The 288,358-nt window shown below is 40.9% G+C and overlaps 1 protein-coding gene across 3 annotated transcripts; it reads right to left on the minus strand.

Annotated features, from left to right (window-relative positions):
- Nucleotides 1-1,796: 1,796 nt before the first annotated feature.
- Nucleotides 1,797-143,861, minus strand: SLCO5A1 (solute carrier organic anion transporter family member 5A1). 3 transcript variants are annotated; one of them, XM_047073748.1, is made up of 9 exons: nt 142,946-143,861; nt 84,533-84,665; nt 77,657-77,874; nt 60,258-60,422; nt 29,294-29,492; nt 9,610-9,769; nt 7,249-7,490; nt 4,991-5,055; nt 1,797-2,378 (listed from the first exon to the last, which is right to left on the minus strand). In XM_047073748.1, the coding sequence occupies exons 1-9, from the start codon at nt 143,859-143,861 to the stop codon at nt 1,909-1,911; spliced, it is 2,568 nt and encodes an 855-aa protein (XP_046929704.1). In that variant the 3' UTR covers nt 1,797-1,908. The 3 variants fall into 3 exon arrangements, with proteins under 3 accessions (XP_046929704.1, XP_046929705.1, XP_046929706.1); XM_047073749.1 differs by lacking the exon at nt 60,258-60,422; XM_047073750.1 differs by lacking the exon at nt 4,991-5,055 and having other exon boundaries at nt 2,339-2,378.
- Nucleotides 143,862-288,358: the final 144,497 nt, after the last annotated feature.

The following is a 288,358-nucleotide window of genomic DNA, read 5'->3' on the forward strand; positions in this document are numbered from 1 at the left end:
ATTCCAGGCAACTTAGGACTTAGGACTCAGCCAACGAGACTGCTCAAAGGGAAGTCCTTGTCACCCGAGACCACCGGCTCCCCCCCTTGTACACATTATTCAGTCTAAGAGTGATAACTCTGTCCACAAACTGCGTGCAACCAAGAGAACCACCTGACAATGCCGTTCTTAGGTAGAGGGGAAAACAATCTTGGCCCCAGGAACGTTCACACAACTCCACCAGTGCAGCCAAGGATGAAGGGCAAAAGCCTGAATCATGGGACAATTCTGTCAATCACTTGCCCTCCGTGGAAGAGTGTAAGCCAGCCAAGGAAATCATTTCCCAACTCAGCCCCCACATAAGCATAGGCTCCTTGGCAGAAACTGCTCACAATTATGTTGGTATTTGGACCACAGTCCCTCCTAAATCTGGATTGCCAGGATTCTTTTTCTGAGCCGCCAGATCCCAAGTTAACTTGCTATCAGCCCGTAGTGCTGGCAGGAAGCATCTACCTTGAGAACCACGTAGAAAGCATTCTGTGTGGTGCCTAAGTCAAAGTGATGTGCTGAGAGGAACTGAAAAAGATGATGGGTAAGAATCCAAAGTGCATTTAGGAACAGAAAAACCCTCTCTCAGAATTGCTTCAGGAAGATTACAGGAGGAAGGAATCAAAGGGAGGCGTAAAATCATTCGACCTCTGATAAAGTATAATTCAGGATGACAGACAAGCTGATTTTAAGTAACTTCCGATCATTATTTAGGATCATACTCTGGGCCCAGGTCACCGATCGCCCTCCTCCTGTATTCAAAGTGATTTTCCTATCACAGGTGTAGCTTTCCTGATTTAACTACTCAGTTTCAGGGGGCAACCATAGCAATTTTCTGTGCATAAAAAAGAAAACAGGGCAGACTTGCTGGGCTTCTGGACATATAACTAAAATGATCAGATGGGACTCAACTGTACCTTTGTGGAATTTCTTTTTCCACCTATTTTGAGTGTCAAGGTTACAGTTCTTAACTACCCTTGTGTGGGCCCGTAAGAGCCGAAAGGATTTCTGTAGCATTTTTCTTTGGAGGAGAAAGCCATCAGTTTCTCTCCTTACGATACGTCTCGAGTTCATCTCTAGCCACATTGTTTAGCACACTAGTTTTAAAGCCCCTGGCAAAAAGAATACTGGAGTTTCTATTCAAGCTCTCAGATTTATGATCCAGCAGACTCTTTACCTTATAATGGGGCAGAGAACGTGTCTTATGGAAGAAAGTAGCAGTTCCTTTTATCACACTATGCGTATGATTCCTTTGAAGCATTTGAAAAATTCTACCTGATTTATAACTCTGCTATGGCTTAAAATGCTATTAACAGTACTTTAGGGAAAGTTTCTTGTCCTCTTCTCAAAAACGTACCTGCTTTTAGTCTCTGAAAGCAAAAGTAACATGCTGCACTTACATTTTCCCCATCAAAATTGCATAGTTGAGGCAAATTCATTTGTGCTTTGTAGCGGGACTCACAGTAGGTGTTCATATCTAAAAACCTTGATTTGTAAATGCAAAGTCATGGTCAAGCTCACCTCGGTTTGGAGTGTATGCTAATGATATGCTCCGCCATTACACTTCCCGTGATTTTGTTATAACCAGGCACCTCTCAGCCTTATACCACAACGGAACATGAGCATTAAATTAACATAGCAGAAATGGTAACAACTCTATCTAAACTCCTCCTTCTTGGAGAGAAGAGGGGGGAGAAGGCTGTCAGTCTTGTTGAGGTATCCAGCCCTCAATCAACAGTGGCTGTGTATACTGAGTTTCGTTGGTCTGAGGATCGTGTCTTTAGAGGTTAAAAAAAGAAAGAAAGAAAAGAAGGCACGGGTGTTTCTCAAGTTGCCATATTCGACTCAACCAACAAAACTAAAGTCTTCCGTTTTCAAGCTTCAGGAGGGAGGCTCCGTGGCAGTTGGGCTTTCTTCGAGCCCCGGGGCCGGGGCCGGGCTTATTGCTTCGGGGAAGGGCCCCGGGTAGGTCTGTGCTGTGCAGTGGACGCCTTTCCGCAGGCCAGTCTCTTCGCAGAAGCCCCCCTGGCTGCCGAGAGCTGGGCAGGATCTAGTCCGGGCCTCCTTGTGGGCATGGTCCGAGTGGCCCACCATCTCGCTCACGGTGCTCAGAGGGAACTCTCTCCACCTCTGCCTCTGCAACTCGTCCTCCTTGTATTTAATGGAGTACCAGGCCAGAAAAATGAAAATAAAGCCAACAAATTTGAGGCCGGCGGCCAAACCGAAATAGACGAAACGGAATGAGGTCACATTGTACTCCCAGCAAGAGCCTTGTACCCCACATTCCTGTTGCCAGAGCATGCAGGTGGTGTCAATGACTGCTCCAAAGTAAATTGGAGTAGGAATGTATGCTAGAGTTGTAGAGAAAAAGAAAAAGAACATTTAGCCTGTCTTGCAAGAGACCACCGAGTTGTAAATTAGCAACGTGCTTCTCTTCTCTAAAACCAGTGGAGCGGGGCGGTTTTCTTGTGTCTCTTGACTGTTTCAAATACGTCACATCTTACCATAATATGTTTATTATAGAAATGTTCACTAAGTCACAAATACCTTAAATCTTCCAGTTTGCAACTCAGTCAGAGCGTTACTGATTTTTAAGACCGTAAAAATGTCTATTGCTAAAAGTTCGGTTACAGAATCCTCTTAAACTTAACAATCAGATTGTCATTAAAGAAATTTAATGTTCTATTTATTTTTGAGACAGAAAGAGACAGACGAGTGGGGAAAGGGCAGAGAGAGGAGGAGACACAGAATCTGAGGCGGGCTCCGGGCTCTGAGCTGTCAGAACAGAGCCCGACACGGGGCTCGAACCCACGAACCGTGAGATCATGACCTGAGCCGACGTCGGACGCCTAACCGACTGAGCCATCCAGGCATCCTTCAGATTCTGTCATTAAATACTCAAGAGGCCATACTAAAGCCCTTTATTATCCACTAAAATTCAGTACACTTAGTTTTTATGGGTTGGGCTCTCATCCTCGGGTACGGGGAGAGTAAGAGGAAAATAGTGTCCCCAGAAGTCAAAAACCACATCAAACGGCAAACTGTATAAAGGCACTTGGGGTATAGAAATAATTAAGGCATAAAATTCATCTCTGAAGCTTGTGAAACATCTATCATGAGTACAGCTTCATTGTTTGGGCCAGGAGATAGACATTTCTTTACCACCATGAGAGAGAAAGTCTACCCAGGGACACTTCCTTCACCACACAGTCTCCAAATGTTCACCTTGTAATTATCTACCCTCCTTTAAATTCCTTATTCAGAGCCACCATATTCACACTGAATTTTGTATACGTCTCCATTTTACCAACTTTGATGCAGCATTTAAACTGTTTGCAGAATTGTCATCCATAAGCTCCTCAATGGCAGAGGGCATGCCTTTTATTCCTTGTATCCCAAGGACTTATCAGGGCAGCCCGTGGATCCTCAATATGAGTTTATAAAAGGAAGTGATAGGAAGGAACAAGGGAGAAAGGGAAGAAGAAAAGAGAGAAGAAGGAAGGGAAGATGGTGAGCTAACAGCCCAGGAGGCTGCACGTGATGTATCTTTAAATATGTTGTATTCATTTAAAATGAGGTCTGATCGCTACAATTAAAATTTAACATTATTAAAATACCTAAAACTCTCTTTTTGCTTTGAAATTGGGGGAAATGGAAATTGGTTGTTGGCCCAACTATAGTTTTTCATAATCAGCAGAACTTAAGTGATGGTCAAATTATAAATTCAGTTCCAAATGCCTTCCACTTGCTACTGACGCTGTGACATCCCTCTGGCGGAGCAAAAAGGAGGAACTTTTTTTTTTTTCTTTTCCTATTTAACTGACTCTTTGCTCAACAAATTTCCTTCTTTGAAAACAAATTTATAGTTGCCCACGAGAAGCATAAGGCAAACTTCTTAACTACATCAAAGGATGTCAGAATTTCCTTTAACCAGTTGGTTTTGAAAAACGGGACCTTCAAAGTTTTATTGGTACCAAAATGCAAGCTACCCATTCAATGCAACTAGAGGCCTTTGAGGGTCACTGGAAAGTCCTTACCCTCAGACGTGGCTATCAACCACAACATAACGACAAATCGAGAGTTCCGGAGAAGATTAATGTTTCAAAGGGTCAGGGGATACCATTTTATCCTTCAAGATGGAAATTAAACATTTAAATTTTAAAAAAAACTTTTTTTTTTCTTTTTTTTTTTTTTGGTCCTGTGAACAATGCTACTGATTACTGGGGAAGTAACAGCTGAAGAAAATGACAGACTGCCACTTACAAAAGAAAAAAATATGCTTGATAATGAGGAAGTCAATTAAAAATACATTCCTTTTGATCCAGGGAGTGGGCTATTTCACACAGTATTTCCCATGCATCGTCCCAAAACACCACAGAGTGATATGGTGTTTGTCAAAATCAGGACGATATTCTTCGTGCGCCAGTGGACTCTGTGACATATGGACAGTGCTAACAAGCTTCTCTTCAATTTGGGAATCTCTCTTTGTTCTTTTCAGAATTTTTCATTTCTTTTCCTCAGAAAACTTGACAGGTATACTTTTTGCCCAGTCCAATAAAATTATTGTAAAAAAGTAAGGAATTAAAATGTTCACAAATAATATGAGTGCCATCACTTTCCTGTTAAAAAGGCATAAAGGGACAAGAACGCCAAGACCATGAGTCCATCGCAACTGCTTGGTTCAATATTTCTTACTGTTCAAAATTTTCTGGGGAATTTAGTCCGAGTTTATTATGCTCATTGTGAAAAAGAAACTGTTCTAAAGTCAGTTTTGTTCTGTTTCATCAAACGACAGAACTGAGTAGCTTCTAGTTCAAATCAGAGAGTAAAGACGACGTGCCCTGTAAAATCCTAGCTACCACTAATGGTAACAAATGATTGACTTGCGATTTTTAAAGGACAGTGAGAATTTGCCATCTGTAAAGAGGAACCAAGAAGCACGTGCGGAAATTCAGGAACATACCAAGTGTTCGCAATAGAACAAACTGCATCCCCAGCGCGAAAGGTCTCTCCTCATCTTCTACCGACCTATGGTGAAGGGAAAGAAAGAAATGTTTTAAAACACTGGCCTCAAGAAAACGAACATCACATCAAGCCCGCTTAGAGCAGAGCTGGGGACCAAAGAGCTGCTGTGCCAAAATATTAATTTACTAGGATTTTTTTTTTTTTTTTTTTTTTTTGAGACAGAGAGTGCGAGCAGGCTGGGGAGAGAGGCAGAGGGAAAGGGAGAAAGAATCCGAAGCAGGCTCCACGATCAGCATGGGGCCCAACCCGGGGCTCAATCCCACAACCCTGGGATCACGACCTGAGCCAATATCAAGAGTCGGACGCTTAACCCACGGAGCCACCCAGGCACTCCTATTTACTAGGATTTATTAACAACAGCCAAACAAGACTGCTGATACAGCTAAATCTGTGAATAAGTTCTCCCCAGTGAAGACCCCGAAGAAACTCTGATGACCTCTGTTTCTGTGTAAATACTGGTAGAGGGCCAAAGGGTCATGGTTAAGGTACAGAAGTAGCTCTGAGCTTCCAAAACCGGTTCTGTGAAAAAACATATATAGTGTTTTATCCTATCTACTGCATTCCTTTTTTCTATTTGCTTACACTTTCCAGAGGTTAGGTGTGTAGACCAAAAGTTACTCCCATATTTTCTCAAGGAAAAGTATAGAGGAAAAAAAGTTAAAGAAAGAAATAGAGTAAAAAAAAAAAAAAAAAAGGTATTAAAAAAGCAAATCAAATGTTAGAAAAAGAATGAATCCCTCCCACCACATCATTTTTTTTTTCTTCCTTTCCTGAAATGTATGCTCCGAGTAATTCCCACATGGCAGGAAGATTGGAATCTATTGATTTCTAATTAGAAAAGATTAAAGGGCTCCTTTTCTGATGTGTTGGGTTAAAAGCCAGCTGGTGATCTGCCTCGTTCGAGCAATATAACATGGGCAGCCCATTTCTGGGTTATTTAACATCTCTTGCAGGACTGAAGTCCAAAGAATTAGATTATTAATGATTCATTTTGTTTTAAATGCTGAAGCACCTCATCCTTTCTGTCCCATACGCATCGACTTCTAGGTATAGCATGTCAAATTCCCAAGGACCAGTACACTTGCCATCTTTTCCCCATCTTCCTTATCGTTCCCTAGCCACTTCCCCAAAGAGGCACGCACTGCTGTTACCCCATAAGTATCTGCTGATGGAGGCAGTGAGTGAAGAAACCAATGGGCCTTCCCACTGGGTGCCGTTATCTTACTGTTGAGGAATGAATTGGCTGGGAAATGTCTAACTCAGCATCCCATAGAAGAGAAGCCAAAATATGCAGAATAAGCAGCAAACAGCCCAAGGGAATGATGTCCCAGCAGGTGTGGCCACCAGGTGCCCAGCAGTGTGGGGTACTGAGGAGCCAGGGAGGAGGTGAAGGAAAAATGAGACGGGATTCCCTCTCCTCCTCACTCCTTCACTGCACTGCCTCCCCCACCCCGTCCCCCTAAACCTGCTGGGCTGTGTTCCTTCCCCATACCGTCCCCGTCCTTCTCTGCCTGCTGCAGCCTTTACTGCAAGTGCCAACACCCTGATCTGAATGTGTCCGTGTCAACATTTTGAATAGGACTTCCATTAAAGTAACGTCCGTGTTCCCTTACAAACAAAAAAAGCACAAACAGGGTATATAATAAAGCACAGCATGAACAACTGAGAAGAGACATCTCCCAGTCTGTCCTCAACTCCCAAACTGTATATGCTAGTAAAACTCATGAAATCAGCATTTTGAACTGCAGGCCCAGCATGAACTGTCACTGACCGCGGAGGTACTATCTACAAGGTTGGAGATAGTATTCTTTGCCGTAGGCGAGATTTAGCAACTTCACCAAATGACTTCCTGCCCCCGCTGGAGTCAGGCTTCTTGTGGCTAACATGGTGACAGCTTTCAGCTCCTGAAACTTGAACCTTATCGGGCACAGACTGTAGGAAGAAAAGACACTCACAAGAAGTTTCACCAAACTACAGGAATAAAGAACGTTCTGGGGTACGAAATGTTGCAACCTTCCTCTCCCTTCCTGACCTGGGTAAACACTTCCTTAAGTTCAACAAGCAAACGTCTGAATGCTTTCCTGCACAATCTACCTTTGCTTTCCGCTCCGCTTTACCACACCAGTCCAGTCTGGAACGTGTATTCTGGCAAATTCGGAGCGTACAACCCACCTGGGAGCCAAGTGCAGTTCTCACCTGAGTGTTACTATGATGGCTGATGGCTGGGCACATGCTGTGATGAAGGTGACTATGAAAAGGAAAATTAAGAACGGGATAAGGGTATTGCAGGCCCGTTTACACTTCCCGGACACAGCATAGCCGTTCTCGTTGAGATAGGTTTTGACAATAACGACGCGAAGCTGACTGCGCTGGCCCACTGTGGGCGGGGTGATCACCTGCCGGCTTTGGACACACGTGCATTCTGTGTAATTCCTTATCTGAGGGATAACAAAGATCGACTGTAAGCCAACAAAAGCATAGGAAAATCAAGACAAGGTTAAAAGCTCTAAAATAACTCTCGTATTTAAATATGCATCATATTTAATTGAAAATACATTCTCATTGGGGCACCTGGGTGGCTCAGTCGGTTGAGCATCTGACTTTGGCTCAGGTCATGATCTTATGGTTCATGGGTTCGAGCCCCGCATCGGGGTCTGTGCTGACAGCTCAGAGCCTGGAGCCAGCTTCGGATTCTGTGTCTCCCTCTCTCTCTGCCCCTCCCCTGCTTGCGCTCTGTCTCTCAAAAATAAGTAAACATTAAAAAAAGTTAAAAAAAAATTGGAAGAAGAAGAAGAAGAAGAAGAAGAAGAAGAAGAAGAAGAAGAAAGAAAATGCATCCTCATTGCTAACAGTAAATATCCAAAGCGTGCATCTAACAATGTCTGCTGGTCAAACTGTTTTAACCTAAACCTTTATTAGGAGCTTTCGACACTCAGTTCTATAGCATTCACATTCCATATGCTCATTTTTGGTCACAATTATATGCTACTTCAACTGCTGTTTAATTCGTGGACTCCCTGACTGGAGAAGCTCCCCGAACACAGGAACCAAGCCTTATGTTTATTTATGCCCACCAGAGCACCTAGCATAAGCCAGAACACTGCGTAGGACCCAAAGTAAATACTTGTTACATAAAGGCAGAGATTTCATGATGCGATAGTGATGACTTCAGGGCCAGGACCAGTGAACATACCACCGGCTGTTTCATTTGAAACCAGCTAATTCAAGGAACTAAAAAGCCATTTCAAGTAGGGGCACCTGAGTGGCTCAGTCGGTTAAGCATCCGACTTCGGCTCAGGTCATAATCTCACGGTTCGTGAGTTCAAGTCCTGCACCCTGCATCGGGCTCTGTGCTGACAGCTCAGAGCCTGGAGCCTGCTTCAGATTCTGTGTCTCCCTCTCTCCCTACCCCTCCCCGGCTCACATTCTGCCTGTCTCTCTCAAAAACAAATAAACATTAAAAAAAATTCTTTTAAACCCATTTCAAATAAAAACAGCCAATTAATCTTTCTGCCTATTATGTTGTTTTCACCGTGCCACATAAGCTGAACTCACTGCCATTGTCACCTCTCAGCCACTTAGAAAAGCAGTAGCAACAAATATGAGGATGGGGCACCGTTTGGCCCTCTGTGCTCTGGGGACTGCTGGCCTCTTTTTAAGAATGAGGACTGTGCATTAGAGGACTCACTCGCTCACTCCCAGGACTTAGCCACCGAGAACACTTCTCATTGTCTCTTTCAACTTGGTTACACACTGGAGCTCACCAATTATATACTGGGGAGCCAGCCACAGGATTTCTCAATTTATCACTCTGGCTTAAAACTCCGAAATCAAATCTGATGATCCCAAAACATACAGTCAATAGTATAATCCCTTAACACCTACACAGTACAGGCAAATGCACCTTAACCTTTTTGATTAAAGCAGCCTCCTACAATCCGTTCTTAAGCAAAGAATGAAACCAGGCTCAGTAAGGAACTGAGTAGAATATGAAAACCTCCCACAGTATTACAGCCTATTTATAATTCACGGGGAAGGGAATTCTCAAAATAGCCTATTCTTGAACTGACAGAAATATCTTTACTCTGAATGTTAAAAAAAAAAAAAAGTTTGAACTGATAAGTCTATGAAAAATCCATCACGCATCTTCACAGACTCTGATCAGGGAAGGTGCTCTCCTGTCCTCTTCTATGGGCACAAAATGTGGTCATCTTGACCTTCAAATGCATCACAAGGGCCCTGGCTGAGTAATAAATGGGAAGCCCAGCATTCATCCTTATCATGTTTCACTGAGTTGGCACAGAATGTAAAGTGGGAGAGGGCTGATATGAAACCAAGTCACTACACCCACATGTTCCAATCGTCCTTGGGAAAAAAAAAAAAATGATAGCATTGCATAATTTTCATTCCTCTGGGTTTTTGTCAGGAAGTATTTTGGAGGTTATTTGAAGTTTCTTGAAAAGAGGGACTAAAGCCACGTGTTAGCATATGAGTCCTAACACGTCCCTGTCACAGGATGTTGGATTAACAGTACAGGAACTTGGGAAATATACTCACCCCAGTGCTAAGATTACCGCTGTTAACACAGCCAGCCAGACAAGGGTTAAAGTATGTAATTCCATCTGATCCACAGACTGGCTCATACTCGTGTATTTTACAACCACAATTAACATTGCAGCTTCCTGTCAGGTTCCTGTGAGGCATGGTGAGAGAAGGTCTAGAGAGAAAAAAGCAGGTCATGAGCAACATTTACTAAAATGTTATAAAGAAAAAATTCTCAACGTTAAGTAATTTGTCCATTTTAGAGAAGCTAGTTCCCATAAATCAAAGCTATAATACCGGAAATAGCCACCCTCGATAATTATTATGACTTTGAAACAAAGCATGAAGAAAAATGTTTCAATCTTCTGGGGCTGTAAATTCATTATCTTTGTATCAAATTATCTATCTTGCCTCAATTCTACCTTCCATCTTGGATCTTGGTGCTACAGATCTGGGCTCAGCAGTTCTAACCCTTGTTTAACTACTCACTTACTGTAGACACGAAGCTCTACGTTTTAACAAATCCAGACCTCAATTTCTTTAACTCTGTGCCAGATCAACAACATCACTAGGAGGGCGCAAACACAAAATGCATCCATCGGGGTTGTCGACGCAGATTGCTTTGACCAAAAACTTTAATTGTTCTGGAATAAATTATCTAAGAAAGACATGGGACTCTAGAAAATGAATCGGAAGTGATTTCCAAAGAAGATCAGGAATCCTATCACTAGTTTGATTCACACAGCCAGAGAAGAACGATTCAGTCCTTCCTTCAGGATGCCCAGATGTGGATTCACGGTCAACGTGGTGGGTTTTCTCGTAGACTATGATGTCTGATTCAAAGAAACGATACAATATGAAAAGCTCTGATACAATCAATTCAGGCAACAAATATAAAAAGGAAAAGAAAAAGGCAAGTCAGGATATAGGGTTGGGGAGAGAAATAGAAAGAAATGCTTTGGAAGAGCAGAGGCAGGTACCCAGGAGGGGCTCATGGAAGAATGAAAGGGGCAATGAAAGGGGCTCTGTAGTGCTTATACTCAACAACAACCTCTTTCCTTGGCTTCTCTGAGACCAATTTTTTAATTATTTATTTATTTATTTATTTATTTATTTATTTATTTATTTTGAAGGGGGAGGGGCAGAGAGAGAGGGAGAGAGAGAATCCCATGCAGGGCTCTATCCCATGACCCAAAATCACGACATAAACCAATATCAAGAGTCGGATGCTTAACCGACTAAGCCACCCCGGTGCCCCGTGACCACCATTTTCTGTTACTGATGAAATACTGTTCCTAAAGCAACATGAGTTAGAAATAGCAGATCCAGGGGCGCCTGGGTGGCTCAGTTGGTTAAGCGTCCGACTTTGACTCAGGTCATGATCTCACAGTTTGTGAGTTCGAGCCCCGCCTCGGGGTCTGTGCCGACAGCTCAGAGCCTGGAGCCTGCTTTGGATTATCTCCCTCTCTTTCTGCCCCTCCCCCGCTTGTACTCTGTCTCTCTCTGTCTGTCTCTCTCTCTCTCCCTCAGAAATAAAATAAACATTGGGGCGCCTGGGTGGCGCAGTCGGTTAAGCGTCCGACTTCAGCCAGGTCACGATCTCGCGGTCCGTGAGTTCGAGCCCCGCATCAGGCTCTGGGCTGATGGCTCAGAACCTGGAGCCTGTTTCCGGTTCTGTGTCTCCCTCTCTCTCTGCCCCTCCCCCGTTCATGCTCTGTCTCTCTCTGTCCCAAAAATAAATAAAAACGTTGAAAAAAAAAATTAAAAAAAAAAAAAAAGAAATAAAATAAACATTAAAAAATTAAAAAAAAAGAAATAGCAGATCTATATCATTCATCCATCCATCTATTCATCATCCATCCATTCAACAAATATTTTGGAATGTCTGCTTAATGCTAGAACTTACCTTTAATGCCTATGTTGACTACCCACCCCTCCAGTAGCATAGCCCACGCCAACTATATGTGTTAATCTATAGACATAAGGCATTATTTGTTCAAAGGGCTCTTTCCTGTGTCCTCTTTCACACTTTGATAACTGAGTCCTCAAATTTTAAAGGAAGGAACAAATTCATCGCAGTATTTAAACCTTATCAAGAAACTCTTCTAAAGAGGCAAATGTAAAATAAACTCTGTTCTTCATTTATGTCATTCCACAGAAGAAATTTGGTCACAAGACTCTGACAATTATGTCCACAAACTCGTGGATTCCTATCATTTTGCTGTATATTTCAGGAAATGCAGTCCTAGGCCAGTAATGCTCCTGAGGGGCAATTTTGTTTCCTAGGCAATAGTTTTGTTTGTCATAACTACAGGAATGCTACTGGTATCTAGTGGGCAGAGACCAGGGAAGCTTCTAAACATCCTACAACACACAGAACAACACCCCTTACACACACACACACACACACACACACACACACAGTAACAAATTAACCTGCCCAAGTCTTAGTAGTCCTGAGGGTGACGGTGAGAAAGCCCATTCTAGACCTCTTACTACATTCCACAGACAATGACATAGATGTCCAGGGAGGTCAAATGATTCACTATAACGCTAATTAGTGCCATTTAACTGGTACATCTGAAAACTGCTCTGTACCTTGCCACTGTCTTCACTAGTTCCTCAAGAGCGACATTTCAAGCCATGACCCAATAAAAGGGTTTTTATATGTTTGCATGCATAAGTCACTAAAAACAACAGGCTTCAAATCCATACAATATAATTACTACTATTGTTATTTAGAAGTTACAAAGAATTTCTTATGAAGATCACGATTCATATTCATTTATGAGCACCACAGATTCCAAACACCTCTCTTTTATGGGTATGTCCACTCAAGAGAAAGGAAGCTAGGGGTGCCTGGGTGGCTCAGTCAGTTAAGCATCCAACTGTTGATTTCGGCTCAGGTCACAATCTCACGGTTTGCGAGCTCCAGTCCTGCATCAGGCTCCGTGCTGGGTGTGGAACCTGCTTAAGATTCTCTCTCTCCCTCTCCCTCTGTACCCTCCTCTCACCCGAGAACTAAAAGAGAGAAAAATGAATCTAGAGAGAATATAAACAGATGCTTAAAACCCCCTGATGACAGGAAGCACAAGCTTTCCTAAGTTCCAGAAACAGAGGCACATTCCTAGGTCACCACTGGGTATGTTTGCTTTTCTCATGAGAACATGGTGTCTGAAACAAAGAAATGATACAATAAAGCTCTCAGAAAATGAAGACAGGCAACAAAAATAAATAGCAGTGAAAAGAAGTGGGTATTCACAAAAAAGTCACTGGGGAAAAGGCGACAGTGGCACAAAAAAGGGAAAGATACCAACATGGTTAATGCTTTACACTGCGCTCATTTTAAAAATAAAATAAAATAAATTTTAGGGATAATAATGTCTTGCTTGACACTCACTTTTCAGAAAACAGGCTGGATTGTAATAATGGCATAAGCGTGTAAGCCTGAATAGTACTAAGCACCACTCACCGGCCTGCAGTGAGCCCATCGTGGGAGTACTAAACGTACAGGCTACAGTGTACCACGTCCACGTTGTGCAAAGGGACTGTGCGTCCCCTTCCAATGAACTAAAGCATTTCTGACAAGTTAGCTTTGCAGATCAGGCTCATGCTAGCTCTGAATCAATGTAAGTGTTAATTCCAAGTGAAGAAAAAGGTCTCACTAACAAACGGACTAACAAATAACCGTTTGGTCCAAGTTGCAAGCCTGAGAGTCACACCTGATATCTTATCACAAAAATGGCAGAGGGGCGCCTGGGTGGCTCAGTCGGTTAAGCGTCCGACTTCAGCTCAGGTCACGATCACACGGTCCGTGAATTCGAGCCCCGCGTCGGGCTCTGGGCTGATGGCTCAGAGCCTGGAGCCTGCTTCCTATTCTGTGTCTCCCTCTCTCTCTGACCCTCCCCCGTTCATGCTCTGTCTCTGTCTCAAAAGTAAAATAAACGTTAAAAAAAAAATTAAAAAAAAAATAAAATAAAATAAAAAAATAAAAATGGCAGAATTCTAGAACTAGAGAGATGGGATCAGTCTCTGAGATTATCTAGTACAGTTTGCGGATCTTAAAAAATAAGAAACTATAAAAAGTGCAATGATGTGTTCCATAATCACTGAGGCTTTGAGAAAACCAGCCACAGGGAGACTAAATGAACAAAAAAGGAAAAAAAGAACAAGCTTGCTGCCTAATGTTTTTTAAATAAATTGCTTAAGGATCAATATTTATTTAAAATAATATACAATAATAAAACAGATTATGGTTTAACATAGGTAATAACATCCACCATGGGGCTATCACAGCTGGGTAAATAAGAAGACAGTTGTCCTCAAATCTCTCTCTGTCTCTGTCTCTGTCTCTCTCTCTGTCTCTCTCTCTGTCTCTCTCTCTCTCTCTCTCTCTCACACACACACACACACACACACACACACCCCACAGAGTATGTCAAATTATGCCACCCCAAGACCTAAGAATACTTGGACTTCCCCATCTGACATATTTCTACAGGTCCCCATAAATCAAAAAGGAACTCCCCAACCATCCTTCTGCCTCCTCTTAAGTGGCTCTCTATTAAGAAATACGAAAAGAGGGAATCCATGCTTCTTATGCCCAAGTCACATGGATTAAAAGAATATGATTAACATAGCAGGTACCTTTTTAGGAAAAAATACCAATCACCTAGAAAAAAGTGATATCTCTCTCAAGTCACTATATATTCAAGTCTAACTGAATTCAAGAAGACTTCAATTAGAATGTGTTTTTTTTTATTCCACTTAAATTCTTGGCTTCATATTAAAATGCTTCCCTGGCTGTATAGAGCTATGCAACTTCAGATTTATAGTGATTATTGTTATAATCATAATCATCGTTATCATTTAAAACTAAATGAGTAAAGAGCCCAATTTTTACCCCAGGAATTGTGCACTGAAATCTCTATATAAATTACCTCATTTATTCCTCACAAGAATTAAAGTTGTTATGACTGTGCCTTCATCTTTTAGATGAGGAAATTGAGAGGATAGATACTGTCAAAGTTCACAAGAATCAAAGATGGGTTTAAACCCAGTTATCTCTGTGTCTGTGGCCTACACCCTGAAACCCCTATACTTGGCGGGCAGCTTTCCGTAACTGTCCGTATTTTCACTTTCTCTAGCATGAGTCTTCCAGGCACCTCATCCCATTTCCTTCCTCTTCACCTCATGCAGCTTTTCTGGCACTCACCTTTCACCGTGACTGAGCATTAGAGTCAGAAGGAGCAGGTTCAATTCCATACCTACAGCTCACAAGTGCTGTGAACCAATCTAAAGAGATTTCACACTTGTGAAACAGAGATCATAATGTCTCTATCACGTGGCTGTTGAGAGGATTAGGTGAGTAAATGCACAGCCAGTGTCCAGCATTGTTCCTCGAACATAATAGGCACTAAGATACTGGTGTGTGGTCTTTATCTACACATGAAAGAAGTATAAATGAATTAAAGTAATACAATCACAAGCACAATAGGCCTTCAATGACGTTTTTCTTTTCAAAAAGGACTAAGTCGGGGCGCCTGGGTGGCTCAGTCGGTTAAGCATCTGACTTGGGCTCGGGTCATGAACTCGAGGTTTGTGAGTTCAAGCCCTGCGTGGGGCTCTGTGCTGACAGCTCAGAGCCTGGAGACTGTTTCAGATTCTGTGTCTCCCTCTCTCTGACCCTCCCCCGTTCATGCTCTGTCTCTCTCCGTCTCAAAAATAAGTAAACGTTTAAAAAAAGTAAAAATAAATAAATAAATAAAGGAGTAAGTCATTTTCGAAGTTACTCCTACAGATGATTCGGGAAAAAGAACTAAACTGGGATCTAGTTTCAGGCCTACCGTTTTGTAGCCATATGACCTGGGGCCAAATCTAAGTCTATGGCTATTAATGCCCCTCCTGCCTGTATGAGGAGAGCAAGTGTAACCAAGGAATCATACATTACATAATATAGGTAATAGAACAGGTTTACTAGAGGACTACATTCATGAAAGTTATAATTACTATTTCCAATCATGATTTTTATTGTTAAAGTTTCCTTGAGCTTTGTAGTCAACAAATAAATTCGCACCAGTTTTAACTTGAAATTTATATATAATGACCTACAACTTATACAAACCATCTCTTTGGTTTGAGCCCCAATGGGGGGCTCCATGTGGGGCTCAAACTCACAACCTCAAAATCAAGAGTCACATGATCCACCAACTGAGCCAGCCAGGTACTAAACCATCTTTTTAAATCCAGAATTACTTGGGGCGCCTGGGTGGCGCAGTCGGTTAAGCGTCCGACTTCAGCCAGGTCACGATCTCGCGGTCCGTGAGTTCGAGCCCCGCGTCAGGCTCTGGGCTGATGGCTCGGAGCCTGGAGCCTGTTTCCGATTCTGTGTCTCCTTCTCTCTCTGCCCCTCCCCCGTTCATGCTCTGTGTCTCTCTGTCCCAAAAATAAACGTTGAAAAAAAAAAAAAAAAAGACTTTAAAAAATAAATAAATAAATCCAGAATTACTTTAAAAAAAGAAAAGAAAAGAAAAAAAGAAAAAAGGGGTGCCTGGGTGGCCCAGTCAGTTGAGCGTCCGGTTTCGGCTCAGGTCATGTTCTCATGGTCTGTGAGTTCGAGCCCCGTGTCGAGCTCTGTGCTGACAGCTCGAAGCCTGGAGCCTGCTTCGGATTCTGTATCTCCGTCTCTCTGCCCCTCCCCCACTCACGTTCTGTCTCTCTCCCTCAAAAATAAATAAACATAAAAAAAATTTTTAAAAAAATAAATAAATCCAGAATTACTTTTTAAAACGTATTATTGAAGTGTAGTTGACATACAATGTTATACTAGTTTCAGGTGTACAATATATTGACTTCACAACTTTATACATTATTCAATGCTCACCATGGTAAGTGTAGTCTCACCATCCGTCACCTTACAATGGTTATAACAGTATTATTGACTATATTCCCTGTGCTGTACTTTTCATCTCCATGACTTACTTAATTTATAGCTGGAAGTTTGTACCTCTTAATCTCCTTCATCTATTACATAGTTTTTGAAACACCTTTATTTATTACTAAAGTAATACATACTCTTTGTACAAAATTTGGACAATACAAAAAGACTGAAAAATTAAACTCACACGTAATTCTACCACCCAGAAATATCCACCATATTATGCTTTTAGTCTATCACTTTCTGGTCTTTTTTTCAATATGCATATACAATAACATTGATAACATATTGTTACCAAGATTTTGTATGGTTCTATTTTTTCTGCTAGCATTAAATGATGAACATTTCTTATCGACTATGTTAATATGACATTATAAAATGGTAAATTTGGTCATGGGTTTATTAATATTCATAGGTATTTTTGAAATAAAAAGGCTTATTATATTTAAATAGGTATTCCATAGTTTTATAGATTTCATGTTATTTGTTTAGATCTCTGTTACAAAGTTTAAAACTCATTGGAAGGAAAATTTGCTTATATTTAGTATCTCCTTGGTACTCTCAAAGTGAAGCAAAGCAAATTTTGTTTGTATCTCCCAAACAGAGCCAAGAATAGATCAAATCATATACATATAGCTAGACATGAATTGTAAGCCTATGAATTAAAGTAGCTAGGATAATCCAGAGACATACATACCTAAGATCTTTTAAGTAAATTATTTGTCCTCTACTTTTCAGGAATTTCTCTGAAAATTATTAATGTCTATAACAAATAAAAGATCTTGAATGTCACCAAAAGATTTAAACAATGGGAGAAAACTTCAGTAGGTTAAGCTGAAGACACAGATGAGGAGATGAATGGTTTCATTAGAGAATTTAGAAGTGATGTGGCCAGAAATGATAGCCACGCAGAGGGCTGGTAATAGAGTATCAAATACACCCTGCGGCAGGGGAAGAAGTGGTGACAAAGAGAATGACATGAATTGGGAAAAGTTTCAGAGAAGGTAGGAATTAGCAGGCTGTATTCAATTTCCATAGTTTCAGTACGTTGGGTCGATAAAACCATACTGAGAGAGGCCACTTCAGGGAAAATTCCCAACCTCTGAGATTTTGGACTTGGTTGAACCTGGTGGACCACTCCATCCAAGTCACTGCCGAACACAGAAAACTGAGAAAATGATTCCCCCTCACAGCTCAAGAAATCACCCCTGGAAACATTCTGGTGCAGTAAGTCAAGTCACAAAACCAGAGGATGATATAATAGATCTTAGTGTTGAGTTCAAAGAGATGACACTTGATAAATGAAAGATAATAAAGCTAGCATTATGAAATGATTTATCAAGACCCAGTACTATTGAACAATTCTGTACATGGGAATCAGATCTAACCCCTTTTTAAAAATTACTTTTCAAGAAGTGGCAAAGAGGAAAGAACTCACATTATGCAGTGTGTTTATATAAAGTGTTATTTAAGCCACCGTGTTCACAGTAAATCCTGACTCTTATGGCAACGAGATGATTACGGCATACCTGTGTGAAACACAGACACAGAGGGGAAGCAAAACACATTTCCTAATTAAAACTGCAGGGACATAGTGGGTGCTGGGAATGTAATTACTTGGGTTGGAAATGGGCCAGGATATTCAACTGGAGCACTAGCATCTTTCATAATGAAAAATCATCCAATTCTCAAGTCTGAATTTTTTCTTATTTTAGTATATTGTGGCTGGAACACTTAACATGAGATCTACTCTCTTGCCAAACATTAAGTGTATTACACAGTATAGTTGACTATAGGTACAATGATGTACAGCAGATCTCTAGAGCCCGATTGACCGACACTTGATGCCCATTGATTGGCAACTCCCCATCTCCCACTTCCTCAAGCCATCATTCCACCTCTGATTCCATGAATTTAATATTTTAGCTATCTCATATAAATGGAAGCAGTCAGTATTTGTCATTCTGTAACTGGCTTATTTCACTTAGCATGATGTCTTCGGGGCTCATCCATTGTGTCACATACTGCAAAATTTCTTTCTTTTTTAAGGCTGAGTAGTCTTCCATTGTATGTATATGTCACATTCTCTTTATCCATCCATCTGTTGATGGACACTTAGGTTGTTTCCACACCTTGGCTATGAAATCTGAATTTTCTAGGGGAACCACCAGTAACATGTCAGGTTCATTCTGCAAAAAGACTGTGACTCCATTTTGGCTCAACAGGAAAAGTTCATCTTTCTAAAACATCTCAACCCCGTATAAGGCATTGAGGTACCTCTTGAGCATTTGATACAAATTCAAAGATGGATCAGTTATCCCGTCCTTTAATATAAGAAGATTCATCCTGCTGGTGAACCTGGGGCTTTACTTACAGGCTTTAATAAATGGAGGTAGCTCATAGGTTGTGCTTGCTTCTTTGTGCTTTTTTCTTTTTTTGGAACTTTTTTATTTTATTTATTTTTTTAATTTTTTTTTAACATTTATTTTTTTTTTGAGAGACAGAGAGAGACAGAGCATGGGCAGAGGAGGGGCAGAGAAAGGGAGGGGGAGACACAGAATCTGAAGCAGGCTCCAGGCTCCGAGCTGTCAGCACAGAGTCTGATGTGGGGCTCGAACTCACGAACTGGGAGATCATGACCTAAGCCGAGGTCAGATGCTCAACCAACTGAGCCACGCAGGCGCCCCTTCTTTCAGAACATTTTAATAATTAAAAGCATTGCATTCAGAATCAGAGAAACCTGGGTTCAAATTCTAGTTCTATCATTTTCTGTGACTGAGCAAGTTATTCAATCTTTCTGAGCTTCTTTCTTAAATTTCAAATGAGAAAAAATGCCATTAAATAGTTATTTATCAATTGCTTAGCATGTATGGGTTTTATCCTATTTCATCTTTCTATAATTCTAAGAGATTGGTACTGTTATTGATGCAGCTTAATGATGAGGAAACTGACGCACAGAGAGATTAAGGAATTTGCAAAGTATTTTATTCAATCCTCAGGGCAATTCAGCAACATAGTATCTATCAGCATCTTCACCTTGAAGGTGTGGAAACCAAACACAGAAAGGTTGAAGAATCTCCCCATCCTTACATGGCTAGTATGTGGCAAGGCTGGGGTGAAAATCTAGGCTGGTTAACTTGAGATCCTCTGAGCTACAGCACTGTGTAGACACAGCTTTATGCCTGTAACCCAGCTGTATGAAAAAAATGAAGAAACAATGCGCCACTGACAGAAACAGATACAATCTCTCCAGCTCTCTTCCTAAGGAGGTGGTGAGTATGCTTCAGTGTTTCCCTACATGAAATAAAGCAGAAACTGACCGTGGTGCTTGGAAAGAACAAACTCTGAAATAGATAATCTGGGTTTCATTTGGTTCTGCTCCTTGTTAACTGAGGACTTTGGGCAAATCACTTCATCTGTAAGCCCAGTTTCTTTAATTAAAACATGCAGGTAATAGTACACACAGTAGAGTGGTGTTGCAAGCATGATATATAAAAGATATACACGAGCAAGTGCCGATCACCAGACCCGAATCAAACAGACACTGAACAAAGACTCCTCTCTTCACTGCCACTCCCTTCATCTCTCTATTGGATTTAAAGGAGAAAAAAAAAAAGTCCCACATGCAAGCCTCAAAATCACGCAGAACAGCTTTTACTTAACAGGCCAAGCCAGACCGATAAGCAGGTTGTACACTGCACAAGAGCACCCAGCCAAAGGAGCAAGGAGAGGCTGAAATGTAGTCCACACCCTGCTTGGAGAAAGGACCCTCTTACTCTTCACACAAACATAACTGCTGTTCTTAAAGTGCCCAGCCTAGGGGTGCCCGGGTGGCTCAGTCGGTTAAGCGTCCAACTTCGGCTCAGGTCATGATCTTGCAGTCTGTGAGTTCAAGCCCCAGAGCTGTCATGAGCCCAGCATTGGGTTCTGTGCTGATAGCTCAGAACCTGAAGCCTGTTTTGAATTCTGTGTCTCCCTCTCTCTCTCTCTGCTCATCCCCTGCCTGCCCATGCTCGTGCTCTCTCTCTCTCTCTCTCTCTCTCTCTCTCTCAAAAAGAAAAGTGCCAAGCCTTTGCAGCTGCACCCCCCCCAAAAGTGTTTACACTAATTCAATTTTAGACTACCTTCCTAGAAGTATTTGGGAAGCCAGACGAATTCTCCAAGGAAACTGGGTTTTTATGTTGCTAATTTATGAACTTGGATGAAGTCAGGCTGCAACTACTGGAATGAATGGAAACCTGAAGTAGCCTCCAGCATGCCTTACCGAGTTTTTCTCTGTTGGATACAAACGAATGAGAAGAAGTGTACCATAAATCATGGAATTGGGTAATTAAGATGCTTATTTTCATCAAGTTCTTAAAAGTTCAACATCACTAGATGAATAACATCCCTACACAGACATAGATGCCAGACATTCATTCATCTTGTAAAGAAGAAAAGGCAGTTGCTTTGTATGATCTAGAAGGGAAAGGAGAAGAGACAAGAAACTGACTTTTTCAACGTATACTAAGTGCTGGACTCCGTGGTAGGAAATATGAGAAAACTTCCCTAATACAGTCCTCAAAATCAAAACTACAAACACAAAATATTGGAAAGCTTCAAACTGGAGACTGAGGACGGAGGAAAGAGACACTGGCTTCCCATTTTTTAACCCATCTGCAGTATTTTGTTTTTTCAACCACATGTGTTTTATGTAATTACATTTGTAACCAGATTTGACTGACATTATCACCAATTTTACCATGAGGAAACCAAAACTCAATATTAGCTTTTTTTTTTTTTCTTTCCCAAGGTCACACAGTTAGAAACTTGATGGCTCTGGTACTTTTCTTTGAAAATAACACCATCTTTGACAAAGGAGTTTGAGGGGAGAGGGGAGAGAAGGCCAAGAAGTTCATTGTTGGGACCCCTGTTTTCTCACTAACACAGAATCTAGGATGTCCAACAAGAAAAACAAGATGAGAGTAAGACAAAATACTTGAAGAAAAGAATTTTAAAAAATGCAACCATGCTGGGGCACAGGAAAGGAAGCTGAGTAGGGCCAAGGAAATGGATTGCTCAGCAAAGACGAGGGCCTGCTAAGATTGGAACTCATAAATTTGTAATGGGGCCAATCAGCACAATTATGTAATTTTTGCCCATAGTGCTGGAGAGTCCAGAGTCCGTTGATTCAGGATTGGCAAGACTGATGTGGTGCTAAGCAAGGGCTTTAAATTCTTGAGGGGACTTGCAGTTTGAAAGCAAGTAAGATGGCAGGCGGGGGGGGGGGGTGTGTGTGTGTCCCCACCCCACCTCTGAGAATGCACTTAAAATTAAAGCGAGCAAAATTAAAAGGAATAATGCCAGCAAAGAGGAATGGAAAGACTAACACCAAACTTCATGAAAAGAGCAAAGTGGATACGCATAATACGCATATTATGAGCAGATGAGCAGATACCACCTTGGAGAAGAGCCAACCTGCCCCATGGACCCTCCATGAGGCTCCACAAGGTTGCGAGCTCGAACTCATCAGATGCGGCAGAAGCCCGAGGTGAGGACGAAGCTGAGGTTTGAGGGAGAGAAAATTGTACCAGTGGATCCTTCCATTCTCATATTCACTCACCTCCACCCCCACGTCAGAGCCCAGACATTCTCCAGAACGTTCTCCTCTAAAGAAATTGGAAGAAATTCAAAAAGCTAAGCTTCTACTCTAGATTTTGACAACGGAGACTAACCCCCCCCCATGTTTGTATGGCGGTGAGGGTGGAGCACATAACCTGAAAGGTGCTAGACTGAGTCTTGTCAGCCTGTAAAGCCCAGAATAAACGAACAGAAAAACTAACCCTTAAAATCAAATGGCAGAATGTGAGGCATAGAAACAAAGTAAAAAAAAAAAAAAAAAAAATCTAATTATATACACAGATCTGAGAAGATATTACTACATAAAAAGTCATCAGGAACGCGGCGCCTGAGTGGCTCAGTCGGTTGACCATCCAACTTTGGCTCAGGTCACAGTCTCATAGTTCATGAGTTCGAGCTCCATGTCAGGCTCTGTGCTGACAGCTCAGAGCCTGGAGACTGCTTCGGATTCTGTCTCTCCTTCCCCCCTCCCTCCCCACTCGTGCCCTGTCTCTCTCTCTCTCTCTCTCTCTCTCTCAAAAGTAAATACACATTAAAAATTTTTTAAAAAAAGACATCAGGATGTTATGAAAAGGGAACACTCAGAATACAACAAAGAAAAAAGTTATTCTCAAAATAAAAAGACAATTTACATAAAGAATAGAAAACAAAGCATGGAAGAATCTCTCAGAGCAAAGGACATAGGAAATACAAGAGAACAAATGAAACATACAGGCAACCAGTCCATAAGTTCCAACAACAGATTAGCAGGAATCCTGGAGAGAGCATGGAAAATGGAGAGAGTGCGTAAAGCTATAGCAGAAGAAAACCTCCCTGGAGTTTAAGACATACGTGTGAGATTAAGACGGTTCAGAGAGTGCCTAATGTAGTGAACGAACAAAGCCCTAGGCCAAAACATTCATTCATCTGTTCATTCCTTCATGCAACAAACGCTGTGCATTGCTTCAGATGGTGGGGATGCGGTTATGATATAGACAGCCTTAGTAACTGTTCTCAAGGAGCTCATAGTTTAGAAACAGAAGACAAGAGCAGAGCACGTACTTAAACAAGATAACTTCAGCTAGTGGTAAGTGCTACGAGGAAATTAAGGAGGAGTAATGCAATAAAGGGGAGAATGGGTTCCCTTAGGTTGGGCAGAGAGGGAGAGCCTCTCTGAGAAAGTGACATTGGAAGGGTCTAGCCAAGACAAAATTGGATGGTAAAGCATTCCTTATGAAATTTCAGAACACCTTGGATAAAAAATTTCCTAAAATCATCCAAATAAAGTTGGCTACAGAGAAATGAGAGCTAGGCCTGGAGTTAAATTTCTTACCAGCAACGTTAGATGCTAGATGACAAAGCAGTGGTTTCAAAGTTCTCCGAAAAGCAATTTATAACTTATAATTCCATACCCACTCAAACTATCTTTAAATGTGAGAGAAAGAATAAAGATGCTTTAATACATTTACAGGATCAAAAAGTTTTTCTTCCCACGGGCTCTTTCCTAGGGAGGTATCTGGGTATTTTTCTCCAGCAAAACAAGGAGTTAACAAATAAATAAATACACAAACAACTAAAAAAGTGGATACAACTGAGATACATGAAAGGAAGTTTCCAGAATATAAATTACGCCTAGAAAGCAACTAGTCCAACTGAAGTAAGATTACAGAAGAACAAGAATTCAATAAAACAAAGTATGTTGAGAACTTAAAAAATAATATGAGCATGGTAAAGGCTAGTAGTCGGGGAAAGAAGAATAGGCCTTTAGAACTCAAGGACAGGGGACACCTGGCTGGCTCAGTCAGTTGAGTGTCCAACTCTTCATTTTGGTTCAGATCATGATCCTGTGGTTCACGAGATCGAGCCCCGTGTCAAGATCTGCTGACAGCAAGAAGCCTGCTTGGGATTCTCTCTCTGCCTCTCTCTCTTGCTCTCAAAATAAATAAACTTTAAAAAAAAAAAAAAAGAACTCAAGGACAGACAACACAAGTAAGCTGTGGTCTAAATGTACAATTTTAAGCAGATTTCCATCCCCACTCTAGTTAGTGGATGACTACTTCTTCCCTCATGCCTTTATTTTCTGGAGAAAATAAACCAAAGTCTACGGACATAAGAGCATCACATATAAAGAAGACCTTTGGTGAGATGCTAGAATGATGGCAGGGGAATTAGGTAAAAGTCTACAGAATGAACAGAAGGACCCAGGCCCCTTCCCACCACCATCCCACTCCCAGCTCTAGAACACCAGAAGCTAGGCTTACAACCCTGAATCTATCCCAACACAGCTCCAGCCAAGAAACAGGAGAACCCGTCTCCTGAGCAGCCAAAGCACTCCAGAGGTAAGGCCTCAAGTTCTGACATGCATTACCCCAATGAAAATGCCAGCTCCCCATGTCCCATTACCTACGGTGAGATCCACCAAATGACAAGCTCTACTGTCAGACCAGAGCACTGACCTAGCTTTTTAAACGCATGTTCTTCAATACTAAGAGAAAGCTAAGGATCACCAGAAATGTAAGGGAAGCTTCCAACATAATCAGGACAGCAAAATAAATAGAAAGCAGGCACTCAGAGGACACAGACAATTCAGGAAGGAAAACAAACTCTAAATAATGCTGGAGAAGTAAAAGAAGGGATTCCACCTATGAAGCAAGAGGACTAGAAGCAAAAAAAAACAATCAAAAATTTGGATGTTAAAAATACAGGGGCACCTGGGTGGCTCAATTGGTTCAGCTTAGGTGATAATCCTGCAGTTCGTGAGTTCGTGAGTTCAAGCCTCACATTGGGCTCTGCTGACAGTGTGGAGCCTGCTTGGGATTTTCTCTTTCTCTGCCCCTCTTGTGCACTCTCTCTCTCTCTCTCTCAAAAATAAATAAATAACTTTTGAAAAAATACAATATTCAAAATAAAGATTTAGCAGAAGACTGAAAAAAATAGAGCTGAAGAAATCTTTCCAAAAGTAGGAGAAAAAAAGTGTTTTATACAATATAGGTGATAAAGAATAGTAGAGAATCAATGAAGGAGAGAGAAGAGAAAAAATGGTGAGGAAAAAACATCAAAATTTAAGTAAAAATAAAAACAAAACTGAAGGACACAGTTTCCAGACATTAAAAGCTCACTTAAGTGCTCGGAGCAGGGGGTGGGAGGGGTGGAAACCCACTCCAAAGTATATCATGATGAAATTCAGGAACACCAGGAGTAAACTGAAAGCTCCTAGAAAGAAAAAATAGGGTACATACAAAAGACTGGGAAAAAGAAAGGCCAGATTTTCCACAATAGCATGAGAAATTAGATGACAATGGAGTAATAAAATTGAGTGAAAATGATTCATCCAATCTAAAATTCTTTACCCAGCCAACTTGGCAATCAAATATAACAGCTTTTTTTTAAAAAGCTATTTCATGAACAATATTCAGGAAAAAAAAAAGTTGTAGCCTTTATAGCCTTCCTGTAGCTACTGAGGGATGTGCTCTCACAAAATGAGGGACGAGCCAAGGAAGAGGCCTGTGAGCTCAGAGGAACAAAGGATCCATACAGAGGCAAACGGGATTCCAGGGAGCCGGCTAGGCGCAGCTAGGATTTTGATTAGATGACTCCAAGGGGTGGGAAATGGAATCACGAGGTTATCAGACAGGAGAAAAATCACAGCGAGATATTTTGAGCCCTTAGAGAATGTAGGAAGCCAGACACACATTCAGAGAGAACAAAGGAAATGAAAATAAAACAATTATGAATTCCAGGAAAATCAACGTTGTACACAAGAAGAAATCTAATCATGAGATACTGCTTGTGCCTCAGCAGTTAATAATACTGGCAGGATCAAGCGTAAGAATATCCAAGAAGGATTTGACCACAATATATGAATGGAAAACTGAATTCCTCATTTATCAAGATAGGAAGTCATACATAATGTCTCAATTTGGTTAATTTACACATTATGTCTTGAAAATACAGAGGTAAACACCAGAAGAGTATTTATGATGACTGATAACAATAGCTAACTTCCAGTGAGCACTTACTGTGTGCCAGGCACCAAGGTGAGAGCTTTACACGTGCTACTCATGCTGTCCCCGCCTGCAGCCTCTAAGGTGATTCTTATTGCTGTAGATGAAATGTCTGGGTGCCCGCAGCATTCATAGGTTGAAAACTAACCCCCAGTGTGATGATATTTGGAGGTTGGGCCTTGGGGAGGTGATTAGGCCATGAGGTTGGAGCCCTCATGAATGGGATGAGTGCCCTTATGAAAAGGACTCTAGAGAGATGCCCTACCCCTTCCACCATATGAGGACACAGAGAAAAGACCGCCATTCATGAATCAAGGAGGGGAGCCTCATAAGACACCGAATCTGCCGGCACCTTGATCACGGACTTCCCGGCCTCCAGAACCGTGAGCAAAAAATTTCTGTTGTTTCTAAACCACCCAGTCTATGATACTCTGTTACACCTAAAGGAACTAAGGCATTATTATCACCACCCTATTTTACAGATAAGGATACTGAGGCTTACAGTTAAGCAACTGGCCAAGCAGAGTGAAGATACAAATTCAGATTTAACTCAAGAATCTGGGCTCCTATTCTAAACTGCCCTTAAATTTTTGAAGACTTTATTTCCTATGCCATTGTAATAGGCACGGAAAAGAAGTTGTGTATCAGTACGTGCATTGCCCAGACCCACATCTCTTGGTGAAAAAAAGACTCCTGAGACAAGTGACCATATTCTGTCATCCAAATAAGCTCTGATTGGCAGTTCCTCCTTTTTTCTTTCTGATATTCTAGGTTGGCTAAGTGAAATTAAAGCTCTTCTTGTTCAAAGTTCAAGTGGAACATTTTATAAGATAAAACTCCACTGAAAATCAAAAGGATATGGTGCTCGTTGGTACCAAGCACCAAAATCTAGGCACTGAAATTCTGTACAATGAGTAGATTCTAATAACCCCAATGTGCTCAAGAAATATAAGTTATGGTTTTCATAACTCTCAAAGAAGAATTTTCCACCTTCCTTTGGACAGGGTGTGGGAAACTGACCCTCAGATCCATTGCTGGTAAGGGTACAAATTTATACAACACCAGGGGAGGCAATATTCAGTGCAATCTCATTTCTGGGAATCTATCCTACAAATACATGGCACACAGGAGAAGTGATATAGGCATGAGATTATTTTTTGCAGCATTATTTTTAATGACTAAAGATTGGAAACTGCCTGTCAAATGGGGACTGGTTAAATTACAAAACAGAATTAAATGGAATGTTACATAGCAGTTAAAAGGAGTGCTAACAGCACGGACTCTGAATTCTCTGGGGTGAAGTCTGAATTAAGTTTGATGTAACATCCAGCACAGCCACCCTGGGTCATAAAATCTTCAATTTTCAAGGATTTAGTCATCTGCTTGTTTAGCGTAGCCATTATTAAAAGTTAAGTTATATAGGGGCGCCTGGGTGGCTCAGTTGGTTAAGTGGCCGACTTCGGCTCAGGTCATGATCTCACAGTCCGTGAGTTCGAGCCCCGCGTCGGGCCCTGTGCTGACAGCTCAGAGCCTGGAGCCTGTTTCAGATTCTGTGTCTCCCTCTCTCTCTCTGACCTTCCCCCATTCATGCTCTGTCTCTCTCTGTCTCAAAAATAAATAAACGTTAAAAAAAAATTTTTTTAGGGGCGCCTGGGTGGCGCAGTCGGTTAAGCGTCCGACTTCAGTCAGGTCACGATCTCGCAGTCCGTGAGTTCGAGCCCCGCGTCAGGCTCTGGGCGGATGGCTCGGAGCCTGAGCCTGTTTCCGATTCTGTGTCTCCTTCTCTCTCTGCCCCTCCCCCGTTCATGCTCTGTCTCTCTCTGTCCCAAAAATAAATAAAAACGTTGAAAAAAAAATTTAAAAAAAAATTTTTTTTAAAGTTAAGTTATATAAACTTACAGTTAAATAAATAATACAAAGATAATAAATACTCAATTCATTGCCTCCTAATTATTTTATTATACTACTCTCTATGTCTTCACCAGGCTCTTTAAGTCTAAATACCTCTTTGATAGAAATATTATATAATGGTACGTGACTGGGCATCTCCTCCCAGCTTGGTGTTCAGTATCTTCACGCCGTTAGCTTGAAATCAGCGTCAGTGGGGATAGTCAAATCTCCGAAATTGGCAAATGCTACAGGTTGGAACTTTTTTCTTAGCTGTGTGTTACATATTATCAGCATTACCCCCAGTACGTGTGTTCTGTACCTCAGTTTTGCCATCTGTAAAACCAAGATAATCATAGAACCTACCTGATAGGGTTGTCATGAGGATTAATGAGTAAAGCATCGGAGAGTGTCGATATAAGGGTAGGCTAGGCTCTGTATTATTATTACTGGCACAGAAAGATCTCCAAGCTATATTGTCATATATTTTTTAAAGCTGGGAAAGCATATATAGAATGCTACCTTTTGGCTATAACACAGGTAAAACTTTAAATACATGTTCATAGTCTCTTCGATAAAGAACCCTTGGCAGGACACATAAGAAATGAATTAAAGTGCCTGCCTCGTTTGTCTCTGACGGGGGGGATGAGGTGGAGGACTTGGGTAAGAGCAAGACTTTTCATTCCCGTTACATTGCCACTGAGCTTTATGTTCTTCGACTACGTGAACATATTAGCAACTCAAAACATTGCATTATAGGGGCGCCTGGGTGGCGCAGTCGGTTAAGCATCCGACTTCAGCCAGGTCACGATCTCGCGGTCTGTGAGTTCGAGCCCCGCGTCAGGCTCTGGGCTGATGGCTCAGAGCCTGGAGCCTGTTTCCGATTCTGTGTCTCCTTCTCTCTCTGCCCCTCCCCCGTTCATGCTCTGTCTCTCTCTGTCCCAAAAATAAATAAACGTTGAAAAAAAAAATTAAAAAAAAAATGCATTATAAAGAAGAATCATTTCTTTTAACCCAACAAGCATCTCCCCCTCATCTGTTATAACCAAAATACTAGGAGACACTCTGTGAGGGTCAAAAGGGGCATGGACCAAGGAGGGACCAGGGCCACTGCCCTCCACGATCTCATGCCCCGCCCCCCCGGGGAGACGGAACGTGCACAGAAGACCCGCCTAGAGCGAGGAGACGGTCCAGCCCTGGGTACCAACACTACAGGGCTTTGCACTCAACTCATGATCAGGACGATACAAAATGGCTCTTTCAGGATACTTACCCTGTTGTATATGGGATGTTTATGCCCCCTAGATTAATACTTTCACATCCAACGATAAACAGGGTGGAAAAACACAGTAAAGATACACCACTGCAGATCATGGCTAGTTTCGCAGATTCTCTGGCACCAAGTTTCAGTTTTTTTATAATGTAGCCTCCCAGGACAATCCCCACACCGGCACTGGGGACAATAATAACACCTGGAGAGAAGAAGGGAAGGACAGGATTACTCTGAAGGTTAACGTACACTGTAATTTGTTTTCTAATTACTCCTGCTCCTACTTACTGATTAGCACTGAGGAAAAAAAAAAATCCCGTAATCAATAAATCTTCAATGTGTATGATTTTATAGTATAATTTGTTTTCAACACATACAACCAACAAAGGACACATATCCAGAATGTAAAATAACTTTTACAAATCAATAAAATAAAGACAAGCAACCCACTGAAAAAGTGAACGAAACGTGAACAGGCCCCTCACTAAAGAGGAAATCCAGCTGACCAACAAACACATGAAGGTGCTCACCCTCATTGCCAAGAGGGAAATACAAGTTAAAACCATAGTAAAATACTACTCTGCACCAATTGTGTCGATAAAAATTTAAAAGGCCGATGCTACCACATGTTGGCGAAGTCATAGAGCAGTGGTCACTCTCTGCACAGCTGGTGGGATGTAAACTGTGACAGCTACTTTGAGAACAGTTCGCCATTATCTGGTAGAATTGAAGATACACCCATCCTGTGACAATCCTGGATCTATACCCTAAGGAAACTCAGGCACATGGGGATCAAAAGAAGTGTACCAGAGGGGAGCCTGAGTGGCTCGGTCAGTTAAGCTCTGACTCTTGATTTCGGCTCAGATCATGATCTCACAGTTCATGGAATTGGGCCCCTCACCAGGCTCTGCGCTGACAGCACAGAAACTGCTTGGGATTCTCTCTCTCCCTCCCTCTCTGCCCCTCCCCTGTTTGTGTGCACATTCTCTCTCTCTCTCTCTCTCTCTCTCAAAAATAAATAAATACACATTTAAAAAAAGAAGCGTACAAGAAATCTGATGCATCATAATAGCCAAAAACTGGAAATAAACCAAATGTCCATTAATAGATACATTTCATGTTATAAATTCATATAATGAAATGCCACTCTACAGCAACAAAAGTGAAGGTCATGACAATGCTCAACTATGAGGATGGATCATACAAATGCAATGTTCGATGAAAGAAACAAAACAGAACACATGACATGAAGGCATCTGTAAAAAGTTCAAGAGCAGATAGAACTGAATGCTTTGTTTAGGAATACATATATAGGCAGCGCCACTACGAAGAAAACCGAGAAAGTAAGGGTCATAAATCCAAGATAGTAGGGGGAACAGGTGGGGTCAGGAAAGGATACAGGGTGCTCCTGGAGTACTGAAAACATGCCATTCCATGCCCTGGGTAATAGTGACACAAATGTTCACTTTATGATTATTCATTATCTCTCAATTTTGATTCACATATTTCTGTGTGCATTATGTTTCACAGCTTTTTTAAAAGCTAAGAGAAAAGCTATATTGCCTGCCCCAAGAACCTCATAATCTAAAATAAAAATAAACAAATTAGACTACAATAAAACAATTAGACAAAAGGCAGGAAGAATACTGGAAAAGAAGCATGTGAGCCTTCTCTGGGAGAAATCAGGGAGGGCTTCACAGAAGCGGCAGTATTTGTATTTGAGCCAAGTATGAAGAAGAGAGTAAGGTGAAGACTGAAATGAGACAAATATGTCACGAGAGATCTTGGCAAGAGCAATGTTAAGGGTGTTGTGAAGGAAGAAGCCAGATTCAGACTCTTTCCAGAACTTGGGCTACAAAAGGAAAAATGTGTGTGGGTCTAGGGTAAAAGTGGGATTAAGGTAGAGTTTGGACTTGGAGAATGTCATGCATTTGCTAAGACTGGAGGGGACTAAGCATATTTATATACTGACAAAAACAGACTAAAAAGGAAGGGAAGGTTAAATGTGGAGGGAAAGGTTTATCTGACACCAATGCACGATCCTTGAGAAGTCAAGAGAATATGGAATTAACAGCATAGATGATCACATTAGCACTAGATGGGGAGAGAGAGAGACCCCTTAATTCCAGCTAGGAACAGGATAGGGGAGAAGGGGGTGGGGGAGAAGTCAACAGGTGGGTGGTAGCTCCTCAAACTGTAGCTTTTCTGTTTCATAATTTTTCCATTATTTTGCAGACATAATGTAATACGTGTTACAACAGAACACTTGAAAAGCATAGAGAAGTATGAAAGAACAAACTCCATTGATTACATCCTGGCGTATTTCACTCCAGTCTTTTTTCCATGCTTTTTTTCTTTAAGAATTGGTAACATGCTATAGATTCTTTTTTTACATGGTTTTGGTTTTTTATTTCCGGGTGTGTTTGTTTTTTCTGTATAATTGAAAACAAAACTAACTCTTAGAGGAAAGGGATATTGAGAAATTTCTTTTATTTTTATTAAAAAAAATTTTTTTTGTTTATTCATTTTTTGATAGAGACAGAACATGAGCGGGGAAGGGGCAGAGAGAGAGAGAGGGAGACACAGAATCTGAAACAGGCTCCAGGCTCTGAGCTGTCAGCACAAAGCCCGATGCGGGGCTCGAACTCACGGACCTCGAGATCATGACCTGAGCCGAAGTCGGTCGCCCAACCAACCGAGCCACCCAGGAGCCCCAGGGATAGTGAGAATTTTAAATACTGCCAAGGATTAGAATAATTGTTGTAGGAGAGTAAAATGAGAATATGCAATAGGCTTTGCAAGTGGAGAGCCCAACGGGTCCAGATGAGATTGGCTTTCAGAAGTCTGTAGTCTCCAGCAGTGCACACGGTTGGATGGTTTTTGCTCCAGCATGTTCAGCAACCCACATAAAGGAGCAGAGAAGGATTAGATTAATCTAAAACCTGAGCTTTGCCTGGCAACCAGTGTTCATCTTGTAATCCCCACGACAGCCCTGATTTTGCAAAATCAGTAATGACCTTTTTACAGATGAGGAAACTGACAGCTCAGACGAGTGATTGATCCCACAGTGCACACAAGGGAGAGAGTGTCTCACAAGGAAAAATGAGGTCTCTGATTCGCAGCCCAGCACTCTGTCCACATCACCACAGAGGTCTCTGAGAGTTAACAGGTCCCTGGAATCTTCTAGGTAAATTGACCAGAGCTTTGGGCTTAAATAAGCTGCTTAATAAAATATCATCATCGTTAAGGAAGAGTACGCATTCTATCTACACAAATAAATAGGCAAGACTTTCTCTTTAAAGTGAAAATGACACATTCATGAAATCTTTATTTCAATTAAATAATTTATACTGTTCTAGACCCCCAGGATAACAAACAAAACAAACCTCCATGCTCATAGCTCAAGTCACAATTTAAAAGTAATATAATTGGGGCGCCTGGGTGACTCAGTCGGTTAGGTGGCCAACTTTGGCTCAGGTCATGATCTTGCGGTCCGTGAGTTTGAGTTCGAGCCCCGCGTCGGGCTCTGTGCTGACAGCTCAGAGCCTGGAGCCTGTTTCGGATTCTGTGTCTCCCTCTCTCTGACCCTCCCCTGTTCATGCTCTGTCTCTCCTGTCTCAAAAATAAATAATAAAATAAATAAATAAATAAAAATAAAAGTAATATCATTTATTTGACTATGCGTTCTAATTAGTATTCAGCTCTTCAAAACAGCAAATTTGTCATCGGTAAATATGAGGTTATATTGAACAGAGTGAGGACGCCTTAAAATTTTTCTCCTGATGTCCCCGTCTCATCTAAATCTCACTGCACTATCCAAACAGAAATTCTGACCATCGGTTCATGGTAATCTGTACATCATTCAGATCTCCAGCTTAAGTAAGAGACCCAAACGTCTCCTTGTTAGAATATCAGGCACAGGGGATAAATAGGGCAGATTTGGTGCTGGGGAGAATGGGGGTAACAGCAGAGCCTCCTCGCTGCCCCTTCTGAAAGCCTGGTTCTGGGGAAACCAGATTGTGCAGAGCCTGGAGGGGCTGGAAGTTGGTTTCCCACCCAGCACCACACTGCATCCTAGGCCTGGCCAACTCCCCCACTGCCTTGTAGGGAGGGGAAATTACAGGCATCTTCTGCTTTCGCTGACCAAAAGAAATCCAAAGAGGATTTTCACTTTAATGGGGGGGAAAAAAAAGGCGAAGAGTGAAAATAGCATTCAGCATTTGTTTGGCAACAAGGGGTTATAAAGGCACTGAGAGCGGCCCCGCCAAGCCCCTTCCCTGGGAACCACACTCAGCATCTCAGCATCAGGCCCCGCAGCTTTGAAGTGTCTGCGAGCATCTGTGCTTTATCTCCATTTGTTTTGTGCATCATCAGGAAGAGGTTCCTAAGGTATCAGAAGAGCCTAAGAGGGGTTGTATTTTGAGCCTGGTAATGCTCAACATTTTTTCCATATAAATTAACTATAACTGCTTCTCCGCTTTATGCCCTTCTGGCTTATGAAAGGCTTCATTGGAACACTCGACTTTCAGATAGCAATAAATAAATATTATAAGATGTAAATATATAAGATGGGATCTCCCAGCAGAAGCTGCCCGCCTGCCACGCACTGTGTCTGCGTTCAAATCCACCTCGCTGGCTGGTGCTCACCCCTTCCCTTTGTCCTCAGAACCCAGAGAGCCCTCTTCCAACTGCCTCCTGGCTCCTCAGAGCCTCTGCTCCCTATCAGCCCCTTTCCCAGCCCTGGCGGGATGGCTGTGCAGTCCCCGAGTTTCTGCTCCTCACGCCCTCTAGTGGCCAAGACATGGCTGGGACCCAGGGGTACAAGAGGGTGGGCAGGGGAAAAAGCCTCAAGTCTGTGCGTATGAGGGGAGACGGTGGAGGTCTGAACTCAGGGACCCAGCCTAAGGTAGCGGTAGAGGATAGAAGCCAGTGCATTTGCAGATGTCTAAGAGACAAATGCAGGTAAGAGTACAGGCCACATGGACACATTCCCGGAGTTCAAATCTCAGCTCTGCCACCTACAAACTGTGTGTCCTTGGGCAAATTTCTGAATATTCCCAGGCCTCCGATTTTCTCATCTGTAAAATGTGGCTAAGAATAGTATCTTCCTCATAGGTTGTTAGCTTTAAGTGAGTTAAGAGATATAAAGTGCTTAAGACAGTGTCTGACTCATAGTGTATGAGTCAGGACTTAATAAATGTTGTTGATCATCATCATCATAAATATGAACATCATTATTATCTACCTAATATTAATGAGTTTAACATTTGCACAAATCAACATATTGAAATTATAATTAGGCAAAAATCTCTATATGCTATTTTATCTATAGGATTGAATCTGTAAGATTGAACACTAAACTTTTATGTGTTCTTTAATATATAAGACTTTGAGGTTTAGCTACTATGTAGTTTTTTTTTTAACATTTATTTATTCTTGAGAGACGGAGAGAGACAGAGCATGAGCAGGGGAGGGACAGAGAGAGGGAGATACAGAATCTGAAACAGGCTCCAGGCTCTGAGCTGTCAACACAGAGCCCAAGGCAGGGCTCGAACTCACAAACCACGATATCATGACCTGAGCCAAAGTTGGACGCTCAACCGACTGAGCCACCCAGGCGCCCCACTACTATGTGTTTTAAACACATACATCTCTGTTAGCTATTTAGTACTGTGTGTATATGTCTGAATTTAAAGACCTCATAGCTACATTAATTGTCAACAAAGCAGAGGATCCTGTTTTACTTCATAAAAGGTCTGTGAACATCCTGCTGTTTTCCAGTTGGAAATCTTTTATCTACTTACTTATCCAAGCAAGTCAACATGTTAATTGTCCTACTTCCTTTCTTTCTCTTATATCAAGCAATATCCCGTAATATTCAATTTTGAAGTTTTTACTCTGAGTCACAACATTGCTTGCCCTTATAAAGTGTAACTTCATGGAGCCCAAAGGTCTTTATGAAAAATGATATTCACTGAATTGCCAAATATTAAAGCTACTGGTGGAATTTTTCCCCTCCCCTCTAGTTTTTGTCAATATGTAGAAATTATCTGTATTGCAAATAGACACATAAAACATACCTACGCTTAATGCATGATTTGGGATGCAAAAAAACCTTAAACTGAAAAGGAAGAGGAAAAGATTAGGTGACCCACTCATCATCAAGAATGTTCCAGGCTCAGGGAACCTGAATTGTGCCACTATTGCTATTGAACAATAATTTACTTTCATGGTACCCAGGGCTAACTCCGGTCATGAGGCCTTCCACTGTCTGTTGTGTTTACCTCTTTCTTTCCTGCTAGACTCTCAGGTCTTTATACATGGCAGGGACTTTATCTTTATGATCTTCATACCTTTCTAGCACTTACCAGGACCTGGAAATGTAGGGATGAAAGAACAAGCTTTGTTATTTAGAATTTATTATACAAAAACTTCAAATGGCTTATTCATTTCCATTTTCTAATTATTCCAACTAGGCTATATCCTATTTTACAAGTAGGAAATCTAAGACCTCATTCGGGACCAAAATAAGCTGCTAAAGATCAGTTTAAACCTGGCAGGCACTAAATGATGCCTGAAAAATTTCGCTGTTATCAAAATTCTGAGTTGAGCGTTATTAGCAAAAATGTAACTGGCAAGCCACTGAAGGTGACAAGGCACGTGATGCCTATGATGTCCGCAGCCCTCTGATACCTCTTTTCTATCACGAAATCACAATGGTGCAAAATGTCCCACTGTGGTGTGAACTAAGTTAACAGATACTCAGAATCTCAGATGTCCTCATGCGCTTTTCTCTAAATTCACTGATCCTATGTGTTTCACATCCAAAGTTTTCTTTAGTTACGTTGAAAAATAAATGGTTTGCAAACGTAAGTCAGTAAGAAATAAGCCATTATGACTTTGAGGTTCTGCTGCTGCCTTGGGGGAAGGGAGCTGGGCACGGGGAAGGGGGGAGGGGAAGGGAGCTGGGCACAGGGAAGGAGGGGAAAGAACAGGACGGGCATCTGGAAAAGAAGGAAGTCCAGTTTGTTCTCATTCATTCGTTCTCTATTTCTCCCTCTCTTTTTACACACACGTACACATACACACGCACAGGTGTAGACTATATACCACGTACAGTGACATATAGTATCTCATCTCATTCCCAGAATTGTGTGGATTTTGAGTTGCTCTGAAATCAGAATGTGTCTTACAATCAAAAGTATCTTAGCCTCGTGGCATAATCGAATTAAAAGCATTTTCCTTTCATAGACTCCAAATCATGCAGCATTGTACAATTAATGGTGTCTTAGGCTGGAAGAAAGATAGCCTCTTTCCACATCACAGATGAGGAAACATCTAACGATGTGATAGAGCAGGGAAACAAACTCAAATTTATTTAACTTTTCCAAAGACTGTGCTTCTAATCTTATAATACAAAACAAATGTTTTTCCTATCATCCAGGGTAAATGAGTTTACCCTTTTCAGCTTCTACTTTTCCTTGCAACATTTTCTATAGGAAGTTAATCACAAGGAATAAAAGAATAAAAGGGGAATAAAAGAGAATATTTAAAAAATCCAAATCTTAAAGCTAGCAAATTTTAAGTGCTCCGAGAATAGACAGCATAGTAAGCATACATTTTCACAAACAATACATAAATCCACAAAGTGTCACAAGAAGCACAACATATCTCTTCCTCCTTCATATCTCAGTATCACCCTTGTGAAAAAGCTCAAATCCTTTCACAAACTATGATTCGGTGTATCGGGGTGAATGTCTGGTATCCCTTTTATAATTCAGTGGCTGTCGTAAGACAGAGAACAGAGAGTTTCTTTAAACCCACAATATCTCATGGCATAACATCTAGTCACATTCTAAAGCAGGGGCAGCAAAGCCCAGAACCACGCCTTGTTTGGATTAGGAGAAGCAGCCCATGTGTATTGAAGGGAACAGCGTGTGCCACTATCAAAGCTACCAGTTCTAAAGGGAAGCCTATGGGCCAAATGGAAGAATTTATAGGAAGTTCTTTTAAGAATCCTCCTGAGGCGGATACGCTGGCAGGGTGGCTCGCCTCACACAAGGCTGCTGCAGACAGCCTGTCTCAAGTTTTGCCCCTCTGTAGCTCCTGTTAGAGGACACAGTGCGAGAAGCAGACCTCTCCGACCACAGCTTCCTCTCCGAGTGCCCGGCAACAGCCACAGTGTGGCTCAGATGGGACCACTTCCAGCTAACCAAGAGAGAATGCTCTGAAATTTCTCGCCTGGCCTTGCTAAAATTACTAATAAAGGCTTTCAATGGAAGACACACTTCTAGAAGCCTCAGCCTCCGTGACTTCATCATGGAGATACAATATAAAGCTCATATTTAACTCCTACTAAGGCAAAGGGGGCTCATTCGCCTACAATAACACTTTCTTCAACTCTGCCAACACAGGGAGACACTGTACAGGAGAAGGGAAACATGAGATTCCCAATCTCGGGGATCCGAGGTCTCGGGAGCACTGAAGGAAAGGTAATAGAAAGGTACATTCAGCAAAGAAAACAACCACACTTTTCATTTCAGGTTTTTGCAAAGGCCCGGCTACGATAATACATAACGGCAAATGCCAAGCTGCGTCAGGAAAGGGATTCAAAAATCAAATCAAATTAATATTTCATCTTATATGGCTTAGAAACCTAAGCGTTTTCTGCATGTAGGCAATAAAACCACAGAGGGCAAGAACAACTCGGAATGATGAGATACAAAAATCAGAGTGTTGCCTTACATTTTTCACCAGCTCTGGACAACTTCAGGCAAAACAGCGAAAGCTTGAACCAAATTACTGCAAAAAAGGAAAAAGCCTTGCAGAGGAAATTTCACAGAAGAATAATGGCGTCTTAGTAACTTTTTCGGTTTTTATAATAAGCCTCCAGCAAACCCTTGGTGTTAAGTTACTGCACTTTGTTTCCGTTCATAGAGGCAAGGGCTACAGATGTGGGCCAGTGCCAAATGCAAAACCCTCTTTGGAGGCCCTTTGGGCAAGATCCACTTTCTCTCTCAGCAGTTTTCAACTTCTCCCCTTTCCATTGTTGTCCAAATCCAGCCGCTCTCAGAGCTTTCCCATGGAGGAGGTTAATCGTCATTACGCCCACTAATAGCTGAGCCACAAAAACCCGACAAAGCTACCCTCCCCCTGGGAGAAGTAAGCAGATTTTTAAAACCCTATTTATCTGAAATTTTGAGACACACTTCTAAACACCTAACTATACCTGTTACAATGTCTTTGCCCCCCCCCTCCTGGGGCCAAGTGCAGATTTGCTCATTAGCTACCATATGAATTCTACCAAATTAATTCTAATTCTAATTTCATGAGGTGGACCAGAGCACCCATTTAATAAATACAGTCAACGCACTAATCCAAATGTTCTGTGCCTCTTTTTCTTTTTTTTTTTTTAATTTACAGCTTCATTGAGCTATAATTAACATACCATTAAATTCATCTACTTAAGTGTACAATCCAGTAATTTTCAGTATACTCCCAGACATACACAACCAATCCCACAATCATTGTTCGAACATTTTCATCACCCCTAAAAGAAATTCTGTATCCGTTAGCTATCACCCCATTTCCTTCAAACTGTCTCCCTCAGCCCTAGACAAACTCTAGTCTACTTTCAGGCTCTATGGATTTACCTATCATAGCCATTTCATATAAATGGAGTCATACACTATGTCTGTCTTGCTTCTGTCATTTAGCATAATGTATATAAGGTTCATTCATACTGTAGCATGTATCAGTTCTTCATTCCTATTTATGGCCAAACAACCCATTGCACTGATATACCACGTTCGATTTATCCATTCATTCATCAGTGGGTATTTGGGCTGTTCCTATTTGTGGCTATTATGAATAATGTTGCGATGAATGTTCACGTTCAAGTTTCTATGTGGACATATGTTTCATTTCTCTGGATGCATGCCTAGAAATGGAATTTCTGGATCATACGGTGACTCTATGTTTGAGGAAGTGCCAAACTGTTTTCCAAAGTGGGTGCACCATTTGACATTTCTACCAGCAGTGCGTGAGGGTGCCAATTTCTTCCAATCTTTAATTGCTAATATCACAGATAACATTTGATTATTGTCATCTCAGTGGGTTTAAACTCGTATCTCATTGTGGTTTTGATTTTCACTTCCCTGATAACTAATGAGGTTGAGTATCTTCATGTGGCCATTTGTATATCTTCTTTGGAGAAATGTCTGTTCAGATCCTTTGCCCAATTTTTAATTACTTTATTTTTCTTTTTACTATTGAGTTGTAAGGATACTTTATATATTCTATTTAAAAAATTTTTTAATGTGTATTTATTTTTGAGAGAGGGAGAGACAGAGCACGAGTGGGGAAGGGGCAGAGAGAGGGAGACACAAAATCCAAAGCAGGCTCCAAGCCCTGAGGTGTCAGCACAGAGCCCTACCCAGGGCTCAAACCCACAGGCCATGAGATCATGACCTGAGCCGAAGTCGGACGTTTAACCAACGGAGCCACCCAGGCAGCCCTCTTGATACATTCTAGATACAAGTCTTTTATCAGATATATATTTTCCAAATATTTTCCCCCATTCTGTGGGTTGCTTTTTACTTTTTTGTTGTTGTTTTGGAATTTTATTGGGTTTTGGGTTTTATTTTATTTTGTTTTACTTTTCTGATGGTGTCCTTTGATTTACAAAAGTTTTTAATTTTGATGAAATCCAATTTATGTATTTTTTTCTTTGGTTGTATTATCTAATCCAAGGTTACAAAGATTTATGCCTATTTTTATTTCCAAGGGTATCATAATTTTAGCTTTTACATTAAGGCCTTGGATCCATTTTGAGTTAGTTTTTACACATGGTGTGAGGTATGGGTCCAGCCTCATTCTTTTGCATATGAAGATTCAATTGTCCCAGCACCATTTTTTGAAAAGACTATTCTTTTCTCATTGAATGGTCTTGGTATCCTTGTTGAAAATAAGTTGATCATAGATGTATGGGTTTGTTTCTGGACTTTCAATTCTATTCAATTGATATTTATGTTTATTTCAAGTCAGTGCCATATTGTCTTGATTATTGTTGCTTTTTATTAAGTTTGGAATCAAAAGGTCTAGGTCCTCCAACTTTTGTCTTTATCAAGATTGTTTTGGCTGTTCTGGGTTGCTTGCATTCCAAATGAATGTGTCAAATTCTGTAAAGAAGCCAGCTGGAATTTTGATGGGGATTATGCTGAATCTATCTAGGGAATACAGTCATCTTAATAACATTAAGTGCTCCAATTCATGAACATGAGACGTCTTTCTGTTTATTTAGGTTTTCTTTTTTTAAGCAATATTTTACAGTTTTTCAGAATATAAGTTTTGTACTTCTTTTATTAAATTTATTCTTAAGTATTAAATTCTTTCATGCTAGTGTAAATAGAATTTTTTCCTTAATTTCACTTTTAAAATTGTTCATTGCTAGTGTCTAGAAATACTATTGATTTTTGCATGTTACTCTTTTATTTTCCAACTTCACTGAATTCGTTTACTAGTTCTAACACTTTTCTAGTGGATTCCTTAGGATGTTCTCTACATAAGATCATATAATCTCAATAGAGATAGTTTTACATCTTTGTTTTCAATCCAAATGTCTTTTATTTCAGTCTCTTAGTTAATTGCCCTGGCTAGAATCTCCAGTGCAATGGTGAATGCAAGCGGCAAGAACAGATATCTTTGTCTTCTTCCTGATCTTAGGGGGAAAGTATCAGTTTTTCATAAGTATGATGTCAGCTGTGGGTTTCTTGCAGATGCCTTTTAATCCATCTTGTCTTAATCTTCAATCATTTAAATAGTAGTCAAACCAAAATTCATTTTTGTTGTTACTTAAAAATGTGTTGCTAAGTATAACCTTCAGAAAACTCATAAAGTATACAATTTTTAAGACACATCAGGGCACCTGGGTGGCTCAGTACATTGAGTGTCTGACTCTTGATTTCAACTCAGGTCTTGATCTCATGGTTTGTTAGATTGAGCCCTGCATCAGTCTCTGTACTGACAGTGCGGAACCTGCTTGGGACTCTCTCTCCTTCTCTGCCTCTCCCTTGCACATGCACTCCCTCTCTCTCTCTTTCTCTCTCTCTCAAAATAAATAAACTTTTTTCAAAAGCTTTTTCTTTTTACCTTAACAGAAAACACTTATTGAGCACCTACTGTATATGGGATTTTGTACTAGACTCTGGAGATAAATAGTGCATAAAACTGACAAAAATCCCTGCCCACATTGAGTTTACAATATACTGTAGGAAAACCAGATGATAAACAATAAATCAAGAACTAAGCAATTCTTACTGAATGTTAGAAGGTGAAAGCAGTCCAGAGAAAAAGGTTGAGACTAGCAAGGAAAATCAAGACTTCTGGGAGAAGAGTTGCATTTTTTAATGGGGGATGCTGGTCTCACTGACATGGGGCCATTTGAGCAAAAACCTGGAGGACAGAGAGTGCAGCATGCACAGGGAATACATGATATCCTAATTATACACTGTGTTCATCTATCCACTGAAGTAAGTTTACTGAGAGCCAAGATTATTATTAAAGGTCACAACATTTTATAACTAGAAGAAAATTCAAAAAATGATCAACCTTCCTTGCCTTCTGAAAGAGAAAGCTTAAGCTAGAAAACTAAGAACTCAGCAAAGCAGTGACACGTGAAATGGGAATCTTAACCAGTATGATACATTCTGCACTTTATACCTAAAGACTTTGTTGTGTTTCAAAAGACATGCATAATTCCAACAGGTAATAATATTCACAAAATAAGTTTTACAGATAGAAACATACTCTAGTAATCTAATGGTCTGAGCAACTCTGGAGGACACCAAACCAACTATCAGAACTTAGGTTTCAGAAATCTACTAAAAAAAATATCTACAAATTAACCAACTTTTTAAAAAGAGGCAGTGGGTAGAAAGCACTAGAAAAGAAACAGATGACATGGGTCTCACCTGACTTCCCAATGCGATGACGAGCACCACCAACTGATCCATTTTTAAATCTCGCAGCAAAAATATCAATAGCCTCTTTCCCTTATTGTTCTGATCTTATCTACTCTCGGTTTTGAATAATAAAATCACAAATTTGCAAATAAAACTTCTTTTAGGAAGACACTAAAGTATCTTGAAAAGATACAAGAATAAGAAAATGCAATAAATATTTTAAATTTGAGCCCAAATGACATGTGAACCAGCAAAAGAAAAAATGACAGTGTAGCAACAGTCAATGCAATGTACCTCCCAACTAATAGCCATGGGTGCCTCTCATACTGTTGTGGCTACTGGTTCACTACCAGACCCAGATATTACACTGAGGGGGCTTCACCAGAATCAAAGTTAGCCCTGTATCTTTTCACATTTTTATTTTCACCAAATGAAGGACATGCAAGGCACCTGCCAAATAAAATAGATTTTTATTCAAAGCTGGAGAGGAATAGCCAACATCTTAGACAACTGGGCTGGAAATGAAAGCAACCATTGCAAGATGGGGAAGTGGACAGAATAAAAAAGAAGGCAATTTAATAGGTGTGACTCAAGTTGCAAGCTGTTAAAGCAAGAAAGGACTTTGTGTTTTAGTATTTACTATTATATTTTAGCCTTTACTAACATTTTCAAAATTATTCCTACATTATATGAAATTAATTGTTTGAGTTTATTTGTTATCATAGAATCACAGAATTTGGGAGCTATGATGGGGAGTGCTACTTATCCCCTGATGACTACCCTTCTTTCTTCTAGAAACACCAATAGTCTCCTACTGGTGGCAAGTTTTATTTATTTGTTTGTTTGTTTGTTTGTTTGTTTGTTTTTATAAAAGACCAGACAGTGAATATTTTCCACTCAGTATGCCTGACAGGGCCTCTTACAACTACTGTTATAGTGCTAAAGTAGTCAGTCTTGTGTAAACAAATAAGTATAGCTGTGTTTCAATAAAATTTTATTCACACACCAAACAAAACAAAACAAAACAGGTAGCAGGCTACATTTGACCCAAGGCTCCTATTCTAAAGTAGTAGTGTGGATTATGGTTGTCTGAAATGCAGACTACATTTCTGAGACTCCCTTGCAACTGGATATGGCCATGAAATAAGTTCTGGTCAATGTGATGCAAGCAAAGGCAGTACATCCATTTACGCCTTTCTTCCCCTCTCCTACCACCCTGCTGCTATGAATGCTGGGTTGACAGCTACACCTCTCCTTTGGACCATGAGGACAAGAGTCCAGATGAAGCAGAAATTGGAAATTGTCTCAGTTACTGCAGTCACTATACCAATCCTGAGCTTCCTATGTCCAGATTTTTTTGTGAGGGTGAAATAAACATCTATTTTCCTTTGTCCTCTGTTATTTTGAGTCTCCAATATTCTCAGAAAAGTGTAATCCTAACGTAACACAGGAGATCAGAGATCATTTCTTCAACTTCCTCATTTTATAGACGACAAAGGAGAGAGAGAGAGAGATGTATGACTTAATTTGGATCAATAGCTTGTTAATGCCAAAACAAGGGCTAGACTGTAAATGTTTGATTCTAAATCCAAAAACTTTTCTAAATTTTGTATGAGGCTAACACTCCCATAGACATACATTTAAATTACAAACATTTGTTATTTTCTTTGTGTGATCTTTCTCAACCATTTAAGTCACTTGTTTTCCCTAAGAATGGGTGTTTGGTTTTTTCTAAAAGTGAAAGAAAAAAATATTTTTATTTCTAGAAACTTGTTTTATGGTTAATTTTTCCAAATTGTATATTTCAGGAAGGGAAGTGTTTTAGACTAATTTCTCACCTAAAGCAGCAAAATTCCTCAAAATTCCTTTCAAAAAATCTTACCTATTATTGTCTTGAATCATAAGGTACACATCAAAAAATAAATACTATGATTAAAGGTTAAATGTGGGAGCAAGAGGTCTTCAACTTTAACCAACATTAGCAGAAACAACCTAAAATCATATGAGGCAAATAAACTTTTATAGTGTTTTCAAAGCACATTCATATCAATCATTTAATGGATCAATATAATGGCTCTATGAACAGGTATTATCTCCTCATAACACATAAGGAAACAGACTTTGGGAAAATGAAATGACAATATAATCATCATGATAAATTTGTAGAGTACTTTAAGCCTTAAAGCATTTACACTTAATCTTATCCCATGAGATGGGTTACTATTTATCCTCATTTTCCGTAAAATTAAACATTCAGGAAAGAAAGTCACACAAATGATGTCAGTAGGCTCATAGAGCACAGCCAGGACACAAATCTGATTTCCAAGCCAGAGTCCTTTCAAGTCTGAGAGGAGAAAGCTACTATCTGAATTCCAAATCCATTGTTCCTTCTAAAACTGAAACCTAGTCTCTTAACTCCTACTTTTCTTTGTTTCAATTCATTTCACTGTCTCCTAAAACAAACTCAAGCCTTCAATACAAAAAGGATCAAATTTGTTAACATTTGCGGTGTGTGTGTGTGTGTGTGTGTGTGTGTGTGTGTGTAAATATATACCTGTGTGCATACAAGTGTGTGTATGTATTGTGTATGTGTATAGATGTGTGTGTGAAAGCATACAGATGTGTGTGTATATACACATGTGTGTGCATATATGAATGAATTTGGTTGAGGCAGATAGTGATGAGTCTTTATAATTTGTCCTCAATGTATGTTAAATATATACTATTTGGCAAATTATTCACATTTGAAGTTTAATCATATAATATAATAAGAAACAACAGGGGCACCTGGGTGGCTCAGTCAGTTAAGCGTCCGACTTCGGCTCAGGTCACGATCTCACAGTCCGTGAGTTCGAGCCCCGCGTCAGGCTCTGGGCTGATGGCTCAGAGCCTGGACCCTGCTTCCGATTCTGTGTCTCCCTCTCTCTCTGACCCTCTCCTGTTCATGCTCTGTCTCTCTCTGTCTCAAAAATAAATAAACGTTGAAAAAAAATTTAAAAAAAAAAAGAAACAACAAATGATATTCACAGAAGAACCTACCTACTAGGTTCACCACAATACCAAAAGCACAGCACAAGACCAGAACCTTGACTTCAGCTCTGGTGGACTATTTGTAAAGATATATTTGTTCTTCAAATCAGGAGACTATAGATGCTGGAGAGGATGTGGAGAAACAGGAACCCTCTTGCACTGTTGGTGGGAATGCAAATTGGTGCAGCCACTCTGGAAAACAGTGTGGAGGTTCCTCAAAAAAACAGTGTGGAGGTTCCTCAAAAAAACAGTGTGGAGGTTCCTCAATAGCACTGCTAGGAATTTACCCAAGGGATACAGGAGTACTGATGCATAGGGGCACTTGTACCCCAATGTTTATAGCAGCACTCTCAACAACAGCCAAATTATGGAAAGAGCCTAAATGTCCATCAACTGATGAATGGATAAAGAAATTGTGGTTTATATACACAATGGAGTACTATGTGGCAATGAGAAAGAATGAAATATGGCCTTTTGTAGCAATGTGGATGGAACTGGAGAGTATTATGCTAAGTGAAATAAGTCATACAGAGAAGGACAGATACCATATGTTTTCACTCTTAGGTGGATCCTGAGAAACTTACCAGAAACCCATGGGGGAGGGGAAGGTAAAAAAAAAAAAAAAAAAAAAAAAAAAAGAGGCTAGAGAGGGAGGGAGCCAAAGCATAAGAGACTCTTAAAAACCTAGAACAAACTGAGGGTTGATGGGGGGTGGGAGGGAGGGGAGGGTGGCCGATGGGTATTGAGGAGAGCACCTTTTGGGATGAGCAGTGGGTGTTGTATGGAAACCAATTTGATAATAAATTTCATGTATTGAAAAAAAAGATATATTTGTTCTTACATGACATTAAAACTGTTTTGTTCTACCTACAAAGCAATTTTTATTAATAGATGTAATGTACATAACAAGTGTGTGAATACAAATTAAACATTTCTGAAGTATTTCTAATAGTCAACATTTTATTCACTTTTTCCTTGCATCCCTTAAAAAATGATTTGACATGAGAGGCTGATATTTTTAAAACATATGAACAAGATTATGAATAGAAAAGATAACTAAAAAGAATTATATAATCTTCTTCTTAATGCCCTCCCCCCCAAAAAAAACCATGAGATAGACGCTAATTTGTTTAGGAAAATTTCAGTAGGCTTTTTAAAAACAGCAGCTAAAAAAAAATCACAATATGGGAGTATCTACACAATTAAGTGGAACTCCATAAAATAATGATCCCATTAAAACTAAAAAAATTAGTTCTCTTCTTTAAAAAAAAATAGTTCTAGTATTTTCTAATTGCTGGTTGATCTAAAAATTCCTCCACCAGAGATTCAAAGGTTTTGGGGTTTTTTTTATGTTTATTCATTTGTGAAAGAGAGAGAGAGAGAGAGCACAAGCAGGGGTGGGGTGGAGAGAGAGGGGGACACAGAATCTGAAGCAGGCTCCAGGCTCTGAGCTGTCAGCACAGAGCCTGATGCGGGGCTTGAACTCACAAACCACGAGATCATGACCTGAGCCGAAGTCAGACGCTCAACCGACTGAGCCACCCAGGCACCCCCAAAGGTTTTTATAATATGAGACCATTGCACATTATTTCTTCTATTTCCTCTATTAATTTTATTATTTCCTCATTTATTCATCTTCACATGCATCAGAGTAGTTTGCTAAATGACAGACACTCAGAAACTACTCAGTGAATTCAGGGAATGGACCTACTATCCTATCCCTAGATTATGAGCCTAAGAGAGGCTGGGAGCACGTACCATAAAGCAAAATTCTCCCAAGGGCAGATATTCTGTATTAACGTGAAATTTCCTGGCACCTTGTTCTGAGATTCTTAGGAATCTGATCTAAAGACAAATAAGATTTATCTATTATTAGTTGTCAGCACTGAAAATGCCCTTAATGCTCTACAGAACTTGGGAAAACTTAAAAAGTTGTTTTGCTTAAGTATTTTAATCATTCTCCCTAAAATTTTTCAATTAATTTGCAGAATACTTTGCTTAGCAAAGTTAAGGCCAATGACTGTTTAAATAAACAAAAGTTTTAAGTACAAATTGACATACAAGTACACATAATACATATATAAAACCAAACTGTCAACTTGTACTTATATACAGTGTATATGTACATTATATATACGTATTTATATATGTTGTGTTTTATAGATACAAACATACACACATACATATTCTTGTAGCTATAACTACCAACACATTGGTTACATGAGCAACTATCTCAGAGAGCAAGGCTGACATAGGACAAAAAGAACTTGTAATGTCATGAAGACAGATGTTCTATTGGAAAATCTATGGACATTTATACAGCTGTCCTACAGCTGTCCATTTCTGGGTAATTCCACCAATCTCAATTGCATTTCCAAAAGAGATGTATTTATATAGAATATATTTCAAATGAACTGCAAGAAGATGTTACAAAACATTATTGAACTACTCAATACACAACAATGGTACATTAATTGTTCCTGGCACAGGTAAGAGAAGCATGCACCTATAATGTCTCTAAACATCCACTTTAGTCAAAACACCAACATGAATTACACTCATTTTTATTGTAAATAGAGATATAAAAATTTTTCAGTACCATGGCTTGGAAACATTAACTGTTGGTAACAAATTTAAATAACCCCATGTTTTGCTTTCTGGCCAATGAAAAGAAGACATCAAGTTGAGACTGACAGCAAGGGAAATTTTCTGTGGTCCATCATTAGATGGTTCAGGTTACAAAAGGACATTGTTTCCACTTCTAATAATGTTTAAGCCCATGTTTTATTGTTTAGTTGAAAAGAGTAAGGTATTCCCTTGTCTATGTGGTAATAAACCGGCCACGCTCAGGGGCAAGATCTTCAGAAAGCATTTCTGAGGAAAGGAGGAATGGTGGCACAAGCTGGGAGTCAGAAGAGTTCGTCTCTAGCTCTCCAGGATGCCACTACCTGTGCAGCCAAGAATCCTTCAGTTAGAGCCTATACCTCTACTTATCTATCCACAAAACTGGGATAATGTTATACTCTGAGCCCCCTCTTCCTCATCTCCTTCCATAACAGTCCTGACTCTCCTGTCCTATTACAGATGATGGAATATTTGATGAGTAGAGAGGAAAGCCAAGGTCATTCCCATTAATAATTAATATTTATTTACATTTAATAAATTTTTTTTAAAAATTTTATTTCAGTATAGTTGAGACATGATGTGACATTAGTTTTAAGTGTACAACCTAGTGATTTGGCAAGTTTATATGTCATGCTATGTTCGCCCCAAGTGTAGCCACCATCTGTCCCATTACATCGTTATATCATTGACATATTCCTTAGTCTCTGTCTTTTATTTAATAAGTGATTTTGAAGCAGTTAAAAACTTCAACAGCCCTATAAAATGGATATGATTACATCATTCACAACTAGTAAAGTGGAGGCCAAAGAAATTAGTTAACTCACCCAAAGTTACACAGCTAATAAGTGGCAGAGGCAGATCTTAAACCCAGACATTCTAACTCCAAAATCCATATCCCTACAACATATCAGCTTATAACATATTGGCTCACTACAAAGCATGTGGGGATCACCTCACTTTAGCAGGGTACGGACCTGCCAAAATGGGATCATGCTCGGTAAAACGTTCTTGAGCTCTCAAAAGGAGTATAGTTAATCACCAAACTACCTTAATCCTTGCTAATTCCTCCCCACCCCACCCCCAAAAAAGTAGCAATTCACTACTGAGGAACTACTTCAGTTCCATCACATACAACAAAAGAGAAAAAGAAAAATAAAAAATATATATTTAATATGTCTAATTTGAACTGCCAGGAAAAGGTATTACATACACCTTATATATACCTTACATATACCAAAGCAAAATATTAAGACATTGACTAACTTGAATGCCTAGAAAAAGAAATTGCTTGCAAAAATCAGAAAATTTTGCAGGGTTGCAGGGGGTCGGGGGGTAATGGTGGGATGTTTGCTAGCTGATCTTTGAAGAAAGGTTGTCTAATTCAATCCTTCATTCAAAGAGCAGACTGAGGGCCAAAGAGATTAATATTTACAGTCATTCATTCATCAAATCTATTGGGTGCACGTCAATGCTGACTTAACCAAGGATACGATGCACTTAGCAGCCTCTTACTTCTGTGCCGGACATTTCATTCTCTCCCTTGGATTTTCAGTCCTTTTCAAAAGCTCCCTAATCTTTCTCAACTCAACTTTTATACATAAATAAATCCTGCTCTGTGAACGAAATGTATTCTTTTTGATGGCTAAGGCTCTCAAGGGGCCTCTGGGCCATTCTGGACATCAATGATCATCAAGGGGCAATGAATGTAGATGTAGAAATCTGGAGAAAACTGGTCTGAATGTCCTCTGAGCCCAGAAAATCCCTTATAAGTGATGCCTGTCCTCATTTTTCTCTGTGCACGCATACACACATGGGTGTGCATGGGAAACAAATCCCAGACATAAGGACTAGTAATCATCAAAGATGAGTGGAACAAAAACATTTCATTTAATTGAGAGATTTAGTCATCTGGCATTTCACTGCACAGTGCTCGAATATATGAAATTAAAATACTTAAAATGTCTTTTTACCCACTAAGAGTTATGCAAAACAGACATATTGGAAAGTTGAACAATAAGTGGAGAATAAATCAAACTGAGATATCAAGATCTAACCCTACCTCAACACTGATTTAACTGAAATCAGTTTCACATACAATGTATTACACTTGTAAAGCAATGCACTTTATAATTTATATTGCATCTCTAAGCCTCCCTCAGTTCAGATAAAATAATCCCTCAGCCTTTCACATTAGTGTCAAGTCTCTTGTCTCCTCTTTCATTTTCCCGCTGTTAGTCACCTTTCATCTCTCTTTTTACTCCTCAAATCCATTTCCCCCAGATCATCTTTGCTATTAATGTTTCCCCATGCCCTAAGTCCTGCCTTCACTCTTCTTTCTGCTTTAGATGTCTTTTCCCAAGAGTATCTCATAAAGTGGGTATCGCAGTTATTCCTAATGGCTACTTCCCAAACACTGTGCCAAGCACACAATCTACATTCCCTCATTTAATCCTCACAATCTCTACCACTCACAAAACTTAATGAACTTGTCCAAGAACACAGGAAGCAGTATAGGGTCATTATACTACAAAGTCCTTGAGGATGGGATCGCTCTATATTCTCATCATGGTTTTCCTAGAACTTGCACAGTGCCAGGCCCATAGGAAAAGTTCTATAAATATTTGTGCAAGATGGATGGATAGGTGGATGGAAGGAAGGATGGAAAGAAGGATGGATGGATGGATAAAAAGGATGAGCAAGAATTTCAACAAGATCTGTCTCCTTCCAAAACTGATCCTCTTACTCAATGCATAAAAAGTTGGAGGAGAGATCATTTGTGCAATAGACATTCTAAAACATAAGCAGCTTCCCTGAGGACCAGCCCAATGTATATATTATGGACCTGTATTATGGACTGCTGATGTACAGCTTGCAAAAACTGCTCTTTACACCTGTTTTATCCACTGTAAACTAGAGAGAGTAGGCCCTCCACTGCATCATTGCAACAAAGGCAGCAAATGATGCCTAGAAGGGCCCCTGTCTATCATTGCACCTAGCTAAGAGTGGAAGCCTAACGAAGGTCACCTGCTTTTACCATCACAGCACAGACTCATACTAAAGGAAAGACTCCATTTTGATCTGGATTCCCAAAAGCTATATGGATTTTTCAAAGAGCTTTCAGAAAGATTCCCTCTTTTGATCATTACAGCACTCTGAGGGAAAATGCTAAGCCTTGTTGGGGGAGGGGGGTAAGGACTGAGTATTATACGACAAATATATCCCTGAGCTCGCCGTTTCCCTCCCCTGTGTGGAATCCGCCTTTTTTTGCTGGAATAAAGGTTAACTGAAAGCTGGATGAGTAAATTAAATAGTTAAAAAGAAAGAAGTATTTTAGACAAATGGGCTGTTTAGTATGAAATTACTTCACTATATGTGTCATTATAGCAAAAGAATGGAAAAAACCCAATGTCCTCAAATCAGGGAGCAAATAGACTATCCGCACAATAGCATACTGTACTATTTGTCTGTAAAAGAAATGAGCGAGGTCTCTGAGGTACTGAACAGAGTGTATGGTATACCAATTCTGGGGTAAGAAGGGGGAAAGATGCTAATATAAAATGCTCATGCATATATTATATATATTGCATACTTAATACGCATATTTACACTTACCTATTCAAAAAGAAGCAAGAGGGATAAACTAATAAAATGCTACCTTTATAGGGAGAGAGAGAACTGGGACAAGGATGCAAGCAAGGTCTCTCTGAATGTCCTTTGTTTTACGGTTTTGACTTCCCAATCCTGCAAAATGTATTACATAACTTTTTAAAATTAACTTAAAAATATAAAAATAAAATAATCCCTAAAAACTGAAAACAAACTAAAGCCAATAAACTCCCCAGTATATCGAGTTAGTGGCATAACCAGAGAAGAATCATTTCAAATAACTTTAGGTCACAGTATTTTACACAGCTGTTAAGAGATAGCCTAAAGATAAGAAGAACCACAAAGAAGTCTAAAACTGCATTTCATATTTCATGGTTGGTAACAATACTGATATTTGGTTTGAAGCTATTATACACACACATACACACATGTATATACATGTCAAACTATTACACACACACATGTATACACACTTGGATAAATTATTCTAAAGTCACTAGGAAAAAAAAAGACTTTCAGAATTAGAGCAAAGAGATACAATATAATATCAAAGAAGTTAATTAATAACCTGCTCTTAAGTTTGAAGCAAAAATATCAGTATAACTTCATGATCTATTTTTCTCTCTTTATTAAAAAAAAATTTTTTTTAAAAAGGCCTAACAACAATGACAACCTGGTACCAATGGGCAACCCTACTGTCCAGATGGTGATCTCCAAATATCATTTTCCTCTAAAAGGAACCACAGCTCCTTGCAGAAATATGACTGATCCCAAGTCTAGGGCAGGAAACAATATAAGCAAGTCATTTTTTATCATGCCAGAAACTGAAAGACTACTGAGCCAGTGCCAAAGGATACAGGTGCTAACTTGAAAGGGCACCCAATGACCAAAGACTGGACAAATGGAGCATCAAACAGAACAATGACCACTACGGATTAAAGCACATCAAGCTTATAAATAACCATGAGTTCATTATATTTTCAAATTTATCGGTGACTATACAAATCTGCTAGAATATAAATTGTTACTCTGGAAATTGGTAAACAAAGGGAAAGAATAAAAAGAAATAAGGGCATTTGGAGAACTGGCCAAACAGGAAGCTGGTCAGTTGGTGAATTAATTAATTTCGAGAGACAGACAGACAGATGGAGATCCATGATACACTGATATGAATAACCCTCCCAGCAACTTCTGTCTGTCTCCTGCCCCAGGAGGTTTCTGCTGCTTTACTCCTATGATCGAGACTAAAAAAATCCCTCCTTACAATTTCATTTGAATGTATTACTTTGCCTAACAGGCGGAATTTAACAAAATGCCTTCAAATTGCCACTCTAAATCAGACTAATACAAAGTTTGTTTTAAATCAGAAAACCTGGGGTGCCTGGTTGTCTCAGTCAGCTAAGAATCCGACTCTTGATTTTGGCTCAGGTCATGATCTCATGGTTCATAAAATCGAGCCCCGCATTGGGCTCTGCACTGACAGCATGGAGCCTACTTGGGATTCTCTCTCTCTCTCCTCTGCCCCTCTCTTGCCCATGCACGCTCTCTCTCTGTCTCTCTCTCTCAAAATAAAACAATATACTTGAAAAAATAAATAAGTAAAAAATAAAATTTAGAAAATAAATAAATCAGAGAACCTAAGATAACTTTTTAATAGGAATTTAAATTTAACAGTTTCTTACAGAGGGAGGTGGGTGTGGGATGAGCTAAATGGGTGATGGATATTAAAGAGGGCACTTGTTATGATGAGCCCAGGTGTTGTATGTAAATCACTAAATAAATCACTAAATTCTACTCCTGAAACCAGTATTACATTATATATTAACTAACTAGAATTTAAATAAAATTTGAAAAAAAAAAAAGAAAAGAAAACCCCCCACAGTTTCACAACATATAAAGGGGGAAAAACTAATTTTTACTGAGCAGCTGTTCATACTAGGTATGAAATGCTTTAAGATATAATTATTTCATTTCATTTTTTCAGTAGCCCTGGGATATGAACACTCACATTTTACAAATGAGAAACAAAGTGGTTAAGTGACTTGGCTAAAATCATGCATTTAGTTAAATGACAGATCTGGGATTCAAAGAGAGGTCTGTGGATTGCATCAGGCTGCCCACAGAAAGAAAAACAGATCATGTGGATGTCAGACATGGCCAAAGTTGGTGGCGATGCAAATTACTAAAAATACCACGGAAATGATGACTTGCTTAATAACTAATCCCCTTGTAAGAAAATAACTCTATCGGTTATATGGTTAAGAATAAATTGATTTGGTACGTGTGGCCTTAGGAAAATTATTTAATCTAAGATTTGCAAAAAGGAAGAAATCAGAGTTCACTCCAGTCCAAACTATGATTTTCTAGATTAGAAAAATATTCTCTGATAAAGAAAAACTGATAAACTTACAGTTACACAATGGGCCAAGATGCCATCCACCTTATGTACTAACGTACCCTGGACTAGCTCTGAGGGGTAACTTCACAGGCCTGAGACCCGCCTGGGCTGCCTGCTGAATCAGGGCACTGACTTCTAGTCAAGACGTGAAACACACAGATTAATATCGTTGATCCCAACCTGGATCTGAGGAGTTTGGGGATGATTTGTACCAGCTTTTAGCACTGTTTATTGATAAAACTGAGCGTGAAGATTTGTACCTGGTCTCGCTAAGACCACCTGGAGAGTTCCAATGCTAAGGTTCGTTATGGAGCAGGAACTCACGGGACCAGCAAAATACAGAAAAGAAAAATATATAAAAAATATTTTGAGGGGCGCCTGGGTGGTTCAGTCGGTTGAGCGTCCGACTTCAGCTCAGGTCACGATTTCGCGGTCCGTGAGTTCGAGCCCCGCGTCGGGCTCTGGGCTGATGGCTCGGAGCCTGGAGCCTGCTTCCGATTCTGTGTCTCCCTCTCTCTCTGCCCCTCCCCCGTTCATGCTCTGTCTCTCTCTGTCTCAAAAATAAATAAATGTAAAAAAAAAAAAATTTGTTTTAATAAAAAAAATATTTTGAAATATAAAAAGTATTATAGGGGGCGCCTGGGTGGCTCATTCGGTTAAAAATCCAACTCTTGGTTTCAGCTCAGGTCATAATCTCACGGTTTTGTGAGTCCAATCCCCGCGTTGGGCTCTGCGCTGACAGCATGGAGCCTGTTTGGGATTTTCTCTCTCCCTCTCTCTCTGCCCCTCCCCCATTCACACTATCTCTTTCTCAAAAATAAATAAATAAACTTTAAAAATTTTTTTGAAATCTATAAAAAGTATTATGAAAATATAACACCAGCTGAGCCTCCATCTGGGGCTCTGCTTCCTGGGTGTTTCAACTATATGTCAGTGGTGCCAGATATAAGAGAGAAAACTGGTCCTGCCATGCCACCCAGAGATGGTCTGTGACTGACAAGGACACTCTTATTTCAGTGCCGTTGCCATGGAGTATTCATGTGTAAACATCCTCATCCTAAGTCCTCTGAATCTTCTTAAGCAACTGAACTCTGTAACCACCACCATTAGTGCATTGGCTAAGGATCTGCCACATGGTAGGCACTCAAACATGTCTTAAATTAACTGGCTAATCAACAAATAAAAAGAATCTGAGTATCTTAACTTACTGTCCATCATTACGTTCTACAAAAGTCCTAATTAGCACCGAAGAAAAACACATGTAATTTAGTGTAATAAATACCTTTCTGCCTAAAAGACAAAGATCCTGTAATTGCCACTCTTAGGTCCTAATAGGCTCTATTTATCTCAAGATTGTTTAAAAGTATGGAAGTGAGAAGACTCTAGCAACTGCAGCAGGATGTTGGTTTGCAGGGACCTTCCTCTCCTTTCCCAGAGCACAGTGTGTTCGAGCGTCCACCCACATCTTGTGGAATCCAGTGTCATTGCCTGACCTTGGAAATGGGCAGTGCTGCTAAGTGCATCCATTCTTAATATGGTCCATTTGCACTTAAAAGTTTAATGTTAATGTTAAAAAGAAATCTATGTATACATTTATAAAATTAGTATAAAATGTATTTTTAAAGAAAGTATTTTTTAATGTTTATTCATTTTTGAGAGAGAGACAGAGCGTGAGCAGGGGAGGGAGAGAGAGAGAGGGAGACACAGAATCTGAAGCAGGCTCCAGGCTCTGAGCTGTGAGCACAGAGCCCGACGCAGGGCTCAAACCCACAAACTGTGAGATCATGACCTGAGCCGAAGTCGTACGCTTAACCAACTAAGCCACCCAGGTGCTCCTATTAAACTATTCTTATAAAATTAAAGAAATGGTATAGAAAAGCGTAGATGCCCTCAGAAGAATGAAGCAAATCAAAGCATGCGCACATCTCTCTGGCTTCTAAGGATGCAGGGATTCCCAAAGGCTGCAATCTGAGTTCAGTGGTACTGCTTTGAATCTCATCGACAAAACTTTGAATCAGTAGCTAAAGACAGATGGCAATTATTTGGTTAATTTGACAACAATAAAAATGACAGACATTAAAAAAAAAAAATCACACCCCATCCTAATCTCCTTACCAAAGAAATAAGTATTTTGACTATTCTCCAATGAAAAGCAAAATAGAGTTCTCCATGGCCATTTCTCTTGCAAAGACCAACTGTTTAACCCTTTATAATTCTGCACACAAAAGGGCAGGACCCCAGAAAAGCAAAGGTGATGCTAAAGGACACCGATGCTCTGAAAATGAATGTTGTTGACCATGGCTCAGTGACAAAGGCTGCTATAGAAAGGGAAGAAGTTGAATCTTAGAATACTATTTCTCTGAAATTAAAAAAAAAAATTAAAAAAACAACTGCTTAGAAATGATAAAATAGCATAGGTCTATTATAATATTTCAATAAAAATCACATATGGATATTTATATACTCCAACACACTAGCCTCCTGGCTCTAATTATTTGCATGTCTTTAAGCAAGTTATTTAAATTTCCCTAGACATTTCCTCAACTGGAAAATGGGTATAATCAAGAACACCTACTACACAGGCACTGGTTACATGGATTAAGTAATGTCCATGTGAAAAAGTTTAAATAGTGTCTCCTGCTTAGTAAACACTCAGTAAATGTCAGTAGTCGTTTTATTATCACCACGATTAGTATAGAGCTGTCATTCTCAGACCTGTTCAAGCTGCATGACCTCAAATGGAAGGTGCTACTGTCAACATCATCAATATTAATTTTCTCCTTATAATATACGATTAAGTTGGGGCGCCTTGGTGGCTCAGTCGGTTAAGCGTCCGACTCCAGCTCAGGTCACAATCTCGCGGTCCGTGAGTTCGAGCCTTGCGTCGGGCTCTGGGCTGATGGCTCAGAGCCTGGAGCCTGCTTCCGATTCTGTGTCTCCCTCTCTCTCTGCCCCTCCCCCGTTCATGCTCTGTCTCTCTCTGTCTCAAAAATAAGTAAACGTTAAAAAAAATTTAAAAAAAATATATGATTAAGTTGTATTTTTCAATTTATATTGTGCCCATTTGAAGTTAGGGAAGATTCAGCACAAATCACTAGTCACCACTTCATTAAATCCTCACAACATCGACATCTAGAAACAGGGGAGCTATTGTCTTCATTATACAGGTAAACCTCAGTTTCAGCTGAAGTGTAGGAAGCAAAGCGATTTGCCAAAAGTAACACAGCTAATAACCAGCAGCGGCAGGATTCAAAGCTGCTCTACCTCCTCCTTCAGGGCTCTTTCCCTTCTTTCAGCCTTTCCTAAAACAGCAACCTCATAATAGTTCATTTGAATCAACAAATGTGACCCTAAATGGGTTAGCAGAAAGACCACAAACGAGAAGAATGAAACATGAACCCGGATTCACTGCCATCGTGTAGATACAAATACAGGCCGCTCTATACATATCTTATGGCTCTGGTTTGAGTCTTTATAGACACGCCACCATACCCTACCTCCCCCTCCACCCCCCACATCCCAGCCATACATACACAGGGCACAGTGCTGTGCACAGAGCTGGTACTCAAGGACTATAGGAGACAGATACATGTATGGAACTTCATCTCTACCATATAACACAACACGAGCAAATGGCTCTGGAAAGGCCAAAGTATTTATCCAAATAATCCTCTTAAATTTTTTTTTTTTTAAAGAGAACCTTAGCTTGAAAATCTTGTCAGATGAGATTACAACTATTTTTAATATTCTTGTTCAGATACATTTCTTAATTCTCCATGTCACTTACATGCATATAAAGAGAATAAAAGACTAAATTAAACTAAATAAGTTCTTTAAATATATAAATCTCTGCTCAGAGGGTAAGAAGAAGGATTCAATTAACAAAAATTCAAAAAATCAAGGTAAGCTTTATAAAGGATTATCATCCTTGTTCATCTTATTGTTATATGACAAGCAATCTTCCACTCTTAATTAATCTGAATACCTTTTGACTATTATTATTTGTTATCTATCTGGAAAGGAAGGAAAAAGAATATGAGCTGGGAATAAAAAGCCTTTTATCAGAACACAGGAGACTATTAAACATAATATACATTGCATTCACAATGATTATTAAAACAAAGCAAAACAAAACAAAAACTACTGATGACAAAACCAGAATGGAATTGTCACTGGGTGATGTTGCTTTTTTAATCCTGATGTTAGAACAGGGGACGAACTAATTCCGTGAGCTAGCTTTATCTAATCCTGCACTGTCCTTCACTGAGGGTGCCATGTTCAGTGACTACAGCATTGACCACACTGCTGTGGGATTCCATAGTGAAACACCCCAGGTCCAACTGAAACCTTTATTTTTCCACAAGTAGTTTTATGTCTAGCCTATGCCTCCAGCAGTGTCCAACAGATAGCCAATATGATTCAATATGCATCAATTCCTACCTGGCTCAGCACTGTACTAATGCCCCTATAACTATAGGGGTCAAAATAGCACTTCTGGATGGAAATGGGATGATCCAGACAGCTCTGTTCCCCTAGTCTGGCTGGGACAGGGGTACATAGGATAGAATAGCAGTGTTTCTCGATGTGGGTCCTGAAGAAAACTGTTCATGGGAGAGATGCCATTAAAAAGTTGGATTTCAGGGGCGCCTGGGTGGCGCAGTCGGTTGAGCGTCCGACTTCAGCCAGGTCACGATCTCGCGGTCCGGGAGTTCGAGCCCCGCGTCGGGCTCTGGGCTGATGGCTCAGAGCCTGGAGCCTGTTTCCGATTCTGTGTCTCCCTCTCTCTCTGCCCCTCCCCCATTCATGCTCTGTCTCTCTCTGTCCCAAAAATAAATAAACGTTGGAAAAAAAAAAAAATTTAAAAAAAAAAAAAGTTGGATTTCATAGTCAAATGTATTTGGGAAAGACAGTACCCTTGAGCCTTCGTCTGGGAGTTTCACCACACAGATTGGCATATTAAGGGTAATGAAGAGTCCTGTGGCAAACAACTGTAATACATTGTTCAACTCAGCAGGTCCCCAATTTATTTGACTGTGAATCTCCGTGCCAGTAACACTTTCTAATACTGAAACTTAGTTAGGGAAATGCTTGAGACTACTCTGCATTTATCAGCTGTGTGGCGTCAGATCTAGCTACGAGACAACACTTGTTTCCCTGACCAAGAATTGTTGCTCAAAGGATTAGTGTAAAAATTAAATTAGAAATGCATCATTCAGATTTTGATCTGTAAATTCTATTTTACACATGTATAAGTAAATATGTAAGGAAAACATATTTTGAGAAACAAATGGGGAAAAAATATTTTGGGGTGACAATTACAATGGTCCAAAGCAGTATACCCTTTACAAAAATATTTGCTACCAGGGCCCCACCCACCCAGTATGTAGGTCTTTTCATGTGGAAAATGAAATAAGAAAACAAAGTGATCACCTAAATATTTCAAGCCAAACTCTCTTTCTACAATCATATAATTTTGCCTGTTAACTTCCAGATAATTCTAACTTGCCAAGTTTGAATCCAGACATGGAGGATAAAGTGGGAGCCAAAGTCATCAGAAAAGGTATCATAAGTCTCCACTAAACTGTTTAAGTAATACTTTAATAACAAATTGAGCCTTAGAAAGATATATTCATTTGACCATCTTTGAAACCACTAAGGAAATATCCAAAATATTATGATATAATGCACTGAAAATTCCCCCCATATCTGAGAGTTAATGTCCCCATATTTCTGAGCACCTAATATACTATGAAAAAAGACCTGAGTACTATGTACAATGGGTACATGTATCATAGCTTCCAAAAATCATTTCCCCAGACATAAAACATCTTCTAAAACAAAATTCATAGATTTCCTTTATAAGTTCAAGTATCTCCAGTAATTCGATCAAGATCCATTTATATTCATCAAGAGGATATCCTGGTACCATGGACCTGATCTACTTTTCATATTATCCATTCAAAAAATGTTTTCATTAATTTTTCAAAATTTAACTCACGTCAACCCATAAAAAGATATATTCATATTTAAATTTGAAAGCCACTGCCTGTAACATTCTTTTTAACTGAGAACCACTAAAAACATAATTATGCAAAGTTATCCCTTTCCAAAATACAGTCGGTAAAAACGTCACACAGTAACACATTCTGAGTCAATGAGAAAACAGTCAAGGACCCCTTCCTCCTAAAATGGGGGTGGAGTCTGGGGCGGGGGGGAGGCAGGTAGCTGTTAACGAATTTATTAAACACTTTGATGTTAGAATGAACTTTCTCTTCAACTCATTGCATTTTAGTTTAGTGGTCAAAAATGATCATGTTTTCAAGGAGCTCTAAAGGCAGTGCCTTACCAGTGTAGATGCTGGCATTGGAAGCTGGGATACCAAACTGTGACTCGATGAACTTGGGAATGAAGGTAATGAAAGCAGTTACAATGGCACTCTCAGCTGTGTATGACAAACTCACAAAAAGGAATGTCATGTTGCTTAAGATCCTGACAGCTGCTCTTGGTAGGTCTACAAAATGACAAAAATGACAAATGAATGTTATAAATAAGGGATGGAAAGTAAAATAAAATTGAATTGTTTTTGAAATGAACTGGAAATAGCCATTCAGCAATATTCGAGACTATTGAATAGAGAATAAAAGAAAAACTTGATGACTGATTAGAAACCAGCCCCTTTATTAAACAGATTTGGGTGTTCTTTTTTTTAATTTTTCAACTAGGATAAAGAAATTTGATACAGTAGCAAAAAACATATCCACACACAAATAACCTTATAGGAGGTATCCAACCTAGGACTTCTGTTTTAAAAACTGTTTAAAACAAATCATTTACATTTTTATTAATTAAAACAATGTTATTCTTTGTTAAGACCCAAAAATATACTACATGTGCAAAGTACCTGCAATACAGTCCTACATTACAGTTTCCCCTTCATTCACCAGGCACTTCCCCGAGAAAATGAACTTCTCAGTTGTCATGTTCCTGACCTGGCACTGCAGACACCCACAGCAGGGGAACTGGTACATGACTTTGGACATCTGATCCTCCAGCCTCATTATGAAACAGGAAATGATGCAGCTAAAGGGGCTTAAGGGACAGGTCACCAGGTCAGATCCTCCAAGGGACTCTGGACTGGGGAAGGAAGAGAAATGATCTCCAAAGGACAGCCCAGAGGTGGGGGCTCAGCACCTGCCCAGGTGCCTCTCAAGGGAGAGACAGTAGTCTCATCCTCAAGTCTTGGCGTTTATTTCATAAAACTTGCCATATATATGCTCTAAAATGTATGTCCAGGTGTCTTCACTGCAGCATTATTTGTAATAGCAAAAATTTAAGGAAAAAAACTAAATGTCCATCACTGGAAAATGTTTAAATAAGTTATGGCACAGCCAAATAATGAAATACTATGTAGTAGTTAAAAAATGATGTAGGGCTAGATGTACTGGCATAAAAGGAACTCCAAGGAGTATTTTTATTAATGAAGAAAACAAACTGCTGCAGAAATATACATATACATGTGTATGTAAATATATATACATGTATTTACATGTATATATATATATATATATAAATAATATCTAAGTAAAAATCACACAAACCAAAACAATGCATTTATATGTGGTTGAATATATATTTCCCAATATATACAACACCAAGAAATTCTGTAAGTAGGAATAAGATTGGGAAAGAGGAATAAAGGAGATACTTGTGCATATACTTCTGTATTTTTGCATGTTTATAATGTGAATTAACTCACATGTATGTGATCTTTATTTATATATCTTGGAATGTATCATGGAAAAGAGAAGCTGTATTGTTTCTGACATATGCAGCATCTCAGTTATGAGAACAGTTATCTCCTTATTCTACAATAAAATCATTTCAAAAAATTAAGCAAAACTTGTTATTAAAGTTATAATTCATAGGCTATTCACTAGAATTTAAAACTTAGGAAGTCAAGACTATCTGCTATTATCATTTTTAAATGCAAATTAATTTTAATGTTCTATATCTTAAGTTAATTGTTTAAAGTTTCAATGAACATTTTAAAATAAAATTTAAGATGCATTCTTCACTTTTTAACATGGATAAACACACCAGAAAAAAAATAATTACACTACTTCATAAAATACTTTATAAATATGCATACTTTATAAATATGCAAATAAAAAGGTTATATCTAAAATTTTTAAATTAGAAAATTAAGATTTTCTTTTTTTTAAAGAAGATTTTCTATCAACATTTGGAGATGCAAACTAAGTTTATTTGGTATATTAAAAGGCAATGTGTTTAATCTAAAACATCTGGTGAAATTGTACATTTTTTAATCCAAGAAGATAACATATGCATCACATGAATGTTTTAAGATACTAGTTATAGAAAACTGAATTTTCTTTTATACTCATTTGGTATGATAAAATAGCCCACTAATTTCAAAGCTAACTAAAAATATATGTGATGTTGGGGCACCTGGGCAACTCAGTCGGCTAAGCATCAGACTCGATTTCTGCTCGGGTCATGATCTCATGGTTCATGAGTTCAAGGCCCGCATCGGGTTCTGCGCTGACAGCATGGAGCCTCCTTGGAATTCTCTCTCTCTCCTTCTCTCTCTGCCCTTTCCTTGCTTGCTCAGTCTCTCTCTCTCAAAATAAATAAACTTTAAAAAAACTATGTGTGACATTTCTGTCTTCTCTTTCATTAAAGAAAAAAAAGTGTTATTCAAGAAGGATTTAGCAAAAGTTGACTTTCAACAACTTCAAGTTAGCTTCCTCCTTTCTTCCATGTTCCTCCTTCTGTTTATTGGAGCTAAACCTTCAGCATACATGTCCCACAGAAGCAGGGGGACCAGATATCCAGGGTTGTGTCTTTTGCTGCTGGGACAGGGAATTTGTTCAAATATAGGAAGAGTGGGTTAGGTAAGTACATTGAGACTAATTGCAATCAGTTTCTAATGGCCAGAGAAGGGAGTTACAAATATGGACAGGGGATAGTTACATATCAGGTTGGAACTGAAGGTAATGGTGTGAATTCATGGGATGGATGGATGGATGGATAGATAGATAGACAGACAGACAGACAGATAGATAGATAGTTGATAGATAAGATGATAGACAATAGATGGATAGACAGATAAAGATGATAGATGATAGATTTGTGTATGTGTGTACATACATATATTTCCTAATTCTCTGTTCTACAGGGTTTAGAAGTAGTATAACACCCTAGGAGCAATGAGCCCATCTAGCACCAGTGCTTGGTTTTTAAAGGCCATCTTCCACTAAAAGGAACCAAAGCTCCTTGGAGAAATGTCTAACTTCAGAGCTGAGGCAGAGAAAATACAACATGAGCCTGGAAAATCTTGTTAAACAAGAAAGTAAAGTGCTCAAAGAATGATGGAGACTTGCCAGAAGGATACCAAAGACAGTTTGAAGGATCTTCAATAGGCAAACTGGAAGCAATTTGAGGTCAATGGATGCTAAAAGTGGTAAGTGAAAGTTTAATAGAAATAAGACACAGTCAGTCCTCATTATTCATAAATTTAGTATTTGCAAATTCACCCACTCACTACAATTTATTTGTAACTCCCAAATCAGTACTCGCCAGTGATGGGGTGGGGGGGGGTCTCATTCAAGGACATGCACAGAGTTGCAGGACACACACATTCTTGGCTAAGTCTGCATGAGGCCTCTCACTTTGCCTTCTCGGGTCAGCTTTCATGCTACAAACAAATGTCCTTTTCACAAGATATTGTCACATTTTTACATTTTTGTGCCTTTGGCAATCTCCCTTTTTCAAATGGCCTCCAAGCATAGTGCTGAAGTGCTGTCTAGTGTTCCTAAGAGGCTTTCATGTGTCTTATGGAGAAAATACATGTGTTAGATACACTTCCTTCAGGCATAAGTCATAATGCTGTTGGCCACGGGCTCAATGTTAATGAATCAACAATATACAGTAAAACTTTGGATTGCGAGTAACTTGTTCTATGAGTGTTCCGCAAGACGAGCAAAGATTTTTAATAAACTTTAACTTGATAAACAAGCGATGTCTTGCAATATGCCAAATGTCACATGATCACAACTGAGCCAATGGTTCTTCTCTCTCTCTCCCTCTTTCTCCCTTTCTCTCACTTGCTCACTGCAGGATTGTGGGTGATCGTCAAGGCAATGTCACATTTCTGTGAAATCCTTAAAAGGAGGCAAAAGCAAATGTCATTGAATAGGTTTCTTGTTAAAGTTGCATAAAAAGAAAAAGATTCCATTGAACCAATAGATAGCAGTGATTCTGTTATTGGTAATGAAAGTCATCCTACACAATAACCCTCCTCTGTCTTGTCTCCCAAGGGTAAGTGCAGGTTAATTTGTTTATTTTTCTTTACTTTTTATTATTTTGTGTTATATTACAGTATTGTCATCATTTTTACATGAATATTTTTGGGTTGTGGAATGAATCATCTGAGTTTCCATTATTTCTTGTGGGGAAATTCACTTTGATATACAAGTGCTTTGGGTTACAAGCATGTTTCTGGAATGAATTCTTCATCCAAACCAAGGTTTTACTTCATATTAAACAAGGTGTCTTTGAACAGAAACACACATAAACCAAGGTTATGTATTGACTGGTTGACGATTATGTTGTGACAGGAATCCACCCCTGTATTTCCCCTAGAGCAATGCTTCCGTATTCGCTGACTGAATGTTCATGTTATTTTATGAAATATAACCACCACGAATGAGACTCAACTGGATTTGCATAGTTTCAAAGTACCTCCCCACAAAATATTTACAAATTACATATTGATTTATAACTGCAATATATATTAACCTTAGAGAAATCTGGTAGATACAATCTTACCCAAGAGATAAAAGTTCACTAGGAACTGGCATTATATACCTTCTGTTTTAAGGCACTGAGCACAGCATCATCTCAGTTGTATGCCTATCAAACCCAAATTGAGGGTCATTCTATAAAGTTATCAGCTTGTACTTTTTAAAAAGATCAAGGTCATAAAAGATAAAGATATATGAGAAACTGATCCAGATTGAGGAAGACTAAAATACACCATAACTAAATACAACATGTGATCTGTGAATTGGATTTGGACATTTATAAAGGGCATTGTTGAAATAACTGACAAAGTTCGAATAGAGCTTGTGGTCTAGGTGGTAGCACTGGATCAATGTTCATTTCCTGATTTTGATGGCTGCCCAGTGGTCATGTAGGAGGGTGTCCTTGTATCTAGAAATCACACACTGAAGTAGTACAGGACAGCAGAGCATCATGTCCGCAGCTTCTCAGATGGGTCCAAAACATTGACAATTGGAGAACTGGAGTACAGCTCCATGTGCTACTTCTGTGGCTTTTACATAAATTTAAAATAGTTTAAAAAACACGAAGTTTAAAAACATAAGCTAAATCCATACATATGCTGTCAAATACCTGATTTTTATGCTGTACAATATATTTTAGATAAGTTTATTAGTGTCGTTTTAACAGTCATCGTAAAATTAAAAATGCAGCAGTAGGGGGCGCCTGGGTGACTCAATCGGTTAAGCATTGAACTCTTGATTTCCACTCAGGTCATGATCTCACTATGAGGTAGAGCCCTGCATCGGGCTCAGAAATAGGCATGGAGCCTGCTTTAGATTCTCTCTCTCTGTCTCTCTCCACTCCCCCTCCGTCTACCCCTCCCTGCCTCTTGCCCACATGCACGTGTGTGCTTTCTCTTTCCTTTTCTCTTAAAAAATAAATGAATGAGTGCATAAATAAATAAACTTTTTAAAAATTCAAAATGCAGTAAAAAGCCTGATGAAGGAGAGATGAGATCATGATAGTGATTCTCATTTTTTTATTGTTTAATGTTACAAAATGTTACAAATTCTATTGGAAGGGCAAGCTGACACTAAAACCAGAAATGCCTTAAACACTAGTAAATGAGGAATAAAATTCAATACAAAGCACCAGAATTCAATAGCATGTAATATAAGCTATACATAGAAATCACTTTTAGCAGAAGTGTTACTTAAGGAGTGCGCTTGTAATGAGCACCAGGTGTTGTATGTAAATGTTGAATCACTGGGTTGGACACCTGAAACTAATATTGCATTGTCTATTGGCTAGCTGGAATTTAAATAAAAACTTTAAAAAAAACAAAACCTGTTAACTGTCATTGGAAAATCCTTTGCTTGTTCCCACGTGCACATCCACAGTAGTGCAGGCAACCAGCCAGCATGTGCACCTGGACCGCGTGTTGAGTTGCATGGTGATCGTAATGGTGCTCCGCTACAGTAAATTTGATGGAGTCCCCCACTGACCTTGTTTCAGAAAATCTGAGATGTGTGGTGTGGCTGGGTTCCTGTGGAAGCTGATTAAGGGCAGAGGCAATAGCTTCTTGTTCTCCGAGGCCTCGCAGCTCACAGCATAAAATGAGGCAGCAGGTGTTGATATCTGTGTAAGTTTTTGACCATCAGGCAAGTGTGCCCCAATATGTGTGAATATTTTGTGCTCAATCATAAAATAAGCCTACAACTTGAAGTATCTACTTAGAATAAAGTGGGTTTTTTTTTGTTTTGTTTTGTTTTTTGTTTTTGAAGAGTAAAGCTTTAAGTGAGCCTGGGTTTCATAGGAACCAAAAGGTGGCAGGCATCTTTTAAAGTGGGCAGAGGGAGAAACTCACTGGGAATACATTTAGTCTGGTGTGAAATGGATCCCATTCTGGAGATAGGTCTGTGGGGCACTACCATGCTGAAAGACCCCTTTTCAGTGGTTCTTTATGCTGATGTAGCAAGGTTTGTAGCATGTGACCTGATATCCCCAAACCAGCCGATTGGGCCAGGCAAAGAGGCTGGACTCAAAGGTGCTTCTGGAAGGTAGCGCTGCAGCCAACAGGCCTGGGACACCCCATGTGAACCACATGCTGGCCAAGCCCTTTATTTCACGCCCCTTACTGTTGGCACCTGAGACAGAGAGTGAACTAGGCAGTGAGTATGAAGATTTGAGTGAGAACATAAGTAAGGAAAAGGAACTGAGCCTCGACCTGCAGTTGAGTATGCAGAGTGGCTGTGGGTCCAGAAGCAGGGACCACATTCCCAGAACTGCCAGGGACCCTTGAGAGAGCCTTACACTAGAACCCCACTATCTTAGGGGGCATGAACTTGCTTCTGTCCTTTACAAACTGAAAGCGCACATCATGCCTTTTTGTCTTAAACTACTGAAACAGACTTTCTTACATAATGATAAATTTGAAAAAGATATACTAACAGAGAGAATGACCAAGAAAATAAGAAGGCTTGGCTGCCATGAACTTGACCTCACTTGCAAGACCCTTAAGACAGGGTTGCTCTCCACCCTTCCAGTTCTGAAGTACTGTGATTGCCCACCATAAGCTCCCTACATGGCCATGGTCTTTCTTGTCTCTACTATTAACTATATCCCTCACCAGTCTGCTCAGCAAATGTCAAGTTCATCCATCTAGTCTATAAGAGACAGCCCCTCCGGACAGACAAGTGCTCCTCCTCCGTGCATCCACAGCATGCCATTCATACTGCTACTCATCAAGTCTTCCATAGCTATGTGTGTTTACCTGTTTCAAGAGAGTGTAAATGCTACAAAAGTAGGACTGTGGTACATCTGTATAGCTTCATCTCCTAGCATATATCTGGCATTTAGTAGGTACTCAAAAACATATTTGGAATGTGTTTATTAATATTCATTATAAGATCATAGCAACAATTTGTACTAAAACAATATCCACATACTTGTAAGAAAATAAAGTCTATTCCAAAGATGCCTAATTTCCTCCTGAGGAGTGAGCTAGTTTTTAAGAAAGTATAAGATAAGCGTTGGTCCATATAGTGGTAGACTTACCAAAACCACAGAAAAAAGTGAAGGACCAAATATATAATCCTTTTCAAAGTATGGCTTTTGAGAGCTAAAGAAACCTAAAAGAATTTAGATCAAATTATAAACTAAAGATTCCATTAAAGAAAACAATAAAATGCTAACAAGAGAAGAAGGAGGAAATATACAGTATTCATTCATCCAGCATATCTGGGAAAGAGGTGTTTGGTATGCTTGAATTTTTCAGATAATTGGCATTTGCCTCTTAAAGCAACAAAGCTGTAAACATTTTTTTCTATGAATTAACTGGTATTACTGGAAAATCTATAGCATAATTTGACATTTTCTTTAAGATTCAAAGTCACAATTATGAATGATAATATCTATATGCTAATTTGTTTTAATATATTTTTAATCCTTCTATTTATTTTTTGATCTTTTTTGGTTGCAGGAACATTCCTTCCCTATGATATGTCATGGTGTCTGTTTTTGTCTGCTGACATTCTACTTCCACATAAGCTTTTCTCTGTTACGTTCTTCTAAGGACCTTTATTAGGTAGACATAGATTTCAATTTTGTTCTTTTGACATCTATTTTTTTTTTTAATTTAAACTGGGGATAGGATGAGGGGAGTGGTTTTATTATTATATAAAATGGATGATGGGAATGCAAACTGGTGCAGCCACTCTGGAAAACAGTATGGAGGTTCCTCAAAAAACTAAAAATAGAACTATCCTACGACCCAGCAATTGCACTACTAGGCATTTATCCACAGGATACAGGTGTGCTGTTTCGAAGGGACACATGCACCATGTTTATAGCAGCACTATCAACAATAGCCAAAGTATGGAAAGAGCCCAAATGTCCATCGATGGATGAATGGATAAAGAAGATGTGGTATATATATATATACAATGGATATATATATATATATATTATTCGGCAATCAAAAAGAAGGAAATCTTGCCATTTGCAACTACGTGGATGGAACCGGAGAGTATTACACTAAGTGAAATTAGTCAGAGAAAGACAAAAATCATATGACTTCACTCATATGAGGACTTTAAGAGACAAAACCAATGAACATAAGGGAAGGGAAACAAAAAAAATATAAAAACAGGGAGGAGGACAGAACAGAAGAGACTCATAAATATGGAGAACAAACTGAGGGTTACGGGAGGGATTGTGGGGGGGGGATGGGCTACATGGGTAAGGGGCACTAAGGAATCTACTCCAGATGTACAACATAGCGATTCAACAATACATTCTATACTCACAATTAAATAAATAAATAAATAAATAAATAAATAAATAAATAAATAAATAAATAAAAAATAGATGAATACTATGAAATACTATGAAGTTGTCGACTGAATTCTATTACCTGGAAATTAACATTAATCCCAGATATAAATGATAAACATCAAATACCAAACAAACATACTGACCCTTGTTAATGCTTTTTGTAATTTTTCTGACATAGATATTTTTGGGCATAATATATCTTCTTGTGGAAAAAACAAAGATTTATCTAAAGTTTACACCCATGTCTAAATTCAAATAAAATAAATATCTTTTCAGAAACAATTTATTGACGTAAAATTCACATAACATATAATTAACTATTTTAAAGTAAACGATTCAGTAGTATTTGGTACGTTTACAATGGTGTGCAACCACCACATCTATCTAGTTTCAAAATATACTATTTTATTATAAAAATAATGTAAGCATTTATGTTCAGGAATGATATTGGAACTCACTTTCATTTTATTCTTTATAACTTTATGCACTTTCTAAATTTTCTACTATGGGTATGTATTGCTCTTATATTCTAAAAAAACCAACCAAACAAACAAAAAACTGCAATTTTAAAAGGATGCAACAATATGTCCTCTTCCAGAACAAGTCTTCCCTGACTCAGGCAGCTGACTTAGGAATTCTTTCCTCCTGCTCCTTCAACTTTCCTTAGAATGTACATACCTCCATTTAAAGACTTCTGTTGTATTATGTGTATTTTCCTTTCTACCTCCTAGTTCTTCATTCTATAGTAATTGGTCAATAAAGATATTTGTGAAAGACAGAAAGCAAGAAAGCAGGAAAGCAAGAAAGCAAGCAAGCAAGCAAGCAAGAGAGCGGGGCTGGGAGGGAGTTGTTCTCCTGTGTAACACGGCCAACATACAACCCAAGCGTCCCTGTTTCCTGCTCATCTTCTTTGAAACTAATGACCCCCACTGTGTTCCCTAATCATAAGTCTCCATGAAAATATTGCAGTTTTCCCTTCCCCTCCAAAACACTCTGGCAAATGGCATTCCCTGCTTGCCAAAAAAAAAAGGGTAGAAGGAACTAGGTGACTTTGCATATCAGAATCCCCTCTGGGCCAGCATGTGAAGCTCCGTGGCCATTTACCTACAAACAGTGGACAGAAACAGCAGCTGTCAAGGCCCAAGATACATCATTAGTGGTTACTGGCCACAGTACTGTTGTGCTTGTTTAAATCCAGCATCAATGAGTATTTTTATATATAACTTTCTAAGTGGATACTACTCTGATGAGTAATCCCACAGTTAATTTGCACTGAATATAAAGAAAGTGCTTTCTTTTTCAGGAATTCTTTGTTAGGCCTGTTACCATTTACCTCCTAAGCTCTAACTCTAAAGGTCTGGCTTACCACAAGATAACATATGTACAACAAAATCAACGCAAAAGAGAAATGAAACAAGGAACCAGAGATAGAGAAGACATAAATACAGCAGAACATCAAAACCAGAAAAAAAGGAATTAAATATGTCTATAAGATCCTTGCTGGGCTTCAAATTTGACTCTTCTTCCCGGCCACCAAAACAAAAAGTTGTACAATCATCGTTTGCAGAAACGATCTGAGTGCTTTTCCTCACTCTGTTGTAGACTAGTGATTCTCACAGTGTGATCCCTGGACTACCAGCATCAGCATCACCTGAGAAGCTGTTACAAATGCAAATTCTCAGGCCATACCCCAGGCCTCCTGACTCTAATGCTCTGAGCCAGGACCCAGCCCTCTGGGTTTTAAGAAGCCCTTGTGGTGCTTCCTAGAGAGCCTAAGTTTGAGAACCACTGTTTTCACTACACAGGGTTTTATATAAAGGGCAGCAGGCAATGCACCTATGGCAAATATGGGGAATTCAAAAGCAATGGCTTTCAAAACAAAACAAAACAAAAAACAAAAGCAACAGCTTTCAATAAAAGCTGCAAACATAAAACTAACCTGTAATTCAGCAAAGGAACAAAGGCAGGATGCAAGAGGGCTAACATAGCATAGACCAGGCTTTGGTGATCCCTCTTTGCTGAGTCAAGGATTGACCCCAACATATCCCATACTATACTAGTTTTAAAACACGTAGCAAAGGGCCACATGCAATAGTTCTCGATGTTCTTGGGCAACTCAGATTTGGGATTTATTCCTTCTGCTCCTCTCAGCCAGCTCCTCTCCCCATATCTGAGGTTGAAATCCTGAAACCAACTTTGACCCCTTCATCCCCATTATCCTCATATCAGTTGCCACATCCTATAGACACAACCTCTCTTTCCCTTCTCATCACTCAATAATTCAGTCATCAAAAATTGACTATCTACTAAGCGGTATAAATTCATCAAGGTACATGGCGGACAAAATATCCTTGCCTTCATGGGGCTTACTTTCTCACTGTGGAGACAACAAATAAGATAGATAAATAAGTAAAATATATAATATGTTAAATAGTGATGAGTACTAAGGAGAAAAATAGAGGAGGGCAGGAGATAAGAAGCTTTGGAGAGGAAGGTGGAGATTTTTAAAAAGGGTGACCAAGCAAGGCCTCACTGAGAAGGGACACTTTGAGTAATATCCTGCAGGAAGTGAGGACTTCTGGGGAAGAGCATTCCCAGTACAAGAATGTCAAATGCAAAGGCCGTGAGGTGAGAATATGCCTGGCAAGTTTGAGGACCAGTGATGAGCCCAATGTGGCTGAAGTGGAATAAACAAATGGGGCTGTAGGAGGGAGATGGGGTTAAACAGATAAGCAGGGACCAGATACTAACCCTGGTAGGTCATAGAGGCAGGAGACTTTTCTGCAAGTGAGATAGGAGACCGCAGAAGCTGGCAGAGGAGAGGTATCCTTCTGGCTGCAGAGTTGAAAGCAACCAAGAGGGAACAGGGATAGAAGTAGGGGGACTAGTTTGGCAGGCTACTGTCCTTTCCTTGTTTGCCACTCAAAACTATCATCGCCTCTCCCTGGGACTCTGCCATAGCTTTCCAACTGGGCCCCTCCTCCCATTCTACCCCTTTCCCTCCCTAATCTACCAAATGGAGTGCCATCAAATGTCTGCTCAAACCTCCCCACTGCCCCCTAGGGACAGATTCCATTAAAAGTTACTAGGGGGCACCTGGGTGGCGCAGTCGGTTAAGCATCCGACTTCAGCCAGGTCACGATCTCGCGGTCCGTGAGTTCGAGCCCCGCGTCAGGCTCTGGGCTGATGGCTCAGAACCTGGAGCCTGTTTCCGATTCTGTGTCTCCCTCTCTCTCTGCCCCTCCCCCGTTCATGCTCTGTCTCTCTCTGTCCCAAAAATAAATAAACGTTGAAAAAAAAATTAAAAAAAAAAAAGTTACTAGAACTTGGGGCACTTGAGTGGCTCAGCCGGTTAAGCATCCGACTACAGCTCAGTTCTGATCTCACCGTTCATGGGTTCAAGCCCCACATCAGGCTCTGTGCTGACAGCTCAGAGCCTGGAGCCCACTTTGGATTGTGTGTCTCCCTCTCTCTCTGACCCTCCCCCACTCGCACTCGGTGTCTCTCTTTCTCAAAAATAAATAAACATTAAAAAAAAATTTTTTTTAAGTTACTAGAACTCAAGCTCTCTACAACACAATGTGGCCATGCCTTCCCTGCCCAACCTCATCTCCCAGGTATCTCCACGTACAACCAACCACAGTACACTTGCTCCGCATTCTCAAACACATCTACACAGTCTGATCTTGCCTTTGCTGTCTCTGACTGGAACCATCCAACCTCCACCTACTGAAACCCTCCCAGCCTGCCGGGGTTCTCCACCAATCCCACCTCCTCCATGAAACCATTCCTGACCCCTCAAACAGATGTTCCTTGCCTGCCATTGAACCTCACACCATCGTGTCAGTCCTCCTTTCCGGTCTTTCCATCTGTACTCGTCCTGTCTCCCTCCAGGGACTACAAGCACCCTAAGGGCAAACCATGGCTCACTCCTCTTTATCTCCGCCGCAGCATGGAGTACAGCACTTCTACAAAGTGAGTAGCCATTGAATTAAGTGATGCCAACACAATCCTTCAGTGATCAAAATTCCATAACCTCCAGTAGCCATTTTAAATCAGTTCATCATTTCAGAATAACTATTTTATTTAGTTAGGATTATAAACATATTGCAATCTACCATAGACAAAAGTCTGGAAGAGAAGAATCTGTTATATTTTATGCTAATTAATAATGCTAAGCAGTTAAAAGATTAAAAGTGGACACAAAAATAAAAAAATTTTTTCTTATGATTAACTGTAACCAAAAGTTTTCTATTTAGGAAGATATCCAGCTAAATTTGGAAGACACCAAAATGCTGGACCTCAAACCTCAGGAAAATTGATCTAGTTAAGTATTTTAAGTGTTTATTTTTATTGGTAAGATTTTGATGCAATCAATGTTAATCTCTTTATGGAAAGGTGATGCAGACACACTAAAAATTCTACTTTCTCCTTTGTGGTGTTTTAAAACAGTCTTATTCCTGCATAATTTATAACAAGAATCTAGAAACACTGAGTCAGATTTCCCCAATGTCTATCATTAAAATGTGGAGGCAGACAGTGGATTTGTATGGTTCAAATCATTTTTTTTAAGGAAGTGTAAGTTATTAACTTGGGTATCTTGTCACCTCCTCTTTGAAGAAGCAAACACTGGTATCCAAATTTCAAATATTAAGTAAAGGGGCACTTGGATGGCTCAATCAGTTGAGTGTCTGACTCTTGATTTTGGCTCAGGTCATGATCTCAGAGTTGTGAGATCAGGCTCTGCACTGAACATGGAACAGCTTAAAAGTCTCTCTGTCTCTCTGTCTGTCTCTCTCTCTCTCTTTCTCCCCCTCTGCTCCTCTCCGCCGCTTGTGCTCTCTCTCTCGCTCTCTCTCTCTCTCAAATAAAATTTTAAACTTTGGGGGCATCTGGGTGGCTCAGTTGGTTAAGCATCCAACTCTTGGTTTCAGCTCAACTCATGGTTTGTGAGTTTGAGCCCGCATAGGGCTCTAAGCTGACATTGTCGAGCCTGCCTGAGATTCTCCCTCTCCTTCTCTCTCTGCCCCTCCCCTGCTCGCTCTCTCTGTCTCTCTCTCAAAATAAATAAATAAAATAAAATAAAAACAAATATGAAATAAGACCTGAAGGATGGAGCACCTGGGTGGCTCAGTTGGTTAAGTGCCCAACCTCGCTCAGGTCATGATCTCACAGTTCATGGGTTCCAGACCTGCATCCAGACCAGCCTGAAGCCTGCTTCGGATTCTGTGTCTCCCTCTCTCTCTCTGCCCCTCACCTGCTCACATTCTGTCTCTCTCTCCCAAAAATAAATAAACATTAAAAAAAATTTTTTTTTTAAGACCTGAAGGAGCCCTCCTGTAGAAAGCTGGACAAGGGAAAAAAGAATCTGAGAATCACACTCAGACTTAACTCAAAATGAAATCTTAGCAACCATTCTTTAATTCAAGGCCTCAATGAGGGATCTCCCTTTCATAACACAAACTGTGTCCACAGTGGAATGACTCCCAGAGATGTAATTTGCCCTTTTGAAAAGCAGATTAAATATTAGACTGTCATTTCCTATAGGTGATAGGTATTATATATTCTGGAGAAAATCACTATGTACAAGATAAATAGGAATTAATCGTAAATATTCTATCAAACATGATTCCTACATCATTAACATCATGTGAACAATTTTTAGCAAAAACATTTGCACTTTATACTCCCATTAAAACAGAATTCCTTTCTAAAAGGACAAAGTGCTTCCTAAAGTCCCAATCCAGATACAATTAGAGAACCCAGCACAAGTGAAAGTAAAAATGAACCAGCTCTGTATCCCAATCAGGTTTAGCTGCAGAAGCGAGATCAGTCATCACAATGAAGGCATAGGATGAAAAAGCTGGGAATGTATCAGAAACACTGCCAGAAAATCAGAAAGGAAACAGATTTTATAAACCAACTACCCATCACTGCTAAAAGACTCCTCTTACTTTTTTTCTTTAAAAGAAAATATCCTCATCTATCATATTGAGCATAGAGAAGACGGAGAGGAGAAATCCCTAGCAGTACAAGATGATCCACAATAAAATAGTATATAGATTCAGTTTTGAAAAACAATCTTAGAATTCCATAACCACTTTTTCCACTTTTGAACCCACATGCCTAAGTGCCCTTTCCCACGGAATTAGGCCCTGAGTTAAAGATTCAAGTCCAAGCAGTTTATTGGGGATGTTCAGACAAAGCTGTTCAGGAGTGCCCAGGACACAAGAGTCGCCTACAAGGGATGTAGAAATATACCTTAGAACTGTCTCACCCATCAAGTAGGGAAGCTGGGGTGTTCATCAGCCAGTGGTTAAGACTGCCATGGGGAGGGGGAGACCTGGGTGGCCTAGCCAGTTAAGTGCCCGACGTGGACTCTGGTCATGATCTTGTGATTCATGAGTTGAAGCCTGACATCATGCTCTCTGCTGTCAGTGCGGAACCCGCTTCAGATCCTCTGTCCCCTCTCTCTGCCCCTCCCCCACCCTCTCAAACATAAATAAACATTGGGGGGGGGGAGGCTGCTATGTGGAGAGTGGGAGAGTGTTAATTCCCTGGCACTTGTACCAGACTCAAGTAGGAGCCAAGAGGTTTCCCAGCCCACAAAGAAAATCCTCAGGCAAGAAAGACCTGCAGACCTTCAGGAAGGTACCAGCAGCCAGCAGGCCTCCGCCACAAAGACGGTAAGGTCCCAGAGGAAGATGGGACATGAACATCATTGTCTACACTGCATCCTCCAAAGGAACGCCATCCCCCTCTCCAGTCATATCTGTTGTTGGTGTTTGATATCAGTCTTCTCTTCCTTTTCTCTACTATCCAAGACAGCATATATTTCACATTTAAGCATCTACCCCTAAGCTATAAAATATACAATCTTAGCTTACCTATGTCTTTATTTTCCCTTTGACTTTACTTTATATCCTTTATAAATTAAGACTCTAAGTTGGGGCACCTGGGTGGCTCAGTCAATCAAGTGTCCAACTCTCGATTTCGGCTCATGTCATGATCTCACAGTTTTGTAAGATCAAGCCCTGGGGGCTCAGTGCTGACAGCATGGAGCATGCTTGGGATTCTCTCCATCCCTCTCTCTCTGCCCTTCCCCTGTTCAAATGCTCTCTCTCTCTCTCTCAAATAAATAAATATTTTTTTAAAAAGACTCTGTCTATTCTTGTGTTGTAAATTCTTTAATATCAGTCTTGCTGTCTATCAAGTTATAAAAAAAAATTACTCCTTTGGTAATACCCAACAGGATCCATAATACACCCATGAAAATGATGGGTTGGCCCACATGATAAGAGCTCAGGCCACACTAGCATCCAAAGAATCCTTGATAGTGTTAGAGCAGAGTAATTTTTGCAGTTCCAAAAGTACACACTGTCACAAAATAATTGCAGGGGGAAGGGGAGTAGAGGAGGCAGGTCTAAAACTTAACTGGGAAGGACCATTTTCAAAGAAATGTGACTTCACTTGTTTTGCAAAAATATGGTCTTAAAAAAAGTCCGATCTAACTATTATTTTTCTTTGACTGCAGGGACTATTCCATAATATATTAGTAACTTCCTTCTAGGCCTAAAAAGTTCCTCTTTGACTTTAGTGTGTATATAATCAAAGTGAGAGGATAATGTGCCTAGGTAAATTTTACCTAAAACAATCTTCATTGATGTAAGCACTTGGTAAATCCTATGCTTCATAATTTCAAGAAGAAAAAAAAAATCAACTCAGGGATTAAAAGGCTGAAATTAATGGGAATGTGGTATTATAGTTTTCTTGACTCAGAGGGACTTACTGTCACTCAACAGATAGACTGAACACTGAACAAATATTGCCTGGTTAAAATTAATTTGTTTGGGTTTGAGATTGCCTAATCTAGTCTTTAATTTTAAGACAAATAAAAATGAAAAAATAGACCCGTACACATCTCTGAAACTTTCTGGATGTTTTTACACTGATGTTTAGAGGCCCATTCTATGGCCACTTACAAGCATCTGACAGAGCCACTGTTAAATGAGATTGCTACCCAGTATTAGATTCTACTTTTAGGTAAGGATCAGGCCACACATCACCAAACCCACCGTTCCTCTGGAAAAAAAACCATTCATCATACAATGCAGTATTTTAAAAATCAGACATCTCTACTTACAGTAAATGACACACATAAATATCTGTATCTTTAGGGTCTATATCAGTGCTTCTCAAACAATCTGTGATGAAGAACTATTTTTGAATTGATGTTTCCAGGCTGTCATATACTGATACTTTTGCAAAATATATTAAAGATGAACTATAAGAAAATAAAATGTTTACCATACAAAATGCAAACTAAGTTTGTTATCTTTATTAGATTCAACAGGCATAAAGTTATTGTCAAATATCTTTAAACGTTTCTCAACACTTACTCAAACTTTCAGTACTTATCACAAGCCAGTAGCAATTGGTGGGTAGCACTGGCCTTGGACCACAGTTTGAGTAGCACTGATCTAAAATACCATGCACTAAATAAATAAATGAATAAATAAATAAATAAATAAATAAACACACACAGATAAAAATAAGATAAAATAAAATAACTGCACACATATTTTCTCAAAATATATACTTTACCTCTGACATTCTTTCCAAATCCCATAGAAGAAACTTTTTTGTCCACTTGTTCACTATTGTTTGATTTCTCCTTCATAACGTCATCGTCACTAACAACATCAGCAGAAAATTTTTTCTTTTTCTTTTTCTTGTGTCGAGGAGGAAGCTTTTTTGGAAAAGTAAACATTGGGAATATCACAAGAAACATTGCAATGGCACAAAGGAGGAATCCACTCCACCTAAAAAATTGGGAAATGTGAATCGCATTTATGGCCTTTGTATTATGAGTGAGAACAAATTAGCAAAGTAGAAGTTCATGGTAATAAAATTCTCCAGGGAAAATTTTTTACCTTCAACAACTGTAAAGCAATAGGAAGTTGGACAAACTAAGACAGCACAGGAATCCTCCCTTTCTATGTTATAAATGAGAAATCTACCCAATAATTATACTAGTATGATAATGAACATTATAATTAGCAACCTGACTAGAATTTTATTCAAATATTTGTTAGTTCTGCTATAATGTGCATTTTACAATAAATCAAGAAATAAAAAATAAATCAATAACTCATAAGTATAATAAGAAAATAACACAGACTCTCTCAGCATGCTTTGTGGACCAAAATAGACACATTTTTCTTACAGAAAACCATCCTTACCTCATGTACCTCATGTGAAATGTATTTTAAATTGCTAATGGCATTCAAATATTTTCCTGCAAGAATTTCAGAATATATTGAGTCTCTTAGCTGGCCCTTACCATAGTTAATCATGAGGGCCACCGAAGACACTTATGTTTGATCACTGCCTTCAAGAACTTACCTAGTTGTAAAGGAGCTAAAAATATAAGAAACAATCTCCAAGGAATGCACGAATATATACAATTAAGTGTTAGATCATGTGGTATAGACTATGAATGCTATAAACATTCAGATAAAGGAAATGTGTGTTAGAAACAGACACAGGAGAAGCAGACCTTGGAGAAGCAGACCTTGAGCTATGTAGAATTGAGAGTCTGTCATTGAACTCATCTGAGGTTGCCATGCTGCAAAGAGCAGAAAGCAAATGTAGAGAGTAGAAATCAAATTCTAGTTAAGGCCTTGGGCTTCTTGCTTGCATAATTCCTCAGGCGCAATCTCTCAGTCCCCTGTCAACCCTTTCTTAGCAAAGCAAGTAGAGGCTTCTGATCCTACCTAACAGGGTTGCCACTTTCTTACATATTGACTCCTTGCCTCTAATCTCTGTCCTTAAAGCTTTCAGGTTCTTAATGCTCAGACTCTGACTTCTGTATCAGCACATTCCTATAGTTGCAACCTGGATGCAAGCAGCATTCTAAGCATCGGTGTTGAAATCAACATTAATCATCATCCATTAAGAATATTAATCATCCATTAAGAATGTAGATCGGGGCATCTGAGTGGCTCAGTCGGTTAAGCGTCTGATTCTTGATTTCGGCTCAGGGCATGATCTCATGGTTTGTGAGATCAAACCCCACGCTGAGCTCTGCACTGACAGGGCAGAACCTGCTTGAGATTCTCCCTCTCCCTCTCTCTCTGCCCCTCCCCTGCTTGTGCTCCCTCTCTCTCTCAAAATAAATAAATAAACATTAAAAATATATATATTAAAAAAAGAATACAGATCAATAGAAAAGTAAAAATTCATTCAAAAATAGCATTTCTATTAAAGTACTGTTATCAGCTGCTACAAAGGTCACACTTTTGCTGACAGAATAATTCCAAATGATTCCATAAACCAGTCATTAATAATCCAGCGTGCTATTTCCAAAGATACTTAAAGTTATATCAAATAAAGATTTATAAACAATCAGAAAAAAAAGGCTTTATTTTGAGAAGATTGCTCAGAGCAGACTTCTAGCAATTTCAATTATTCAGTGTACAATCAAGAACCCAGTGCCTGACACAGATTAGGTACTGAAAATCCTGAATAAGTAACATTGAATGAGATAGGTTTTAAAAAATAAAGTCATCTGTCTACAGAGAACATGGCTACGATCCTACCTGGCCCTGTAGTACCTCACTGCTTATGGGGCCTTTGCTGATCCGTCCCTCCTTATCTACCACCTTTCCGCACATACTACATTCAAGTCCCTTGAACTCCCTCAGTTCCCTAGACCAGAACAGGACAGGTAGCGCAACATAAGGGACAGTTCTAGAGCTGTGGCTTCACACAAACATGAGTTTTGTCTTGTCTTTTACCACTTACTAGCTCTAAGATCCTGGGGAAATTATTTCACTTTTCCAAACCAGCTTTCTCATCTGAAAGAAGAATACTACTAACTGCTTTTTGACGTCATCAGAATTAATAAGACAATGCATACGGTGGACCTAAAAAAATGCCTGCCCCAAATCAGCAATCAATTCAAAGTAGCTAGTTTTGTTTTTGTTATGTAGATCTGTATTCAGCAACACTACCCATCTCCACGCAGAGATATCGAATGAAAATTGTATGCAAACATTTAAGATAGACTTATAGTTGGGGCACCTGGGTGGCCACAGCCAGTTAAGCATCCAACTCTGGATTTCAACTCAGGTCAAAGTCTCATGGTTTGTGAGACTGAGCCGTGTTAGGCTCTGCGCTGACAGCACAGAGCCTGCTTGGGATTCTCTCTCTCTTTTTCTCTCTGCCCCTCCCCTGCTTGTGCTCTCTCTCTCTCAAATAAGTAAATAAACATTTTTTAAAAATACACTTATAGTAGTCCAGAGCAAGAGTAAATAACAGAAGGAAGGGAAGAATTATAGCAAATAAACAAAAATAATATAAAAATAGTATAAAAGTTTGGGGTCTTTTCAAAGCAGAGCAAGCTGGCCCATATTCTTCAGTGGTCTTCAGTAGCATTGACAAAATGCATGATCTAATCACGGAGCCAAAGAAGACCCCAAGAAAAGCTGAGGAAGACAGAAAGTATGTGCTATATGTTAGCAAAAGACCATCAGTAAGAGCTAAAACTGAGAAACCAGAGTCCCTAAGTCTCTTTCATGAAGCATTACTCAGAGACGACTCACAAAGTGGAGCCAGTTAAGTATACTGACTAAGAGCTTCGCCTTGGACTGTTTCTTATCCCAGCTCTCACTGCCTCCAAGGCTTTGGGCAAGTTATTCAAATCACTGTGCGTCAATTTCCTCATCTGTGAAGTGGGCATTATATTAGTGACTACATATGGTTGTTGTGTATGTAGGCCTAAATATGAGGCTTAAACAAAAATGTCTGTGAAGCACTTAGTACAATGCTTGACACACAGTCATCACCCCATAAACATTAGCATTATTCATGCCTTCCTTCACTCTCTCAGTATATAGTTATTGAAAAATCCATCATTACTACTAGGCATTGGATTAAATAACATTGTATCAAATACCTCGCTTCTGGTCAAGGTAAAAGTCTATTATAAACTAAGCTACTTGATAAATAAAATTCAATTTTTAAAGAGATCTTTATTATACAGTTCTATATTGACAACTTTTATCATGTATACAACTAATATTGGACCATTAAAATAAATAGGGGCTCTTGGGTGGCTCACCCAGGTAAGCGTCCGACTTTGGCTCGGGTCATGATCTCGCGGATCATGAGTTGGGACCCTCTGTCAGGCTTTGTGCTGACAGCTCAGAGCCTAGAGTCTGCTTCAGATTCTGTGTCTCCCACCCACTCTCTCTCTTCCCCTCCCCTACTCATGCTCTCTCTCTCTCTCTCTCTCTCTCTCTCTCAAAACTAAATAAAAACATTCTTTAAAAATTTTGTAATAAAATAAATAAAAGTTCCTGAACATTTATTAAATTCAAAGAACTGAAAAATAGCTAACACAAACCATGTAACAAGAACTATTCTTTTTTCTCTTTTTTAAAAAAAAATTTTAATATTTATTTATTTTTGAGAGATTGAGAACAGAGGAGAGGCAGAGAGACAGGGAGACACGGAATCTGAAGCAGGCTCCAGGCTCCTCATCATTAGCACAGAGCTGGACATGGGGCCTGACCCCTGGAACGCAAGATCATGACCTGAGCCAAAGTCAGACGCTTAACCAATTGAGCCACCCAGGCACCCATAGCAAGAATTATTTAAAGCTCCACAGATACAGACCCTTCTATTCCCCATAACAACCCTATGAAATAGCTACTGCAATTACTTCTATTTTATGGCGTTTTTAAGACCAACAACTGAGGGGCACCTGGGTGACTCAGTCCCTTGAGTGTCCAACCTCAGCTCAGGTCTTGATCTTGTGGTTCGTGAGTCTGAGCCCCGCGTCAGGCTCACTGCTGTCAGCACAGAGCCTGCTTGCGATCCTCTGTCCCCCTCTCTCTCTGCCCTTCCCCTGCTTGTGCTCTCTCTCTCAAAAATAAATAAAACATTTTTAAAAATTTTTAATAAATAAAAATTAAAGAATTAAACCAACAACTGAGGCACAGAGAAGTTAAGTAACTTCCTCCAAGGTCACACAGCTATTAGGTGGCAGACTAAGATTTAAACCCAGGAGAATATGGCTTCAGAGTCTGCGCTCTTAATCACTCTACTTTGCTACCAATTGGAGTGATGTCTACTAGAAAACTTTAAAAAGTCAGTATATGGGGCACATGGGTGGCTCAGCCGATTAAGTGTCTGACTTCAGCTCAGGTCATGATCCCACAGTTCATGAGTTCGAGGCCTGTGTTGGGCTCTGTGTTAACAGCTCAGAGCCTGGAGCCTGCTTCAGATTCTGTGTCTCCCTCCCTCTCTGTTCCTCCCCTGCTCATTCTTTGTCTCTCTCTCCCTCTCTCTCAAAAATAAATAAACATTAAAAAATGAAATGAAATGAAATGAAATGAAATGAAATGAAATGAAATGAAAAATTAAAAGTCAGCATAAAGTACTTATGAGCCTGAAGCTCGTATCTCTTTCCTTCTCCCTGCCCCCAATTTGGTCCTCTTCATCTTTCCCCCTCCCTCTAGATGTTCCCTTTATTGACATGCTCTTTTCACAGACATCTAAATAGAACACAAAATATACACTGAATGTTCATAAACATATTTTAATAATCCACTTTTCCGAGAATAAAAAAAAAAATCCTTACTCTGATTTATTTCAGAAGAAAACAGTAATAGAGACCAAAAATTTCACTATTGGTTAAGAACTTAAAACTCCTGTGTTATTCCCCTAATGCTGACAAGGGAACTTCCTTTTGTATGATTTAAAAATTCTACCAGTCCAAGTTCATCTAGATCTTAGCACATCCATCTTCAAAGAGCATTACTTGTGAAAAGAGAAGTGTTATGTAACTTAATTGATATTTCTTAACTGCTTTGAAAATAGACAGTGTTAAGCATTATTCTCATGTACTTAAGAGTTATGAGATTATCTTATAATGAAATGCATAGGTAACAAAAATGCTCTAAGAAACTCTTTGGAAAGTAATCAGTTGACACTAATTTCTAATAGTGAACTATTCTCTTTACTATAAAATGAGCATTTCTTGTCAGTGTATACCTATTATTATATACCTATTATTATATACCTATTATTACATTTAATCCATGTTAAATGAACTCAGGAAGCCAGTACTTTTTGGTTGGTGCTTGCTATCATGAAGAAATAACTTATGTGCAAGTTGAGGACAATGAAGAACTCAACACAGTCCTGGCTGTGTGGATGAATAACCTAACATCCAAAGTTGGGAGTTCTCATTCTAAGTCCTCAAGATTACTTATTTAGCAAGACAATTAAGGGCTACAAGTGAGAGAACAGCTAAATCTCTAGCACTCGTTGGAAAAACAATTACTGAGTGAAAAGATTCACTAACAGTGTGACAATGGAAAAGAGGGGGCTGGAGTTTGGGGCAGTCAGGGAGGGCTGACAAAGCAGAAATGCAGATATAATAAGGAAGTGGGAGGAAAATATTTTTTTAAAAGGCACAGCAAAGATAATGAAAGCTAGGACACAGCAAAGATAATGAAAGCTAGGACACAGGAAAGCCCCAACACAGCCACCTTCTCCTCCTCCACTCTGCTATTTATAGCAGAAAATGCCTCAACCCTAAAGAAGGATTGGATTAAGCCAATGTTCCCAAGCCCTCAGCACTAGTTTCCCATTGCTGCTATAACTACCCCACCCTTAGGGTTTAAAACTACTTAAACGTGGTATCTTATAGTTCTGGCGATCAGCGGTCTCAAGTGGGCTGACAAGGCTGCATTCCTTTCAGAGGCTCTAGGGGAAAAAACCTATTTCCTTGGGTTTCCTAGCTTCTAGAGTCTGAGTGTGTTCCTTGGCTCATAGAATCTTCCTCCATCTCCAAAGAATGTGGCTCCAACCTCTGCTTCAATCACCATATCTTCTCTCACTCAGACCCTCCTGTCTCCCTCTTACCCTTATAGGGACTCCTGTGATTACACAGGGCCCATTCCTGCCATGAGGATAGTTTCCCTGTCTCAAGACCCCTTAATCACATCTGCAAAGTGTCTTGCCATATAAGCCAACACATCCATAGGCTCTGGAGATTAGGACATGGATATCTCTGGAGGATTAACTATTCTGCCTTCCACCCCGTCCTGGGTGACTTTCAGCTGTTTCTCATATTCCCTTGCGGGAAATTTTTATTTTAACTATAAGAGTACCACAACGTGAACTATCAATAATAAGTGAAATAGGGGCGCCTGGGTGGCTCAGTCAGTTAAGCGTCCAACTTTGGCTCAAGTCATGATCTCACAGTTTGTGGGTTCAAGCCCCACATCAGGCTCTGTGCTGATAGCTCAGAGCCTGGAGCCTGCTTCAGATTCTGTGTCTCCCTCTCTCTCTCTGCCCCTCCCCTGCTCATGCTCTGTCTCTGTCTCAAAAATAAATAGAAACATTAAAAAAAATTATAAAAAAATAATAATAAGTGAAATGAAAAATTTAGTAAACAATTCTTACCAGTTTCCAATGAAACGAGGATCATTCTGATCAAGGTTAACAGGATTTCTGGGATCGACATAAAACCCAATAAGAAGTCCACCTAATAAATATCCCACTGCAGGACCAAGTGCTCCCATGACATACATGATGGCTGAGAAGACAGAAGGGGAAACATGAAATACAGCAACGTGTTATTTAAATTTCAAGAGCTGTCTAATTTCAGTCATTCCATTTATATGTCACAGTTAAACCCAGTTAACAGCATCCAAAAACAAAGAACTTTAGAGATTGTGCCTCTATTTATATTTGGGTTTCAAATCATGCCCTTTATTTAGCTGCTGCCTGTTGTCCTTTTAGAACATCAGAATCATCTGGACAGCTTTTCGTTTGCTTTTGTTTGGTTTTTTTAATGTAAGTGCTCGGCCCCACTAAATTTAAATTTCTGAAAGTGCTAGTTAATGAGCAGTCACTGGATAACCAAGAGAAGATGAAACGTAGTATCAAGATTAAAAAATAAATAAATAAACATAAATAAATAAATACAAGGTCATTTCAAGATAAGAAGGAAAAAAAAGTAGAAGTCACTTGTCACAGCTGGAAGATTCTAACAGAACGAGTGAACCAAGGCCAGATTCTGCCATGAAGCTGGATTTAATTGAATTGGCAAAGGTGCTCAAGCCCCCTCAAATCATGAATATTTTTCAAACCACCACTTTAGAATCAAAGAAGAGCTTCCAACGCATTTGGTTTATTGTTAATTGAGGAACCTTAAAGATTCATAAATCTTGTTAAATGGCATGAGTGAGAAGGTCCAAATGGATAGCAGGAACCCACAGCTGAATTAAAAAAGTAACTTTTTAAAGCACATGACCAAAACAGGAGGGGAAGGGGTTCTGTCAGTAGATCAGAAAGGTTTTCATTCTATCCAAAAAACAATTTGGCCATCAAAATGGGCTTAGAGCAAAACATAACAATAAATTAGGGGTGCCTGGGTGGCTCAGTCGGTTGAGTGTCTGACTTCGGCTCAGGTCATGATCTTGCAGTTGACGAGTTCAAGCCCCGCAACGGGCTCTGTGCTGACAGCTCGGAGCCTGGAGCCTGCTTCACATTCTGTGTCTCCCTCACTCTCTGCCCCTTCCCTGCTCATGCTCTGTCTCTCTCTGTCTCAAAAACAAATAAACATTCGAAAAAAATAACAATAAATTCACTGCCATGCCTTTATATTGTTTTGACTGCTGTGATTTCAAATAAAAAATAATTTTGTCAATTTTTAAATTTTGAGGTAGGATATGAAATTCCTTGAAAATCGTAGAAAAATCTAGCCACACATTCCAAACCCATTTTTTTTTCCTGCTAAAATTTAGTTATTTGGGGAGAAATCTATAAACACTTTTAAGATACTCTTGGGTGCAAGGCATGATAAACTCAGGTGTTGAGGCACCTGGGTGGCTCATTGGTTAAGCGTCCGACTTTGGCTCAGGTCATGATTTCACGGTTCTTGAGTTCAAGCCGTGTGTCGGGCTCTGTGCTCACAGTTCAGAGCTTGGAGCCTGCTTCAGTTTCTGCATCTCCCTCTCTCCTCTCCCTCTGCCCCTCCTCTGCTCATTCTCTCTCTCTCTCTCTAGAATAAACCTAAAAAAAAAAAAAACCCTCAGGTGTTACATATTTCTCATTTCTGTTGCCATCATGCATTTAAGCTACTGAATAAATAAATAACTAGTTTTCCATACCCTTTAAATAGCACCATATTGGGGTGGCTCAGTTGGTCAAGCATCCAACTTCAGCTCAGGTCATTATCTCAAAGTTCATGAGTTCAAGCCCCACGTCGGGCTCTGTGCTCATAGTTCAGAGCCTGGAGTTTCAGATTCTGTGTCTCCCTCTCTCTCTGCCCCATCCCCACTCATGCTCTGTCTCTCTCTGTCTTAAAAATAAATAAAACATTAAAAAAATAAGAAATAAAAAAATAAATAGCACCATATTTACCAAAAAGAAAATTTGACTAATCAGACTAGCTCCGCCTTACTTTATCACCTGCACCTAAATAAACTTTGAATAAACTTGTACCTCCTGTTACTTATCACTACAGACAGTAATTTAACACCTGCTCCCATTTTTCACACTATTTCATAAGAGAAAGTGCCGTGTTTATTTTACAGAATCGTCTGCTTGTAACAAAAGACATTAGGTGCTTCGACTTCTCCATCTGTGTTTGGAAATGGAGAATGGAAGCACAGCCACAAGTAACTGGTATTCCTTTGGAAGCATGCTTTTAATAAAACAAAATTAGAATTTTGATAAATATCTTGTTAACCTCTCTGTTTATAGCCTGAAACGGAACTCGAGAATAAAAAATGCTTTTTCAGTTTTACCCATATGCATATGAAGATAAAATTTATGTTTACACCTCCAGGCAAATCAGCACCATTTACAACTTAAAACTGTAATGAGGCCAAAATGTGACATGAATCATCTTCCCAAAATAGTTCTTCTGGCATGAAAGAGACTGTCTTACAAACACAGACAGGGAAAAGGGTATTTCCGCCATCCTGTTTATGCCTGGGGCACTTGAGTGCAGCATCTCGGAATGCCAAGCAGCACGGTGCAGGATGTGTGCTGGCAAGACCTCGCAATTACATGGCGAATGGAACACCAATTAAATGACATCTCCAAAAAAACTTAACTACTCTTTAATTTCTCTTAAATTTTTGTTTATTTTTGAGAGAGAGAAAGAGTGCACGCGCGCACAAACACACACACACACACACACACACACACACACACACACACACAAGGGGGGAAGGGGCAGAGAGAGAGAAAGACACAGAATCTGAAGCAGCCTCCAGGCTCTCAACTGTCGGCACAAAGCCCAACGTGGGGCTCAAACTCACGAACCGTGAGATCATGACCCGAGCCGAAGTCGGAGGCTTAACTGACTGAGCTACCCAGGAGCCCAAACTTAACTACTTTTTTAAATACAGACAAAACTTTTTAAAATTCAGCTATGTAATCAGAAAAAGTTTATTTGTAATATCTAGCAAACACTTAGGCCAACTGAATCATTCACACTAACATATATATACACATATATCTATATAATTGTATTACATATTATGCTCTCTATAATAGTGTCGTGACTATACTATATATCTATAAATCAATAAATATATAACACTATAGATAGAGATAGAGATATATAATAACTCGTTGACATGGTCCTATTTAGTAAATAAATCCTTCTGGCCACTGAGCTAACATTTATTAATTGATTAACCAGTAGAACTCATTCAGAGCTTATTAGAGGGGCAAATTGTTGACACAAATTCGTATCACTCACCCTCCCAGTCAAAAATTCTCAATCGCCACCCACCCAACAACCACCACTGCTTGAAGAAAGTCCAAACTGCTCTGGAGTTCAAGGGTGGGATGAGTTGGCCTCCTCCTGCCATTTTACTCTTCAAACCTACTGACTGCACTCAGGGCTCCAGGCAGACTGACTCCCAGACAGACCTGGGCAGAGCCACCTCTCTTCCCTTGAAGACCCACCGTGCCCCCAGGCTTCCCTGTCTGTCTGAATCCTACCTGTTCTTCAAGGCCTAACCAAGTCCAGTACTGCCTGTCCTCCCCTGAGTGGTCTCTGTCTCCTCAGAGACCTCCTCCTCTGTCTATTCCAGCGGCCTCCACACTTTTTCATCAGCCATCTCTATTGGTAAGAGTTTTTAAACATTTACCACAGGGGTGCCTGGGTGACTCAGTGGGTTAAGCGCCAGACTCTAGATTTCAGTTCAGATCATCACCTCACAGTTCATGAGATCGAGACCTGTGTCAGGTGGGCTCTATGCTGACAGCATGGAACGTGCTTGGGATTCTCTCTCTCCCTCTCTCTCTCTCTGCCTCTCCCCTGCTTGTGCTCTCTCTCTCTCTCTCTCTCTCTCTCTCAAAATAAATAAATAAACATTAAAAAAAAAAGCTTCAAAAATGAACTATTGGGACCTCATCAAAATAAAAAGCTTCTGCACAGCAAAGGAAACAATCAGCAAAACTAAAAGGCAACAAATGAAATAGGAGAAGATTTTTGCAAACGATATATCAGATAAAGGGTTAGTATCCAAAATCCATATAGAACTTATATGGAACTTATATAGAACTTATAACTCAACACCCAAAAAACAAATAATCCAGTGAAGAAATGGGCAAAAGACATGAATAGACACTTCTCCAAAGAAGACATCCAGATGGCCAACCAACACATGAAAAAATGCTCAACATCACTCACCATCAGGGAAATACAAATCAAAACCACAATGAGATACCACCTCACACCTGTCAGAATGGGTAACATTAACAACTCAGGCAACAACAGTTATTGGTGAGGATGCAGAGAAAGAGGATCTCTTTTGCACTGCTGGTGGGAAGGCAAACTGGTACAGCCACTCTGGAAAACAGTACAGAGGTTCCTCAAAAAATTAAAAATAGAATTACCCTACGACCCAGCAATTGCACTACTAGGCATTTATCCAAGGGATACAGGTGTGCTGTTTCGAAGGAGCACACACATCCCAATGTTTATAGCAGAGGTATCAACAATAGCCAAAGTATGGAAAGAACCCAAATGTCCATCGACTGATGAATGGATAAAGAAGATGTGGTATATATATACAATGGAGTGTTACTCGGCAATCAAAAAGAATGAAATCTTGCCATTTGCAACTACGTGGATGGAACCAGAGGGTATTACGCTAAGTGAAATTAGTCAGAGAAAGACAAAAATCATATCACTTCACTCATAGGAGGACTTTAAGAGACAAAACCGATGAACATAAGGGAAGGGAAACAAAAACAATATAAAAACAGGGAGGGGGACAGAATAGAAGAGACTCATAAATATGGAGAACAAACTGAGGGTTACGGGAGGGGTTGTGGGAGGGGGAATGGGTTAAACGGGTAAGGGGCATTAAGGGATCTACACCTGAAATCATTGTTGTACTGTATGCTAACTGACTTGGATGTAAGTCCAATAAATTTTAAAAAAAAAACTTTATAAACATTTACCCACAGTGTACTTTTCTGTACAAGCAACGTGTACTTACCATCAGCCTCGCTCTCATAGCTTGCACCTGATATATCAGTAAACCCCGCTGGTTCTACCATCACATCACATAAACACACAGCCTCTTCCCCATGCCTCTACCTTGGCCCAAGCCACCAACGTCACTCATCTGGAAAATGGCTCCAGGCCTTCCAGCTGGTGGTATTCCTGCTACTCTCTTCCTCCCTACAATGAATTTTCAACACAGCAGCCCTAACAATCCTTCAGAAACATAAGGCAGGTCATGTCACTTCTTTGCTCACACCCTCCAGTGGCTTCCCATCGTGCTGGCAAGAAAAGCCAAAATCCTTTTATATGGCTGCAAGGACCTGCCCACACCTTTGCACCACCCCCTATGATCTCTCTGCTCCGTCTCCTATCCTTTTCCTTGTTCACTCAGCTCCAGTCAAACTGACCTCTCTCTTCACCCTCCCAGGCACATTCCCACCTGAGGGTGTTAGCGCTTGGATTGTGCGTGCCTGTGTGCACGTGTGTAAGTGTGTGCAGGTGTCTCTTTCCCAGAGAGCCACACGGTACATTCCCTTACTTCCTCCAAATAGGAATTCAAATAGTTCCTTCCCACCAAGGCCTTGCTTGGCCATCCTATCTAAAACTTTAAAAACCTTTTCCCCAATGCTTCCCACCCTCTCTCTGCTTTATTTTTCTCCTTAGCATACGTTGGCACCCAATACACTCTACATTTCCTTTGTTCATCTTGTTTATCACCTGTCCTCCCCGTCTAGAACATAAGATCCAGAAGGGCAGGGATCTTGCCAGTGGTATTCACTGACAAAAGTAGTGTAGGAGGCATGAAACTCATTTCGCTCCCATTATTCATTAACTTTCCCACTCCCAGTGAACGCTCCGCTGTTATTAACAACAGTAGATGTCAGGGATAAGAGCCTTCTTCAGCATACATCAGCTCTTGAGATATCAGCTAATCACTGTCGGGTTGATAGTTCCATGTTTTTGTCTGTGTTTCATCAGATGTGATGATACTGTTATTGGTTTTCTCTCCCAATGAGGAGCTTATACTGGGAGTACAGGCTATCCAGTGAACCAGCAATAGAAAGAACCACAAGTTCCAAGTTTCAAGAGTTGTCTAATTTCAGTCACGTCGTATATTTATGTCACAGTTAACCCCAGTTAACAGCATCCAAAAACAAAGAACTTTAGAGATTGTGCCTCTATTTATATTTGGGTTTCAAATCATGCCCTTTATTTAGCTGCTGCCTGTTGTCCTTTTAGAACATCAGAATCATCTGAAGAATTTTCTTCTTATACCCCAGTGGACTGTATCACACCCCTCCTGGGCCGTACACAATTCAGCTTCATTCCCCTTTGGGAGAACCCTGGGCCATTCCGTTCATTTAAATTTGAGTATGCCTTGCTCTTAATTTCTACTTCTCTCTTCAAATGTTTATATCTTATCTTTTGAAGTAGCTCTTCATCCTTGAGAGCAGGAGCTGTATCGTGTACAGTACTGTGTGGTGGTTAAATCACAGACTCCAAACTCCCGGGTTCGAATCCCTGCTTCCATTATGCACATGAAGTGCTTAGCCTATGACAAACACGGAAGAAATATTAAGTTGTATTTTTATATGTTGAATGATCACTTATTCATCCTCTAACAAATATTATTAAATACTAAGTTTGTATAGGCCAAATACATATATTATTTAACGGAAGACACACTTTTCTTTACATTACCTTGATAAATTATCTTTTCTGGAATCATAACTTTTGATCCAGGAGTTAGTTTTGATAATGGGCTTGGCAGATGGGAATGGGGAAAGACAAGATCCGGACCTTTCTTTCTTCACACAAAGGTCAGTATAGGGTATCTTCCCGAAGCTGAGAATGTGCCTTGCTTGCCTGTGTCTATTATTCTTTTTAAATAACTTTTAAGGTTTTTTTCCTAATGATTACAAAATATAATATGAATTTCTTATGGAGAAAACTCTCAAGAACACACAAAATTTTTTTTCTAAATCACCAACAATCCATACTACCCAGATAATGATAGTAATAATACTAATAAATACTTTTTACTATTCATATACTGTATAAATTTTTTAAGTAGCTGGAATTATACAGTACTTATTATTGTACACTATGTTTTTTGGGGGTGCCAGAGTGGCTCAGTAGGATAAGTGTCTGACTCTGGCTCAGGTCATGATCTCACGGTTCATGAGTTCAAGCCCCGCGTAGGACTCTGTCCTGAGAGCTCAGAGCCTGGAGTTTGCTTCAGATTCTGTGTCTCCCTCTCTCTTGGCCCCTCCCCTGCTTATACTCTGTCTGTCTGTCTCTCTCTCTCAAAAATGAACACTAAAAAGTATATGGTTTTTTGCACATAATATCTCAAACATTTCTTACATCGATAAATATTCTTCTAAAACATTTGTCATAGCTAAATGATGAGCCTTCGTGCGGCTATCACATACGTCCTTTAATAACCCCTCACTGGGGCGCCTGGGTGGCTCAGTCAGTTAAGCATCCAACTCTTGATTTCGGCTCAGATCATGATCTCACAGTTCATGGGTTCTGCGCTGATAGCACAAAGCCTGCTTGGGATTTTCTCTCTCCCTCTCTCTTTGCCCCTCCCCCTCTCCCTCTCTCCCCCTCTCTCTCTCAAAAACAAATACACATTTTAAAAAATCTTTACAAAAACCCCTTACCGATGCCAGCTATCTGCTACCACAAATGTCTGATTGGGGGTATTCCTCTGAAGATTATCTCAACCCTTTGTTATTACCTATGCTCCACGGAACTAGACCCCAGCCTGAGGACTACAGCTGGGTGAGCTTTTGTGGAACTAAGAAGCCACTATTAAATGAAGTGGGCCTGAAAGGGCCCTTCGGCAGGGTGGGGCCAGTTCTTGGCCTCCATCCTGGACATTACGGCTGGTTTGACAAAGAAACGACTCTGGGGCAAGGCTGACCCACCAACAACTTGGTAACTGTCTCCTCACCTGCTTCCGACCTGCTTCCTTCACTTCCTTTCCCCAAGCTGTTTACTTTTGGACATTCCGTTTTAATTTTCTTCTTAAATTATCGTTTACCCTATTTTGTGATCATTTATGCTTTTTTACATTAAAGCACATTAACTTCTACTTTTAATCCCATTTACCTTCCTTAAATTATTTTTCACCCCATTTTGTGATCATTTATGCCTTTCGACATTAAAGCACATAACTTCCACTTTTAATCCCATTTACCTTCACATTTTTAACTTTTCTCCTGTAGATTTAACCTTTATTCTAATTTAATACCTCTTTTCACTTTTACATCATAAAATGTTTTAGCTGCTGCTTTTTCTGTACTTCTTAATGCATTTTAATCTTTTAAAAATATTTTTCTGGGCGCCTGGGTGGCTGTCGGTTGAGCATCTGACTCTTGATTTCACCTCAGATCGTGATCTCAGGGTTTGTGAGATCGAGCCCCACCCACATCGGACTATGTGCTGACAGCACTGAGGCTGCTTTGGGAGTCTCTCTCTCTCTCTCCCTCCCTCGCTCTCTGCCCCTCCCCCACCCACGTGTGCATGTGCTCTCTCTCTCTCTCTCAAAATAAACATTTTAACAATAAATAAATAAATATTTTTTTCAAGAATTTTAATTTAAAATTAAGTATCAATTTTTTTTTCAAATTATCTGTTGCCTTCTATTTCTCATACCTTAAGTAATTTTGCGTATGTTTTTAGCCCTATTTATATTAGGCTAATTTTTCAGTTTTATAAACTGTCTTTATTTTAAACTTTGTTATACCCCTGATTTTTATGTTATATTTCATGTTTAGGGCTTTCTCTTTCCTTTTGTATCCTTTCAACAACATATTCTTTTTTTTTTTTTTTAATTTTTTTTTTTCAACGTTTATTTATTTTTGGGACAGAGAGAGACAGAGCATGAACGGGGGAGGGGCAGAGAGAGAGGGAGACACAGAATCGGAAACAGGCTCCAGGCTCTGAGCCATCAGCCCAGAGCCCGACGCGGGGCTCGAACTCACGGACCGCGAGATCGTGACCTGGCTGAAGTCGGACGCTTAACCGACTGCGCCACCCAGGCGCCCCTCAACAACATATTCTTTTAAGAGTCTTCGTTTATCTTAATCATCTCTTATGTTTTACTTATTTTGTGATCAGTTTTGGTAACAGTTCATTAGATGTTGGGACTGGCCATTGCCCACACTGTCTCTGTAGTCCTGTTCAGCTGCCCTGCATGGCTTTTCCAGCCAGTTAAGGACAGTAGCCTGAGATTCAGGGTTAATTCTCCCCTGGGCTCAAGGCTTTACCCATGGCATATCTGATTAGCTGGACCCCATGACTGCTGTCGCCCATGATCCAATAATGACAAAATGTGAGTTCTAAATCCCAGGTCTCTGATGAATAAGCACTGACTCTAAGACAAGCCAGGCCCACAGAGTGAAACAAACAAGCCAGAGTGTTCTTCCTCATTCAGGTCCAGTCTGGCCTAGGGAGGGTCCCATGGGTTGACCTTCCCAATGGCTACCCGGGAGAGAGAAAAGGCATAAGTGGACCCTGCAAAATTCACCTGTACCTATTTCACCCCTTGTTAAAGCCTACATCTCCATCTCTGGCAGACTTAAAAGACACTCCTCCTTCCTCATCACAAAAGCCCAACTTGACTGCATTGGTATTATCCCAAATAGGATTGTTCTGTGGGGTCAGCAGCAACCAGGGGAACAGCTCTCTGAACTCTACAGAGTCTATGTTGGGTAACTTAACCTGCTCCTGAATCACAAGAAATGATTCCAGAGCTACTAATAGTGACCAGCCAGCCATGAGCCTTGCTGGACTTGGGAAACTGAGGGCCCAATCAAAATCAGCAAAGATTCTAGTATCACAAATCCCTACAGTTACCTCCTTCCTAGCCTCAACCCCCAATGGTGAGTAGGGCTCCACATTGCCAGATCAGAGGTCACTCAGTCACCCACGTGCTCTGTGATGCCAGGCCCTAGGACAAGGAAGGGGCCTCGCAAAGTTCAATAAGATTGATGCCCAGTCCTCCAGAAGAGGAACAGGTAAAACCAGCTATGATTCAAGGCTCAGCGAATAAGTGTGCCAAGTAGCAGCAATAGGCCAGGGACCGGGGGAGAGGAATGACTCACACTGTAACTAGCTGAGGAGGGAGAATAGATAAGCCTTTCTGGAAAAGATGACTTTTAACATAAGCCTACAAAAATGGGCAAAAGAGGACACTAGACACTAAGGGTCCCATAGGGGCAAAAGCACACGAGTCTGGAAGCATACGGCCTGTCCGGGGAGTCGCCAGTGGTTGTGCCCCTGGAGGTACAACTGCCTCAGAGGAGAGTGACCACCACTGCCTCTGTGCTAGTCCCATCCAGGGGTCTCGGTGCCCAGCTGTGTGCAGGCTGCTCAGTTGCTGTTCTCTGAGGACGGTGAGGAGGGACGGCAGCATAGAGCATCAGCTTCCCCATCAGTGTCATCGGTGACACTGAGAGATGGTTTTGCTGTCGTTTTCCACACAGCAGTAGAGGAGCAAGTCACTTCCACTGTGCGACTGAGGTCAGGCCTGACATGGAGAACGGGAAGTCAGAGCACTGGTCCTTGGGGTCTCCTGAGCACGTGATTGTCTCCCCTCACTCTCCCTCCCCCCTTCCTTCTGCATTAGTCACTGGAATGTAGCCAGAAGTCTCAGCCACCATGTTACATCCAAAGGCCTCTCCTTCCACCTCATTTCTGCTGTCCCTAGCTCTTGGGAGAATAAAAATCTCCCCTTCTAATTCATTCTCTTCATTTATGGGCAGAATTCAACTGGATAGATATCTTTCCTTTCTGTCTGTTCAGTTTCTATGCCCCCCTCTTTTGGCAAACGCTATTTTGTTTTTCTTTAGGAACCACGGACCCTCCATTGCACAGTCTCAATGACCTCCATGATTCACTGGTAGACAGATGACCAGTGCAGGCCAATCAGATGCTCTTCTCCCAGACACCAGGTGGCTCACTCCCTTACTTCTTCCAGATCTATATTCAAGTATCATTCTTCAGAGAAGCTATAGTTCACCACATATCTAAACACGGCGCCCCCCCACCTCCCCTGCCCCATTACTCTTTATCACCTTGCCCTGCTGGGGTTTTCATTATGGCCAATTCCACCATGTGGCATTACATTTGACCGCTTGCTTATTCTCTGTCTCTCCCACTGGAATGTTGCTTCCGTGAGAACAAGAGCCGCTTTTGTCACTGATGCCTTATCATTGCCTGAGCAGCGCTGACCTTAAGCACTAATGAATATTGTTGAACAAGAAGGGATGAAGGCATGGACTTCTAATCTTGAGTGAAGTAACAAAAGCAATCGAAGTGGATTTGTCCTTGCAACACTGCCTTGAAGAAACATCCATTGGTTCCTGTTCCCTAGACCCCTGGGGCTGCCCTGTCCTTGTGAGCCATCCCTACTCACCTTCCCCAGAACATCCTTGGTTTGACAGAGCTGGCTCCTGTGGTTTACAGCCACAGAACCTTGACACCTACCTCCAAAACACCTCCAGGCCTGACCCTTACTTCTGCCAGGCTCTCCGAGGTCACCACCCTCCCCAGCTGGGTTCCCCCAGTTCTCAGAGCTTCATTGCAACTGGCCTGGATGTGCTGCGCCCTCATTTGAACTTGGTTCTCATTAATCAGCCTCTGCTCTCTGTTGCTGCCCACTTCCCACTTTTCGCCGCTCACTGTCCACCACTTCTCCACATTCCCTCTGGCACAGGACCCACTTTCTCAGCTGCCCTCCATGGCCAGTAAATGCTGCCAAGAACCAATGATGACAGGGGTTTGGGTTACAAGCATAATTTAGGCTCAGTCCCAGGAGCTGGGATTTACCCAGAATGGTCCCACAGCAAAATGTATTGCACACATGCCTATTAAACCCGGTCTGGGACATAGTGATAGGAGGTCACCCTTTTGAATACGTTTGGTGGCATAGCTGTTGCAGACAGGAAGACGACGTGAGAAGCAATCCACACTTCACTGTTGTATCACAGCAATGACACCAACTCGCATTTGACTTGCACAATGTCTTGAAAACTAGCCAAGGTACTTCACAGCACCAGTGCATCATGTTTAAAGAAAATATTCCCTTGCTCGCTCCTTCCACTCACAAGCACAGGCAGATAAGAGACCTCTGATCTCAGTTATATGTAGCAGCAATTTGTCTTGTCTTAAGTGATTCAGTTATTGTGACACAGGCCTGACAGTAAAAGAACAGCTGCCACAGCAGTCAGGGAATAGTCTATCACTTTGCTAAAACACCCAGAGAGCATCTTAGGTCACAAATGAGAAGGGAAAAGGGTTAGGCAGATTCAGAGTGTTTTTTCCTCGCTACCATAGCAAGCAAGGGTTGGCTTAAGTTCACTATCTTCCTTTAGAAATATTTTCAAAGTCGTTCATTTCTAAAATGGAACACGCTTAATATTTTTTTTTAATTTTAATTAAAGGGGTGCCTAGGTGGCTCAGTCAGTTAAGCATCTGGCTTCAGCTTAGGTCATGATCTTGCAGTTCATGGGTTCGAGCCCTGCATCAGGCTCTGTGCTGACAGCTCAGAGCCTGGAGCCTGCTTTGGATTCCGTGTCTCCTTCTCTCTCTGCTCCTCCCTTGCTCTCTCTCTCTCTCTCTCTCTCTTTCTCTCTCTCTCTCTCAAAAATAAACATTAAAAAAATTTTTTAAGGGAACACCCAAGTGCGTATAGAAGGAGCCATTTACACTTAATTAACATCTGGGGCATGGTGGGTGTTTAATGTGCTATAGCTTTAAAACATCAAATTGGGCACCTATGAGTGACCACTATCTATAAACTCAGTCCAGTCCTTAGGAGGGACCATGAGGACAGCTACTATGAAAGCATAAAAAAAAATTATGTTGGGGTGCCTGGGTGGCTCATTTGGTTAGCATCCGACTTCAGCTCAAATCATGATCTCACTGTTCCCGAGTTCGAGCCCCGTGTCGGGCTCTGTGCTGATAGCTCAGAGCCTGGGGCCTGTTTTAGATTCTGTGTCGCCCTCTCTCTCGCTGCCCCTCCTCTGCTCGTGCTCTGACTCTCTCTTTCAAAAATAAATAAAACATTACAAATTGTTTTAATCATGTCAATTTTTTAAAATTATATTTTGAGGCAAAAAGAGTTTTATTAAGAGTTAAAAATGGACTCCTTTAGAACACAAACTGAAAACGCATAACAGGATAATCAAAATACTAAATGAACCCATGAGAAACTAATTTGACTAGTTATCAAAGCAATAGAAGTTGCAAACAATGAGATACCACTCTACTAAAATAAACTAAAAAGACGGAAAGTGCTTAGTGCAGATACAAGTCAGTGAATTCATTATTCCCATCCATTGCTGGCACAGAGTTACAACTGGAATAAGCTTTGGACAGCAATTCACCATATCTATCATGACGACATTTATCATTGCGTTTTGTAGACAGAAAAATAGAAACAGTAAAAATAGTAACTAACTACATTTTGATTCATAATGCAGCTATTGACTTTAATGTTGACAGAGTTTTTATACCTTAAGGAAATACTTATTTTTAAAATGTAAGTGAATATGAAGAACACAAAATTTTGTTAACCATGTGATCATAATTATGTAAAAAAAATACATTTAAAAAAATTTTTTAATGTTTATTTATTTTTGAGAGAGACAGAGAGACAGAGTGTGAGCAGAGCAGGTACAGAGAGAGTGGGAGACAGAATCTGAAGCAGGCTCCAGACTCTGAGCTGTCAGCACAGAACCCGACAGGGGGCAAGATTCGAACCCACGAACCATGAGATCATGACCTAAGCCGAAGTTGGATGCTTAACCAACTGAGTCTCCCAGGAGCCCCCCAAAAAACATACATTTTAAGACAAGACTGTCTACAGAAAAGCTACTAGAACCAATAAGTGGGTTTAACAAGGTTGCATGATACAAGATTAATATTTTAAAAATCAATTAAATTTCTATGTACAAGTAACAGTCAGAAATAAATATCATTTATAATAGAATCACAAAATAAAATACTTAGAAATAAACCTGACAAAATATAAGAAACACCTATACACTTAAAATTGTAAAACACTGCCAAAAAAATTAAAGATGATCTAAATAAATGGAGAGATATGCCCTGTTTCTGGGTGAAAAAAAACAATACTGCTAAGATATCAAGTTTCCCAAAAAGAATCAATAAATTCAATCCAATTCCACTCAAAATCCCTGCAGGCTTTTTGTAGAACTGACAAACTGATTCTAAAAGTCAAAGAACATATGGAAATGCAGAAGACATAGATCAGCCAAAGCAATTTTGCAAAAGAGCAAAGTTAGAAAACTAAAACTATCTGATTTCAAGACTTATAAAGATGCTGTAATCAACACAATGTAGTGCTGGTTTAAAGGTGGACACATAGGGGCACCTGGGTGGCTCAGCTGGTTAAGCGTCCAACTTCAGCTCAGGTCATGATCTCATGGTTCATGAGTTTGAGCCATGCATCGGGCTCTATGCTGACAGCCCAGAGCCTGGAGCCTGCTTCAGATTCTGTGTCTCCTTCTCTCTCTCTCTCTCTCTCTCTCTCTCTCTCTGCCCCTCCCCCACTCGTACTTTGTCTGTCTCTCTCTCTCAAGATAAAAAGGTAAAAAAAAATAATAATAAAGGTAGACAAGTATATCTGTGGAATAAAAAAGAAAGTCAATAAATAAATAAATAAATAAATAAATAAATATTAAAAAGAAAGTCCAAAAATTAATTAATAAATTAAAAATAAAAAAGAAAGCCCTCAGTGCAATAAAAAAGACCAAAACTAATTAATTAACTAATTAATTTAATAAATAAAAATTAAAAAGAAAGTCCAGAAACAGACCCACACATGTGTAAGAACAAGTGACTTTTGACAAAAGTATAAAGATAATTCAATGAAAAAAGGAGTTTTTTCAACAAATGGTGAAATCCATTAGATATCCATATATCCATGTAAAACCTAAAACTATGAACCTAGGAGAAAACAATCAAGTAAACTATTTTCCAACAGATACTTTACCCAAGAAGATATATGGATGGCAAATGAGCACATGAGAGATGGTTAGCATCATTAGTCATTTGGGAAGTGCAAATTAAAACCACAATAAGATATCACCAAACCTGCTGTGCAAATGGTTAAAATTAAAAAGACACATTATACCGGTTATTGCTGAGGATGTGACACAACTAGAACTTTTCGACACTGCTAATGTGGAATATAATATGTTACAGCCACTCTGGAAAACAATTTGATAGTGTCTGAAGGAGTTAAACATATGTCTATCATACAATTCAGCCATTTCACTTCCAGGTATTTTCACAAGAGAAATGAAAGTATATGTCCATATGAAGGGTTATGTACAAAGGGGCGCCTGGATGGCTCAATTGGTTGAAATGTTGGACTCTTGATGTCGTTTCAGATCACGATCTCACGGTTCATGAGATCGAGCCCTGCGTTGGGCTCTGTACTGAGAAGGCCAAGCCTGCTTGGGATTTTTTCTCTCCCTCTCTCAAAATAAATAAATAAACATTAAACAAAATTTAAAGGTTTATGTGCAAATATTACTGGCAGCTTTATCTGCAGTAGCAAAAAAACTTGAAACAATCAAAATGTCCATCAAGAGATAAACGCATAAACAAATTGTGGTGTAGTCATACAATGGAATACTATTTAGCGTTACAAAGAAATGAACTACTGATACATGCTAAAACATGATAAACCTCAAAACAATTATGCTCAAAGAGAAAGCAGACATAAAAGAGTATATACTGTATGGTTCAGTTTATAAAATTCTAAAAAATGCAAACTGATCTAAAGTAATAAAAAAACAGTCCATGGTGACCTGGGGGGTGGGAGGGGACCAGGCAGAAGGGAGGGATTACAAAGAGGCTCAAGGAAGATTTGGCGATGTTGGATATGTTCAGTTTTGATTGCGATGACGATTTCATGGTGGGGTGGGTGTCAGACCTTATCAAATCATATACTTTAATTACATGCAGTTTGTGTTATGTTAATTTTACCTCAGGATAAAGGTACAACTGTTCTAAAAGTGAGTTCTGGTGATGGTTGCATAATTCTATAAATTTACTAAAAGTCAGTGAATCATACACTTCAAATGGGTTAAATTTATGGTATGTGAATTATACAACAAGAAGCCATAAGAAAGACTAGAATTGAACATATCCTCTATCGAAAGTTGTTAGCTTGGGGTAGTGAAATTACAATGGGTTTTTGGTGTTTTCTTTGTAACTCTCCATATTTTCAGGTTTTTCAAACATAGAGTTTAATAAGCAAAAAAAAAAAAAAAAAAAAAATTAACATACCTTTCGGAATTAGTACTTTTATCTCTTTCAGCTACTAATGCTCAGCCATCAAATATATCATCTTTGTGCAAACTTATGATGAATATAGATTTTTTAACTTGAAGTAAGTCTTTACAGGTTAATAAACTTGTTTTATTTGTTCTTGTATCTATGCACCTCCCAGAAGCACCAAACACATAGTGAGCTCTCAGCAAACGTCCAGCAAGCAAATACACAGTACTTATAAAGTAATACTTCAATTTTTCTTAAGATTGATCTGCCCAATACGTCATGATGACTCCTCCCAGCCTAAATTATAATAAATTAAGGGTTGACAAAAGACTCACTAAATTCAGTAAAATTTTATTGGATCACAGCGACGTGCATTTATTGACATATTTGTGTGACTACTTTTATCACAGCAGCAAAGAGTAGTTGCTATAAAGACAGTATGGTCCTTAGACTAAAATATTTACCACAACAAGCCCTTTAGGTGAGAACAAGTCTGCCGACCCTTGTGATAAATAATGACCCTTGTAATAAATAATTACTACATATTTACTCTGTTTCAAGTATCAGCTGAATGTTGGCTTATTCACTATGTCTTTTAATTTTTATTGCTTAGGTTGTTACAATTATCTAAGCTATGGATATAACTCACAGAGGTATGGGTGGGTTTTTGTTTAAATGAATATCTGGAAAAGCCACTTCTCAATAAATGTTTTATTTTTAACAAGTTATCTATGTAGATTAAAAATTATAAATGTAAAAGTAAGGATTATTTGTATAAAAATTCACTTTTACAGTCAATTTTTCTGGAGTTGGCAATTTCTCAGAGATTCCATTGATAAGAGTACATCCCCAAGTAATATTTTAGTAGAAGTATAATTCACTGAGAAGTAAAATGATATCATAACTATTGTTTATTGACAATCTTTCATAAACTACACCAGGTACTTTATATCTTTTGTAAATCTTTTTTGCTTTCTGGAAAAAGAATATTGTCATTCCCAATTTACAGATGAGAAAGCTGTGTCCCTAAGAAGTTAAGGAGATCAGCAATTAGTAAGTGATAGAACCAAAATTAGAACTTGGGTCTATCTAAGACCAAAGCCTATCCTTTTTCCATTTATGGACACAAGTCTCTAAAATATTTTTTTGTAAAGGCAGTAAAAGTTTAATTGTAAGAAGTAGATAGGTCTCTACTACTGAAGAAATTAATCCCTTAAGAGCTGAAAATCTCAAAATATTTTTGGAATTGTTAGTAGCAGCAGCCTTAAAAGCATTCTAAATGAAAGAGAAGCTCACTATTTATATTTCCATCTCTAGTCTCATCACTAATTGACTGCCATACAGATGGCAGAGAAATGTACATTAAAAGAAAAATACATTCCAAATATGTTGTATGACATTTACTTCAATAATTACAGTGAAGACCCAGAAGAGGGTACCAGCTGTGAAGAGCAGATTACATTTGTCTCCTGGGAAGGGTAAGTCACTGCCAGGAAGCACTTTCCAGGTAAACAGGCACAGGTATGACACCACTCTAGTTTGCTTTCCAGGCACTCAAAGAAGCATGATTCCCATAGGAAAGATCCAAGTCTAAAGTAACACTTAGGCACACGTGAAATTATGTCTTGTGCAAATGTTCCCACAGTCCATGGCATCATCATGGTCATCTATTGGATTTTACAGGCATTCGAGTGATATAAATGTTTTAGGGCACCTTTAATATTATCCCCCTATTTCCCCATCAATACACAGGCATTAGTTCTGGTACAGGAAGACTGTTCCACTAGGGCTCATTGCAAAGCTTATTCATGTATTTAAGGAAGTGTTAACGGTCAAAGTCTACAGTCACTGACAGCAGAACAATTCCTAAAAGATAACACTGGGCATTTATTACATGGATGATACTGCACTAAGTGCCTTTATATGTATCTCTCAGTATTAACAGCAACTTTATCAGGCAGGCACTATTATTTTCCTAATTTAGGGCATTTTCCTTTGTAATCACCTCAGTGATGAAAGAATACAATCAAGTTATCTGAAAAAAAAAAATCCCCAATTCTTTGTTATCTAACAATAACAAAGACAACTTATAAACACAAGCAGCTTTACCAAGTTAATGCTGAAACATTCTATGTTTCTTCTATCACACAACATTTAGAGTAGTAGAATAAATTCTCATTTGGAAAATTAATCTATGGTCTACTTTTATATGAAAGAAATATGGCAAATAACTGACCTAATATCAAACATTTCGTTTTAAAATACAAAGTAATTACTTAGGGGTGCCTGGGTGGCTCCGTTGGTTGAGCGTCCAACTCCTGATTTCAGCTCAGGTCATGACCTTGCAGTCGTGGGTTTGAGTCCCACATCAAGCTCTGCACTGACAGTGTGGAGCCTGCTTGGGATTCTTTTTCCCTCTCTCTTGCTCCTCCCCCGCTGACTCTCTCTCTCTCTCTCAAAATTAAAATAAAATAAAATAAAATAAAATAAAATAAAATAAAATAAAATAAAATAAAATAAAATAAAATAAAATAAAAAGTGATGCCCAGTGTCCTGAGGGAAATTATGATTCAACTCCATATCTGAATGTTTCATAAGTACACTGGCTTCAGCATTAGATGTCTGTGTAGTTCTCAATCAGGGACTGACACAATACTTAATCCTGCTAGACACACTTCCTCATCTATAAATAGGGGACCATAATTTATCTACTTCTGAGAGTTATTGAGGGGATAAATGAGATAATGCACATAAAACCCTTAACACTTACTAAGTGCTCAGTCAATGTCAGCTATAACAATTATCATTATTACTCCTATTATTATATCTAACTTCACTGTTAAAATCATGATTCGGAGACAATATAAGATTTTAAAGTATCTTCAGAGCCATGTGGTGATGTTCTACTCAGTATTATTTTAGTATTATGTGTATTTTATTGTTTCCAAAGTCTTCCCATATCTTGTGATCAGATAATCAGAATATTCCGTTACTCAAAATACCTTATTCCCTAATCATTAATCAATCAGTTATTGTAACTAAGTACCATAGGTACTTAGTGAAATTATACTATATGAAATAACTCATGCTAAATATTAAAGTGATAAAAAGGGCCGTGCCCCTTCCTAAAAAGTTTATGGAGAACTCTTTCTTGAGAAACAAAACAAGAAAAAACAATTGACAACATAAGACATCTCTATAAGTGCTAAACTGTGATTCCGTAAGAGCTCTGAGAAAAGGAGAGAAATGGAAGAAGAAAACTAATAGTTTTAAGTGGTTTCTCTGTGCTTTTTAAACACAATAGCTAATTCTCCCAACAAAATACCTGAAAGATATATTAGTTCCCACTTTACAAAAGGACTCTGACCTTTAAAATGTTAAGGAATATACCTAAGTCATAAAACAAGTAAAGAGAAGATTCAAGGCCAAGTCTTTCTGACTCCAGTCCAAACACTTACACTACAGCACATGGCCTCCCATGTGATTTAAATGGGCCACAAATTAAATCTCACTCTACACCCAACAAATGTCAAAATGAAAAAAAAAAAAATCAAACCATCATTGGTGTTCTTCCAGAAGAAAGATATGAATTTATACATCAGCCAAATAATACCTAAGAAACCTCAGTAGTAAGTCTTAAGCTTTAAAATGAAAACCCTGGGGCACCTGGGTGACCCGGTCAGTTGAGCATACAACTTCGGCTCAGGTCATGATCTCAAGATTCATGGGTTCAAGCTCCACGTTGGGCTTTGCTCTGACAGCACAGAGACTGCTTTGAATTCTGCCCCCAGCTCATGCTTGCTCTCTCTTTCCAAAATAAATAAACATTAAAAATTTTTTTAAATAAAAAACAAAAAAATGAAATGAAATGAAAATCCTGAATTGTCATTGGAGCTATTATGATTTTCAGAGCAAAGTTACCTTCGAGGTGTTTTCATGAATTTACTATGTTAAATTTTCAAATTTACTCACACACTTTATCAAGTTCTCAAGGACATTTCTAGAGTAATCTCATCACTTATAGAGCATTAATTCTGAGACCTGACTAGAGATAATATAGCTATTATGTAATATTTAATAGTTCAAAATGAGAAGTTAATATACTTCTAAAAATACCAAAGAAACTAGTATATAAAAATGTCAACTGTGATCCTCAAAAATTGCTTTGAGTTCTAATTCTCTCATACTCTTTTTTAAGGCTTCTTCATTTTTTATCAGGGATGGCCTGAATAAATAACATCATTTGATATGTGGCAACTCTTTTTTATATTTTAGCCCATTCTCAATGATTTCACTATCTTTTAAACCCCAAGACCCATCCAATCTGTCAATTTTCAACTACTTTCAGGAAGTTTCACCAATAGGCAAACATGGCGAAGGAAAAACCAGATACTTCCTAAAAGCATTTTTAAAAATAAGACTTCTAAGCTGTGCCTGGCTAGTTTCAGTGCTTAAAGTACAACATTTAATTAATATGATATACCAAGTTTTCATAAGTGTTGTGCATCTTTACAGCTTAGCTAATGGAGTTTTGGTAATGTTATTAATTAGCAAGAAAATTTAGAGACAATCAATTATTGATTCCCCTCAAGACAGTAAACTCTTCATTATTTAACACACACACACACACACACACACACACAAAACAAAACAAAACAAAACAAAACAAAACAAAACAAAGAAATGGAGAGCTAAAGCACATATCTGGTAATCTGGAATCCCTCAGAAAATCATCTTACCTAGAAGTATCTAGATAATTGAGGGAAAACGATGTTTAGGTCAAATATTTGAGGAAAGATTTGACCTAAAAATACTTTAGGGGTACCTGCCTGGCTCCGTCGGTTGAGCATCCAACTCCTGATTTCAACTCAGGTCATGATCTCACAGTCATGAGATCGAGCCCACTTTGGGCTCCATGCTGGGCTTGGAGCCTGCCTAAGATTCTCATTCCTCCCCTCCCCCCTCCCCCCCTCCCAAAAAAGGAATACTTTGATTACTCAAATAGCCTACAAGAAATTAAATAAAAGGCTTGACAACCTCAAGTAAATGACAACTCAGTCCAAGAAAATAGTGAATAGATAAGAATACATTTCTTTGACTATTTATGATTTTGGAAGTAAGAGTAAACATTCATTGAAAATGTTAATAGACTGGGGGCATCTGGCCGGCTCTGTCAGTAGAGCGTGTGATTCTTGATCTCAGGGTAGTGAGTTCAAGCCCCACATCAAGTATAGAGTTTAAAAAAAAAAAAAAAGTTACTAGATTGAATTTGCAAAGCTGCCTCTATGGCGGGAGGCACAGGAACTCCTTCACGACCCAGGACTGAGCAGTGCTCCACCACGAATATGTCCTCATCTCTTCCCCACTAACATGGCTGACTCCCAAACCAACACCAGAAGAATGAAATCAAAGAGAACCTTACATCATTTCAATTCATGGCATCTAGCACTAAACACATGAACTTCTTCTTATGAACAGTAACATTATTCTAATTTCTGATACAATCCGATAAATCAAATTTCAAACTTACACATGCCCTAAATTGACATATCACTTCCCTCACTGCAAAGCTTGATGGTTAATCTGATGTGTCCATTTAACTAGGCTAAGGGATGCCCAGAGAGCTGGTAAAACATTATTTCTGGGTGTGTCTGTGAGCGTGTTTTCATGACATTAGCAGGATATTGAGTCAGGAGACTGAGTAAAAGGTCCACCCTCACCAATGTTTGTGGGCATCATCCAACAAATACTGTGAAAAGGTGGAGGAAGGAAAAATTATCTCTCTCCTTAAGCTTGTATGTCCATCTTTCCCTGCCTATACACATCAGAGCTCCTGGTTCTCAACTTTTTGAACTTCAGGACTTACACCAGCAGCCCTCAGTGTGTCAGGCCCTTGCACTTGAACTGAATTACATCACTAGTTTGCCTGGCTTCTAGGTCACAGACAGCAAACTGTGGGACTTCTCGGTCTCCATAACCATGTGGGCTAATTTCTATAATAAATCTATCTACCTACTTTATCTATCTATCTATCTATCTATCTATCATCATCACCTATCTCCTATTGGTTCTGTTTCTCTGAAGAGCCCTAACACAGACTTGCTTCAAATATTGAATGTTTTCTTTATGTCTCATGATTATTGTATTGAGTCATAGCCAGTCACTGACCTGAAAGAGGCCATTAACTTCACAGACAGTCTTAGTCACCAGCATCTGCACCTGTTTATGTACCACCATAATTAATCAAGAATGTCCACGTTGGAGAATAACATGAATTCGGGCCCACAATCCCTCAGCCAACCCTTGAGGCTGGATGTGATGTGAAATCAAGAATTTTTCACATTTTACAAAAATAAAAAGGTGAGTGACACTGTCTATTATGCAACTCCCCCCACCTACCCATGGAGTCTGGAAAGGTGCTCCAAGATCAAGACACATTAATATTTTGGCAACCAAATGAATGAATATTCACACTAAGTACGATTTAAAAACTAGTCCCCTATCAGATCAGGCCTAGGTCTGCCATGAAACGGGCTGCAAAACTAACTTTTGGATTTCAAAACTTTTAATAGAATGAAGAAGTAGTAGGAGAGGAGGAGTAGCAGTAGGAAATGTTCATAATTGCTGTTATGAGAACAGGCGTGTAAGGGGCGCTTGACTGGCTCAATCATCAGAGTGTGCGACTCTTGATATCGGGGTTGTGAGTTCAAGTCCCATGTTGGGGGTAGAGGTTGCTTTAAAAATAAAGTCTTAAGGAGTGGCTGGGTGGCTCAGTCAGTTAAGTGTCTGACTTCGGCTCAGGTCATGATCTCGGGTTTGTGAGTTCAAGCCCCGCATCAGGCTCTGTGCTGACAGCTCAGAGCTTGGAGCCTGCTTCAGATTCTGTGTCTCCCTCTCTCTCCATCCCTCCGCGACTAGTGCTCTGTCTCTCAAAAATAAATAAATGTAAAAAAAATTTAAAAAATAAAATAAAAATCTTAAGATGGGGTGCCTGGGTGGCTCAGTCAGTTAAGTGTCTGACTTTGGCTCAGGTCATGATCTCGGGGTTTGTGAGTTTGAGCCCCGCATGGGGCTCTGTGCTGGCAGCTCAGAGCCCGGACCCTGTTTCAGAATCTGTGTCTTCAGATTCTACTCCTCCTCCGCTTGCACTCTCGCTCTCTAGCTCTCTCTCTCTCTCTCTCTCTCAAAAATAAACATTAAAAAAATAATAATAAATAAAATAAAATAAAATCTTAAGAAAAATAAAACAGCTTATGAGAACAGATGTCAGGCTCCAGCTATGCATCCTTTCATCTAATCTCCCCCAACAACTTTTATTATCAAGAGGGTATTTTACTCAAACTGATTAAAAACCACCCTCCTAAATCCTGGATTAAACCTAACATTGTTATAGCCTTTTATTTGATTGGTCTTTTCTCTTTGAACATTACTTCGACCTCTCTTTGATTATAAGATTTTAATATCATTAGAGGCCTACATAGCAAGTCCAGAGGTAGATTTTTTTTTTAATCACATAATTTCAAGTTATTTCAGTGCATTCAGACAGCCACAGGTTCAACCCTTAGGTTATTCACCAGTTCTGCTCCTCTGACCAAAATTATATGGTAACAGTGATCCCTCGAAGGCAGCTTTCCTTCCTTCAGTGAATTTCTGTATGTTCGTCTCATAATTCTGAAATTTGTGTTTATTCTGACCACCATTACAAGGAAAAACTTGATTAAAAAAAATAGGGGTGCCTGGTTGATTCAGTCAGTTAAGCATCTGACTCTTGATTTTGGCTCAGGTCTTGATCCCAGGGTTGTGGGATCGAGCCCCACATTGGGCTCTGTGCTGAGTGTGGAGCCTGCTTGGGATTCTCTCTCTCCCTCTGCCCCTCTCCCCCCCCACCTCTCTTTCTCTCCCTCTCTCTGAAAAATAAACAAATAAATATTTTTTTAATTTTTTAAATAAATAAATAAATAATAAAAAGGCTATGAAAGGGCTCAAAATGTTCATATTAAATTGGACCATAAGTTGCTGAGCCTAAAACTAACATACAGAAACCTGTGCAAATCTCATTACCTGTCCTCAGCCATGGTCACCTAAGCTGCTTAAGTGATCCAGTCTTCCTCAATGTTTACTCCACGTTTACCCTAGTAACTTGGATTAGTTCTCATCCAAACCCTGCCAGCTCAGCTTGAGAATTGCCAGCCTACATTATATCTTGTGGGATTGTCATAAACATGAGACTCCAAGAGTCACAAACCTTATAATATCTGAGACCAGAGTGATGGTGATAATAATCCTTTATACCTCTGGCGAACAGTTCACTCTAATAACCCTGGTATAAACTGATTACACGTGTAATTATCATTTTTAGTATTCATTGAGCTCAAACAATGAATCAGATACTGTAACAATGTGATGTATGATCATTTTACTCTTTAAATAAGATGCTTCCCTACCATGCTTCTTAATTACAGAACAAGAAAAGCATTCCAACTAAAATCATGGTCTTGGTATAATCTAAAATTATCTTCTCAAAAATATGAAAGACTTTGCTGTAGCAAGTGTCTTAGTTTGAGCTCCCCTAGGAGTGCAAGTAGTTTAGTATGATTCTGGAATACACACATACTGAGTTTAGAGGTAGCATACCGGGTGCTGACTCAACTGAGTACTATCTGCTTCGGAAATATCCTCAAACATATATATTTATCTGCACACATATAATAATCTATTTCAGTTGTGTGTGTGTGTGTGTCCATCCCCCAAGAAATGTGTTTTGTTGTCAAGCAGTAGTAATTGTTATGGGACACACACTGCCTCTTGGCCAATGGGCCTTAAGCACCATATAGTACAATCACCCTCAACCAGTATCCGGAGGGAATATGTCAGCACAGTTGTTGGCTTCCCTTTTGTCCATTTATTTTGCATTCTGTCAACAATTTTGACTCATACTGTCCAAAAAAAATGTATGCAGGAAATAGTGCTGGACATGTGACCAAAAAAAAAAAATCTAGAAGGAAAATTAGCCTGGATATTGAAAGGCAAGTAAGTTTTATGTCTCTTGAGGGTCATCAAGGAAATAGTCAAGGACGGTGAGAGTGCAGATCAGCAGGCAAGTGGGATTGGTGAAGGATGCCCTTTGATACTCTGAGGGTGTCACAAACATAACTGCAGTTGAGGAAGACTAGTCCGTGACTAGGAGACTGAGAACTGGAGAGAACTAAGGCCAGAGGCAGTGATGACTTCAGGGGATTTGAAGGAAACAGACAGCCTTTGCCAAAACTGCCATTTACACAACAGTGTGTTTCCTTCAAATGTTACTAACATCATTTTTAAAAAGGATGGGGAGCCTGGGTGGCTCAGTTGGTTAAGCTCTCGATTTCGGCTCAGGTCATGATTTCACAGTTCATGAGTTCGAGCCCTGGGTCGGGCTCTTCGATGACAGCACAGAGCCTGCTTGGGATTCTCTTTCTCCCTCCCTCTCTGCCCCTTTCTCTCTCCCTCTCTCCCTCTTTCCCTCTCTCTCAAAATGAATAAATAAACTTAAAAAACTATTAAAAAAAAAAAGGAAAGGAAAAAGAGCAAAGGACTGGATTTCCCTGTTCTGGAGGCCATCAGATGGTCCACAGCTGAGGCTCCCTGTACCTGCTCCTCAATTCCCACTCCCCAGAGATTCTCTAATCACACCGACTTGTTCTTTCATTCCTTCTCACTGGGCCTCCATCACCACCACCCCCAGGAAGTTTGAGGTTGTTTGGGTGTTTGGGGGTAAGTTATAAAGAAGCAGAAACTGGAGGCAAGGACAAGCACCTCGCCAGCCGGCATTACCACTCTACAGAAAGGGAGAAGTGGAATTTCAAAATCCCACAAAGCCAGGACAGCAGCAGTCACAGTAAAATAAGTAGGTGCTATAAATCCGATACGTGGACGTACTAAGTTAGGGGATGTGTTAGCTCAGGCTGCCATAACAGAATACCACAGACCGGGCAGCTTGAACAACACAGATGTATTTTCTCATAGTTCTGGAGACTAGAAGTCCGAGATCAAGGTGCCAGCAGGTCTGGATTCTGATAAGACCTCTCTCTCCGGCTTCTCCCTGTGTCTCCACGTGGCCTTTACTCTATGCACACATAGGGAGAGAGAGAGAGAGAGCTCTGCTCTCACTTCCTTTTATAAACTCACCAATCCTATTAGATTAGGGCTTCACCTTTTGACCTCACTTAACTTTAATTACCTTTTTTAAGGGCCTGTCTCCAAACATAATCACATTGGGGGTTAGAGCTTCAACATGACATTGGGGGGGGGGAGACAGTTTAGTTCATAATAGAAAGTGGGGTGTTTAAAAAATCATTATATTGCTAAATTATAGTCATTAAAAAATTGTGCTCTGTTCATTAGAAGAAAAATAAAAATTCATGATAAATATTCAGTATGTTGAAAATACCTAAGATGGGGCGCCTGGGTGGCTCAGTCAGTTAAGTGTTCAACTTCCACTCAGGTCATGATCTCATGGTTTGTGAGTTCAAGCCCCTTATTGGGCTCTGTGCTGACAGCTCAGAGCCTGGAGCCTGCTTTGGATTCTGTGTCTCCCTCTCTCTCTGCCCCTCCCCTGCTCATGCTCTATCACTCTCTCTCCCTCCCTCTCTCTCTCTCTGTCAAAAAAGAAACATTAAAAACATTTTTTTTAAATAACTCAGATATAATCTCCCCCTCCTTTGAAATCTGCAGTGCTATTCTGTGGTTTTTTCATTTTACACAAATTCAGTATTCACTGTGAGCCAGACACTGTGTTAGGCATTTTGGATCGAGCAGATGACTGAAAAATAAGAACTCCTCTCCAGGATCTCATGGTTCAGTGGGAGAGCATCCAGGGCATAAACAACAGGAGTATTTGCTCCCTGTCACTGAGATTTCACTAACTAGACTTTATTTCACTTTTATTTTTAAGCTTATTCTTTTGAGAGAGAGAGAGCACGTGCAAAGGGGGCGCGCAGAGAGAGAGGAGGGAGGAAGGGAAAAAGAGAGAGACAGAGAGAGAATCCTAAGCAGGCTCTGCACTGTCAGCACAGAGCCTGATGCAGGACTCAAACCCACAAACTGGGAGATCATGACCTGAGCCGAAATCAAGAGTCAGAAGCTTAATCAACTGAGCCACCCAGGCACTCCTCATTTTTAAAAATCCCTACACTCGGCACTTTAATGGTTTTCTCTAATAACTGAATTATAAAAGGCTTGCTTGGGAGATAATCAAGCAAATACTGACCTGACCGTTAAAGGAAGCTCAGACTCTCAGGATAAAGAGCATTTAAATAGTAAAAATCTAAAATAATGAAGAAAATATCCGAATTGAAATTCTGTCTTTCCTTTAAAAAAAAAAAAGGAACTTTTTATTCCAGCATCTATTTTTATCAAATATTAAAGATATATGAATTCATCAATCAATATCCCATGTATTACCCATTTTCTGCAGAGCACTGGGTGTTGGGAAATGCAGGCACCCTCAGAAACATTTCAGTTTAGTTGGAGACAGGAGATAAGCGCATGAAATGTTAAAACACACAGAGATTAATACTATTTCAATACGAGAAAATCACAAGCCAGTGTGTGATTAACTGACAAATGGACAGAGCAGTGCTACTGCAACTTACAAAAGCAAAAATGTAAACACTTTGGACAAGGATGTATTTAAGCAAGATCTTCAGGAATGAGTAGAATCTGGACGCAAGGAGGGCAGGAGGGCAAAGGCACTCGTGTATAGAAATATGAAAGGAAAAGACCATACATAAGGTAAAAAGTAGAATATTTGGGAGAGTACAGAAGGAGCAAATGTGGAGATCCTTCAATGTCACACTAAGAAATTGGATTTTAGCCTTAATAATGAGGAAACTGAGGAGCCCCCTGAAGTGCCTGAGCAAAGGAATGATAATAAGAAGAGTGGAATTTGAAGACATTAGTCTGGCATCACTATGTAAGGATTAAAAGAAACCAATGGATGGGGTTTTCATCTTAAACGACTGGATGACTCCATTGATTCAGCATCCAGCCCTTGATTTCAGCTCAAGTCATGATCTCAAAGTTCATGAGTTCAAGTCCCAGGTTGGGCTTTGCACTGACAGCTCAGAGACTGCTTGGGATTCTCTCTCTTCCTCTCTCTCTCTCTCTGCCCCTCCCCCATTCACATGCATGCTCTCTTTCTCCCTCTCTCTCTCTCTCTCTCTCTCTCAAAATAAATAAATAAACTTAAAAAAGAAAAAAAGAAACCAATGGACAAGAATACCCAATAGTCCAGGTATGAAGTTGTAAGGATCTGAACTAGGCTGAGGCAATGGACATTAGTGTGAGAAATTTAGGAGAAAGAATTGATAAGACTTGGTAAATTATAGAAGACTAAAAGATTCACTGGTCTCAACAACATGTGGCCAAGAGAAAGAAAGAATCATTAACAAAATTAAAAAGCCAAGGTGGAGGGACACCTGGGTGGTTCAGTCGGTTGAGAGTCCAACTCTTGATTTACAGGTCATGACCTCATAGTTCATGGGTTCAAGCCCCACATCAGGCTCTATGCTGACAGCAGAGTCTGCTTGGGATTCTCTCTCTCCGTCTCTCTCTCTGCCCCTCCCCTCTTCTCTCTTTCTCTCTCTCTCAAAATAAATAACCATTAAAAAAAATTTTTTATAGGCAAGGTGGAAAGCTGGTTTCAGAGCAGAAGAAAATTCAGTAGAAACAGGATCACAAAATGATGAGGCAGAAACTGCAATCATAGGATGATATAGTGCGGATACTGCCAAATAGTCTCTTGGAAAATAATCATATAAATGCGTTATTTTTAAATGGCTTTTTTCCTCCAATTATAAAGCAATCAAGTTCAGTGCAAATAAATTCAGAACCAAAAAAAGAACCAAAAAAATAAAAAGCACTCAATCCTTCTGAGAGATGACTACTTTAACACTGTGTCAATCCTTCCAGTTTTTTTTTTCTATGTCAATAATAATAATAAAAGGAGGAGGGAAGAGGAGAGGGGGAAGAATGACTAAGTTTACTGACTGCCTGGGAATGCAAGCTGGTGCAGCCACTCTGGAAAACAATATGGAGGTTCCTCAAAAAACTAAAAATAGAACTACCCTACGACCCAGTGATTGCACTACTAGGCATTTATCCAAGGGATATAGGTATGCTTTTTCGAAGGGGCACATGCACCCCCATGTTTATAGCAGCACTATCAACAATAGTCAAAGTATGGAAAGAGCCCAAATGTCCATCGATGGTTGAATGGATAAAGAAGATGTGGGATATATAGACAATGGAGTATTACTCGGCAATCAAAAAGAATGAAATCTTGCCATTTGCAACTACGTGGATGGAACTGGAGGGTATTATGCTAAGTGAAATTAGTCAGACAAAAACAAATATGACTTCACTCATATGAGGACTTTAAGAGACAAAACAGATGAACACAAGGATGGGAAGCAAAAATAATATAAAAACAGGGAGGGGGACAAAACAGAAGAGACTCATAAATATGGAGAACAAACTGAGGGTTACTGGAGGGGTTGTGGGAGGGGGGAATGGGCTAAATGGGTAAGGGGCACGAAGGAATCTACTCCTGAAATCAATGTTGCACTATATGCTAACTAATTTGGATGTAAATTTTAAAAAATAAAAAATTAAATTAAAAAAAAGATTTATTGACTGCCTAGTACATTGTGGGCACTTAGTTTAAGCTCTTGGTATGCATTGGCAGTTGTATATACTTCACAACAGTATACATCCTTCACAACAATTCTATGAAATAGATACTATAGTATCCCTCTTGCAGATGAAAAAAATGGAGACCAGAGAGCTTAAGAAATCTGCCCAAAGTGCACAGAGTTGGGCTCTGAATGGCTGGCAATGCGGCCTGCCCTGGATCTTAACCACCATGTACACTGCCCCTTGCACTATGTGCTTATATAATGCATATCAATTTGAACGCATAATAGTAGAACCTAAATTCATTCATTCATTCTTTAGCCAAGTCTTTAAGCTTTGGTGTTCCTAAGAACACCAGAATTCCTCAGAAAAAATCCATTAGAGGAGTGGTTGCCAACTCTCATCTGCTCTTTAAAAATAATTTTTCTCCCAGTCACTCACCCAGAGTGACTCCCGGGTCATTAGAAAGTAGATTTCTACCTTCATTTTAGCTGAGGTTATGAAGACCCACGGAGTTCAGTGGATGCCTCAAGTCCCTCATTAACGCGTTAGACCAAAGTCTCAGACCTAGTCCTTCACCTCCACGCTCTGTGTGCTTTCCACCTCCCCACATCACCTCAGGCTTCATTGTTTTGGACAAGTAATTTAATTTCTCTGGTCCCCAGTTTCCCTAGCTGGACATGAGGGAGAAAGGCTCCCTAGATCACGATTTCCCAAATGTGTTTCAAAAAACACCAGTCTTTGAGATGACTGTGGAATTAAGTTTCATCTAAGTTTGAGAAAGACTAAATGCCTTCATCCTCTCCTGGAGATTTCTAATGGATATCAGCAGAGGCTTTAAGATATTCTGCAATAACAAAAACCATTTCATGTTGTTGAGACGAATGGTTCCCAGACTTGGTAACAGGAACATTTCTGTGCGTGATGCTCATCAGTGTCCTGCCCTGCTCTCCGATGGCTCTTCCCCCATTTGCTCCTCCTACTCCCAAAAGACCAGCTTCAAACACCCCAATTCCTTCCTACCTGCTGCATAGGACCTGCTGTAGCCTCTACCTGGAGGCCTCATCTGCCGAAGAGATCTTCCCTGAGCACCACTCTCCCACAGGGTCCTACTTGGTGTTCTTTTCCTTCACAGACCTTACCCCTGCCCAAAGTGACACAATGTCCTGTCTGCCTCTTGCACTAGAATAGAGACTTCCAGAGACCAGGACTTGGTCTGTGCATCAATGTAACCCCCCAGCACCTGAAACACTGTCTGAGGAGAGTAGGCGGGCAGTACATAGTTCTTGAGTGGACAAACTGATGAACCAATGAGCAAAGCCTGTGAAACGAAAGTTCTAATGAATACAGGAAATTGTTGCCAAACTAGTCGCATCAGCATCGCCTGGAGACTTGATAGAAATGCAAATTCTCAGGCCCACCCTGGACTTACTGAACCAGACCCACTAGGGGGGGTGCCCAGAAACCGGAGTTTGAACAAGCCCTCCAGGTGATGCTGATGCTAGCTAAGGTTTGAGAACCACTGGTCTAGATTATCTTTAAGATAAAATCAACCCATGAAATTCTAGAATTCTATTATTTGTGAGCAATTCTCTTAAGGTGCTTTGAGCATTTTATAGAGGAATGAACTAAATTCTCATGTATCCTTAGTGTCTTAGAATTATCATATATGGCAACATCCTGCTTTTTTCTCCAATAGAACTAAAGCCCTAATTAACACAAAATGTCCCACTAAGATTTAATCAGTTTAACAGCTCCCCCAACACACTCAAGGGCCATTTTACTGTCTGTTATAACTTAGAAAAATCAGTTACCCTAGCACAATTAGAGCTCTCTCCAATAAATACAGGTTAAGTTCTTCCAAAATCACATACGCACACCCACACACTACAACACACACAGGCACCACACACACACTTTCTCATGATGAATTAATTCTTTGATTATATTCTCAATGATAATACAGAAGACCCAATTCATTTTAATATTGAGAAACACTCTAAAGGATAATTTAGGTGCTCCCATTTTCACCTATTCTCACTTTCTGTTAATTGAAAATGGACAACGGGGCAATTTTTAATAAAAGTTTTTCTAGAAGATACCAAATCAAGCAAGCATTATTGAATGCAAAAAGCCTGGGGTATAAATATCATTTACAAGTCACAACGCCTCTAGGCCATCCACAATCTGGCTCAAACACGCTGTCATGCTCATCTAGGAAGACGCTCTATTCCTGCCAAATTGATAGACTTGCAGCCCCCACATGGTGCTTTTCACACTTCCCTGTCTTCCTTGTTTGTATTCTACCATTCTCATCCTTCTGGCCCAGCCCAATCTTGCCTCTCAGTCAAGCTGGGCTCCTGTGCAAACCGTGCCTACCGCTCCAGGACAAAAAGCATCACCCTCTTAGGAGCCTGACAGCATCCAATGACAGGACTGGCCGCCAGTCCTGGAGCCACACTGAATTGCACTGCTGTCATCTGATGGGTGTGAGCGTCATCTCTTCTTATAATTAGTTTCAGTGAAATAAGAAGACTAGTACTTACACACTTCTGCACCCTCCCTCACCAGTTCTCCTTCTGAACCTGCCATCTTGAATCTTTGGCTCATCCCTCAGTTTCAGCCATACCAAAAAGATCTAGCTAAAAGGCCATCCCTATGGCTTTCAAGAGATTCCACCGACAATATGGGCCCCACCCTCATCTCTTCACATCCCTGTTGGGGAAAGGGATAAGAGAGGGGGAAATCTAGGGGCATTTGGGTGGCTCAGTTAAGCATCTGACTTTGGCTCAGGACATGATCTCACGGTTCGTGAGTTTGAGCCCCACATGGGGCTCTGCAATGATGGTGTAGAGCCTGCCTGGGATTGCCTCTCTCTGCCCCTCACCCATTTGTGTTCTCTCTCTCTCTCTCAAAACAAACAAAGATACTTTTAAAAAGAGTTGGATAGAGGGAGAAATCTGAGTGAACAGCCAGGAAGGAATCTGGACATATAGGAATCTTGACCATAGGCAAAGGGGATAGCAGCTTCCTTGTGAAGCCAGAGACCAAGATAGATGTTACATCTGACCAGGTATATGTGAGTTTTTCAAGGTCCTCTGGAAGTAGGTATTGGAATTCTCAAAAGAGGGTGTAGGATAAAACCAGGCCTGGAAGTAAAGCATTTTGTCAGAATCTAAAATCTATATCTTAAAACTCAACCAGATTTTAGGCTCCTTATACTTTCTGAGTTTACTTCCCTGTTGTTTTCAGTATTTATAGATGCCTTTTTTGAGCTTCAGCTTATTTCAGCATGCCAAAGAAAACCAAAAGAAGGAGGTCATCTATTCCCATAGTTATTAGAACATCAAGCAGGAGGCTACCCACCCCACCCCTACCCCTGAGGGTGAGCGTGGAAATGATGTAGAAACCAAAGTGAGACATCCCCAGGGGAAGATGAACAGGCACGTCAGAGTCCTACTCCATCTGAAGGTACTCCTACCAGAGAAACCTGGAAGTGTCTAGGCTCTCCTTCATTAAAGGAGAGGGTAAACTCTTACAGTCCGTACTGCTTGATCAGGATAAATCTGTTCGGAAACCACATGTTAACTCCTCCTCACCAGAGAACAACCATCATCATTCAGACCTTGGTGGTCCTAAAGGCCTCAATCAGTGGGCATGAAAGAAAACTTTCAGTTCATACCCTGAGACTACAGAGAATAACTATTCAGAATATTCTATATTTAAGGACGAGTTGTATTCTGAGAGATTATGTGTCACTAGCCACATCCTACCAGCCACTGACCTCTACTGATCTGCTAGCAATCAATCTTTTAAAAATACAGCCTGGAGCACAGGAGGATTTCTAGAGTAAACAAAGTTTGAAAAGCCTCTTACTGGTAAACCCAAGTAGCTACTTTACGCTCTCAAATATACTGCTCCTGACTTCCCTGAAAGCCCCCAGGAAGGAGAGAGAAATGAAGAAGAGGCTCCTGTTTCCTTTGACACAAACTCAAATTGAGTTGTGCCTGACCTTAGGATCCCAACATAAGAACAACCCCTACTTCTCTATTTAAAACCACTCAGCTATATGAACTATACATAAAAATATATTGAAGTTATATTAAAACTAGGCAGAGGGATAAAGTACAATGAATTCTGCTGTGAGGAATCTCCATGCTTACTTTCATAGAATTCCAAATATGTTCCCTATATGCATAAATTTACAAAAAACATTCAGATTTCCAAAACAACCCACAGCAATCTATGTAACATACAATATTATGCACCAGAATTCCAATATAGGCACTAGAAATAGACTTCCCTTCCCTCACTTAAATAGCACTAGCATCCAGAAGTTCTCCCCAGAAACACACCTGCTGAGAAATGGGGACCAGCCCAGCAGAGTTAGAAAGCAGGATACAGGGGCGCCTGGGTGGCTCAGTCGATTAAGTGTCTGACTTCAGCTCAGGTCATGGTCTCATGATCAGTGAGTTTGAGCCCCAGGTCGGGCTCTGTGCTGACAGCTCAGAGCCTGGAGCCTGCTTCACATTCTGTGTCTCCCTCTCTGCCCCTCCCCAGCTCTCTCTCTCTCTCTCTCTCTCTCTCTCTCTCTCATTCTCTCCCTCACACACTCTCTCAAAAATAAATTTAAAAATTTCTTAATTAAAACAAAAAAAAGAAAAAGAAAAAGAAAGCAAGATACAGAGGCACCTGGGTGGTTCAGCCAGTTAAGCATCTGACTCTTGATTTCGGTTCAGGTCATGATCCCACCGTGGGAAATGGAACCCTGCATCCATCTCCTTCTCCTTCTGCCCCTCCCCTACTCATTCTTTCTCTCTCTCTCTAAAAATTAAAAAGTAAAATAGATGTTTAAAAATAGAGAGAAAGATACAAGAAGACTTAGCCACAGTCATTCCTTTCAGAGGCCATTGTTGTTTCTGACTAGAATTTCTCTAGGACAAGTTTCCAAATCTGACAGATCAACAGAATCATCTGGGAAGCTTTTTAAAAGTATAGACTCTAGGGCCTGACCACAGTCCTACTAAAATTAGGCACCCTTACAGGTGGATCCAGAGTCTACATTTTTAAGGATGCTCCTTGAGTAATTATGATGTTCAGACATGTTTAAGAATCCCATTCTAGGGGCACCTGGGTGAGCATCCTCCAATTCTTCATCTCAGCTTAGGTCATGATTCCAGGGTCATAGGATCAAGCCCCATGTCGGCCTCCAAGCTGAGCGAGAAGCCTGTTTGGGATTCTATTTCCCTCTGTCCCTCTCCCCTACTCACACACTCTCTCTAGAATAGAATAGAATAGAATAGAATAGAATAGAATAGAATAGAATAGAATAGGATAGAATAGAATAGAATAGAATAGAATAGAATAGAATAGAATAGAATAGAATAGAATAGAAATCCCATTCTAGGGTTTTTGATATCCAAATTATGGACTGAGATTATATTTTACTTGTCACAGTTCTCAAATATCCTTTAAGCCCTGGCTTACATGTGGTTTCCTCTTAAAGATCTTACTATTTAAGTACCTCCTCCGCAAATGTAATGCCATGTGATTTCTTTTATTTATAACACTTACGATGATTTGTAATTACTCATCAGTTACCTTTTTACTGTCTCCCCCACTAAACTAAGTTCCATGAAAGCCGTCCTGTTCTGTGTCATACCCCAGCATCCAGCACAGAGCGTGTGTCCATAAACCTCTGATGAATGAAAGGACATTGTACTACCTCATCTCGTTTCATTTTATTGCCACCTGTATGATATGGGTGGAGTAGAAGTTAATATTCCCAAGTTAATGGGATGAGCCAGAACAGCTGGGTGGCTAACGATCACATGGTGATTAAGTGGCAGGACCACATCTAACACCCAGGCGCAGGCTTCAGGTTTCTCCTCCACTCTTTCCATTCTCCCACGCTGCCTCCCTTCAGGGAATATCAAAACGTGGTTCCAATTGATTAGTATCAAACTTACTAAAGAGATGGTGCCTATGTCTCAAAGTCTTTATTTCCTATATGACAGGCAATTAAAACCTTGAACACATTCTGTTCACTTATCAGAGAAACAATATACATGAGGTGGTGAGAAAATGGAAGTTCACTGGAAAATTCTGGCATAATAAATTCTAGTTGTAGCCAAAAGAAAAATGCATGTTATGAAAGGAAAATTATTTAGCTATAAAAACGCTTTTCAAAAAAACTGATAGTAAAAGAATCTTTTACCAGAAAAAGGAAGGAAAACACAGTTCATGGAAACTTAGAATATAGAGGAGAGGTTAATGAATTAAATACAATGAGTTTGTTCTAACCTAAATAATTTATAGGAAACTAAAAGGAATATCTAGAAAGAGGAAACTCTGGAAATTAAATGGATAAAAACATAATAATAATGTTCAAATGACTAAACTGGTCATTAAAAATCTGATTTAACAGTAATGAAATTAGAACCGAGTCCATTAGGGACTAGTAATACTCTGTTAACACAGACTGTAACATATTTGTACTATTCCTGGAGAACTGATATTTAATCACAGCAGGTTTAGATTGTGCAAAGTCACAAGGGGAATCAGTTACTAAGCCCATTGTCATACTGGCAATTTGGAGGAAAGAAAGAAAGAAAGACAGAAAGACAGAAAGAGAGAGAGAGAGAGAGAGAGAGAGAGAGAGAGAGAGAAAGAAAGAAAGAAAGAAAAGAAAAGAAAGCCAGTGAATTTTCAAATTATGTTGACACAAAGTCTACCTAACAAAAATCTCTAATGAAAGAATAATACAAAAGAGAGAATGAATCATAACGAATTAGGTAATAAAATCAGCAATAAAATATCTAGCCATTTTAGAAAAAAAAAAGAGTTTTTACTGAGTAAGTAAATGAGCATAGTAACCTTAGTAAGCATTTGACTATAGGCCTCCTAGGGTCTTCTCTGAAACATTAATTCAAATTGACTCACATTAAAGCAGTCATAAGACTTTAAATCAGTAGGAGTAAATTAAACCAAAGGATAACAATCAACCAATAATGTTTTAAGAGTTAGGGAAGATCCCAGTAGGAACCCACAGGCTTGGTAGTAAGCTTGAATTGTGACATCAGTGAATGGATGAATAGCTCTCAAATTAAAATCCCAGATGATGCCAAATAAAAAGGGAGAAGAAAACCCAAAAGGGAGACAATGATTTATTAGTCAGATTCTGTGACAGTGAGAAATAAATATCTGTAATTAGAATATATATGTGGGGGATTTTCACAGATGAACATGCTCCTAAAAGCTATAAAATATATTTTTGATAATCATAGCTAAAGGAATTCATAAAAAAGCAAAACCTAGGGTGCCTGGGTGGCTCAGTTGGTTAAACTTCCAACTCTTGATTTCAGCTCAGGTCAAGATCTCACCATTTGTGCAATCAAGCCCCAACTCAGGCTCTGTGCTGACAGTGTGGAACCTGCTTAGGATGCTCTCTCTGACTCTCTCTCTTTCTGCTCCTCCCCCATGCTTGCATGTGCATTCTCTCTCTCTCTCTCTCTCTCTCTCTCTCTCTCTCTCTCTCTCTGCCTCTCTCTCTCTCACTCTCTCTGCCTCTCTCTCTCTCTGTCTCAAAAATAAACATTTTAAAAAAGATTCTCTCTTCCTCTGCCCCTCTCCCCCACTCTCTCTCTCTCTCTCTCTCTCTCTCTCTCTCTCTCAAAAATAAATAAATAAATAAAGCAAAAACCTTGTTATAATGTGAGAAATTCACCTTCCCACCTGGAAAAAAAAAATATGTGTTCTAAGTTTTTACTTTTGCATAGCACTTTTTCTTAAAGCAAGACAAACCTACAGGTTTAAAAATGAGCCAGCATAGTCTGAAATCAATTCCTTAAAGAAAGTGTGCAATAGTCAACATGTACTTTTTAATCAAATAACTCAGATGGAGTGTTTTTTTGTTGTTTTGGGTTTTTTTTAATTTTTTAATGTTTATTTATTTTGAGAGAGAGAGAGACAAAGCACGAACGGGGGAGGGGTAAAGAGAGGGGGAGGCACAGAATCTGAAGCAGGCTCCAGTCTCCAGTCTCTGAGCTGTCAGCACAGAGCCCAATATGGGGCTCGAACCCATGAACTGTGAGATCATGACCTGAGCTGAAGTAGGACGCTTAACCAACTGAGCCACCCAGGCGCCCCTGATGGAATATTTTTTTAAGTGTTTGAAGGGATATCAACACTAAGAAGGAAAAGGAATATTTATTTCTTTTTTAACCTAAATACGATTGCCAATGATATTTGTGAATATTTTGTTTGGCGTATAAATTTTCTTTAAAATTTTATCTATTAGAACATAATCAAATATGCCAAAAGAAAATTTGCAAAGACCTAGAATCATTTGAGTCACTGAAAACCAGCTTGGTCAGAACACTTAAACACCCTGCCTCCCAGGGCTACTTATAAGATGATGGTGTAATTACTATGTCAGCATTATTATGCTCAGTTAATTATTATCATTATACATTTTCCATGTACTGAGATAGAGTACATGTGTTTTGTTTTTGTTTTTGTTCTTGCAATAAAGGTGGGTGAGCACTGTTCCTATTCTTTGTCCCCTGGAGGTCAGTCAGTAACCTCATTTGCAAGTTGACAGGACAAGGAGAGAGCAGTGCATTATGGAACAGAGCAATGGTGACTGACTCACAGTAACTCATGATCACCGTCCTCAATAATATTGGGCTCTGCCTAACCCAGTGAGTTCACCAGCTACACACAAAATAACCCCTACCAAGAAGTACAGCTGTATACAGCAAAGCATCTGTGTGTGGCTTCAATGTCAGGACTCCAGGCCAGAACAGGCCAGTGCCCCAGACCCAAGTGGGTCTGAGAGCTTGAGTAGGCACTCTATACATAGTGAAATGGGCCAAACCCCAGGAAAGAGTCCAGAACGAGCAAAGCTCAGCATCTTGGAAAAGTCATAATTAAGATCCAAACAGTCCACTAGAATCCAGAGGTACTGAAGGGAGAAGGTGCTAGGCAGTGAGCGTGAAAGGGAGGTACTGGGGCAAAAGCAAGTTGGTTGAGAATTTAGGATAGTTAGGTGCAGTCTGCGGAGATTTTCTGAGACACTTGACTGATTATTATTATAGGTAACCAAGGGCTTATAAGTGGTTAGGGAGCTGGTACAGTAAAGACCAAAAAAAAAAAAAAAAAAAAAAAAAAGGCCAAATAATAACACTGATAACCCAACCATTATCTGTGATAGCATGGCCCAAATCACATGGTTCATTGATACGAATCCAAACTTTATTTTATTTTGAAGTTTATGTATTGATTTTGAGAGAGAAAGAGAGAGCACACATGCGAGTGCCAGCAGGGATGGGGCAGAGAGAGAGGAAGAGAGCGAGACAGAATCCCAAACAGTCTCTGCGCTGCCAGCACAGAACCCGACGCAGGGCTCGATCCATGAGACGACGACCTGAGACGAAGAGTTAGACGCTCAACCGGCTGAAATCTCCCAGGTGCCCCCCAAACTTTATTTTCAACTTCACTTCCCACTTTTTAAGCAAAAATGTTTATGAGTAATTAAATATAGAAAAAAAATCAATTACTTCAGACTTTAATCCTAAACTCTGAATGGAGCACCGATCAACAATAAACTCACTACAGTTAGAGAGAAGGAAAAACAAAAGGCTTTGATAATAATCTATAAACTATCAATTGACCCTGGAAAAATAAGAAGAAATACAAAAATTCCTACTCCAGTAGTAGCAATCCTACTCCAGTAGGTAAGGTTATATTTCTGAGGGACAGTATAAGCAACTTCTGAAAATGTACCCATTTCTTCCACTTGTTTTTTTTTTCTTCTATACTCCCAACTCTCTCCCCCTACTCTCTCTCTCTCTCTCTCTCTCTCTCTCTCTCTCTCTCACACACACACACACACACACGCAAACATAGACTGTGTGTCCTCTACGAAAGAACTTAAGCAAGAAGACCTATTCCTGTATTTCTGGGACTTTCTGTTGGCTTTCTGTTCCCTTATATAATCCACCCAAACTTCCTATCCATAATAAACCACATGAGCCAGGACATCAGTAAGTGGACCCATGAAGGTCACAGGCCCACTCCAAGAACCACAAAAGCTCTGGGGTTCATACACCAGAATTTGCTGGTTGGAGAGCCGATCAGAGATGTTTAAGTCTAGAATAGGAAAAAAAAGCATAATGCATAGCCCATGAGCATATGTGTTTAGGGCTACCTCCCTGTGCTTCTCAGCAATTAAATTTGATTATAGCCAACAGCTGCCATCATAATTATCAAAGCCCATAGCAAGAGCATCTCATCAGGAAGCTATTTATAACCTGGAAGCTTTTCTTCTTTCTCCCCATGGTCACTCTTCACTTCATAGGGCAGATAACAGACACTCCAGACCCGAGGAAGCACAAAGTCCACGTATCTTTGTGGAGGGTAGGGAGATGGGGTGGATACCTCCAGAAAAGGTGCTGGCCCGTCAAGAACACCAGTGATGTGGTGGAACCCACGTGTCTCATTCCACCTGCCTCAGGGACAGCTTAACACACAAAGACCCGAACAGGGGCAGTCAATGCAGACACATGGAACACAGCTTGTGAGGCAGGAAACCTGTTCAGAAAAGCCACACGATATCCGTACACGGCCAGCAACGATGAAAGCTAACACTACTCTCTTCCTGAACAGGATCAATTTTTTAAAAACTAATGACAGACAGCCTACTTTTTTCTTTTTTTTTTTTTTTTTTTGAATGTTTAACCATGCGCTGGGCCCGGTCCTGTTTTAAGTGCATCACACACATTAATTCACAACTAGCCTACAATGACCCGTGTTAACAGAGGTGGGCTGAGGCACATGAAGGCCATAGAACCTGCCCAGGTTCACCACCGGCCCTGGCAGAGATGGGATTCGAAGCCTGCTCTTAGCAGCACTCTCTCTCTCTCTTTTTAATTTTTTTAAATGTTTATTTATGGGTTTTTTAATGTTTACTTTTGAAAGAGAGAGACAGAGCATGAGCATGAGCATGAGCATGAGCATGAGCATGAGCATGAGCATGAGCATGAGCATGAGCAAAGGAGGGACACAGAGAGAGGGAGACACAGAATCCAAAGCAGGCTCCAGGCTCTGAGCTGTCAGCACAGAGCCTGATGCAGGGCTCAAACTCATGAACTGCAAGATCATGACCTGAGCTAAAGTTAGACGCTTAACTGACTGAGCCATCCAGGCACTCCTTTTTTAAAAATTGTTTTAATGTTTATTTATTTTTGAGTGAGACAGAGACAGAGACAGAGCATGGGGGGGGGGGGGAGGGGAAGAGTGGGAGGGGCCACTCACTTCACCATAGGATTCAATTGCCTCCAATACGCTAGCCGAATGGATCCAGATCACAGCAGGTCCAGAAGAAATCAGAGAGTATAGAGATTCTGTATCAGACATACATCTCTATGTGTCTCTAATCAATGAGTATTTGAGAGTCTCTAATTCCACCCCACCAACTTACAAATCTGAAAACTGAAAACCCTGAGATGTTGAGGGACTTGCCAGAGGTCACACACTCACAGATCATCTTAAGCCATCCTGAACACATGGTGCTAAATGCATAGTCAAACTAGATTGTAAGCTCCTGGGGGATCAGGACCCACTTCTTAGGCTTAGTCTTAGAAATACAGTACACAGTATATAGCCACTCCCCTCTCCCACTGTTCCAGTCCCTAATCAAGCCTGCAAAAATCACCACACATTAGAAGTCTTTTGGTGTGATCACACTAGATCATTTTACAGAAAAGGAAACTGAGGTCCTGAAAGGTTACATGATTTGGTCAAAGTCATGTCAGTAATGACAGCGGAGTTTGTGCCAAATTACAAATCTGCCATCTGCGTATGATTTACCATCTCTACAAAACAGGATGACCAAGAAGGTTCAAGTCTTAAATTAGTCATTTCCAAAGTGGTATGAGAGGTCACATAGGTGAATAAATAAGTATCCCATGAGAAGCCACGTGAGGGTCTCTCCCTGACAACAATAACTCTGGAAACTAAAAGCAAAGAAAGTGTGATTAAAGGAGAACAAAACACACCCCAAAAAACTGAATCCAGAGATTAGAAGGCGCACTACCCATCACTCTTCCTTTCTTGCATTAGCCACCATTGCCTTCCATCGATCCTAAATAAGAAATTAAAACTGGGGCACCTGGGTGGCTCAGTTGGTTAAGCCGCCAACTTCAGCTCAGGTCATGATCTCACGGTCTATGAGTTCGGGCCCCGCATCAAGCTCTATGGTGACAGCTCTGAGCCTGGAGCCTGCTTCCGATTCTGTCTCTCTCTCTCTTTCTCTCTCTCTCTCTCTCTCTCTCTCAAAAATAAATAAGCATTTAAAAACCCATTAAAACTAATTTCTTTGAGAGTTTCACAAGAATGACATAACTAGAGATATTGTTAAGACCAGCAAAACCAAAATTTAAACATAACTATTCTAAGATTTAGATTTGTATTTGTATTTGTATTTGTATTTGTATTTAGATTTGTATTTGTATTTGTATTTAGTTTTGTTTAAGTCTTTCCCATGGAAACTTTTTCAGATTTATCTCAGGAAAATTTTTGCATCTTGTTAAAAGTTGCTGCTGTCCTTCACCAAAAAGGAAAGGCGTCCGACTTTGGCTCAGGTCATGATCTCACAGTTCGTGGGTTCAAGCCCTGCATCGGGCTCTGTGCTGACAGCTTAGAGCCTGGAGCCTGCTTCAGATTCTGTGTCTCCCTCTTTCTGTCCCTCCCCTGCTTGTGCTCTCTCTCTCAAAAATAAATAAACGTTAAAAGAAATAAAAATAAATGCTTATTTTTATTTTTGAGAGAAAGAGCACGAGCAGGGGAAGGGCAAAGAGAAAGAGGAATAGAGGATCCGAAGCGGGCTCTGCGCTGACAGCAGTGAGCCAGGTGCGGGGCTTGAGCTCACAAACTGTGAGATCATGACCTGAGCTGGAATCAAGAGTCAGATGCTTAACCAACTGAGCCACCCAGGTGCACCCCCACTATAAAAGCTTATTTATTTACTTTGGAGAAAGAGAGAGAGAGTGCACATGCATGCACACACGCAAGTTGGGGACGGCAGAGAGAAAGGGAGAGAGAGAATCCCAAGCAGACTCCACACTGTCAGCACAGAACCCAGTGCAGGGCTCAAATTCACGAACTGTGAAGTCATGACCAGAGCTGAAACCAAGAGTCGGATGCTCAACCAACTGAGCCACCCAGGTGCCCCAATTTCTCCCCTTTTCTTACAAAAAAAAGAAAAACAAACTTTAAAACTTCTATTTTTCTCCTAGGAATTCGAGACCAAATAAATAAATAAATAAATAAATAAATAAATAAATAAATAAGAGAACACCTGAAAAAACCAAAACCCATTATTATTACCATTATTATTATTATTAAAGTATTACAGCTAAGAATTCCCACATGCTAGACAGTCAGGAATGGCACCATTCAGCTTCAAACATTTGCCAATTATCTGATTTCCTCCTGCTGAAAATATTAATTACCTAAATATGCTCTATTCTGAGCAAGAGTAATCTGCACCTGCCTTTTCAGGTTATATTAGGTAACAGAGACTAGCATTTTTGCAGGGTGGCAGTTTCACAAGCAATCATAACTCCCAGGAAGGGAAGTAGGCTCTGAATTTACCACCAGGTAACACACAGCTGCCTGATAAGGAGCAACAGGAATGCCTGATTCTGGCTCAGAATCAGGAGCATGTGGCTCTTGGTCTCAGGGTCATGAGTTTGAGTCCCACGTTAGGTGTAGAGTTTACTTTAAAAAAAAAATTTTTTTTAAGGAATATTTGACTTCCCAAGGACAGCTGTCACATGGTGATTGTCAAGGCACCAGAGGTTGGAGGAAGGGCTCAAGACTAGCTTCTAATGGCTTAAGGGAAAACAGAACAGAGTATAACTTCTCTCAAGATCTGAGTACAAAGTTCCAGAACAAGACTATATCAAGCCACACAGAGAAGGCACAGAACTGGATAACTTAAGAGGTGATAAGAATCTAAGAAACCACTAGCCTTACCTCCTCATCTCCTTTATAGGTAAGAAAGACTAAGAAAATCAGCCAAGGGGTGTCTGGGTGTTCAGTCGGTTGAGTGTCTGGCTCTTGGTTTCAGATCAGGTGACGATCTCACATTTTCATGAGTTCGAGCCTGGCATCGGGCTCTGTGCAGGTAGAGCAGAGCCTGCTTGAGATTCTCTCTCTCCCTCTCTCTCTGCTCCACCCCCACTCATGTTGTCTCTGTCTCTCTCAAAATAAATAAACACAACTTTAAAAAATTAAAAAAAAAAAAAAGAAAACTCAGCCAAAACCACCAGAAATTTATAAACTTTTCCCTCCCATCCTCTTTCCATAATGCTGATGCTTAGAGTTCAGACTCCGGATGATGACCTTGGGTGCTGGCTTTGCCACTTTTGAGATGGCCTTGAGTGTGTTAGTCAATCTCAATTTCCTCAACTATAATATGTATGGCATATTATCTCCTATATTCCAATAATAACATAAGATAGTATAAATACTATGATATTTACTGAGCAAGATGTAGCAATGAGTAATGCACAATGAATTTGCATTTCCTATCCCTTGCTTGCTAGAAACCCTTTCTATTTACAAAGACATGTTTTACCTGGATCTCCTCCATCCAAATGTTCAATACTTTCTGATTCTATGACCTAGAGATTTCCACTTATAGTTCCAAGACATAAAAAAAAAAAAAATACAAGATATAGAGTAATTTGGATCCTTAAGATTTTTTTTAAGTTTATTTATTTAGGGGCACCTGTGTGTATGTGTGTGTGTGTGTATGTGTGTGTGTGTATATATATATACATATATATATATGTATATATATATAATAGTTGTACAATTTATATATACACATTTTATACCTACATATATATGTAATATAAAATATACATATAATATAAAAATAGAAAATAGAAAACGAGCTGTCAATTTTTGACAAGGGAACCAAAACTACACAATAGGGAAAGGAGACCCTGTTCAACAAATAGTATTGAATGTCCACATTCAAAAGAAGGAAGGTAGACCCTGACTTTACACTATATGTAAAAATTAACCCAAATTAAAGACCTACACATAAGATATAAAACTATTAAAAACACCTAAAAGAAAACATAGGGAGAAAGGTTTGGAACATTGGATTTGACAATGATTTCTTGGATATGACCTCAAGAGCATAGGCAATAAAATCAAAAATAGACTAATGAAACTATACCAAACATTAAAACTTCTACACATGAAAGGAAACAATCAACAGGGTGAAAAACCAACCCACAGAAGGGGACAAAATAATTGTAAATCATATATCTGATAAGGGGTTTATATCCAGAATATAGAAGAAAATTCTAGAAGTCAATGACGACAAAAAATAATCCAATTAAAAAATGGCAAACAATTTAGACATTTCTCCAAAGAAAGTATGTAAATGGCCAATATGCATATAAGAAGATGTTTGGTGTCCCTAACTATCAAGGAAATGCAAGTCAAAGCTACAATAAGATATCAACTCACACCCATCAAAATGACCACTAATCAAAAGAACAGAAAATAAGTGATTGTGAAAGTATATAGAGAAGTTGAAACCCTCATGCACTGTTGGTGGGAGTGTAAAATGGTGCAGTCATTATGGAAAATAGTATGGAGGACCCTCAAAAAATTAAAAATAGAGTTATCATGTGATTTAGCAATCCCATTTCTGGGTATGTTTCCAAAAGAATTGAAAGCAAAATCTATCTCAAAGAGATATATTCACAGCAGCACTATTTACAATAGTCAAGAAGTGGAAGCAATCCCAGTATCCATGAAAAGATGAATGGATAAAGAAAATACGGTATATGTATACAATGGAATATTACTCAGCCATGAAAAAGAATGGGATCTTGCCATTTGCAATATGAATGGACCTCAAAGACGCTTTGCTAAGCCAAACAAGCCAGTCACAAAAGAACAAATACTGTGTGATTCCACTCATATGAAATACCTACAGTAGTCAATACAGTTTACACAGAAAGTAGAAAGGGGGCTGCCAGGAACAAAGGGAGGGAGCATTAGTGTTTAATGGATATGGAATTTCAGTGTTACAAGATGAAAAAGATCTAGAGATCTACTGCACAACAGTGTGAATATCCTCAACACTACCAACCTATACTCTTAAATATTGTTGATGGTAAATTTAGTCTTAAGTATTTTTTGCCACAATAGAAAAGAAGAAAAGTAGCTACCATGTAGAGTTGTTCTGAGAATAAAATAAGATGATAAAGCATTTAGCACAATGGCTGGTATATATTAAACTCTCAAAAATATCTGCTGTTGGGGTACCTGGGTGGCTCAGTCGGTTAAGCATCCAACTCTTGATTTCAGCTCAGGTCATGATCTCATGGTTCATGAGACTGACCCCCACATTGAGCCTGCTTGGGATTCTCTGTGTCCCTCTCTCTCTATCTCTACCCCATTCACACTCTCTCTGTCTCTGTCTCTCTCTCTCTCTCTCTCTCTCTCTCTCTCTCAAAACAAGTAAATAAACATTAAAAAAATATATTTGCTGTTAAAAATAATCCTTGTTAGATCCCACAATGAAACTGTATCCAAGGTTGTTTTTTTTTTTTTTAGTTAATTTAGCATTCATTTATTTTTAAGAAAAAATTTAGGTCTTATAACCCCTCATTAAATCTATCCTACATCTTCTCTTGAGGTCCAACTATTTGGTGAGCTATGCTTTCAAATGCTGATTAATCACTTTACAGTTCTCCAGAATTCCTTGTCTCAATGTTTTCTTTACTAAAGCCACAACCACTAAAACAAAGTCAGATATCAGAAGCAAATGGCATTCCACTACTTTAGTACACACACACACACACACACACACACACCATTCCCTTTTCAAGAGTTTCAGTATTCCCGACTCTAAAAGATGGTCCAGAAAATCTCTATGATTAAAAACCTTTTAAGCTGGGAAGTGAAGTCACAATAAAAATCATGAAACCCTACATATTTTTATATCCACTGAAAATAATATACTATGGCATATTATCTCCTATATTCTAATAATAACATAAGATAGTATAAATACTATATTTACTGAGCAAGATGTAGCAATGAGTAATGCACAATGAATTTGCATTTCCTATCCCTTGCTTGCTAGAAACCCTTTCTATTTACAAAGACATGTTTTACCTGGATCTCCTCCATCCAAATGTTCAATGCTTTCTGATTCTATGACCTAGAGATTTCCACTTATAGTTCCAAGACATTAAAAAAAATATAAGATATAGAGTAATTTGGATGCGTAAGGTTTTTTTTTTTTAAGTTTATTTATTTAGGGGCACCTGGATGGCTTGGTCCAACTTCAGCTCAGGTCATGATCTCATGGTTTGTCAGTTCAAGCCCCATGTCAGGCTCTGTGCTAACAGCTGAGAGCCTGGAGCCTGCTTCACATTCTGCGTCTCCTGTTTCTCTGCCCCTCCCCCGCTCATGCTCTGTCTCTCAAAAATGAATAAACATTGATCTCACGGTCCGTGAGTTCGAGCCCTGCATTGGGCTCTGTGCTGACAGCTCAGAGCCTGGAGCCTGTTTCAGATTCTGTGTCTCCCTCTCTCTCTGCCCCTCTCCTGTTCATGCTCTGTCTCTCTCTGTCTCAAAAATAAATAAACGTTAAAAAATTTGTTTTAAAAATGAATAAACATTTAAAAAAATTAAAGTTGATTTATTTTGAGAGAAAGAGAGAAAGAGAGGAAAAGCAGAGAGAGGGAGAGAGAGAATCCCAAGGACTGTTAGAACAGAGCCCGATGTGGGGCTCGAACTCACGAACCGTGAGATCGTGACCTGAGCTGAAATTAAGAGCCAGATGCTTAACTGACTGAGCCATCTGGGCATTTCTGGATGCTTAAGATTAAACAATGTTTAGAGCATCACCATTGACAAATCTCTGGGGATGGGGGGGGAGGGCGTCCTGTGCACTGTAGGATGCTTAGCAGCAACACTAGCCAAAATACCACTAAAATACCCATCCAAGCTGTGACAATTAAAAAAAGATTCCAGACATTACCCAGTTGGGTGGTTGGGGGGAGGGAAGCAATCACCCTGCTTGAGAACCACTGTTTCAGAATGACCTATAACCTACAAATTTTCCATAAAGGAACTGAGATTCAGAACATGGCACCCCTGAGTACTGTGAATGGTTTTGGAGGAGGAGGACCAGGCAGCTATGAAACCCCCATCTCTTTTTCTCTAGAACAGGGAGATGGAAAACACAAGGTGAAAGCACTACTTCTTTCGGGAGCACCCAGCACAGCACAATATGTGGACATGGACCCATATTCTCCAATTTCAAATATTCCAGTCTCTTTCTCCAAAAAGACACAACAGAACAATCCAAATGCCCATGTATGTCTCTTCACCTTTTCTCACCGAAGACTTCCTCCCTAAAATGCTTACTGTAAAATCCATTTTTTACTCCATTTTTCTTGTACAAAATCCCTATTCCTTTTTTTTTTCTTAATTACACCCATAAGAAATGACTTGAAACTCACACACACTTGAAAAAAATTCTCATAGCTGAAGTATAGACACCCGAACCAACACGTGCTAGAATGTCGCATGGGCTAGGAAAAAAGAATTCTACCATCCAAGGACTTGAAATTCCCAGAATTTCCATTTTTGTAGTAGATTTTTTTAAATACAGATTGGTTTATAATCTATAGATCAACTCAGACTCAAAACAAATTGGCTGTATGACTTGGGGAAGCCCTTTAATTTTTTTACCTCAATAATCATTTTCAAGCACACAGTTCAATACTGTGAAGTATATTGTTGTGCAATAGGTCTATAGAAATTTTTATCAAGCAAAACTGAAAGTCTACACCCATTAAACACCAACTCCCCAGTCCCCCTTCCCCCCACACCCTGACAACCACAATTCTACTTTCTGTTTCTATGAATTTGACTATTTTAGATACCTTGTATAAGTGCAATCAAACAGTACTGTCTGTTTCTGACTGTCACATTTCACTTAGCACAATGTCTTCAAGATTCATCCATGTTGGGGCACCTGAGTGGCTCAGTCGGTTAAGTGTCTGACTTGGGCTCAGGTCACAATTTCACAGTTCATGAGTTAGAGCCACACATGGGGCTCTCTGGTGTCAGCACAGGGCCTGCTTAGGATCCTCTGTCTCCCTCTCTCTCTGCCCTTCCCCCATTCTCTCTCTCTCTCTCTCTCTCAAAAGAAAGAAACATTAAAAAAAGAGATTCATGGCAATGCAAGCTGGTGCAGCCACTCTGGAAAACAGTATGGAGGTTCCTCAAAAAACTAAAAATAGAACTACCCTACGACCCAGCAATTGCACTACTAGGCATTTATGCAAGGGATACAGGTGTGCTGTTTCCAAGGGACACATGCACCCCCATGTTTAAAGCAGCACTACCAACAATAGCCACAGTATGGGAAGAGCCCAAATGTCCATTGATGGATGAATGGATAAAGAAGATGTGGTATGTATATATACAATGGAGTATTACTCGGCAATCAAAAAGAATGAAATCTTGCCATTTGCAACTACGTGGATGGAACTGGAGGGTATTGTGCTATGTGAAATTAGTCAGAGAAAGACAAACATCATATGACTTCACTCATAGGACGGCTTTAAGAGGCAAAACAGATGAACATAAGGGAAGGGAAACAAAAATAATATAAAAACGGGGAGGGGGACAAAGCATAAGAGACTCATTAATACGGAGAACAAACTGAGGGTTACGGGAGGGGTTGTGGGAGGGGGGATGGGCTAAATGGGTAAGGGGCACCAAGGAATCTACTCCTGAAATCATTGTTTCACTATATGCTAACTAATTTGGATGTAAATTTAAAAAAATAAAAAATTAAATTAAAAAAAAAAAAGAGATTCATCCATGTTGTAGATGAATGTATCAGGATTTCCCTTCCTTTTAAAGCCAAATAATATCCCATTATATGCATATACATTTTGTTTATCCATTCATATGTTGATGGACACTTGGATTGCTTCCTCTTCTTGGCTATTATGAGTGATGCTGCTATCAACATGAGTGTTCAGATATGTCTTTAGACCCTGCTTTTACCTCTTTTGGATATATATACCCGGACGTTGGACTGCTGGGTCATGTGGGTCACGTGCATTCTCTCTCAGAATAAGTAAATAAACCTTAAAAAAAGAAATAAACGAGATGATCTCCGGAACACATACTGACTTGACAATTACTATGAGAGAGAACTCAGCCAGCCAGTCCAGTCACGCCCTTTTCTGTCTGATCACCCTTTGCAAAGGAAAAACTTCTGATCTTCATTCTTCAAAACCATTTCCAATATACCCAGATGTCACATTTATCTATTATCAAACTCCCAATTCACTATTAAATTTTCTAGATTGTTTAGAAAGAAAAAAGCAGAGCCAAGTACATGGCTCTGTATGCTTTTCCCCAAAAGGGACCTCATAAGGCGAGCACACAAACACACCTCTGACAGACAGAGTTCCACCAACCGAGAGAAACCCGTCAGCGCGGAGCCTTCAGGGTGAAGAATGAGATAAACAAAGTGATGCTTCCTTTGGTGAATGTCAAGATGAACAACATTTGTTTAAGGTCACTTTCTCTTACTGAACTCAGCAGTGAACATGTCACACAACTGTGGAATTCAAAACAGGAGCCACAGCTTATGAAATATCCAAAACTGACATCTTGCTTTCACAAATGAGTAAGAGATGGGAGGCTTCTTGACGACACAGAGCTTCAGTACAGGGGCTCCACTCCCAAGCCCAGACAGCAACTTCCCTCGGGGGACGTGGGGGAAGCAAACCAAAGATCTGTGGGCCCCTACTGCTCCAAATACAGTCCTCAGACCAGCAGCACTCACCTCACCTGCGAGTCTGTTAGAAATGCAGAATCCCAGGCCTCACCGCGGACTTACAGAAGCAGAATCTGCATTTTTTAAAAGACACCCTGGCGATTCACACGTTTTTAAAGTTTCAGAAGGGCTGTTTCAGACTGCGTACATAACAGAATTCATAGCACTGGGAGGGGAGAGATGGAATAAATCATGCTTGAAAAACGTAGCATAAATACTACTAAAAAGGCTGTTCTCTTTGCAGGTGAGCTGAATAAATCAAGGTGCACTCAACTGTCTTTTCCCCAGCGAGGAAGTAAACCCTTTTACTTATCAGTTAGAATATGAAGTTTGTTTCTCAACATCTTAGACTGACTAGTTTGTCTTAGAGGCCACAAGTGACCAGCACGCAGCTGATATAAATTCAGTAATCGCTAAGGGTAGAGAAGACATACGTGTTCTGACACAGACTAACTGCCCCAGGTATATGTAAAACTCACTGACATCCCAACAAGACGCTGCCCCAGGCCACAGATGCCACGTCGTTCTCACTCTCTGCCCTGCATCCATCTGGGTTATTTCTCTAGGTCCTGGATCATCATTTCCTCAAATCCCTCAGCCGTCATTCTCCCTCATAGTTTTCAGTGCAGATTATTTTTTTTATGTATTCATGATTTATACAGAGTCTACTTCCCAAAAGGATTTTATGAGGCTTACAAAGATGAACACATTGTAAACAAGACAAGCAAAATTAAAGCAGAATAAAAAATGAGTTAGAATTAGAAGAGAATATATATTCCACATGATCTTTCCTTTGTTGACTCCCCCCTTGCCCCAGCACCGTTCCTCCCTAGGAAAGCAGCAGCAGATTAATGTGATTGATGAATCTTAAAATAAACCAAGATGTTCAGCTCAACTCCTCCTTTTTGTCTCTTGGGAGTTAGCACGCAGGTAGGGAGTAAAAATTCTGCCCTGCTCCCTCTTGGCCTAAGTCTTAGCTATGCTGCCCCCAGCCAGGGCCCCACCCCACATGGGGAGACCCAAGGCTGCTACACTGTTAAGCTCCAGCATTGCCTGTGGCTGGATGAGTAAATCTGTTTAATGGTGGCATAATTACAAAGTCCATTTGCACAAAGATATGAGCTACATTCTTCAGTCTCATTTCTATCCATTTAAAAAGGTGATATTTTGGTCTTTGACTTATTTCTCAACTACCTCAGAAGTCAAGTGAGGGAAAGGGTGCTATTTATTGGGTCCTTTCAAAATCCCATCCAAAAAGTCAGGAAAAACAATGCTCTAAACTACTTAGGGTAGGTTATTAATACTGGCCAGTAAAAAAAAAAAAAAAATGTCCTAAATTTTCTGGCTACTGAGATAAAAAAAGAAAAACATAGCCGGTGTGGAAGACTTTTACAACTAGAAGTCACTCCGTATTTGCTCCACCTTCATTTTACTTGCCTTCCTCTCCCATACAGACTGGGAACCTAAAACTTTGCCTTCCCCAAAATCATGTTAGCTGGAAGAGGCCAGGAGACTCCAACTGGCCAAGAAGACATCCTTGAGAGTAAACAGGTGCTTCCTCCTCCATTTTCTCCTTGTGAGGAACAGGCATGCAGTGCCTCAGGTGTAGCACCCATTGCTAGGAGCCGGGCAAGAAGAGAGGAAGCTGGGTTGTTGCTCAAGATAAATAAACCCCTAACTTGCCAAAGCCACATATACACTTTGGTTATACAGTTTTGGGAACACTGAACTGAAACATATGTCTTTGTACATTTCATTATTTTTATTACTATAAATAAAATCTTTTACATTGAGACACAGATTGTTCTCTTTTTTTAATGTTTTATTTATTTTGAGAGAGAGAGAAAGAGAGCATGCAGGGGAGGGGCAGGGAGAGGGAGAGGGAGAGAGAGAGAGAGAGAGGGAGGGAGGGAGAGAGAGAGAATCCCAAGCAGGCCCGATGCAGGGCTTGATCTCACGAACCATGAGATCATGACCTGAGACGAAACCAAGAGTAGGATGCTTAACCAACTGAGCCACCCAGGGTGCCCCAGATACAGATTGTTGTATACAACGTTGCTAAAAACTAATGAAGATTTTTCTATACAATGTTTCTAAGAAGTACCTTCTCTTTCCCAATTATAAAAAAAAAAAAAAAAGATGAAGGGTTCTCATACTTGGAAAGAGCACTTTATCTCAGAAAAAGAGCAAAAATATATATACACACATATACATATATATATAATGTTTATATTACTATAAAACCTTGATGAAGTAGAACTCAACTGATTTCAATCTCACTGTACTTTTAAAAGACTGAGGAAATGTGAAAAAAGGAAAAAAAGGAAGAAGCCACCAGCTATTTATTTTAAGATAATAATATTACTTCTGAGGGGCACCTGGGTCGCTCGACTGGTTAAGCGTCCCACTCTTGACTTTGGCTCAGGTCATGATCCCAGGGCCATGGGATCAAGCCCCATGTTGGGCTCTGTGTTGAGCATGTACCTGCTTGGGATTCTTTCTCTCTCAACTTCTGCTCCCTCCCCACCCTGCGTGGGTGCCCGAACATGCGCCTGCACTCTCTCTCTCCCTCTATCTCAAAATAAATAAATAAATAAATAAATAAATAAATAAAATAATATTCCTTCTGAGTATGTCCTCGGACCAGCTCATGTTCACCAAATGTCCTGCCAGTCTATGTGGGCAAATGAAGAGCCACAATAGTAAAACCGGGACACCACAGAGCCCCCTCAAACTTCAGAAGAGCTTCTGTTACATTACACGAGGCACAAATATCCACTGCATAAATGTTCACACACTCAAGAAAGATGGTCATCAAAGGATGACATACAGAAAGCTCTGGTAATAAAACCTTGGGTTCGCAGAAAACTCCTTTACTCCCGAGTATAACGAGTATAACGTTGCTGAAACGCTGATCAAAGGTACACGTACAATGTTTCCAAGGAGTGATTTCCTATACAATGTTTTAATTGCCTACACACTGTTTCTTTCCTTTTTTCTAACTGTAAAAAGATCTGGTGAAGGGTTTTCATACTCAGAAAGCGTAAAATATCTCTCACTCCTCAGTCTGCCCACTCTGTAGGATGAGTTTGAATTCCACTTTAGCAGAGCGGAGTGCTGCCTCTTACAGTTGGCAGAATGCTTGCACACATGTAATCCCATTTGGTCCTCAAAATATTACAGTGAGGGAAACAAATGTACTAATCCTCGTGCGGAAACAGAGGCTGGGAAACGTTAAGGGATTTGTCTGAAGTCTCACCACCAGTCACCGGTAGAGCCAGACTAAAATATAGACCTCCTGCCTCCTCATCTAGCACTTTCTAAGGCACTGTGCCAACCCCGCGCCTTCTCTGTGGTGTGAAGTCAAGGCTCACACACCAAGGACATGAATGCTGCACCCACACCGCTTGGCCAACGGCCAACCCATGCCTATTATTACTTATCCTGAATATCCCCCAATGAGAGTTGTGGCTTTCGATTCTAGAAATACATCCCCTTTTCCCTTTTCCTACCTGTTAGCCATTCTTTCTCATTTCACTGTTAGTTCACTAGTTTCTTGCCCCCAAAGGACCACATTTCCTCTCTCTTCGTGAGATACAATTTCAAATCATGGTCTAGTTACTAACCTCGCTTCTTAATAGCCACAAAGCTTTCTCTGCGCCCCAGGTCAACACTAAACCTGTCTCCCTGCAGAAGGAGTTGGGGCACTTAGTGGGTATAAAGGCCGCTGTAGCTCATCTACGACCACAACTGTTCTACGGTTAAAACTGCCAGAATGCTAACATCAAACATCCACAAGATTAAGACATACATTTACGTTCCGTTTCAATGGTTTTAATGTTAATTCAGTATCTGTTCGTGCCCGCAATTACGAACTTGCTACCTGCATTTATTTTTCCTTCTATGGTTGTAATGAGAAGTCAGAAAGATGGACAGAAAGACTAAGAAAGGAGTGGACAGTGAAAAAGGTAATATAGAACAGTTTTGCAAAAAATAACAAAGATATTGAAAGAGTTATTTATTAGAAACAATCCCACATCATACTAGGTTAACACCTCTCATGTCTAGGAATATAGTGGCCTCTCTTATTTGAACTGACACAGAGGTTACCTACAAAACCTGCTTTAAAAGGTTTAAGACGGGGCGCCTGGGTGGCTCAGTCGGTTGAGCGTCCGACTTCGGCTCAGGTCATGATCTCGCGGTCTGTGGGTTCGAGCCCCACGTCAGGCTCTGTGCTGACAGCTCAGAGCCTGGAGCCTGCTTCAGATTCTGTGTCACCCTCTCTCTCTGCCCCTCCCCTGCTCAGGCTCTCTCTCTGTCAAAAATAAATAAACATTAAAAAAAATTTTTTTTAAAGATTTACAACGGCTCTTGTTCTGAGGAACTGTGGGCCAATTCAGCTTTCTTCTGCACCATGTTCAGGGCTCTTATGGACACGGCACATCCTTTGCTTTCTTTCAGTTGGCTCTCAGAGCCTCTTGCCAGAAAACACGCAGTGAGGAGGGAAGCCCAAGGGCTCTCTGGTCAGAGAGGGGTGGGTTTGAAGCCCTTAAGCAAGTCATTCAAACTCTCTGAGCTTCAGTGTCCCCATCCATGAAATAGGGAAAACAATCCCATCTCAGGAGGTCACTGAGAACATTAAGTAAAATAGTACATGTAAGATTCCTGGCACTCAAACCACTGTAGCTTTTGCTGAGATCCACTTAATACAACAGAACTCTCCAGAGTTTCCCAAAGAATGTGTCCTAAGGCCTTCATCAAGGTTTTTTCAAAAGAAGAGGAGGAGGAGGAAAGGGAGGAGGAAGTGGGGGGGTGGGGGGGAAGAGGAATAGAAGGAGGAATAAGCAAATATCATTTTTCCTCCCCTTGCACGGGTCACTTCACACCCCTATGTCAAATGGGCACTATTTCTTTATTACCCTGAAAGCTCTTCAGGGGCTGGGACTCTGTCTCATTTTTGGTTTTCCCCAAAGTAGCACTTTGGGAAAAACTTGCTGTTTTTCTTCTCAGTGTATATCCACGACCAGAAAAGTTAAATCGTAGGGCTCTTACTAGTGGATGTTCTCCCTTTGTGTAGGGCCCTACCTGTGTTTTTGATGAAGCAAATTTGTGTGAACAGTATCCAAGAAGTGGGGTAGAAGGGAGTTCTAAGTAAACGGAGGCAACAATCAGCAAAAATAAGAATAACAATTGGGATATTTACAGAGTCAGGTTATCTTTCTAAAGATTACTTATTATTTTCCAAGGGAGAAGTACATGTTTACAATGGAAAGACCTAGCAATCACCCACTCAACCAAGTGATTAAACGTAACATCACTAATGAATGGCCAGATCCATGTAACGTAAAACACACCGCATTGCCTTGAAGTAGTCTGACCAAGAGTGTTGTGTCTGAATCTATTTACATCTTTAGACTGAACTTCCAGCCTATGAGAAATATTCGGGATGGAAGACAAGGTAAGCAACCCCACAAGGAAATAAGCAGATAAATCTAGAATGTAGAACATCCCGCAAATCAACTAGCCTTGTCCCTTCAAAAAGTCTCTATGATGAAAAAAAAACGTTGAGGCACTGTTCTAGATTATAAAACCACTAACAAGGTTAGTGGACAAATGCAATGCATGAGAATCTTGATTGGCTTCTGGTTTGAAAAATACAGTTATCAAAGACATTGAGGGGGCAATTGAAGAAATTTTAATATGGACTGGATATTTGATGATATTAGGGAATGATTATGAACTCGGCAGGTTAAAGTTCCTGCACAGATGTCAAAAAAAGTCTTTATTTTTATAAGATACACACTGAAACTTAGTGATGTCTACAATTACTTTAGGGCTTAGCTCCCCACCCCCACCCAGAAAATATATTACATAATACTTACACGCGCAGGTTGATAAAGCAAATCTGACACAATGAACAATTATTGAGTCTAGGTGGTGGAAATATTGGGGCCCACTATACTGTTTCACCTGTTCTATATGTTTGAAAATTTGTCATAATAAATGTTAGAAGATAAGGAGACAAAGTAACAAGCAAGCTAGTCCTCTCTTCTCTGAATGAAAATTTCCTTCCTTTGCATTTAATAATACAAATAAACTATAAAACTCTTGTCCTAATGCATTTGAACCAGTTATTGGGGACTATACATTGCTCAGACACCCTCTACAACATATTCTGGGGATAGCAATTGTGTTGAGAAAAGATCATAGCCCTCTTAATGGGGTATCATTCTCACCGTCCTTTGAAACCTTGTTATTCCCACACCAAAGATCCTATCAACACATGGCTAATAAAATGGTAAATGTAGCTGGTATTTGCTTATCTACTGTTGTTTTTTTTTTAATAAAGTACAATTCTTTATCTTCTTTTAGTTGGACCCCAGTATAGAAATATAGAAAAACAGAGATCCCATGTAGCATGACTGCTATTCATCCTTTTCAAGGGTTTAAATCCATCCCTTAAAAGTTCAATTTTGAAGGGGCAGCTGGTAGAGGGAGGTGCTGACAACCACACAGATTTCTAGGAACTACATTCTCCTACCGGCTGCAGTGGCTGCCTGGCCTCATATGAGCACCCTCTAACCCCAGCATCCCTGTCACAGGAGCTGATTCTCGCAGGTCAAATCGCCAAATCCAAGAGCCACCTACTCCCAAGTTCATGTACTTAAGGGTCTTCAACCAGCAACAAAAATAGCAACGTGCGATCTTGCTTCCGCATAGAGATAACTTAGTCATTTGGTATCACTCGAGTTTTGTTTTTAGATAGTGATGCAGGTGATATACGTAAGGAATACAGGTACGGAGGCAGTAAAGCATCTTGTATGTAGTCTGGGTGCTCCGTTAGCCCTGCTGTGGAGGACAAGAATGAAAAGCAGCAGGGGATGAAAGCAGTAAATAATCCAAAGCTTCACTCCACACCAGGTGCTTCTATTCGTTCCTGACCTTTCTAGAAGAACAGCCATTAGAAAATAAACTTGATCAATTCAGGCTTTTCCAAAGGCAGACAGCAAGAGAAAGAAGCACAACCCCGAAGTTAAAAGTTTGCATTACTCGGGGAAAGAGTGTGAAGTGTGAGTCTGACGATGAGCTCAAGGACTTCTCTATTTGATTCTCTTCCAAACTAAAACACATCACACTAAGGCTAACACACAAAAATATAAAATACACTGAAGCTTAATGCGGAAAATATACATGTAATATACACAATGACATTATAGATACGGTATATATATATATATGTATATATATATATTTATATGTATAGTGAGGTATATATGATGAGATTCTATACATATATATTTTGTGTCGTGTGTGTGTGTGTGTGTGTGTGTGTGTGTGTATAAAATCTCCTGGGAAATGTGAAAAAAGTGTTTCCTTTTGATTGTTGAGTTCAAGCTTATCTGAGAGGACAGGAAAGTCTTACCTAGGTACAAGGATGCGTTTTCTTTCTTGACATTGTCATCCAAGTAGGTTGGTCCCAAGGTATAAATAGGTGTGGAACCCATTCCGATGAGAATCTGTGCGCAGATGAATAAAGCCACATAGACCCAGTGATTATTTCCTCCTGAGTCCTTCAGGCAGGCGGGAGGCTCCGAGGTGGCCGTGGAGTTGCCATTCTGACACAGGCCGTCGTTGGAGGCCGAGGCATTCAACTCTTGGATCTGGTAGGGAGGCGAGATGAAGTGAGGTAAAGCAAAGAGGGCAGCCCCGATGGCAATGAAAAGTCCACCGACGGCCAGCCACAGGGGCCTCCGACCCCGGCCGCCAAAGTAGCTGACGAACACCACCACCACCAGGCTCCCAATGTCAAAGCAGCTGACCAGTAGCCCCGACTCAGAACTCTTCAGACTGTAGCGCCTTTCGATGGTGGTGATGACACTGCTCAAGTAGCCGGAGACCATCAACGCCTGGATGAAGGTCAGGAAACACATGCAAACCAGGAAGCAACGGGAATCAGTGAGGACCACATAGAGGCACCTTCTCCCCTGGAGCGTGGCCAGCGTGGAGGACACCGACACGGCTTTGCTGACTTCCACCCTGTGGTTACATTCCATGAGCCCTGCCATCTCTGCCGAAGTGGACGGAGCAGAGGGACTGGGGGCCAACCCGCTTGGGCCCTGTTTCGACTCCTGACGGCCCAAAGAATCTGTACAGCCAAAAGCTGCCTTTGCGCCTGTACTCGCAGGACTGAGGTCTTGCCGGCAGGAGGCGCTGTTCAGGACGGGTAAACTCTTGGACCTAAAGGTCTCTGGTTCGCACTTCTCTTGGACAGCTCCTACTGTGGCTTGCGCTTCCAGCTGCTCTCCCGCCTGGGGCTGCTGCCCAGTGCCTTCGTCCATGGCTCTTAGAATTCAGATTCGATCGCTGTTCGCACTCAGGGACTCCGGCGCTTTTCATCCACCGGCACCAGGGGCCGAAGTCTGGCCCTCTCAGTCGTGCCTACCAGGGACCGGGGCCGGGGGTGCAGAGCCGCGCAGCAGGGCATCCTCACCAGCAGGGAGGCACCCAGGGCATCCTGACCGCAGATGCGGCCCCGAGGCTCCGCAGCCGCGTGCCCCGGGGGGCAGGGGTCCGCGCGGTCCTGCGTTGAGCCCTGCTGGGGGTCCACTTCGGGGCGGTAGCTCGCGGTAGGAGCCTTGCACGTCCCGGGCGCATCCCCTCCGCCGCCGCCGCTCGGCCGGCCGCCTGGAGCGAATACGCCCCGTGCCCAGCGTGGGGGCGCTTAGCACTGTTGCCCGCGCCGCATACCGCCCGGCTGGCTGGGCCGGAGGCGCCCTGTCCTCGCCGCCTCCGCTTGCGACACCCTCGGGCGCAAAGATGCCAACCTGCAAAGCAGAGAGAGGGCGGTCAGCAAAGGGCGGCTGCGGCTGGGGCTGGCGTCCCGCCGCCCCGGGGGCCAGCGCTGGGTGACGCGGACGGTCCCAAATGGGACCGAGGCACGAGCGGGGAGCGAAGCCCTGGAGGAGGAAGCGGCTGCAGGCTGCAGCCTCTAGTGCCCGAACAATAAGCAGCAGGCGGTCGGCAGAGACCCTCCCTCATTGTCTACCATGGACCTGCCCCCGCCCCGCCCCTTTTGCCTTAAACAGAGCATCTGCTTTTATATGTTAATAATTATCAACCTGGCAGCCGTGACTCAGAGGCAGTGTCTTTTATTCGGCTGAACTAATTGCAACCTTTTGGTACTCCTACTCCATTACTCAAAATAGAAAATGCCCAAAAGAACAAAGGAAAGTTTTTTTGGGGTGTGTGTGTGTGTGTGTGTTTCCTTACAAACAGTACATTCCCAGTACCGATTTTAAAAAAGAAAAGGGGAAAGCTGCGTGTGTAGAAATGTGTGTACACACTTGTGCGCAGGCACGTGTGCGCGACTGGATGCTCCATCAGGGACACGTATGCAAAGCCCAAAGCAGCCGCAAAAAGGTCAACGCGCTAGCCTCTTTACTCCCGACACTAAAAATAACCCCCCAGACCGAAAGAACTATTCAATTTCAAATACCAGGGGCATTTGAGGCTGCGGCCCACACTAAGTCCCAGCGCGCAGTGTCACGCGAAACCGAAAATCAGTTTGCTTTGCGGAGGGGTGGGGAAGCAACAGCCAAACAAAGAGATGCCGGCACGCTCGCTGTCACAGAGCTCGCTGGGAGCCCACCGAGCAGTCTTGGCGCCAGGAGGCCGCGGGAGAGGTATGCTGTTTACATCGAGCGCACCCTGGCGCGTGGGCCCGGGGTGCGTGCGCGAGCGCGCGCGCACACACACACCACACACACAGACACGCAGAGAGACCCCTCACGCCCACACACACACACACACACACACACACACACACACACACACACACACATACACACACAGGCGTGGATATCGGAGACCCTCGCGCTCTCCCGCATCCGGCTTGAATTCAGCGAGAGCCGAAAACAGGTGTGTCCCCGGGGTAAGCCCCCGCCCCCCATCTCGGGGACTTCCACTTCAGTGCTCCCGCCCGGGGTGATGTGCACCAGGTGGGAGAGGAGAGCCGGACTTCGCCGCGTTGGGTTTCATTTCGGGTTTGTGTGATGCTGCTGAGAGAAGAAAGGAGGACGGGTAAGGGAGAAAGGCGGGGAGGCTGGGCGGCCAGGGGCGGCCGCTCCGGCGGCTCCCTCGGCTCCGCCGGGCCGGACGGGCTCCCAGATTCCCGGCCTGCCGGCCGCTCGCAGCCCGGGCTTCCCCGCCGCCTCCTCGCCCGGGCGCCGTCCCGGGGAACCCCACCGGCGGCCGCGCGCCGGCCCGGGGAATCCCGGCAAACTCCCTCGGCGCTCGGCGGCCGCCGAGCCCCTGCCCGCGCGGGCACCCACCCCGCAGCGCCGGCGCGGAGGGACGCACGCTCCCCAGCCGGGAGCTCTCGGGGCCGGCGTGGAATCCCTGGGACACCCCTGCGCGTGCACACACACACACACACACACACACACGCACGCACACACAGCCCGCGGGAGGACGGCTCGCCGCGCTGCCCGGGCGCACCAGCCGCCGCTACTCACTGGTGAGTGTCGGTCAGAATGTCTGGCTGAGAGCGGAGCGGCGGGAAGTGGGGGCTGTGGAGGCGCGGGAGTAGTGGGGAGACGCCTGGGGAGGCAGCTTCGGTCCAGCCGCGGAGAAATCAGTGAATGAGACTGTGAGTCGGGCTGAACTCTTTCCCCCACCCCTCGCCTGTCACCCAAGCCTCCCTCTCCAGACACACGCGCACAGAGACGCGCCCGGAGCGGAGCAGCAGAGGGCGCAGGCGCGCGGGCGGCCGCCCAGCCCGGGCCCGGAGGCAGCGGGCCACCCGCCGCCCTTCACCCGCCCGGCCAGGACGGGAGGCGGAGGAGCGCTGAAGCCCTGAGGGGGCAGGTCTCCAAAAAAGTGAGCTGCTGAGCCAGGGAGCCCATTCTGAATAAAGAAATTATTTCTGTCCGTTTGCTCCGTGTCGTGGGCACCCACAATGTCTAGGGACCAGAGTAGGTTGTGGGGACCAAAGATGAACAGGACAGGATCCCTGGACTGAGGAAACCTCTGTATTGTGGAAGAAATACCCCCTAAGTAGCCTAAAACAACGAGGCGAGCTCCTTACAGGATGCCACCGAAGAACCTAATATCCATTCACTTAACTCCGCCATCATTTCCAGGCAGAAGGAAAGGCGTGTGCAACAGCATGGAGCATGGTGATACAAGTTAATAGGTAGAGGAGTTGCAGGGAGATCGCAGGGATGGGGCCGAGGAAGGACCGCAAGTGTTGCAGCGTGGAGAAGGTCAGCAAGGGCTTCACGGCTTGTGAGCTGTCTGCTGTGAAGGGCCAGTGATGCTCTGAGTCGTTCACCAGAAAGGTGTTCTGGCAGTGGTGGGTGAATCAAGGCCATGTTGAGGGCACTGAGACAAGTTAGGAAGCAATCTCTAGACAAAATGGGATGAGGTGGTGACAAGGACATGGAGAGGATGAACTGATTAACTATACAATGAGAAGGTGGAAGTGGCCATACCTGGAAGTCAATGTAATCTGGAAGATGAGAAAACGGTCCAATGTAAGATGTCTCTCAAGTTTCATACGGGACTGACTGGGTAGATGACATCCAACCAAAACACAGGAGGAGACGTGTGCTCTTGAGGGAAAGATGGTTCTCCTTTCAGATGCATTGATTTCGCCAGGCAGGTATACATGTCCCATAAGCCATTTTGATATATGATACACAGGGAGTTTGGACTGGAGACGTGAATTAACAGTCATCAGCCCAAAGGTGACAATCAGGTGAATAAGGAAGACCAGGCAGACTGCAGAGAGGAAGGCTAAGGACAGGGCCCTGTCTAAGACCACAGTCTAAGAGACGGAGAGGGAAAAATCTCAGGAGGGAGATTAGAACCAATGGAGGTGGGTGAAGAATCAGAGAAGTCACAGAAGCCATAGCAGCAGAAAATTCTTAAGAAGGGAGTTATTAGATGCATGGAGACCTGAAGAGAAGTCAGATAGGTTAACTGAGAAGAGTCCATTCACTGTAGCAAGTAGGAGGACACTTACTTCAAGCTGAGCTTCAAGAGAGGGAGATGGTGATCTAAAGAAGGAAGGGGATTGCCCTTCTACCACTGCCACGACTATGCTCGCCATTCCTGCCATGCCAGAGCCACTTCGTTGACCCTTGGCCATTTCCAATGAGAATACTGTCTCCACTTTACAGACCTGATGAGTAAGGTGCAGAGAGATTAAGTAACTCGGTGAGGGCGCACAGCTGGTCTGTGGAACCCATGTGTTCCTAAAGCCCATCCTCTTAACCCTGACTGGAAGATCTCTCATAATTGTACAGCAGCTTGACTTTTCGGTGCACCTTGCATCTGTTAATTATCTTACTTTAGTCCAATAACTACCATTCACAGTCAATCCTTGGAGAACAAAATAGGCCAGCTGACACCAAAGAGCAGTTAGTGTGTGCTTGATGCCCATGATGAGGCAACACTGATCTTCTGGTAGCTTCCAGACTGACCAAACAAACGGGGCAAAGATACTCCTTTCCTCATCCCCTGCCACTATGCCCTCCTCCTGAGATCTCCATCAAGCCCACTGTTTCTTTTCCACAAACAAGCAGTATGACTCCAGCTCCACCCCGGCCCAAATTGTAGTCTCCTACTGCTGGTAATGTAGGCAAAAGCGTGCATCACTTCTTGCACCTAAATACTCCTCGGAGCTTAGTCTGGATCCAAACAGAATCGATCTGCCTCCTATTACATCCTTCTAAGCTCTTTGGCCCATTCTCTCATTTCAGCCCCAGCCCCAGACGTCAGTTTTTCTCCAGCAAATTCAATCTGTTGCATTAGGTGCCAACAGACGGCTTCCCTGCTGAAAGTCAAATAATCATGTCCCTGGAACATGCTGTGTTTATTCATGGTCCATTACTGTAGTTAAACTAGCAACAACTCTAAGAACCTATAGATTTTTTTTTATTGCCCCTCATAGAAAGATCATGCTTTACAGACAGAATCTAAAAAGGCCCAATTAGCTACCCATACCGGAAACAAGTAGAAAACATTTAGCAAGAGACACTTCTTTTGCTTTCTCTTCCATAGTTAAGTGTGACCTTGGAAAAGGCCAGGCGTGTCTCCATCAGCCCTAATTGTCAGATTCATAGAAAGAAATGGATTCACATCATGGGATTCTGCTACACCCGTGGCTTATTTCACACAATATAAGTGAGTACAGCTGCCTAAACCAGAATATGTACCTTGTTAGGTATATTGGGATAAACTCTCTTCGAATTTCCGGGTTGCTAATGCTTCTTCTAAGTCATTAATCAGTGTAACTTACACATAAATTGCTCCTTTCCCAGCCTTCATATAATAAGAAGGTAGCCTTTGGAATCACCTACTGCATTCCATGGGCTTAAAATTTGGCTGCTCTGGAGAATGGAACAAGGAAAGTGAGAGGGAACTTGTTCTTCACTCTCTTCTCTCCTTCCTGAAAAAAGGCTCACTTCAGAAGTCTCCCAGACACGTGAAGAACTGGATTTTGGTGCAGGATATTTTCTGGGCTTAAAATATAATTCACAGTTGCTATAACTGAATTAGACACTGGTTGCTTCAGAGAGGACAAATTGTATGTTTAAGTTAACTTTTTTTTTCAATATTGAAACACAGCTCTGTTCACAGACCCTAAAGAGGTATCGATAGTATTAGCCTCTGTGACATATTTAAATTACATCTCTATTCTTAGTTCAAAAAAGGAATTTGTTTTGTTTTTATTTGTTTTTGTGAGAGAGAGGGGGAGAGAGAGAGAGAAAGCACAAGTAGGGGAGTAGCAGGGAGAGACAGGGAGACACAGAATCCAAAGCAGGCTCCAGGCTCTGAGCTGTCAGCACAGAGCAGGACACGGGGCTCGAACTCACTAACTGTGAGATCATGACCTGAGGCAAAGTCAGACGCTTAACCCCCTGAGCCACCCAGGTGCCCCCAAAAAGTAATTTATGATATAACTGATTTCCTCAAATTGTTTTTATTTTTTTTAACTTAGTTTATTTTTATTGAGATATCCTTGACATGATGCTTTTTAGGTGTTTGATATATGTATCTATTGTGAACTAATTGCAACGATAAGTCTAGTTAATATCCATCACCACACATGGTCACAAATTTTTTTCTCGTGATGAGAACTTTTCAGATCTACTCCCTTAGCAACTTTCAAACATACAATACAGTGTTGTTAACTATAAGATTAAAAAGTAAACTCTTAACAGGACTTGGCATTTACAGCCTCACTTAGAAGGAAATTTCAAGCTGGGTAAAACAAAAGAGAAACAGATTTGGCCCTGGGGTCCAGAGAATGCACCCAGTCACTCCAGCCCTGTGGTTTGCAAGTGCTGAAGGAGTAACTAACAAACTGTGTGAGCTTTAACACTGCTAGTCCCATGGCCCAAGAGGCCACAGTCCCCTGAACACTTGGACACATGGTCACCCTCTAAAGGCGCCAAGCAATTTGGCTGCACCTCTGGGATACAGCGAGGACAAGGAGACAAGACTCTATCAGTCAGGACCTTCTAGAACCTGCCACCTCCCTTAATAAAAGTAAGCCAGATAATCTAAGGCTGGTAATGAGGAGAAAATTCCCTGTGAACAGGAGACATCTATCTCCAAAGATTCACATTCCCTTGAAAGATATTCATATTTACCACCACTGGCTCCTGGGCCTGGAAAAGGAAGGAAGTTGGGCAGGAAGGGGGAGGAAGGAGGTAAGAAGAGGTGATCTGCCATGGGCCCTAAGCATCTCTGCACATTCTTTGTGGGTAGGCCAAGAAGGCAAGGCCCAGGCCATTTCTCAGTGTGCGTCTGCAGCCAGCAACCTTGAGGGATGAGCTAACATCTTCCCCTGGACAAACCAGGCTTGCTTCTGCTTCGGTGCAGCCCCCAAGCTCAATGCTCCTCTCCTGTAAGGCAACCCACTGCAGGTACAGGACGCTGCATCACCTGGGGGGACTTAGTGGGCATGGGGAAGCGAACAAACATCATACAGACACTGCCTGCTGCTTTTGCCATCAGTAACAACGTCCTTTGTCTGATTCTGGAGTCTCTTCTCCCTAGCACCCATGAAACAGTAGCAGGCTCCCTTGTTAGCTTGGAAGCAGGGTTACATCCTCAACCCTACACAGTTCCCGACAGGCACCACCCAATTTTAACATTCTGACTCAGATATTAGCTTTCCTTATAATCTATAGTACAAGTTGGGTCAAGGCCTGAACTAAAAAAGGAAAATAAATATAAAGCATAAAATGAAATGAAACTGTGTTAGATATGCTTGATTGACATTCAATGTGCAGCCCCTACATTTGTTTCTTCTTGAATGACAGAGTCTAGAAAGCTTTAAAAAAACAAAAAAAAACAAAAAACAAAAAACAAAAAAAAACCACATCCCCCAGACTCCCTTGCTGATCAGGTGGTTCTGGATGAGAACTGAAGCACACCTGTGGGAAGGTGGGATGAGTCACAGGCCAGCTTTTTGGCTGTCTTATGCCAGCAAGCAGGTCAGGGAGACATGTTGCTTTTCTGCTTCAGTATTCATTTGTCCAAACTCCAGCTTCTGGGTGTTGAAAGGCAGTCATAGCACTGGGTCTCCTGAAGCGAATACACCAGGGAAGGTCTTTGATTTCTAACCCCACTGCTTCCTCCCCCAGATTGTGGCAGATAAACCAGTTTCCCTAGCAGGAAAGATCTACAGTGTTCCAAGAGTCATTCCTGGTCATCCAATCTAGAGATCATTTGTCTGGCCCTTCCAGAGATTTTCTAAGCATGTATCTTTCTGTAGTGAGTCTCTTTTTGCCAAAAGCCCAGAGTGATTTCTCTGTCCTACACTAACCTAAGATTAATACAGCAGATAGGTGGTTTTTTTAAATTATGGCTCACTCATCCACAATTGGAGGCCCCTCTGCCTAGCTCTCAACTCGCCTTTCTAAAGCAGAAGTCTCTTTAGGACCTATGTTAGGGATGACCTTGAACAATCGGTAAACTTCTCAAAGTCTAGATCCAGGGAGCAATGCCAAGAGAAGGCTAGAATTCCTCTCTCCTTCCTCCTTTCTCGTTTCCATTCCCTATCTAAGGACATTTTTTTTCCCCTAAACGATTGGAAAGATCCATATTCCAGCGGTGACCTGAAGGAGGTGATCATATCCCAGAGCACAGAAGAATAATTAACACAAGATAACATAAAACAACACCGTCACTGCAATGACACACTGTTGAAGCTCCCCTTCAAAGCAGGTAGAATGGCAGCACGTTCTCTCAGTTCTTTACACTTATCTAAAAGACCTGCAGGGGCGCCTGGGTGGCTCAGTCGGTTGAGTGTCCAACTTTGGCTCAGGTCACGATCTCACGGTTCGTGGGTCCATGACCCGTGTTGGGCTCTGTGCTGACAGCTCGAAGCCTGGAGCCTGCTTCGGATTCTGTGTCTCCCTCTCTCTCTCTCTGCCCCTCCCCCGCTCGTGCTCTGTCTCTCAAAAATAAATAAATGTTTAAAAAAAATTTTTATAAAAGACCTGGAGATCTGCTGTATGACATGGTATCTATAGTCAGCAATAATATATTATACGCTTAAAATTTTGTTGAGGGTTGGTCTCATTGTAAGGTGTTCTTACCAAGAAAATAAAGTTATAAAAAATAGTAAGTGAGGGGTGCCTGGGTGGCTCAAGTCAGATAAGTGGCCGACTCTTGGTTTCCACTCAGGTCAGGATCTCACTGTTCATGAGTTCGAGCCCCACGTCAGGCTGTATGCTGACAGCATGAGCCTGCTTGGGATTCCCTCTCTCCCCCTCTCTCTCTGCCACTCCCCTGTTCTTGCTCTCTCTGTCTCTCTCAAAACAAATAAATGAACTTTAAAATAATGATAATAAATGAAAGACCTGAAGCACTGACGGTTATAAACAATCTGTGGTGTATGTAAGTCCTGCTGTTAGCAAAAGGGAGGCTAGCTTCTGGACAGCGGCATCCTCCCCGGCTTCCCCACCCCCTCCCGAAGGTCTTTTGTCATCTGTGGCAAATTAACACTATTTCATCTTTGTGGTGAGCACATGGGTGTCACTTATACATATGTCATCACAACATGACGCCCCAATTCTAGAAGGCACCATTGTTTTATGCACCACTCAGAAGGAAAAAATGCTTCCAATTAGGCTATGACACATGCCTCAATGATGAAAGAGAGAAAAAGAGGGCTCTGTTGCCAAACTGCCTCAGTTTCATTCTGGCTCTGCCCTTTATGCTGGTATGGCCTTGGAAAATTTACTAAACCTCTCTGCCTCAGTTTTCAGGCTGGGGTTAATCACAGAATCTATCTCACGGGGTTGTTGTAAGCAGTAAATGACAGAACCTCGGCAAAATGCTTCCTTCCAAGAAGTTCTTGGAACCTAACAAACGTCAGGCATTGTTACAGATCTGTATTGCTGTCTCCCGCATTCATCTTAACCGCCTTTTTTCCTCTCTGGTTGTCAGAGGGCAGGGAATCCGAATCTTTTCTTTCATGCAGGCCACACACTTCTCTAGGATTCGTTCCTATCTGGGAAATTAGGATCAGACTGATAAAACATCACATGCCCCTTAGGATCCGGTATTTGGTTGTTTATGTTTGTTTTGCTTCCTTTTTCATCTTTCAACTGTGGGTACCCTTTCCTCATCGGTACCACCACCCCTACTCACAAATTTAGGAAAAGCTCAACAATAATGATCCCTCTTGTTTACCATATTAGGGCTGATTACCTACTTTATGTACATTCTTTCATCTTCACTCCTCAGTTTAGATTATCAATTCCATTTTAGAAGAGAGAGCCGAGGCTCAAAATGATCGTCAACTCACCCTAAATCTTGAGGCGTAGAAAGTGTGGACATCCAAAGCCAGATCAGCCACATTCCAAGACCTATGCTTCTGGCTACCTAGCTGTGTTCGCTTGGAAATGTGCTTTACATACATTTTAGGAAGTCATCGTTGATTAAGATGAGGCATGTCTCAGGGCGACTGGGTGGCTCAGTCGATTAAGCGTTGGATTTTGGCTCAGGTCATGAACTCACGGTTGTGGAACTGAGCCCATTTTGGGCTCTGCACTGACAGAGCGGAGCCTGCTTGGGAGTCTCTCTCTCTCTCTCTCTCTCTCTCTCTCCCTCCCTCCCTCCCTCCCTCTCTCTCTCTCTCTGCCTCTCCCTCCCTCTCAAAATAAGTAACATTTAAAAAGGGGGGGGGGGTGCCTGGGTGGCTCAGTCAGTTAAGTGTCTGACTTCAGCTCAGGTCGTGATCTCACAGTTCGTGAGTTCAAACCCCACATTGGGCTCTGTACTGAGTGTGGAGCCTGCTTGGGATTCTCTCTCTGCCTCTGCCTCTGCCCCTCCCTCACTCATGCTCTCTCTCAAAATAAATAAAAATAAATTTAAATTAAAAAAAAAAAGGATGAAGCATGCTATTGCTTTTGAGTAAAACTACAAAACAAACCACCCATCAAGGCCTGATCTCTATAATGAGTAGGCCTCATGGTTTTACAGGGCTGCCCAACGGTCCAGTCACTAGCTGTGGTTTCATTCCCAACTCATGACTCCTCCCAACCTTCCCCACATTCCTTCTCTGGAAGGAGGGCGCATGAGCATCACGGACAAGATACCATAAAGCCCATCCCTCAGAAGACTGCTCCCCACCCCCACCTCCAGTGCATTCCATCGTAAAGCTGAGAAATACCTGGCCAGCCGCTTGTGGTGAGTAAACCGGCCTCCTCTCACAGCCAGTCTTGCAAAAGAGAGGCGAAATCGAACCTAGCTTCCTGAGATCCTGAGTCACAAACGCCCATGGTACACTTCTTTAACTAAAAACACAGAAATGGAAGGGGCTGTGTGGGATGATCAGGAGCTCAGAGCTCAAACCTCCTTTCCTTACTGGAAAGACACTCTGAAAGAGCTTTCCAAGAGCTCACTCAAGTCCCCTTCTCTCTTCTCTGCCTTTTTCTGTTGTTGTCAATGATATTTTTGATAATTATCTGATTGCGAATAAACTCCAAAAGTCCAGGTTGAAGCGCTATATTATTTTTTTATTGGCTTTGGCATGTGTGCACAGGGGCTTGTTTTTGGCCGACTTCTAGGCTCCATTCCCTTTGGCTGTGATACTCTGACAACTGCTGCGTTTGTCTTATTGTAACTAATGAAGACAAAATGACCCAATATGAGTATAAGGTACCACTCAGGCCATCAGGGAAGTGATTTTAAAGGCTTTAGTAATCCATTTGGGGGATCACAAAACCTGTCATCAAGGAATGGGATTTAAATGACAAATGAATTGTCTATCTTTCCCTTTGAGGAAATTAGAGCTATTAGAGGCTAAGTTTAGTTTGCCTAAACTGAGGAATGACCTGACAAATGCCCATGTATATGATAAGGGAGCATGGGGTAAGCTGAGGGCAAAATGCAGGCTAACAGCAACCCCCCCCACACACCCAGTGGGACATGTATGATATTCCTTGGACACTCCAGGCTGTCCCAAAACAGGAAAGGACAAAACAAAAAAAAAAAAAAGGTTAAACTGATAAGAGTCTCCACCAGTTTACCAGAAAAAGGCAATCCCGTCATAGCCTAAAGTCCAGGAACTTCCTACTGTCTTAATGGTAATGCCCTGCTGGGGGCGGGGGCGAGTAACAACCTTAGCTTGACAATGGCTAGGCCTCCAGTAAGTGTTTAGCATGTGAAAGTCTCTTTGGAAACTCCCTCTAGACTTTATCTCCCACCCCCCAACAATAGCAGTGTGGCTCTTCGGCCCTGGTCCCCATGCTTTAATAAAATCACCTTTTTGCACTAAAGACATTTTCAAGAATTCTTTCTCAGTCACTGGATCCCATGAACCGTTCATCACCCTAAAACTTCATCATATACAGTGGAAATATAACATCTAAACGTGGCAATCTTTTCCCCTTCTTTCAGTTGGCTTTCTTTGTGAAATTTCACACCAGAGGAAAAATGTGATTTTTCAAGCAGAAAAGAACTATTGTGAGAGTTAGCTCATTTTGGACCCAGGATGAATTTTAAGCCCCAGAGAAGAAACTGAAATATGCTTTAAGGAGAAATAATACAGGTAAGCGAAAATATGCATTTTCTCTCCATATTATGTTCATCCTTCTTCAGTCTTCCCTAAAGAAAAATATCTTTGGGAAGAAAAGTCTGAAACCCTGAAGACAATTTTTACTAGTCTTAGAAAATGTCTTTTCATTAATATATTTTACACACATAACAAGAAAGCAAAACTGAGAATAAGCAAAGTAATCCAAACTATCAAAAACCTAACAAAATTAGCTCCCTTATATGCCACCAAGACAGGAGTTCATCTGTCTCCTGCAGTTTGAAGACAAAGATCTGATTTCCTCTAAGTGCAAGGCCCAGGAGGGAAACACTGCATGCATGATGAAGGGTCTGCTTTGAACCCTGAAGAACAAGCAGAATTTGCACATGTGTGCGTGCACTGGCCTCTGAGACAGAGCAGCCCTTGAAGAGGGAGATTAAAAAAGGGACACTTTTGGAGCACCTGGGTGGCTCAGTTGGTTAAGTGCTGGACTTTACCTCAGGTCATGATCTCACAGTTCATGGGTTCGAGCCCTGTGTCAGGCTCTGTGCCAACAGCTCTGAGCCTGGAGCACGCTTCAGATTCTGTGTCTCCCTCTCTCTCTGCTCCTCCCCCACTCGCACTCGCTCACGCTCTCTCTCTCTCAAAAAAAAATAAATATTAAAAAAGAAAGAAAGAACACTTTTGGGCACTGGTGGTATTGTTGTGGAATCCAGAACACATGAGGGGGATAAATAGGAAGTAAGAAAGGAAAGCTGGTCACTGCCAACTTAGAAAGATAGCCTCTATTCCATAGACCACATAAAGTCATTGAAGGTTTCTAAGCAAAGCAGTGACAGGATTAAGCAGAACTTTATGAAGATGAATTTCTCAGGAAGTGGTGGGTGGGACTGGAGTGGGAAAGAGACTATAGGTAGAAAGACCACTCCCAAAGCAACTAGGATAGTACGGGCAAAACCATGACCTTGGGTTCCAATAAGTAAGGACCAGGAATTAGACCGCTGTTGTTTTATGACATGGGATCCGTGACACCAGATTGGAGGGATCTTGGGAATTGTGTAGCCAAAAATTTACAAACCTATGGCCAAACCAGGCTGATGAGAAAGCCTACATATATATGTGTGTGTATGTGGGCTTTACACACACATATATATTACACACACACACACACACACACACACACGCATATATATTTCAGTTTTCAGAGTTCGATGCCAAAACTATTCTAAACTTGACATGTTTCAGATGAAAGATCCAGATTTCTGCATTCTGGATGTTTGCCATTTGCCATATTGGGTTCCAGGCCCTCAGTTACCTGCCTGGCCTGTATGTGAGCCTCTTAGTTTGAGATCTCTTGATTTAGGCCAATTCCTGTCCTGCCACCCCTACCCCAATCTCGAAGACGAAGGAACTTCTTTCAAGGGAAGTTTCAAGGAACTTTCCAAGGAAAGTGATTTTCCTAAAGCTTCACCTGCAGAGGGTGGCAAAGTCAATGAGGAATGACATGGGACAGTGACGGTTTTACTTTGTACAGCAGCTTGAAACATATGGTCTTGTTCCTCACAGCTCTAAAAGGTAGACATCTTTACACCCAAAACTAATGCAACATTATGTGTCAACTATACTTCAATTTAAAAAAAACAAAAACAAAAACAAAAATAGAAGCAGGCGGACATCACTATCCCCATTTCATAGAGGAAGCAAAGGGTTGAGAGAGAGACCAGGTAATTTGGCCAGAGCCACATGGCTGATCAGCAGTGGAGACAATGTAAACCCAGATCCATCCTAGACCTTTTGTTACACAATTAGTGTGAGATCCTGGAGGCAGACAAACCTACTTAAAATTTGGCCAGGCCATTGACTGGCTGTGAGATAGCGGGGATGTTACTCAACCTGAGTTCAGCTCTTTGGTCTCTAAACTGACATGACATGTATCCAACAGCAGCTAACACACAATAGGAATTACAGTTCCTATATATTGATCCTATATGTATATTACAGTTCGTATACATTGCTTACTTGGGCGGGATATTGTGCTATGTTCCATACTCCATGATAAAATGAATGCTGTTATCCACGTTTCGATGGGAAAAAAACTGAGTTTTGGCGCAGGTCATGATTTCACGATTTCGTGGGTCCAGTCCCCGCCATTGGGCTCTGTGCTGAGAGCACAAAGCCTGCTTGGGATTCTCTGTCTTCCTCTCTCTCCACCCCTCCCTTGCTCATGCTCTCTCTCTCAAAATAAATAAATAAACATAAAAAAAAAGAAGAAGAGGAGGAGGAGGAAGTTTGGACACAGACAAGCACAAAGGGAAGACCAAGTGAGGACACAGGGAACGGGAACACATGGATGGCCACCTATAAACCAAGGAGAGAGGCCTCAGAAGAAAATAATCCTACTGACAACCTTGATCTCCAACTTCTAGCCTCAGAACTATGAGAAAATAAATCCCTCTTGTTTAAGCCACATAGTCTGTGCCACTTTGTTATGGCAGCCCTAGAAAATTAATACAAAAATTGTTTTTTTAAGATAAATATTTTAAAATTATAATAGCTAGTAACTTATTTTAAAATTCATTATTTTTTAAAGTTTATTTATTTATTTTTGAGAGAGAGCAAGTGCAGGGGGTGGGGGGAGTGCATGCATTAGTGCACATGAGCAGGGAAGGGGCAGAGAAAGAAGGAGAGAGAGAATCCTAAGCAGGCTCCACACTATTAGCACAGAGCCCAACCCAGGGCTCAAACTCATGAATTGTGAGATCATGACCTGAGCCAAAATCAAGACTCAGATACTTAACAAACTGAGCCCCCAAGGCATCCCTAAAGTTCAATTTTAAATAAGTTTCAGGATTAAAAAAAAAGTTTCAGGATTTTAACTATTTCTGACAATAAGGAAAAGTAGTTAAAACCTTTCATGATTCACTTCTCAGAATAAATTAAAAGGAAATTACTTGTGGGGCACCTGGGTGGCTCAGTTGGTTGAGCGTCTGACTTTGGCTCAGGTCACAATCTCACAATTTGTGAGTTCAAGCCCTATCTCGGCTTACTACTGTCAGCACAGAGCCTACTTCGGATCTTCTGTCCCCCTCTCTCCCTGCCCCTCCCCCGTTCTCTCTCTCTCTCTCTCTCTCTCTCTCTCTCTCTCTCAAAAAAAAAAATTTTTTTAAATTTTAAAAAAAGGAAATTACTTGAGGAAAAACCCATGGTGCCTGTCAATCAGAGGATGTAGTCTCATAAAGCGTGTTTTAATGCATCAGAAACGTTGCAATGATTGACCGGAAAAAAATACTGTGATTTAGGACATATTAAAAAATAAAAGCAATTTACATCAAAGTAATGTAATCCATAAGTAAACAATTTAAAAGAAGAAGGAAAGTCAAATAGATGTGCCAAATTGGAAAAGAAATGAAATATAGTATACCTGTGTCTAAAATAGAGATGCTAAAAAAAAAGAAAGAAAAGAAAAGAAAAGAAAAGGAAAGAGAAGAAAAGAAAAAGAAAGAAATGCTTATCACAAATCTTAGAACCTCCCTAGGATCCAAAAGTATATAAGCATCTGGAATGATCTGGAAAAAATCTGGAAAAAAGTGACAAACCCCTAACAATCAAGTGGTAATGTTATCAGTGTATCCAGTTTCTCCCCACTTCAGGCTTCTCAAACTGGGGCTATGCATCCCCAGAAGCGCTGGGCTGCCTGCTAGTAATAAAGCAAAATGATAAACATGTGCATCTTTCTAGAAATTCATCTTTATTAAATTTTGGAAATAATATGATAAACAGAGATACATTATAGGATAGAAAGAAGAACTCATATGTTATTTAAATAAACAGCCCTTTTAATAAATGCAATGCTTGCTTAAGGTTACTTAGGGTTACTGGCATCCTAGACTCCCAGGGGTATGCAGCCCCCTCCCTTCGGCCAGGCCACATTTATTAAAAAGTTTAAGAAATGCCTTTATCTGATGCCAGTTTTATCCTCAGGAGAGGTGCCTTTGATTTAGAGGGCTCCAGAAAAAAAATATCTCAATCAATCAGTTTGAAATTCTCTTAATTTTGTCTACACAACTCTGTTTCAAATAAAACATGCTAGAGGAATTATGCTATTAGGCATTCACACTTTAGAATGGATTACATCATATATTTTCTCAATACCTGAAACTAATTATATTTAGAACTTGGAGGTAGAGGGAAAGACATCTAATAGTCAGGGTTTCCCTGGGGAAAAAAGTTGCCAACGCTATTGGTTAGTTTGATGGGACTGTTTACCAAAATTTGGCAAAGTATGGGGAAGCCATTAGGGATGTGAAGTACCCTGAGGGTGGTAACAATGGGATGCCACACTATTCCCACAGCAGGCCTGAAGAAGCAAGGCACAGACAGCTTTCAAAAGTTGGGCATATGGAGGCTCCTCAAAAAATTAGAGACAAAGTTACCATATGATCCAGTAATTCCCTACTGGATATTTACCCCCAAAAAATGAAAACACTAATTCAATATATGTTTATTATTATTCAATAATATGTTTATTGCAGCATTATTTACAACAGCCAAGATATAGAAGCACCCCAAGTATCCATCAATAGATGAATGGATAAAAAAGATGAGGTGTATATATATATGGAACATTACTCAGTCACAAAAATGAATGAGATTGTGCCATTTGCAACAAAATGGATGGATCTTGAGGGTATAAGGCTAAGTGAAATAAGTAAGTCAGAGAAAGACAAATGCCATATTAGTTCACTCATATGTGGAATTTAAGAAACAAAAAAGAAAAAAGAGAGGAAAAAAAACAACAAAACTCTTAAACACAGAGAACAAGCTGGAGGTTACCAGAGGGGATGAGTGGCTGGGGGGAAGTGACTGAGGGGAAATAGGTAAAGGGGGTTAAGATACACTTATCATGATGAGCACTGAATAATGTAATAATGTATAGAATTATTGAATCATTATATTTCATATGAAATATATGAAACCTGAAACTAAGTAACACTGTACCAGCAAGTAATATACACTGTACATCAATTATACTTCAATTATATATAAATATATAATATATATAAATAATATATATTTAGTTATATATATTTGTAATATATATTATATATTATAAATATATATAATATAATATATATAACATATAATATATTATATATATTTAGTAATATTTATATATATATATATGTACATATATATATATAGTTAGTTAGTTAGTTAGTTAGAGAGAGAATGATACAAAGAATGCCACAAGATGGGAGCTGTTGCCTTCAGTGCATGGACAAAGTCAGTCCACAGTGACCCTGCAGAGAAAAAACTGGGAAATAAACCCAGCCTTGGGTCCTCCCTCCTCTGCCAGCCTCTGACCTCCGGCTGATGGGAAGCCATCGGAAGCCGAGAGCCAGGGAGCCTGCTGAAGCTATCTATATTACAAGTCAGCCTCCAAGGCACAGAGTGCAGGAAAGTGAAGAGTTGATCTGGAAGGAGAAACGGGTGTCCAGCATGCAAGGACTGAATGGGAGGACTAAATGGGCAGGGAAGTGCTGGCAGGGGAGTGGAAGGGCTAAAGACGGAAAGGACTGAAAAAGCTTAAACAATGAAGACCTTGGATTCTGTTTCCAAAAACTTAAAGCTTTGGGACACCTTGGTGGCTCAGTCGGTTAAGCATCTGGCTCTTGATTTTGGCTCAGGTCGTGATCTCACAGTTTCAGGAGTTCGAGCCTTGCATTGGGCTCCGGGCTAACAGCGCAGAGCCTACTTGGGATTCTCCCCCTCTCTCAGCTCCTCCCCACTTGCATTCTCTCTCTCTCTCTCTCTCTCTCTCTCTCTCTCTCTCAAAAACAAACAAACAAATGTAAAGCTTTAATGTTAAAAGGGGATTTAGAAAATATGGATGGTAGGTAGGTTTCTGTTTAAAGTACAGAAGAACTTTACAGATACTAGAGGTGAATGTGCCTCATGACAAGGCATAGTCACATGTGGTGAACAATCACAGTCTCCCGGCCGCAGTGACCGCTCCAAGCATAGGCATGGGACCAGTAGAACAACTGGAATCCTTCCCTGGACTTGTATAAACTGAGGCTGAGGACCATCTCTCCTTTTGCATCACCACAATGGAATGTTGAAAGTCTGGCACTGCCTGAAGCCATGTCCCATGCCACATGGAAAATTCCAACCTGCAGCAGTAGAGAATGAGGCCATGCACAGTGCAGAGTGAGGGAGAGAGAGAGAGAGAGAAAGTCCCGATAGTATCAACTGAGTTATCTGTGAGGTTAGTGCATTCATTCTGTCCTGCCCTTTTATGTAAGGCAATAAATTCCCTCCTTTAACAGACTGATTTGAACTGCGTTTCTGTTACTTATGATCAAAAGAATCCTGACTCATGTATTCCCTATATTATTGGTTGCATTGTGTCTCCCCTTGCCCCACCCCCCAAAAACTATACGTTGAAGTCCTAGCACCCAGCATCTCAGAATATGACCTTATGTGGATATAGGGTATTTACAGAGGTAATCAAATTAAAATGAAGTCATTAAAATGGGCCGCAATCCAGTACGATTGATTTCCTATAAAAAGGTGAAATTTGGAGACAGATGCATACAGACAAAACACCACGTGAAAAATCGTGTCAGGCTGCCACAAGCCAAGAACCAACCAAAAGGAGAGAGGCCTAAAAAGAGACTTGCCTTACAGCCCTCAGAAGGAACCAACAGTGCCAGCACCGTAATCCAGACCCCTAGACAATATATTTCTGTTATTTAAGCCGCTCAGTTTGAGGTACTTTGTTTTTGTTTTATTTATTTCAAAAGACAGAGAGAGAGAGAGCAAGTGGAGGAGGGCAGAGGGAGAGATAACCCTGGAGTTCAGCACGGGGCTCAAAGCCACAAAACCATGGGATCATGACCTGAGCCAAAACCAAAAGTCCAGTGCTTAACCGACTGAGCCACCCAGGTTCCCCAAGGTACTCTGTCAACAGCAGCCCTAGCAAAACTAATACACTCCATAACTAGGATGTGGTTAGAAAGACTTTGTACATAGAACTGAACAAGATGATTTCCAAATTCTTCCAGCTCAGAGATGTGATCACTTCAGATATGGATACTTAGCCCACAAGACCCAAAAGTTGAGTCTCTTCCATTGTGACTGGCATATATATAGCTCTTAATTCAGAGACTGCCTCATAGCCCTCCCCAAAGACCCTACACCTAACACTGTCAGTCAGCCATGCAGCATTTACGGAAGACTTGTTACTTATATTCATTAAGTACAAACACCAAATAAGAAAACAAAAATAATAGAAATTTGGGGGGGGTGGTCCTTGTGAATTATATGGAGAAAATATAGTAGACATGCATAAAGCAACTTATATAAGGCAAACTTATGGAAGAGTACAAACCAATATCCATGATTCATCATTTCTAGTGAAGCATCATTAGAGACTCCCTCTGCCCTCATCCACTATTGAGACAGAATCTATAGAAATCCCACTTCTAAGCATTTTAAGTAGAATAAAAATGAACACTCCCCTGTAAGAGGGCAAAATCTTTGTTTAAATTGTTCTACAATGGGGACCTACACAGTTCCCCAAATATGAAATCTAATTAGAAAATTGGAAAAATTAGGGGTGCCTGGGTGGCTCATTTGGCTAAGCATCCGACTTCAGATCAGGTCATGATATCACAGTTTGTGAGTTCAAGCCCCGCATCAGGCTCCAGGCAGACAATGTGGAGCCTGCTGAAGATTCTCTCTCTCCCTGCCCCCCTCTCTGCCCCTCCCTGCTCATGCTCTCTCTCCCTCTCAAAATAAATTGAAAAAAACAAAAACAAAAAAAAACCTGGAAAAATTCAACCAATACCAAATTTTTTATTATCTTCAAATTGCTGACTTGGGAGACTCCATACTTATTGCAACAATGCATTTTATTGGTCATTTGGAATTTGTATTAGTCAGACAACCAAATCCAGTGTTGCTAGTTGAAGTAGTAAAGAATTTATTAGAGAGTGTTAGCCACATTATGGAATCTCCAGGAGAGTCAGGGAAACAGAGTTTGGTATGACACAGCCAGAAACAATATCTGGAAATAGGCCTAGGGGAATGTCCTGGCCAGAATTCCAATGCTGCCCCTAACGTTACTTCACACCTCCGACTTTAGGGATCAGAACCTTGAATCTTTGCCAGAGCTGCCCCCAGAAGAACCAGATACCTCCACTCCTGTCCTGCCTAACCACTGCCCCCAGGGGCTCTCTCTTCCTACCACAACCCTTGTTCAATCTCCCTGTTTGGCAAAACCAACCACAGGTGGGTTCCCAAATGCAAAAGAGTCCAGGAAATGTATATGGTAGCTTCCTAGTCCTTTCCATATAGGAAAGCGTACAAGAAGAGTGAGCCAAACCACAGTATCTGCCACAAAATCACCTTCAGAACTAGTCTGCCAAACACAGGAGAAAACTATGTATGTCTTTTATAGCCACACACAGTTTTGACCAAAAACAAAACAAAACAAACAAACAGGGAAGCTTAGTGGGTTTGGTTGGACACTTTATTTGCATTATTGGCCCTGAAAATCTTTCTTGTCTCCAAAGGATATAATCCAATGCCAGATTCTGATAGTATCCACCATTGATGGCATTCGAAAGATACTATAAGAATAAGATGGTTCTTTGTGCTACTAGAACCAAACTTTTTTCCAAAAGATTCCACAAAAAGTTTGAGCCACAGTGGCAATATTGGAAGCCATGTTTAGTGTCCCAAAGATCCTACTTTGAAACACTCATCAGGACAGAGACATTATGAAATTTTGCTTTTTAATCAATCCTCTTTAGTGATAGACATTCCTCATTGGAGTCACGCTCCAACTGGCGTTACTCCTCGAAGGAAAATTGCCAAAATACCTGACAGCGAGCAAAGCCCAAACCACCTGGATTCCTGCCAGAAATCTTACAACTATCAACCTCATAAGAAGTCTCTGGTTAATTGGTCTCCCAAGCAATAGCACTGCCATGACCCAATACCTAGAAGGTCTCTTATAAAACAAGCATGCTTCAAAAAATGACATTGACGGGGCGCCTGGGTGGCGCAGTCGGTTAAGCGTCCGACTTCAGCCAGGTCACGATCTCGCGGTCCGGGAGTTCGAGCCCCGCGTCGGGCTCTGGGCTGATGGCTCAGAGCCTGGAGCCTGTTTCCGATTCTGTGTCTCCCTCTCTCTCTGCTCCTCCCCCGTTCATGCTCTGTCTCTCTCTGTCCCAAAAATAAATAAACATTGAAAAAAAAAAAAAAAAACTAAAAAAAATTAAAAAAAAAAAAATGACATTGCTATTTTCCCCTTTGGTTGAATTGGCCTCTTTTTAAGATTCTCATGACCTAAAATCAAGTCTTAATCTATATATTCCACTGTATAGTCTTAGACAGTATTTAGAGTTTGTGCACCTTTGCTCTGCCAATACAAAATTCTGGGCCAGATCCCAAACCTCACTGAGAGTTCAGACTTAGTTCTCCTTTTAGGCAACAGAATTCTCTTCATAGATGCATGGTGAGTGATTTTAGTTTTTATTTTTAGTGTTCACATATTAATTTTTGTAGGTACCCATAAAATTTATATTTGGGGGAAAATTAGAAGAAATGAGGATTATTTAAATTGTACTACTTTAAACAATTTAGGAACCATTTTGTGAATGTGATCTTATCTGTAAATGACACCGCATGTCCACCAGGACCAAGAGGGAGGTGAATCAAAGAGCCACAAGTCATGACTTCCTGCTGTATACACTCATTCCAGCCATCCCACTCACTTCCCAGGAACACCATGCTGTTTCGTCTTGCAAGCTTTTCAGATTCCACTGAGCATATCATGGCAATGTTACTTTCGTACCCACAATGCCCCAACCCATTGTAGATTCCCAGGCATACCAGGGCACAAGAACCCTAAAGAAATGACAGGCCTCAGAGACAGGTGAACTACGAATCTAATGAAGTGGAGCCTCAGAAGCCTCTCACCTGCCTGAGTCCTAACGATATCCTAGAAGGTCTCTATACACGTGTTCACATGTTCATAGATTTTTATAAAATTTGCAAAGGTAAGATGTTTTAGCTGCAATTCATGAAGACTTTGGTCTCTTCCCAATCTAACTTCCTCTTTTATCTGTTAGCATTGGCATTTGTGGGATCCAACTAAGGGGAAATAGGACTGGAGAGTCATTTCTTTTGTATGCTTTTCTGATTCACAGTTGCCTCCATGCATGTTTACACTGAGGCTAGCTATCTCAGAACAAGGATAGCATCCAGGAATATAGATAAAGCACACTATACCCACTCACTCAAAATCAGGACCCAAAAATTATAGTGCCAGAGGTTACACTGTGATATCATGCCCACCAAGTTACAGAGAGTGGGGTAAGAAATAAGTTTTGAGGGGCATCTGGGTGGCTCAGTCAGTTAACCATCTGACTTCAGCTTAGGTCACGATCTCATGGTTCGTGAGTTCGAGCCCTGCGTCAGGCTCTGGGCCGACAGCTCAGAGCCTGGAGCCTGCTTCAGATTCTATGTCTCCCTCTCTGCCTCTCCGCTGGTCACATTTTGTCTCCCTCTCCTTCAAAAATAAACAATAAAAAAACTTTTTTAAAGAAATAAGGTTTGACATATTCTATATTTGTCAGAGTTCTCCAGAGAAACAGAAAAAAATAAGAAATTAGATAGATAGATAGATAGATAGGCAGGCAGGCATGGAGATCTACAGAGAAAAAGAGATTTATTATAAGGAATTGGCTCATGCAACTCTGAAGGCTGAGAGTCTCCATGTCGACAATCAGCAAGCTGGAAACTGAGGAGAGCCAATGTGGATAAGTTCCAGTCTGAAAGCCAGCAGACTCAAGACCCAAGAGGAGCCAATTTTTCAGTTCAGTCCAAAGGCAAAAAAAAAAATACCCATGTCTCAGCTCAAATAGTCAAGTGGAAAGATTTCCCTCAGGTCTTCCATTGATTGGATAAGGCCCACCCACATTGAAGAAAGCAGCCAGCATCACTTAGTCTACTGATAGAAACCTTAATCTCACTCAGAAACACCCTAACAGATACACCCGAAATAATGTTTGGCCAAATGTCTGGGTGCCCAACGGCCCAGTCAAACTGACACATAAAATTAAACATCACACACACCAAGCCAGCAAATCCTGCCAAACCTTAAAACTCACATATGATGGAATCTTAGTAGAGATTTTCCCATATTTGACAACAGTCCTAAAATTTATATAACATTACCCGTAATGAATTATGAAACTGAAACAAACTTTTCTAAACTATCCACAAAGAAAAAAAAGTATCAAAAAATGGATGTCTGATAGTTTATTTTTCTGGATTTTTATGTCTGTGATAACTTGCCAGCTTTTTAAAACTTGTAATTTGTTGTGATTTCTTTTTCACTCTAAGTAAACATCCTTTTTCATATCTAATTTTGTGTTTGTAGTTTTATATTCTTTTTATTATAGATGGTATCTGACATTGCTTAAGGCCCATGAAGCCTGTCACTTAGCAAGCCTACATCTTTCCATAGAATTGGCAACCCTGGCTGCACATTATAATCAACTGCGGAGCTTTTCAAAAGAGTAATACCTGGGCCCCAAATAGGCCAACTAAATGGGGATCTCTGAAAATAGGGTTATGGTATTTTCTCAAAGTTCCTCGGTTGACTATCGTATAGCCAAGTTGAAAAGCACTATTCTACATAATCTCTTCATATTACAGACGATGAGACAGAGGCCCAAGGTGAGGCTGAAGTCATGAGTCACTCAGCTAGTAAGTGGTCCTAAGCCCAGAGTGGAACACAACGCTGGCCCATCTCTTCCTTAACCGTAGGAATGATCACAAATAATATGATTGTAGATTACCAGTAGTGCTCACTCGCAAAAGGTTGCTGGCCAGGGATACCAAGGGATGAATGTTTTAAAATCCTTCAGTAGAAGCATACTGTTTACATTCAATTTTTATTCTGCTCTGGCAGAGCTATTAAGCCCACTGAATAGTCTGGAGACAAAGGGTAGAGGATGGGGGTTATAATCAGTCTTAAAACTACTGAGTTGATTTAAATGTCAAGGTCATGCCAGACTAAAAGCTCCTAAATATAGGTGTTCTATTTTAAGCAAAATAGTTCATTCTGTTTCCATAGCTTCATGTAAAGTTTGTCCTACATTTTTATTTTTTTAAGGCCTTATGTAGGCCCTATTATTTAGATAACAAAAGTCACTAATACATTCTAGGACTTTAATTTCCATTTAAATGCTTAGAGAGAAATCATAACCACCTCTCTTTCCTTGGATTTCCATGGTTGGGAATCACTGGACCTGAGTGATCTTTAATAGCCTTTCCAGCATAAAAATTGTTTTATTCTATAAAATAATACAAGCCTATCATTTCCTTGGTGTTATCACTACGACTCAGAATTTACCAGGAGTTTACAACGGGTGGGCAGAGATTTTTGTCGTTTTCTTTTTTTTACAGTTGGTATTTTTACATGGTTTTATATGGTTCCTTTACGGTACATAACAATTTTAAATACTTTAATGTACATTGAATTTTGGTCATTAATCTCAGAGTGTCTCACTTTACAATCTGTCTTAGAATCTTATGTGTGTCTGTCTTGTCTCCACAATGAGATTGTAACCTTCCACTTTACATCTACCTAAATATCAAGCACCTAAAATAGATGGTCTATAAATATTTGTCAGATTGAATAAAGAAAAGCCCCAATTTTTAAAACTTCTATTTATAAAATTCTCTCTTAAGGCCACTTCCTAAGACACCTTTATAAAGTGAACAACAGTCTACAATTAATGGAGACATCACCCCCATCTTAGTCCATTTGGGCTGCTATAATCCTATACCATAGACCCAATGGTTTATAAACAACAAATTTATTTCTCACTGGAGGCTATAAAGTCCAAGATCAAGGCACCAGGAAATCCAGTGACTGTTGAGAGCCCACTTCCTGGTTCATACAAGGCTGTCTTCTCATTGTGTCCTCATATGGTGGAAGGAGCAAGAGGGCTCTCTGGGGTCTCTTCCATAAGGGCACTAATCTCACTCATGAAGGCTCCACCCTCATGATATAATCACCTCCCGAAGGCCCTGCCTCCTAACACCATCACATGGAGCATTAGGTTTCAACATATGAGTAACTGAGGGTGGGAGGGGCACCTGGTAGCTCAGCTGGTTAAATGTCTGACTCTTGATTGTGCCTCAGGTTATGACCTCACGGTTTGTGAGATGGAACCCCGAGTCAGGCTCCATACTGTTGGCACACAATCTGCTTGAGATTCTCTCTCTCTCCTTTTCTCTCTGCCTGTCCTCCACTCAGGCTCTTTCTCTCTCAAAATCAATAAATAAACTTTAATAAAAAAAGAAGAAAAATAAATTGGGGGTGAGAGGTACACATACATTCTATAGCACCACTAAACTAGTCACCTGAGAGTTATGTTGGTTTTTACTCTTCCGTAACCCCTGCTCTCGCCCAAGCAGCATTACCCCTACACCTCTCCGCACCCTCAATGCCTCTTATTGGTCATTAAATGTCCTTTCCTCCTACTGCTACCTCTGTCTAGGTTCTCCTAATCTCTCCAGCACCATGGCAGTAACTACCTAAACCTTCCCTTCTCCTGCTGCACCCTCCAATCTTTTTCAGTACTGCTAGATACTTCTCTCTAAAATAAAAGCCCCTTCTTGTCACACTCTCCACTCCAGCCTCCCCACAAACTCCAGTTTGCTGAGAGTGGAGAATAAAGTTGTCCTCCATGTAGTAGTCTCCTTCTTCTGTTTCAACAGCAACTCAATATTCCCACACACCAGTATCTCCCATGTCACAGCCATGTTAAGGTATTATACTTGCAGTTCTTTAAACTCTTGTGTAAGTTTTGTCCTTTCTAGACTATTCTTCTCCCCACTGTCTACTTAATTAACCTATTGACATCCTTTAAGACACAGATCAGCATCGCCTCCTCTCGGAAGCTTTTCTGACAGCAACTCTTCCAGTAACCACAAAGGGTTGACCACACCCTCCTTATTCCATCAACATGTATTATACATACTTTGCATGATACTTTATTTTCTCTTGTGTTTGCACTCCATTTCCCCTTCCCAGAATGAAAGCTCCTTGAGGACAAAGATTGCATCTAATGTACCTTTGGGTCCACAGTGCCTCACCTAGGACTTGACACATGGTAGAAGTGGAATATTTATTGAATGAATAAATAAAACAGTAGAGTGAGGTTAAATTCTGAAGATAGTATTAGATAAAAATCTCATGTAGTCAGGGGCACCTGACTTCCCAGTCAGAAGAGCACGTGACTTGATCTCAGGGTTGTAGAGATTACTTAAAAACAAAATCTTAAAAAAAAAAAAAATCTCATGTAGTCAAATTACCCTTTACATCTCTAAATTGGCATACCTGGTTTTGGATATACCAAAATCATCTTTTTTTTTTTTTAACGTTTATTTATTTTTGAGACAGGGAGAGACAGAGCATGAACTGGGGAGGGTCAGAGAGAGGGAGACACAGAATCTGAAACAGGCTCCAGGCTCTGAGCTGTCAGCACAGAGCCCGACATGGGGCTTGAACTCACGGACCGCGAGATCATGACCTGAGCCGAAGTCGGCCGCTTAACCAACTGAGCCACCCAGGCCCCCCTATACCAAAATCATCTTTTAGGAAGTCCAACTAAGCAGTTTTTCCCCATCACTGGAACAAATAATTTTTGCTCAAACTACATTGGCTTGCATTTCTGGGCCATATTGTAAAAAAGGGGTAGGGGAGGGATGGACAGATACGGGAGGGAACTGTGGTACAGAGTATGAATATTTGAATTCAGTTACATGTGTGTAATATAAAATTGCACCATGAATCTCTTTACTTATGAAAACTAGATACCAGCATAAACTATAAACCCAATGTAGAACAAAGGCTTTCAATAAAGTAGCATTGCTTAAATGAGGGGTTAGCTCTATCCACAGGTAAATAAAATATCCAGATCCAGGAAGCCTTGGAGGAGTGACAAAAATGCTCTCTGCTCACAATATCCTTATAATCGAGCTGCTACGGTTCCCAAGGTTCTTATATTGTCACCAAATTCCCTGGGAGATAAGACTATATGGTCAGAGATATCCCATTTCATCTCAACTTTATTTAACTTCTTCTTCTTCTTCTTCTTCTTCTTCTTCTTCTTCTTCTTCTTCTTCTTCTTCTGAGAAAGAGAGAGAGAGAGAGAATGTGCACATGTGCACTGGAGGAGCAGAGGGAGAGACAGAGATAATCTTAATCAGACTCCATGCTCAGTGTTCAGCACTGAACCCAATGCAGGATTCTATCCCATGACCCCAGGATCACGACCTGAGTCAAAATCAAGAGTTGGACGTTCGACTGACTGAGCCGCCAAGGTGCCCCTCCACTTTATTCAACTTTTAGTGGCTGCCTTGGGAACTGAGTTAGAACAGTTCTAAGACCAAGTGGGAACTCAGAAGGGGAATACTGTGAATGTTGATGGGCAATAGCTACCATTCCATCTTAATATGAAAGCCATGACCCATGAATCTTAGAACTGGGCAGAGAAGAAGCTGAGAAGGAAGAGGTTAGGGATGGCCCTGAATTACTGCCTCAGATTAACATCAAAAACTTCCCAAATTAGGAGGCTCCTGGCTGGTTTAGTTGATGGAGCGTGCAACTCTTGAACTTGATCTCGGGTTCATGAGTTGAAGCTCCATGTTGGGCATGGAGCCTACTTAAAAACAAAAACAAAAAAAATCTTTCCAAGTCAGGTCAGACTCAACTAAGAATAGCAATGAACAGGAAACAGTTTGCTAACTAGTGTGCTAGCCTCCTAATTAGTTGCCTAATGAAGCTGGTTGATAAGGAAGTCATGAGGACCCAGGAGAGCCAAAGTAAATCGGTATACATAAGCCTGATGCTAGCGAATCTAAGTTAGCATATAAGAGTTAAATTGGTTCTGGAAGAAGCAAGATAGGAGAAAGAGGCCAGGGACCAGGTGGGCAGAGGAAGGACCAGGCATTGAACAGCTAAGGTGTAGAGACCATGTCATAACCTGCAGGTATGCAGACTACCTGCCAGTCTAATGAGGAATGCCCTTGGCCTTTGAAAGAGAAAGGCCCTGAGGAAATGAGAGTCAATGATAGGTAAGACTCTAATTAGAGAAGGGAAAGGCTGAATGCACAGAATGGAACCAGGAGAGATCTGAATGCGGTTCCACAGTCTGTACTCTGGACAACCAGGAGGCAGCATGGAGGGCCTGGGCGAGAAGAAGGCAAGCTCTGTGTGCCCAAGGAGACACATGGAGTGGGAGACAAATGCAGGCAAGTAGACCTGACTGTCATAGATAGTCCCTGAACCTATGGCAAGTGATTCCGTTGTCCAAATTCCTGCAGAATAGCAAAGAGCTTAAGGATCCCTGGGATTCTCAACCATTAGAAGCTATTGATCAAGGTGACATTGATAAAGCAGATGCCGTAGCAGCCAGAAGGATAAAAGGGAAGTTAAGTAATTAACAAGTCCTAAAAGACCAGGGCAGAAAGAAGGAGGCTTTTGGGGAAAAAAACACAAAAATCACCATTTTTTTAAACATGGTGGAAGGGGTGCCTGGGTTAAGCATCCAACTTTGGCTCAGGTCATCTAGGGTTCCCAGTTTCGAGCCCCATGTTGGGCTCTGTGCTGACAGCTCAGAGCTTGGAGCCTGCTTCAGATTTGGTGTCTCCCTCTCTCTCTGCCCCTGCCCCCACTCATGCTCTGACTCTCTCTGTCTCTCAAAAATAAAAAAAAAAAAAAAACGTTAAAAAAATTTTAATGTGGCATGAGCAGGGAATCATGAAAACATGGGAAAATATCCTTTGAATTTGGCAATTAGGAGTGATGGCAGGGGAAATGAAAGAAATTAAACTCAGCTCCATTCATTGTGCCCATTCTTGTGAGCAGTGCTCATAGTCGAACTGATGAAGGAAAAGGCTGAAACTCGTGTCTGAAACGGATCCCCAGGGATTATCCGTTAACGTTCATTAGCGCGGCAAAGTGAGAGCTGGGTACACTGTATAATAAGTAGTGGAGTCGTGCACAGTCTCAAAATCATTTTTTTCTGTGCTAGGAGGACTGCCTAGGCAGCTGTAAGGATCAGTTTTTGAGTTATGTGAGGAGAAAATGTCACGATCCCATAGTAATGATAGAGCAACAAAGGAAAATGATCTCTCTCGGCTGTGTTTAAAGGGCTAACGGTGCCCTTTGGCTCTATTTCATTCCAGAAATTATACCCTCATGATAACTACCAAGCGGCCCCAAACAAAGGAACCCTATTTTCCATTCTTCATCTACTCTTACTCCGATCTGCAGGGGCAAAAATAGAATACTGTTGTAATACTGGTCATAACAGGGAAGAGAATGCCTCAAGCAAGAACATCTGTGGAAGAAATATATTACATTTAGATTATAAAAATCACACTTAGTGGTTTATACAGCACAGGCAGAAATAACACCATATTTTAACAAAGGCAAGTGGCACTAACCATGTTTAAAGCAAAGCTTTAAATGATACAAATGAATGAATGTTGATTAAGAAAGAAATATCCCAGGGCACCTGGGTGGCTCAGTTGATGAAGCGTTTCTTGATTTCAGCTCAGGTCGTGATCTCATGGTTCCTGGAATTGAGACCTGCATCCAGCTCATGCTGACAGAGCGGAGCCTGCTTGAGATTCTCTCTCTCCCTCTCTCTCTCTCTCTCTCTCTGCCCCTCCCCGCCTTGTGTGTGCACGTGCTCACTCTCTCTCTCTCTCTCTCTCAAAATAAATAAGCATTAAAAAAAGAAAGAAATTTCCCACATGATTCGGTCTTCATTTTAATTAAGAGCATTACCAGCAGGTAAAAAGCAAAGTTTTCACTAATATTTCAGAATAATGATAATGATTACTGCATTATCAAAGTAATATCCCAATTAACACTTTAAACAGTGAAAAGCAAAATTGTGAAAAGATTTTACAAACTCTTAGGTCCCTTTGTAAATGGTTCCTAGACATTTAGACATGGATAAATGGTAACAATTGCAAAACCCAACACACAATGTTATGCTCTCTGTATCTTTAGGGCCTACAACCATAGAAATAAGTCAAGTGGTTTCAAGTGAAGATTCAAATTTAAATTTTTCATTTTGGTCAACTAATATTTGACAAGGGAGCCAAGAATACTCAATGGGAAAAAGACAGTCTCTTCAGTAAATGGTGATGGGAAAACTGGATATTCACATGCAACAGAATAAAACTAAACCCTTGTCTTACAGCAGTCACAAAAATTAACTTAAAATGGATTACAGACCTAAGTGTAAGACCTGAAGCCATAGAACTAAAAAAGAAAACCAAAACATTAGAAAAAGCTCTTTGATATTGATCTTGGCAGTATTTTGGACATGACACCAAAAGCATAAGCAACAAAAGCAAAAATAAACAAGTGGGGTTACCACAAACTAAAAAAATTCTGCACAACAAAAGAAACCATCAACAAATTGAAAAGGCAACGTATGACATGGGAAAAAAATACTTGCAAACCACATATCTGATAAGGCGATAATATCCAAGATATATAAGGAACTCACACAACTCAAATTTGACTAAAAACTGGGCAAAAAACTTGAATAAACATTTTTGCAAAGAGACATACAAATGGCCAACAGGGGATGGAGTTAGAGGTGTGTAGAGCGCCATTGGGGCCACGCTCTGAGGACAGGAAAATGATGGCCTTAGGGTCACGGCACTCACTTTATGAGGCCTTCTATGGGTGTCGTGCTACATGAAGGTGGCCACTGGCTGACCCTATTGCGGCACCGTGGCCTATTGGTACCTCATGAAGGCTTTCCGTGCACAGCGGGTTACCAGTGAGAAGTTGTGCAGAGCCTAATATGAGCTTCATTTCCAAGATGCCACCTGTCTCTGCCTCCCATGCAGCATTTGAGAACATGTGGCCCTTCATCAGAAATTTCATGGCAAGGGTGAGCGCTCAGGGGAGGAGTCTGCTGGCTTGGTGGGTCTCAAGTTGCCCCAGCAGCATGGAGGGAACGGCTGGGAGCCATGAGCATGGAGAAATTCCTTGGATGCTGCCTTCATACAAGAATTTAATCATTTCTATCAATATGTATTTATCATTAAATTTTTAAGTTTAAAAAAAATGGCCAACAGGAACATGAAAAGGGGCCCAACATTACTAATCATCAGAAAATGCAGATTAAAAATACAATGAGATATATCACCTCTGCCTTTTAAAATGGCTATCCTCAAAGAGCAGAGATGTGGTGTTGGATGTTAACCAGACTTATTGTGATGATGATTTCACAGTATATGCATATTTCCAATCATTACGTTGTATACCTGAAATTAATACAATGTAATATATATCAATTTTATCTCAATTTAAAATAAGAAAAAACAAAAGATAACAGATGAAAAGTACTAGCAAGTATATAGAAGAAACAACAACAACAACAACCCTTTGTGCATTGTTAGTGGGAAGGTAAATTGGTACAGCCATTATGGAAAATAGTATGGAGGTTCTTCAAAAAATTAAGAATATAGGGTGCGCCTGGGTGGCTCAGTTGGTTAAGTATCCGACTTCGATTAAGCATCATGAGTTTGAGCCCCACTGTCAGTGCAGAGCCTGCTTGGGATTCTCTCTCTCCCCCTCTCTCTCTGCCCCTCCCCTGCTCACTCTCTCTGTCTCTCTCTCAAAATAAAGAAATAAACTTAAAACAAATTTTTAAAGTTAAGAACAGAACTACAACATGATCCATCAATCCAACTTCTGAGTCTATATCCAAAGGAAATGAAATCACTATCTTAAAAATATATCTGTACCCCCATGTTCATTGCAGCATTATTTACAATAGCCAAGACATAGAGACAAGCTAAGTGGTCATTGACAGATAAGTGGATAAAGCAAATGTGGTGTGTGTGTGTGTCTGTGTGTGTGTATAGTATATATACACATATGTCATGGTGGAATATTATTCAGCCATACAAATGAAGGAAATCCTGTCATTTGCAACAACATGAATGGACCTTGATGGCATTATGTTAAGTGAAATAAGTCAGACAGAGTCAGACAAATACCATACAATCTCACTTATATGCAGAATCTAAAGAAAACTGAAAGTAGACTGATGGCTTCCAGGCGCAGCAGAATGAGGGAAATGGGTGAAAGTGCTCAAAGGGTACAAACTTTCAATTATAAAAGTTCTGGGGATCTAATATATAGCATGATGACCATAGTTAACAGTACAGTATTGTATACTTGAAAGTTGCTAAAAGTAGAACTTAAAAGTTGTCAACACACACACACACACACACACACACACACACACACACACATAAAAGTAACTATGTGAGGTGACGGATGTGTTAACTAATCTTATCGTGGTAATCGTTTTGCAATATCTGCATATATCAAATCATCACATTGTACACCTCAAACTTACACAATGTTATATGTGAATTATATCTCAGTAAAGCTGGAAAACGTTTTTTGAATGAAGCTTCCCAAAGAACCTAGACAACTTCTTTAGGATTCTAGAGAATTTAACAAATTATGTTAACTAGCCGGAGTCCAATGAGATAACTGGCCGGAGTCCAATGAGATAACACATACAAAAACGTTTGTGGGGGCACCTGGGTGGCGCAGTCGGTTAAGCGTCCGACTTCAGCCAGGTCACAATCTTGCGGTCCGTGAGTTCGAGCCCCGTGTCAGGCTCTGGGCTGATGGCTCGGAGCCTGGAGCCTGTTTCCGATTCTGTGTCTCCCTCTCTCTCTGCCCCTCCCCCGTTCATGCTCTGTCTCTCTCTGTCCCAAAAATAAAATAAAAATGTTAAAAAAAAAAAAAAAAAAACGTTTGTGAACAGTAGCAGCCTGTATAGATACAAGGCCCCACTCTTTGTTTTTTGGTTTGTTGGTCAATATATATTTCATTCATTTTTAACATTTTTTCTAGTTTTATTGAGTTATAATTGACAAATAAAAATTGCATATATTTAAGGTATACAGTATGATGGCTTGATACAAGGCCCTGCTTTACTAGTATCATAGCTTTGAAAGTTCTTCTGGAATGTTGGGATTAAAGAAGAAATAGAGATCCCAGGAAAAGAGGTGTAACCTACATTGTCATCTTAAATAACTAACCCCCCCAGGTATACATACATATACAATATATTATCAATATATTATATATTATATAATTATTCTCCTATTTAACAAGGAGGAAAAATAGAACGATGAGAAATGCACTCGATCTAAGATGTGTCTAGACTCATTACATAACTGGCTTTCTAAAAATAAAAAGTAAAAATAAGCTCAGTGTATTTTCTACAGATTATTTAGATGCCCAAGATGTTTATGTTATATCAAATGAGCTCTAAGCTTTAAAACACACACACACACACACACACACACACACACAATTTTTTTGCTTTTTATTTATTTAGAGTTATGAATCTAGTCACTTCGCACTTGCCGAAGAAAAAATATTTAAAGCACTAACCTCCTCCACCCCCAACAGTTTTAGACACTGAGTAAATTATCTCCACACTGCTAACCATAAATGTGATGTTCGATATGAAAGGCCATGACTCAGAGGAGAGGAGGAGGGAAGAGAGAGAGAAAGAGAGGGAGAGGGAGACAGATCATCGTGTGCCTGTCTGAAGCACCAGCCACGTCTTAATGAGAGGACAGGAGAGGGCGGACCGGTTTACTAGCATGGGCACTGTGGGTGGTGGCTGAGGACAGGCACACAAGCCAAGGAAGTAACTAGTCTCAAGAGTCCAAATGGAACTTGAGCATACAGTTGTTGTTGGCCTTAGAACTGACTCAGTCTTCCAGGTGCAAGGGAGGATTTGATTCTCGCCTGCAAACAACTTCCAGTGACCTTGGGAGGTCCGGATGTGAATCAGAACTCCAGATGCCCAGCACTCGGATTCCTTTTTAAGAAATTACCATATGTCAACAAATTAATTGGTTAGAATGTGACCCGTCCAAGTGATTTATCCTCCAGTTTTACGTGAATACAAAAGATGTGACCAGTAATTAGAATTGATTAGAGCTGAACGAATATAGTCATGAATATCATGAACGTGGACATATCTAGAAAGGAATTTTGCAAAATAAAAAGCTTACTTTGAAGCCATAGAATAATAAGACTTTTTTCTTTGACCTTGTTGCTAATTTATTTTTGCCATTTCAAAAGTGATTACCATCACTTCTTGGCCTTTTGGCCAAGATCAAGTGTAAAAGTGATCACAAGAAAAAGTCAAAAGGCAAATGAATATTTCTACGAGAAAATATTTACAACTTACATCACAAAGAAACTAATATGTAAAAAATTTAAAAATGCAGAAAAAGGCCAAAACCTCCATAGGAAAAAAGTTTGGAAAACTAACAGTTCTCAGAAAAAGAAAGGCCATTACTAACATGTGAAAAAGATGCTTAACCTCAACTCATACTAAGAGAAATAAATTAAAACTGCATTGAGATATAATTTCTCACATATAAAATTGACCAAAATCCAAAAGCCTGACAATATACTCGCCTGAGGACGCTGTCAGGAAACCGGTATTCTTATACACTGCTGGTGGAAATAAATTCCAGATGCATTTATGGTTAGACCCAGCCACCTCACTTCTAGGAACCTACCCCGAAGATATATAAATACTGAACAACATACTTGCAAGGTGAGTCATTGCTGAATTGTAAAATCAAAACATTGGAAACAACCTAAATGTTCACCAATAAGGAAGTGATTGAATAAACCCACATAGGGAAGGATACATAGTCTTGGAAGAGAATAAGTAAGATTTCTATGTACTGATAAGGAGTGGTTTGAGTGGTTTCCAGCACACAGTACGTGAAAAAACTGCACAACAGTATATATAAAATGCCACCTTTTATATAAGAAAGAAAATCAAATAAGAAAAAAATACGCAGGCACAAACACACATATATATATATGTATGTTTGTTTATTTTGCTTATTTTTCCAGAAACTTTGGAAAGATAAACCAGAAATAAATACTAAGAGAGTGAACACAAGGAGGTAGAGTGTGGAACAGGAAGAAAAATGATAAGGATAGATAGAAGCAAGATTTTCTGGGCACCTAGGTGGCTCAGTCAGTTAAATGACCAACTCTTGATTTCGGCTCAGGTCATGATCTCATGGTTCATGAGTTCGAGCCCCACATCAGGCTCTGTGCTGACAGCACGGAGCCTGCTTCAGTTCTCTGTCTCCCTCTCTCTCTGCCCATCCCTGCTTATTCTCTCTCTCTCTCTCCCTCTCTCTCTCTCTCTCTCTCTCTCTCTCTCTCAAAAATAAATAAATAAACATTAAAAAAGAAGAAGAAGAGGCAAGAGGGACACCTGGGTGGCTCAGTGGGTTAAGTGTCCGACTTTGGCTCAGATAATGATCTCATGGTTCGTGAGTTCAAGCCCCACATCGGGCTCTGTGCTGACAGCCCAGAGCCTGAAGCCTGAAGCCTGCTTCAGATTCTGTGTCTCCCCCTCTCTCTGCCTCTCCCCCACTCAAGCTCTGTCTCTGTCTCAAAAATAAACAAACATTTAAAAAAAATTTTTTTTAAAGAAACAAGATTTCCCTAAATATACGTTTTTCTTTTTTTTTTTTTTTTTCAACGTTTATTTATTTTTGGGACAGAGAGAGACAGAGCATGAACGGGGGAGGGGCAGAGAGAGAGGGAGACAGAATCGGAAACAGGCTCCAGGCCCCGAGCCATCAGCCCAGAGCCTGACGCGGGGCTCGAACTCACGGACCGCGAGATCGTGACCTGGCTGAAGTCGGACGCTTAACCGACTGCGCCACCCAGGCGCCCCTATACGTTTTTCTATAGTTTCCATTTTTGACTCCTGTAAATGTTTTAAATGTTCAAGAAATAGGTTAAATTAAATCAAAAAAGGAAAAGCAACCCAAAAATTGAAAAGAAACAAATTTAATTTTATATCAAATGAGACCATACTGACATAAAGCAGAAATCTATTTCAAGTGGACTTTTTATTTTCTTTTTCAAGTGACCTTTTAAACACACATTTGGCTACACATTTCTTAGTGGAATATAGTCTAGGGACTACCAAAAAGTCCTCAAAATTCACTTAGTGTTTTTGTTGATGTAATGATGTGGTAATACCAATATTGTAATTTTGAAGCCTTTTTATGTATCTACTAGGATAGAGCAAATAAGTATGCTAATTTTATTTGGAAAAAATGTTCCAGTAAAAGAGAAAAAATATAAAATCAGTAAGAAAACCTCATACTGTTAAATTTTTACAATTGTTTTATTGAAATATAATTCACATACCATAAAACTATTTTTGTTTTAAGTAGGCTCTATGCCCAGCATGGAACACAATGTGGGGCTTGACCTCACAACCTTGATATCAAGATCTGAGCTGAGATCAAGAGTTGGAAGCTTGACCTACTGAGCCACCCATGTGTTCCATAACTAATCTTCTTAAAGTGTAAAATTCAGTAGCTTTTCGTATATTTACAAAACTGTACAACCATCACCACTATCTAATTTCAGAACATTTATCACCCCAAAAAGGAATCCCTTATCCATTAGCAGTCACTACCATTTGCTCTCACCCTAAGCCCTGGCAACCATACCCTGCTTTCTGTCTCCATAGAGTTGTCTACTCTGGACATGTCACATAAATGGGATCATACAACACACAGTCTTTTATAACTGGCTACTTTGACTTAACAAAAGTCACCGAAATCTGTATTACTTCCCTGTGGGTGCTTTTACAAGCAACCATAAATTAAAACAACAGAAATTTATTATCCTTGCTGACAGTAAAGAGTCTATTTGGGATTCTCTGTCTCCCTCTCTCTCTCTGCCCTTCCCCCATTGTGTGCATACTTGCTCTCTCTCTCTCTCTCTCTCCATCTCTCAAAAATAAATAAATAAACATTTAAAAAAAGAAATTTATTATCTTATAGCTCTCAGGGCCAGAAGTCCAAAAGCAACATATCAGTAGGGACATGCTCCCTCCAAAAGATCAAGGGAACTATTCGTTCCTTCTCTCTTCCAACTTCTGGTGGCTCCAGGCATTCCTTGGCTGGTGGCCACATCACTCCAATCTCCGCCACCATAGTCACATTGCCTGCTTCTTCTCTGTCCTCTTTGTGTCTCTTATTAGAACACTTTTCATTGGTTTAGGGCCTGCTTGGATAACCCAGGATGATCTCATTTCAAGATCTTAACTTAATTACATGTGCAAAGACCTTTTTACCAAATAAAGTAACATTCATAGGCTCCAGGCACTAGGACATGGAAATATATTCACAGGGGCTCATTCACCACACTATAGACCACTATAGACTATCTTCAGACATCCAAAATTCACATCCATCCCACATGCAAAATTCACTCACCCCATCCCAACATCCCCCCAAATCTCAACCCATTACAGCATCAACTCTGTCTAGAATCTCACCAAAATGTCATCACCTCAACGGTCCCAAATCTTATCGTCTAAATCATCTAAACCAGGTATGGATGAGATTCTGAGTATGAGCAATACTAGGGAAAATTTTTTCTCTACCTGTGGGCCTGTGAAGTCAGAAAACAAGATACATACTTATAAAAAAAAATGCTGGGACAGACATAGGATAATAGGAGAAAATGTAAGAAAATAAAAAGGACATTGGTCCCCAGCAAGTGTGAAATCCAGCAGGGCAACTCCCATTGGGTTTCAGAGCCTGGGAGTTACCCTCTGTGTCTCAGAGCAACACAGACCTCTGTACCCATGGCTCCATCAACCTCTGCCTCTGTGCCTGTGGCTCCATTCTCCGGGCCCAAGGTTCCATCCTTGGAATCATTCTTCCTTTTTCTTGAAGGCAGCGCATGTTTACAGCTGAGTAGCTTCTATCAGCCCATTTCCTGCCTGTAGAATGTTGGAAGTCCAACAGCCTTCTTTCATTTAGCCCAGCCTCTGTCCCTTCAGTCCAAGCTGGCACGTTCCTGCTGATGCAACACTCTCAAAGCCTTGTCAGTCTCCTGTGTATGTCATGAAACACCACGCCATTAGAGACAAGGGTCCTCCATCGATCCTTCCTGAATAACCCCACCTCTATTCCTGACTTCTACTGAGATGGTGGTCTGGGTCAGTGAGTCATACACTTAATATTTTCAGCAAAGTTTGTCCAGCCAGTCACACTCTTGTCTTCTCTTCAGAACATACTTTCCTAATAGTTAATTTCCTAAATTTGGCATCCTTTGCAGTCTGAATAGGCTGATAATTTCCCAAATCATCAAGCATTAGTTCCTTTTTGCTTAAGTTTCTTCCTCACTTTACTGCTTTTTATTCAAATTTTACTATAAGCAGCAAGAAAAAAAAACAGAACACACCTTCAGTTCTTTGCTTGGAAACCTCAGCTAATACCCAAGTTCATCACTGATAAGTTATATTTTCCACAAAACTATAGAACACACTTTAGCCAAATCTTCCGCCACTGTATGAGAAAGATCACCTCTCTTCCACTTTCCAATGATGTGTTCTTTACTTCTTTTTGAGACCTCATTAGAAATGCTTTTAATATACATACTTCTACCAACATTGTGTTCATAATGATACCTGTATTCTCAAAGATGCTAGAAGTTTTCTCTGACAGGTTCACTTCTTTCTGAGCCCACATCAGAAGCATGTTTATTGTCCATTTTTGTACCAACAATCTCTTCAAGGCAAGCTAGACTTTTTCTATCGAGCTTCTCAAAATTCTTCTGACCTTTACCCATTATCAAATTCCAAGACACTTCCACATTTTTAGATATTTATCACTACTTCATTTTTTTATTACCCAACAATTTTCTTTCCATGAATATACCACATTTTTTAATCCATTCATCAACTGATGGACATTTGGATTGTTTTATACTTTTTGGCTATTATGAATAATGCTAATATAAATATTCATGTCCAAGTCTATTTGGGAATATATGTTTTCATTTCTCCTGAGAATACAACTAGGAGTGGGAATTGCTTGGTCCTAATTACTATTATAATATTTTGAGGAACTGCCAACCTGTTTTCCAAAGTGGCTGCATCATTTTACAATTCCATCAACAATATGAGAGGGTTCCAATCTCTCCACATCCTTGTAAACACTTGTTATTGTCTGTCTTTTTTACTTTAGCTATCCGGTATCACAGTGCGGTTCTCATCTGCATTTCCCTAATGACTAATAATGTTGATCATCTGTCTTTTCATGTGTTTATTGGCCATTTAAATGTCTTCTATGGAGAAATGTCTATTCAAATTATTGCCCCATTTTCTTAATTGAATTTCTTATCTTTTTATCATTGAATTGTAAGAATTGTTTATACACCACAGTTACCAGTGCCTTATCAGATATATGATTGGCAAATATTTTCTCATGATGTTAATTGAAAGTGAAAATCAATATAAACTATTGACTTATTTTTCTTATTTCCTAGCCCCGTTTATAAATAGAACCTAAGGCAATGAATCTTGAGCAGCAATAAATCCCCCTATCACCCAGATCCTAATCTCCAAAAACTTGGCCCCACTAAAAGGAACAAAGACTCCTTGAAAAATTAGTCATCCCAAGTCTAAGTGAAAGAATAAACAAAATGGATACAATACCAGGAACTATTAAAGATTAATGGGGTAGGGGCAGGCACCTGGGTGGCCCAGTCAGTTAAGCGTCTGACTCTTGATTTTGGCTCAGGTCATGATCTCACAGTGAGATCTAGCCCTGCATTGGGCTCTGCATTGATAGCACAGAGCCTGCTTGAGATTCTCTGCCTCTCTTCTCTGCCCCTCCCCTGCTTGCCCACTGCTCTCTCTCTTCTAAATAAGTAAATAAACTTAAAAAAAAAAAAAGACTAATGGGGTGGGAGTAAAGGGACAACTCCTCAAAGGATCAGGAAACAGGAGAAATTTCTGCTGGCCAAATTTGGGACTATATGAGCATTTAAAAGAATTATAACTATAAATGATTATAAATATTGGATATATAGAATTGAAGCATCCATAGTGATATTAAAAGCACAGTGGGAGAGAAAAAGAAGCAAACTCATTCATCATCACTGGAGGTAACTATTAAACAATTACTGTCTCTAAGAAATTGGCAATTAAACAGAAAAAATAAATATTTATCACTATGTTTTAAGGAGAAACAATACTTCATTCTCATTTGATGAGGGAAAGCTCACTCTTAGGGAAGAATGTCAGGTAATAAATGGAGGAAGAAAGATATCATTGAAAATTCACTATTTTCCAAAAAGAAAAAAAAAATCCAGCATTAGAAAAGAAAAAAAATTCACTGTTTTCCAAACCCCAGTAAAGACATTGATTCAGGCAAGGATTGTCAATGCATGTTAAAAAAAAAAAACAAAAACAAAAAAAACAAAAAAAACCAGATGAAGATGTTTGCACAACAAGATGGTCACAAGGTACAAAAGTATCAACCAACATATCACTTGCTAATGGCAAAGGCAAAGTACCTTTACAGTGATGAAATCTGGTGATGTTTATCTTAACTAAATGTTATGGACTGAATGTTTGTGTCCCCACAAAATTTATATACTGAAGTCCTAACCCCCAGTGAGACTGTATTTGGAGATGGGGCCCCTAAGGAAGTAATTAAGATTAAGAGAGGTCATGAGGGTGTGGGCCCTGATCTAACAGGATAGTGTCCTTATAAGAAGAGAACCCCAAGAGCTCATTTTCTCTCTCTCTACACACACACACACACACACACACACACACACACACACACAGCAAGGAAAGCCATATGAGGGCACAGTGAGAAGGCAGCTATCTATAAGCCAGGATGAGAGCCCTCACCAAGAACCAACTCTGCTGGTCCTTGCCCTAGACTTGAAGCCTCCAGAACTGTGAGAAAGTAAATTTCTGTTCTTTAAGCATCTAGTCTGTGGTATTTTGTTATAGAAGTCTGAGCAGGTTAATACACCAACTAACCAAATTTAGCATCACTAAAAGCAGAATAATCAGCAATGATGCAATATGAGATACACAGCATGACCTGTAAAAAGAATTTCCTTGCCAAAAATGTTTAACCAGAATGTAAATACGCCATTCGACCTAACTACCAGTTTACAGAAAACACAAGTGCCTCAGTCAGGGTTCTAGAAGATAACAGATGGTATGCTCAGATCACTACTCGAAATTCAGTAAAGGGGGTACTTTTGCCTCTGGCCAAGATAGAACAGCAGAAACCAGATTTGCCCTTCTGTCTGAAACAACCAAACAATGGACAAAATATATGAAGAAACAGCTTTTAAGATACTGGACCCGAGGCAATGAAGAACAGTAATCTATGAAAGACAATATGCCAATTATGAATTTATTGCCCCTAGGCTCCAAACTCAACCTGAATTGCTTAATTTGCAAACATGAAGATAGTCCCTTTCAATATTTTCCTTTTGCTAGCTGGCACAATATTAAGTGTGTGGTTAGTGAAGGGCGCAAGGGTGATATTGCAGGAGAAAGGAGTTTTGCTGCCAGGGTCAAGTGTGCTTACTGGGCAGACCCCTGAAACATATGCAGCTTCCCCAGGCAACTATGTCTACCAGAAACCTACAGCTAATACTGTATTTCATAGTGAGAGACTGAATGCCTTTCCCCTAAGATCAGGAATACTGCAAGGACATCTACTCCAACCATTGCTATTCCACACTGTACTGGAGATTCCAGCTTATGAAATAGGGCAAGGAAATAAAAAAATAAAAATGCATTCAGGGACATGTTCGGTATTGAACATGGAGCCTGCTTAAGAGTCTCTCTCTCTCTCTCTCTCTCTCTCTGCTCCCCTACCTTGCTGCGCTCTCTCTCTCTCTCTCTCAAATAAATTTTTAAAAAGTTTTTAAAACAACAGCAACAACAAAACAAATACGAAATAAACACCTCAAGGAGCCCTCCTGTAGATCTCAGGGTCATGAGTTCAAGCCCCACGGTGGACATAGGGATTACTTAAAATAATAAAGAATAGGGGCACCTGGGTGGCTCAGTCAGTTAAGTGTCCAACTCTTGATTTCATCTCAGGTCATGATCTGGTCGTGGGATGGAGCCCTGCATTGGGCTCTGGGCTGAAGGCACAGAACCTGCTTAGGATTCTCTCTCCACCTCTCTCTGCCTCTCCCTTGCTTGTGTTCTCTCTCTCTCTCAAAATAAATAAATAAACTTAAAAAAAAAAGGAGGATAAAATAGCCAAGATATGGAAGCAACCTAAGTGTCCATCGATGGATGAATGGATAAAGAAGATGTGAGAGATCTAGAATTAGATTTAGATATATAATGGAATAGTACTCAGCCATAAAAAAAAAATGAAATCTTGCCATTTGCTACAACACTAATGGACCAAGGTGCTAAGGGAAAGACAGAGAAAGACAAATACTATACGATTTCATTCATATGTGGACTCTAAAAATCAAACAAAACAAAACAGACTCATAAATACAGAAAAAACAAAATGGTGGTTGCCAGAGGGGAAGATAGGTGGGAAAATGGGCGAAACAGGTGAAGGGGATTAAGAGGTACAAACTTCGAGTTATAAAATAAATAAACTAAATAAGGGATGTAAAGTAGAGCACAGGGAATATAGTCTATAATATTGTATAAACTTTGTATGATGACAAATAGTAACTAGAGGCATCACAATCATTTTGTAATGTATATAAATGTCTAATCATTATGTTGTATACCTGAAACATAATATTGTGTGTCAACCACACTTCAATTTATGAATAAACAAATATTTGTGTTTAATAAATAATTGATGTTCTTCATGTCACCACTAATATTTAAAATTACAGGTCTAGGGGCACCTGGGTGGCTTAGTCAGTTAAGCACCTGACTTCAGCTCAGGTCATGATCTCATGGTTGATGGGTTCAAGTCCCACGCTGGGCTCTCAGCTCACAGCTCAGAGCCTGGAGCCTAATTCCAATTCTGTGTCTCCCTCTCTCTCTGCCACTCCCCTGATTGTGCTCTTCCTCTCCCTCAAAAACAAATAAATAAAGCATTTTTTAAAAATTAAAAAAAATAAAATTACAGATTTAGACTAATCATGTTTAAATGTTTTTTAAATATCCTAATATGCCTGCTTTCCAAAAAGCATTAGCCATGTTGAATAAGACTTGATACTTCTGCGATTAAATTTATCAACTATAAAAGTGACACTGACTTAGCACTGGTTTCCAGGAGTTGATTACATTTTTTCTTCCCAACTCCCACATCTCTAATCTGAGAGCTGACCTGATGGATCACAGAAACACTTTGGAAGGCAATGTGAAAGAAAAGCAATGGGAAAATCACTGAAAGCCCGCATTACTGATAAAAATACAGCAGCGGCCATAAAGTGATTTGGGAGTACAAAGCGCCTGAAAGTATTATATGCATTTAATCAAAATAAAACCTCATAAACAAGAAATAATATCCCAAAATATTTCACTGGCTTCAGGGATTTTTTTAATGAGAGAAAACATCCTAGTTTGATTAAGCCTGTGAATAAACCATGTATTGGGCAAAAATTCGTGTTCACTTCAAACAGCCTCCCTGTGAATACTCTTTACTGTTACCAGCACTTAGAATCAACCCAGAAAAGGATAAAATCTCCAACCCACTCACCATACATTTAAGCCTGAGGGCTTTTGGTAAAAGATTCCCAGAAAATTGTTCAGCTGGCCCAAAGATTAACCCATTTGTAAATGCATCCAGTAGTCACTGAGCACGCCGGGGTTTTATCCATGTAATGAATACTGGTCAGATGCAAATCTGTATGTAGTTAAAAATAAAAGACCCCATTTAATCCTCCTCCGGACTTTTTGTTTTGCTTCTCAATACAGGACTGCTGTGGATATGTCAATGTTACTTCCAGAATTACGAATTCCTCCAGAATAATTCAAAGATACTAACATTAACAGCGGGAAGACAACTCCACGCACTTTGCTCAGACCCTATTCGTTAGAACTCTTAAGTGAAATAAATAAATAAATATGAATGAAGCAGTCTGCATGCACAATTGACAGTGGTCAAAAATATGGGGCTCTAAGCAAGACAAAAAGAATAGTTAACACTAAATTGCAAGAAGGCAAAGATCATAAGGCTGGAAAAGCCATGAGGAGCCATCAAAAATATAAGAAGATTCCAGGCTATGAATCCTATCCAATTTATGTTGTCAGTGTTTAGCAAGGTGCCTGCCACAGGGTAGGAGGCTAAGTAAATAAATTAGTTGATGCTCTCTGCTGCGATTGAGAACTCTAGTAGCTAGTCTCTACTTCTTCTGTAACAATAGAATACCACATTTTCAGCTGGGTACAGGACGGCCCACAATCAAGACTACATTTCCCAGTTTCTGTTGCAGCTAGACCCACCCATATAATTAAGGTCTGACCAATGACATAAAAGTAGAAGTGGAGTGCTCCGTTTCCTCTGCTTCTTCATTCCTGCTGGCTAGAATGCAAGGATAAAGGCTAGCACTCCAACAACCGTCTTGTATACCAGAGGTGGCCCTGGGAATTTAAGTAACCCAGGGTGGAGCCACAAGACAGAGGTAGCCTGAGTTTCTGGCCCAGGGAGATTCATAACATTCCTTCATATTCTCAAATGTGAAATAAACTTGTATTTTCCTTAAGTTACTGATATTTGGGGGTTTCCTTTATTTGCAGCTGAACCAAATCCTAAGTATTACACATGCTTTACTTAATTATTTCCCTATTGTGTGTTTAGTTTTCCATTTGTAGCCTCTTCAAATAGTGCTACCACCATGAAAAGGGCCAAAAACTTTTTTCTTGTAAAGAGACAGACAATAAATATTTCAGGCTTTGCAGAGCACAGATGGTCTCTCTCACATATTCTTCTTCTTCCTTCTTTTTTTTAAACATCTCCTTAAAAATGTAAAAACCATCCCAAGCTCATAGGCTGTACAAAAACAAACTCAAACTCTACAGCCCAGATTTGACCTGTGGGCTACAGTTGGCAGACCCATGTTTTAAAGCAATAACTTCAAGCTTTTTTCCTAGCCTCAGAAGTCACTCTAAAGACCAAATTTTACTGGTATCCAAATATGTAAGAGAGTAAGAGTCGGCCTGATTGCGTTGGGCTATTTCCTTTTCTCCTCTTTCTCCTCTCCTCTGACGCCCAGTGTCCTAACAGGGCTTTACCAATCCACAAACCTCCTCAGAATACACTTTGAAAACCACTAATCTCTGACTTAGTACTTTTCAGTCTCTGTTATCTATTTGTTCAAGTGCTATAGTAAATCTAGGCCTTTTTTTTTTTTTTTTTAGGAAAAATCTCAATCATATCAGCAGGTCATTCTTCAGACTAGAGGTTGTATGTAGTATTGTTATAGGTACACAAATATATACATATATATATTCATATATTCATATACATATATATATATATACACACACACACACACTCATGTACACATACATATATATTTCTTTTTATCAGGAAGAGCAAATAGACTACTTTCAACATAAAATTTGATGATTGCTAATTGTCCCTATGAAACAAGGTAAATGACACCACCATTCACATAAATAGGGACATAAATTGTATACTATTCCCTTCTGTTTACAAAGACCGGCAAAGGAGGGAAGGAGTACTTAAAGCTATAATTGTGCTAAAGAAGAGATTGTAGACTATAGTTTTAAACTTCAGCCATGCTTCGTAGCACCTGGCCACTCAGTCGGTAGAGCACGAGACTCTTGATCTCGGGGTTGTGAGTTCAAGCCCCACGTTGGAGGCAGAGATTACTTAAAAATGAAATATATTTTTGGGACGCCTGGGTGGCTCAGTCGGTTAAGTGTCCGACTTTGGCTCAGGTCATGATCTCGTGGTTCACAAGTTCGAGCCCCGCGTCGGGCTCTGTGCTGACAGCTCGGAGCCTGGAGCCTGCTTCCGATTCTGTGTCTCCCTCTCTCTCTGACCCTCCCCCCATTCATGCTCTGTCTCTCTCTGTCTCAAAAATAAATAAACGTTAAAAAACATTTTAAAAAAATAATTTAAAAAATGAAATATATTTTTAAAAATTAATAAATAACAAGCACACAGGGAAATAAAGTATCAGGAGTGAGAATCAGCAGGAAAATACAGTCAACAGAAATAGATTGACAAAGACTACAAATACTGGATTTGCCGGCAAGTTTTGGGTTTTGTTTTTCTGTTACGTTTATTTATTTTTGAGAAACAGAGAGAGCAGGGGAGGGGCAGAGAGACAATCAAGCAGGCTCCAAGCTGTCAGCATAGAGCTTGACTCAGGGCTTGATCTCACAAAATGGGAGATCATGACCTGAGCTGAGATCAAGAGTTGGACACTTAGCCAACTGAGCCACCCAGGTGTCCCACAGGTTTTTTAAAAACTATGTGTTTATGATGTGCATCAACTAGTTTTTTAGAAATGACAAACCACCTGAAACTCAGTGACTTAAAACAACAAACATTTCTATTACTCATGAATTTGGGTTAGTTGGGAGCATTTTCTGATCTGGGCAGACTTAGCTGGGATGGGATGGTCTAGGATGGCCTGGGATGGCCTCACCCATATACGGTACTGCTGGGATGCCTAGAATGGTTGGAATTGGTGGGGTCTCCTTCTACATGGCCTTTCATCTTCCAAGAGTCTAGCACAGGTTTGTTCACGTAGTAACAAAGCATTGCCAGCAGCATGAGAAGACAAGCCCTGAAGCACTAGCACTTTTCATGCCTTTTCTTGTAAGTTTGCTATTTTCCCATGAACGAAAGTGAGTCACATGGCCAAACCCAGGGACACCATGAACATCCATATCCAAGAGTCAGGTAATTCCAGTGGCCATTTTATAATACATCTCCTTCGCTGTATTTTTTTTTTTCTTTATTTTATTTTAGAGAGAGCAGTGGGGGGGGCAGAGGGAGAGAGAGAATCTCAAGCAGGCTCCACACTCAGCACAGAGCCTGACACGGGGCTCAATCTCATGACCCTGGGGTCAATGACCTGAGCAGAAATCAAGAGTCAGACACTTAACTGACTGAGTCACCCGGGTGCCCCTCCCTCAATGTATTTAAAGAAATGAAATACAAGCTTGAAATATGTGAAGAAAATAGGAAACAACAAAAAGATATTTCGCAGACAGTATCACTCTAAGATCTGGGCAAGAAGACAAGCAAGGCCGCTGCTCTGGACCACACACTTTAGAGAGCCCTTATTATCACAAACACACATAAAGATAAATGTATTCAAGAACACACGAACACTACTGTCACTCAGGATCATGCACGTTCCATTCTTATAACTAACACCCTCCAGACTCCAGAAAGAGCATTACCGTTACCTTTCTTTTTGTCACCCAAAGTCAACTGCATCTGAAAGCTGCGATGCTGTCTGTGTTCTGCTTCAGCATAGGGAAGGGATTCAAGGGACAGAAATATGCTAAGGTTAGAATAAAGAAAACTTGTCAAATCCTTTCTCACAGTTGACATAGACTCAATAAATCCTTACAGAACAGTACTGCTTCCCAGAAATGACAAGCATCCGTTTATTTTTTGCTAGGGATAACCTGATAAAAGATTTAAAACAAACAACCAAAGACAAAAATGCATTTTTTTAAATAAAAGACATAACAGTATTTAAAACTCACTGGATATGTTTCAAAGCAAATTAAAGACAGAATTAATAAACTAGAAAGTAAATCAGAAGCCAGAATGCAGCTAAGAGAAACAAAAGATGCAAAATATTACAGGAGAAAAGGACTAGCCTGAGTCTAATCAGCGTTCCAGTAGGAGAGAAGATAAATGGAGTAGCAGGGATACGTGTAGACAGAATGACGGATAATTTTCCAAAATAATGGTCAAAACCAATACACAGATTCAAGAAAGTTAATGTACTCCAAGAAGAACACATAAAAACAACAAATATATCATAATAAAACAGCAGAAGAACAAAGACAAAAAAATCTTAAGTATCATCTAAGAGTAAAGACTAATTAACTTCAGAAGAGTTAGACTGGGGCGCCTGGTTGGGTTAGTCAGAAGAGCATGCAACTCCTGATCTGGGGGTTATGAGTTGAAGCCCCATGTTGGGAGTAGAGATTACTTAAAAAAAATTTTTTTTAATATTTATTTATTTATTTATTTATTTATTTATTTATTTATTTTTAATTTGAGAGAGACAGAGCATGCATGGGTGGGGGGAGACAGAAGGAGAGAGAGAGAGACAGAGACAGAGAGAGAGAGAGAGAAGGAATCTTAAGCAGGCTCCACACTCAGCACAGAGCCTGATGGGAGCCTCAGTCCCACAATCCTGGGATCATGACCTGAGCTGAAATCAACAGTCAGACGCTCAACCAACTGAGCCACCGGGAGATTACTAAAAAAAAAAAAAAAATCAGTGAACTTTAAAAAAAGAAGAAGAGTTAGACTGACAGTCAACAGCAATAAGGGAAATAAGGAAGCAGTGAAATGATATCCTCAATGTTCTATAAAAATGTAACTACCAATGTAGAGTTCTACAGACCAAAAATAGTCTTAAGAAGGAAAAATAAAGACCTTTTCAGACAAACAAAAACAGAGTTTGTCTCCAGCAAATCCTCACTAAAAGAAATTCTCACAGGGGCGCCTGGGTGGCTCAGTCGGTTAAGCGTCCGACTTCGGCTCAGGTCATGATCTTGCGGTCTGTGGGTTCGAGTCCCGTGTCGGGCTCTGTGCTGACAGCTCAGAGCCTGGAGCCTGCTTCAGATTCTGTGTCTCCCTCTCTCTCTGCCCCTCCCCCATTCACGCTCTGTCTCTCTCTGTCTCAAAAATAAATAAACATTAAAAAAATAAAAATAAATAAATAATTTAAAAAAAAAAAAGAAATTCTCACAGTCGTACTTTCAGGCATAAACAATGTAATCCCAGAGAAAGTCTGAGGTATAAGAAGGAAAGGAGAGCAAAGAACGTGGCAAATCCATGTGCCTATATGAGCAATAACTGAATAAAATGATCATAAAGGAATGCATTAGGCTGTGAACTGCGTGTTTTCCCTTAGATGCTGCAGCCGCGGCCCCAAGAAGCTTTATACCCAAGAGGTGGCTACCTTTTAAGGGCCTAGGAAAATGATGTAATTATTGATTATAGGACAAAGACTCCCTTCATTCCCACCAATAGCAAGAAACACGGTGAAAACCCAAGACCAGAAAAGAAAGGGAACATATAAGAGAAGGGCTTATAAACAGCCACATCTGGAGATGCAAATTCTAAGCAGGACATAAACACCCAAAGAGAGAAGGGAAAAAGCTAGAGGAAAACACATAGGAAAGGGGTTGGGGCTCTAGACATCACTACCATTGTTCCCTCAAGATTTGACAAGTCCCGGGGCGCCTGGGTGACTCAGTCGGTTGGGCAGCAGGCTTCGGCTCAGGTCATGATCTCGCGGTCAGTGAGTTCAAGCCCCGCGTTGGGCTCTGTACTGACAGCTCAGAGCCTGGAGCCTGTTTCAGATTCTGTGTCTCCCTGTCTCTGACCCTCCCCCATTCATGCTCTGTCTCTCTCTGTCTCAAAAATAAATAAACGTTAAAAATAAATAAATAAATAAATAAATAAATAAATAAATAAATAAAAAGATTCGACAAGTCCCAACAACGGTGCAACCTAAGAAAATAAGTGCTTCATAACAGCTTCTTCATGTAGCTGTAAAACTAAAGAAAGGAAACCTCATTTAAAATGGATGGGGAGGCCAGAAGCGGGAGCCCTTGTGCCCTGCCACTCCTTGATGACAGATCCCAAAAGGGAGAAGCCTACTTTACTACTCCAGAAGGAAGAATGAATTTCTCTTTGCCCAGCAACAAGCTCAGCCAATTAGAAAATACCACACTCAGCCAATGAGATAGCGAACTCCCCATTTCCTCTAATGGACTTTCATTCAAAGCAGCCCCTCCCAACTTCCTCCTTTTCTCTCTAAAGTAACATTCCTCCCCAGACTTGTCTATGTTTTGCCATAGCTTGCATGTCCCTAATTGCAATTCCTCAGCTAGTCCCAAATAAGCCCATTTTTCTGGTCAAACAAACAAATACAACTGGCTACTTTTCTTTTAAGGACACACCTAATATGCTAAGTGAAATAAGTCAGGCAGAGAAAGACAGTTACCATATGTTTTCATTCATATGTGGATCCTGAGAAACTTAACAGAGAACCATGGGGGAGGTGGGGGGGGGCAAAAAAAGTTACAGAGAGGGAGGGAGGGAGGCAAACCATAGTGAGACTTAAATACTGAGAACAAACTGAGGGTTGATGGAGGGTGGGGGAGAGGGAAAAGTGGGTGATGGGCATTGAGGGGGGCACCTGTTGGGATGAGCACTGGGTGTTGTATGGAAACCAATCTGACAATAAATTATATTTAATATAAAAAATAATAAAATAAAATGGAATTAAATCCAAAAAAAAAAAAAAAGGACACACCTCAGAAAGCAGGGTCAAAGGGACTTTGAGCCCAATTAAACTTGGGAAAACTCTAAGCTTTGCCACAGTAATGACTAAAAAGTTGGGAGAAAATTATTTAGAGGGCTAGTTAAAAGGATGAAGATTATTCAGACAAAAGTAGGAATAATTAAAACCCTTTCCATCAGTATGAAGTGTTCTTTCTTAAAGACTCCTAACAAGCTGTTCTCTTAAAATGGGTGCACTTGTAACTCTGAGCCCTTCAACAAAAAATGTTTTCCAGTTTTATTGAGAAATAATACATCACTGTGTATAAGTTTAAGATGCACAGGGCACCAGGGTGGTTCAGTTAGTTGGCGTCTGACTTGGGCTCAGGTCATGATCTCACGGTTTGTGAGTTCAAGCCCCACATCGGGCTCCCTGCTATCAGTGCAGAGCCCACTTCGGATCCTCTGTCCCCCTCTCTCTCTGCCCCTCCCCTTCTCATGCTCTCTCAAAATGAATAAATATTTTTTAAAAAGATTTTTTTTACCAAGATGTACAGCATGACGGTTTGATTTACATATACTGCGAAATGATTTCCACAATAGGTTTGGCTGACATCTATCATCTCATAAAGATACAATAAAGAGAAAAGAAAGGAGAAAAGAAAAAATTTTCTCCTGTGATGAGAACTCTTAGGATCTACTTTCTTAACAACTTTCTGGTATATCATACAGCAGTGTTAACTGTAGTCATCATGTCCTACATTATATCCTTCATACTTATAACCAGAAATTTGTACCTTTTGATCCCCTTCCTCCAATTCCCTCTCCCCCCCCCACCCTCTGCCTTTTTTTTTTTAATTTTTTTTTTTCAACGTTTATTTATTTTCGGGACAGAGAGAGACAGAGCATGAACGGGGGAGGGGCAGAGAGAGAAGGAGACACAGAATCGGAAACAGGCTCCAGGCTCTGAGCCATCAGCCCAGAGCCCGACGTGGGGCTCGAACCCACAGACTGCGAGATCGTGACCTGGCTGAAGTCGGACGCTTAACCGACTGCGCCACCCAGGCGCCCCCACCCTCTGCCTTTTTTCAGATTCAGCATATAAGTGAAATCATATAGCATTTGTCTGTCTCTGTCCAACTTATTTCATTTAGCATAATGCCCTCAAGATCCATCCATGTTGTCACAAATGGCAAGATTTCCTCATTTTTCATGACTGAATATATTCCATTGTATATATACACCACAACTTCATTATCCATTCATCCACCAATGGACTCCTAGGTTGTTTCCATTGTCTTTGCTATTGTAAATCATGCTGCTATGAACGTGGGGGTGCATATATCTTTTTGAGTTAGTTCTTTTGTTTCCTTTGCATATATTCCCAGAAGTGGAATTGCAGGATCATATGGTAGCCCTATTTCTAATTTTCTGAGGATCCTTCATACTGTTTTCCACAATTGCTACACCAGTTTACAATCCTACCAACAGTACACAAGGGTTTCCTTTTCTCCACATCTCTGCCAGCCCTTGTTATTTCTTGTCTTGTTGATGATGGCCATTCTAACAGACATGAGATAATATCTCATTGTGGCTTTAATTTGCATTTCCCTAATGACTAGCAATGTTGAGCATCTTTTTATCTTTTCTGTTGGCCTTTCGTGTATCTTCTTTGGGAAAGATGTCGATTCATGTCCTTTGCCCATTTTGTAATTGGGTTATTTGTATTTCACTATTGAGTTGCATGAGTTCTTTATGTATTTTGGATATTAACTTTTCATCAGATATATAGTTTCAAATATTTTTCCCATTCCATAGTTGTCTTTTCACTTCGTAGACGGTTTTCTCTTTTTTTTTTTTTCTGTACACAAGCTTTTGAATTTGATGTAGTCCCATTTGTTTATTGTTTGTTGTGTTGTTTGTGGGCAAACTTTTTAGAACCAGACCTCAGAGCAGATTTTAAAACGTGCCATGGTCAAATGCCCAGACAGTTGGTTGCCTATATTCACAATCATGCCCCCATCATCTTCCTAGCTAACAGAAGACTCATCTTCCAGCTCATACACAGCTACTGGCTTCAGAGAAATCTAGACCTTGCCCCAATCATGAATGACTTATTCATACTCTTATTTCCCTTACCAATCATTGGTTTAGACATGAGCAGTTACATGATTATGATAAATGAGACATGAAAGGAGGACTGCCAAGACAGAAAAGACTTCTGGGAGGTTTTCCACTGGCAGAAAGAGACAGCCCCTCTTCATCCAGTTGGAGTTAACATCTGCTTGTGAGGATGGGAATATGAGATGGGTAGAGCTGCCATCTCAGACCATGAGGAAGAAACCAGAGACATATTCAGGCCAGTCAACTCACTGAGTATGGAAGAAAAGGAGTCCCTGATATCACCTTTGAATTTGAGCCGTTGAATTACCATTAGACCCATTTTGTTTTGGAGGGTATGTTTTCCATATTGTTTAGGTCAGTTGAGGCAGGATTTCTTATTAATATCCCAAAATACAGACCCAATTTAAAACTAGAGTCATGAGTGACTCTTATAACCTAATCCACCACTATGTGTTGTCGAGCCTTTTTAGCTTGTCTCACCCATCTCTCCCTCCCCTTGTAGATCTCACTGGCAATCCAGACGCGCAGAACATTTCACTTCTGCGTTACTCACTAAGGCAGCTTCTTAGTTCATCTCCAGCCTCCAGTCCCATTGGTTTACTATTTCTCATAGACAACGGCCCCCCGTGGCAAACATTTCAAGGCTCCCCATCTTGCCCAGTGAAGGTCAGCTAAATGCTTCACCTAGTTTTCAAAAATTTTAGCTGGAATTTTTCAGCATATGTTTAACCAGCCCAACTTCACATTCAGGCAGACTTGCGCCCCACCGAGCAGTGTGGGTGGCACATTATCAAATGCCACTGCTGGACATGGCCTGCGCACAACTGGCCAGCCCTGCAGCGGCTCTTTCCAAAGGTCACGCGCTGCAGACGCTTCATCCGGAAGGAGGAGCCCAGCCTCCGTCACATCTCAGCTGTTGTCAGTGGTTGTTTCCCTCTGGAGTGTCTTCAACTTTTAGACTCCTTGCTCTTACTTTCTCTCTCATTTCTTCCACTTGAAATTCTTCTTTTTTTCTCTCTTGAGGACTTTTGGGGGTTTTTTTCTTTGTTTTGACACTTAAAAAAAGACCATTTTCATTCTCAACTCCCTAACTTTATTTTTAACATATTTTATATTCTTCTCACTTTCATACTTATCTTTTTATTTCAGTAGTTGTAGCTTCTCACATCTTCTATTTTCAATCTTTATTTCACCTCTCATTTTCAACGTTTTATTTTATTTACTTATTATTTCTTTTGAGACAGAGGGACAGATCACGAATAAGGGGGAAGCAGAGAGAGGGGGAGACACAGAGTCTGAAGCAGGCTCCAGGCTCCCAGCTGTCAGCACAGAGCCCCACGCAGGGCTCAAAACCACAAACTGCAAGATCATAACCTGAGCCAAAGTCAGACGCTTAACCGACTGAGCCACCCAGGAACTCCTTTTTCAGTTTTTTCTTAGATGATTCTTTTTTTTTTAATTCCATTTTTTAATTCTCTCAATAGGTTATGAACATTTTTCAGTTCTCTACACAGTCCTTTTATTTACAATAAATCTTCAGAAATAAGGTCACACTTGGTTGAGTGCTACAATTTTTTTTTCAGTCAGCTCCACACCCAACATGGGGCTTGAACTCATGACCCTGAGATCAAGAGTTGTGTGTTCTACCAACTGAGTCAGCCAGGTGCCCCTAGACGGTTCTTCATCTTAACTCCTTCAACCTTTTACCTCTCCCTATTTTTACCTTAGTCCCCCTTTTCTTCCTTTCCTATTTTTCTTACTTCTAATTGATTTTTCTTATGCCTACTCAGACATATGACTAGTGCAGTATGATTGGAAAAGGCCCACACCACAAACAGGGGAGATGAGATTTACAAACTAAGCCAACTGGGTAGTTCTCCCAAGTAGCAACCAGCTCACCTAAAACACCCGAACTAAGGAGAAAAGAAGGTTGTTTTCCTCCACATCAAGAAGTCCCAGGGAGGAGCACTGCAAAGTGGCAAAAGGTAGATTCTCTCTCGCCTCTCTTCCCAAAATGGACCCTATCATCCAACCATGCGACAAAATTTGTTGAAGATCTTTTATGTTCTAGGCACTGGGGATACAGAGTTAACAAGACAGATGTGGTTTTCTGCTCCTCTGGTGCCTATATTTTAGCAGAGAAAGGGAGACAGGAGGCAACACATGAATAAAATAAGTGTTTTGAAGAAAAGAAAACAAGACATTGTGCCTTTAAAGGGGATGAGAGAGAGGTCAAAGTAGGTTCTCTGAGAAAGTGACGTCAGAGGTAAGAGGTGATTGAAATGACTCAAGCAAGCATGTGAATATCTAAAAGGGAGCAGAAAGTAATAGCAAAAGCAAGTGCGAAGAGCCTAAGAACAAGCTTGGCTTGCTGGGAGAACAGAAAGACCAGGAGGGCTTAGAACCTAGTGAGCAAGGGGGAGCCTGGACAAAGGCGAAGCGAGGCTCAATCCCCCTGGAGGTCCTCCCCCACCACAACATGTCCAGGCCCCTTGCAGGACCCTACATGGAGGAGCTCTCTCCGCAGGGCCACACCTGCCCCGTTTGTACAGCCTCACATTGCACGGGGATTCTTGCTCACGTAGGATTACCAGTTCCACAAATGAGTACAAACTGGCATTATCCTTACATTTGGTCATTTAGGATGCCTCAAGGATAAATTCCGAACCTGGCCCTTTAAAGTTGCTGGATAGGGGCACGTGACGGGCTCTGTCAGTGGAGCATGTGACTCTTGACCTCTAGGTTGTGAGGTGTTTTTTTGTTTTAAGGTTTGGGATTTTTTTTTTAATTATTATTTTTAGAGACAGAGTGAGAGCAGGGGAGATGGACAGAGGGAGAGAGAGCGAGAATTTAAGGCAGGCTCCACACTCAGCCTAGAGCCCCACACAAGGCTCCATCCCATGACTCTGGGATTAGGACCTGAGCCAAAATCAAGAGTTGGATGCTCAACCGACTGAGACACCCAGGTGTCCCCGAGATTGTGAGTTTGAGCCCCATGTTGGGTATAGAGGTTACTTAAAAATAAAATCTTAGGAGCACCTGAGTGGCTCAGTTGATTAAGCAGCCAACTTCGGCTCAGGTCATGATCTCCTGATCTGTGGGTTCGAGCCCGGCATCAGGCTCTGTGCTGACAGCTCAGAGCCTGGAGCCTGCTTCAGATTCTGTCTCTCTCTCTCTCTCTCTTTCTCTGGCCCTCCCCAACTTGTGTTCTCTCTCTCCCTCTCTCAAAAATAAATAAACAATTTTTTTAATAATAAAATCCTAGGGGCACCTGGGTGGCTCAGTTGGTTAAGTGGCCGACTTCGGCTCAGGTCATGATCTCACGGTCCATGAGTTCAAGCCCCGCATCGGGCTCTGTGCTGACAGCTCAGAGCCTGGAGCCTGTTTCAGATTCTGTGTCTCCCTCTGTCTCTGCCCCTCCCCTGTTCATGCTCTGTCTCAAAAATAAATAAATGTAAAAAAAAAAAAAAAAGAAAAAGAAAAATAATAAAATCCTAAAAAAATAAATAAAAATAAAGATGCCAGATGGTTCCTAAACTGCAGGGTGTTCCTAAACTTCATGGAGAGTTTGTTTTTTTTTCTTAGAGCCCTTAATGTGTTTGCAGAAGTAAAACCTGGAATATCGGAAAATATTGTTTTTATTTATTTATTTTTAATGCTTATTTATTTTTGAGAGAGAGAGAGAGTATGTGTGTGTGAGCGGGTGAGGGGTAGAGAGAGGGAGACACAAAATCCAAAGCAGGCTCCAGACTCCAAGCTGTCAGCACAGAGCTGGGCTTGAACTCATGAACCGCGAGATCATGACCTGAGCCGAAGTCAGACGCTTAACCGACTGAGCCTCCAAGGCACCCCATGGAAAAGATTGTTTTTAAATTTGAGGGTTCACTAGGTACACAATATTAAAACTGAACAATATTAGAAAGCTAACATCGGGCAGCCCTTGTCCCAGAAAAGGAAACTTAGTCATTGAGAACCACATTATACACAAAATAAAAACAAAATAAGTAAAAATATGCAGTCACTGGCCTTATTGTGTACTTCAGGACAGACAGAAGCCACTGTTCCCTGCCAGTGAGTGGCTTCCTCCAGACTGAGCAAGGCAACCCCACCCCCTCAAAGGGTCTGAGAAGGAGTGGGATTTGCAGGCAATCATGGCCAGGCTGCCTGCACTGGAATGTACCCACGGGTCACTCAGCCAAAGAAAGATTCCCAACCTAATCTTGGGAAGGGTAAACTGGGCAAAACTGGGAGTAATCTGAGGATCTGGCCCTTCCAGGAGGGAATGGCTGGCATAGATGCTGCTCTCTGATTCTGGGTGACAGGATAAACATAGGAGAAAAGCTTTATGACATGGGTCTAGGCAATGATTTTTTTAATACGACACCAAAAAGCACAAGAAACAAAATAAAAAATAAACGAGTGGGACTACATCAAACTAAAAACCTTTTGCACAGCAAAAAAACAAACACACAACAAAATGAAAAGATGACCTACAGAATGGGAAGAAAATACATGCAAATCATACATCTGATAAGGGGTTAATATCAAACAACTCAATAGCAAAAAAACAAAATAAACAATCCAATTAAAAATGGGCAAAGGAGGGGCACCTGGGTGGCTCAGTCGGTTGGGCATCCAACTTCAGCTCAGGTCACGATCTCACAGTCTGTGAGTTCGATGCCCCACATCGGGCTCTGTGCTCACAGCTCGGAGCCTGGAGCCTGCTTCCAATTCTGTGTCTCCCTCTCTCTCTGCCCCTCCCCTGCTCATACTCTGTCTCTCTCTGTCTCAAAAATAAATAAAAACATTAAAAAAATTTTTTTAATGGGCAAAGGAAGCACCTGGGTGGCTCAGTTGGTTAAGCATCCAACTCTCGATTTTGGTTCATGTCATGATCTCACAATTTGTGAGTTTGAGCCCCAGGTCAGGCTTTGTGTTAACAGCACAGAGCTTGCTTGGAATTCTCTCTCTCTCTCTCTCTCTCTCTCTCTCTCCCTCTGTCCCTCCCTCACCCCTTAAATAAGATGGGCAAAGGACACGAGTAGACATTCTTTGAAAAAGGATATGTGAATGGTCACATAGGTACATGAAAAGGTGCTTGACAATCCTCTAATTATTAGGGAAATGTAAATCAGAATTGCAGTAAGAATTCACCTCACACCTGTCAGAATGGCCATTACCAAAAAGACAAGAGGTAACAAATGCTAGTGAGGACGTGGAGAAAAGGAAATGCTTGTGCACCATTGTTGGGATTGTAAGTTGATACAAGCACTATGGAAAACAGTACGAAGGATCCTAAAAAACTAAAAGGTAGAACTATGATCCAGGAACTTATGATCCAGGATTTCCATTTTTCCATTTCACCATGTCTAAGAGATATCTGCACTCCCATGTCCATTGCAACATTATTTACAATATCCAAGACATGGAAACAACCTCTGTCCACTGATTGATGAACGGATAAAGAAAATGTGGTGTACATATACAAGGGGATATTATTCACCCTTACAAATGAAGGGGATCCTGCCATTTGAGACAACATTGAGGGCATTATGCTAAGTGAAATAAGTCAGATAGAGAAAGAGAAACAATATATGATCTCACTCATATGTGGAATCTAAAAAAAATAGAATAAAATAAAACTCATAAAAAAAAAGTGATCAGATGTGTGGTTACCAGAGGGAGAAGGGAGGGAATGTTCTAGACAGGTAGTCAGAAGATAGCCTTCCAGTTATGAAATAAATAAGTACTGTGGGGGTGGGCACACCTGGCTGGCTCAGTCAGAAGAACATGTGGCTCTTGATCGTGGGGTTATGAGCTCGAGCCCCATGTTGGGTGTCAAGATTACTTAAATAAATAAAAATGTAAAAAAAAAAAAAAAAGTACTAGAGATGTAATGTACCCCATGATAACTGTAGCGTCAACACAGCTATAGGTGCGCCTAGCCGGTTCAGTTGGTAGGGCATGCAAATTTTGATCTCACGGTTGGAAGTTCGAGTCCCACGTTAGGTGTAGAGATTACTTAAAAACAAAATCTTTAAAAAAACATAGCTATATAGTATATTTAAAAGTTGTTGAGAGTGAATCATAAAAGTTCTCATCACAAGAGAAGAAAAACTTTTTTCTTCCTTTTTTTTTTTTGTATCTATAAGAGACGATGGATGTTAACTAAACGTTTTGTGGTTATCACTTCACAGTATATTTAAGTCAGGTCATTGCGCCGTATACCTTAAACATACACAATATTGTATGTCAATTATATCTCAATAAAACTGAAACAGATTAATCTCCTACAAAAAAAAGAAGAGGAAGGAAGGAGGGAGGAAGTCGGGAAGAGAAAAAGGAAAGAAAAGAAATAAACCTTTACCAAATAGCCCATACTGTACTAGGTGTTTTCAAAAGCATTAGTTCTAAATTACCTGCCTTTAAAGTCAGAAATAGTCTCCCTGACATTAATCGTAAGCAAGGCCAGATTTTTTAAGCCCTAAAGCTTTGAACATGAATTAATTTGTCCTCTAAATCCAGGTCTCTCTCAAACAAATGATGTTAATGCCCAAGGGGGTTATGAGATCAAGATCTGTGTGTGCATTTAAATTCCTCATCTTGCCTCAATTTCAAAATAGATGTTCAAGTATCTAACCCTTAAATCCGCTTACAGGGAGATAGATGTTTTTGTCTCCAACTTCCTCTTCTCTGTGTGTGGGACTGAGTAGTAGGACAGATACCAAAAAACCCCTGAATGGCTGCTGTGTCACATAAAGAGCTGCAATCTTAGGAAACTTCACGCCTATGTGGTTTATGTACTCTGCATTTGTACCTAGTGAGAATTAGTTAAAGGGGCTAGAAATGTTTGCCCTTTGAAAAAGGTAGATGTTTGAAAGACTGAGTGCTGAAGAGAGACTAGCTTTACCTTGTGTACATCGGGCAGACAGGGCTAGGATATAGAAGCGGCAGGGAAGCCGTCCAGCAGTTAGAACTCTTCCACGATGGATGGGCTGCCTGCGGAGACAATGTGTGCCCTCCATGGGAAGTATTCATGCAGAAGCTAGAACATCTGTCAGGGATGCCATAATTAGTATTTCCACCTAAATTGGAAAATTGAACTAAACCAGTGGTTTCCAAATATCTGTCCAGCTATGACAGTCTCCACTGATCCGAGACATAATGATTTTAAAAAAGCAATGTCATGAATTTTTCCCAGAGCTCACTTTATTGAATTTAAAGGACTGCTCTTAGGGGTATCTGGCCAGCTCAATCGGTGAAACATACGACTCTTGACCTCAGGGATGTAAGTTCGAGCTCCACATTGGGTGTAAAGATTATTGAAAAATAAAAATGTTTAGGGGCACCTGGGTGGCTCAGTTGGTTGAGCATTCAACTCTTGATTTCCACTTGGGTCCTGATCCCAGGGTCGCGGGATAGAGCTCCACATCAGGCTCCATACTCAGCATGGAGCCTGAAATATTCTCTCTCTCTCTCTTTCTCTCTCTCTCTCTCTGTCTCTCTCTCTCTCTCCCTGTGCCCCTCTCCACTGTTCATGCTCTCTCTCTCTAAAAATAAAACAAATAAAATAAAAATAAGAACCCTTAAAAAAACAAATAAAGGATTGCTCTTAGTTCTGAGATGACACAGAATGAATCCTTCCTACCTTGTCATCATTAGTCTCCACACTTCTATGAAATAGTGGTCTAGGAGATGACAGTCACTGCTTTGTTTTTTATTTATATGGCAAAAGTAAAAATAGCATCACTACGCTGACTACCCCCCAATTTTTCATCTATGTTAATAGCCCATAGAATTCAAAAGTCAGGGGACTGTTACACTACAGGCTAAGTCAACTCGGACTACAGTCAAACTCAAAAGTCACCCAGTTGTTCAAACCAAAACTTTGGGGTACGGTCATCTCAAAACGTTGAGCCTTCTCCTTCCCTCAATCACAACATCCATGACATACAAGCCTGTCACATTGATTCTATGTTTACAATATGCCCCAAAGTGGCCCTTTTATCCTGCAAGATGCCCCTAGCCTAAGCCCCCAACATTTCTCCCACCAGGTCCACTTGTAGCAGCTTCCTAACCAGCCTCCCTGGTCCACTCTTCGCCCAGCACTTCAGTTCATTCTCCACTCAGCAATCAGAGCAATTAACTATGTCTTCAGGTCATGATCTTCCCCTTAAAGCCCTCCAATGGCTTCACATCCCACCTGGAATAAAATCCAAATTCCTTATCATGAGAGAATACCCTAAAATATCTTGCCCTGCCTCTCTCTTCAGCCTCAATTTATCCTTTATGTCCATATATACGGCCTTTCAGTCCTTCCAACAAACCAGTCTGGCTTCTGCTTCAGGACCTGGCACTTGTTTTTCCTTCTGGTTTGAAGACTCTTTCCCAGGATCCTCCAGAGCGGATTCCTTCTCCTCACCATTCAGACCTCAAATGTCACCTCTTTCAAAATCTTCCGAGGCGTGCCTGAGTGGCTCAGTTGGCTAAGTGACCAACTCTTGGTTTCGGCTCAGGTCATGGTCTCACGGTGTCTGAGTTTGAGCTCCGAATCAGGATCTGAGCTGGCAGTGCTGATCCTGCTTGGGATTCATATTCTCTCTCTCTCTCTCTCTCTCTCTCTCTCTCTCTCTCTCTCTGCCCCTCCCATGCTCATGTGTGCTTGCTCTTGCACTCTCTCTCAAAATAAACTAAAAAAAATAAATAAATAAAACTTCCAAGACTACCCATCTACATCAACCCCTCTCCCACCCCAGTGCCTCTTTAACTTAACAAATGTCTGTTTTGCTTTCTTTATGACACGTATTTATAGTTTAAATTGCTTTGTCCACTTATTCATATGTTTATTGCCTGTTTTCCATTCTAGAAGGAAAGCTTCCCTAGGGCAGGGGCACCTGGGTGGCTCAGTCAGTTAAGCTGCCTACCTGGGCTCAGGTCATGATCGCATGGTTCATGAGATTGAGACCCCATTGGGCTTGGTGCTGACAGCATGGAGACTGCTTGGGATTTTCTCTCTCCCTTCTCTCCGCCCTTCCCCTGCTTGCTCTCTCTCTCTCTCTCTCTCTCTCTCTCTCTCAAATAAATAAATAAACATTTTTTTAAATAAAAAATAAATTTATAAAATAGAAGGAAAGCTTCCCTAGGGCAGCAGCCACATCTGCTTGCTCGTTTCTATATTCCCAGCTAAGGAAGGGAACAGCACCCAGACAGGTAAATGAATGAATGAAAAACTTCTGAGTCTAACATTCCAAGACCCGTTTTCTCTTCCAAAATGTCTTTCTATGAACAAAAACACTGAAAGAAAGCATCATTTATTGGAGAAGAATAAGCAAGGTGACCTCTAGTTCTGAGCCAAAACAAAATACAACTTGTCATAGTATTGTGTCTGTTTTGTTTTGTGTCACAGAGAAGCAGGGATCATGGTAGCTTTCCCCTCCAGAGCAGGTTGAAGCAATGAGCGAACAGAAGCAAACCTAAAAGGGAGGTCCTCAAAAATGCTGATGTCTCAGAATACACTCAGAGATGGACTGAGGAATGAGTCATGATTAGAATACTTACAACAAGAGCACGGAGATTATTTAGTACTGGGCACTCATCTGAGCGCTATGTGTCCATTAACTTGCTTAAATGCTCCCTACAACCCTATGAGGAAAATACTGTTGTTATTCTTCAAGTCAGCTACAGAAGAAAAAACAAAAACTCAAGGCTCTGACATGGTTTCTCACACTCCCTGACTGTCACTGGTAGATTCAGTGCCCGTTCAGATTTTTTTCTTTCCAGCTTCTCTCAACATCATTCAGAAAGTGGAGAGGGGGGACATCTTTATCCCTTTCTCACGCAAAGATTAATTCCAGTCACAAATATAATCTGTCGTGCCCTATAATTTCCCGCGACAGGATGTGAATTTGTAACTTCTGTGAGACAAGTTAGGCAAATAAGTGCACCGAAAAGAATGTATAAAATAGAGTGCAGTAGCCACCGGAAACCAGAATGACGATAGCCCTCGTGTGGTCAGTTGTGGTAACCTGCCGGAAGGCGGCCTCCTCGATGCGCAGGGGGTCGGGGTCTCGTCAGGAAGAAGTGCACAGCTGCTCCTGATCCTGCTCCAAGAGCCGACTCTGCTGCCAGAGGCCAAGAGCTTCCCTTTAATTGCCTCTCTCCTGCCCCCATTCATTAACATATGTCCCTCCACATGACACAGAGAAAAAACACTCCCTCTGGAAACGGGCCACTCCACTCGGAAGGACGGCCCTTAGAGCCCTGCCTGGATAACACTTTTGTATGTGGTAGTGATTAACAATATGGCTGGCTAGCACCTTTTCATTCACAGCACCACTGACATATGTCTATATGGAAGAAGAAGGAAAAAAAAAAAGATATTCCCAGATTAAGTGGCACATTTGGTGGGAGAGACACCCGAAGCAAGATGAGAAGGGGGCAGGGGACGTGCATTCAGGAGGCATGAAAGAGGCATTTCTTCATTTACTTAAGTAACATTAGGAGAACCTCATCCCCAAAATAAAAAGCTCTGGGTGGGCCTTGGACAATTCCGCATAGAAGGCCACGGCTACTGAGCCCGGTGGGCGCTGATGTGTCCTGTTGTCCTAAGGATAACGAGGACAGAGCACACAGCTTGGTCTCTGAGCTCAGGCTGAATATGAGAGTTTAAGAACCAGGTTTCAGATCAATTTCTAAGTGGACAGACTTAATGTATTGGCACTTAGAGCCAAGAAACACATTCCTTTTATAGAACACATTTGTGTTCCAGAAAGATGCTATGCGCATCAGTTTCAAATTACTGACTGGCTTTTGCTTCTCAGGGATTCAACGTATCATTTTTAAGCTGATCTCTACCTTTTTAAAGACAAGCTGTACGTTTCTTTAAAAGACTAAATGATTAATGGCGATGGTTGCACAACAATGCAAATGTACTCAGTGCCAGTGAACTACAGACACTTGGAAACGGTTAACAGGTCAGTTTTATGTTACCACAATTTTGTAAGATTTTTACTTGGAAGGAAAAGGAAATGGAAGCATATTTGAAAGTTTCATCTTTAATGATACAGTGAGGAGACATAACGATACTACCAACAGTGTTTTACATATATTTCAATATTAAAATGACAAAACAACAAAGAAGAGAGTTACTAAAACTAATGCGAAATATTTTGTTTTCATGCATAATGTTTGCATGAGGACCCACAACTTGTAATAGCACAAAGTGCAGGCATTTTCTGCTGAAGGTAGGGCTAAAACATTGAACAAATCATAAGGTTTTTTAACAAATCAAAAATCAAATCTTTCAGGGGCGCCTCAGTGGCTCAGTCTGTTGAGCGACCAACTCTTGATTTCAACTCAGATCATGATCTCATGGTTTGTGGGACTGAGCCCCAAGATGGTCTCTGTGCTGATAACCAAGACCTGCTTGGGATTCTCACTCCCTCTCTCTCTGCCCCCAACCCCGTCCCTCTCTCTCTCAAAATAAATAAATGAACTTTAAATGATGAAATCTCTTAGAATTCTGGTGATTTTAGCTCTCTAAAATGATAGAAAATACTGTTTCAATAAAATTCTGAATCGCTTTGTGAAAATCTCTTTAAAAGTTTTCAGATTTGCTTGACATCATCCATGGAATAAAACAGTCTGGGGAGGCCCTGGGTGGCTCAGTCAGTTAAGTATCTGACTCTTGGTTTCAGCTCAGGTCATGATCTCACGTTTTCATGAGTTTGAGCCCCGCATTAGGCTCTGCACAGGCAGCCGCAGAGCCTGTTTGGGATTCTCTCTCTCCTCTCTCTCTGTCCCATCCCCACTCGTGCTGCCTGTCTCTCTCAAGATAATAAAACTTAGGGGCGCCTGGGTGGCTCAGTCGGTTAAGCGTTCGACTTCGGCTCAGGTCACAATCTCGCGGTCTGTGAGTTCGAGCCCCACGTCGGGCTCTGTGCTGACGGCTCAGAGCCTGGAGCCCATTTGGGATTCTGTGTCTCCCTCTCTCTCTGCCCCTCCCCCGTTCATGTTCTGTCTCTCTCTGTCTCAAAAATAAATAAACGTAAAAAAAAAAAATTAAAAAAAAAAAGATAATAAAACTTAAAAAAAAAACAAAAACCAAACAGAGTCTAGAAATAAATACAAATTCACTCAGGAATTTAGTATTCAATAAAGGTGGATTTCAAATAAACAAGGAAAAGATAGATTCATTAATAAATAGTATTATGACAACTGAGTAGACATCAGAAAAAAACAATTTAAAGGGGCATCTGAGTGGCTCAGTTGGTTAAACACCAGACTCTAGGTTTGAGCTCAGGTCATGATCTCACGGTTGGTGAGTTCGAACCCTGCATCGGGCCCTGTGCTGACAGCTCAGAGCCTGGAGGCTGCTTCGGATTCTGTGTCTCCCTTTTGCTCTGCCCCTCCCCTGCTCATGCTCTGTCTGTGTGTCTCTCTCTCTCTCTCTCAAAAATAAATAAAACAGTTTTAAAATTTTTAAAAAAAGAAATAAAATCTTAAAAACAAAAATAGGTAAAAGGGTAAATAGTTGATGTAGAACAAGTACAAAGGTCTTTTACACATATTAAAAAATGTTCAGGGGGCACCCGGGTGACTCAGTCGGTTAAGCACCGGACTCTTAGTTTCAACTCAGATCATCATCTCACAGTTTTGTGGGTTTGAGCTCCGCATCAGGCTCTGCGTTGGCAGCACGGAGCCTTCTTGAGATTCTCTCTCCCTCTCTGTCTGCCCGTTCCCTGCTCACTCTGTCTCTCTCAAATAAATAAAACTTTTTAAAAAATGTTGTTTCCTTAATTTAAAAAATGATAATTAAAACCACAATGAGATGCCATTATCACTTTCCTGTGAGCAAGTACCAGTTGGTGAGAAAATGGGCAAACCAGCACTGTGTATATTGTTGGTGGAAATAAAAATTTACACAGCTTTTTCGGAGGAGCTATTTGGAAATACATATGAAAAACATCTAGCGTACGTTCTGTTGGGCCTAGCAATTCCATATTTAAAAACTCGTCATACGGTTATGCTCACACTTATAAAAAATGCTGTTTGTATAAGAATTTTCACTCCAGGGGTGCCTGGGTAGCTCAGTCGGTTAAGCATCTGACTTTGGCTCAGGCCATGATCTCACAGTTCATGGGTTTAAGCCATGCATCGGGCTCCACACTGACAGTCCAGAGCCTGCTTGGGATTCTCTTTCTCTCCCTCTCTCTCTGCCCTCCTCCCCCCGTCATGCTTTCTCTCTCTCAAAATAAATAAACTTAAATTTTTTTTTCCTTTTCACTCCAACCAACAAAACGTCCGGCTGAAGAAGTGCTTTGGTAAATGGAATATAATGTAGCTATTGAAAGGAACTATGTGGTTCTATATGTAATATATCCAGTACCTACAATGCAAAAAACAAGGTGCAGAACAGTATGTATATGCCACCATTTGTGTGTGTATAACTTTTAAAGAGATACACACACACACACACCATACATGCTCAAAATGTGCTGCAGAATGGTCTATAATGACACACAAGAAACAGTGGTTGCTTCTGTAAAGAGGAAATAAATAGCAAGGGGAATAAGAGAAAAACTTCCTTTTAAACATAAACTCCTAGGGGGACCTGGCTGGCTCAGTTAGAACCTGAAACTCTTGATCTCAGGGTTGTGAGTTCAAGCCCCACGTGGGTATAGAGATGACCTAAAAATAAAATCATTAAAAAAAAAAAAAAACTCTTAAGATCTTTTGAACTTTGTTCAGCCTGGAGATTCCAGACGGAAGAAAAAAAATTTTTAAGGGACAAGGTAATCAATATCAATGTCTTACCTACACACACTGATTAATTAGCTCTAAGTTTAAATGGTTGGATTGATATTTTTAGAAAAGAAACTGAAACACAACCCTCACCAACAACAATACAGGATAAGAGCAATGAAACAATTTCATCAGGAGAAGTCATGAAGAAAAAAATTCTAAGAACAAAGACAAGTGAATAGAATAAATTTTTTTTTGGCCAGTTGTCTAAAACACTCTAAGATTTCAGAAAGTCTTTGAATTGAAGCAGGAGGGCAAAACAGTAACAACCTGTATTTAGGAAATGAAAAATTTGTTAAGTATTTTCAGATATAGGTGGGTTTCATGTAGTTTTAAAACACAGCTCTCAGGTTCTCCTCCCCATTAATCCTTGAGCTGTCACCCCGTTATGTATACATACAAATTTCATTCTCATCCCAGGCATGCATACTTATCAATAATCACAACTTATCTGGATAGGCAGGCAGTGTGGGAAGTTGCTAACAACCCTTTCAATTTGGCCGTGAAGGGTATTAGTTCTCGCTTATTGTTTACAGGAAATGTTTCCTGCTAAGGCCAGCCTGACAGCTTCTAACCAAAGTATCATAAAGCTGGAGCCCAGACCTCCGTGTTGTCTCCAAGGAAAACAAGGGAGACCGGTCTGGATGCCTGCCAAACGCTGCTGGGGCAGGCCGGGGTCCCCTTCTTCTCTCTGCCGCAGAACAGCAGGAGCAAGCAGAAAAGAGGTGGGAAGGCACTTTGCCCTTGAGAGAGCAACAGAAAACACTTGATGTGGTTCAGACCAGAAAAGAAAAACTACGTGAGAAAAGAATTTCAATTCTCCAGAGCCCTTTCCAGAGATTGCTAGGTCACAGCTGGTAAGTCTATTTGGTCATTTTATTGTTATACATGAAATACTGATTTGCACAAGTGGAAAGAAAACAAATTGGTTATAAGACCTGTCCCCAACCTACCTTTCCAATCTAATGTCTCATTCTTCCCCTGCATGAACTCTCATTTCCCCACCTCCTCACCCTTGCTTACCCTGCCTGTCTCACTCACAAGATACCGTGAAAAGCTCCCCACCCTTCAAGCCCTTTTTCAAATCCCAGTACCCTTCCCAAACCTCCTTGGAACACCCAAGTCCCATGAGATATCTCTGAATACTAAGACATTAAACATTTTTTTAAGTTTATTTATTTATTTTGAGAGAGAGAGAGAGAGAGAGAGAGTGTGTGTGTGTGTGTGTGTGCACGCACACGGGGGAGAAGCAGAGAGAGAAAGGGAGAGAGAGAATTCCAAGCAGGCTCCAAGCTGCCAGTGTGGAGCCTGTCTCGGGCTTGAACTCATGAACCGTGAGATCATGACCTGAGTTGAGATTAAGAGTCAGATAATTAACTGACTGAGCCACCCAGGCACCCCTACATTTAATATTTTATATTAAATACACACACACACACACACATACACACACACGTATCTACATTGTGCATCTAGGTAATTAGACACAGCAATTAACCCTAACAGGCAATTGAACATAACGGCCCTGGGATTGGAATCCCCATGTCATCCCTCACTGTGGCTCTGAGGAATTTTAGCTTCTCTAAACCTCATTAGAAGACCCACATTTAAGAACTGCTACTCATCGGGGCACCCAGGTGGCTCATTTGGTTAAGCGTCTGACTTCAGCTCAGGTCATGATCTCACAGTTCGTGAGTTTGAGCCCCGCATCGGGCTGTGTGCTGACAGCTTGAAGACTGGAGACCGCTTCCAATTCTGTGTCTCCCTCTCTCTCTGCCCTCTTCTGCTTGTGCTCTCTCTCGCTGTCAAAAATAAATATTAAAAAAAAAAAAAACTGCTACTCATCAAAAAAAATTTTTTTTTAAGAATAAAATATTAAAAAAAAAAGAACTAGTACTCATCAGTTCATTCACTTTGCTCAGGTATTTACTGAGAGGCAAATATGTACCAGGCCCAGGAGGAAAATAAAATGAACAAGATCCCACCTCCATAAGTATCTAATGTATGAACAGGATCAGTGAAATGTAGGTGTATTCTAAGTAGAATCCAAATCATAAAAGAACCCACAATTAACTAATAAATCATTCCAATGGCAGAAGACTTTGGTGGATGGTTTTCCAGAATATTTTTATGATGATGTTTTGTAGCAGATGACAAAACTATGATCATGAAGAATATTTTGTGAATGGAATTGTTTAAATTAAATTTCTGGTCGGGGCGCCTGGGTGGCTCAGTCGGGTGAGTGCCTGACTTTGGCTCAGGTCATGATCTCTCGGTTTGTGAGTTCGAGCCCCGTGTCGAGCCCTGTGCTGACAGCTTGGGGCCTGGAGCCTGCTTTGGATTCTGTGTGTCTCTCTCTCTCTATCTGCCCCCCTCCCCCCGCTCTTGCTCTCTCTCTGTCTCTCACAAATAAATAAACGTTAAAAAAAATTTTTTTTTTAATTTCTGGTGACAAGAGCATACATTCTAGGTTCCTATTTTTTCTCAAATTTTTATTTCTTTTTTTTTTTTTTTAATTTTTTTTTCAACGTTTATTTATTTTTGGGACAGAGAGAGACAGAGCATGAACGGGGGAGGGGCAGAGAGAGAGGGAGACACAGAATCGGAAACAGGCTCCAGGCTCTGAGCCATCAGCCCAGAGCCCGACGCGGGGCTCGAACTCACGGACCGCGAGATCGTGACCTGGCTGAAGTCGGACGCTTAACCGACTGCGCCACCCAGGCGCCCCATCAAATTTTTATTTCTTAAAGAAATAAAATAATTGAAGTAAACAATTAAAGTAAAATAATTTTAAAATTAATCATTAAAAATATTTTAAAATTATATTAAATATATTTATATATTAAATAATTTATATATAACATAAGTATTATAAATATTATTTATTATTTAAATATAATATATTTTATATTACATATTTATATTTATTATAGATTGTATGTATAATTTATATATTAAAGATACTTAGAATAATTAAAGTAAAGCAAATAATTTGTTTTTAATACAAACATTTTCCCTTGACTGTGCACCAAATAGTGCTTTTACATACATTATACATGTTTGTACATACATGTATAAACAATTTATATACAAATATAAATATTTTATATAAATATAGCAATTCATCTTTCCTCGATGACTAAGGATTTTGCCAGGCCTCAGTCACAGTTCTAGACATAAGTGTCATTATAATATACTCTACCCACAATGCTATATCTGAAATAAGAAATACAAAAATAAGAAACTGAGCTGAATGTATACCCGAATCAGGATATCCTGAAATTGCCTTAATTGATATATTTTTAATAAATTTAAAATGTGAAGTGTGCTTAAGAGTGGCCTGTTTTAGGGGCACCTGGGTGGCTCAGTCGGTTGGGCATCCGACTTCGGCTCAGGTCATGATCTCGCAGTCCGTGAGTTCGAGCCCCGCGTCGGGCTCTGTGCTGACAGCTCAGAGCCTGGAGACTGTTTCGGATTCTGTGTCTCCCTCTCTCTCTGACCCTCCCCCGTTCATGCTCTGTCTCTCTCTGTCTCAAAAATAAATAAACGTTAAAAAAATAAATAAATAAATAAATAAATAAATAAATAAATAAATAAAATAAGAGTGGCCTGTTTTACTGAATTAACACTCAGCAAATACTTGAGCATCTGCTCAACACTGGTCTAAGTGCTAAAAGATAGACTTGGAAGTGGAGCAAATCTGAAGACAATCGGTTCCTAATGAATAGAAAATCTGCTCTAGTTAAATCGGTAACAATACAAGCCAAAAAACTGATTCTCTCGTCTATCTTTACAAGAACGGTGTTAAAACTTTACTTCCTTATTCATAGAGCAGCTGTCTCAAGTATGCACTCTCTCTCTCGCTTTGCAGAGATCCTTTTCTACCTAGCAACTGATAAACAACAACAGCAAAAAACCTTTGTCATTGACCAGATCTCCATTTCGAAACAGGCATAAATTCACTGGTCTTAATTTTAGCTACTAAAACTGCATCTTAGCAGAGAGAGAGGGAAAAGAATATAACTTTTTAAAGCACATCAGCCTTCAACTTGTATGAACTCCACTGAAGAAGAGAGAGTCACAAAGAATGAAAAAGAAGAAAAAGCAGGACTTAATGACACATTTAACTATTGAACAGAAACGTCTGCTATTTTCCTAGTTGCTATAGCTCATGGTAGGACAGGGAATGATAGATTTTAAAAAGCAACAACACCTTGGGATGATGTTTTATTAAAAAACAGCCATGTGAGGGGCACCTGAGTGGCTCAGTTGGTTAAGAGTCCAACTCTTGATTTCAGCTCAGGTCATGATCTCACAGTTTGTGAGTTCGAGCCCCACAAGGGGCTGAGTGCTGATAGTGTGAACCTGCTTGGGATTCTCTCTCTCCCTCTCTCTGCCCCTCCTGTAATTGCTCCCTCTCTCTTTCAAAACAAATCAATAAACTTAAAAAAATTAAAACAAAAAACAGCAATGTGAGCCCATGCTTGAAAAGCCTATAGAGAAACCCCTCAGGTGTGCCTCTCACTGTCCTGACCTCACCAGGTCAGGGTAAGGGGACTGGTTCCGACACTTAAATCTTCCTTTCTAGGGAACTTTGTAAAGGTCTTCAAAGCAATTTTCCTCCTCTCAAATTCAACCTCCCAACACCCCTATGTTGGTTGGTATGATTCACACAAGAAAGCTGACCCTAAGAGGGATTTAGTAACTTATCCAAGGTCATGGTGAGTTTTCAACAAGTCCGGGAATCAAATCCAGGTTTCCGGCCTCTACTGTCTGGTTCCCCTCACATGTTGGAAGACATTCTTTCCCTCACCCCATCTCTCTCCTTGTTCTATTCTCAGATGGTGCTTATGCCCACGCTGAAAATAGAATCTCTTGATCGCTGCCAAAAGCTCTTCCCTTCATTGCCCAACACAGGGAGAGTCAAGAGAATATGGCAATGACCCATTCAGGCTTCTCTCCAGATGTCCCCCCAATTACGGCTGCCAGATTTAGCAAACAGTAATACAGAATGCCCGGTGAAATTTAAAATTCAGATAAGCAATGAGTAATTGTTTAGTGTAAGTATGGTCCATACAATAATTGGGACATGCTTATATCAAACACTTACTTATCTGAAATTCAGATTTCACTGGGCATCCTGTATTGTATCTGGCAACCCTATCCTCACTCATCTCCACTTCTACCCTCGTACCCCCAAACAGGAACACATTAAGGGCAGGTAACTCAACCAACACACAGGGAACAACACACAGATACTTGGGAAGGTTGTTCTCAATGCAATTATGCAAAATGCTTCTCCAATCCAAACTTCAGCGATTTAGTTCATAGGTACTTTATAATAAGCTTTAATTTAAAAAAAATACGACGCAATTTATGGAGGTTTTTTAACCGCACAAGTAACAGTGTGTGTATTTTCCAATGAAGGCTGTAACAATATCTCTCCTCTCACTTTTCTACAATGCGACCATGAAGGGGTGTTGATGTCCCTTCTCCCTTGAATGTGGATGAACCTGTGATCTGTACCCAAGAGAAGCAGAAGTGATACCACACAACTTCCAAGGCCGACTCAGAAAAGGCAGTGCGGTGTCTGGTCCCCCACTGGACCGCTCATCCCCGAAGCCCTAAGCTATCATATCAGGAGTCCAACTACACTGGGGCCACTGGGCTGGGATGGAGCCACAACACAGGGAAAGGCCGCATGTAGACGCTCCAGCAGGTAGATCCAGTCTTCAAATCCTCCTAGCCTAGGGGTCCCTCGTGTGAGTGAAGTGGCCTTCAGATAATCCCAGCCCCCATCTGTTGAGTCACCCCCAGACTTCCGGTTTCTTCCCAGCTGAGGCCTGACACATAATAAGTAGATACAAGCTGTCCCTACCCTGACCTTTCTAAATGCCCGACCCATAGAACTTACCAACATAGTAAAACAACTGTTGCTTTTATGCCACTAAATTTACAATGGCCTGTTCCGCAGCAACTAACTAAAGCGTAATACATGCTCATCACAGAAATGTTTCGAAAAGAGAAAATAATCACCTGTAATTCTACATAAAAAGGCAATTGCTTTCAAAATTTTTGAGATATGTGCTTCCAATATTTTCTGTGGCTAGATGCACACTTCTTCCTTCTTAAACAAACATGGTATCATAGCACTGCTCTGATTTTTTACTTCAGCAGAATTACTTGAAAAAAATTTTTTCCCATCTCATTGAACAATGTCATCTTTGACAATAACAACCGCAATAGCTATTACTGACCGTTTAGGTTGTTTCTAATTTTTTACAATTGTCAATACAGATGCACTAAATATCTCTCCACCCATCTGGTTTTTGCCTTAGTTAAATTTCTATAAGCGTAATCGGTAGGTTAAAAGGCTTGCATATTTTTTAAAGCACTGGATACCTACAAACTTTGGTCTAGAAACAGCTGTTCTTTTCATTAACGGTCAAATCATTTTACACTGCCAACAACGATGTATGCTTGCTCCCTTTTTCACATTCTTACCAGCAACAGGTACTCTGATTACTTAAAGTTTTGCCAATTTTATGAACAAAAATGATAATCCATTGTTGTGTACTGCCTAGTACTTTTTCATGTTTACCAGCCATCTGAATTTCCTTTTTGGCCTCATGTCCAAAGCGCCTGGCTGGTTCAGTTGGAAGGGCGTGTGACTCCTGACCTCAGAGTCATGAGTTCAAGCCCTTTGTTGGTGTAGAGATTACTAAACACATAAACAAACATTTTAAAAAATAAAATAAAAAATAAATTGCCTCATGTCCTTTGCCCATTTTTATATTGGAATATTTGTTGTCTCTTAGTGATTTATAAAAGCTCTTTGGATATTAATTATATTAATCCTTAATATATTAATAATATATGTACCAAAAATGTTCTAGTTAGTCATTTACCTTTTATTGAATAGGCATTACAAATACCAAATACATTTGAAAGACAAAATAGCAGGGGCCCCTGGGTGGCTCAGTCAGTTAAGCGTCTGACTTTGGCTCAGGTCATGATCTTGCAGTTCATGGGTTCAGCCCCACGTCAGGCTCTGTGCTGATAGCTCAGTGCCTGGAGCCTGCTTTGGATTCTGTGTCTCCCTCTCTCTCTGCCCCTACCCTGCTCGTGCTCTCTCTCTCTCTCAAAAATAAATAAACATTAAAAAAAAAAAAAAGAAAGAGAAAATAGCATCTATGAAATTGAATGCTGTTATATGCTTGGCTATACCCTGAAATGCCAGCTTATTATCATCCCTAGAAGCATATTTATGGGTGTTTATCAAGTTCAGGAAAAGAAACTAAACCCAAGAAGCATAGATGAGCAAAAATTAAAGCACACATACTGAAGCCAATATGTAGCACTCCAGTTGAAACAAAAAGAGAAGTGACTTAACAACACAAGCTTTACTAATAAAAATTATTATTATAACAATAACCAAGATTTACTCAGACACATTGCTAAGCACTTATATGCATTTTCTCATATAATTCTCACAATCACCCTTTAGAGAGGTACAGTTAATATTTCCAACTCATAAGTGAAGAAACCAGGCTTAGCGGGGGTCAAATGACTAGTAAATGCTATCCTTTGAGGCCTGGCCTCATGCGTCAGCCTGAGTTCTCAAACACTAAACATTACTGCCTCCCCTGGACACCCTGCCTCACCTCTCTAAGCCTCAACTTTTATCCTTCATCTTTTGAAGATTAACTGACATCATGTACATGTGGTGCTTAGCACAGTGCCTGTCACGTAATCCACCCTTGATAATGGCACGTCACCAAAGACAAGTGTCGGTGAGGATGTGCATGAATTGTAACTCTCGTGCGCTGTTGGTGGGAATGCAAGAGGTGCAATCGTTATGGAAAACAGCATAAAAGATCCCAAAAAAATGAAAAATAGAATTGCCATACGATCCAGCAATCCCACTTTTGGGTATTTATCTAAAAGAATTGAAATCAGGATCTTCAAGAAATAGAAGCCCTCCCATCTTCACTGAAACACTATTTCCAGAAACCAAGATGTGGACGTAGCCTAAATGTCCATAAATGGATGAATGGATAAAATGTGGTATATACACAATGGAATACCATTCAGCCTTTAAAAAAGTAAATCCTGGGGCGCCTGGGTGGCTCAGTCGGTTAAGCGTCCGACTTCAGCTCAGGTCATGATCTCACAGTTTGTGAGTTCGAGCTCCACGTCGGGCTCTGTGCTGACAGCTCAGAACCTGGAGCCTGCTTCAGATTCTGGGTCTCCCTCTCTCTCTCTCTGCTCCTGCCCTGCTTGCACTCTGTCCTTCTCTCCCTCAAAATAAATAAACATTAAAAAATGTTTAAAATAAAATAAATAAAAAAGTAAATCCTGGGGTTCCTGGCTGGCTCAATCAGTTAAGTATCTGACTCTTGATTTAGGCTCAGGTTATAACTCACGGTCATGGGATCAAGCCCCATGTCAGGCTCCACACTGAGCCTGATTTTCTCTCTCTCCCTCAGTCCCTCCCCTGCACTCACTCTCCCTCTCTCTCTCTCTCTCTCTCAAGAAAAGGTAAATCCTGGCGTGCTTAGCTGTCTCAGTTGGAAGAGCAAAAGAGCAAACGACTATTGATCTCAAGGTCACAAAATCTTGCCCCACATTGGGTATAGAGATTACTAAAAAAAAATTAAAATAAAATAAACTATAATAAATAGATAGCATCCTTCATATGCTATAACATGGATGAACCTTGAGGACACTGTGCTAAATAATATACGTTAACATGTCACAGAAATACAAACACTGCATGATTCCACTTACATGAGATTTCTAAAATAGCCAAAGTCATAGAATAAAGAGTGGAGAAAGAAATGAGAAGGTACTAATAAACAGGCACAGTTTCAAAAAAAAAAAAAAAAACAGGCATAGTTTCAGTTAAGCAAGATGAAAATGTTTAGAGATTCGCTGTATGACATTGTACCTTCAGTCACCACTACTGTATTGTACACTTAAAAATGTGTTAGGAGGCTAGCTCTCATATTAAGTATTCTTATCACATTAAAATAGATAAAGAGTAGCCTATAGAACTAAAAAAGCAGTGGGGGCGCCTGGCTGGCTCAGTCGGTAGAGCAAACGACTCTAGATCTCAGGGTCATGAGTTCAAGCCTTGTGTTGGGAGTAGAGACTACTTAAAAGAAAAAAGTGTATATCATCATCCTTATTATCCCCACATGATCTCTATCACACCAGGAGAGCTGCACCAGCATATAAATACACCTTCCTAGGGGCACCTGGATGGCTCCGTCCGTTAAGTGTCTAACTTCCAATCAGGTCACAATCTCGCAGTCTGTGGGTTTGAGCTCTGCGTTGAGCTTTGTGTTAAAGGCTCGAAGCCCGGAGCCTACTTCTGATTCCCTTTCTCTCTCTCTCTCCTCTCTCTCTTTCTCTCTCTCTCTCTCTCTACCCCTCCCTCATTCATGCTCTCTCTCTCAAAAATAAACATTTAAAATATTTTTTAAATGTTTTTAATGGTTATTTTTGAGAGAGAGAGAGAGAGAGAGCATGCAAGCAGGGAGGGGCAGAGAGAGAGGGAGATACAGAATCTGAAGCAGGTTCTGGGCTCTGAGCTGTCAGCACAGAGCTCGATGCAGGACTCGAACTCACAGACCATGAGATCATGACCCAAGTGGAAGTCAGACACTTAACCGACTGAGCCACACAGGTGCCCCAAAAATAAATAAACATTAAAAAAAATTTTTAAATACACCTTTCTACATCAATAGTCATTTTCCCCTAATCATGCCCACCATTAAATTTTTAACACTTACAGATATGCTGTTCATGCGCCATGTCCCTTTGGAGGGCCACAAACCAATGTACTCTGTTGAAATAGCTGAGATATTTTTGTCCCTGCTCCCCAACCCAAGAATCAGTTATCACTCCCTTGGGAGTGATCTTGCCCCACCAAGTTCCCAAACCTCCCTCCTTGAGAATGCTTGGTCTATGCTGACCAGGAAAGCCTCTGATGGGCATGTCTGGTGAAACCTGCGATTCCCACATACATCTTAACATGGTTCCTCCACACAATAGTGACCATGCAAATCACAGAAGACACAGGACAGCCCACTTAAAACCCAGCCCCAACTCTGACATTTAGAAGCTTCGTAAAAAGAAACATACAAGTTGGGAATGCAAGCTGGTGCAGCCACTGTGGAAAACCGTATGGAGGTTCCTCAAAAAAAACAAAAATAGAACTACCCTACGACCCAGCAATTGCACTACTAGGCGTTTATCCAAGGAATACAGGGGTGCTGTTTCGAAGGGACACATGAACCCCCATGTTTATAGCAGCACTATCAACAATAGCCAAAGTATGGAAAGAGCCCAAGTGTCCCTCGATGGATGAATGGATAAAGAAGATGTGGTATATACATACAATGGAGTATTATTCAGCAATCAAAAAGAATGAAATCTTGCCATTTGCAACTACATGGATGCAACTGGAGGGTATTATGCTAAGTGAAATTAAAGACAAAAATCATATGACTTCACTCATATGAGTGAACAGATTAAGAGACAAAACAGATTAACATAAAGGAAGGGAAACAAAAATAATATAAAAACAAGGAGGGGGACAAAACAGAAGAGACTCATAAATATGGAGAACAAACTGAGGGTTACGGGAGGGGTTATGGGAGGGGGGATGGGATAAATGGGTAAGGGACACTAAGAAATCTACTCCTGAAATCATTATTGCACTATATGCTAACTAATTGAGATGTAAGTTTAAAAAATAAAATTAAAAAAAGAAAAGAAAAGAAAAGAAACATACAAGTCAAAAATTTGATCTATTTTTTTCTTCTACTTTCAAAGAGGAAAGAATTATCACTGATAATTTTTTTAAAGGATAAGGCTGGACAAATTATCAAGTCCGGGCTAAATCAATATGACCTTCCATGTGTTTTACCCACTGTTATACGATATATAATTGACCAATGATGAAAATCGACAGAGAAGAGATGCTACACAAGAGCTCGGAGTTATTAAATCATAGGCTAACAAGCCTCCTGCATTGCATTGCAAGATTGCCAGTTCTCTGTCTCCTACGTTTCAATTTAAATAATCTAATGTTCTGCTCAAGGTCAGAAAGATCCCGTGTTCATGCATTGTGATGAGGTGAGGTTTTCGCTGAGTGTTAAGAAATAATAATGATCATTTAACAAGTAGGACAGAAGATAATCCATTGCTGAAAATAGTATCCACAACCAGCTGGAAAGGTTGACTATGGAAGAAAATGTACTCAGACAAATGCCAGTGGCTTGACACTTCGCCAGAATATTCTTCTTCCTGGTGTGTGTTTTGGACCAAATTCTTCTTATACACCAAACACAGTCCCACCTCACCCTCACATTAGTTCAATGAATTGTGCTTTAGTAGCACATGTCCTCAGCCTACGATGAGGCAATATTAACAAAAATACGCTAGCATGCAAAATTCATCCTTACCGTAAGAATCTTGTTGAGGATATCGTTCACTACATAATACAACATGCTCTACAAGACAGTAGAAATGTATCTTTGCTTTCAGCCCCAGTAATAGTTGTACTTCTCCTAAGCAGCCAGTTTATTTTTAGATACAAACCATGAACAGTAGACCCTTGGCATTTGCAGATTTGATATTTGCCAATTTCAAAGTTCAAAAGAGACAAATCAGATGGGTCTCAAGTTCAACTCACAACCACCAAAGCTGGGATGGGGTATGAAACTCATGCTAATAAGTGGGTCTGATGCCCCAGTGTGCACACATTAGTACAGCATTGTTCACTGAGGTATCAGAGTGAGCCTCATTGTTCTTTGCCACCTGCCATGTCTGATCATACTTAACTCCTCATCTGACTGCTAGAAAACTCAGAGTCAATTTTATATTTCCCTTCTGAAGTGAATTAAATGTCACTGCATTGATTCTGGGCACCAAGCCCCTTCTCCTTAAGGATTCCATCTTAATGCAGTTAAGTTCAGAGTTTCCAGGCACCCTTCCGAACAGTGTTACTCCACCCTGGACAAAGTCAGAGAGCTCAGCTCTGGAGGACGCCTGAGCTGGGCTCTGCAACAGGACCAAAATGAACAGGCCAGAGTGGCTCTCCTTAGTTCAGTGCCACTCCACGACCAGAAATGCTCACTTCAAAAAGAGTTCCATCTTGGCTGAGGAGAAAGATGAGGAAAAATAAAGAAATGGAAATACTCATCTTTCACCCACACTGAGAAAAAAAGGGCATCTTTCCCAGCAAATAAGAGGGAGAGTGCCAATTCCAGCACACTGAGTTTTGAGAATAACTTCTGGGTATTTCCAGCAAAGGCACTCAGCAAAGTGGTCTACCTCCTAAGGGGAAATCCAGAGACAGCACATGTTGGTTGCCAACTCAGCTCCAGAATGTCTATACAGAAGGCACTTAGGGTAACATTCTGGGTGGAAGCCGGGAGAGATTCAGAGCTGTGTTTACATGGAAGGAGAGATGGAATGGAATTGCCCAGAGAAATCCACAGAGCTTTAGCACCCTTCCCAACAAGCCACCCTCTAGAACAGTCACCAAAAATAGGTCACATGGGGCGTCTGGCTGGCTCAGTCAGCAGAGCACACAACTCTTGATCTCGGGGTTGTAAGTTGAAGCCCAATGTTGGGTGTAGAGATTACTTAAAATCTTTCAAAAAACTGGTCAAATACTTCCAGCAATTATGACCCGTTTTATTAATGATTTCCCCCAATACTATTACAGGTTCTGTCTGTACTTCAGACATTCACTGAATAAGTTCATTTTAAGTGCCTTTCATGGGCCAGCAAGATGCCAGATGCTGGGGAGACTTGAAACATGTAAATCTAGTTTCTGTCCACAAGGAATTTATCATTTACAAGTGTATTTAGACAAAGACACAAATTACCATATTCTGCAAGTCTGAACATCGCCAATGCTATCAGAAAGGCACAAATAGCTTATGGCAGAAAAGGAAAGTTCACATGTTGCTGAAGAGAATAATGAAGAAACCATTTGTGGTTAAGGGTTCGCCATACCACTCCCGGCTTGGCTAACCATTAGTCTAGGGCAGTCTCCAGAGACCTACAAAAGTCCATGACCACAGACATCGAAATGTCATCTGAGGCAAGAACTGATAAAATCCATTACAATTAATCTTGCAGAACTTCCAGACTTGACTCTAGGACCTTGGGTATCTTGAATCCTCATGACAACCACACAAGGGAAGCATTATTATTCTCACAGATAAACTGAGTGCAGTGGTCACCCATTAAATGTCATCACTGGGGTGCCTAGCTGGCTCAGTCAGAACACATGACTCTTGATCTCGGGGTTGTGAGTTCGAGCCTCATATTGGGTGTAGATATTACTTAAATAAATGAAATTTAAAATACATACATACATACATACATACATATCATCATAGTCAGGATTTGAACCTAAGTCTATCAAAGTCGCCCATGTTATTCTCGTTATTCCATCCTGCTTCTCGCAACTTCTTTACCAAAAGACAATGTTTTGAAAGGAAAAGTATTTAAGAGCCAAAGGAGCAAAGCCTTGGAAAACACTGGGCTTTTCCAGGGGAAGGGAGGGATTTTTGTTAAGATGGTCTGATGATACATCCCAAAGGCACACAGACTTCATTATTCTCAGGGCTCATATTTATCTGGCTGTAATTTTTCCTTCAGCAAAACCACTAGTTATTAGCCTCTTTTGAATATTAATAATAAGAGATTTTGGATGACCATATATGAGTAGCTAGACTCTTTGTACTGAAAGCTAAGTGTCCTAACAGGAAAACACTGTGCATCTCTTTTCCAAAAATCCTGTAGGTGGCATCCGTGCACTGGTTTCAGCTAAAGGAAACACCTGCCCTTTCAGGAATCACATTAGGCAAACAGCATACATCAAATGTAGCAACTCTTTTCTTTCTAAGTGAGAAAGACAGACGTATAGCCTTGTTCCCTGTACCTTCTCCCTTTTAATAACACTTATGTTCACCTGGTGAAGATATAACCTGTGTACTGAAGGGTAAGTGCCAGATTCCAGACACCTCGAAGCCTCAGCAGATGACCATATGACCTTGAGCAGGCACCTTGAATAGGAACCTCTAAGGGTTCCTTTTTAGAAAACGATAAGGGTGATCTAGACAGCCTCTAATGTCCCTTCTAAACACAAAATTTTTACTTTGCCCCCCCCCTCAAAGAATCCTAAGTGATCACAAAGGGAGAAAAAAAAAAAGGATTTTGTAAAGTCAGAGTTGAAAGGGACTATGAGAGTGATCCAGGTCAAAAAGCCATTCTGTTCTCAGAAGTCCTTTTTCGTATCTCCCCAGAAGACTGTTGGCCTCCAGGAGTCAACAGTTCATGAATTCACAGGACAGCCCATATGACTGCTGGAAAGTTCTTAATGCTGAGTTGCCATGCTGGGCCTAATCCTGTATTCTCTGGTAAGACTCACTCCATGGGCCAACTCTCCATTTACCCGGAAGCAGAGCTCATGCCCCCATTGGGCTTCATATACTCTTACATACACACAAACCCCCAGAGCCTGTCCATATCCCTGTTCATTCTTTTTTTTTAATTTTATTTTTATTTTAAGTAATCACTACACTCAACATGGGGTCCAAACTCACAACTGAGATCAAAAGTCATGTGCTCTATCAAATGAACCAGCCGGGCACCACTGTCTACATCCCTTTTTTTTTTTTTTTTTAACATTTATTTATTTTTGAGACAGAGAGAGACAGAGCATGAATGGGGGAGGGTCAGAGAGAGGGAGACACAGAATCTGAAACAGGCTCTAGGCTCTGAGCTGTCAGCACAGAGCCCGACTCGGGGCTCAAACTCACGGACCGCGAGATCATGACCTGAGCCGAAGTCGGCCACTTAACTGACTGAGCCACCCAGGCACCCCTCTACATCCCTTTTAATCCTGCTACCTAGAAGTGAATGAAATGCTCCAGATAAGTATAATTAAAATGGAGTAGAACAAAACTATCGACTTCCTTCTTCCAAATACTGTACCTTTATTATTTCACATTATTAATAGCACATTGCACTACTAATTCCTAAACAGCTGTAGCCAATTAAAACTTCTAATGCAACATGGTCCAATATGGCAGTCACTAGCCACGTGTAGTTATCGAGTACTTAATATGTGGTCAGTGCATTTGAGGAACTGAATTATTTTAAGTTTATATAATTAAATTAAACTGAAAAACAGATACTTAGTTCAATTACTGGAAAGTTTTGGGTTTTTTTGTAAGTTTTATTTATTTAAGAAATCTCTACACCCAATGTGGGGCTCCAACTCATGACCCTGAGATCAAGAGTCGCATGCTCTTCTAACTGAACCAGCCAGGTGCCCCATAAATCTTTTAAATAAGTTGGAAACTTCATAGGAATCTACTTTTTCACCTGTAAATTTTATGAAATCTAAGTACAGATCAAGTATTTCCAGTGAAAATTTTGCTTCTGGATTGCGATGTGTTCTCTGTTTAAAATACACACTTGGATTTCAATGATTTCATGTAAGAAGTATAAATACCTCAATCATTTTTATATTGATTATATGTTGAAGTAATATTTTTGATAAATTGATTTTGATAAAATACATGATTAAAACTAATTTTATCTAAATCTTTTTACTTTTATTAATGGACTTACTAGAAAATGTAAAATTACATAGATAGCTTGTATTACTCTATTAGACCATGCTGCTTCAAATTACCCAAAGTAGCTGCCAATCTCTATTTCCTGTGCAAATCTATCCAGTTGGGTTTTCAGATTCTAGTGTAGAGCTTTATATTAACTCCCTTTACGTTTCTATTTCTTGGGTCTGATTTGTTATTTTAACCAGACAATATGGCCTTTTGGAACTCTGATCCCATATATTTATAAACCCCTTCAACTTCATGTTATCCACAAATATGATAAGTAAACTTTATTTATATTCATCTAAGCCTTTGATTAAAATATGGACAAAGTCAAAGCTGAAGACATTATCAGAAACCATCTTTCATGTTAAAAATGACCCATGGGGCGCCTGGGTGGCGCAGTCGGTTAAGCGTCCGACTTCAGCCAGGTCACGATCTCGCGGTCCGTGAGTTCGAGCCCCGCGTCGGGCTCTGGGCTGATGGCTCAGAGGCTGGAGCCTGTTTCCGATTCTGTGTCTCCCTCTCTCTCTGCCCCTCCCCCGTTCATGCTCTGTCTCTCTCTGTCCCAAAAAAATATAAATAAACGTTGAAAAAAAATTTTTTTTAAAAATGACCCATAAATTAAGCATCACCTTGGATATGTTTTTTTCTTTTATTAGCTAACTAATAATTCAGCTAATTGCAATAGTATACAATCTTTAGTTTTCCATCATGGACTCTGTGGCTCTGATCTGCCTATCTCCCGACAAAGAGATGATGGGTAGAAAATTCAGGACAATCAGTGAAGCTCAGGGTCAGGGTCAGGGTAGGCCTGGGGCTGGGAATGAGGCATCTAAGGAGACAAAGACAGGGCAGTGGCTGAGATAAGCAAGGCTGCAGCTTGAGAGAGCAGACCATCTCAAACTGCCTTGGGCTCTCAGATAACAGGGTGAGAATGCAGGGGCCTCTGGGACCGGACTGATAGAACTGAGACCTTCAAGTAAGCTTGCCAGGTGGGAGGCAGGTACTCGGAGTGAAGTCCAGGGTGAGCCAGCCCTTCCCTTTGGCTCTCAGTTCCCTTGGTCTCCCTTGTCTTAGGGTCGGAGAATCTTAAAGGACTCTTACACATTCTTTCACTCAAATTTCTAGTCTGTTCTGCATCATTCCTGAGAAATTGGAGGTGCCAGTCATCCATCTAGTCGCTGCTGGACACCTCCGCCAGCAGGGGGCTCACTATTTCACCGGGAAATGTTCATTGGCAAAAAAAAATTCAAAGTGTTAAGCACCCTTCTTCCTTAAATTAAGTGGAAATCTGACTCCTTAAAACTTCAGCTCACTGGTCTTATTTCTGCCTTTTGAATAAACTGAATTCTTCATCGACATAACAGGTACAGTTATACATCAAGGTATACTAATACTTTCAGATCCAGGTGATCCTAATACTTTCAGTCATTCTTTATTAGAAATGACTTTTAATTTCTTCACCATCCTAGGTGCCCTCCTCCAACACACAGAAGAGTAAGCCTACCGACACCCCTCATAAAGTACAGCACCCTGTACTGAGCACAGTACTCCTGCAATGTACCAACTCCCTTCCTCCTTGACGCTATCCTCCCTCTAACAGCTAATGAATTGAGGCAGTCACAGTATACTGTTGACACATTCAGAACTCGCCATCTATTCAAGCACATAGGTGATATTATGCAATACTATTTATTGCACGTGTACCCCTGCATATTGCAGCTATGACAGACAATACTATTCAATGTGGCACCTTGTTCCCTGGAATCCCGAAGTATCCTCAGATTCCTTCTCAACACAATCTCCAGTCAGCCACTGACAGCTGACACAGAAGCAGCCCATTTGGCACCTGAAATACAACTTTCCAAAACATCTGGTTTACTCCGAATATTGAACCTCAGTTGCCAGTTTGGTGGGAACCAGAGAACAAGACGTTATGAGCCTTAGTCTCCCTCGCTGAGTGTGCGTGTTGCACACAGTGCAAAAGTTCAAAACCAGAACACTCCATTTCCATGCTCTACTCAAAGGTGCCAAGTGAAACCTTCTCCCCCTGTTCCTTTGCGGCTGGTTTTTATCTGACAAATAAGTCCAGTTTCATCACCTCCATAACATAGTGCTTAACAAAATATCTATGACACCATCCAAATATTTCCCTTTGTGTTATTTTTCTTTTAGTATTGCTCCTGACAGTTACTGGAAACTATCTGTTTTATTATCTGATGTCTTTATCGAATGGACTTTTATGTTCTCTCTTTAGTTTCATTCCATTTCATGTCAAATTAGCTGCTTTTTCAAATTCCTGTGCACTATCTTTTTATGCCCCCTTCAGTTATAAACTTGCATTGGGATTCTGTGGGGCACAAGCAGGAGGCAATGTGAAAATGCGTCACCACTCAAACTAGCCTGTTCTTCAATTCATGTAATTTCTTACGGGGATCAGTAGGCTCCATGATTAACAACTAGCATGTTCTTTTTTCATTTTCATTGTCACAGAAGCCATTAGGGCCAGGACAGAAGACCTGAATCCTTTAAGAACATAAACTGGTACCAAGCTTTTGTTTTCCCCTGCTGAGTCTCTCACAGGTCTATGCAGCGAGTAGAGCGTGGAAATGGAGTGTTCTGGTTTTGAACTTTTGCGCTGTGTGCAACACGCACACTCAGCGAGGGAGACTAAGGCTCATAACGTCTTGTTCTCTGGTTCCCACCAAACTGGCAACTGAGGTTCAATATTCGGAGTAAACCAGATCTTTTGGAAAGCTGTATTTCAGTTCACTGGCAAGGGGCAAGTCTTTGGTGTTTCTGAAGCGGTGTTTTAGTCGAATGATGTCCTGGGGGCTAAGAATGCAGAATTTTACACACCCAGCTTAATCCCACCATTACAGAACTCAGTGTCACCAAAGGTCAGACTACATTAAGTAGATGTTGAGCTGCTGGCCAGCCTCATTTACCCAGACACATGTGAGCCGGATATTCTAGTTAACAGAATATGATTCACATAATTTCTTCAGCTCTCCCTATCCTTTATCCAGCCACCGTATTATTGGGGACATGATACTCTGCTAGACAGTCTACACCCTAATTGAAATTACCCAAAGACAACAGCGTGATGAAGTGGTTTGAGCATAGAAGCTGCAAAGAGAGATCCATTTTCCAATCCAACTAGGAGGTTAATGATTATATGTCACTCTGGAAAATCATCACCTCTTTGTAGAAATGAAAACTAAGTCCAAATGCATGTTGCTTTGTGTTGGGTCAGACCCTCTAACCTTTGGAGGGGAGAGGTCAAGGCCTCATTCCCACCCTGCACTCTGATAAAGGACAAAACAGTGCCCGCAAGATGCAAAATTTAGAAACAGTACTAGAGAGTAGAACTTTCTGTGGGAAGAGAAACAGAGCTTGAAAGTCCCTGCACGAGAAAACAGGTGTAGGGAAGAGGGACTTATTCTCCCCCTAACTGGACCAGCAGGACCCCCATGGTGCCCATGTTAAAGGAAACAAACCCAGAGCAGGTAGATTACGGCCAGCTCTCCCTTAGGCCTTAGGACAGGAGGAAAAAGGAAATCTAAGGTTCCCATACCATCTTCCTCAGCTCAGCAACAGGACAGACGTGATGGAGGGTTGGGGCAAACTTGCAGCAGGAATAAAAAAGAGGATTTGCCTGCCTCGTCCTCTACCCTGGGAACCACGCATCTCTCTAGGGGCTAAGAAGGGGCTTGGGACTGTAGGACATGGAAACGTGTCTCCCAAAACGCCTGACATTCCGGAACCAGGCAGCACTTTAGTATAGTGAAGAGTAGAATCCTGGGGAGCTGGTTTTCCATCTTGGCTTAGGCTTCTACCAATTGTGTGACCTTGAGCCTCAGGAAAGTCATCTATAAAATGGAGATGATAATATTATCCACCTCAAAGGAGTAAGACTGGAAGGGTTGAAGCTCTCATAAAGAGATTATCGGGAAGTGAGTGCAAAATAAGAGTTCCATAAATATGAGCCATTGTGATTATAATGAAGCTTTTCAAGCTGAGGTTAGAACACACCGATTTGGTGTCAGCATAATCAGGGCCCTTAATTCATATTATAAATACCCACATGGAGCCTCAGAAAGGTGAGCATTAGGTGACAAACACCCTGGGGCAGCCCCCAGGGAGAATATTTAATAACTGAGGAAGCTTCTGGGTAAGGTCTTATTATCAGTCACATCGATTCCACCTCCACCCTCTGCAGCGGCAGCTCAGAATCTGAAACCTAGTAAATCCTAGTTGCTGGTGACTGAAAAGTGGAAAAACTGCACAAAAGTCCTGACCTTGTGGTGCTGATGTTCTACTGCAGGCAAAGAAACAAGTAAATAAACCAATCCAAAGGTTATACACAATGGTTTAAGTATCACAAAGAAAAACCCGCAAGGTAAAAGAATAGAGGGTGCTGAGTGCTTAGGTCGAGCGGGCTACACAGTCTCAGAAGAGACCCACTGGAGCAGCGAACGGACTGCAAGGAGGAAACTGGGAATATGGGAGGTGAGCTCCCCACAGAGGAGCGACAAGTGCAAAGTTCCTGAGGCGGCGCTTGGTACTCCGGGCATGGGGAAGCCATTGAGTAGAACACGCAATAAATACTGGGTGATTGAAGGAATGGTACCAAGGCCAAGATAAAGACTTAGGGTTTGAGGGTGCCCGGGTGGCTCAGTCCGTTAAGCCTCTTACTCTTGGTTTCGGCTCAGGTCATGATCTCACGGTTCCTGAGATCAAGCCCCACATCGGGATCTGCTCTGAAAGCATGGAGCCTGCTTAGGATTCTGTCTCCCTCTCTCTCTGTCCCTCCCCCACTCATTCTCTCTCTCTCAAAATAATTTTTTAAAAAGACTTGCAGTTTGGGGCGCCTGGGTGGCGCAGTCGGTTAAGCGTCCGACTTCAGCCAGGTCACGATCTCGCGGTCCGGGAGTTCGAGCCCCGCGTCAGGCTCTGGGCTGATGGCTCAGAGCCTGGAGCCTGTTTCCGATTCTGTGTCTCCCTCTCTCTCTGCTCCTCCCCCGTTCATGCTCTGTCTCTCTCTGTCCCAAAAATAAAATAAACGTTGAAAAAAAAATTAAAAAAAAAAAAAAAAGACTTGCAGTTTGTTCTTTTTAAAAAAAAATTTTTTTAATGTTTATTATTTATTTTTGAGAGAGAGAGATTGACAGAGTGCAAGCAGGGGAGGGGCAGAGAGAGAGAGGGAGACACAGAATCTGAAGCAGGCTCTGGACTCTGAGCTGTCAGCACAGAGCTCAATGCGGGGCTCGAACTCAGGAATCACAGGATCCTGACCTGCGCCAAAGTCAGATGTTTCACCGACATGAGCCACCCAGGAGTCCCAACTTGCAATCTGTTCTAAAGGCAATGGAACTTTGAGGATATTTTGAGCAGGAAAATGATATGCTCAAATTCATGTTTTTGATTGCTTAAGTACTGTGAGAAAAAAAAAAAAAGACCAAGATTTAATGAAAGAATGGATGATTGAATGAATTTCAGAGTCCATAACTCCTGCTTTTGACAATGAGGATTTTTCAGGTGGTACAATTCAAACCAGAAGCTATTCTGCTAATATGAGAGAGTAGAACGGTATCCTCACTACATCCCACCCCTACCCTGTGGCTCAGAGTGACCCTAGGGGAAAACAAGTCAGCTGTGGTGCAGTACAGCGGGAGCCCCTCCCAGCAAAAGTCAGGGGACTTGCCCATGTTAGCAAACCTCACTCTACAGAACTCTGAGCAAGCAAACTGGTGCCTGCAACAGATCCTGGGAAGCTGCAGGAAAGGAGACAGAAAAGAACCAGGATAGCCAAGGGGATCTGGGCTCTACTGACAGCAATGGCTCCTGAGACACACGCCCAGCTGATGATCCCACCAGCTTCCTCGTGAGGAAGTAGAGGTTAAAGTCAGAGCCAATTTGTAAGGTCATTGTGGTAGAGAAATTCCTGTTTAAGGCAATCGTTTCAGAAAGCAGAAGTCTTGCCCAATCGTGTAGTCCAGCCATTCTGTTATTTTTTTCAAGTAAGCGCCAGCCCAATGTGGGGCTTGAACTCAGACCCTAAGATCAAGAGTCACATGCTCCACCAACTGAGCCAGCCAAGCACCCTTCAATTAAACTTTTTTTTTTTTCAACGTTTATTTATTTTTGGGACAGAGAGAGACAGAGCATGAACGGGGAAGGGGCAGAGAGAGAGGGAGACACAGAATCGGAAACAGGCTCCAGGCTCTGGGCCATCAGCCCAGAGCCTGACGCGGGGCTCGAACTCACGGACCGCGAGATCGTGACCTGGCTGAAGTCGGACGTTTAACCCACTGCGCCACCCAGGCGCCCCTAAACTTTTTTTTTTTAAGTTTTTTTTGGGGGGGGGCAGGGGGGCGCTTGGGTGGCTCGGTTGCTTGAGCATCTGACTTCAGCTCAGTTCATGTTGTCACGGTTCGTGGGTTCGAGCCCATGTCAGGCTCTGTGCTGACAGCTCAGAGCCTGGAGCCTGCTTTGGATTCTGCATCTCCCTCTCTCTCTGCACCTCCCCTGCTCGCATTCTGTCTGTCTCTCTCTCAAAGATGAATAAACATTAAAAAAAAAAAAAAGTTTATTTATTGGGGGGGGGCAGAGAGAGAGGGAGAAAGAGAATCCCAATCCAGCTCCACACCCAGTGTGGGATCAGACATGGGGCTCTGTCTCACATCCATGAGATCATGACCTGAGCTGAAATCAAGAGTGGGATGCTTAACAGACTGAGCCACCCAGGCGCCCCTCAGTTAAACTTTCTGATGTTATTATAAGGTTCTGAATTAAAGAAACTCTTAAGGGACTGATAAAGTGAGCAATCTCATGGAGTGGAGACTAATGAAATTGTCAAGCAGAGCACAGCACCCCCTAAAGAACAGCACCTTAGTGCTACCGTGTTCCACATAATTCCCTTTCTACATCAGATTGTTGGGTTTTTTTTAATTTTTTTTTTAACGTTTATTTATTTTTGAGACAGAGAGAGACAGAGCATGAACAGGGGAGGGGCAGAGAGAGAGGGAGACACAGAATCTGAAACGGGCTCCAGGCTCTGAGCTGTCAGCACAGAGCCCGACATGGGGCTTGAACTCACGGACCGTGAGATCATGACCTGAGCCAAAGTCGGACGCCTAACCGACTGAGCCACCCAAGCGCCCCCAGATTGTTTTTATTAAACAATGTTACTGGCTTACGGCGTATGTGATAAAGAGCAAATACTCTGTGTATATTCCATGCGAGTCCATATTCACGTTTTTCTACGTTTATTTTTTTGAGTACATAGAATGACTATTCCCCTTGTTTCATATCAACATTTGCTTCCACCAAGTGAGCAACTCATCTGCATAAATTGTTCACAAACACAGAAAGGAACTGGTGAAGTTCTTCCTCTTCAAAATGTATGTATAGTCTTTCTCAGCCCCTTAGCTTCTGGTTTCCTCCTGTGGCTTCTATAATTCTATACAAGTGATATTTTACATTTCCTAAAAACCTATTAAAATCTCCAACTTTGGTAAATTAGACGGTATCGTCTTTCTCCTTTGGAAGAAGAAATTGCAGTCTTGTCTTTACCTAAATCATTTTATGGGTCATTAATTGGATAGATAATGTTTCTCAGCAAAGGCTGAAGGGTCATTTACCATTTTCAACTCAACAACTAGCCGTGATCACAAGACAGCAATATGGAGAGAGAGGACACCAAGCTTTTTACGCACAAGCCTGGCTGGAATTACAAAGCCACACAATTTAGTCTCTTATTCTGCCCTTACACATGGGGTGAGAGGACTACTAATCTTTGTTTTGATTGGAAATCCTGGACATCAAGAAATCTACCAGTATGACGGTCTGATTTTAGAAAAGCAGAGACTATGATTTGCTCTTTGAGATTCAAGAATTAGGAAGATGAAGGCCCAAAGATCTCATCCCAGATACTCGCATCCTTGTGCCCTTGACTGTGCCCATGTTTTTTGGTAAAACGCCAGGGGCATTTAACTGCCTTTCTAGCCAGGATCAGAGAACTTGGGTCTCTCAGAAAATAACTCTGCAAGTGACTAGATCAGTACGATCAGAGGAAAGAAAGCAAGTCTCCTTTGAAAAGGTGCCAAAGAAACAGAAAAAAGGAGTTTCGTCAGAATTCTGAGCCCTTGGGATAAAATGCAGCTCCGTACCAAATCCCCCTCCAGCTCCCCTTCCCTCACCACCTCTTCAATAACCTTTGTCTGATGAGACTATGCTTAGCGGCATCAAAAGAGTCACCACCGGGCAGGGGAGCTGCAACCAGCTCTGGACACTCACTTTTCTTCCATCACAGGGGAGTTTGCCTACCCGTATCTTAAAAAAAAAAAAAAAAAAAAAAAAAAAATACACCATTACCAAAAAATAAAAATAAAATCATGGTGGGGCATCTGGATGGCTCAGTCCGTTAAGCAGGCAACTCTTGATTTCAGCTCAGGTCATGATCTCATGGTCATGAGATCAAGCCCTGAATGGGGTTCCATGCTAGGTATGGAGCCTGCATAAGATTCTCTCTCCCTCCCCTACTACCAAGTGTGTTCTCTCTCTTTCTCAAAAAAAATTTTTTTTGTAAATCATGGTAAAATACAGATAACATAAAATTTACCATTTTAACCATTTGGATGTATATTTCAGTGACATTAAGTACATTCACATCGTGCCACCCTCACTGACTGCCATCCATCTCCAGAACATTTTCATCAACCTAAACTGAAACCCTGTACCCATTAACCACCAACTCCCCATCCTCCTTTTTCCCCAGCCGCTTGTGTCCATCATCCTACTTTCTGTCTCTAGAAATTGATCTACTCTGGGAAACTTATAAAAGAGGAATCACACAATATTTTTCCTTTTGCAACTGGCTTATTTCACTGGTTCATCCACAGTGTAGCAGGTGTCAGAATTTCCTTCCTTTTCAAGGTGAATAAAATTCTACCATATGTATATGCCACATTTCGTTTATCTATTCATTCGTCTATAGGCACTTGGATAGTTTCTGCCTTTGCCTATTGTGAATAATTCTGCTATGAACATGGGTGCACAAATACCTGTTTGAGTCCCTATTTTCATTTCTTTCGGGTGTATACCCAAAAATGGAACTACTGGATCATATGGCAATTGTGTTTAATTTTTTGAGGACCCACCATACTGTTTTCCACAATAGCTATGCCATTCTACATTCCCACCGGCAATAACGCACCATCTCCATGCCACTCATCTATGTATTAACAGTGTCTTTGGCTCAAAATATCACCATTTTTATTTTTTTTCATTCTTTTAGGTTTATTCACTTACTTGGAGACAGAGAGAGAGAGAGAGAGAGAGAGAGCACATGAGCAGGGAAGGGGCAGAGAGAGAGAGGGAGAGAGAATCCCAAGCAGCTGGAGCAGCTGAATGTCCACCAGCATGAAGCCCAATGTGGGGCTCCATCCCATGAACCGTGAGATCATGACCTGAGCTGGAACCAAGAGTTGGTTACCAAAGTAACCAAACACTTACCCAACTGAGCCACCCAGGAGCCCCCAAATATCGCCATGTTTAAGTCTCACCTGTCATCTGTCATGTTAGAGTACAAGGACACAGAGGCAAGCAATGGACTTCAGTGAAATTTCCCCCTCAGGAGCAGAGTCAGCATTCAGCACATTGTTGGTGTGGGTGAAAAGAAGGTTTTGACGTAGTGTGATACAAGCTCAAAATGAGAAAGAGAGATCCTTCAGGTTGCAGTATAAAGCCCATTGGACATACCTACCCCCCACCCCACTTCATCTTCTTCAAGACAGAGGCAAGGACTCTGATACAAAGTCATGAGCAGAGCTCCCCAGTATAAAGTGGGGAGGAGGGAGCTCTACCAGAAGAGAGGATGAGATGATGCCATTTCTGAACTAGCACACCTGAGACTTCCCTTACCCCCAGGGAGGCGAGCACTTCCCCTCATAGCCAGGACAGAGTCTAGAGAAAGCCAGGACAGAGTCTAGAGAAGCACAGTATCTGTGCTTCAAGAATGAGGCTTAAAGGCAGTTCTTCGAGGTTAGCTATCCAGGGCAAAATCCGCAGATTTAAAGAATTTACACTTGTTTCAACTGACCTGCTTTCTCTTTGGAATTGTAAACACAATAGCAGAGACCAAAGGCCACAGCAAACCCATCAGAGAGGATTAGAGCCTGTTATGGGTTAGAAAGTGTCCTCCAAAAAAGATGTAGTCAAGTACTAACCTTCCCTCACCTGTGAATGTGACCTTATTTGGAAACAGTCTTTGCAGATGTCATCAGGTTAAGATGAGGTCATTAGAAGTGGTCCCTAATTCCATGAGAGGGGAGACGGCCATGTGAAGACAGGAGCAGACGCAGAAGGAACAGCTGGGGCTCCAGAAGCTGGAAGAGACAAGAAAGGCCCCTCCCCGGGGTGCTTGGGGGGCTCAGTCAGTTGAGCACCCACCTCTTGATTTCAGTTCAGGTCATGATCCCAAGATTGTGGGATTGAGCCCTCATCAGGCTCTGTGCTGAGCTTGCAGCCAGCTGAAGATTCTTTCTCCCTCTCTCTCTCTCTCTCTCTCTCTCTCTCTGCCCTTCCCCCACCCACGCATGTTCTCTCTCTAAAAAAAAATAAAAGGGGGGGGGAAGGGCCCCTCCCCTAGAGGTTTTGAGAGAGCACGTCCCTGCCAACATCTTGATTTTGGATTCGTAGCCTCCAGAATTGTGAGAAATTAAATTTCTGTTGTTTCAAGCCACCCAACTTGTGAGGCTTTGTGAGAGCAGCCCTAGGAAGCTCACCTAGAGGCCAATACCTAGAAATCACACCCAAAAACACATTCGTGTCACCGCCGTCTCTGTATTTATTATGACAACTGTGAGCTGAGGAGGTTTCCTTAAGGAAATGATTGTCTGTCATATCGGATTCCCCTAAGTGTTCACAGACTTCTAAATCATGACCTTAGTTAATGAAATTGTCTCTGGCTGGAAGGGTTTTTGGCTTTTGTTTTCTGGTGCATAGACACTTCTAATCTCTACACTTGATTCACTTTCATATGAAAATTGTAAGCCTGATATTGTTCGGATGTTCCTGAGTCAGGCTGGCACAAAGTCAGGAGAGATTTAGCATGAAGACAGGGGAAATGAAGGGATTCCACACTCACTTTATTTCTCCTTAAGGTACAGTTACACAGATGGTTTAAGAAGCTCATTATGCTTTCCCAAATTCGCCTGTGCTTCCTAAAAGGTCATTAAAGTTTTGCAGCCATTCCCTTCAGTAGTCAGGAGGGTCTAAAACCCTGGCCATTGCCTTATCAGCTCTTTGAAATGAAAGACTATGAGGCCAGCCGTGCAGCTCCCACAGGTGAAAAATGCATCATAGGTGTTGCTGCCTATCTCTCTCTCAAGTGTTGTCTGCTTGTTTAATGAAGTGGAGAAACTAAAAAGAAGGGAGTGCAAAAAGCATGAAATCTCTACCTAAAGAAAGTTCTGATGAGTTCATTGCTAGGAATACCTGAAATTAATTGACTAATAGTCTTTTTATTCCGTGAGGTTGGTGAGAAGAAAAATGGGGTGGGAGTACAAAATCAAACAAAATCAGAGTGGAGACCCGGAGGAAGGAAGTGCAGCACCAGAGAAATTTATTATGCTTTACACACTTGCACAACACACACACACACACACCATAAAGATGAAAAAGTGCCATATTTAACTATGATGCTAACAAAGAATGGTCATGAATACAGAGTTCACAGAAAAGGAAGCATAAAAGGCCTAAATCGTTAAAAAAAAAAAAAAAAAAAGCTCAATATATACTATGAGAAAATATACACCTGTGTTAAACCATCACAAGATACAATTTCTTATCAGATGGGCAAAAGTTAAAAATTATGACAACATACTCAGCGGCTGAGCATATAGGGAGAGTACAACCCCTGGGGAGGTTAATGTGGCAATATATTTAAGTGACAAATGAGGGGCACCTGGGTGGCTCAGTGGGCTCAGCATCCAACTGTTAATTTCACCTCAGGTCATGATTTCATGGTTGGCAGGATCCAGTCCTGCATCAGGCTCTACACTGCTGGCACAGAGACTGCTTGGAATACTCTCTCTCTCTCTCTCTCTCTCTCTCTCTCTCTCTCTCTCTCTCTCTCTGTCCCTCTCCCACTTGTGCACGTGCATGCTCTCAAAAATAAATATAAACTTATAATAAATAAGTAAATAAATAAATGACAATGGAATTTACTCTTTGACCTGGCAATCCCACTTCTGGGGATTTCTCCAAGATATGCCAACATAGGTTCTATTCATATCTGCATTACTATACAGTAATATTATTATATATTATTATAAGACTCTTCATATCTGTATTATTTATAATATTAAAAGCTGAAACCAATGCCTGTGGTCATCTACAGGAAACTTTTAAATTAACTATGGCACGTTCACACAATGAAGAATGGGGAAGCTTTAGGTATGTGGGTGTAAAAACATCCCCATGACATATATAGTTACTTTTTTTTGGTTTTTAAGGTGCAAAACAATTACAAAATGGTAGTGTTAAAATATGTGCTTAAATTCTTTGACACTCCTCCCTTCAACGGTTGGATCCAGGGGCACCTGGCTGGCTCGGTTGGTGGAGCATACGACTCTTGATCTCAGTGTTAGGAGTTCCAGCTCTGTGTTGGGTGTAGAGATTACTTACGAATAAAATCTTAAAAAAAAAAAAAAAAAAAAAAAAGAGTGGGAGCCAAGGTCTGTTTCCTTGAGTGTGGGCTGGGCTCAGTCACGTGTTCATGAAGAGACAGGAGAAGTGGTAGTGTGTGACCGCAGAGACTAGGTCATCAAAGGCGTTTCGGCTTCCTCCTAGCTCTTCCTCTTGAATCACACACGCAGGGGAACCCAACTGCTATGTTGTGACTCTGATGGTCCCATGCAGCAAAGAACTGAGGCTTTCTGCCAACAGCTATGTGAGTGAGCCATCCGCCTGGAAGCGGATCCGCTATCCATAGTCACACTTACAGAAGCCCGGGCCCAAGTTGGACAGAAGTCTCATGTGAGGCCTTGAGCCAGAACTACTCAGCCAAATCAATCCTGGATTGAGAGCTCTCAGAAACTATGAGATACTACACGTCCGTTGCTTTAAAATGCTAAGTTTTCAGGGCACCTGGGTGCCTCGGTCAGTTAGGCATCTGGTTTTGGCTTAGGTCACGATCTCATGGTTTGTGGGTTGGAGACCGGCATCGGGCTCTGTGCTGACAGCTCAGAGGCTGGAGCCTACTTCAGATTCTCTCTCTCTCTCTCTCTCTCTCTCTCTCTCTCTCTCTCTCTGTCTCTCTCTCGGGCCCTCCCCTGCTCATGCTCATGCGCTCTCTCTCTCTCAAAAATAAACATTAAAATAATAATAATAATAATAATTAATAAAATAAAATGCTAATTTTTCTTTCTGGTAGGGGTCAGGGGTGTAGGAATTTGTTATGCAGCAGTAGCTAAATAATGCAACAGTGTTTATAGCAGGCTTTTTTTGCATAATAAAGAAGAAAAATAATATATAACTGTGTTTTCTTGTTTTTGCAGTAAAGAAACACTGGAAAGGCACCCAGCATTAACAAAAGTGGTTGCTTATGTAAATGGTTAGCGGAATGGGGAATAACATAGATGGGAATAGGAAAGAGAACCCAATTTCTCAAGTTGCACCTCTTGTATATCCTCTTCTATTTTTATATTAAGTTCATACATACTTACATATTTTAAAAATAATTTGTAAGGAATTTTTTTTATTTTTAAGAGATTAAAAAAATTTTTTAATGTTTATTTATTTTTGAGAGAGAGACAGAGCATAAGCAGGGGATGGGCAGAGAGAGAGGGAGACACAGAATCTGAAGCAGGCTCCAAGGCTCTGAGCTGTCAGCACGGAGACTGACGTGGGGCTCAAACTCACCAACTGTGAGATCATAACCTGAGCTGAAGTCAGATGCCCAACTGACTGAGCCACCCAGGCGCCCCAAAACATTCTTATTTTAAATCTATACAAGATAACTTACCATGGTCATCACTTTACAGTGTATGTAAGTCAGGTCATTATGCTGTACACCTTAAACTTCCATAGTGCTCTATGTTAATTATATCTCAATAAAATGGAATAAAACTAATTAAATTAAAATTTAAAGTAAAAGATTAAGCTAGGATTTTTTAAAAAATAAGATAGGGGCGCCTGGGTGGCGCAGTCGGTTAAGCGTCCGACTTCAGCCAGGTCACGATCTCGCGGTCCGTGAGTTCGAGCCCCGCGTCAGGCTCTGGGCTGATGGCTCGGAGCCTGGAGCCTGTTTCTGATTCTGTGTCTCCCTCTCTCTCTGCCCCTCCCCCGTTCATGCTGTGTCTCTCTCTGTCCCAAAAATAAATAAACGTTGAAAAAAAAAAATTAAAAAAAAAAAATAATAATAAAAAAAATAAGATAAAAAATAAAATAAATAAAATAAAGCATTTTTCCCCCTTTAATACATGCTTGGGGCCCCAGAGGAGACCTAACCTCTCCAGGTTGCCTGTAGCAACTGAATTCAGAACCTGAGGTAGCCCTGTCATATACCCTGTTGTGTGGATAGAGAGTTATGGAGAGAGACTGCAGAGAAAGGAAATGAATCGAGGAATATGGATAAACTCTAGCGTCTGGCTCACATGTGTCCTTACAATAAATTCTACCTTCAGTCAGTCAGTATCTGCACTTGTCATCAAAAGAACTTTAGGCAAGACTCTGTAGATTCTTAAATGGAGCCAAGAGAGCTGAAAGCCATAGAAGCGGCTCTCTCTTTAATTCTTCCCTTCCTGTGATTTACGCCTTTCATTAATTCAGGAATTTTACTTGAGAAATGTTTATTAAGTATCTACGGTACAAGACCTCCGTAGTGTGATTAGAAAGTGATGACATCGTTAATATTTGGCAGTAAAATCATGAATCTTAAAGCACTGCCACCCACTTGAAGAAAAAGAACTTCGAAGGTTTAAAAATCATAACATGTAATATTAATTATACTGGAATTAAAATTTAAAAAAATTAAAAACCCAATTTCTTTTTTTTTTAAGATTTTATTTTTAAGTAATCTCTACACCCAACACGGGGCTTGAACTTATAGTCCCAAGATCAAGAGTCGCACGTTCTATTGACTGAGCCAATCAGGTACCCCTTAAAAATCCAATTTCTGGAGTGCCTGGGTGGTTCAGTCGGTTGAGTGTCCAACTTTGGCTCAGGTCATGATCTCGCGGTTTGCGAGTTCAAGCCCTGCATCAGGATCTGTGCTGATGGCTCAGAGCCTGGAGCCTGTTCACATTCTGTGTCTCCCTCTGTCTCTGCCCCTCCCTTGCTCATGCTCTGTCTCTGTCTCAAAAATAAATAAAACATTAAAAAAATTTTTTTAATAAATAAATAAAAATAAAAATCCAATTTCTATAATGGGGAGGAAAATATATATGTAAAGCTACAGATTCAAAATTAGAATTGTTGAAATGACAGCAACTTTAGAGTACACTGAGTTCAAACTCCCACTCACTATAGGGGGTATAGCTCAGGGGTAGAGCATTTGACTGCAAACTCCCACTCACTATAGATTATTTTATTTTTTTTAATGCTTATTTATTTATTTTGAGAGAGAGAGGGAGAACCTCTCCCAAGCAGTCTCCACACTGTCAGTGCAGAGTTCTAGACAGAGCTCAATCCCACAAACTGTGACATCACGACCTGAGTCAGATGCTCAACTGAGCCACGCAGGCACCCCAATATAGACTTTTTTTAACTTTATTTTTAAGCAATCTCCACACCTACCGTGGGACTCAAAACCCACAATGCAAGATCCAGAGTCACAGCTTCACTGACTGAGCCAGCCAGGTGCCCCTCAATATAGATTTCTTAGTTTTTACAAGAAAAAAAAAGTTGTTAACATATAAAATACACGTTATGTGTTACTATTATATATGAAATATATTGTGAGTGTGTGTGGATGGATAGACAGATAAACAGAAAGATAAAAAATTTCTTCAATTACCTTTAAAAAAAATAATAACAACATATGAATATGGAAATTCCAATGTTCCAATCTGGAGCTGTTTCTGGCAACAGCTGCATGGTAGAAGGAATCTCATCAATGTCATTCATATGCACCAGCCCTGCCCCCCCCCCCACAACTGTTTGGCATACACAGAAAGATAGTTATTACCTCCTCTCTGCCCCTGATGGGAAGTTAACTCCCAAAACTCTTGTTCCTCTATCCCATGTAAGAACTTTTCTCCGTATCTTGGAGAGACAGTTTTCTTTTTTTGTTATTTTCAAGAAAGTGTTTCTTTAAAGATTTTATTTTTAAGTAATCTTTATACCCAATACCCAGAATTTCTAATTCTAAATTCATATTTCTCCAAATTTTAAAATTGAATTAAAAAAAAAAGTTTAGAATCATTTTCTGCATGGTTCATTAAGTCACATCAGTCTAATTTCAAATTCTTGTAGAGCAATATACTGTTTCATCTAGAACCAACAAATCATAAGGATGCCCATAACCATGGTTGAATGTCTTTTGTCTTATAATTGCATCTTACTGGTCACCAGGAGACAAGACAGAATATAAGTATTAATAAAATGATTAATTCACGTGACATTTATCGAGAACTTTCTATATGCTAATACATTGGTTAAAGATATTTAATAATACTAATACCATCATTATCTCATTTAATCTTCGTAGCAATCCTATGAAGCAGATGTTACACACTCTACAGAAGAGGAAACTAAGCCAACTTTTGCCTTAACTCACAGAGCTAATAAGCCCAGTGCTCTCTGTCCAAGACCATGTGTTTTCTACTTTGCTCCAATGTCTTCTTGGTTTTAAAAGGTTCAAACTAATAGGGGCACCTGGGCAGCTCAGTTAGTTAAGCGTCTGACTTCGGCTCAGGTCATGCATGATCTCACAGTTGGTGAGTTCAAGCCCTGCATCAGGCTCACTTCTGTCAGTGCAGAGCCCGCTTTGGAGCCTCTGTCCCCCTCTCTCTCTGCCCCTCCCCCTGGTTGTCTCTCTCAAAATAAATACAGAAACTTAAAAAAAAAAAAAGTTCAAACTAATAGAAAACCAAGAAAACTATGGATAAAAACACAATGGGATTAGTAAGTATATAGCAAGGGAGTTACAGTGTTTGGGGATATTACATAGAAAAGGTCAAATTGTAACACTGGGGAAGATGATAGTGAAGAGAAGCAGGATGTATGAGCTCAGTCTTTAGGGAGAAGGGGTTACCCAAGTCAGTGGGGCCAGAAGCAAGGAGTTTCCATTTCAAACTGGAAAAATGATGTGAGCACATACACAGAGGCTTGCAGCAGCCTACATCATCCCAGACACCTCGAGTCAGTGGGTTCATCTGGAGTGATGGACACTTGCCATTGAAGGTGGTCAGAGGGTAGGGGCCAGATCATAAAGCGACCTGCAATCCTCACTAAAGAGTTCGAAATGTTTCTGAATGCAGTGGGGGGTCCCGAAGGAAAATTGAAAGCAAAAGAGAGACCTGATCTGGATATGTTTTGGAAAGCCCTTCATGAGGCTCTGAATTAAAGTAATCACAAGTAGATGATGGAAGAGGAAAGATTTGAGAGGTGATCTGAAGTTGGAATGAGGCAGGACCTGGTGACCAATTGGATGTGGAGGACAAAGGAAACAAAAGTCCAGGGTCCTGGGTAACGCCCAAGTTTCTAGTGACACCATTAAGTGACAGAATTTCAGGAGGGACAGCTAGTTGGGAAAGGAATTAGATTTGAGATATAAAGAGTAGGCACTGGAAACAATAGGCTTAGATCTCAGGAGAAAGATCTGGTTGGAACTACAGAATCACCAGTGATGGAGAAAACACAGAAGGATGAATTCACTCAAAAAATAAAGAGAAAAAAAGGCTAAGGACCAAGTCAACAGTGATGTCACACAATGAGCATGTGCCCAGTGCTGGATACCGATACACTGGGCACTCTATCCCAGCTCTGCCACAAGACATAACTGTGACAATCAAATGAGAAATGGCATGTCTGTCCCCAAGCAAACACTCATAAATGTTGGTTGTTATTATCTCTACTGGAAAACATCTCAATGTTTTCACAAGTTCATGAATGTGTAAGTCTCACTCATCTCTAATAACATACACACTATTATAGTATATAATAATAATAATAATAATAAGCAATGTGCTTCTATTAAGCACTTGCTAGATTTCAAAGACTGTGCTGGGCATTTTGCATTAATCTCTTCAATTTCCATAGTATCTCTCTCATACAGTATTATGTTTATTATTCCCACTTTACAGATGAAAAAACTGAAGCATTGACAGGTTAATTTACATGCTCAAGGTCGTACATTCATTACAGGCACAAAGGGGGGATGGGAGAAGGAAGAAGGCCTTGGCCCAGCACAAAAACTAGGAAAGGAATAACAAAGCCTGCCCTGTGGGTTCCTCACCCCCGCCCCCATGCTCAAGAGGAAATTTCTAAACACGTAAAATGTCATTGAGATCTGCCCCTATGTAGAAGTCCTGGGTCAAATCACAGCTCCACAGTCCCTACCATGAGGATAAAGGATGGCCAAAGGTGACAAAAGTAGAAAGTAGTCTTCTTGAAATTTTCTGTTAAGACATTATCTGATGTTTATGTTGCCTCTTTAAATAAAGTAACAGAAGAGATCAATGGTGAATGATTAGACTATATCTGGCACACTGTAATTATATTTAGGAGCTTGAACATGATTGGTATACGTTAATACTGAAAGAATAAATTTCTAAATGTCTCATTTAACTCACTTTATCTGCTCTCCATCAAATTCACAAAAGGTACGATTCTGCGCTTCACAGTGAGTGCTATTTGAACTGAAGAATCTATTGCAATTCTTAATAAGTAAGCATTTACAACCCTACATAATTTCTTCTTTTTCCTCAACTGCTTTATTACTTGAATGACCAGTGATGTAAGTTAAAGATTTTTTAATTGCTTCTTTTTCTTGCATATTTATTTGCATTCCTAAATTTACTTAACAAAAGATTTTCTTATTTGCATAGATCAATCTTAAATGCAAAGCCTATAGAATATACTCGCAAGTAGACAATAGCTCCACAGGGTTAAGGTATTAGAGCGTGACTACCTTGCATTGTTTAAAAGATGAGCTAAGTGCTTCGTTTTAACCTAAATAGAGACCCCACTAGCACAAAGAACCAAAGTCAGTCACGGGTCCCTGCAACATCTTTACACGATTACAATGAGATGAAAAACTCTGAAAATCCCTCAAGTTTTTAAAAACTACTCTCCCCGCCGCAAAAAAAAAATCATTGGTGTCACTCATTCCTAACCACAACGCAGCAACTGCAATTATCTTAACACGTACTAATTAGATTTATTAGGTCATAGTGTTTGGGCGGGGTTTTCCCTAAAGGAGCAGACAAGTCCTCTCTGTAGATTATTAACTAAATGGGTCTATATGCCAGAAAGTCCATTCTTACCTTTTTATTTTTTCATGAGACATTCATCAATGAATGGATTAATAGGACCACAAAGGAAAAGAGAAGCATTTGTGTGCAATAATTTATCCTATAAAAGAATGATTAACTGACAGATTCTATTGAATGCCAAAATCTAACATTAAATTTTATTCTTAAACTGAAGCAGCTTAGTAAAGAAGTTATAAACATTTTTAGAAATCCACAGAGAGAAAGCCCGGGAAAGCATGCTCAAGATTCAGTGGGTAGGATTCCCATTTTTTTTTTCCATTTTATTTTTAAATAACTTCTACACCCAACATGGGGCTCAAACCTACAACCCCAAGCTCAGGAGTCCCATGCTCTACCGGCTGAGCCAGCCAGGAGCCCCTCCAATTAATTCTTTAGGAAACTTGGTGAACTTACTCATTTATTCATAATCTACCGTAGTTTCCTGATTAAACTAAGAATGCTAGTGGTAATCGTAACTCAAAAAATATTGGAGGAGGAAGGGGAGTCAGTGATGTCACACACATTTCTATAATATCTGAGTTTTGTCTGATGAGCACACAGTACTTTGTAATTATCCAAATAACAATTTTTAAAATTTAAAAAAAATATATATATATATATATATTTTGATAGAGGCGACTGGCTAGCTGCATCAATAGAGGACTAGACTCTACATCCTGGAGTCATGACTTCAAGCCCCACATTGAGTATAGAGCTTACTTAAAAATAATTTTTTTTTAACAAAATATTTACTTTCACCATTTTTTTCAAGAAAGATAAAGTTATGTATGCAGGATGCAGGCTATCTTTCAGTTCACCTAGCCTATGAAAAGTGTGGTTACTATTTGCCCCTTACAAGATTTCTCAGAGGCACACATTCCCAGGTCTGTGATTTTCATTGAATTACCTCACATCTTACCTCCATGCTCTTGCAAACTGTTGTGCCAGACAGAAACATCGTTTTTACCTTCCTGCACAATGTGCAAAACTGAATCTTCAAGTCTCATCTCTCCTCCATGGGTAAAAACTAAGTCTGTAAATCTTGAAAGAAGGCATGAAGTAGTTTTGAAAAGAGACCTTTGTTTACATGGTTTTTCTTTAATTCTGACTGACTTTGCCTACTTGTACGTTTGATTTACATCTAATTTCCTGTTTGATAATCCATTACATGTACACGAACACCTTAGGAAGCAGTGTCAATTACAATGAGTCTCCAATACTTATTTTTCTCCTTCTGTAATGAACTTGAACTTTTCTGCCTCAAGATCCTGAAAAGAACATTTTCTTCACGTTGCATATGCACACTGTGTGCCATGAAACAATAATTAATATTTCCACGAATGCCCCGTCTCTTCTCTTGCCCGCCAACCTGAGTTGTGCATTGGAAACTTTCTCCTACGTCTGTGGCAACGACTGGAAATGTTTACCTATAAATGCATACCAGGTTACCATAAATTCTCTTGCTGATGTTTATATTCCAAGAAACCAGGCACAGAAAATAGAATCGTAACAACACACTGAAGGGGCGGGCTTTCACAAATACATTGCTGACAAATGTCAGTAATCCAGTTTTCACTCTGCATTTCTCTCCGTGAAAGTTAATTGCACGCAAACGGACACACAGGACTATGCTAGAGTAAATTAGCGTTTCGCCCCTTGCCAGAAGGAAGCTAAGACGCTAAGAGGTAATGAGTTTTATTAACTCTCATAATGTCTGCAAAGTAGCACAGCATCAAAGTATCGGATCCCTTTTTAGTCTCTCCCCGAAGACCTACTTACAGGAGCAAGCGCATCAATGCCTCATTGATCAGCAAAACGCCGGCGGAGGCATTCTGCTCGCATCAGAAGCTCGGCTCCTGCACCCTTTCCACCGGCTGCGATGAACCTACGGCCAGACGCACGGCGCGGCGCAGGAATCGGCGACTCGCGTTTCTGAAGTGTGCTCAGCGTTTCTGTGTTTGGAGCTAGAACTCCATTTCCTGTCCGCACTCTTACAATTAGTAGGTGTGAGTTTCAGTGGCTAGGGCGCAAAAACTTTCTGAATCATTCCGATCGTTTGCAATGGAAAGAATTGGAAAATAATGGAAAGCAAAAATGAAATTAAAACTTTGGAAACAAAAAATAAGAAATTGGTTTATTAGGGAAAAATTCTAGTGCTTGACAAAAGCACAATTAGTGACTTCTGTGGATTTGCTCCGAAGGTTCGGAGGCTGGCATTGTTTGTTTGCTAAGTGTTCTCCGGTTGGTGTATTTAGTTGAGAAGTACGGCCCGCGTTTTCTTTGGCACAGATGCAGCGTATCAGTCATGATGGATAAGTACCTTCACCAGCAGTTAATTAACTCAGTTTCAAATGAAGCCCCTGGACTGGACTCAGTGGTTGTCAGGGTGGGGTTCTCAGACCAGCAGCAGCAGCAGCTGCTGGGATCTGGTTGGAAATGCAAATATTGAGTCCCACCCCAGACTTCCTGAAACTGGGACTCTGGGGGTGGGGCCCAGCAATCTGTTGTTACAACCCCTCCAAGGGATTCTGAAACAGGCTAATTTTTGAGAAGCCCTGGAATAGTTATTCTAGTGATAAAAAGTAACCTGGAGCCCAGATTAAAACGAAGTATTTCCAGAACCTTCTCCTGGAAATGGATTCGGTGGAGCTACTGTGTGGCAGGAAGGTCTGTATTTTAACCAGCAGCCAGGGTGACTCTCCCTGGGCAAGTTTGGGAAGACCTGAATTGATTTATCTCTGGAAGGCTACTTTCCAGGTCAGGCTTTTCCTTTGTTGCTTGAGTAGAACGGTATTTTGAAATGGGGGGAAAAGAAACAACAAAACATGAGGTTGAAGCGAAGAGGGTGAGGATTCCAGCATGAACTAGACCAAGGAAACTGGAGAGAGGTTAACGGACTGTTTCCACCAGTTCAAGAAACCCCTGCCAGCAAAAGACAAAGGGAACATGAAAGATGTCCCTGTGTGCTGAGACAAAGGAAACATGGAAAGTAGACTTTGGTTAGGTTTCGGTGACTCATTAGAATGTCTTCCAGGCAAGAAGGAGATAAGGAAAATAATGTATAATTGACCACTTCTGTTGGTGGGCTATTCTTCGATCAGTGTCCATAAGTTAAGAGACTGGTTGCACGCAGCATTGTAATTTCCACTGTGTATACCGTTGGGCACTCTACATTACGTTCTCTTCCGGGCTGACACTGAAGTCGGCCTCCTCTCGCGCTCGGGCAAAGGCCCAGGCCTCTGCTGGCCAATGCCTGAAATTATACCCCTCAGATTTCTTTCAGTAGCTTTTTAGCTTTGGATCTCTTTTTAAAATGCAAGAATTAAGGGGGCGCCCGGGTGGCTCAGTCGCTTGAGGTCTGGTCTGTGAGTTCAAGCTGCGGGTGGGGGTCTGTGCGGACTGCTCAGAGCCTGGAGCCTGCTTTGGATTCTGTGTTTCCCTCTCTCTCTACCCCTCCCCGGCTCATACTCTGTCTCTCTCACTCTCTCTCTCGAAAATAAATGAACATAAAAAATTTTTTAAAATAAAATGCAAGGGTTAAGTCTTATTTATCTCCAGAATTCTGGTCCTGCTACTGGTGCTGCGCAGATCAGCCACTAATTACAAAGAGAGGACGTAGGGCCTATGTGTAAGCAGACGAATGCCTATATTTCAGGTGGTTTAAGAGAGCCCTTAGGGCTGGCTTGTTGGTTTAAAATGGATAGAGAACTGGGTTAGAGGGTATGAAGATAAATAATAAATGAGTGACAGCTCAAGACCACAGTGAGGCTAAGGTTAATAAGTCTCAATCCCAGCGGGTAAAGAGCCTCTCTTCAGGAGATAACTGTGTAAATGGTATCTCACTGGTGTACCTGTTTTGTTCACTTGAGAATTTTTTTTCTGAATCAAAATAAAATCAAAAGAGAACAAATCTTGATAAAATTCAAGAGTCTGTTTACTTCATGTTGATTGATTCACTTGGGAGAGAGGTGAGCTCTTTTGTCGCTTCTGTGACAGATGACCATTGTTGGCCTGGCAGTTGCTTTAACAGTTAAACTTATTCTAATTTATAGGCCATGCGCACACCAGCCCAACATAAGTTAGTATACCAGTGTGTGAATTTTTTAATCCCGTGTTGTCACAAAGGTGTTATTGTGAAACATTCATCCTGCGTATCCCTCACCTGTCTTCATTCATAACACTAGAGCTGGAACACAGAAAGACTATTTATTTATTTATTTATTAATGTTTATTTATTTTTGAGAAAGAGAATGCGAGTAGGTTAGGTGCAGAGAGGGAAGGAGACACAGAATCGGAAGCAGGCTCCAGGCTCCGAGCTGTCAGCACAGAGCCTGACATGGGACTCGAACCCACAAACCGTGAGATCATGACCTGAGCCGAAGTCAGACACTCAACTGACTGAGCCACCCAGGTGCCCCACAGAAAGACTATTTAAATGCAGATGCTTTGGGGCACCTGGCTAGCTCAGTCACTACAGCAGGCAACTCTTGATCCCCACGTTGTAAATTCAAGCCCCATGTTGGGTGTAGAGATTACGTAAAGGTAAACAATTTTTTTTTTTTTTTTTTGTCTATTATCGACAGAGAGCGAGCAGGGGAGGGGTAGAGAGAGAGAGGGAGAGAGAATCCCAAACAGTCTCTGAGTTGTCAGGGCAGAGCCCAATGCAAGGCCCAGTCCCATGAGCTGCATGATCGTGACCTGAGCTGAGATCAAGAGTCAGACGCTTAACCGACTGAGCCACCCAGGCACCCCAAAGGTAAAATCTTAATAAAATAAAATAAAGATAAAGATAAAATTTTTAAAAAGCAGATGCTTTGAATTGGTATATATATTTAACTTAACCAAGCTGGCTACCAAACAATTTTCTGCTCCTTCCCTGAACACAAGGAAAAAGGGCATTGATGAGAAATAACCGTTTGCTATTCTCTTCTAAAGGATAAAGGATGTAAGTTTTTCTAAATCAACAAATGCCATATTCTCATTCTATACAATTTAAGCATAGAAATCTTAACAGAAACTTCAGGAGATTAAAATATAGCACAAAATAATTCTCCCATTGTACAGATTAAGAGTTCCAAAAAAAAACCCACAAATGTGTTCAGTCAAGTAATAAAGGAATAAAGGATTTAAAAAGAAAAAAAACTATTCCACGAAACATGGCATACAGTAATAGATCTAAAAGCACTATATGGCTTCCTTCTAATACCCATCTTTATTTCAATTCTAAAGATTTAGCTAAATAAAGGATTCTAGGACTGCATTTCTTTTTTTTTTTTTTAATGTTTATTTATTTTTGAGAGAGAGACAGACAGACAGAATGCAAACAGGGGAGAGGAAGAGTGAGAGGAAGACACAGAATCCGAAGTACGGTCCAGGCTCCTAAGCTGTCAGCACAGTGCCCAACAGGGGGCTCGAACTCATGAACTGCGACTAACATGACCTGAGCCAAAGTCCAACACTTAACCAACTGAGCCACCCAGGCACCCCTAGGACTGCATTTCTTAGTCTAAAATGCAATCATTTATATCTAGTCATTTGTCTAAATTAAGGAATAGTGGCCTTTCACGTTGGAAATAAAGGCTATTATAGTTGTCTTTGTTTCTTGCCCAATAAAACTCACTGTTCATGTTTTTAATTGAGTTTAGAGTAGATGATAACCAATGATCACCAAAGCCAAGAGGTTTCAAATATCACACACATTTAAGTGTAACCTGCCTGATTCAGAATGAAAAGAATTCCTACTTTGTTGTACTTTCCTCTTTAGGCTCAATTGCATTATTTCTTCCACCCTTCCTAAAGACTGATAAGATTCTTTACGGGTTTTTTTCTCTTTTAATTAAGTTTATTTATTTATTTTGAGAGAAAGAGAGCAAGGGAGGGGCAGAGGGAGGGGGAGAGAGAGAGAGAGAGAGAGAGAGAGAGAGAGAATCCCAAGCAGACTCTGTGCTGTCAGCACAGAGCCCAGTGCAGGACTCGACCCCACAAATTGTGAGATCATGACCTGAGCTGAAATCAAGAGTCAGATGTTCAACTGACTGAGCCACCCAGGTGCCCCAAGGCCGATATAATCTGTTAATATGTCAACTAAGATTAGAATATATAACTATAAACAAGAGCCCAACTTTGAAAATTTGGCCATTGAAGTCACTATTTTTTGGCCAAGAAGTTAATAATAACCCACCATCAGAAAAGGTATCTTCTAGCATCCAGGTAGCAGCCACTAGATTGTCAATTTTTAAAAAAAAATTTTTTTTTAATGTTTATTTATTTGTGAGAGAGGGAGAGACAGAGTGCAAGCAGGGTAGGGGCAGAGAGAGAAGGAGGTACAGAGTCTGAAGCAGGTTCCAGACTCTGAGCTGTCAGCACAGAGCCCGACGCGGGGCTCAAACCCACAAACCGTGAGATCATGACCTGAGCTGAAGTCGGACGCTTAACCGACTGAGCCACCCAGGCGCCCCGATTGTCAATTGTCTTTACAATTAAAACCAGTTACGCTTAAAATCAGGGTGGAAAACTTTACACTTGCATCAATTGAAAACCTTTCCAAGTAGCTAAAATTGTGGGGCACCTGGGTGGCTCAGTCAGTTAAGTGTCTGACTTCAGCGAAGGTCATGATCTCACGGTTTGTGGGTTTGAGCCCCACGTTGGGCTCTGTGCTGACAGCTCAGAGCCTGGAGCCTGCTTCAGATTCTGTGTCTGCCTCTCTCTCTGCCCCTCCCCCCGCTTCCACTCTGTCTGTCTCTCTCAAAAATAAATAAAACATTAAAAAAAATTTTTTTAATTCAAGTAGCTAAAATTGTTTTAGTTGTTATATGGGGTGACCAAAAAGAAAGCCTATGCAAGCCAACCATCTTGAAATCCTTACTATATGTTACCTGAAAATCAAAATATTTACATAGTAAATTTGGTCACTCAGTAAAATAGGTTGAATAATGAGGTATTCTGACTATCAAATAACCTCATGAATGGTTTTATGTTCAAATATTGATCATAATTGTGTGACAGAAAGAAGAGGTACAGTGGTTCAAAAACAAAAAGAAAAACAACTCAATTAAAAAATGTCCAAAGGAGGGGCTCCTGGGTGGCTCAGTTGGTTAAGCATGTGACTTGCTTTTGGCTCAAGTCATGATCTTCAGTTCATGGGTTCCAGTCCTGCATTGGGCTCTGTGCTGACAGCACGGAACCTGCTTGGGATTCTCTCTCTCTCTCCTCTCTCTCTCTCTCTCTCTCTCTCTCTGCCTCTGCCCCTCCCCACTGCTTCCCTGCTCTCTCTCTCTCAAAGATAAATAAATAGGGGCACCTGCTGGCTCAGTAGGTTGAGCGTCCAGCTCTCAATTTCAGCTCAGGTTATGATCTCACAGTTCCTGAGATGGAGCCCCACGTCAGGCTCCGTACTGACAGTGCAGAGCCTGCTTGGGATTCTCTGTCTCCCTCTCTCTGCCCCTCCCCCACTCATGCTGTTTCTGTCTCTCCAATAAACTTAAAAATAAAAAAAATGAATAAATATTAGGTAAAAATAACATCTTTCCCAGTAACAATTATAACGAAGGTTGAATTGTATACATGTCCAGCTGACAATTATAATAGACATTAGTGTTCCTAAATTAAAGTCGAAAATGGACCTAGCAAGAGAGAATGCGTGGCAAGTCTTGGACAGCCGAGGCGGGAGGAGAGTCCCACGGGATGGAAGGTCCTTGGACACACCGGAACGCAAGATCATCCATATCCATCTTTCTGTTTTGATGCTCCCAAGCAAACTTCTGATTATAGTACATTTGCCTAGAGAGAAAGTGCTATAATCAGGACACAAACACAGCTCCCAGTGCTTGTGACGGGTGTACGTCTCATTGTACGTTGGCTTTCTGTTTTATGTGCCTGTAGAGGGATGTTCTTCTGAAAGTGTGGGAGGGTATTCTGAAACAAGGTTTTGAACTGTTGTGTTAGTTTGGAAGCTGTCCTTTCTGATGGTCCTGATAGCACGGCTGAGAAGGAGAAGCGTATATGTGTATCAAGCAGAAAATAAGTTGGAGAAAAGCGCTACAGATCACTTAACCATGAAACAATGGGAGCAAATTTTAAGTCATTAAACATGTTTTGCAATAGCTTCCTAAAGCTGTCAAGGAATTTATGAATTCACTGACAGGTGAAAAGTGGTTTGTTAAATGAGTCTTCCAGGGTGTCTAGGTGGCTCAGGCAGTTGAGTGTCTGATTCTTGAATTCAGCTGAGGTCGTGATCCCACGGTTGTGAGACTGAGCCCCAAATCGGGCTCTACAGCGCGGACAGAGCGTGCATGGGTTTCTGTCTGTCTCTGTCTCCCTCTCTCTCTTTGCCCTCCCTAGCTTGCACACACACACATACTCTCTCTCTCTCAAAATAAACAAATAAAAAAAATTTTTAAATGAGTCTTCTGTTGATATAACCAGGGGAGGTAGCTACCTACCTTACTGTGGAAAAATAAAGTACAATGTGAAGGAAAATTTGGGTCTCAATGTGATCTTTCTTCATGCTTGTTTCCCACATATACTAACTTCCAACCTGTTGCCATAGCAAATTAAAGAATGAAATGATCAGGAGAGTTCATAAGATGTGCTGTAATGATTTACTTTCTGTGGTTATGGAGTTACCTAGATGATCTATTTATGTTGTTTTCAATTATATTATTTTGTGGCCTGTGCAATTATATATATCTTAATCCAATAACAAAAAATTAGTTTAAGAATTTTCATTGAAATGAATATACAATGAGGCTTCATTCTTCTAGAGAATCTGCAGCCCAACAGGGTGTACAGGATGATGTTTTCACTGTTCTAGAATTCTCAAGAAGCTGAAGAAAATTAAAAAAAAAAATGCAAGTTTTCTCTATTCTCTTGGGAAACTTAAGCTCTAAAATGATATTACCTAATTTAAAATGGCCTCTTTCATGTCACTAACTGTAACTGTCACCACCACCTGCATTACCACCACCCCTGGATATCCACAAAGACCTTGCCCAGTGAAGCCTAGGGTCCTTCTCAAAATAATTTGTTAAATGTATAACACACAGAGAAAAACTAGAAAAACAATGATATTAAACACAATTATATGGAAATATAGTCTGTGAACAGAATCAGGATATCCATGAACTTGGGTAGGATAATAAATACAACTTTAGTTTCACTAATCTCTAACTGAAATTTATCACTTCCTCTATTGACAAATGTAGTCAACAAATGACAGTAGTATGATCAACACCTGAAACTAATTACTAAGAGAAACCACAGCGGCACCTGGGTGGCTCAGTCAGTTAAGCATCTGACTCTAGATTCGGCTCAGGTCATGATCTCAGGGTTCATGAGTTTGAGCCCCTCATGGGGCTCTGCACTGACAGTACGGAGCTAGCTTGGGATTCTCTCTCTCTCCCTCTCTCTGCCCCTCCCCTCCACAGGCGTGGACTCTGTCACTCAAAAATAAATATATAAACATTAAAACAAAAAGAGAAACCGCATTTTTTCATATTATATTACTATTGTTGCATATATCTTGATCTATGATTTGCATATAAATTATGTATAATTTAGTGTATGTATGCATACTACTTTGAAATTTCTGTAACTAGATCTGCTGCTAAATCTTGTTATCCAGTGTATTAAGAGGCCAATATATTAATATATCACATTTTTAAATGTTTATTTATTTATTTATTTTTGAAAGAGAGAGAGAGACAAAAATCCCAAGCAGGCTCTGTGTTGTCAGTGCAGAGCCCCACACAACAGGTCTCAAACTCATGAACCGTGAGATCATGACCTGAGCCAAAATCAAGAGTCAGACGCTCAACCAACTGAGCTATCCAGGTGCCCCACACTTTTAGCATATTAATAACTATTTCAATATAACTAGTTTATCTCATAATCTTATATATTTGTTATTTATAGCAAAATACACAAATCTGAGAGGTTAGCTCAGTGAATTTTTATACATGCATATATCCCCATAACCACAATTTAGTTTAAGATACAGAACATTTTTATCCCACAGCCCCTGGGTGGCTCAGTTGGTTAAGTGTCCGACCCTTTGTTTCAGCTCAGGTCATGATCTCACAGTTTGTGGGTTCAAGCCCCGCATTGGGCTGGCTCCGTCCTGACAGTATGGAGCCTGTTCCGGATTCTCTCTCTCTCTCCCTCTCTCTCTGCCCCTCCCTAACACGTGCATGTGTGCATGCGCTCTCTCTGTCTCTCAAAATAAATAAACTTAAAAACATCTTTATCCCCCCAGAAGGTTTCCCTATGCTCCTTCCCAGTCAGTACCCCTTCAGTGACCACTATTCTGTTTCCTGTCACCACAGCTTAATTTTGCCTGTTCTTGAACTTCATATAAATGGAATCATACAGTGCATCCTCTTTTGTGTCTGATTTTTTTATGTAACAACCTTTAGAAATCCATCCATGTTGTACCACTAGTTTTTAGTCTTTTTTATTGCTATGTAATATTCCAGTACACGATTATACCATGACTTATTTGCCCATTCATTTGTAGACAGACATTTTTGTTGACTCAGTTTGGGTACATACCTAGGAATGCCACTGCTGAATTATACAGTGTATGTTTACCTTTATTTGAATCTGCCAGGTTTGGGGTTTCAATAAAAAGAAAGAAAGACATTTTCAGTTTTCCAAAAGTTGTTCGTGTTTTACACTCGTACCCGCCAAGTATGAGGGGTCCAGTTTCCTAATCCTTGCCAAAAGTTGACATTTTTAGTCTTTGTACTTTTAGCCATTATATCAGGTGTGTGGAAGTATCTCATTTGATATATACCTATATATAATTTTATGCATTTAAAAACCTTTAAAAACCAGGGGGGCATCGCTCTCTCTCTCTCTCTCTCTTTTTCACACACATACAACTTAAGTCTTCTGCATAAAAAAGGTTTTTTTCACAGATTATTATAACCAATAGAATTATTTTTTCCAGGTAGCCACAGAGATTTGAAGAAAACTTCTATTCCCGTGCTAAAATCCAGATTGCTCTATTGTTAGTACTAAATAATTTGGACAGAAATTTGAAGTAAAATACTAAAATATTATGTTAGCACATCAAAGCCGGACTGTTCCAGGATAAGACAAGGTCCTGCTCCCCAGAGGAATTTCTAATCCAATAGGAGAGATAAAAGATGTTTTGGCCACCGACTAAATCAAAGAATATATATCTTAATTTGATAGTTTTACCGGACCTAAAGCATCAAAGAGCTTGACATGTACAAATCAAAACAATTTATCTTTTTTACTTCTAATCTGTTGCAGTCTGTTTTAATCTTTGGAAGTTAAATGACAAAATATTAAGTTATCATATATGTTCTTTCAGTGTCCATTTATTTCTTTCTGTGCCCATCAGGGAAAATTGGTGACAGAAAGGAGCTGTCACACTTAACAGGGTGGTCGAAGAGCATTTAATAAAGTGACGATGCACAAAGCCAAGGGAAGAGTAAGGGAAAAGTGAAGGATAATACAGAGTCCTACTTCAAGTGGTAGGCGGTAAAGGGAGGTAATGAAGGACACAGCAAAGCAGCCTTTTCCAGAACCCAGACTGGGTGGCTGTATGGAGAGTATGGAGAGTGGGCAAACTTAAATATAGGCCCATGGATCCCCACCTCCCAGAATTCGTGCCTTGTGTAATCCATCACCCCTTGAGGATAGCAGGACCTGAGACTGACTTCTGGCCAATAGGACATGGCGAACGAGAGAGAATGTCATTTCCCTCATCACATTAGTGTACAAGGTGAACAACCAGCTCCTTCTCTTGCCAGCCTTGCCTCCATGCTGTAGGCCACCCTATGGAGAGGACCACGTGGCAAGGAACTAGAACGTTTCTGGCGCACAACTAGCATGAAGCTGAGGCCCTCGGTCTGACAGCCTCCTGGGAACCGAGTGCTAACTGTGTTTGAAAGCGGATCCTTCCCTGGTCAAGCCCTGGGATGCACTGCAGCCCTGCTGACACCCTGACTACAGCAATACAGACTCAGCGGTTTGAACCACGAGTTTATACTGGCTTTGTGACCATCCAGCAATAGATAACGAACATAGACAGAAACATCAGGTAGGAGCCGAGGCTTCCGTAGAGGGAGGCAGACAGCCCAGGGCCCCACACCACCGGGAGGGAGGCGGAGGACTAAATGCCCCAGGCTCGTGCCTCTCCTATGGCACTTCCCAGCTGGCCAAACTCAAATGGAAATCAGAGAGAAGGGAGCTGGTTACTGCCCTGTATAGGTCATCCCCTCGGGGCAAAGGTGGTATGAAAAATAGTGGGACAGGGAACCCGGAGGAGCAAAGAGAAGATAAACAGCACGGTAACTCCAGTAAACTTTGTTTACTTTTCAATGAATGAGAATATCCATATTTAAATCCATGAAGGACTCCTACGCTAGGACAATCATATGTTAAGGTATACATGGAGAGCCAGCTATATAGCTATATTTTTATTTCAAGTCACAGTTCTATTAGATAATATTATGACACTGGTAAGGAACATTGCATTGTTAAAAATTAAATAGAAAAGGCCCCGACGACCCAGCAATTGCACTACTAGGACACAAAACTGCTGATTCCAAGAGGCACATCCACTCCAATGTTTATAGCAGCACTATCAACAATAGCCAAATTATAGAAAGAGACCAAGTGTCCATCGACTGACGAATAGATAAAGAAGATGTGGTATATATACACAACAGAATATTATACTTAGCGATCAAAAAGAATGAAATCTTGCCATTTGCAACAACATGGATGGAACTAGTATATTATGCCAAGTGAAATAAGTCAGAGAAAGGATAAAGATCATATGATTTCACTCGTGGAATTTTAAGAAACACAACAGACGAACATATGGGAAGGGAAGGAAAAATAAGATAAAAACAGAGAGGAAGGCAAACCATAAGAGACTCTTAACTACAAAGAACAAACTAAGGATTGATGGAAGGCTGTTGGGTGAGGGAATGGTCTAAACGGGTGATGGGCATTAAGGAAGGCACTTGTTGGAATAAGCGCTGGGTGTTATATGTAAGTGACGAATCACTAAATTCCACTCTGAAACCATTACTGCACTCTATGTTAACTTGCTTGTATTTAAATAAAAAATTTTAAAAATTAAATAGAAAAGGCAATAGGCACGCCTGGGTAGCTCAGTCAGTTAAGTGTCTGACTTAGGCTCAAGTCATGATCTCACAGATTCGTGAGTTCGAGCCCTGCATCAGGCTCTGTGCTGACAACTCAGAGCCTGGGGCCTGTTTCAGATTCTGTGTCTCCCTCTCTCTCTCTGCCCCTCCCCTGCTCACACTCTGCCTCTCTCTCTCGAAAATAAATAAGCATTAAAAGAAGAATTCGGGGGGCGCCTGGGTGGCTCAGTTGGTTAAGCGGCCGACTTCGGCTCAGGTCATGATCTCGCGGTCCGTGGGTTCGAGCCCTGCGTCGGGCTCTGTGCTGATGGCTCGGAGCCTGGAGCCTGTTTCAGATTCTGTGTCTCCCTCTCTCTGACCCTCCCCCGTTCATGCTCTGTCTCTCTCTGTCTCAAAAATAAATAAACGTTAAAAAAAAAAAAAAAGAAGAAGAATTCGGGGGCACCTGGGTGGTTCACTTAGTTAGGCATCTGACTTCGGCTCAGGTCATGATCTCGCGGTTCCTGAGTTTGAGCTCCACGTTGGGCTCTGTGCTGAGAGCTCAGAGCCTGGAGCCTGCTTTGGATTCTGTGTCTCCCTCTCTCTCTGCCCCTCCCTTGCTTGCACTCTGTCTCTTTCTTTCTTTCTCTCAAAAATAAACATTAAAAATTTTTTAATTAAAAAAAATATATATTTAATAGAATATATTAAATAGAAAATACAATAACTATTCTTAAAAAGAGAATGAATTCAGGTAATCCTACTAGTTAGCAATTTTGAAGATAAACTCCTCAATATAAATGTAGATTTTAGAATTACTGTGATATAAAACCCATATTAATTTTATTTTCATTTTTTAAAAGGTTTTTTTTCTTTTTTAAGTTTATTTATTTATTTTGAGAGAGAGAGAGAGAGAGAGAGAGAGAGAGAGCATGGGAGCAGTGGAAGGACAGAGAGAGAGGGAGACAGAGAATCCCAAGCAGGCTCAGCACCACCAGCGAAGAACCCCGTGTGGGGCTCAATCCTGAGAACCGATTAGATCATGACCTGAGCCAAAGTAAGAGTCAGATGCTTAATTTGGTGAGACACCCAAGCGTCCCAAACCCATGTTATTTTTTTTAATTTACTTTTTTATTAAAAAAATTTTTTTAATGTTATTTTTGTGAAAGAGAGAGAGGTGGGGGAGGGGCAGAGAGTGAGGGGGACAGTGGATCTGAAGCAGGCTCTGTGCTGACAGCAGAGAACCTGATGTGGGGCCCGAACTCACAAACCATGAGATCGTGACCTGAACTGAAGTCAGATGTTTAACTGACTGAGCCACCCAGGTGCCCCCCCAAACCATGTGTTTAAAAATCAGATAGTCATGCTACTAGCTGTATTGTTTTAGACTGATAATTATTTCTGATAAAACTGAAAATGATGTTTTTCTCTTAGCACTGTCATGAAATGTCATGAACTGAAAACATTTCACTACCCACTGTTGGGAAGTAAGTTCAGACTCTGAGCTTCAAATCCATTATTAACAGGATTCTGTAGCATTTCCCAGTATCACACGTTAATATATAAACTGAATTGGGGAAAAATGCAATGAGAGGGCTTTTAAAATTCAGCTATAAAGTATAAACAGGGTAAATTGCATTTGATTTTTAACTGCTCCCCCTTACTCTGCGCAGTAAATGAGGAATATGACTTAAAGATAAAGCTAGATCTCTAACTTACTTGAAAATAACTGTCTTTTTTTTTTTAATTTTTGTTTGAAAATAACTTTTAATAAACCAATCAGAGTAGATCACCTAGCTATCCTTTGGAACTGCTCAAAAATTGTTTCCTTTCAGTCAAGGAGAAATCATGTTGTTAGATAAGGGTAACATAAGAACAATGAGATGTGATCAGAAAGAGAATTGTGTTCATGATACATGGTCCCTGGGATCGAGCCCCGAGTCAGGCTCAGTGCTGACAGCTCAAAGCCTGCTTAGAATTCTCTCTCCCCATCTCTCTCTCTGTCCCTCCCCTGCTTGTGCTCTCTTTCCTCTCTCAAAATAAATAAATGAACTTAAAAAAAACAGAGAGAGAGAGAGAGAGAAAGAAACTGTCCTGAAAGATACTGTGCAGTTGCCTTCAAGGTTCCTATGACAGAGAAGTGACCCTGGTTAAATTAGAGCATTGTATGAAAGAAAAATACTTAATACTTAATAGGAAAATTAGTGCTTTGCTCTAAAAAGGCTTAGCTCACAAAGGTTCTTTATTTTTAGTATTATTTTTTTTTAATGTTTATTTATTCTTGAGAGAGAGACAGAGCAGAAGCAGGGGAGGGGCAGAGAGGGACACAGAATCCAAAGCAGGCTCCAGGCTGTCAGCACAGAGTCTGACACAGGTCCCGAACTCACAAACTGAGATCATGACTGGAGCCAAAGTCAGATGCTTAACCGACTGAGCCACCCAGGAACCCCACAAAGGTTCTTTAAAAAAAAAAAAAAGAAGAAAGAAAGAAAGAAAGAAAGAAAGAAAGAAAGAAAGAAAAGAGAATTTGATTGCTTAAGTATTAAACTGTGTATATATTTTTTAAGGCAAAAGAAGAATACAAAGGAAAATGTGGCTTGCAACTTTAGGAAAAAGAGTATTTTCTTCTCTTAATAAGGTGTTCCAAAGCCAGAGCAGTGCTCTGTTAATACAGAGCAGCAATACCTTGAGGAAACAGTGTAGAGTACTTCACCCCCAAATCACTGTGATAATGACCTTCCTGAGGTTCAGTTAGGTAAAAATCATCCTTCACTAGATTTATGTTTTCAGATGTTGGAATACTAAATTAGGTAGTTGTCTTACTAATAAGCCACCTTGGGTATTACCTGTGCATGCCCTAGACCAGCGGTTCCGGAAAAAATTCAAAAATGGAAAGAGAGAGGTGCTTATGGTATTAGATAATGTTGGTGGCAAGATCAAGGAGCCACAGGATAGCTATGGATGATGCAGTTGCAATGTCAGTTTCATAAATAATGTAATTAAGAAATCTTCTTGGAAGAACTTATGAACACTGAAGTTCATTCAGCTTCACTACCCTCTGCAGACTACTGTGTTAGTTTCCCAGGCTGCTGTAACAAAGTCCCACAAATGGGGTGGCCTAAAACAACAGAAATATCTTCGCTCACAGTTCTGTGGGCTGGGAGTCTGGAACCAAGGTGTCCGGCAGGACTGCAACCTTGCCAGGGGCTTAAGGGGAATCCTTCCTGGCCTCTTCCAGTTTCTGGTGGCTCCAGGCATTCCTGGCTTGTGGCTGCATGACTCCAATCTCTGCCTTGTCGTCACATGGGCTTCAGTGTCTGCTTCTGTCTCTCATAAGACACTCTTCACTGGATTTAAGGTCCACCTAGATAATCCAGGGTGAACTCATCTCAAGATCCTTAACTATATCTGCAAAGACTCACTCTTTTTTTAAATACTGTTTATAGTTTATTTATTTATTTTGGAGAGAGCGAGCATAAGTGGGGGAAGGGCAGAGAGAGAGAGGGATAGACAGCGAGTCTCAGGCAGGCTCCATGTTGACAGCATGGAGCCTGACATGGGGCTCGAACTCACAAACCATAAGATCATGACCGAAGTCGAATTCAGACACTTAACTGACTGAGCCACCCAGGTGCCCCTCAAAGACTCTTTTTCTAAATAGGGTCACAGTTTCAGTTTCTAGAAGTTAGGACAGGGATATATCGTTTGGGGGGGACACCATTAACCCCACTACAACTACTAAGTCTGAATATTTACTCCTTTGGATATTAAATATTGTATCACCTTGACAAAATAATGACAAATCACAGCCAAAAACAAAGTCTAGCTTAGTATGGGACCACCAAAGGGACAGGGACCCCAAGCCAAATGTTTCACTTTTGTATTTACTTGGATTTTCTGGTTAGTTCTTTCATAGTTATTTGTTAGAGGGTCAAATCCTGTAAGTTAATTGAAATTGGGAGCAAGTCACGATAACCAAAAGTTAATTTAAATGAGGAAACTTTGGTAAATCTCTTTCCTACACTCACCTTCTGTAGGAAGGCTCCCTTTGTGAATCTCTGTTAAATACACATAAATGTCCACCACTCCCTGAACACAGAATAGCATTGTAATTGAGAATCAGATTCCTCATGCTGAAAAAACATAATATTTGGCCAGTTTCACTCATTACACCCAACCCTATGATTATAATTCAGACACTGGACACAATACTTTCCAAGCTTCAAACCTTCTAACTGGGTCTCTATTCAGTAACACTATCATTCACTCATAGCCATGTGTTCATTAGTCAGCCAATGTTACAAAGCTGCTTAGTCCAGTGACACCTTTATTCAGAGTTCAAGTTTAGTGAATAATAACATTACCATTAAATGCATTTGTTTTTATTTTTTAAAACCTGTTTCAATATTTTGTGCTTTAAAAAACACTTTTTTAATGTTTATTTTTGAGAGGGAGAGAGACAGAGACTGAGTACTAGCAGGGGCGGGGCAGAGAGAGCAAGACACAACTCCAGGCTCTGAGCTGTCAGCACAGAGCCCAGTGCGAGCCTCAAACTCATGACCCGTGAGATCATGACCTGAGCCGAAGTCAGACGCTTAACCAACTGAGCCACCCAGGTGCCCCTAAATGCATTTGTTTTTAACATGGAGTGTTTCTAATCCATAGTGTCTACTTCAGGCTTTGGGTATCCCCCGGTAGTGGATAGACATCATTTTCTTTTTGGCTACTTAGTATCTGAACCTCCTCCCTAGGTACATAATCCTCCAGGTTATGAGAGCCACCTCACATTAAAGCATCTTAAAAAAAAAAAAAAATATATATATATATATATATATGTATACACACACACACACATATACACATAAATATATATATATATATATTGGGTAAAAATATATAAAAATATAAGGGAGGCTACCCAGCCTTCCTTACAGCAAGGGCATAGGAATAGACCTCTGCCAACAGACACACCTGCCAGAGATTTTTTTTTTTAATTCACATCCAAATTAGCATATAGTGAAACAATGATTTCAGGAGTAGATTCCTTAATGCCCCTTATCCATTTAGCCCATCCCCCCTCCCACAACCCCTCTAGTAACCCTCAGTTTGTTCTCCACATTTATGAGTCTCTTCTGTTTTGTCCCCCTCCCTGTTTTTATATTATTTTTCTTTCCCTTCCCTTATGTTCATCTGTTTTGTCTTTTAAAGTCCTCATATAAGTGAAGTCATAAGATATTTGTCTTTCTCTGACTGACTAATTTCACTTAGCATAATACCCTCCAGTTCCATCCACGTAGTTGCAAATGGCAAGATTTCATTCTTTTTGATTGCCGGGTAATACTCTATTGTATATATATACCACATCTTATTTATCCATTCATCCATCGATGGACATTTGGGCTCTTTCCATCCTTTGGCTATTGTTGATAGTGCTGCTATAAACATGGGGATGCACATGTCCCTTTGAAACAGCACACCTGTATCCTTTGAATAAATGCCTAGTAGTGCAATTGCTGGGTTGTAGGGTAGTTCTATTTTTAGTTTTTTGAGGCACCTCCATATTGTTTTCCAGAGTGGCTGCACCAGCTTGCATTCGCAGAGATTTTTTTTTAATTTTTTTTTAATCTTTATTTATTTGAGAGAGAGACAGAGTGTGAGCAGGAGAGGAGCTGAAGGGAGGGAGACACAGAATCAGAGGCAGGCTCCAGGCCCTGAGCTGTCACCACAGAGCCCAACGCGGGGCTCGAACCCACGAACCGTGAGATCATGACCTCAGACGAAGTCGGACGCTTCACCGACTGAGCCACCCAGTTGTCCCATGCCAGAGATCTTTTTCTTAAGTTTATTTATTTATTTATTTATTTATTTTGAAAACGACAGAGACAGAATGAGTGGGGGAGGGGCAGAGAGAGAGGGAGACAGAGAGAATTCCAAGCAGGCTCCACACTGCTAATGGCACAGAGCCCAATGTGGGGCTCAAACACAGAAAACTGTGAGATCATGACTTGACCCAAAACCAAGAGTTGGAAGCTCAAATGACTAAGCCACCAGGTGCCCAGAGATTTATTTATTTTTAATAGAAGCTTTGTGCATTTTCTTTTTTTTTTTTTTCAATGTTTATTTATTTTTCAGAGAGAGAAAGAGAGAGATCACATGAACAGGGGAGGGGTACAGAAAGGGAGACTGAGAATCCCAAGCAGGCTTCACCCCACCAGCGTAGAGCTCAACCCGGGACTCAATCCTACAACACTGAGATCATGACGTGAGCCAAAATCCGGAGTTGGATGCTTAACTGATTGAGCCACCCAGGTGCCCCACCTGCCAGAGATTTTAAAACTCAAGATTTAAATGTGGAAGCAGAAGCAACAGCATTAAGAAAAGCATGGGGACCTCAGAAGGCCCAGCTACATAATTTGGAGGACACAGTACAAAATGAAAGTGTGCAGTTTCTTATTAGAAGGGCAGGAAAAAAAGTTTGAGTGAATACTAAAATATAAAGCTTTTTCCTTTAAAAGCACCTGGCTGACTCAGTCAGTAGAGCATGTTACTCTTGATATCCAGGTTGTAATTTTGAGCCCCAGATTACGTGCAGAGATGGTTTACTTAAAAAATAAAGTAAAATATTTGGGCGCCTGGGGCGTCTGACATCAGCTCAGGTCATGATATCATGGTTCGTGAGTTCAAGCCCTGTCAGGCTCTGTGTGGACAGCTTGGCACCTGCTTGGGATTCTATCTCTCCCTCTCTCTCTGCCCCTCCCCCCCAAAATAAATAAACTTTAAATACATTAATTAAATAAATAAATAAACAAATAAATAAAATCTTTTAAAAAATCTTTAAAAATAGGGGCGCCTGGGTGGCGCAGTCGGTTGAGCGTCCGACTTCAGCCAGGTCACGATCTCGCGGTCCGTGAGTTCGAGCCCCGCGTCAGGCTCTGGGCTGATGGCTCAGAGCCTGGAGCCTGTTTCTGATTCTGTGTCTCCCTCTCTCTCTGCCCCTCCCCCGTTCATGTTCTGTCTCTCTCTGTCCCAAAAATAAATAAACGTTGAAAAAAAAATTTAAAAAAAAAATCTTTAAAAATATAAAATATAATAGGGATAACAGTCATACATGAATAAAAACAAACTTAAAGTTGCAAAAACTTTTTAGTGTCATAATTTTAAAAACACAATAAATGATGCCTAATGAATGGGTATTTTGATTGATTATACGATTTTTCTGGCTCACTTTCCTACAAATTCATGTATTATGTTGTCAAAAATTTATGCTTTTTTCCCAAAATCTATACTTAAAAAATTTTTTTTTAGTTTACTTATTTATTTTGAGAGAGAGACAGAGAGAGAGAGAACAAGCCAGGGAGCGGCAGAGAGAGGAGAGACAGAATTCCAAGCAGGCTCCATGCTGTCAACACAGATCCTGATGTGGGGCCCAAACCCACAAGCCGGGAGATCACAATCTGAGCAGAGATCAAGAGTCGGTCCCTCAACCAGCTGTGCCACCCAAAACCCCTAAAATTTATACTTTTTAAACTTCATTTCCTTTTTTTTAATGTTTTATTCATTTATTTTTGAAAGAGACAGAGGGAGAGCATGTATGCAATTCAGAGTGTGCGTGAGCAGGGGAGGGGCGGAGAGAGAGGGAGAGAGAGAATCCCAAGCAGGCTTCATGCTGTCAGCACAGAGCCTGATGAGGGGCTTGATGTCACAAACTGTAAGATCATGACCTGAGCCAAAATCAAGAGTCAGATGCTTAACCGATTGAGCCACCCAGGTGCCCCTTAAACTTCATTTTTAATTGATATAATCAAATGTGACTTGGCAATGCAAAATCCCAAATAATTTTTGATAATGACTTTTCTGCTGATGTATCTTGTTACTGGAGTTTTGAAGACTATTTTTATAGGCTGTGGCAAAATTTGGATCAACTCTAGTAAATCATTTAAAAATATAAATTTTAGTGCATTCATTGCTGACTATTTTCATGGAATTATTTTTCCAAAAAGATTTAGGTTTCATACAAATCACACAGTGAAGTCTAAATTTTAAGTGCAAATGTACACAATGACGTTTTAATGCTTCTTCTGACATTTCCTGTAACTCGTGGAGGTTGTACAAGAAACAGAAAGAGGCTTCATGATTTGTATGTAATTCAAAAGGTCTGTCTGCATTCTACCTCTGTATCCTCATTTACAGGAGAAAAATTATTTAAAGTTGTCTTCGTGGGGCGCCTGGGTGGTTCAGTCAGTTAAGTGTCAGACTTCAGCTCAGGTCATGATCTCACCTTTGGTGAGTTCGAACCCCCCTCCCCCCCCCCCCCCCCCCCCGTTGGGCTCTGTGCTGACAATTCAGAGCCTGGGGCCTGCTTTGGGCTCTGTGTCTCCCTCTCTCTGCTCCTCCCCTGCTCACGTTCTGTCTCTCCCTCTCTCAAAATAAATAAACATTAAAAAAAAATTAAAGTTGTCTTTGTTAATAACTGGTCGTCTGAATCATCATATGAAAATAGTGCTCTTTTCCACTGAATGTGACAATCTTTAAATTTAATTTCTAAATCTGTGGATAGTCTTTGCAATGTTACAGGTAGTTTTCAAAACTAGAGATCCTAATAAATTCATTGAAGATTCTAGTAATTATGGATATGCTTTATTGCAATGTCCACGTGCACGCCTTTGTAATAATTTACTAACAACGTTTGCAGGTCAGAGAGCTGCTGCAAGTTTGGGCTCCAGAGCCAGACGATCCCCTCCTTTCCTCTTGCCTCTCTAGGTGCCTCAACTGCTGCCACCGCTAATCCGAGCTCAGGGCCCCGCCCCTCCGCCCGGGACCGCCCCGAGGCCTGCGCCTGCGCACTGGGCTCCGGGCCAATGGCTTATGCCTCACTGCCAAAGCCCCTGGGCGGAAGTTCCTGCCCTGCAGCCCATGGATTTAGTACTTCCGTGTACCATCCCCTGACTTGCAAATCACAAGTTCCAAGAAAGACATAATAAGAATGTCTTGACCGCAACAGCAGCAGAGCTTTAAACAACGTGTGAGGGCCCTCCTAAGAGGCGGGGCTCTCAAATGCCCTTGAGGTGTCTCGCATCCCTGATGTCTTTAGGACATGAAGATGCTCGCACCCAGCCTTCACTCTAGGAACACATTTTAATGTAGAGTGGATCTTAGATTAAACAAAGGAAAACTGGGTACTTGACCCTTAAAGTGGGTTTCCGCCGCTTACTGGCTGTGTGCCCTTGGGCAAGTTGCTTAACCTCTAGGTCTCAGTTTTTTTCATTTGTAAAAGAATATAGCATTGTACCAATGTTAATTTCCTGGCTTTGATCGTGGTGCCTTGGCTACTTAGAGGTTAACATTAGGGAAAGCTGGGTGGGTGGCTGATGGGAATCACCTACATATTTTTGCAGTTTTTCTGGAAGTACAAGGTGATTTGGAAAGAGGAGCACCTCCCACCCAGTATTAGGACTAGAATGCACAGGCACTGACAAGTCCTGGCTTCTACTCAAGATTTTTTTGTGAACTAATTGTATGTCCTTGGACACACTGCTTACCTTCTACTCCTTTATCTTCCGGGGGAAAATGTGGATATTGAATTAGATTCTTAATGTCATTTCTAGTGTTAAAATGTAAGAACGGTGGAAGGGCCTCTCTCTGGGTTCTCATTTACCTCCTTTGCTCTTTATTATTATTATTATTATTATTATTATTATTATTATTATTTTAGTTGATGCTTCCAGGCCTTTCTAGCTGTGTTTTCTTCTTATTTTTGGGATCCTGAGCTTATCCAAAATTAGTACTTAAAGTGTCCCTGAGTACATTTACACATATAAGCAAAGCGGTTCATAGATAGAGGCCCATTTTTAGCATATCCAAGTGAAAGAAGGTGATTGTCACCCAGCCATTTTCAGTTAACCTGGTGTCCCTCGACCTTGGTGGCACATTGAAATCACCTGGGAAACTTTTAAGCTACTGATGCTCCAATCCCACCTGCAGAGATCTGCTTTGATAGGTCTGGGTGTGACTAGGCCAGATTCCACTTTTTATATTTGGTGCATTTGTGATGTTTATCAAAGCCATTGCTCAATTCACATTAAAATCAATCCTATTTAAGCATAATTTAGTCCTTTTATAGAGCATACAATGCCCATATTTTTTAATATATTTTTTGCCCATATTATATAATCCTTTCTCAAGTAAAATTATGGTACAAGAACATGAAATAATTTACAAATTGCATAAAATGGAAATTGGTGTAGTTACATATATTTTTTGCTTATACAAAGTGTGCATTAATACTTTGAGATTATAAATTCCAATGGAACCCCTATATTTTTATTTTTTAAATATACACCTTTATTGTGATATAATTCACATACCATGCAATTCACCCATTTTAAAGTGTATAATTCAATGGTTTTTACTATATTCACAGTTGTCAGGGACCTACAGTTTAACCTTTGTTATACAGGAGAGCAAATGTGAGAGGATCAACAAATACTATTTGATTATGGTAAATTTTGTAGTATTTTTTTTCTCAAGCCATGTTAATTTCTACAAGCCTAGTTAAAGGGAAGAAGGTAATCACCAGTGATAAACTCATCTTTAATGAAAAGAGGTGTCATTAATGAGAAAAAAAATGTCAGTTTTCTCTCAATGTTCATTCATCTTCCCTGAAAGGACACAGAACACTTCCAAACAGTGATGATTAGATCCAGAATTTATATGCTCTGCTTTATATACTCTTTGATTAATCCATAACAGCCAATTACCATTGCCTACCTTTATTACTAGATTTTCCCAGCATCATTACACTCCTGACTAATGAAAAATGCTAAGAGAGTCTATTAACCGCATGCACAATATCATTTAGCTGATGCCAAATGGTTAATTGTCTTCAAAATTTGAAGGGATGTTCTTATGATATATGGGACCGTGACTATGCATAAGTGAGTCCATATAAAGTTTAGAAGAGCACATAGCACAAAGTAAGTGCTCAGTGAGTAGGGTGATCATATTACAGAAACCAGGACACTTTTGAGAAAGGCGCTCAATATATTAGCTATTATTATTATCACACAGCGCCCATCTATTTTGCATACTTAAAATGATAATACAAATTGCCATTCTTAACAGTATCAATTTCTAATTAAATCTTGGGGATAGGGTGCCTGGCTGCCTCACTTAGAAGAGCATATGACTCTTGATCTCAGGGTCATGTGTTCGAGGCCCATATTCAGGGTAGAGATTCCTAAATAAATAAATAAAAATAAATATTTAAATAAATAAATAAATAAATAAACTTTAAAAAACTCTTTAAAAAAATCTTGGGGAAAAATTGCACATAGATTCTTCAGGAATTTTTCCTTAGAATTAAGGTATATACAAGTAAATAAAACAAACATTATCATCACTGGCTACCACTTTTGAATCACACTATACCCCCAGCCAAACTGGAAGAGCCACTAAACCTAATAGTTACTGAACAGCCTAAATAGTACATGTGTATTGCCTTGGCCAGTTCTTCTTGAGTCAAACATGCAAGCACCAGTTGGCCTACAGATGCCAGCCCCTTACACATTTGGATTTCTGGGGCAATTAATCTGTCACTTTTCGACATGTGATCAATTTTCTAATAATTGAACTTTAAGAGGAATCGGTGGACAATGGGTCTTTGTACTCGAGCTATAAAGAAGTAAAACCAATGAATTTTCCAGGTCACAGAAGTTTCCATCATCAACGCTTCTAATCATTGTAGATAGAAATCTTTCTAAATGTGAGCCTCATAACAATGTTTTCCGAGAGAGTCTGGGCCTTTCTTTAGAAAATCCCACTTCACATCCAGGAAAAAAAATAGGGCTACTGGTCAACCCAGCACTTTACACTTTCAGAGAAAAGAAAACACAAATGCTGCATCCACTCTACATGCCAAAGAGGAGAATCTTGCACAATTACCATCCTCCTCATGCATCCTTGACATGGCTGCCTCTGCTTCATTCACAGTCAGGGCAGGAGCCTCTGGAATCAACATCCCACAGGCTCCTTTATCATGATTTTCTAACTTGGAAGTTTTCTCCTCTTTTCCTCTGTGACTCCTAACAGATGCTGTCCTAACAGATGTTGCCCACTTTCAGAGCACATGCGTGAGCATCCCCAGGGCAAGGCACCAGTCTTGATTGGCCACTTCTAACTTTACCCTTTTCCTTCCAGTCAAGAAAGCACATTGGAAAGCAAGTAAAAGTGATAGTATGTGGACAATCTCAGATCTGTTCTGAGATTTCCTTTTAGACAAACTAACTTGGGTATATTTGCAACCTTGAATACATTAGTGAAAAAAAAAACCCACAAATATTTGTGAATTACCTTACAATTTACTATGACATATCAGTGTGTGCAGTGATTTCACGATTGAGAAATATTGTCCATTATCTTGATGATCTTCAGTGAGGCCAGATCATTCCCTTTCTTCCCAAAACATTCATTCGTTGTTCATATATTCATTTGCTGTTCTTTTATTCATTCCACAAACATTTAATGAGCATTTACTGTGCTACATGCTGAGGATACATGATGAGCCAGACCCAAAATCCTTAAAGGTCAACGAGCTCATATCTACTGTAGGAAGTTAGATATGTCAACAAAAGAAATTGAGATAGAAGTATAGCCAATGGATATAATATAGATACTAAATCTGATTGATAGATAGATAGATAGTAGTCAGATAGTTGATGACAATTGGTATATAGAGGTATAAAAGATAGAAAGGCTCTCTAGCTCTCCCACAAGAGAAAGGTGACCAAGGAAGCTGAATCTGGATGGATTAGGACACTTCGCTAGAAAGACAAGAAGGGACAGGCCTTCCAGGCAGTGTCACAGCCACAGACAGTGTGCAAGTCTCAAGCAGCCATGTGGTAAATTGACTTATGCCTCAGTGTAGTCTGAAGATGCTCCAATGTTACATTTCCTTCAATTTTTCTAACCTTCATAATTTCATAACAAACTACAGATCATTTAAGCACTGTTTATTAAGACCTAGTGTGGTAGGGCCCCTTCCTAAGGAATGTGGTGGAGGCCTTCTCAGAATAAAGGAAGGCAGCATGTGACATGGCCCAATCAACTCCAATACATGTATGCAGAACTCTGACAGGACTCCATAACTTGGACTGTGTCCAATCGACTAAATGTGTCACCATATATGGGAGACAAAGAAGCAGAAATTGCATAAAAGGCTACATCCCACTGCACTCGGGGCTCAGCCTTTTTGGGGTCTTAGCCCGCTGAGGCCGTGCTGGTACAAATAAAGCTGCTTCCTGGAAAGAAGAGCCTCAGTGTCCTGTCTCTCTGTGTGAGAATCCTGCTACATTTCTTGGGGGCTCACGTCCAGGATCCGGGGACAGTGTGTTTCCACCTCCTTTGTCGCTGGGGTGTGAACCTCAGCATACTAGAAGAAGTGACCTCACCTCGCACCAGTGGACCACTTGATCTGTAGGAGACTAGCCCTTCCTGGTGTGCTGGGGCAGGGACGTGAGGTGCATAATGGAACCTCTGAGGCCCAGGAACCAGCTCAGGGAGTACTGCTCCTCAGACTGGTAAGAACCCGGGTTTGTTTTGGTAGACCTGCCCCTAAGAAGAAAAAGGGGAGCCTGATCACCTCCCAGAGTTGACCAAATAGTTCCATAAGGAATAAGGAATGAAACTACAACCAAGGAACTGGGCGCTGGGCGGCGGGTTGGAGACTCTGTGTGACTATGTGTCAATGAGATGCACAGTGGAAAGGTTCCAACCTGACCAAGGGCCAAAGCAAGTGTTGAGTCCCAACCCACGGTTCTGTGGTGACCCCATACTGCTTAAGGTGGCATCAGACTTCCTCGGGAGTCTGATCTGAGTCAGGGCTTGATACTGAACCCACCAATGCTAAGAGGGGCCTGAAATATCTCCTGGAGGATGGAGAGTCCTGGCCTCCTGAGGGAAATATTCAGTACAGTACTATCTTACTGTTCATTTATTTTTGAGACAGAGAGAGACAGAGCATGTACGGGGGAGAGTCAGAGAGAGGGAGACACAGAATCTGAAGCAGGCTCCAGGCTCCGAGCTGTCAGTACAGAGCCCAAGGCGGGCTTGAACTCACAGACCATGAGATCATGACCTGAGCTGAAGTCAAACACTTAACGGACTGAGCCACCCAGGCGCCCCTGGTCAGAAGTTCTTTATGTGCAGGTCTTCTTTGCCTTAAAGGGGCCAAGAAAGGCAAGTACTTGCAGACTCACCCCCTGAGGTCTCTCTTCAGGAAGAGCCACCTCTTAGACCCTCATGCTCTCCTTATCCAAGATTGCCAGGGATAAAAAATTCTCCCCCTAAAATCAAGGTGAGTTCAATATATCTATTGACTGAAATGTCTCATGGTGGATTTGGCCCCATAAAGGTTTCATTTTCCTTGCAAGATTCTAAGCAAATGAAAAGGACCTGGGGCGGGGGTGGGCGATAGGCTAAATAGGTAAGAGGCATTAAGGAATCTACTCCTGAAATCATTGTTGCACTATATGCTAATTTGGATGTAAATTTAAAAAAAAAAAGAAAATTAGAAAAGAAAACAAAAAGAAAAAGAAAAGGACCTGGGCAAATTTTCAGAGAACTCTGATCAATGTAAAGAAGTGTTCCAAAACCTAACCCAGGTTGCTGAAAAAAAAAAAAAAAAAAAAAAAAAAAAAAAACAAACAAACCCAACTAAGGATATTTAGATATGTTGAAAACAAAACAAAACAAAACATGCTTTATGCTTAATGGATTCATAAGTTTGCCAATCTAAAAAAAAATCTGATGTTAACAGTTCACGATTGGTTACTACTTAGTTTTCACTGGAGACTAAGGTTTCTAACAGTTGAAAGTCTACTTAATGTAATTTAGACTGATAAAAATAAGGAAAGTAACTCTGCATGTAGAGAAGGAGGAGATATGTAAGAAAGTTATAAGGAATGGGAATACATTTTTGTTAAGGGAAAAGAAAGTAATTTTGTCCTAAATAAGACTGGTGTTGTTTGGAGAAAAAGGGCTTAGGTCAAAATCTGAAAGCAAAGGAAAGTTGTAGAAGGTTTGTGAAGGGAAATCTTTGGAAAGAAATGTTATATGTGGTCAGGACAGACTAAGGTTAAAATAAATGGATTAAAAAAATTTTTTTAATGTTTATTTATTATAGAGAGACAGACAGAACATGAGCATGGGAAGGGCAGAGACAGGAGACAAAGAATTTGAGGCAGGCTCCAGGCTCTGAGCTGTTAGCACAGAGCCCGATGTAGGGCTCGAACTCACAAACTGCGAGATCATGACCTGAGCCAAAGTCGGACACTTAACTGATTGAGCCCCTCAGGAGCCCCTAAAATAAATGGATTTTAAAAGTACACTGGTATAAGACTAAAATTCTGCTTTATTCTCTGTTAAAAAGGCAAAGTTTTCTTGGATCGTTGGTGTGCTTTTGGTTAAAAAAAAAAAGTAAACAAAGGTTTTTTTCCCCCCTTTTGTCTGTCCAAAAAGATGGGAAAAAATAAAAAACTATGATTTTAACCAAAAGGGTAAGACAGCAGGACAGCATACCCTTTTGAGTTGTTTTACTCAAGCCTTGGTTGAAATTGCCCCTCCTTTGATCCAAAGGCTGGAGAGACAGTGGCGACATCCTCACTGCCAGCCTCCACATGCTTCACATTTGTGTTGTTTCTGCTTAGCAAAGGAATGAATGCCGATGCCATATAAGGGACAAATGACTATAGTATATAAAGGGCTTTTACTGGAATACACAGGAGCCATTTTGCTACACTTAGCCCAGTGTATGCCAATTTGTAACTAGATACTCTAAAATGGATATCCACATGGCTGGAACATATTTATATGGGCACTGCTGAAAAAAGCAAGGGAATAGACCTCAACTTTGGCCCTTTTAAGCCCCCTTGACAGCCAATTTTATCCTTACAAAAAAAATGGTTTTCACAAGTCTTTTAAAATATAGTTGTAAAGAGGATTCGTGTTGGGCCAAAATAAAATTAGTGTATCCTTCCACAACCAGGGAAGTCTTGCTTGGTCACAGTCGATACCCCCAAAGTCCCGCAGGCAGAAAATGGAAAAATAGGAGAAATCAGGGAAGGCAAGGTCAGCTCTCAGGAGAGCCAAGCTTGGATAAGAGTGACTGCTCCCAGCACCTTGTGAGACTAAGAAAGCTTTTGGCTGCCAGTCGAATAGCCAACCAAAACACAGGGCCAGGAGATGAGGCTTCTCCTGGCCAGCTGTGGGAAATTAAAGTAAGGGACACCTTGGGGCGCCTGGGTGGCTCAGTCGGTTGAGCGTCCGACTTCGGCTCAGGTCACGATCTCACGGACCGTGAGTTCGAGCCCCGCGTCGGGCTCTGGGCTGATGGCTCAGAGCCTGGAGCCCGCTTCCGGTTCTGTGTCTCCCTCTCTCTCTGCCCCTCCCCCGTTCATGCTCTGTCTCTCTCTCTCTGTCTCAAAAATAAATAAACGTTAAAAAAAATTTTTTTTAAATAAATAAATAAATAAAGTAAGGGACACCTCTTCCTTCTTTTTCCTATAGATGGGCAATTGCCCAACCAAGGCCAGTACTCCTTTGGGATGCATTCTGAAAGATCGGGATGATTTTCACCCATAAACTATTAAAAAAAAACACAACTCATTAATTATCATGGGGCTGGAGATCCTATAGGGAACTTGCAGTTTCCTACTGGGGCCCAGGTAATTAATTCCATCCCAAGATCCTAATTGGGATTATGACCATCCCATTAAGAAATGGTATTGCCAACACTTCCAAGCTTGTGCTTTAGAGAAATTAAGGAGGTCTAAGGTTCAGCCCTTAAATTATGCTAAATTAGCCACTATTTTACAAATACAGAATGAGATCCCAACGGCCTGCCTGAAGAGGTTGAAGGGGCTCTCATTTTATTATTTTTTTTTTAATTTTTTTTTTTTTAGCGTTTATTTATTTTTGAGACAGAGAGAACAGAGCATGAACGGGGGAGGGTCAGAGAGAGGGAGACACAGAATCTGAAACAGGCTCCAGGCTCTGAGCTGTCAGCACAGAGCCCGACGCGGGGCTCGAGCTCACAGACTGAGAGATCATGACCTGAGCCGAAGTCGGACACTTAACCGACTGAGCCACCCAGGAGCCCCGAAGGGGCTCTCATTTTAAAGGACAAACTTGTCACTCAATCAGCCCTAGATATTCTGAGGCCTGGGGTGCCTGAGTGGGTCAGTTGAGCATCCGACTTCGGCTCAGGTCATGCTCTCACGGTTCATGGGTTTGAGCCCCGCATCAGGCACTGTGCTGACAGTTGGGAGCTTGGAGCCTGCTTCGGATTCTGTATCTTCCTCTTTCTCCACCCCTCCCCTGCTCGCGCTCTCTTTCTCTCTCTCAAAAATAAATAAACTTAAAAAAAAAAAAAAAAACCTGAGGCCTTAGTCGTGGCCTTACTATGTCAGTCCAGACGTGCAGAGGTCCTGGCACAAATACCACTTATGTAGCCAATCAGGGCAATGGAAATGAGACTGCCCTCAGAAGGGACAACAGAAGTCAAGGCCCGCAAGCCACGACCCTTATGTGGAGACAATCATTGGGAGTTTCAATGTCCTCGGGGACCTCCATCTGGAAGACTCAGATAACCAGTGTCCCTGAAAGGGAATGATGGGGCCTGGGGCTCTTCAGGGTGGCTCCCCGGAACCAACTGTACATGGGAAGCCTGGAGCCTCTGGAAAACTCAGGTAACTAAAAGGCCAGTTCATTTCCTTCTTGACACCTTTGTATCCTCCTTTCCACTCCAGGCCAACTATCCAAATGCAGCATAACGATCAGAGGCATCTCTGGAAAGCTTCTAACTAAATTTTTCTCTCAGCCTCTGGGATGCATATGGGGAAAACTAATTCTTTCTCATTCTTTGTTGATAATACCAGAGAGCCTTACTCCCTTTCTAGAAAGGGACATTATAACTAAATTAGAGACTATAGTGCTTCTAATTCGAGGACAGATAAACAATTGTGTAAGTTTTGGGGAATTACTGGATATTGTAGGCTGTAGATACCAGGGTTCAGGAAAATAATTTGCCCGCTATATCAATTATTAAAGCAGACTCAATCCCACCTACTCTCTCTCCCAAGGAAATAAACTGGGGTCTGACTCACAGACACTGTCTCTAGCCCTTGGGATGGTTACAAACAGAGCAGGGGCAATTGCTATTACCTAGCTCACAGAGCTAAAAGATCATGAAGGCACTGCATCAGGCCTTTCATTTAGGGAGGGATAAAACTTATCAAATGGCCCAAAGGATGTTTACTGGGAAAAATTGGTCAAGGACAGTTCAGCAAGTAGTATCAGCCTGTGAAGTATGTCTTAGAAACAATCCTCTCAACCACAAACTTGCTCTCCCAGGCAATCAAGGAACTGGAGGCTATCCAGGGAAGACTGACAATTAGGTTTCACTCATATGCCAAGGTCGAAGGAATGCCAACATCTGTTGGTATGGGTTGATACTTTTAGTAATGGGTAGAGGCCTTCCCCTAAGACAACAAACAAACAAACAAACAAACAAACAAACAAACAAAAAACAGAGAAGGCACAAGAAGTAATAAAAGCTTTATCAATAATACCAAAGTTCGGCTTACCTAAAAATTTACAAATTAATAATGGTAAACAGCTACCTTGACTCTTTCTCTGATAGGACTCCCAGGTCTTAAAAAAGTTTTACACCTCAAAATAAAGCAAACCGTCTGCTTATATTCAGCAAAACTCTAAATACCTCACAAGCATTAGATGCTTTAAATAAAAAAATTAAATAAAGTTAGGGCTGGAGTTTTGGAGAATTGAGCCACCATTGATTACTTCCTGCTCCTCTACCAACTGGGCTATGAGACAGTCCCAGACATGTATTGTTTCAGTATAACTGATAATTCTCACAGTCTTAGAACTGATAGGTGACATTTGTCCAACTTGCGTAACTGGACAAAGTCAGGGTCTCTCCTGGATTGTGTAATGGGTTTGGGAACTGGGGACATTGTCTTGAGATGCCATCTTGCTGGTCAGTATAGTCTTCACTTTGTATTTTCCTCCTTGTGTCTGCCAATGTTTGTGCCTCCTCATGCCTGCCAGCCTTCCTGTAGAACCATACCGTGGGCCACTTGACCGACCCTTGGATAAACTGTACCCCCACACCATCCCTTATCAGCTAGAAGAAGCCAGAATGGTCACCATCCCTGTTCCCTAATGGCAGTTACAGGCCCTGTTCCAGGGGAGAAATGAATAGGGAAAGGGTTAACATTAGGCAGGGAGAGATAAGGGACCTTCTGGGGGGCAGACTGCAGCTGCAGGTGGGAGGCTGAGGAAGCAGACAGGGTTTTCCCCTTATGAAATCCTTTATGGGTGCCCTCCCCCCATTATCAAGGGCATAAGAGGGGATCTAAATGAGATAGACAATCTAACCCTAAGGCAACAGATGAGGGCTCTTGGCTCTACCCTAACCACCTTACACCACAGGGTTAGGGAGCAATGACCTGTGAGTCTGACCACAGACGCTCACCCCTTTAAACCAGGAGATGCTGTGGGGGGGAGGAGTGGAATGTCCAACTTCTAAAACCCCTCTGGAGGGGCCCATTCATTGTCATTTTGTCCACCTCTACTACAGTAAAGGTAGCTAAGGTGTGCCCCTGGATTCAACACGGCAGAGTGAAGCCAGCATCTCGAAACTGGGAGTGCATTCCTGATCCATCAATGCCGTGCAAGCTGACCATATGGAAGAAGCAATCTGCATCTCCAGAGGCTCCGGGAGACTGCAGCCCTGCTTTAGTCACTCCGGAAGCTGACTAATTCACGCATGGCAGAAGCTTGAGGACTCGACGGTCCGGTGCAACAGAAGACTGTCCTTATTTTCAATGTTTCCTTACTGTGATGCACTGTCACCCTTGTTTCTCACTATTATTGTGATCCTTGCTCCACTTCTGGCCATAGGATTGGCCCAGGCCACCAATCCAGACTGGGAGTGTGGTGAGAGGTTTCTGTCAGCACTCGCTTTCCTTTTGTGGATAGGATGCTTCGTTGGTATTGGTTACTTCTCATCTGGACCCCTTCTGCAGACCTAGATTCCTCATTATGTGACCCATATATTCGCATAACCAGGTCAGGCCAGGGAGTCACTTGGACCTTACTATACCATACCCACTTCTCTTGCCAGGGAGAGGTCCTGGGGACCTGCAGACCCAATAAGACCACCTATTCCATCTGCCAACGGGAGAGTCAATACACTTGTTTCCACCCACTGCACTCAACGGAGGAATGGCTAGAGGTCCAGAGTCCCCCTAAGACAGGCACCATCGGTATGGCCTAATTAACAAAACTCAAATTACCAATCCAAACCAGCTGGTGTCTATATTCTTTGATGTAGGTACAGCCACAGGTGACACATTGCCATATGGTTTGCCATGTGGAGGTCAGACATGGGAACAAGAATACCAACTCAATAATAAATACATGTGTCAGGGGTCTGGTACATGTGGTTCCTGGCCTCAGGCACCTGAATTCTTCTGTCCTTGTTGGAGCTGTGTCACATGGCCCACCTGGCAGACTAAAGACAAAACAGCACTCCTCCCAAAGGGTGTGGTTGAGTCAAACTGCCGATAGGGAAGCTGTAACCCCATTAATTTTACCATCCTTGACCCAGGAGTCTCAATGGAAAACAGACCACTGGATTGGTATACTTACCTATGGGCAGGGCACAGACCCAGGAACTGTGTTGTAGTTTAAGAGAGTTACTGTTACACATAAGACCACTACCCAACAGGTCTTTGATTCCTTTTATGAAGAAATGGAAAAGGGCCCTCCTCCTGTCTCTGCCACAATGAAAACTCTGTTTCTAGCCCTACCAGAGACTATAGCCCAGACTCTAAAGGTCTCTTCCTGTAATGTATGCAGGGGAACCAACATGGGGGATCAATGGCCATGGGAGGCTAGAGAATTAGATCCCCATGAACCTTATAACGGAACAGAATACCCCAGTCCTACTACTGGGATTTGGCTCCTCAAAATCTCAATTGTCGGGAAAAACTGCCTTGCCCAATGGAGAAGAAAGTTCACCATCCCTGTTGGAACCTTAACGTGCCCAGGCCAAAGATTTTATAACTCAACCACCCGGGAAACCCAATGGTGGGGGTCCCCAGATCACCTTGAGCCAGATCCCCAGCCCTTGTCTAACTTCTCTCATCTCCAAGAAGTCTGGCACAATATTGACACATCCATCCAATGGCCCCAGGTGAACTATACTGGATATGTAGAAGGACAGCCTGTACAGTACTTCCCTCAGGCTGGTCAAGGTCATGTGTGCTGGGAACTATTGGTCCATCATTCTTCCTGCTCCCACTTGCCAGAGGGGAACATTTGGGAGTCCAAGTGTATAGGGACAGGGAGACTCAAAGGAAAGGACATGCCCTACAAATTGGCAACTGGAAAGATGATGAATGGCCTCTCGAGCACAGAATCCATATTATGGCCCTACCACCTGGATGGGTCCTGGGGCTACCGCACTCCCATTTACATGCTAAACCACATAATCAGGCTGCAAGCAGGTGTAGAGATTATAACCAATGGAACTGCCAGAGCTCTTAACTTACTAGCCAAGCAGCAAACCAAAATGCACAATGCTATCTATCAAAATCACTTGGCCTTAGATTACTTGCTTGCTTCTGAGGGAGGAGGCTGTAGAAAGTTTAACCCAAGCACCTGCTGCCTACAGATAGATGAAGGAAAAGTCACAGAGGAGATCACAGATCCAATGAGAAAGGTTGCTGGTGTCCCAGTCCAGACCTGGAAATGTTGGGACCCTGGGGAATTATTTGGAGGATCGTTTTCAACTCTTGGAGGATTCTAAACCCTCATAGGTATTATTCTCTTAATTTTGGGAGCTTGCTTAATCCTATCTTGTCTAGTTCCCCTGGTTATACAGTCTGTCTCCAGCCTCATTGAGGCAATGGTCGAAAGAAAAACGGCCATGCATGTGATCAGGTTATGGAACTATAAACCTCTAAGCCAAGATGAGGCTCTTTGACCCAAAATAGGGGGTCTGAGCATCAAAGGGGGGAATGTGGTAGAGCCCCTCCCTAAGGAATGTGGTGGAGGCCTCAGAACAAAAGAAGGCAACACCTGACTTGGCCCAATCAACTCCTATACACATATGCATAACTCTGACATGACTCTGTCACTTGGACTGTGTCCAATCAGACTATATGTGTCACCATATATGGGAGACAAAGAAGTAGAAATTCCATAAAAGGCTACACCCCGCTGAGCCCGTGCCGGCACAAATAAAGCTGCTTCCTGCAAAGAAGAGCCTCAGTGTCCTGTCTCTCTGTGCGAGAATCCTGCTACACTATGAGGTACTGGGCACTTTGCCTAGATGATCTTGTTTAATCCTTGTAGGAATCATTTGATCAGCTACTTTACCACGTAAGGACTCCAAGGACTCCAAGTCTTTATGTCACTAGTAAGCAACAGTCATAATTCAATTGCAAGTTTGTCTGACTTCAAAAGTCATTCACTTTCCATTATATCAATACAGTAAGAATAGTAAGAGAGTGACTAATGAACTACTGCAAAGGAGTAGTTGAATCAATACTTTAATTTTCATAGAAAAGCCAGTGCTAGAACAACATAATGCTTTCAGGAAATCACACTGAGATGAAGTCCAGGAAACGATGCTGCTCATTTTAATATTTCTTTTTGTTTTACTTTTTTTAGGTTTATTTATTTATTTTGAGAGAATGAGAGAGAGAGAGAGAGAGAGAGAGAGAGAAAATGAGCTGGGGAGGGGCAGAGAGGGAGAGACAGAATCTCAAGCAAGCCCCATGCCCTCAGTGCACAGCCCAACATGGGGCTCAAACTCATAAACCAAGAGATCGTGGCCTGAGCTGAGATCAAGAGTCAGATGTTTAACCCACTGAGCCACCCAGACACATCCCCTCCCTTTTCTATTTTTAATATTTTTTGTGAAAAATTCAAAAGAGGACATTTGGGGGGAAATATTTTTCAGAATTTTTCATGTGAAAGAATATGTGGAAATAAAGGTTCTTATAAACAATCATGAAAAACTGACATTAAAAAAAGGTAATGTATTAAATATGTACTCTGTAAGTAATTAAATGTTATTGTATATCATATGCTAGCTAGCAAGCACCATTTCTAATAAAAAGGTGTGGAAAAAAATCTTAGTGATTTTTTAAATATGAATTAGTGAATCTTATTGGTCAAGGGGATATGGGAGTTCTTTGTACATTTCTTGAAAATTTTCTCCAAGTTTGAAATTTGCAAAAAATTTTAAATAATCAGCCTACAATTTAAAAAAAAAATTTTTTTAACGTTTATTTATTTTTGAGACAGAGAGAGACACAGCATGAATGGGGGAGGGGCAGAGAGAGAGGGAGACACAGAATCCGAAACAGGCTCCAGGCTCCGAGCTGTCAGCACAGAGCCCGACACGGGGCTCGAACTCACGGACCGCGAGATCATGACCTGGGCCGAAGTCGGACGCTTAACCGACTGAGCCACCCAGGCGCCCCTACAATTTTATTTTATAGTTTTTTATTATCAATTCAAAACAAACTTAAATGTGGTTGAATCTAAATGCAAAATCTACTCTACCACTAAGACTTAGAAATTATGATTGCCCTTCATAGAACAAGAGACTAGAATAGAAAAGAGAGGTTTGTATTTCATATTTACAACTTAATCTCCAACAAAACCATCTTCTCTGTATGTAAGAGCTTTCTCCATTGTTGACTCTTGATTGGACGTCTGGCTGCATCAACCCAACCAAGTCAATAGAGAATTATTTGAGAAACAGGAACCATGAAATGGAGGGTACAGTGCTGGCTAGTTTTTATTTTTATCCTAGACGACTAGCCCAAGTTGGGGGTGGGGATGGGGGCAGTGAGATACGAGAAGCTCGGTAAGAACACTCCTACAGAAATTCAGCCAGCCAGTCAGTCGGTAATATCAATTTGTGTGTGGTACCTTCGACACAGTAGGGGGTAGTGGTTAAGAACATGGGTTTGGGAAGTGGGCAGAATAAGGTAAAATCCTGGCCCTGCCTTATTAAGTCTGTGGCCAAGATGAGCAAATTGCTTCACTTTCTGTGTCATAGTTTCTTCACCTATAAAAGGAGACAATAGTGGCTACCTTGTGATGAAAATATGTATTAGATACATTAATATGTGTTCAGTGCTTAGAAGCCTGCTTAATTAATGTTGGTATTCTCTGAGCTAAGTGCTAGAGAGAACAACAGAAAACAAGATGGACGTGGCCCCAGCTCACAGTGTGGAATACAGACTTGCAAAGTAACAATGAACAAGAATGTGTTTTAATTCTCATGGTTGGGACATATAGGAAATAATAGCTAATATTCACATAGCGTTTACTCTGATGGGTACCTTTAAAGTGCTTTAGAGGGGTGCCTGGGTGGCTCAGTCGGTTAAGCGTCCGACTTCGGCCCAGGTCATGATCTCGCGGTCCGTGAGTTCGAGCCCCGTGTCGGGCTCTGTGCTGACAGCTCGGAGCCTGGAGCCTGTTTCGGATTCTGTGTCTCCCTCTCTCTCTGACCCTCCCCCATTCATGCTCTGTCTCTCTCTGTCTCAAAAATAAATAAACGTTAAAAAAATTAAAAAAAAATAATAAAGTGCTTTAGAAATTACTCACTTAACCCTCATAATAACCCTGTGAGGAAGGTAATATCATTGGTCCCATTTTGCCAATGAGGAACTGAGGTGCAGAGAGGTTAGGTCACTCGATTAAGGTCACACAGGCAGCAACAAAGCCAGGACTCAAACCCAATCATAATTAGAGTCCATGTTCCTTCTTTTTTTTAAAGTTTATTTGTTTATTTTAGTAATCTCTATACCCAACGTGGGGCTCAAACTCACAACCCCTAGATTAAGAGTTGCATGCTCTTCCCACTAAGCCCGCCAGGGGCCCCAAGTTCCTGATCATGCCATTCTGCCTCTTTTAATTACCTGAACTCAGACTTAGGGTAGTAGGAAAGATTTCCCAGAAAACATTGTCTATGCTAAGACCTGGAGGCTGAGTGGGAATTACCTGGAGTGGAGCAAAGAGGAGGACAGGGCAGTGTTATAGGGAGAAAGAATATGTGTGTTAAATAGGGATAAAAGAAGGCATGACACATCCATTCAGGTGGTGCAGGAGTAGAGAGATGTGAGTTTGGAGAGAGAAGTAGCTCCAGATCTTGAGAGAGCCTCTAAGTCACGTTACGATTAAGACTGTAACTTTTATTCTGAGAGAAGCTGGGAGCCACTGAAGGTTAAAATGTGAGAGGGAGCATGATCAGGTTTGCATTTTAGAAGGGTCATTCAGCCTGCCAAGGGGAGGATAGACTGGAAGGGCACAAAACTAGAGGCAGAATGAACAGCTAGTGGTGATGTGGCCCATATTACGGAAGCGACCATGAAATGTAAGAAATGGAAAGTTTCACAACTCAAGAGATATTTAATAGAGAGAGGGGGGGCACCTGGGTGGCTCAGTCATTTTCGCGTCAGATTTCGGCTCAGGCCATGATCTCGCGGTTTGTGGGTTCGAGCCTCCCATCAGGCTTGCTGCTGGCAATGCAAAGCCTGCGTCGAATTCTCTGTCCTCCTGTCTCTCTGCCCCTCCCCAGCTTACTCTCTCTCTCTCTCTCTCTTTCTCTCAAGAATAAAAATAAAAACCTTAAAAAAAGGAAGAAAGAAAGAGGCTAAGATTCAAGAGGTGAAATAGAGCTTGGCGACTGATTAATTTAGGAAGGAGGTAGATGAAGAGTCACGCCCACACCAAGACTTTGGTTTGGATCTATCGGAATAGATGGTTTTGCACATTGGTGGTGCCCAAATCGAGATCCCACAAGAAAAATGAGAGACTTAATTGGAAATATTATTAAATTGTTGAACACATACTTTAAAGGAGAAACAGCAGAGTCAAACCTTGTTTGACTTTGTTCTTCCCAAACACATAGTAACTGCCCAATGAAAAACTTGCTTAATGAATGAGTGGCCAGATGTACATATGGTTCTGAAATTCAAGAGAGATCTGGGCTGAAGGTAGAGATGAGAGAATGATCAGCAAATAGTGTTTGAAGTCATAGAGCTTGACGAGACTGTCCTTGATGAGTGTGTACAGCAGGAACAGGGGTGGGGGGAAGGCAGAGTGCCATGAATGCCAACATTCCAGTGAAAGAGCAAGGGACTGAGGCTGATAAAGGGGAAGCCTGTCAGAGTGATATGAAGAAAATGAGAAGATCGCTTCTGCAGTCAAGGGACGAACATGTAAGTGTTCCATGTACAGACACAAACACTATTGAGAGAAAAGCCATCTTTTTATTATTATTTTAAATGTTTATTTATTTTTGAGAAAGAGAGAGCATAAGCAGGGAAAGGGCAGGGAGAGAGGGAGACAGAGCATCTCAAGCAGGCTCTGCACTGACAGCACAGAGCCTGATGTGGGGCTAGAACTCACTGTGAGATCATGACCTGAGCCAAAATCAAGAGTGGACACTCAGCTGACTGAGCCACCCAGGTGTCCAGAGAAAGAGTCCATTTTATCAACCAGAACAACTCTGCATCCTTATCAAGAACTTCTGAGTGAAGAGGAGGGAGCAGAAGCCAGAGGGGAGGGAGAGAGGTGGGAGGTATGGAGGTAGGGACAGTGAATGTACAAAATTCTTGCAGAACATTTGGTTATGAAAGGGAAGGGAGAGGTGGTGATAGCTGGAGAAACGAGATATTTTAGGGAGAGCTTGGAGTCTGTTTTGTGTATGTTTTAGAGGAAGGATTTAGAATTGGCGGTGGTGAGGAGGTTATAGATAATAATGGTGATAATGTTATTGTCCTTGTTGTTGCTTGAGATAGGGACACAGGAGAATGTTTTGAGTTAAGGGAAGGAGGAAGAAGTCATTGATTCTGAGGAGGAAGGCAGGCAGGGAGAAATCTAATCCAGAGTCTGGGATTCGTTTTTGATGGAGTAATGGACACATTTCCCTTTAGTCCTGAGAGTAGGAGGGCAGAGTGCATGCAGAATGTAATTTAAGCATGGGACAGGCCAGAATTTGAAGGCATTCCCTTCTGCGGGCTTCCATTTTCTCTGTGAAATTGGAGATGGGGCACAATTGTTGACGGCATGAAAAGGCCCAGAAGTTTTAGGAGAGGGGAGGTTTGAAATAAAAATTGTGACGAGCGGGAAAGCAAGCACATGGGGCAAAGAGAATGGCCAGGCAGTGTCAGGGTTCATGTGAGGTTGGAGACAGAGGCTTGGGGAAGGCAGACCTGGAACGGCCCCCCAGTGTTTGGTTTTGCGTAGGGAATGTGACAAAAGGAGAAAGGGCAGAGGGCATTGGCAGGGGAGTGATTGGAAATCTGGGAAATCTGAGCTGGACCAGGAAGAAAGTAAAGGCAGGAGAGGTACGGGAAGATTGAGAAAAAGGAACTGGGCCACCCAGCTCCAGAGATGCCAATATTTTGTTTTCTGATTTCGGAAGCTAAAGTTCACAGCCACGTTCGAAAAAATCTCTGAAATGGGGTAGAGAGGAAGGCAGGTCCTTGACATAAGAAGTTATTTAAAATGGGGGGAATGTTCATTCACGCATATGAAGAGTAGGGCATTATGCTATGAATTGTACATATGTATTAATTCATTTGACCTTCAAAAATAAACCTAAATATCAGGGGTTATTATTCCCATTAAAGAAAAGTTGTATTCAGGAAGGATATTTGCTCGTAAGCCACACAGCTTGTCAAGGATTTAGGCTTAGGCGGGGACCCAAACTCTGGTTTTATCCTCACCCCCAAGTCTTTTTATTTTCTTAAGTACGCTCTGTGTCAAACATGGAGCTTGACCTCGACCACCCTGAGATCGAGAATAGCATGCTCTACCGACTGAGCCAGCCAGGCGCCCCTCTTCACCCCCAAATCTCATCATTACTTTGAAACTGCTCCAGAAGTCACTAGAAAGCACTGAGCCTCTTTCACAGCTTCTTTAAACTAGGCTTTTAAAATTAATTTGGGAGCGCCTGGCTGTCTTGGTTGGTAGAACATGCGACTCTCGACCTTGGGGTTGTGAGTTCAAGCCCCACGTTGGGCATGTTGTTTACTGAGTTAAAACAAATAATAAAAGTAATTAATTTATTAAAGTTTGTGAGTTTGAGTCTCCCACTCTCTCTGCCCCTCCCCTGCTTGTGCTCTCCCTCTCTCTCTCTCTCTCTCTCTCAAAAAATAAATCAACTTAAAAAAAAAAAAAGATGGCTATGCATAAAGAAAGCCTCCAGGTGAGGTTGGTGGGGTGGAATTTATCTCTACCACTCCTAGTTTCTTCAGTATCCGTCTAGAATATTTCCTTGCACACACAGGCATACGTGTATATGTGTAGATTACATGTGGTTTTGCACACTCTTTTCCACATATAGCATCTTGAAATTATTTGATCAACATACCCTTTTCCTTTTCAGGCAGCCCAATATTCCTGAGTTATTAGAAATCATTTAACCCTACAATAGATTTTGGGTTACTTCCCATCTTTTTCTATTACAAATAAATTAGTAATTATCACCCTTGCATATGCTCGTCTTCATCTGGAATTTCATTTTGAGGTGAGAAAGCTAGTTACCTCCACATCATTTGTTGACTAAGTTGTTTTTTACCTCAGTGACTTGAAATGTCCCCTTTGTCCTATACCATACTAAATTCTCAAATGAATTTTGCTGTATTTCTGTAGTCCCTGTAGTGTTTCATTGATCTATATATTCTTTTTTTTTAATTTTTTTTTTTAGTGTTTTTATTTATTTTTGAGACAGGGAGAGACAGAGCATGAGCAGGGGAGAGGCAGAGAGAGAGGAAGACACAGAATCTGAAGCAGGCTCCAGGCTCTGAGCTGCCAGCATAGAGCCCGACGCGGGGCTCAAACTCATGGACTGTGAGATCATGACCTGAGCCGGAGTCGGATGCTTAACCGACGGAGCCACCCAGGCGCCCCATATTCTTGATCAGTATACCATACTGTTTCACTTACTGAAGTTTTACATAACATTTTGAACTCTGGCAAGGATAGGGGCGCCAGGCTGTCTCAGCTGGTACCCCTGAGCATAAGGCTCTGATCTCAGGGTCCTGAGTTCAAGCCCCCTGTTGGCCGTGGAGCTTACTTAATTATAAAAAACAAAACAAAAAAAACCTGTTAAGGATAGAACTCCCTCATTCCTTTTATTTATTTACTTTCCGAATTTTCTCCTAGCTAATGTGAAGAAATTGCATTGCAGACTAGAGAAACTCAAAGAACCAGAGATTTGACTGGGGTAGGAAAAAGAGGGAACATTCAGATGTTAATTTGCTCAACTGGCCGACACAGACACAAGAGGTCCTGAAAGGGAGAGGAGGGAAAAGAGAATGTCAGGAGAGGAAGGGAAGAGGAGAGAGGAGGCCTGCACCCCCTGCATCTCGGATCTGGCTTCTGCTCTCCCCATTCCACTGTGAGGCTCTTGACAAGGACACTAGGTTTTCTGGTTCATAAACACAATGGACTCTTCTCTTAGGGTCCCGGGGTTCGCGCCCAAAATATAGCGGTACCTTGCTGACACCTTCAGGAAGCTGTAAGTCTGAATGGCTGCAAACCTCAGCTCCTTTAGAATTTATCTTTCCATGCCAAGAGAGTCCACTCCCCACACAATGACATCCGACAATGTCTGCCTCGACTTCCAGGCTTCCTCCTCCCCTCCACCTCTTCCCTCTCTCCCCCGCCCCCAGCTCCCCCCATCAACACTGTCCTTATTCTTTTCCCACTTAAGTCTCGTAAGTATTTTGAGGGAGGCGGTGTGTGGGGACAGACTGAGGGAGACCCCAGGGGTTAGAAAAGATTCCCCAAGAATCTCCACCATTTGCCATACAGCAAAATTTACTTGAATAAATAGCTCTCTACAGTGTACAGAACCACAGTAGCACCTAGCACAATGTTTGCAAGTACAGGTACTCAAGATCTGTTGAATAATCAACAACCAAACTATTTGTTGCTTGTAAATCACAATTGCTGCAGTCATTAATGACAACTGTGGACTATCCTAAAGAACTCAGCTCTCTGGAACTGGGCAAAGAAAAAACTTGT

The sequence above is a fragment of the Lynx rufus genome, unplaced genomic scaffold (genome assembly GCF_022079265.1).
Source record: "Lynx rufus isolate CCGP_SWC_20201006 ecotype Redwood Valley unplaced genomic scaffold, mLynRuf1.p SCAF_12, whole genome shotgun sequence".
NCBI classification, from domain to species: domain Eukaryota; kingdom Metazoa; phylum Chordata; class Mammalia; order Carnivora; family Felidae; genus Lynx; species Lynx rufus.

Excerpts from the sequence above, each read along its gene's own strand:
- SLCO5A1 (XM_047073748.1), bottom strand. The coding sequence starts at position 143,861 with ATGGACGAAGGCACTGGGCAGCAGCCCCAGGCGGGAGAGCAGCTGGAA. Across the intron at positions 77,875-84,532 it reads CCTCGTTTCATTGGAAACTG|GTGGAGTGGATTCCTCCTTT; the intron begins GTAAGAATTGTT and ends CCAATTTTTTAG. Across the intron at positions 29,493-60,257 it reads CAATGCCAGCATCTACACTG|GTGTTATTATTGTCCCCAGT; the intron begins GTAAGGCACTGC and ends TCTTCTCTCCAG.